The following is a 245,927-nucleotide window of genomic DNA, read 5'->3' on the forward strand; positions in this document are numbered from 1 at the left end:
AAGAAAATTTTTAAATGTGGTCAATTTCAGAATTTGTAAACGACAGCTTCCAAATATAATTTCCATAATAAGTTTATCTTACATTATCATACAGTAATAGAAGTGTTGATGGGAAGAATTGGGCTGCTCTTTCATAATTTGTAAACCATACAATTTTCACAGAGAAAACTTAGGAAAAATATGCTTCAAGTTACTTAGTGATTACCCCACTTCAAATCAAACAGCATTTGTTAAGTTTTTGTCACAGTTGGTAGTTTAGTACTGAACTTTATGGCAGCAAAAACATTGAATTGCTTTAAATCATTAAGTAAAAATTATGTGCACGGAGAGTCCTGTCTGCACATTGAGTAGTTTGCATGGTTTCACCTTTCTGATGGTGATGTTAACTTTGATCACTTGGTTAGTGGTCTCTGCTGGGTTTCTCCACTGTAAAATTATTTTTCTCCTTGTAATTAATAAATATGTGGAAATAGATTAAGGGAATTAAGAGGTAAAAACTTCCAGTTATAAATAAGTCATGGAGATGAAAAGTACAGCATAAAGAATATAGTTCATAATAACGTAATCGTGTACGGTGACAGATGGTGACGACACATCGTTATGAGCATTAGTAATGTAGAGAATTGTCGAATCAATATGTTGTACACCTGAAACTAATATAACATTGTATGTCAGTTATGCTTCGATTAAAAAAATCTAGGGGTGCCTGAGTGGCTCAGTCAGTTAAGCTTCCGACTTTGGCTCAGGTCATGATCTATCTCAGCTGGTGAGATCGAGCCCCCAGCCCCGCGTCAGGCTCCCGCTCTCAGCGCTCTCAGCGCAAAGCCTGCTTCAAATCCCCCACTCTCTCTGCCCCTCCCCTGCTTGCTCTCTCTCAAAGATAAATAAATAAATAAATATAAGTAAATAAATAAATACCTGCGGTTTTAAGCAGACTTCTTAGAAATTCAAATTCAAAATAAAGTCTTTTCATTATCTTTTTATGTTATTTTTAAATTTTATTTTTTTATTTTATAAAATACGTAAACCTTACATTTCCCCCCAAACTCCTCTTCCTGCCTTCCAAATGTGATGTCTTCAGGCAAAAAATAAAGTCTTTTTAAAAACATCTATACTTGAAGCAAAAATAAACAAAAATATATGGAGAGATGCCATGATGTGTTGCAAGCGTCCCATTTCTCCTCATACTTGTCATACCTGCTAATTTTAACTGGAATCCATGGACAGTTCTTGCCTGCAAACATTGGTGTTTACCTGATGGTAATTACTTTCCTCATTTCTTCTACGTTACTGTTTGGAATTCTGTAAAAAAGAGCTATACTCCCCCCCCCCCCATTTATTTATTCAATCACTTATTTATGTCAGACTCATGGATATTTAAGAAAACGACTTTTTTAAAAATTTACATCCGAGTTAGCATATAGTGAAACAATGATTTCAGGAGTAGATTGCTTAATGCCCCTTACCCATTTGGCTCATCCCCCCTCCCACAACCCCTCCAGTAACCCTCTGTTTGTTCTCCATATTTAAGAGTCTCTTATGTTTTGTCCCCCTCCCTGTTTTTGTTTTTGTTTTTTAATGTTTATTTATTTTTGAGACAGAGAGAGACAGAGCATGAATGGGGGAGGGTCAGAGAGAAAGGGAGACACAGAATCCGAAACAGGCTCCAGGCTCTGAGCTGTCAGCACAGAGCTCAACGTGGGGCTTGAACTCAGGGACCTCGAGATCATGACCCGAGCCGAGGATGGATGCTTAACAGACAGCCACCCAGGCGCCCCTCCCCCTTCCTGTTTTTATATTATTTTTGCTTCCCTTCCCTTGTGTTCATCTGCTCTGCATCTTAAAGTCCTCATATGAGTGAAATCATATGATATTTGTCTTTCTCTGACTAATTTCGCTTAGCATAATACCCTCTAGTTCCATCCACATAGTTGCAAATGGAGAAAATTGCTTTTTTTTTTTTTTAATTAAAATTTTTTTTTCAACGTTTTTATTTTATTTTTGGGACAGAGAGAGACAGAGCATGAACGGGGGAGAGGCAGAGAGAGAGGGAGACACAGAATCAGAAACAGGCTCCAGGCTCCGAGCCATCAGCCCAGAGCCCGACGCGGGGCTCGAACTCACAGACCGCGAGATCGTGACCTGGCTGAAATCGGATGCTTAACCGACTGCGCCACCCAGGCGCCCCTGAAAATTGCTTTTAAGTAATAGGAAGGATATATAGAACTTGAGAGTGCAGGCTCTGGAATTGGGCAACCTGGACTCGATTCTGCTGAACACTAGTTGCAGGACTCTGGCAAGTTACATAGCCCCTCCAGGACTCAGTTTCTTCATTTGTAGACAGGAGAAGGTAATACCTACCTTAGGTTGGAGTGAGCATGAAGTGAGTTAATATGTGCAGTTGTTAGCCTAACTTTAGTTACTTTTTCCTAGCAAATATTTTGCACTGTGTTTACTGTTTATAAATTTCCCCACCTACAAACTGAATATAAAAATACTTGAAACACAGATGGTAACCATGCTTGTGGTGAGCATAGTGTAAGGTACAGACTTGTTGAATCACTGTGTCGTATACCTGAGACTAACGTAATGTATGTCAACGATGCTTCAATTTAAAAAAAAGAGAGAACACCAGAGAAGGAAGAAATGAAGGTGAAATAGCAATAAACAAATACATTGTCATGTGCTTGCTCTCCTGAGATATTATTAAAATTCACAAAACGAATTTAAAAGTGTACTGTTAAGAAGGTGCATAATAAGTTCTTCTTAAAAAAAAAAAAATGATTGAGCCAGAATATTGTAGGGTCTCTTTTATAATCATGATTCTGTTCTTGGATTACATTTACATTACATGTAAATGACCAGGGGTGCTTGGGTGGCTCAGTCAGTTAAGCAGCCTGACTTCGGCTCAGGTCATGATCTCACACTCTGTGAGTTTGAGCCCCGCATCAGGCTCTGTGCTGACAACACAGAGCCTGGAGTCTGCTTTGGATTCTGTGTCTTCCTCTCTCTCTGCCCCTCTCGCACTCATGCTCTATCTCTCTTGCTCTCAAAAATAAATAAACATAAAAAATTAAAAAAAAAAAAGTAAATGACCATGAAATGTGATGAAATTATTTAAAAAAAATTTTTTTTAACATTTATTCATTTTTGAGAGACAGAGCTTGAGCAGGGGAGGGGCAGAGAGAGAGGGAGACACAGGATCAGAAGCAGGCTCCAGGCTCTGAGCTGTCAGCCTAGAGCCCGGCGTAAGGCTCAAACCCATGAACTGGGGGTGATGACTTGAGCCAAAGTCAGCCACTTAACCAACTGAGCCACCCAGATGCCCCAAAATCATTTTCAACATTTTAGATGTTTCAAGACAATAAGCAAGCCATGTGAAGTAAATACCAGAAAATGCATGTTCTTATAAATCCTTAAATTTCATTAGTGGTAAAGGAATTTTAATTATATTTTTTATATTGAAATAATTCCTTTAGAGATGGCTCATTATTGACTTGATCAAGCATTTGATTAGGATTACTTGTTTTTCTTCACTAGAAAGAATATTTGATATTGAAAAAATAAGATAAAAAATATTTTGTTTGCACATCTTTCTATTAGAAACAAATGAAATTTAATGTAGGAGGTTGTTCAAGATTTATTTTTTTTTAATGTTTATTTTTTAGAGAGAGAGAGAGAGAGAGAGAGAGACAGAGCGTGAGTGGGGGAGGGGGAGAGACACACACACACACACACACAGAATCTGAAGCAGGCTCCAGGCTCTTGAGCTGTCTGCACGGATCCAGGCTTGGGTCTTGAACTCAGGAATTGCGAGATCATGACCTGAGCTGAAGTTGTACACTTAACTGACTGAGCCACCAAGGTGCCCCAAGATCTCTTAATAATATTAATAAATAAAAGCAAACATCTTTAACTGTGCTTTTACTATGTGCCGAGACCTTTACAAATATCTCAGTCAATTTTTGCAACTTTCCTTTGAGGTATTGTCTAGATATTACAGATAAACTGAGGTTCAGAGAAGTTAAATAACTTTTCTAAGGTGACACAGCAGCAAATTGAAAGAAATATTTCTTTTTCTGTGGGTATTTTACCATATTTCTTTGTACATGTCCTTTCCGCACATCCTTTTTAGGAAGTGGATTGTCATTTCTTCGAGGATAGAGGTTGTTTTTTTCCCATCCTTTTCACCTAGTGCAGTCCTGTGCACAGAAATTACCCAATAACTATTTCATGTTGGTGATACTCATCACTGGACTAACTTCGACAATGGCATGTTAAATAAAGTGTAGAGTTTTACATGGACAGTCCAAACAAAGAGATCAAGATACTTATCCAGATGATTTATGCCAATAATTTTATTGAATGATACGGAATAAATTCTGGGAAAGATATCATGGGTTTTCTTTTTAAATTCCCAAGTACATTACAAGGATGTAGACTTAACCGTTCTGGCACTCTAATCACAAATGACATGAATTTTGCTTTTTTCTAGCTGCTAGCTGTGATTAAAGAGAATGAACTTCACAAAATTGTTGATTAAGTACTTGAGAAAGCATCAGTTTTCAAAAAGTGTTTAATTTAGCTTTGAATTTTTTCAGTAGTCAGACAGAGGGCGCCCTTGGACCACCAAGAAGGTATCAAGAACTAAAGCAGCTTTTTGACATTGCATGATGGCTCACTAAGTAATGGTTACGTGATTGAAGGAAAATATATTGTTTTGGTCAAAATAGATTACAAAGTGCTTTGGTATTGAGTTTCATCTGGTTTTGGCTTTATATTTTATTGAAAGATTTGCAAACATTTACCGCTTTCCAATTTTTTCATTTCTTAAGGAACTAGACAAAAGTAATTGCTATAGGGTTCAAATCAACAAGCATTCAATTTGGGAGATTTGTTTAATAAATATAAAGTCATATCTAAATATGAAGGCTGGAAAAGTGATTACAACTTCTCTTCATGTCTGATTGCAACTGACAGTAAATCTGTCAATATGAATATGTATGTGTTAGGCTATGTGCTGAGTACTTTCTGTGCATTATTCTGATAACAACTCAATGACGTAAGTAGTGCTGTTACCCTCTTTTTGAAAATGAGAAAATTGAAGCCTAGAGAGGTTAAGAAGATTTCCATCAAGAAGTGACAAAACTGGAATTTGAACCTGGAGGTTCACCAGCATCCATACTTACAGCCAGAATACTATATTGCAAACGACAGTTTCCCCTATTCATGGCACAAAATATACAACTAATGGTGAAATTGTTTTTTTTTTCTTTTAATTTCCAGTAATTATTGAAAGAATACAGCAACATCGAGACTCACCATGGTTTAATTTAGGAATAATTTTGGGAAATCAGACTCTTTATTTCCTGGCGATATAGTCATTTAAATTCAGATGCTATAGACTGACTCAATTCCTGGGAACACTCAAGTTTGCCATGATAGAATGCAAAGAACACTGAATTGAGATCCAGGTAATCTGATTTATAGTATATTTTACTACTAATATCTGGGTGAGCTTCAGAAATTATTTTAGGGGTGCCTGGGTGGCTCAGTCAGTTAAGCATCTGACTTACGCTCTGGTCATGATCTCACAGTTTGTGGGTTCAAGCCCTGCATCTGGTTCTGTGCTGACAGTGCAGAGCCTGGAGCCTGCTTCGGATTCTGTGTCTCCCTCTCTCTCTTTGCCCCTCCCCTGCTTGCACTCTGTCTCTCAAAATTGAATAGATGTTAAAAAGAAAAAAAAAAAGAAATGATTTTAGCTCATTAGACCTCTGTCTTTCAAATGAGGGGAATCGGCTAGAAAACCTCAGTTCATAAATGTCTGAGTTTTAGATTTTAATGTGGAAATCATCTTCTTTGTTTTATATCTGCATATGGTATATATCTTGTTCAATTTCTGGGAGCAGTATATTCATATAAATCTAATAATGCTATGCATCTGCCTTAGCACTGGTATGGAGCCCCCTACCCCCACCCCCCACGGTGTAAGGCATCTATGGAGGCACTTAGTTCTCAGCACTGGTTACTAGAGGTTTTGTGGAGGGTATTCATTCTTTCAACCAGCACTTATTGAACACCTACTGTGTGCTAGCTATGGAAATATAGCATTGAGCAAAACAGACAAATTTCCTTATTTTATGAAGTTTACAATCTTAGGACAATCAGACAAAGAAAATACATAAAATTTATGGCAATTAGATGATGATTCTATAGAGGAAAACAAAATGGCTTTATCCAGATGATAACCTTTTTAAAAAAGAGATGGGGAGTGTAGGCATGTGTAAGGTTTGTAGTTATACACAGGATGGTCAGAGAATCATTGACTGAAAAGTAGACATCGAGCAAAACCCTGAAGGGGGTGAGAGGAATAACCTAGGTGGTATCTAAGTGAAGAACCTTCCAAATAAAAGGAGGAGCGGTTGCAAAACCCCTGAGGTGGGAGTGGCCTGTTGGTCAAAGCGCTAAGTGGACAGTGTAGCTGGAGCTGAGGCGTGGGGGGCAAAGTAGATAATGGGGAACAGTGTGTGCAGGACCCTACTGGGAGGGCACTGATTTTTATTTTGAATGAGCTGTAAGTCACTGGAGAGCTTCACGGAGAGGATTGATGTGGCTGTTGGTTTGGGAATAAACTGCAGAGGGCAAAGGTAAAAAGGGAGACTAGTTAGGAGTATTTACATTAACCCAGGTGAGAGATGGGAGGCCTTAGCCAGGCAGATGGAGAAGGTGGGGGAGGGATTCTAGAGATTGAGGCAGCATTAGCTGAGAGTTTGGATGAAGGATATGTGGCAGGGGAGTCCCAGCAAGATGCCAGGTTTTTAGCCTGAACAACCGGCAGGATGAAGCTGCCGTTAACTGAGGAAAAGCAGCCTTTACCCCTTCCAATCCCGCTGTTACTGCATGACACATATGCCACACACCTAAAATGCTACAATAGCCAAGGTTTAGCTTCTTCCTTTCCCCATCCATCCTGCGCACTGTAGGAACTAAGAATAGGTTGTTTGGACTGGGGAAAAGCGAAGGCTACATCAATATTCAAAGGTTAAACATACTTTGCATGTATTGTATTTCTGTAATAGGGATGTGCCTTTGTATTTGATTGGTTTTGAAGTTGTTTTTTAAAGTGTATTTATTTATTTATTTATTTAGAGAGCTAGAGGGCAAGCAGGGGAGCAGCAGAGAGGGAGACAGAATGCCAGGCAGGCTCTGCGATGTCAGCACAGAGCCAGATGCAGGGTTTGAACTCTCCAACTGTAAGATCATGACCTGAGCCAAAGTCAAGAGTCAGATGCTCAACCGACTGAGCCACCCAGGCGCCCCTGAAGTTGTTTTCAATGGTTTGATACACTCAGAATAGAACTACAGACATTATTTCCTCTGCTTTATTAAAAATGCTTGTAATGTTAATTATATTACCTTATATTTCTTTGTAATTGATGTTTATACCTTCTGTAGGATAAATATAAAGCCTTTTTGTTCACATTTATATATTCTTGAGGACTTGCTGTAGGATTGCAGGAAGTTTAAAAATTGGCAGTGGAGTGGATTTGTATTATTACTCTGATCTTAATGTTGTAACATACTGATTATGCAAGATATATAATTAGTTTGTTTTTGTTATTTAACACGCAGGACTTAACAACACAAACTGGGGATGGTATAGGGTACAAGAAGGAAACAAGTAAATCACTATCTGATTAAAATATTTAATTCTAATATTGGCAAAATTCTCTATAAAATTCGCAATGCCTTTTTTTATCTGTTGCCAAAAATTTCCCTCAACCTTGGTATGTGTCTGCTGAATAGTATTTCTAATTTTAAGAGTTTAGTCTAAAAACAAAGTGTAGGGTGTCTGAGTGGCTCACTCGGTTGATTGAGTGTCCAACTCTTGACTGCAGCTCAGGTCATGATTCCAGGGTTGTGGAATTGAGCTCTGTGTTGGTCTCTGTGCTGAGTATGAAGCCTGCTTAAGAGTCTCTCTCTCCTTCTGCCCTTCTCCCCAGCTTGTGCTCTCTCTTTCTCTAAAATAAAAACAAATAAAGTGTTACCTTTTTTTTCAATGAGAATTTGAAATCTGAATCTAAAAATCCTTATTATCACTGATCCCCTTGGCACTACTAGGTAATTTTTCTGTTAAGGATATTGGCTACAGGGGCGCCTGGGTGGCTAGTCGGTTAAGCTTCCGACTTCAGCTCAGGTCGTGATCTCGAGGTCTGAGAGTTCAAGCCCCACGTCGGGCTCTGTGCTGATAGCTCAGAGCCTGGAGCCTGCTTCAGATTCTGTGTCTCCCTCTCTGACCCTCCCCTGTTCATGCTCCGTCTCTCTCTGTCTCAAAAATAAATAAACGTTAAAAAAAATTTTTTAAAGGATATTGGCTACAAAAATACTACATAAATATAGTGATATATAATGTATCTATTTGAATACTGAGTTTCCTCCCCCACCAATTTAAAGGCACACAACTGAAGAACCATTTCACAGGTTAATACATCTTGTCTCTTCTTCACATTTTAAACTCTCATTTTTTCACCTTTATGAAGATGGAAAGAGTAGAGGAGTGATTTTATAGACATTGCAATATTGGGTTGTTATAAATAGTTTTCTTTGTCGCATTTCCTTGACTTTCATGTAAGCAATGAATGAGTTTGGTCACTGCACACCTGATTTTGATAAGTTTTGTGTTTTTAACTCTTAGAATGGGTTAGCCATCACATACATGTGCAAAAATACGATCTAACTAAACCTTTAACAACTCTCAAATTTGAAAAAATATAATTGTGTGAGATTTAATTTCTTCAGACCAATTTTTTTTATTTATTTAAAAAATTTTTTTTCAACGTTTTTTATTTATTTTTGGGACAGAGAGAGACAGAGCATGAACGGGGGAGGGGCAGAGAGAGAGGGAGACACAGAATCAGAAACAGGCTCCAGGCTCTGAGCCATCAGCACAGAGCCCCACGCGGGGCTCGAACCCATGGACCGCGAGATCGTGACCTGGCTGAAGTCAGATGCTTAACCGACTGCGCCACCCAGGCGCCCCCCAATTTTTTTTATTAAAAAAATTTTTTTTTAACATTTATTTATTGTTGAGAGACAGAGAGATACAGAGAGTGAGCAGGGCAGGGGCAGAGAGAGCTGGAGACACAGAATCCGAAGCAGCTCCAGGCTCTGAGCTGTCAGCACAGAGCCCAACGCGGGGCTTAAACCCACAGACCGTGAGATCATGACCTGAGCTGAAGTCAGTCGCCCAACCAACTGAGCCACCCAGGTGCCCCTCTTCAGACCAATTTTTGTATACATTGTTTTAAATCACCAAATGCACCTGGATCCTTCACTATGAAGAAATGGGCTTCTGGTATCATCTGGAAATGTTATAATGATTATAACTCTCATTGAGCTCATGAACCTAAAATTAGAGAATCTTAAGAATCCTATAAGTCAGAAGGGAATGTAGAAATTACCTGCTCTGATGTAAAAGTCTCTCTTCATCTCTGGCACAACATCATTCATTATTTGCTTAGATATGTGCAAATAGGAGTGATGTCACTAATTTATAAGAAAGCTATTCCATTTTTGAAGAGTTCAAATTGCTAAAAATCTATTCCTTATATTAGAGCTAAAATCTATCTCTGTCTACTTTTTACCCTTTGCCCTTGTCCTTTAAAAACTACATGAAATAGGGGCGCCTGGGTGGCTCAGTCGGTTAAGCATCCAGCTCTTGATTTTGGCTCAGATCATGATCTCACTGTTCATGGAATGGAGCCCCACATAAGGCTCTGAGCTGACAGTGTGGAACCTGCTTAGGATTCTCTCTCTCCCTCTCTCTCTGCCCCTCCCCCTACTCGTGCACACAGCTCTCTCTCTCTCAAAGTAAATAAATAAACTTAAAAAAATTATAGAAGCTATAGGAAATAAATTAAAAAAAATTTTTAGGTGTGCCTGGGTGGCTCAGTTGGTTAAGCATCCGACTTCAGCTCAGGTCATGATCTCGCGGTTTGTGGGTTAGAGCCCTGCGTCGGGCTCTGTGCTGACAGCTCAGAGCCTGGAGCCTGCTTCTAGTTCTGTGTCTCCTCTCTCTGTCCCTCCCCTGATCATGCTCTGTCTCTCTCTGTCTCTCAAAAATAAGTAAATGTAAAAAAAAAATTTTTTTTTAATTAAAAAAAATTTTTTTTTTAATTAAAAAAAATTTTAGTGCAAGCAGGGGAGGGGCAGAGAGAGAGGGAGACACAGAATCCAAAGCAGGCTCCAGGCCCTGAGCTGTCAGCATAGAGCCCGATGAGGGGCTCGAACCCACGAATCACAAGATCATGACCTGAGCCAAAGCCACATGCTTAACTGACTGAGCCACCCATGCGCCCCTATAGGAAGTAAATTTTAAGCATCTTTCATATCAGTAGCAACTTTCAGGTTCTTCCCACCAACTAATTTTTTCTCTAGCTTTGAACATCTTAGGTTTGTTCAATATTCTTTATATGAAATGGTTCTTAAGGCCTTCCTACCTAGCTGACATCCTCTGAACTTACTGAAGTTTACCAGGGTATCACGTCAAGCAGTAGTTGTTAAATTTCAGTGTGCTACAATAGATTCACTTGGGATGCTTGTTAAAAATGGAGATTCTGACTCAATAGATCTGAGGTGGGGCTCTGGAAGCTATACTTTTAATTAGCACCCCATGGTCATTCTGATGCAAAAGGCCTCCGGACTTCCCTTTGAGAAATATTATTTCAAAATGTAATACTAACATCTCTGAATTCCTTCCCAAAAGGCCTCAGCTGGTGGGAAAGACAAATGTATAAAATGACCCTTACAAGGCAGAGCAGGGTGAAATGAAAGTGAGGTCCACTGGCTGGAGAGGACATGCTGATCTTTAGGCCAACAGGTGGGGCAGGTCTTGGCAGAAGTTGGCCCTGAAGTGGAGGAATGGTTCTCTGAGTGGAAATGAGTGTGAGGGGAGGGGTAGGAGGAAATATATATATATGTTTATAATATATATGTGTGTGTATATGTATATATATTAATAATAATATATATATTATTAAATTTTTTTTGCCAAAAGGTAGCTAAAAAAAAACAACCTACAAAACTATCTGCTTGTAAGGTAAACAGAACTCTTAGAAATAACTTTGGGGTTGAAATGAAAGAAAATAAAAATTGAAATTAAAGACAACACTAAGAATGTTACACAGCAAAGCCTACAGCATACAGAAAATAGTACTGAGAAGAAAACATACAGTGTTAGAAATGCACTTAGAAAACACGAGATGTTGATGTTAATTAATGAACCAAATGTTGATCTCAATAAGTTAGACAAAGAACCTCAATAGCAAACCTGAAAAAACAGAGCGATGGAATGAAAAGAGAAAATGAAGTCGAAAACAATCAAACGTCCACTGACTAGTGTATCCAAAACTGACTCTTGGAAAGACCGGCAAAATAGACAAGTCTTGGGCAAATCTGATAAAAAAAGAAGAAACGATGGAGAAGGAGAGAAAATACCAAAAAAACGATGTTAATGATGAAAGGGGGACATAATCGTGGAAATAGTGAAGACATAAAAAGCATAAGAATGGATTGTGTAATGCTTTGGAGCAAAACATATAAAATCTAAATGGAACAGAGGAATTTCTAGGGACATAAAACCCAAAGAAATAGAGAATCTAATAGGCCAATAACCATAGAAGCAATTAGGAAGTAAAAGGGATGTATTTTTTTTAAATTTTTTTAACATTTATTCATTTTTTTGAGAGACAGAGAGACAGCACAAGCAGGGGAGGGGCAGAGAGACGGGGAGACACAGAATCCGAAGCAGGTTCCAGGCTCCGAGCTGTCAGCACAGAGCCCGATGTGGGGCTCGAACTCATGAAATGCGAGATCATAACCTGAGCCGAAGTTGGATGCTCAACCGACTGAGCCACCCAGGCGCCCCAAAAGGAATGTATTTAAAACAGTAATAGTAAAAGGAATAGTAAAATAATGTATTTAAAATAGGAATAGTAAAGGAAATGTATTTAAAAGGAAAAGAGCTGGCACAAAAACAGACACATAGACCAATGGAATAGAATAGAAACCCCAGAACTAGACCCACAAACGTATGGCCAACTAATCTTTGACAAAGCAGGAAAGAACATCCAATGGAAAAAAGACAGTCTCTTTAACAAATGGTGCTGGGAGAACTGGACAGCAACATGCAGAAGGTTGAAACTAGACCGCTTTCTTACACTATTCACAAAAATAAACTCAAAATGGATAAAGGACCTGAATGTGAGACAGGAAACCATCAAAACCCTAGGGGAGAAAGCAGGAAAAGACCTCTCTGACCTCAGCCGTAGCAATCTCTTACTCGACACATCCCCAAAGTCAAGGGAATTAAAAGCAAAAATGAATTACTGGGACCTTATGAAGATAAAAAGCTTCTGCACAGCAAAGGAAACAACCAACAAAACTAAAAGGCAACCAACGGAATGGGAAAAGATATTTGCAAATGACATATCGGACAAAGGACTAGTATCCAAAATCTATAAAGAGCTCACCAAACTCCACACCCGAAAAACAAATAACCCAGTGAAGAAATGGGCAGAAAACATGAATAGACACTTCTCTAAAGAAGACATCCGGATGGCCAACAGGCACATGAAAAGATGCTCGTCGCTCCTTATCAGGGAAATACAAATCAAAACCACACTCAGATGTCACCTCACACCAGTCAGAGTGGCCAAAATGAACAAATCAGGAGACTATAGATGCTGGAGAGGATGTGGAGGAACGGGAACCCTGTTGCACTGTTGGTGGGAATGCAAAGTGGTGCAGGCACTCTGGAAAACAGTGTGGAGTTTCCTCAAAAAATTAAAAATAGACCTACCCTATGACCCAGCAATAGCACTGCTAGGAATTTACCCAAGGGATACAGGAGTACTGATGCATAGGGGCACTTGTACCCCAATGTTTATAGCAGCACTCTCAACAATAGCCAAATTATGGAAAGAGCCTAAATGTCCATCAACTGATGAATAGATAAAGAAATTGTGGTTTATATACACAATGGAGTACTACATGGCAATGAGAAAGAACGAAATATGGCCCTTTGTAGCAACGTGGATGGAACTGGAGAGTGTGATGCTAAGTGAAATAAGCCATACAGAGAAAGACAGATACCATATGTTTTCACTCTTATGTGGATCCTGAGAAACTTAACGGAAACCCATGGGGGAGGGGAAGAAAAAAAAAAAAAAAGAGGTTAGAGTGGGAGAGAGCCAAAGCATAAGAGACTCTTAAAAACTGAGAACAGGGGCGCCTGGGTGGCGCAGTCGGTTAAGCGTCCGACTTCAGCCAGGTCACGATCTCGCGGTCCGTGAGTTCGAGCCCCGCGTCGGGCTCTGTGCTGACGGCTCAGAGCCTGGAGCCTGTTTCTGATTCTGTGTCTCCCTCTCTCTCTGCCCCTGCCCCATTCATGCTCTGTCTCTCTCTGTCTCAAAAATAAATAAAAAACGTTAAAAAAAAAAAAAACAAAACTGAGAACAAACTGAGGGTTGATGGGGGGTGGGAGGGAGGGGAGGGGAGGGGGGGTGGGAGGGAGGGGAGGGGGGGTGGGAGGGAGGGGAGGGGGGGTGGGAGGGAGGGGGGGTGGGAGGGGAGGGGGGGTGATGGGTATTGAGGAGGGCACCTTTTAGGATGAGCACTGGGTGTTGTATGGAAACCAATTTGACAATAAATTTCATATATTGAAAAATAAATAAAAGGAAAAGAGCACAATGAGTTGTACACTTAAAGATGGTTGAGATGGTAAGTTTTACTTACATATTATTTTTACTGCAATTGAAAAAAATTTTTAAGGGAGAAGAAAAGACCTTAGGTCTTAAGGGTTTTATGCGCAAGTTATAGAAAACGTTTAAGAAAGAGACAAATTCATTTGTTACTTACACGTCCTTATAACATGGAAGATAATGAAATACTTGCAATATATTTCTTAGGTTAACCTAACCAAGACAAAGAAAGGAAAAAGTACAACACAAAAAAGAAAAACTCATGTCAATCTCACTTATAAATACCAAAATAAAAATTCTAAAGCAAATATAAGCAACTTAAGTTCAGCAGTGGATTAAAAAGAAAATAGATCATAGACATCTGCTAGACCATAAGCTCCAGGAGGAATCTGCCGGGTCCCTAATACATGCCAAATGCTTGACATATATTAGGTACACACATTTTTGTTGAACTGAGTGAATTGAATTAACCAAATAGGTTTAATTCCAGGAATGCAATGTGAAATGTATGGTTGACATTAAGGAAGATGTTCATTATATTGAAAGAAATAAAGAATAAGAAGATAACCTTGTAAGACACTGAAAATTCTTTTGATAAATCTCAACTCCCCTTCTGGATAAAAGCTAGTCTAAGCTAGGAAAAGGAAGTTACCTTAATTGAGGGCCATCTGTTAAAAAGCTTAATTAAACATCGCACTTTATTATGAAACATTAGAAGCCTTTCATGAATAAGACGAAAATGGCTGCCATACCTACTGCTATTCGACAGTGATCTAGAGGTTTTAGCCAATGTAAAAAAAAATAAACAAAAGAAATAAGTGCTAGAAAGGAGACAAAAATTATTATATGCAGGCAATATGATTGCCTATTTAGATAATCTAAGGCAACGAATGAAACACTAATTAGAATTAATAACAGTGAGGTAAAATGGCTCCATATAAGATAAATCAACATCTTCCTATATGCCAGCAATAACTAATGAAAAAAATGTAATGGGAAAAATATCCCATTTATAAGAATAATAAGAATATACACCCAATAAGAAATATTGACTTATATGAAAAATATTGTACATATTTCCTGAAAGACAATTTAAAACATTTTGAATAAATAAAGGGATAATGTAATCTTGGATGGGAAAATTCAATATTACAATGATGTCAGTCTTTCCTATTAATCTGTAAATTCAATGTAATCTCAATCAAAACCTCAGTGGGAATTTTTTTTGGGGGGTGAGGATTTGACATATGAAGAGAGAATATAGAGAGGGATAGACAATTAAGAAAAATTACTTTCAGAGAGCAAAGGGTAGCAGATGAAGTTGCCAGGACTTGCCGTGTCAAATATCAGACTGTCAAGAATAATTAAGATAGTTTGGTAATGCCAAAGGTAAGATGAATAGATTAGAATAGAGTAGAATGCACAGAAACAGACCCATGTTTAAATGGAAAGGTACTCTATGATAAAGGTCATATTTTATTTTATTTATTTATTTAAAAATGTTTAACGTTTATTCTTCAGAGAGAGACAGAGAGAGAGAGAGAGAGAAAGAGAGAACATGAGTGGGGGGGGGGGCGCAGAGAGAGAGGGAGACAGAATCTGAAGCAGTTTCCAGGCTTTGAGCTGTCAGCACAGAGCCTGACGCGGGGTTCAAACCCATGAACCGTGAGATCATGACCTGAGGTGAAGTCGGACGCTTAACCGACTGAGCCACCCAGGCACCCCAGTTCACTATTATTTTCAAAGGCCTGGACAGAACTGTTTATGTTGCTTTCATTTAAATCTTACCTAATGAATAATTCAATTCTAGGAAGGAACTAAAGACATATTAGCTCAAATTCTTCAGTTCTGTGGGTATTTTTAAATTGTTGTGGGACAAATATTTGTTAAGTAAGATGAGTTAATGATTGTAATCAGTATGAAAATCACTTTAAGCATACCTGAATTTCATATTTTTCTTTCTGGATTCACTCCCTCGTGAATCATTCCATTAAAACAATTTTTCTCATATTCACCACAGCTTTTTTTAGATCATAAAAATGTCAGCAATACAAAAATGATTGATTACATAATGATGGCTTCATTCTTTTTTTTTTTTTCTTAATTTTTGTTTTTCAACGTTTGCTTATTTTTGGGACAGAGAGAGACAAAGCATGAACGGGGGAGGGGCAGAGAGAGAGGGAGACACAGAATCGGAAACAGGCTCCAGGCTCTGAGCCATCAGCCCAGAGCCTGACGCAGGGCTCGAACTCACAGACCGCGAGATCGTGACCTGGCTGAAGTCGGACGCTTAACCGACTGCGCCACCCAGGCGCCCCTATGATGGCTTCATTCTTGAGACTATTGAACAGTCTCAAAAGTTATAACGATGAAGAACATAGAAACATGGTAAATTCTCTCAAAAGAACAATAGATGAGCAAATATCAGGCAAAGATGTTTCATGGGGGAGGCGGTGTGATGTCATGAAAAGACACTAACTTTGAACCCAAAGCAACCAAGGTCTCAATCTCAGTTTTACTCTAGCACCAGCTGTGTGTGGCTTGACTTCCTAGACTTTAGCGTCCCCATCTGTCCAATGGGTATATTGTTAGCTACTCTGCAAGTTTGTTTCAAGATGTGAATTAAACCTCTACCTAGCACAGCCCCTGGTACACAAGGCACGTTAATTGAGCACCTACCACTATTGCAACCATGAAGCAGACTTAAACCTTACAGAAAGACAGTAGAAGAATACACATATGGTAGCCCCAGTGCTAAGGGTATGGTTGGCATGTGGGTTTTCTCTTTTCTAGAAACTGGAGCCCAGTTGGCTAACAGTTCTGTGTTAGAGGCTACGGGGGATGTTCTACTAGATGTCGCTGTATTTTGTAAGTGAGGGTGCCTGTGTCACTCACACTTGCACACTGTGTTCTTCTCCCTGAGGCCCAGGCTACCTTTTTCTCCCCAGACGCTGCACCTTTGGGTTCAATCTCTCCCAAGCCTGGCTTTGACTGGAATACTGTGTCTCTGATTGCTCATTCCTCCCAGGCCTTTTGCATTTTAGGAATTTATTTATTTATTTTTTTAGAGAGAGGGAGTGCAAGTGAGCAAGGGGCAGAGAGAGAGAAAGAGAGAGGGAGAGAGAGGGGAAGAGAGAGAAGTGGGGGTCACCCAATGCAGGGCTTGAACCCACTTAATACAGGGCTTGAGCTCACCGGATGTGGGACTCGAACTCATGAACTGTGAGATCATGACCTGAGCCCAAGTCAGATGCTTAACAACTGAGCCACTCAGGCGCCCTTAAGAATGTTATTATAGGGGCACCTGGGTGGCGCAGTTGGTTAAGCGTCGACTTCAGCCAGGTCACGATCTCACGGTCTGTGAGTTCGAGCCCCGCGTCAGGCTCTGGGCTGATGGCTCAGAGCCTGGAGCCTGTTTCTGATTCTGTGTCTCCCTCTCTCTCTACCCCTCCCCCGTTCATGCTCTGTCTCTCTCTGTCCCAAAAATAAATAAACGTTGAAAAAAAAAAAAAGAATGTTATTATAGGGATTCCTGGGTGGCTCAGTTGGTTAAACATGTAACTTCAGCTTAGGTCATGATCTCACAGTCTGTGAGTTTGAGCCCCATGTCTGGCTCTGTGCTGACAGTTCAGAGCCTGGCACCTGTTTTGGATTCTGTGTTTCCCTCTCTCTCTCTGCCCCTCCCCCACTTGCATTCTGTCTCTGTCTCTCCCAAAAATAAATAAACATGAAAGAAAAATTAAAAAAACAAAAGAATGTTATTATGAACCACCATGGGGAGTTACAAAGAACAGTCACTGAGAAATTACAAAGCACATGAAGGTCTTATAGAAGTGACCTTTGGAATTAATTTTGACATAGTAACTCAAGGGTGAAGCTTCCTGTGATAAGCAGAATGATGCCCCCCTCCCAAAAGATGTCTACATTAGGATTAGGATCCTTGGAACCTGTGAATATGTTGTGTTAGATGGCAAAGGTGAATTAAGATTATAGATGGCATTAAGGTTGCTAATCAGCTGAACTTAAGATGGAAAAGATTATCAGTGACTATAGTTAACAATACTGTATTATATATTTGATAGTTGCTAAGCAGTGGATCTTAAAGGTTCTCACTACAAGAAAAAAATGTAACTATATGAAGTGATGGATGTTAACTAAACTTATTACTTGACTTATATTGTGGTAATCACTTTATAATATGTATATATATCAAATCACTATTTTGTACACCTGAAACTAATACAATGTTGTCTGTCAACTATATCAATGAAATTGGAAAACATAAAAATAAAATTTTTGCTGTTCAAAAAAGATATCAAGAATACTATCTGGGGGGGCCCAATCTAATCACAAGGGTCTTTAAAAGTGGCTATTTAAGGAAAATATTCCAATTATTAGAAACGATTTTAGGAATGACTGATTCTGATAAAATAGTTCTGATGACAACCAAAAAGTTAGTATGTGTTGAGTTAGTATGTGATTTGTTAAGCAAAATCCTTTTAAACTAAGCCATAAATGGGGCAATGCTCCTTGAGACCCTTTAAGGAGAGTTACGAGTTTAAAAATTATTTTCAAAAAGTTTTAAGGTGAGTGGGGGGAAGGATTAAATGGCTGATGGGTATTAAGGAGGGCACTTGTGTTGAGCACTGGGTGTTATAGGTAAGTGATGAATCCCTAGTCTACTCCTGAAAACAATATAACACTATATGTTAACTAACTAGAATTTAAATAAAAATTTGAAAAAAAACCACAAACCTCCCCCCCCCCCAAATTTTTAGACATGATATGCCTTTCCCCCCCACTCTGTTGATATTATACTGATGGTGCAAAAGCAATGGTAGGTAAAACTGCTAGTCTCTTAGCACAGATTAAGCGCCAAACTATACCATGCAGTGGTCATTGTATTCTTTAGCAGAAACAAAGGGCGGGAGGAGAGACAAAGAAGGAAGGAAGGAAAGGAAGAAAAGGAAATAAAGAAAGAAGGGAAGAAGGAAGGAAAAAAATGAAAGAAAGGCCAGTTTCACTTAAGACTGATCTTGATGAAGCAGGAGAAACTATTTTATTAAATGTTGACCCCTGAGGTAGGTGTGTTTTTGACATTCTGGGGCATGAAATAAGAACGCAAACACTCCTGCTGTATACCAAAGTGTGATGATTGTCTTGTGGAAGAGCCTTTGTGCAATTGCTTGAATTGTGAGCTGAACTAGCTACATTTTTGGCCATGGATGCCATTTTTACTTGAAAGAACACCTGATGGGACTATGGCTGAGACAGGTATATGGTGCACATTTCTTGAGAATGAACACAGTGAGCCTATCACTTCAAGGTAAACAACTGACCAAATCTGTTGCCAATGATAAAATCTGAGCTTTCAAATATAACAATTTTGGAAAAATTGTATCTGCCATTGTGAACTTGAGACCTTCTGATTCTTAAAGATTTTCTAATCAGGGGCACCTGCGTGGCTCAGTCGGTTAGATGTCAGACTTCAGCTCAGGTCATGATCTCATGGTCTGTGAGTTCGAGCCCTGTGTCGGGCTCTGTGCTGACAGCTCAGAGCCTGGAGCCTGCTTCAGATTCTGTGTCTTCCTCTCTGTCCCTCCCCTACTCGCACTCTGTCTCTGTCTCTCAAAAATAAAAACAAGTTTTTTAATTAAAAAAAAAGATTTTCTAATCAGATCATATTCATAAACGAATTATCTTGCTATTATACAATGAAATGTGTTAACATTTGGAAGATCTGCATAATTCAGCGACCCAATATTTTTGACAGGACCAATGCATGATGTTACAAAATAAGCATGGCTAAAAGATCTATATTCAAAGAACAAGATGGACTCATGGATTTTAATGTAACAGTGTGAAAAGTTCATTATATATGCTTTCAGATTCCACATTGCAACTAACCTTTTAAAAACTACTACTTGTTGGGGCGCCTGGGTGGCTTGGTCGGTTAAGCGTCCGACTTCAGCTCAGGTCATGATCTCACGGTCGGTGAGTTCGAGCCCCGCGTCGGGCTCTGTGCTGACAGCTCAGAGCCTGGAGCCTGTTTCAGATTCTGTGTCTCCCTCTCTCTCTGCTCCTCCCCTGTTCATGCTCTGTCTCTTTCTGTCTCAAAAATAAATAACGTTAAAAAAAAAATTAAAAAAAAAACTACTACTTGTTGAGTTTTGGGGTAGTATCAAAGAAGAATACTCAACCTTTTCCAACAACATATCACAACAAATTGATCGTAGAAGTGGATATGAGAGAGAATCCAGATATCGTCCGCTAAGCCATGTATTAAAGAGATTTGCAAAAATGTAAAATAATGCCATTCTCTAACTAATTTTTTATTTTGGAAAATATAGTTATTTTTCTTAAAATATGTTATCCATTTTAGGCTCCTGGGTGGCTCAGTCAGTTAAGCTTCTGACTTCAGCTCAGGTCACAATCTCACAGTTTGTGAGTTCAAGCCCTGCATCGGGCTCTGTGCTGACAGCTCAGAGCCTGGAGTCTGCTTCAGATTCGTGTCTCCCTTTCTCTCTGCCTCTCCCCAACTTGCACTCTGTCTCTCTCTCTTTCAAAAATAAATAAACATTAAAAATTAAAAAAAAAATGTTATCTATGTTAACATATAATGAATTTATTTTAAATGAATTAATAGTTTAAAAATATCTCAGTTTTAATTTTTAATATGGTAAATATCAATAGTTATAACCCACATAATCAAAAACTCTTTGAGGTCCTCAATAATTTTTTTAAAAAGATTATTTATTTATTTTGAGAGAGAGAGAGAGAGAGAGAGTGGGAGAGGGGCAGAGAGAAAGGAAGAAAGAGAGAATCCCAAGCAGGCTCCCCACTGTCATGGTGGAGCCCGATGCAGGGCTCAAATTCATAAACCATGAGATCATGACCTGAGCCAAAATCAAGAGTCAGATGCTCAGCTGACTGAGCTACCCAGGCACCCCTGCATGCTGATCTTATGATGAAAGTTGCTAAAATTAATTACATAATGAACACTATTAGTACTTTAAATCATGGTGACATTTTTTAAAAATTTTTTTTTTTCAACGTTTATTTATCTTTGGGACAGAGAGAGACAGAGCATGAATGGGGGAGGGGCAGAGAGAGAGGGAGACACAGAATCAGAAACAGGCTCCAGGCTCTGAGCCATCAGCCCAGAAGAGCCTGATGCGGGGCTCGAACTCACAGACCGAGAGATCGTGACCTGGCTGAAGTCGATGCTTAACCGACTGCGCCACCCAGGCGCCCCTCATGGTGACATTTTTTAAAGGCAGTTAAGTAAATATAAAACAGTGAAACGGCAGTATTCAAAATATGCTACTGCAAAGAAGTCGAAGTCTACATTTATATTTATATTTTTGGCCTGATCTAATGCCGTAACAACCCCATAAACATACAAAAAACTCAAGAGGTTGCATTCAAGCATTGGAACACAGATTTCTAGATTATTCTGACAGAGTCCAATTATGCTAAAAGCCAGAGGGATGAGCCGCTTCAAATGTTGGCAGAAATGATTTCTTTTTTTAAAGTAGCTCTGTCAGCCGGAGAACAGAAAAAGGACAAACTTGCTGAACGAGGATGGGTTGGAATAGGCCAGAATTCCTGTCTTAATTCTGTACTTGGCATTTCTGCTGTAGCTCAGAGAGGCCTAAGTATGTGGGAGATCTATAGGCCTGTCATCTACATCAAACCCAAAGTGCTTATGTGAGCAATTTTTAAGTTCTAACTGCAAGTATGGTATGGGTTATGACCTTAATGGATAGCAAAGGAAATGTAAGATTTTGTGTTTATTATTATATTTCAACAGACTGCTTTGGTTACCTAATCTATGAATTGATCATAATACCTCCTCATCAAATCCCATAGATGTATGATCATCAGTGCCAAACTATGTATATGAAAACCTTTTGAGAAATGAAAAGTGTTAAATGAAAGATTTATTATTAATAATAATATGCTTAGAGACATTTTGGTATTGTGGTTTTGGAGTTAGACTGATCAAGGCTTAAATTCTGGCTTTACCACTGAGAATCGTGTAAAGAAACTTGAAATAAGTTTCTTTAGCCTGTGTGACCCTCAGTTTTGTCCAGTAGAGTATATATAATACTATTTACCTCATGGACTATTGTGAGGATTAATAAAGTAAAGTGCTTATTACATAATAAGTGTGCCTAACCACAATAAAGTTTTCTGTTATCAACAGCTACGATAATAATTATCCTAATGTTAATTTTATACCTTAATGATAGGGGTTAGCAGAGACTAAAGATATCTCATATCCTGCCCTGTTATTTACCACAAGCCAGTTCTTTTAGGCATAGAGCCACTTGGGTGATACTGAATATCATTTGAGGACACAGCTAGGATTCTTATTTTCCCCCAACTATTTCACTTACTTGTCTGGACAGCAGGGAAAAGAATGAGGTTTGATGGCTGGAGGAAAAAATAGTTTGTCCTCAAAAATGCCCTGTATAAAATATGCGTAGTATTGATTAGTAGACCTTTTCTGGGCAAAAGTTTAAAAGGTGGTAGGGAGAGAGAATCTTAAGAAGGTTTCATGCCCAGTGTGTAGCCGGACATGGGGCTGGGACTCGCAACTGAGGTCATGACGTGAGCCAAAGTCAAGAGTTGGACACACGCACACACACCCACACACACACAAAAAGAGTTGGACACATAACCAGCTGAGCCACCCAGGTGTCCCACATATGTACATGTTGACTCACTGTTGTACACCTGAAACTAATGTAACTGTGTGCCAGTACCGGTAACTGTTTAAGGAAATGGGCTGGTGGAAAACGCAAAATTGTGTTTATGGGTGTTCTTCACAGCATTATTTATAATAGTGAGATAGAAACAGTGAGTTAAATGTGTAACAATAGAAATTGCTTAAATAAAATATGGCCTAGTCATAGAATGTAAGAATATGCAACTACTAAAAGTCATACTGGAGGTAAAAAACGCAAAAGTCTTCAGGTGCTTAGCTAGCAAACTAAATGTGCAGTGCATCTGAGTATAAGGCCGCTAGTGAGTGGTCTGTGTTTAACTGGACAGTTACTGCTCCACCTGATGGCACTAAAATTCAAATTATAAAACAATACTATTCTGGTTGACAAAAGGCAAAGTCTGAATTCTGCCCACAGGCTTATCAGCTTGAAACATCTACTGGTGGGGAATATTAAAGTGTGGGAAAATATACATGGTATACTTTTTTTTTTTATTTAAAAAATTTTTTTTATGTTTCTTTTTGAGAGAGAGAGAGAGAGAGACAGAGTGTGAGTGGGGGAGGGGCGGAGAGAGAAGGAGACACAGAATCTGAAGCAGGCTCCAGCCTCTGAGCTGTCAGCACAGAGCCCGACGCAGGGCATGAACCCACAAACTGTGAGATCATGACCTGAGCCGAAGTCAGAGCTTAACCGACTGAGCCACCCGGGGGGGCCCCTACATGGTATACTTCTAAGTGACAAAAGAAAATAAGAAAAGGACAGGTAAAGGATGATTTCAATATATTTTTTTAAAGTATGTGTGTTTATAGACATATCCCGCTCCTGTCTGTTGGTTGGTCTGTCTTATCTATCTGGAAGCATATTTGTCAAAACAATAATAGCAAACATTTACATAGACCTTACTACATACCGGGGATTGTTTTAAGCACCTTACACACGTTAACTCATTTAATCCTCAGAACAATAATAGATACTATCACTACTTCCATTTTACAGATGCTAAAGCTGAGGCACAGAGAGGTTAAGTAATTTGCCCAAGGTTACACAGCTTGAAAGTAGGGGTGGGATTCAAAGTGAGGCAGTAGAGTCTGAGCTCTTAATTACTATGCTATGTTAAAACCAAAAGGGTTTGACTTGTTTGAGGGTTTTTTTTTTTTTTTGGCATAGTTATTATTTTCTTTATGTGGTCTTTTTTTTTTTGGTGGTTAAATTTTTTCTACAATAACCATGTATTTTATAATCAGAAAAAGCACCATGTTTTATGAAAAGTGTACACTTATTGCCTAGGCTGGTGTTCCCTTTGGCTTCTCCAATTACTGTTCTCTATTAATGAAAATTAGTTTGTCTGATCTGCTACCTGAAACCTTATGCCCTGAGGAAATAAAAAAAAATAGGACAGATACATTTTATGGAGGTGGAAGGAAGATCACATCAGTAAAGGCTCTGTGGGACATCAGAAGAGCATTGAGCTAGAAACAGTAAGACTAGGTTAATGACTGCAAAGTGGTGGCTGTCCCTGCAGATAAGTTTTGTTTGGACCTGGCCCTATACCTCATTTAAAATATGGTAATATTATTTAATGTATCATTTTAATGTCACTTGACATTTTCTTTAATTTATTTAATAAATATTCATTAGATCCCTCTTTGCTAGGCACAAACAAACGTGCAATTAAAAATCATATAAGGAACCTGTAACTTAGTAAGGGAAATAAGGGAATACTAGAATATGATCATTGCCAGTGGGGAGAGCTTAATGATTTTTTTTTCCAGCTTTATTGAGGTATAATTGATATACAACATTGTGTAAATTTAAGGTGTACCAGGTGATGATTTCATACACGTGTATGTTGCAAAATGTTTACCACCATAGGGTTAGTTAACATTTCTGTCACCTTACACAATTACCATTTGTATGTGTGTGTGGTGAGAATATTTAAGATCTACTCTCTTGACAGAGTCTGACTGTATAATATAGTACTGTTGACTATAGTCCCCGTGCTATACATTAGATCCCCAGGGAGAACTTCACTTATCTGAAAAGTTTTGACCCCCTCCCAGTGATTAATATGTTCCAGGTACCGGGAAGATAGCAAATAATGAAACAAATAGTCTCTGTCCTCAGAGAGTTTACATTCCAACATTGAAGACAGAGAAGTAATTACAAAGCAGTCTCGCATAAAGGCACAGAAAAAGAAAAAAAATGCTCCAGCTCAGATTATAACCTGGCAAAGCCAGGATACCAAAAACCATACTAATTAGCACCAGAAAAGAACATCATAGGGCATTCTTAACTTATGAACACATGTGCAAAATATGAAATATTAGCAAAGAGAACCAGCAATGTATTAAAAGACCAGGCAGGACTTATTCAAGTTTATAGAATGTTTCAATATTAGAAAGTCTATCCATAGAATTTAGAATATTAATATACTAAAGAGGGAAAGATCATTTTAAGAGTTGGATAAAAAAGATTTGAGAAAACGCAATGCCATTCCTGAATAAATAATAAACATTTTTAGCAAAAAAAAAAAAAAAAATAGAAAATTTCTTTAAAAAAATTAAAAAAAAATTTTTTTAATGTTTTATTTATTTTTGAGACAGAAAGAGACAGAACATGAATGGGGGGAGGGTCAGAGAGAGAGAGGGAGACACAGAATCTGAAGCAGGCTCCAGGCTCTGAGCTGTCAGCACAGAGCCCGATGCAGGGCTTGAACTCACAGACCAAGAGATCATGACCTGAGCTGAAGTCAGACGCTCAACCAACCCTAAAAAAATTTTTAATTGTTTATTTATTTTTGAGAGAGAGGGACAGAGTGGGAGTGGGGGAGGGGCAGAGAGAGAGAGAGGGAGACACAGAATACGAAGCAGGCTGCAAGCTGTCGGCACAGAGCCAGAGGCAGGGCTCAACTCACAAACCATGAGATCATGACCTGAAGTCAGACGCTTAACCAACTGAGCCACCCAGGACCCAGGCACCCCAGAAATATAATATTTGTTTTTTTTTTTTCCACGTTTATTTATTTTGGGGACAGAGAGAGACAGAGCATGAACGGGGGAGGGGCAGAGAGAGAGGGAGACACAGAATCGGAAACAGGCTCCAGGCTCTGAGCCATCAGCCCAGAGCCTGACTCGGGGCTCGAACTCACAGACCGCGAGATCGTGACCTGGCTGAAGTCGGACGCTTAACCGACTGCGCCACCCAGGCGCCCCAGAAATATAATATTTCTTAACTTGATTTGAGTTCTTAATGTATACTCAGACATTATACTTAATGGTGCAACTTCAGAAGAATTTCCAGACAAGAAAATTCATCACCACTAATTCAACGTTTCTTAGAAATCAAACCAATGCAATAATGTGAGAACAATAAGAGGTATACAGACTGGAAAAAGAAAATGTGTTTATTTGAAGATGGCATGATGATCTACATAGAAAAGAAAAGAAATGGGCAAACTATTGAAACCAGTCAGACCAGGCTGACAAGATCAGTGTACAAAAATAATGTTTCTCTACACCAGTAGCCGTCACTTTGAAAATGAAATAGTAAAAAAATTCCTTTCACGCCAAATATAAAAAGGTATAATATAATAATCTAATATTCTAAATCTACATACTTTAATAATTAAGTGAGCAGGGCACCTGGGTGGTTTAGTCAGTTGGGCATTGGTCTGGGTTTCGGCTCCTGTCCTGAACTCGAGGTTTGTGAGTTTGAGCCCCGCAAGAGGCCTCACACAGATAGTACGCATCCTGCTTGGGATTCTGTCTCTCCTTCTCTCTCTGCCCCTCCCCTACTTGTGCTCTATCTCTCAAAATAAATAAGTTAACTTAAAAAAAAAAAAAAGAAATTATTAAGTGAGCAGTAACCACTATGTTCCCTACAAAAAAAAAAAAAAAAAAAAAAAAATCACATAGCAGGGCCTGGGTGGCTCACTCAGTTGAGCTTCCGACTTTGACTCAGGTCAGGATCTCACAGCTTGTGAGTTCGAGCCCCCTGTCGGGCTCTGTGCTGATAGCTCAGAGTCTGGAGCCTGCTTCGGATTCTGTGTCACTCTCTCACTCTACCCCTCCCTCATGCTCTGTCTGTCTCTCTCTCAAAAGTAAAGAAAACATGAAAATGATTTAACGTTTTTTTTGTTTGTTTGTTTGTTTTGAGACAGGGAGAGACAGAGCATAAACAGGAGAGGGTCAGAGAGAGGGAGACACAGAATCTGAAACAGGCTCCAGGCTCTGAGCTGTCAGCCCAGAGCCCGATGCGGGGCTCAAACTCACCGACCGCGAAATCATGACCTGACCGCGAAATCATGACCTGAGCCGAAGTCAGCCGCTCAACCGACTGAGCCACCCAGGCACCCCATATGAGAACAATTTAAAAAGACCCACATAGGGGCTCCTGGGTGGCTCAGTCAGTTAAGCCTCTGACTTCGGCTCAGGTCATGATCTCACAGCTTGTGAGTTTGAGCCCCACATCGGGCTCTGTGCTGACAGCTCGCGGCCTGGAGCCTGCTTCAGATTCTGTGTCTCCCTTTCTCTCTGCCCCTCCCCTGCTCACGCTCTGTCTCTCTCTCTCCTTCAAAAATAAATAAACATTTAAATAAATAAATAAATAAATAAAAAGACCCACATAGATTAGCCATAGTAAGCATCAAAAGGTATCAATTACGGATACTGCAGATACTGGTGGCCTTTTGCAAGAGCAGTTCCCATGTACTGGTGGGAAGGGAAGTCAAATGGAAGCAGGCTGCCAGTGAATGGAAGGTGAAGAAGGAGAGAACAAGAGATGGGGTGTTACACTTTGAGAGAGGCTTGCCTGTGAGGGAGATGCAGGGTCCAGAGAATGTTTTATGGGGCTGGGTTTTGTTTTGTTTGCTTTTAGATGAGGGTGATATGGGCTGAATGGAAGGATCCAGGAGAGATAGAGTAATGAAAGATACAGAAGAAAGAGGAGAAAGGGAATACTAATGGTAAAAGTTCACTGAGGAGGCAGCAGGGGATGGGACTTTGTACAAAATGGGGTGGGGGGGGTGGGAGGGGTGAGGATTAGGGGGATTAACCTTGAATAGAAGGGGCATTTCCTTTAAGCCCTGAAGGAAAGGCGTTTAACCAGAAACTTGTCTAAGATGAGGATTTATTCAGCTGTGCATTGTTTTGTGAGTTCAGGGTCTGGAGGTGAGGGAAATGCCTTCCACTCACACCAAGGCCTCAGTTAGTTTTCTCTGTGAAGTGGGCAGTTTGGTCATCTTCTGAGAAGAAGCAAGGTGACAGTTATAAAGGGAAGATGGTGGTGAGTGTTGGGCATAGTGACTGAAGGAATCAGAGAAAAGTTCTAAATTTTAAGTTGATACTTAAATCTTTACATGGTCCACAGGTGTAATTTTCTTCTCTCTGTTTTTTAATGTTTATTTATTTTTAAGAGAGAGAGAGAAAGTGCAAGAGGGTGCCCAAGCAGGGGAGGGGCAGAGAGAGGGGGGCAGAGGATCCGAAATGGGCTCTGTGCTGACAGCAGAGAGCCCAATGTGGGGCTCAAACTCATGAACCATGAGCTCATGACCTGGGCTGAAGTCGGATGCTCAACCAACTGAGCCACTCAGGTGCCCCGCACAAGTTTAATTTTATCCCATTATGCTTAACATGTAGTAGCAGAGAAACTAGCTTTTGGGGATTACATATAAAATAGGGATAAGAGAGAGCCACGGTACCAATGGTTTCATTATGGGACCCAGGGTCCTTGGAGGGAAAGTGTTGCTAAGAGGGGCGCCTGGGTGGCGCAGTCGGTTAAGCGTCCGACTTCAGCCAGGTCACGATCTCGCGGTCCGTGAGTTCGAGCCCCGCGTCGGGCTCTGGGCTGATGGCTCAGAGCCTGGAGCCTGTTTCTGATTCTGTGTCTCCCTCTCTCTCTGCCCCTCCCCCGTTCATGCTCTGTCTTTCTCTGTCCCAAAAATAAATAAATGTTGAAAGTGTTGCTAAGAAAGTACAGGTGGACTCAGAGCAGAAGAAGACATGTAAGAATGTGAGACTGTTCTGGTGGCAAAGGACAGGTGTGGAGAGTATGGGAGCGGGACAGCTGGAGGGGTAAGAGATTGCTGCAGGTTGTGGATTACTAGACTTTAAGACTTCAGAGACGACAGTGTGGTGCAGTAAAAAGAGCACAGGCTTTGGAGAACCCATTGTGGCTTCCTTGCTATATGGTTTAGGAGAAGTTACTTAAATCTCTCCGACCCTCTTTCTTTATATGAAAAATGGGAAGGCAGGACAGTGCTACAACCAAATTGCTTGTCCCCAGAGACTGTGCAGCCTGAAAGAATGAACGACCTCTGCTGTAGGCAGCTGCAAATAAATATATTCCTAGATTTTCTTTGGGTTAAACTCCCAAAACTTCTGGAATCTTCAGTAAGCCCATTCTTGAGCTATGGGTAGTGCAAATCTAAAACAACCTTGAGTTATAGGATCATATCTGCAGTCATTTGTTGCATTTACTTATCTGCTGGAGGTAAGATTTTAGAATTTTAAGAATAACCTCACTCAAGTTACAACACAAGTGTAGACATGATCGTTAGCATTCCAGAGCTTGCCAGTGTCAGAACCAGGGGCAATGGGTTTGTTTAAGCAATCAATTGACAGTTTGTGAGTGGACGGTCACCCTCTCAACATGCCACAGAATTTATTTTATCAATGAAAGCTTCTTGTTCAACTTGTTACAATTTTGATAAAAATGATGATTTAATGATCTGCCTAAACAAATACATTTCCCCCATATCTTGATGAGACTTGGGAAGAAAGCTGGGTTTCCTAACTCATCATTAATTATTCATGATATTTATTGACTAAACCTGATACTAGAGATTACTAATACATAGTTTCAATTCATAAAAACAGTACAATCCTTAATTTTTCTTTTACCTAGTATTTTCTCCTAATCTGGCTTTGCCCAGGTCCTCCTGGGAATCACAAAACCTTGTATCAAGCCAAATAATCTTGGTAGAATTTAATCCAGTAGTTAGTATAGTTTAAACAGGGGTCTCTAGAGCTTGTAATGCCTGCTTGTGTTTCATTTTATGGTGTCTATTATATCAAGGATATCATTGACAACTGCATCCTTGCCAAACTTGTTTGATTTAAAACAATTAACTCTTTGGGGCAGAATGGTTACGTATAGTGGATTTAGTGAAAACACGAATGCTATTGAATATTACCTACTATCTAATAAATTAATAGATGTTTCTATCTAAAGGAATTCCGTGTCAAGTTATGGTTTTGTGATTTGGGTATTGATCTATTACTTTGGCTGCTTCAGAAAGCTGCTTATTTTTTTCCTAGTATTTTCTGTCCATACAGGAAATTGTATGGAAATGTGTCTGAGAAATTCTTTTGCTAGTTAACATCTCAATAATTTGAACTTACCAAATTAGTTGAAGAAGTTTCTTTACTTTTCGACTTGAAATCTTCCATGATAGAATATATTTTGTAGGGAAGTATAAAGAAAAGAAATATTTCCAATTTGGAATTTTAAGAAAATGCACTTTTTCTTGGCACTCTTCTTTTAGCACTAAAGAATACTAGTCGAGTAGCCATTTATTATAGGGAAACTTCTGTGGTAAATGAAACTGGTAATGTTGAGCTGATCCCTTTACATTTGTGCCATGGCTTACCTATTACATATCTCTATGGTATTGTGATTATTTATTTCCTCTCTGCCTCCCCTTCAGAGGATGAGCACCTTAAAGTTAGGGATAATAGATGAGGTTTTGTGGTGATGGTAGGGTTTGGAGCTGACGGCCAAAAAGAATTCTTGAAGATGCCTTTGGTGCAAAAAGGTGATTTTACTAAAGCATAGGGACAGGACCCGTGGGCAGAAAGAGCTGCCCTGGGACCCTGAAGAGAGACTGATTATATACTTGGGGGTCAGGGAGGTAAAGTCAAGAGCAAATTTCCAAAGGGATTTTCATATGCTAAAGAAGAGTGCCCCAGGATACTGGAGGCCTAGCTATTGTCAGGCTAAGACTTTTTCCCTCTAGCAAAGTGTTAGCATTAAGACAGTAAGGAGTTCCTGGAGAAATGTTTTACTCTGCCTGCCTCAAATAAGTATTTGTCGATGGGCTGCAGGTTATAAGGAAGTTTAATTTTACCTGCCATCTCCTTCTGCCTTTGTTCCCTACATCACTATGGAGGGGAGGGTGATATTAGGGCTCCAAGAAACTGAGTCTATAGGTTTCTGGAGATTGGGCTATTGATAAGATTGCCTTTTTCTTGCAATTTACTAAGATATTTGTAAATGTGTCCTGAAGAACTTGTTATCTCTATCAGTGAACCATTTGTTTTCTTTCCCTCCTTTTGTTTGTGGGCACCCAGGAGTGCCTGAGGATTATCACACATACCCCACCTGGGGGAGGGGTGTGCTAGCTTGTACTTTGCCCTCAGACTGCCTTATGCTCCCTCCTCAACAATGACCTAATCTTGTACCCCTAGAACCTAGCTCATGGGGTGCCTATCACATATAAAAAGCACTCAATATGATATGTTTGATTTACAATACATTTGATTTATGTTATCTGAAGACTGAAAGTCAAAGTTTATTTAAGCAGAAGCACATATGATTAATGGCATACATTGGTTGTACATATTGCATAGCTTTGAAATAATGATATAATCTAGAAATTTAAAAATGTTTATCTCAAATAAAAAATTTTCAAATATAAATATATTTTTGATTGCATATTACAGAAATCCAGCCCCCCACCCCCACCCCCTCCGCCGGGTGGTTCAGTCGGTTAAACATCCGACTCTTGGTTTCGGCTCAGATCATGGTCTCACAGTTCATGAGATCGAGCCCTACATGAGGCTCTGCACTGATGGTGCAGAGCCTGTTTGGGATTCTCTCTCTCTTTCCCTCTCTTTTCTGTCCCTCCCCTGCTCTCACTGTCTCAAAATAAGTAAATAAGCTTAAAAAAATTATAGAAATCCCAATGGAATGAATTTAAGCAAAAAGGGAGATGTATTGGCTCATAATGCCAAACTATGGAAAGGGCAGTAGTAGAGATGTTCTCATTGATCACTGGCTGCAAGAACTTTGGTATCATTTCTTTCTCTTCACTTCTCACCTCTGCTTCTCTCCGTGTTGGCTTTAATCTTTTAAGTTGCTCTGAACATATTTCAACCACAGCCTTAAGTAGCTCTGAGCTTATACCCTTAAGACCTCATAACCTGAGAAAAATCCAGTTAGAAAATCCCAGGAAGTGGCTCTGATAGGTCAAATTTGGGTTATGTGTCATCTTTGTGCTAATCACTGAGGTCAAGGTGGATGAGATATTATGTTTAAAACAATCTGGGTCAGGATCTCATCTCTGTGACATTGGAAGTGGAACACTGTTATTGGCAAGTCCCTCCAAAATCACAGGGTTGCAGTAGGAAAGAGACATTTCCCCAAAGTAAACAAGTACTGTTATAGCCAGACAAAACAATAAATATTCATTGCATGGCCTATGACACATATTTCTAGTTTTTCTCTATTTGTTCTGCCTTTCTTCCCTAGTAAAATAATCTCTCATAAGGGGCGCCTGGGTGGCGCAGTCGGTTGAGCGTCCGACTTCAGCCAGGTCACGATCTTGCGGTCTGGGAGTTCGAGCCACACGTCAGGCTCTGGGCTGATGGCTCAGAGCCTGGAGCCTGTTTCCGATTCTGTGTCTCCCTCTCTCTCTGCCCCTCCCCCATTCATGCTCTGTCTCTCTCTGTCCCAAAAATAAATAAACGTTGAAAAAAAATTTTTTTAAAAATAATCTCTCATTTTAACTTGGCAAATGGCCACCCAGAATAAACAATACATTTATAAGCTTTCTTTCTTTGCAGCTGAATGTGGTCATGTGACCAAGTTCTGGCCAATGGTGAAAAACGGAAATGTTGTGTGCCACTTCAAGGGAATGTTCTAAAAGGAAGGAACATATACTTCATTCCTTCTTTTTGCCTTTGAAGAACGCTGGAAAGCTCTTACTCAAGGCCTCACTCAAGGCCACTCTTGCTTCAGATCTCTCCAGATCCCTTTGCTGGCCTGTAACTAGACTCTCCCAGCTCTGCTTCCCTTCTGCTGTTTTGTCCCAAGTATGAACACAAGCCCTTGACCACATCTCCTTCTCCAACCATGTAATTTTTATGGAAGCTTCCATGTTCTTATATAACTCCATTTTCCCACCACAGTGGATTCTAGGCCTGGACACCCGACCTAAACATAATATGTCACCATCCCCTACACTGGACAGATTTCATTGCTCTGGCAATGGTCACCTGACCCAATATGGTCCAATCAGAGCCCTTCCTCCAGATTTTTAACTTAGACATGGAAAGCTGGTCTCAGGGATTCTCTGGTGGAGAGCATTGGGAGATGTGAGGCTCTGGAGTTGTTGTTACCTCTTGTGTGAAAGAAGCCAGTGTGTATTGTGTGAGAATAAAGCTCAAAAGTAGAAAGAAGTCATGATGAAGCCTGGGAGAATTCTGGAAACATTTCAGTCCTTGGTTTCAGTCAGTCCCTTCTTCTTGAGGTCACTCGTATGTACAGATTTATATCCCTCTACTACAGAAATTTGTTCTGTATATTTTTACAACTCTTGTCACATAATGTCATTCAAGCTAAATTCCTAAAAGATCAAGAATAATTTTTCTAGCTTTTGTGAAAACCAGGGAAAACAGCAGATAGATCAATGTCTTTAACTCTCTTTAGTGTTCTTCATCAAGCCATCTGTTCCTAGGTTTTATCACCTTGTACTCAAAACCCTTATCCTCTTTATTCTCTTCCTATTTAAGCTAATGTCCCCTCATAAGCCTGTGAGATCCTTTATTCCCCAGAGTGCAGAGGCAATAATCAGGGACAAGCTCCTGCCAGAAAAATTGTTACCTCAGGCATTATAACTTGACCTGGTCTCATCCTTTTCTTTTTATTTCTTTTAAAAAATTTTTCATGTTTATTTTTGAGAGAAAGAGGCAGAGAGTGAGAGGGGGAGGGGCAAAGAGAGAGGGACACACAGAATCTGAAGCAGGCTCCAGGCTCTGAGCTAACAGCACAGACACCTCAGTGGGGCTCGAACTCATGAACCATGAGATCATGACCTGAGCCAAAGTTGGATGCTTAACCGACTAAGCCACCCACATGCCCCTGCCCTGGTCTCATCCTTAACAACAAAAATGAAAATGGCTCTAATTGAAGGGTCTTAGAAAAGCTAAGCAAGGACTAGATTTAATTTGTAGAATGGAGTATTTATTCCATTGCTCAAAAAATGCTTTTGTGAGGCGCATGGCTGAGTCAGTTGAACGTCCGACTTTGTCTTGGGTCATGATCTCACCGTTCGTGGGTTCAAGCCCTGCGTCGTGCTCTCTGCTGACAGCTCAGACCCTGGATCCTGCTTCAGATTCTCTGTCTCCCTCTCTCTCTGCCCTTCCCCTGCTCACACTCTGTCTCTCTCTCTCTCTCAAAAATAAAATAAAACATTAAAAAGATTTTAAAAAGTGCTTTTGTTAATATGCTACATAGTGGCGCTCCATTGAGAGATGAATGCCTTTCATATCCCTGGCACTGGGCAGTAACTGATGTGTCAAAGTTAGGAAGGAATAGAAACTAATATAACATTGCCTGTCAACTACACTTCAATTAAAAAAAAAAAAATCTAGGAAGGAATAGTATTGCTTTCAGCTAAAGGAGTTAAATTTTGTCTTCACTCGCTAATGTGGAGGAGGAAGTAGGAAATGTTGATGTCACTTGGTCAGGTCTTCTATACCATTTAGTATTTAAAGTCAGTACTTTCTGCTTCTGCTTTTAGAACATAGACCAGGAAAGAGGAGTCTCTCTGTCTTTTCTAATTCCCCACTGCCAGCTATCATCTAATTTGTGATAAACCTTGTGCCACAACAAAGGCAAACAATAAAATCTTATTAGACGCCAGTGTTCTTAGCTGCGGCTCGTGCTGTTGCTGCTGCTACTGATGAGAATGTTCTGATCTTTCTGATAAGAGACTCCTCAAACTTTTCAGTAACAGACCATCTTGAGATGTCTCTTTTATCTTTTGGGTTCTTAAGAATACATACCATTGGACCTAAGATCATCTAGCGAGATATCATAGAGCTGAATAAAACTGAGGGTAAATGGAGAGGGACTCCTGGCTTGCCCAGCAGAGAGACTCCCATCCCTCCTTAGTGGTTTGCAGAGTCTGTTCTAGAGCACTGGCGATAAGACGTCATTGCATGGCCTGTGGTTTCTCTCTCTCTCTCCCTCTCTCTCTCTCTCCCTCTCTCTCTCTCTCTCTTTCTCTCTCTCTTTTTGTTGTTTATTTATTTTTGAGAGAGAGACAGAACGTGAGTGGGGGGAGGGGCAGAGAGAGAGGGAGACACAGAATCCGAAGCAGGCTCCAGGCTCTCAGCTGTCAGCACAGAGCTGGACTCGGGGCTTGAACTCAGGAGCTGTGAGATGTTGACCTGAGCTGAAGTCAGACACTCAATTGACTGAGCCCGCCAGCCGCCCTGACCTGTGGCGTCGCTTTATGCCCATAAGTCTACTGTCTGCATTTCCAATGAGCTTTGAGGTGATGTACTGTTGCCGGTCTGAGAACCAATGAAGTACATGCTCTGCTCATGTGAGCCCATGTGGATGCGGCTTTTCTAGACCATCCTAGTTACCAAGGACTGGAATTGTTCCCCTCAGCCAGATCGGTTGTTTTTCAGACTCAGGCATATGATTTTATAGGATTTGTCACAGGTGAAGACTGTGGACTAACCCTGACTCATCGCTTCCATTCTGAATTCTAGACTCAGTCTGGGAAGCAGGAAGAAAAGTAAAGAGAGAGGAGGGGTGGGTGGTGGGGGGTAGAGAGAGAGGCTAGATTTTTCTTCATTTTTGAGTAAGAAACTGTCGTTGCTGCAAAATGACTGTTAGATGGTGTATTTGGTGGCAAAAGAAAGTCTAGAGGAACCACTGTGTCTGTAATGATGAATTTTAAATGTCCACATTTAAATTAAAATTTAAACGTCTTTCCCTTCTGCCTCTCTTGAGGAAAGCCGAGTTTGCTGGCAATATGCATGTTTTAATAATCTTACATGTTTTTCATTAATATTGTCGACTAATTAATAGATTGATTTCATCATCTGGAAAGTATTCATTGAGCATCAGAGTCTGAATTCCACCAGGCTGGTGCCGTCATGGAGCACCAGCAGGTTGCTGCTCTTTCACTAAACCTGAAAGGTTAGTGGGCTTAGCCCATGTTTGCTCATCCCATAAAAGGGCCTCTGGGACTCAGTAAACTCCAGCGCAATGATTAAGGCAGGTATGAGGTGAAAGGGTCCACTGCTACAGAATGAAATAGACTGAGTTCCTGACCTTTGATGTCATCTTCTATTTTTGGCTCTGAATTTGACCCTTGGACTTCATGACAAGATTTTGCTTCTCTAGATTAATACTTAACCCCTGCCACATCTCCCCCAAATATAGTTTTACACTCACCCTCCGGCTTCATTCCTTGCAGCTGCTGTGAGTATATACCTTACTCAGGTCTTCCTGGCCCCTAGGACCTGAGCCCAGCCTGCCTTCCTCCCCAACCCCATTGGAAAAAAAAAATCAGACATTAAAAGCCTTAACAATACACTATTTGATACAACAAAATGGAACATATTTCCTGTTAAAGTATATAAGCCAATAGGGGAAAAAATCTGAGCCACTTAAAAAAAATGATTAGGGTTTTTTTTTTTTTTTCCTTTTGAGAGAAAGGAATATAAGAGTCAACTCATTTGCTATTGAATAAAACACCTTTTAAACTATGTACTTAAAAAGTACATTACTTTTGACTTACCAGAGGCTGGTCAATGGAAATGGGAGGAGGGAGATTGAGGCCAAGGTGAGGGGAGGAGGATGGGAGGAGCAGCCCCAGCAGAGACCAGAGCTTCACTAGACAAGGCCAACTAGAGGCCAGCATCCACATCCCTGTTTGGAAACTAGGAAATCAACAAGTGCCAGTAACTATTTTGCTACACCAAGCATTGTTAGGAAAAGTGTGATCTTTAGATACAGACCATCATTTGACAGGGGTCTACTTGGTTTTAGAGAAAATTTTCTAGGTAAGTCAGTAGCTGTAAATAAAAATCTAGGTTTGTAGTCAAAGCTTTTAATCAATAGCAGAGAAGAATATTTTGTCTTTTTAAAAAAATGTTTATTTATTTATGTTGAGAGAGAGAGGAGGAGCAGAGAGGAGGAACACTTGGGAGGAGGAGAGACAGAGAGAGACAGAGGGAAAGAGAGAATCCTAAACAGGCTTTGTGCTGTCCGTGCAGAGCCTGACATGGGGTTCAATCTCATGAACCACGAGAGATCATGACCGGAGCCGAAATCAAGAGTCAGACGCTCAACTGACTGAACCACCTAGGTGCCCTTGTCATTTTTTTTTTTTTTTATTTGAAAGTTGAATTGGTTTTATTAAGTGATTCACGAATTGGACAGCAACCCACCTAGCAAGTAGAGGGGCTCTCCATCATATTTTCCCTTAAATATATGGTTCTCTAAACCCAAGAACTTTTTATTTTAAATAGGCCCACCTCTGACATTTGTGGGGCCTGGGGCAAGAGTATAAGTAGAGACACATATATTATATATCTAAATATTTAAAAACTAACAAGTTGTTAGATAAAATTTTTTTGAGTTTATTTATTTTGAGAGAGAATGAAAGCATGAGTGAGGGAAGGGCAGAGAGAGAGAGAATCCCAAGCAGGCTTCGAGCTGTCGGTGCAGACCCTGATGCGGGGCTTGAACTTATGAACCATGAGATCACGACTGAGCTTCAATCAAGAGTTGGATGTTTGGGGCGCCTGGGTGGCGCAGTCGGTTAAGCGTCCAACTTCAGCCAGGTCACGATCTCGCGGTCTGTGAGTTCGAGCCCCGCGTCAGGCTCTAGGCTGATGGCTCCGAGCCTGGAGCCTGTTTCCGATTCTGTGTCTCCCTCTCTCTCTGCCCCTCCCCCGTTCATGCTCTGTCTCTCTCTGTCCCAAAAATAAATAAACGTTGAAAAAAAAATTTAAAAAAAAAAAGTTGGATGTTTGTGGGGCGTCTGGGTGGCTCAGTCGGTTAAGCATCCGACTTCGGCTCAGGTCATGATCTCACGGTTCGTGAGTTTAAGCCCCGCATCAGGCTCTGTGCTGATGGCTCAGAGCCTGGAGCCTGTTTCCGATTCTGTGTCTCCCTCTCTCTCTGACCCTCCCCCGTTCATGCTCTGTCTCTCTCTGTCTCAAAAATAAATAAATGTTAAAAAAAAAATTTAAAGAAAAAAAAAAAGAGTTGGATGTTTGAGTGAGCCACCTAGGCGCTCTGGGGTTATGGCCAGGAATATGGCAGCGTAAGGTGAGCTGGCCCATCGCTGATAAAATTTACCCTTAGGACTCTGGACCTAGGGAAGAGGCCCTCATAGGCCCTGGAAGCTTGCTCAGAATATTGGGACTGAGAATTCCAGACTCCCAGGCACCCAGAGGGTGCTGCTCTAGAAAGGGTTCCTGGCCTCCAGATGTGTCTGTCTCCAGATTCTGTGGACATCTCAACCTATAGGAAGAGATAATGGCCAGGGGAAGGTCAGAATGATGCCTTTTCAAGTTCAGGGCTCAGAGCAGAGATGCCCCTTGTGTGGGCCTGAGTGGTATGATTTGTCACCTGGGAATCACCCTTTATAATTTCTACTCTATTACTGATACCCTGTCCTTGTCTTTTGCCTCTTTTCTTCTCTACTTTCTCCCCTTAGAACACACAGAAGTTACCTATTCTTCCGCTCAGATACTAGTTTTACAAAATAGGACACAAGAATGGTGTCTTCCATTATTTCTCTGTTTGATTCCAATTCCCTCCACTAATTATCTGGGACCTTTCTTATTAGCAAAGTTTACCCATGGGAGGCCTGTCACGGAAGAAAGAGTGTGCGTGTCAATAAGTCTTGGGCAGAGACATGGTGTTTTCTTTTTACTGAGGAGAAGGCCTTTGGAACTGTTCTCAGGGTTGATGGCAGATTCTACCCCTTGGGTAGAGGGGCGGTGGCCCCAGCAGCATTCACACAGGAAGAGGAGAATCCTGCCTGCTGGCCACAGCTGGAGGACAAGAAAATGCATGATGGACCAGGCCTCTGAGCAGACTATTTTATTTTATTTTATTTTATTTTATTTTATTTATTCATTCATTTATTTTTTAAATATTTATTTTTGAGACAGAGAGAGACAGAGCATGAGCATGGGAGGGGCAGAGAGAGAGGGAGACACAGAATGTGAAGCAGGCTCCAGACTCTGAGCTGTCAGCACAGAGCCCGACGTGGGGCTGGAATTCATGAACCTCCAGATCATGACCTGAGCCGAAGTCTGACGCTTAACTGACTGAGCCACCCAGACGCCCGTATTTTATTTTTTAAAGTTATGTATTTATTTTGAGATGGGGGGCCACCAGAGAGGGAGGGGGAGACAGTATCCCAAGTGGGCTCTGCGCTGTCAGCATAGAACCCAACTTGGGGCTTGATCTCATGAACTGTGAGATCATGACCTGAGGTGAAATCAGAGTGGGATGCTTAACTGACTGAGCTACCCAGGCGCCCCTGAGCAGACCACTTTATAATGAAAGGAAAATGAGTGGTGCCTGGGTGGCTCAGTTGGTTGAGTCTCTGACTCTGGGTTTCTGCTCAAGTCATGATCTCACAGCTTTGTGGGTCAAGCTCTGCATTAGGCTCTGTGCTGACCAGAGCCTGCTTGGGATCCTCTCTCTCTCCCTCTCTCTCCCTACCCCCACCCCCTCCCCCATGCCGTCTCTGTCTCTCTCAAAATAAACTTAAAAAAATAAAGTTTATAAAAAAATGAAAGGAAAATGAAAAATGAACGTCAATACCATCACCACATATGTATTTATTTAGTACTCATATAGTGGGCACAGAGTACCACACAGGGCCCCTGTCATACTCACAGGGTGAGAGAGTAAAAAGGGACTACACACGTTTCACCGAATTGTAACCCATGTTGGTGTGAAGGTTACAATGAGATTCAAAGGAAACTGCCTGAAACCCATTCTCCAGTAGGGTTAAGAGCCCCCTCCCCGACTCCAGGGATTCTGGGGGTAGGGGATGTCCCTTATGCTTTTCCTTGTTACTGATTGGTTCAATGGATGTATCATTTTATTATCTCTAGTGTGCTGTTGCTGTTTTATATCACATTGTCCCAAGATGCAAATCAACTTCTTTAATTTTCCCCATAAAATACTCCTCACACAGGATATTAGTGTATGTGTTAGGCTTTGCTGAAGATTTGGAGGCAATGGGGAAGTTTTAAATGTTTATTTATTTTGAGAGAGAGAGAGAGAGAGAGAGAGAGAGAGAGAGAGTGTGTGTGTAAACAGGAGAGGGGCAGAGAGAGGAAAGAGAGAATCCCAAGCAAGCTCTGCACAGAGCCCGATGCAGGGCTCAATCTTACGAACTGTGGGATCACGACCTGAGCTGAAATAAAAAATCAGACGCTTAACCGACTGAGCCACCCACTTGTCCTGGGGAAGTTTTATATTGCTGTATTACTTGGTCTTTTCTCTTCCGTTAAAGACTTCTCATTTTCCTGACCATGGGGCTTCCCTTTTATAATTTGATTTTCCTTATTGTATTATAGCCAAGGACCCACTGATGTGTCCTTCTGAATTATGGATCTTCTGTTTCAGTTCCCATCCTGAGACTCAGAAGAACTGACAGAGGCTTACAATGGCCACCTCTCCCTTATTCCAACTCTGTGAGGGGAAGGAGGCAGTGTGAGGAATGTTTCCTTTGCTATATAAATTACATCATCTCCTTTAAAAGGCAGCATCTATAGTCAGTTTGGGTTTAACATTTTTTTTAATGTTTATTTTTGAGAGAGAGAGACCTACTGAGAGAGAGGAAGACACAGAATCTGAAGCAGGATCCAGGCTCTGAGCTGGCAGCACAAAGCATGACACGGGGCTTGAACCCACGGACCGGGAGATCATGATCTGAGCCCAAGTTGGATGCTTAACCAACTGAACCACCCAGGTGCCTCAGTTTGGACTTTAAATGACAGTATTTTCTTTCTCAGTTTACACAATGGTCCTAAAGTAATGTGTAATCTCTCTAAACTCTTTTAGTCCCTCAGGGGTATTTAGGGCCAACCACATTTAAAATAATAATAATAATAATAATAATAATACTTATTACCATAAACATATTACAATACATAAGTGTAATTATAATTATATAATATTTTATTTTATATTATCAGGCACTTATAATAGTAATAATTATGACAATAATTATTATTGGCAGTAGATAAATTTTTCTTCAAGAACAGGACAATTGAAGGCTTTTGAGCAAGGGAACGATTGACCAGACCATAGTTTTTAGGTAGGGCCTGAAGGGTGGTAAGAGAAGAGAGAGATTAAAGGCAAGAGAACAGTTGTGGAGTTATTTTACAGTACTTTCGGTCAGAGGTAATGAGCTAAGACTGTGGTTGTGGAGAATAGATGTAATGATTCAACACAGAGGTATTAACAAATGGATTCAGACATTAAAAAACAAAAAACAAAAAGCACCTAGCCTAAGTTTAAGCAGGGACACTAGTGACAAGCTGAGTCTGCATGGTAATCTAACTGTAGTTTTGTTATTTGTCCAGTGGGTAGGGTATCCACCGGAATAGGCCAGAGCAACGCCAGCCCACTGGGCTGTGCTTTGGTGTTAAGTAACCATCATACCTTCTGAGTGTTAGAAGCTACTTGCTGCATAAGGGCCTGTAAACACTAATCATCTAGTGAAGGAGGGGAGGAAGAAACTAAAAATCAAAAGGAAAGTCTTGCAGGAAGCAGGAAATCAACAACAAAGTGTACTGTATGGGCAGTAATAATTGGCCCTTTCAGCTGCTTTCAGGAATGAATGTCTGTAGTCAAAGGTCACATTGTCTTTTTATAGTCTACATCACCTTCCATCTTTCTTCCTGTATAAGGTAAAGGACATGTGTCAAGCAGAGAATGATTTGGATTACTAATGTCTAGTCTTGCTCATGAAAGCTCCCTAAGGGCAATGATTGTATCTTTGCATGCCTTACACATGGCGGGGGCTTAAAAATATCAACAGAATTCCCTGAATTGTATTAATTCCCATTTTGTTGAGCTTTTGTCCCTCCTGTGGAGGATCTAGACAAGGAGGCCAGCAGTCTGGTGCTTTATTCAGTATCCTTTACTGGCAAGTAAGAGCAGAGCTCTCCTGTGGGGAGCTAGCCCACTTAGAAATTATGGCAGGGCCAGCATCCCTGATTAGTGCTTGTGACCTTTGTCTAACTGGGTCTCGTTATTCAGCCCTTCAATTTTGCCTTCCTTTCTCTTCCCATAGCCAATGCTTTCTTTTGAAATGTCCCTTGGGTCTTACACTTTTCTCTTGGGTGCTTCTATAGTACTTTACTCATTTATAGATCCCTCCTGAGTTCTTGGTCTCGTTCTACCAATTTTTTCTGCCTTTAGGGCTTCATCTCTTCCTCAACTGAGAAGGTTCCCTAACACATGAGGGTAAGTGTAACCCAAGGTAACCTAAGTCGTGGCGACACTTTTCAATTCCAGGTTTTTTTCCAGCTGAAAAAACTATCATCTGTTTACTTCTCTGTGGGGGAGTTGCTATGATCCGCAGGCTTGTTCATAGACCATAAGTAATGTGGGAACTAATGCTGATCAGCTTGGTAACCTGGAGAGTGACAGAGGGCACATCACTGAGGAAGATTCTAGTAGATGCCAATTAGATATAGTCATTCAACCACAGAGTTCTCTCAGGCAGGAATAAAAGCATATATGTATAATTTAGGAAAAAAAAATGTAGCATGCAGTACCTAAAGAGCTCAATGTGCACTGTGAATCACATAAAAAGGGGCAGTTTGGTGCAGTTTCAACATCTTCTATCCCCTGAATGCTCTGTCAGTTTCCAGTAGCCTGAATTTGGCCTGCCTCCCAGTGCTGACCTAGTCAGGGGACACAGTGACTTAGTCACTCCATTCCCCGGCCTCTCCTCATTGCCTCAGCCAATGTTTTGGCTGTCTAATTATTTGCTTTTCCTCCAAACCTGAGGGTGTGTCACCTGTGAAGTGGAGATGAAGCTGACCCACCTGGCTGGCATTCTGATCAGGTAAGGTTGCATCTGCTCTCTTCAAAGCCTCAGGAACTGGCTTCTCTTCCTTACCTACCTATTGGTAGGCCTCTGAGGGCTACACGAAGCCCATTCTTACATCCTCAGGGGATTTGTCAGGACCAGAATAGGAACACACCCAATCTTGCCAAGAGCCCTTTAGATAATGTCCTACACAGCTCTCCTGGGAACCAGCACTCGCAATAATTGAGAGCTGATAAGTCCTATTTAACAACAAAGTACCTCCAGTGATCTTTGGTGCTCAGAGGGCCTGGCAGCAGGGACTTTCTAGCAGAAAGTTCTCCTAATGCCTAACGCTAGGAACCCTTTAAAAACAGTGTCACTGAACTCTTCTCTCTGGCTATTTTATTATTCCTAGGTTTTTTCATTAATTGATTAAATAGCTGACTTACTGGTACATACCTGTGAAAACTAACAATTCAACCGAACTCTCAGATTCCAATTGGTAAAGACATTCACAGCTTGGGATTTTATAGGAAGTCTTTAAAAGGAGATTATACGGGTTGGGCCTTGAACTCTAGGGAGAACATTTATGGACCGAAGAGAGAAAGTTGAGTGGTAACATGGTTGTGTGTTCTTACTGGCTTGCACTTGATCGCACATCTCTTGTCCAATTCTGTGTTCAGTGACATCACATTAGTAGCATGAAATTGTCAGGGGCAGGAATATTTACACCATGGAAATTGGTAAATGTTCTAACTCGGGATTTTTTCCTTCTGGAAAGCTGGTCGTTAGTATTTACCAGCACACCAGTGGTGCTAAAGGATGTAGAACACGAATGTAGAGACGGAAATTAGCAAGCCACACTCTGGAGTTAGGACTAGTCTGGGGTCAGGTTGTGTAGGATCTTACAGGGCTGACAAAGGAATTTTGACTTCATCCTATAGATATTGAGGAGCTGTTGATGGGTTTTTATTAGTTGAGATGCTTTCGGTTACAAGTGATAGAAAAACTAAATTCAAAATGGCTTAAACAATAAGGAAGATCTATTATCTCATATAATAAATATTTCAAGGAAGACCACTCAGGATTGGCTAAATCAGCAGTTTGCCCAAGACCCAAATTCCTTTCATCTTTTTGCTCAGCCATCCTTAGTATGTCAGCTTGTCCCTTAACTGGAACAGCCATTCCAGATTCAACAAGATTCAGCGGCAGAAGAGAATCTTTTCTTATTTCTCTGAGTCTCTTTTTAAGATTGAGAAGGTCAAGCAGATTTCCTTGAATCTCACATTGGTCAGAACTTTATCACCTGCCTAAACCAAGCACTGACAAGGGGAATGGAACCTCATAATTGGCTTAGATCTATCAGTGTTTCCCCATCTCCTTCCCACTCAGCCTCTAGTCCTCCATTGGAGCGAATCTCCCCTTGAAGCCCATGGTTATGTACTGAAGGGTGGCTACTTGAACATAATCAGTGTTCTACAAGCCAGGAGGAAAAGGGGGGATGGAAAATATCAATGAAATATTTTAGGAAGCATAATCTAGCAATGATGCACAGATTGAGGGCCTAGGAATACAGAGACCCAGTTATACTATTATGAGTCTGGATGTGACTCTATAAAAGGAGTCTGATATATGCTCCCAAAGCAGCGGCTCTCAACTGTCCATTCATTTATTCATTCACTCAATATTTAATGAATGGCTACCATGGGTCAAGCACTGTGCTACATACTAAGATAAAATGGTGAACTTATAGAGCTTCACAATCTAATGGATGAAGCAAATATCAATAAAATAATCCACAAGTAAATGTAAATTTATAACCTGGTCAAGTGTTACAAAGGAAGCCAGGATATTTGTTTTCTCTTTTTAAAGTTGAGATAAAATTCACAGATTTTAAGTATATAATTTGATGTACATGTGTACATTGTAACAACAAGATATAGCACATTTCCATCATGCTAGAAAGTTCCTCTGTGCCCTCTTACTATTCAATACCCACACCCCACGAAGGCAACCATGGTTTGATTTCTAGTATTTCTATTATCATGGTATTATTTCTATTATTATCTATTACTTTTGCCTATCCTCAAATTTCATATAAATGGCTTCTTTTGGTCAACAAATGATTTGAGATTTATCTATGTTGTTGTGTTTACAGGGAGTTCATTTTTTTAACTTGTGTTCCATTCCTTGATCAATTTATTTGCCTCTTTTTTCTGTTGGTAGACATTTGAGATGTTTCTAGTTTGGGTCTGTTATGAATAAAGTGGTTTTGAATATTCATGTATAAGCTTTTTTGGGATATATGTTTTAATTTCCATTGGGTAAATACCCGGTAGAATTGCTGGATAATAGGGTAGAAATGTGTTTAACTTTATAAGAACCATGCACGTTAGAACTAACAAAATGAATTCAGTAAAGTTGCAAGATACAAAATCAATATACAAAAATCTGCTGCATTTCTATACACTAACAATGAACACTCAGAAAAAGAAATTAAGAAAACACTCCCATTTACAACTGCATCAAAAAGAATAAAATACTAGGAATGAACTTAAGGAGGTGAAATACCTGTACACTGAAAACTATAAGACATTGATGAGAGAAACTGAAGAAGACACAAACAGAAAGATATTCCATGCTCATGGGGTAGAAGAACTAATATTGCAAAATGTCTATACTTACCCAAAGCAATCTATAGATTCAATGCAATCCTGTCAAAACTCCAGTGGCATTTTTCACAGGAATAGAAAAACAATCCTAATATTTGTGTAGAACCACAAAAGACCCTGAAGAGAGCTAAAGCAATCTCAAGAAAGAAGAACAAGGCTAGAGGCATCACACTCCTTGACTTCAAACTATATTACAAAACTGTTGTAATCAAAACAGTAAGGTATTGGCATTAAGACAGACACATAGATCAATGGAACAGAATAGAGAGCCCAGAAAGACAACCATACATCCATGGATAATTAATATATGACAAAGGAGGCAAGAACATGGAATGGGGGCAAGGACAGTCTCTTCAATAAATGTTGGGATGGGCGCCTGGGTGGCTCAGTTAGTTGACCATCTGAGGTCACGATCTTGGGGTTGTCAGATCAAGCACCACACCAGACTCCACACTGAGTGTGGAGCCTGCTTAAGATTCTCTCTCTCTCTCTCTCTCTCTCTCTCTCTCTCTGCTCCTCTTCCCCACTTGTCTCTCTCTCTCTCTCTCTCTCTCTCTCTCAAAAAAAAAAAAAATGTTGGGAAAACTGAACAACCACATGCAAAAGGATGAAACTAGATCACTATTTTATGCCATACACAAAAATGAACTCAAAATGAATTAAAGACTAGAATTTAAGACTTGAAACCATAAAACTCCTGCAAGAAAACATAAGTAATAAGCTCCTTGACATCGGTCTTAATGATTTTTTGGATCTGACTCCAAACAAAAAAATAAACACTAAAAAGCTTCCGCATAGCAAAGGAAATCAAAATGAAAAGGCAACCTACTAAGTGGGAGAAAATATCTGCAAATCATCTATCCAATAAGGAATTAATGTCCAAGACATATGAAGAACTCCTACAACTAAATAGCCAAAAAAAAAATAATCTGATTAGTTAAGCGGGCAGAGGATTTGAACAGACATTTTTTCCAAAGAAGAAATACAGATGGCCAACAGACACATGAATAAATACTCAACATCAGTAATCAGGGAAATGCAAATCAAAATCACAATGAGCTATCCCCTCACATGTTAGAACGATTACCATCAAAAAGAAAAGATAACAAGTGTTGGCCAGGATGTGGAGAAAAGAGAACGCTTGAGCACTGTTGGTGGGAATTTGAATTTGTGGAGCCAGTATGGAAAACAGTATGGAGGTTCCTGAAAAAATTATAAATAGAACTATCATATCCAGCAATTCCATTTCTCAGTATTTATCTGAAGAAAATGAAAACACTAATTCAAAAAGATATATGAACCTTATGTTCATTGCAGCACTATTTACGACAGCCAAGACATGGAAACAACCTTAAGTGTCCAGTGATAGCTGAATGGATAAAAAAATTATGGTATATGGGATGCCCGGGTAACTCAGTGGGTTAAGCATCTGACTTCAGCTCAGGTCATGTTCTTTAGGTTTGCAAGTTCGAGCCCCGCATTGGGCTCTCTGCTGTCAGCGTGGAGCCCACTTCAGATCTTCTGTCCCCTTCTCTCTCTGTCCCTCCCCTGCTCGTGCGCTCTCTCAAAAATACATAAACATTTAAAAAATAAAAAAAACCTGTGGCATACATACATACATACATGTATATATATGCAAATCTCTGTTTTATATATATATATATATATATATATATATACATATATATATATATATTGGAACACTGTTCAGCCATAAAAAAAAGAAATGGAATCTTTCCATTTGTGACAACATAGATGGACCTTGAGGTCATTATGCTAAGTGAAATAAGTCAGACAAAGAGAAGACAAATATGATATGATTTCACTTATATGTGGAATCAAAAAAAAAAAAGAAAAGAAAACCACCACCAAAACAAAACAAAACAAAGAAAAAAGTTGAGCTCATAGATACAGAGAATAGATTGGTGGTTGCCAGAGGAGAGGGGAATGTTGGGATGGGTGAAAAGGGTGAAGGAGGTCACAAGGTACAAACTTTCAGTTAAAAAACAAGTTACAGGACTGTATATAAAGCATGGAAACTACAGTTAATAGTACCATATTGCATATTTGAAAGTTGCTAAGAGAGTAAATCTTAAAAGTTCTCATCGCAAGAAAAAACATGTAACTACGTGTGTTGATGATGTTTAGTAGACTTCATGTGATCATTTTACAACATACACAGATATTGAATCATTATATTGTTAACCGAAGCTGCTATAATGTTGTATGACAATATATCTAAAAAAAAAAAAAAAAAAAGAAAGAACTGTGGATATTTAAAAAATACTCAGTTTCATGGTTTTCAGTCCCCGAAATTCTGAGTTAGTCTGTCTGAGGTTCCTAGGCATATATTGTGCGTTGTTTTGAAACTCCACAGAATCACTGGTCTAAATTACGGTGGTGGTAGTGGAACGGAAGTTATTTTGGTTTGGTTTTCTGTTCCACCACAAAAGCATATAAATGCAAACAATTGCTGTTTTTTTTTTTTTCCTGGTGAGCTGCAAAATAGCTTTCTCTGAACATTACCCTCCCCCCCCCCCATCCATTAGCCACAGTATTGAAACAGTCTCTTCCTTTTAGTTTCTCCAGTGAAATGCAAAGCTCTATATTTTCAGTTCTTGCTTAAAGTGAAGTGAAAGCTCAGGGAACTCCTTGGAGCAGCTCTGTGAATTGCTAAGATGAGTAAATAAAAACATGCCCATAGGATGGAAGAGAACTTGGTACTAAATGGCAGATGAGGGTGTGTGGCTGGTACACTGGTAGGATTTTCTCTGCCGCTTTTACCTTCATCTTTTTCCTATTCTTTTACCTGGCAGCAAAAAATAATCTGCTGTGTTCTGGCAGCTGACAGTGACATCAGACAGTTGCTTCCGAATATTCAGCTTACTGACGGCCCAAATGGCTGCATATCACTACAGAAGAGGTGAGGACCTGACACGTGGGAATAGGAAGAGAGTCACTTAATGGCTTAGGGGCTGGCTGAGCTGGGACCAGAACCCAGGTGGCTTGGCTCCCATCCTGGCTGACCACACCGCTACCCACACAGCCTGGGCTGACCCAAAACAAGCAGCCCATTGAGCAATCGCACAAACAACAATGAGTGATGGACGGTCAGAGCAAGAAACAGGCACAGAGCAACTGCAACCCCATCACTTCCTGGCCCCTAAATTTCCAGGCAAGCCTGTAAAAAGTGTGGTTACTTAATTGAGTTTGGCCCAGCTTTCAAATTTGGAAACTTTCTGTGGTCACTGCCAAGTAAAGGCCTGCCTTGTAATGAGGGTGGAGAGTGCCTTTGAACTCCGTACCTGGTTCTAATAACGCAGTGGTAGTGGAATTAAGACTGGAAAGAAATAGTTAACAGATGAGCATAACCTCGCCCTGGGAGGACTTTGGTGAAACAAAACCGCTTTACCTTTTTGAGGCTGCTCCTTTGTGACTCTGTTCTCCTACCTCAGATTTAGCCAGCAAGGGGTGGCCGTGATCAGTGGAGTTCAGTTAGAATCAACTTAGATGACCAAGTCTCATTCTACCCTCCTCCTCAAATTTGCCACTGAACAGTAGCCAAAATTCGTAGTCCCCGAACGCTTGAAGCCCAGGCCAAATGGCTCTGCTTGCCAACTTGTACTGTTGGTCCTGGGTGTGCCTCCTGCAAGGCACTCTGACCTGCTTGGCCTTGGTATGGCCTTAGGCCCAGCCCTGAATCAACTCTAAACCCTGGGTGTCCTCAGGAGATAGAGCTGCCTGTCTGGGCAGTTTCCTGTTTCAGATGTCCATTTTCTAGTCCGGAGCTGGATAATTCCAACAGGTCTATGCTCCACCCCTCCCATTTAGAAACTGAGGACTTCAGGAAGTACTGAGGGGGAAAGTCGAGTATAATACAGTGTTTGTTTTTAAATAGGCCTAATGGGCGCAATTTAGACAATAAACATTTTGAATATGCAGATCAGGTGCCACAATGTTAGGAATCTGAATTAAAATTCAGGATTTCTTTGGTCAGATTACAGCTGGGGCTGGCCTCATTTTGTGTTTGTCATAAAGAGGTATTGATTCAATGGCTCTGCTCTCCTAATATTTAGTTATACATTCAACAAATATGGAAGGTCTGCTTCTATATTTTGAAGAACAAAGCTTATGCTCTTATAGCCATAACCTATTGTAACTCACAGAGCACACATGTGAGTTCTGTTTCATAAAACATAGTTGCATGTGTTTTACTAAAGTGTAAGAAAGATCCTTGGTGCCTGGAATTATGTCTTTAAAATTTTTTTTAATATTTATTTTTGAGAGAGAGAGAGTACAAGCAGGGAAGGCGGAGAGGGAGACACACACACACACACACACACACACACACACACACACACACACACCCTACACACACGTTTCAAAGCGGGCTCCAGGCTCTGAGCTGTCAGCACAGAGCCCCACGGCGGGTTCAAACTAACAAACAGTGAGATCACTACAAGAGCCCAAGTCGGAATGCCATGCCTAATCGACTGAGCTACCCAGGCTCCCCTGGAATTATGTCTTCTTATACATTTTTGTGTCCCCAATATCAACACAGTATCTTGCACAATTATGCTGGGATGCTGTTAAAGGGCATTATCAAGAACAGCTATACTCGACTTCTTTCCATCGGGCTAACAGTCGGAGGCGGACATGTCCACAGGGAAGGGTATGTTCACTTCACGAGTGATTTAAGGAGACTTGCAAAACTGGGTGGAGACTGGTCTGGAAGAAGTATGGTTAACTTTCCTCTGGTCAGTCCAGAATGACTGCGCCGAGTAACTAGAACTTCACTGTTCTCGTTCCAAAGTATTATCACCCCTCTCACCTTTCCAGAACTATTCGCCGCTTTCTGCTTTTTCCCCAAAGGGCTGGAGCCAACTGACTCTACCTCAAAGTCTCAAGAGCCCACCCTGCACTCCTGCAGCTCCGGTTCAAGAACTCTCCAGACCCGAGGCCTTAGGAACGCGGTCCTGGAAAACATGGGGTCACGCGCGGGGCAGGCGCCAAACTGGCCACAGCCAGGGGAGCGGCACTAAAGGCGGGGCTGCTACGGGGCGGGGCGGGGCGGGGCGGGAGGAGGCCTGGGGGCGGCTTGGGTGTCACCACCAACACGCTCCGGCCGGAAACTGGCGCTAGTTTCCGGCCGGACGGCCGAAAGCCACCGATCCCGAACCAGCTGCCGGAGCCGTAGTGGCGACGGGGTGTGGAGGAGGCAAAAAGCCACTGGGGGAGGCCAGTCCAGATCAGTGCCGTCTGGCTCCGGCTCCTGATCCTGTGCGGAGCAACAGCCGCGGTCGCAGTCTCCGCCGCCGCCTCCGCCTCCATCGTCGTCGGGGGAGGGGCCAGCCGGACCCCGGGGTCACAGCCGAGGAATGAGGAGAGGCGGCCGGGCCCCGCGCTCCGCCCCGGCCTAGGGCCTTGCCCCGGGAGCCGCGAGGGTAACGGAGCCCCCTGCCCTGTCACCTTCCCCCGTCTGCTCCCGCCCTTCCCGCCTCTTCAGGACTCCCAAACTCTGACCCTCCGATCTCCACTGTCCCCCTTCTCCTTTCCGATGATATTTCACCCGGAGCCACCGCCTCCGGTCACCCTCTCCTCGCCCTGACTGTTCCTTGCTTGGCCCCAACCTTTTCCCCAGTTACTCCTCCTTTTCACCTGCGTCCCGCGTTCCTAGCCCCCCGGCCCCGTTCCCGGCCTCCCTTCCTAAGCTGTGCTGGGCAGTGTGGACGGTCCTCCCTTGTCAGCGAGACTTTCGGGAAGGGATGGTGGAGTGTTAAGGTGGTTGGAGTGCAGGCTACCCCCATCCTACCCGCAGAGGAGGATAAAGTTCATTGTAAAAGTCTCAGTATAAAAGTACAACGAAAAGAAAACAAGCTTGTTCTTTCCTGTAGAGAGCCAACTGAGGTGCGTCCAGTAATGGAGGAAGGGAGCGAAAAGTGTGCGAGTGTGAGAGCGAGGGAGAGGGGGAGGGAGAGAAGGATCGATTGATTGATTCTAGGGCAGGCTTATGAACTTTAGAAAAAAGAAAAGTTGCTCCGAGCCGATGGAAACTTTAGAAGCTGATGATGAGTAAGCCGTGGGCTGCGTGATCTCACTCCTCTTCTCATAATTACTAGGTTAACGGTGTGGCTCCGGTCGGGATGGAATGGGATTTGTTTACTGGGCCGGCGTATTTTTAGCTTGTCGGCTCACAAGGACCAGAGCTCTGAGTGTCTCCGAGTCTTTCCGAGTCTCTTTCCCTCCCTGCCTCCCTCCCTCTCTGTCTAGGTAGTCTGTCTAACCTAGGTGGTTCCTCTGGGCACAATACAGATACAGAAATTAAGTTGAAAGAAGTGAACTGGTGAAATTGAGAGTCTCTCCACACTCTTCGGGGGGTTTCCTATTCATAAATGCAAAGGCGAGAATTAGCAGGACTTTGACTTTTATTTTTGTTATAGTTTGATAACTGTGTATACAATATGCTTTTTAGAAAAATCAGATGCTGATCATTTTTCAGTCTTTGGCTTGTCATACTTAGTATATTTATTTAAGAGGTCTTGGAGGAGGCTGGATCCTTTTGTGTTTCAGAATCTATTTCTAAGGTGGGAAAGGACAAGAAGAGGGAGTGATAAGGCTAGTCCAAAAAGGATAGCAAATCCTACATTTTAAATATTTAGAAAATTTCCTTCCTAGTGAATGAGATTGCATTCCTGGTGGGGTGAGAAGACAGCAGGGACTTCTGCTGGGTGACTTGGGAGACTCACACTTGTAATTAAACGTTTGCTGTGCGTAATTTACAAACGAATATATTATACTCTTTGTCCTCATTGTTTTTCTGAACAGTTCTTTTAAAGTTTAGTATCCAACCTGCTCTGCTAGTCTATTGATATTTTGAAGGCTGAACAGAACTGTAAAATAAATGAAATTGATGTTGCTCATCTGGCGTCTGAATACCAGTCTTGTTCTAATTTCCACTAGCTACCCGGCGTGTCTCAGAGTACCTCCCTGAGTAAGTGGCCAGTTACTATGTACTTAGTGATCACAGATGAATACAAATATTAGCTCATGCTAGGAATAATTGAGAAAGTAAATATGCTGAAAAGATCTTCCGAAACTGAAATAGATTACTTTTCGATTTTATTCCATTCTGGATTATCAGCACCTTTCTGCCGATAATTATCCATTAACATGAATAATTTAGAATTGAACAGATATCCACTTTGGGCATTAAGCATTCAAGCAGGAAGGAAAGATGGAAAGACGATAATTTCCAAACCATTACTAATTTTTTGTTGTTGTTGCCTCACTTGACTTATCCCTTTCATTTAATGCCAAAGACTCCCTTGTGGAAAAAAAAGTAAACCTTTGCCAAAGAAAGGGCTGTCTGTTGACTTGTATAAGGCAGGCTGAACAGTAATGAATGGTAATTGTTAGTTGGACTTGATAGAGTTATGTCACCAACAACTTGGAAATATTCCTGAAGATTTAGATCCTTAATCTCCGTCTTTTGGGACCCCTATTGAAAAAAGATTTAATTTGGAGGGTAACATCACATTTTTAAAAACCACACACACCCTCTTTGACTATTAATCATTGTTTTAATTTGTGAGTCGGTTGATGCCAGTATTAGTATTGTCTGGGAAATTCTATTTATGTCAATGAGATAAATTAGGGAAGATTTCTGAATCAGCAAAATTTGAAATGGAATTGGAGACTATGGATTAGAGTCCTAAAGAAGCTTGACCTGTGGAGTTCGATAGAACTTGGTTCAAATCTTGATTATGGTTTTTACTATGTGACCTTGGACAATTTACTTCTACATTCTTATTTATAAAGTATGTATGAGCATTCAGGCAAATGAAATAGTTATTCTTTATTAGAAGTATACAAAGAGAAAAGAACTTCCAGGCAGAAAGTATGTTTATATCTATTTATATCAACTTCTACATTTATTATTCTGTGGCTGGTGGGATGGGATGGGGCTGCGGATTGAAGCAGTTGAATAAACCTAGGAATAAGCAAAGGGCAGCCTAGTAGTCTACCACTATTCCCATTTTGCAGAAGGCATCGTTTGGGTTTTTGATTCAATATATGTAACTGAGTGAATTATGATGGAATAACAGTATTAAAAATAAATTTTCAGATTGTTATGGGGATACTAAGTGCCACTTGTGAAAGTTTTAGAGCTTCTCAAGCATGGCTTAAACATGCTATGGATTCTGGAAGATTCTTGTAAGGCTTCTTGTAAGGAGCACCTCCTCTTCTTACCCCAATCCCATCGAGGGAAAATCCTGAGACAGTGCTTTTGAGGTGTGCCTTCAGCAATGTCTTCCCTGTGGGAACTTAGGAGCTGTGAAATCTTCTCATCAGCCCCCAATAAATTCAGAGAATTAAATTCTGTGTAACTGGAACAAACATGCAGGGCAGTTTTATGAATGCCTGAATTCAGTAGATTTTTTAATATGATAGAAGAAAGTTTTTTGTTTTTGTTTTTGTTTTTTTTTAAATTTAAGTAAGAAATACTTGCTGAATAATGATTGAGCACTCTTGTGGAGAGAGCTGTCTCCAAACTCCAGTGATGGACTTTGGGAATATAGAAAAGATATAAAGATGGGTGTCCTTGCCCTTGGGACATGACTCTATATACCCATCACAACGGGTATATAAAAAGGGACGGCATACTGTTGTAAGCTTTAACATTTAGAACACAACATGTAAATGAAAGCAAGTTTAATGTGCTACAAATGGAGTATGTAGAGGCTAGAAAAGTTGAAGTGACAAGGTAAGATTCCGTGAGATCAATTAGGAAAGATTTCTGAATCAGCAAAATTAAAACAAATTTTTTTCTTTAATGTTTATTTCTGAAAGAGAGAGAGAGAGACAGTGTGTGAGCAGGGGAGGGGCAGAGAGAGAAGAGGACACAGAAACCAAAACAGAGAGAGAGAGAGAGAGAGACAGAGAGACAGAGAGAGAGAGAGAGAGAGAGAGAGTGTGTGTGAGCAGGGGAGGGGCAGAGAGAGAAGAGGACACAGAAACCAAAACAAGCTCCAGGCTCTGAGCTGTCAGCACAGAGCCTGATGCGGGGCTTGAACCCATGAACCAGGAGATCATGACCTGAGCCAACGTCAGACGCTTAACCGACTGACCCACCCAGGCACTCCCTGAAACAGCAAAATGTGAAATGGACTTGGAGGCTATGGATTAGAGTTATAAAGAGGAATGGCCAATGGAGTTAGATCAAACTTGGTTCAAATCTTGACTGTGTGATCTTGGACAGTTGTCCGTCCTTATCTATGAGATATATGTGAGCATTCAAGTAAATGAAATAGCTATTCTGTGTTAGGAGTAAAAGAAAATAAAAGATCTTCCAGGCAGAAAGTATAGAAGGTACAGTGTGCAGTGATGATGTGAATGACTAAGCTGTGTTTGTTGGGGGAATAAATGAGAGGGGCTGGAGAGAATGTGGGTGGTCAAGTCATGGGTAGAGCAGGCAAGAGGGTGGAGGGGACTCAGAGGCCAGACTCTGTTGGGTGTTGATGGAAGTGTCAATAGAGTCATTGTAGGTCCTTGAACAAAGGATGGATTTAGTGAGAAGTATTGAGCCTTCTAGTCCAGGAACTCAGGGACAAGGAGTCAGGCGGCCACCGGTACATTGTAACTTCAGTTTCTCTCCTGGACCATCTTGGTGTAAAGGGACCATCCAGGAGACAGGATTCCTTGTAGAAGTTTTTGTGTCCACACACCTTACTCACCATGCTGAGCTCTGCTTGTGCCTGTCTCTTATTGTACTGGCTTGTGGGTTATGGCTGGATTCTCCTAAAGAGCTTATGGTAAGGACAGTGTCATGTTTTAGGTGCATTTAACTTTCAGTTATCTCTGCTATTGTAGGGCACACTAGTATATGTAATTCAGAACTTAATATGGAAATTTCTTGGTTTGAAAATGCATTATTTTTTAAGCCAGATGTGTTTTATTTATTTATTTTTAAAATTTATTTATTTTGAGAGAGAGAGAGAGAGTGAGAATTGGAGAGGGGCAGAGAGAGAGGGAGAGAGAGAATCCTAAGCAGGCTCTGTGCTGTTAGCATGGAGCCCAATGTGGGACTTGATCCCAGGAACCATGAGATCATGACCTGAGCCGAAATCAAGAGTTGGATGCTTACCGGACTAAGTCACCCAGGCACCCCATAAACCAGATTTATTTCAATGTTATTGAGGATCATACTAATGCTGATAATGAATTGCATTCCTAAGCCTATGTTACCTGATGGTGAGGCGGGTATATTGATGGCAAAGAAGAGTCCACCTTGGTTTAAAGATTTTCCTCAGAAATCCTTTAGTTTTTTATTTTTTTTTTCCAACGTTTATTTATTTTTGGGACAGAGAGAGACAGAGCATGAACGGGCGAGGGGCAGAGAGAGAGGGAGACACAGAATCGGAAACAGGCTCCAGGCTCTGAGCCATCAGCCCAGAGCCCCACGCGGGGCTCGAACTCACGGACCGCGAGATCGTGACCTGGCTGAAGTCGGACGCTTAACCGACTGCGCCACCCAGGCGCCCCATCCTCAGAAATCCTTTAAAATGGATAGTTAAGACTGGACTGTACTGAGTATGTTAATGAAGATGAATTTCTTTTCAAAATCTGTGCAAGTCCAGTATGGCCACCTAAGCTAGTCTACCTTATGCCTGAGAGTGATTTATAGATGATGCCTATGTTGTAGCCAGAATGAGTCCTCACTCACGGTATATCTGGAGGAATCCTATTGTGTTGTGTTGCCTTGTTGAAGATGAATGAAGGTAGCTTTTTCGAAGGACTTGGGCTTTGTAGAAGCTTTTCCAGATATCAGCTCTGCTAATAATCTGTCAGGTTTTTCCTCCTGAAGTAAACTTGTTTGAAAATCTGGCCAATTAAAAAAAAAAAAGATATGGGGAGCAGTGTCCACATGTAATAAACAAAAAAATCACACGGCTGTTCTTGCAACATGCTCTTTCAGTTGACTTGCTTGCCTTCACCACTGCCTTCCCCCACCCCTGCCTTCCCCCTACCTTCTCATAGTCATTACCAAACTATGTGCTTATGATGTCATGAGCACAGGATTATTATTTACTTCTTGAGTCAGGAGTTGTAGTATTTATGAGTGGAAATCAGAGGTGGAAGTCAGGAATCTTAATTTATACAGTTTAGTTCAGGATTATTTTCAGTTGTGTTTTTTAGGATTATGTCTCATCTTTTTATTTCCTCTAAGAAATAATTTTGGATAGGGAAAATTATTAAGCTGTTATTTTTAGTGACCTGCTTTGAGTTTAGTTTTATGCTGGTTACTGCAGAGGATTAGGAAAAATGAAGATTTTGTGCCTTTGGAGAGTTTGCAATCCAGTAGGGAGTAAGGGGTATAAGGAGGAGTGAATACCTGTTGAGCCTCTATTATGCCAGACAGATGAAACAAAGAAAATGTGAAGTTATTATTTTTAAAGATTTTTTTAGTGTTTTTATTTATTTCTGAGAGACAGAGAGAGAGAGAGAGAGCGAGCAAGCAGGGGAGGGGCAGAGAGAGAGGGTGACACAGAATATGAAGCAGGCTCCAGGCTCCGAGCTGTCAGCACAGGGCCTGACATGGGGCTCGAACCCATGAACCGTGAGATCATGATCTGAGCCAAAGTCGGACACTTAACTGACTGAGCCACCCAGGCACCCCAGAAAATCTGAAATTATATTATTGATTGCATAGTACAGACCTCATACCATAGAATGTACTTGGGGAAGAGCGCTCAGGTAGTTATTAATATCACAGAGAAATTGTAACTTATTCCAGATCTTAAAGAAAATTGTGTCAGTTACAAGGGGTGAAGGTGAAGCAAATAACAACAACAAAACCATTTCATTTGGAGCTGAGAGGGATCAAGCAAAAGCCTGGACCAGGCTTAGGTGTTCTTGGGGCAGTGATGAGACTGTCCTGAGTATCAGTGAACAGTAGTGACATGAGGTGCTTAGGTTGGTTTGGAGCTGTGTTTTATAGGGGTCTTATAAGGCAGGCTTATCAGTTGAGATTTTAAAGGATAGAAAATAGTGAAGCACTATGAATTTTTGAGGAGGATACTAATATGATAGTAGGAACCAGATTGGCTGGGATGGAAGGGAGATTGGCACCCGGGGTGTGTGAGGTGATGAGACCTGAGTTAGAGTTGTAGAGGGTGCGATCAGGAGAGAAAAGGGGGAAAAAGAGATTGTGAAGGAAAAATTGAAATCCGTGAGGACTGGATGTGGCAGATGGAGAGTGATCCATCAAGTATGACCATGACATTTTTTAGCCTGGGTTCTGAGACATCGAGATAAGGAAGGTAGGAAGGTTTCCTCATTTTTGGAGCGAATTTGATGAGTTCAGCATAAGAGGTATTGGATATAAAGTGGTAATGGAACGTCCAAGTGAAAGCTCTTCTAGTTCCTAGAGATGAGCCTGAAGCTGGTGAAGCTGGTGGAGAGTGGAGGACGAGGTTAGTACAGTTGCAAGTGTGGTTTTGTGGTGCATCAGCATGGATGTAGTGGCTGTAGCCAAGAGAATGAATAAGCTCTCTGACGACGAGGGTTTAGGAAAAGAGCAAAAGGCCAGAGATAGTGGTAACGATACACTAATACACTATTCTGTAGGCTTTAGGCCATTTTTTTTTTTTTTAAATTTTTTTTTTCAACGTTTTATTTTTATTTTTGGGACAGAGAGAGACAGAGCATGAACGGGGGAGGGGCAGAGAGAGAGGGAGACACAGAATTGGAAACAGGCTCCAGGCTCCGAGCCATCAGCCCAGAGCCTGACGCGGGGCTCGAACTCACGGACCGCGAGATCGTGACCTGAGCTGAAGTCGGACGCTTAACCGACTGCGCCACCCAGGCGCCCCGGCTTTAGGCCATTTTAATGGACTTCTTCCTTGTTCTTCCTTCCCCGACTCCAACAAGCATCCTTTGAACGCCTCCTACCTTGTAAGCACTGTCTTAGGCACCGAGGAAACAGATGAGTCAGACAAGGTCTCTACCTACAAGGAGTTTATGGGTCCAGGGGGAGGAGACAGATGCATAAATATATAGATGTAATGAAGTGTGGTAGTTGCTGCAATAGAAGTATGTAGGGGGGATTCTAAGGGCCTAAAGGTCTGTTCTGCCTTGGGCATGCAGAGGTTGGAAAGTGCTTCCCAGAGGAGATGACATTTGAGCTGAGTCTTGAAAGATGAGTTAAGGGTGTACCCTATGGAAGACGGGGAGAGGTACACTCCAGGCCGAGCAAACAGCATGAACAAAAGCTTGAAGGAACGAAACAGCCAGACTTCTTCAGGTAACTTGGGACAGCTTTAGCTTGTGCTGCAGTAAATGATGAGCATTTCAGGGTTTTTAAGCATCGGGTGATAAAGTTTCATGTTCTAGAAAGATTATTTTGTCAGTGGTGTAGGGGGTGCATTGGAGAGGAACAAAGCAAAAGCCTTTTTAAATACCTTCTTTATGCTTAACAGTAACACGTTTGTTACCGAATGATCCTGTTTGTAGACTCCTAGAATCTGAGAACTACAGGAACTGTTTCTCATTCATTTTCAAAGGGAATACTTGAGATTTACTCAGGATCACAGAAGTAGTTTTGTGATAGTTTGTTCTGGAATTCAGTCTTCAGTGGCCGTAATGTGGTTGGTGGTTAATAAATGTCATTTCACCTCTCTAATTCCCTCACGTCCCATTCCAGTGTTTGTTATGTCCTGCCACACTGCATTGTGCTAGAAGACATTCAAGTCCATTGTTGTTTTTCTCAGTCCAAAGTGAACAGTGGTATTTTCCCAGGTCTGACTGAGGAAGGTCTGCCCGGAGAGTACCTGGGAGAATAGGGACTTTTGACCTGGGGCAGTTGGGTGCCCTGGAGTGGAATGAATTGGATGTTAGGATTATTCATCTGTAATGATTCAGATGTAGAAGAATGTCAAGGTATTTGTTTTATTGAGTGTGCAGATGTAATTTTCTCTCCTGCTAAAGTTCCCTTCAAGTTGTTTTCTTTTCAACTTAATTTTAAATTGTGCCAATGAAACTTTGGTAGAAGAAATGGGCTCTAATAAATTGGTTACCTCCAAAAACTATGTTTATCTTTATTTAAAAAACATAAGATTTGACATTATACTTGTATTCTAAATCTTCCTTTCCTGTGTTTTTAATTTCTTTGGATATATATATATATACATATATATATATATATATATATATATATATGTATATATATTAAAGTAGGCTCTAGGCCGAGTGTGGGGATTGAAGTCACAGCCCCCAGATCAAGAGTTGCACGGTCTACCACCTGAGCCAGCCAGGTGCCCCTTCATTGGGTTTTTGTGAAAGGAAATTGTTTGGGTTTAAAGTGCTAAGTGAGAGTTTGGGTTTTTTTTGTATTGTAGTCGTTTTGCTGGAGAAGAACAGGCTAGAAGGATATCTTGGAGGTCCTTAGATTCCCTTGGGGGAACTTGGGACACAAGGGGATGTGAAAGGATGGATACGTTCCATTGATAAGTCTTCCTCAAAACTTAACTGAGTTGTGATTTCTTTACTCTTTTCTGTGGGCTCTGTCTCCATCTTCTCTGGAGACGGGTCTGGGTTTGGAAACTGTCCACTTTGGCAGAGCTGCCAATTCTTAATTCTTTCTCAAGTGGGCAAGGGTACATTCTGTTTTTGTTTGTGAGTGTTTGGGGGAGGGGGAGGGAGAGAAGGCACAGAGTAACTACTCACAGTGAGTCTTCATCTGAATTCCTATGTAACTGGAAGTTTCCTTGGCTTTGTTTTGGGGAGATGACTTGGTAACACCGGCATTTATGTTGTGTGGGAGCGGCATTTATGTTGTGTGGGAGCGTGGTTGTCACTTCCCTCAGATGTCTGATTTAGGATGGCCATAAAAACTTCCTTCTTGTCCTTATCTGTCAGCCTTCGCCCCGCCCTGGTCTGAGTGCCTTTTGTGCACACTGCCGGATATTAAGCATCCCGTTCAGTTTAGAGCTGAACTGATTGAGTGTTCCCTGAAAGTTTAGGGAAACCATCTTGCTCCTGACTGTTACGTTTGGGTTAATGACTCCAGTATTCTTCCAGTCACCTGGCCCTTTCTTAATTTAAAAATTTTGAGTAATGAGATATTTTGAATATTTAGAAAAGTCCAGGGGAAAAAAACTAACACATTTTTGAGCCCATAACCGAAATTTAATGGATATTAACATTTTGTCATATTTGTCTTGGATCTCTTACTCTTTTTAAGATATAATGTTAGATGTACCTAAGGCCTCCTCTGCATCCTTTCCCCTTTTTTCTTTCTTGGGAAATGCTTACTGGCCTGATTTGCTATGTATCATTCAATTTCATGTTTTATACTTTATATTTTTAATGTATTATATATACATAAACAACATATAGCTTTGTTTTGAAATCTTGCATAAATAGAATTGAACTGTATGTATCCCTTTGCAACTTTTTCTCTCAACATTGTTTTTCATCCGTCTACACGTAGATCTAATCCATTTACTCACCTAATCTTTAAGCCTCTTTCCTCCATTGCCTTTTTTACTTGTCCTGTGAACAAATATCCTACCCATTAAAGTCCCAGTTTAAAGCATGTCTTCCATGAAAACTTTCCTGATTTTTTTTCTCCAACAGGAGAGTCCCCACTTCTGAATTCTCCTGTCATTTTATCCATACTTGTCTGGTAGTAGTTGTATATTTTTGTATTTTTGCTTATTTGTGCCCTTGGCATGCCACTTCTACTACACTGTGAGCTCCTTGACAGCAGAGAAGTGTCTTTTATCTTTGTATTTTTCCTGGGGCTTGCCACAGTAACTCATACATGGTAGGCATTTAGTAACTGTTAGTGACTAAATGATTAATGAATAAAAAAGACAATCCTTCGCGTAGGTGAATTGTTAGTTTAATTAGGAGCGTGAGAGTGGGCCCCCATGAAAAATCGAGCTTATAAAAGAAAGATTCAGCACTGAAAATTACATAAAATGCACATAATTGGGTGAGAGTAGTCAAGACTAACTTCCTGCAGGAGATGAGAGCAAACATTCCTTGAGAAATGAAATGGGAATTGATCGGTGATATCATCCAATGAGGAAACTCCTGGGAATTGATCCTGATGGCATCTGTGAGGCACTGTGCTCCTGTGGCCAGCCTCATTTCACTAGCTATCAAATTCTGCTGTTGTCATCAAGGTCTTGACACCCTCACTGGAGATGGGACACTGGCTGTTGAGAAAAAGCAGCCTCTCTGTTCACTTAATAAACACTGCTGAGAACCAGGAATTCTTTGGCATCTAAAGAAGAAAGTCTGATATACCCATTCGTATATATGCTTTCAACACTTCCCTTTTTTTATTGAAACCAGATTGAATCTCAGCAGAATATTTTGAAGCTTTTAATTCTAGAAGGTATATTCCCAATATAACATCGTTTTGGCCTCATAGAAGTTCTTCCTTCCCCCGCCGAGTAGAAATTAAATATTAAGTGGAACTGTATGAAATTGCAGTTTTTAGGTAAAAGCAGTCAAATATTGGCAGTTGTGTATGGTCAGACCTTATATATCCAGTCTTGATTTTCTCCTGGTCTGCAGAACTTTGTGGACCTTTTTGAAGTGGATAATCCCAAGTCCAGTTTTTCTTTTGTAGTTATGTTAAGCTCAAATTTTTTAACATTTATTTTTTTAAGTTTATTTATTTATTTTGAGAGTTGGGGGAAAGGGACAGAGAGAAAGAATCCCAGGCAGGCTCTGCACTGAGCCTGACAGGGCTTGATACCACGAACCTCGAGCTCATGACCTGAGCAGCAGTCCAATCGGATGCTTAACTGACTGAGCCACCCAGGTGTCCCTTAAGCTCAACTTTTTAATAACATGTTTTTCAGAACACATTTAGTATATTTTTCAGAACACATTTAGTATACTTGGGAAGGTTGTGGGTAAATGTGTGAGGGTTGTAGGCCAGAGTACACTGTGAAAAGTAAGTCCGAGATAAAAAAACTTTTGCTCTCAATAGGCAGAATTGATTGAGTTGGCTTTAATGAGCATAGTTTCTTTGAATAACTGACACCCCCTCCCCGCCCCGCCCTTCCTGCCACCTCCATGTCTTCTCTCTAGTCTTGATAAGGGAGAGCTGGTGGTGGAGAAAACCATGGAAGAGAAAAATACCTGTGGCCCTTGATTGTATTTGGAGACTTAGCAGGGAAGAGGGTATGAGCCCTGGCTCCTAGCACCAGACTCTTACTTTGTAAACTCCAAACAGTTCTTAGGTTAAGGGGGGCAGGGGTGGGGGGGTGGGGGGGGGGAGGGAGTGGTGGGGCGGAGCTCAGGAAGTGGGATGGAGAGCAAAGACACAAAGATAGGGGGAGTTAGCAGTATGGAATAGGATTGAGGAACAGGAATGGAAAAATAAGGATAGGTTAAAGAGGGTCTGTTTCCTCTTATCCTTCAAAACCCTGTTACAAGTCTTTATAAACCTTGTACCTTGACTATATCCCAATTGCCTCCAGGCCACATACCTACTTTGAAAACATCATATATAGAATTCAGCTTTGAAAGTATTGGTTTTGTGTTCAAAAATGGTTCTTTGAGAAGTCAGGGTCATTTTAAATGAGTTGGTCTACTACTGTCCTTTGAATCATTAATAAATGACATTGAAGGAAAAGAAAATCCCTCTGAGCCTTTAGTATGAGTAAGTCTTGGTCTTTACGTGAAGATAGTCTCATGTGAAGAATTGAGGAAGACAATGGTCTTTCGTTCTATCGTGCTGCTAACAAAAATATTTTGGACAGCGAGTTCTCATCTATTTTCAAAACTTACCTGCTCTTATGAATTCCTTTGTATTTGCTTACATCTTCTTTGAATTAAGAGCTCACCTGGCTGAGTGTTAGAGTACTCATTCATTTTCTGAAGTTTTCCGGACATTACTAAGAACACAATTATCTGACATGAAGAATACTTGGTCGTGTTTAGTGACTGGGGATACAGACTTCCCATACTCCTCAGAATCCTGAAAATAGAATTCGAAAGTTAGACTTAATATTTGCTGCATCCTAGTTTCTTTGGTTGCCTAAAATAAATTCCTAGCTGTTTGGCACAAGGTGACCTCTCATTTTAACATTAAATTCCTTCTCTCTCACATCATCTTTGAAGTTTTTTGTAATATGCCAGTTCATTATGGAAATTAAGATGAAAAAAATTGTCTACACAAATTTCTCTTGATGTTAGCTGCCAGGTTGAGACTGAATTCCTTTCTACTGAATACCTGCTGTGTACTGGAATTTGGACAACATGCTCTAAGGAGATGCCAAGGACGTGTTACCCCAGTAAATAAACAGATAGTAGGAGAATCAGCCCCTTGGGAATTCATGTTCTGTGTTAAATGGGAAATAGTTATATATACATAAATACGTATATAGAAAAAATGTGAAAAACAAATAACAACTGCAAAGTAGTATGTATACCATCATACAGCATTTTAGAACCTAAAGGAAATTTACATATTGTCATCATTTTCTAGGTAGGGAAATGAGGTCCAGAAACTTTGACTTGTCCAAGGTAGTAGTTACCATTAACAACAAACATTTTATTGAGTATTTGCCCAATGAGAAGTTAGGCCTCGGTATAGAAAGAGTTCAAGTCAATCAAGAAAAATAATTGTTGTGAAGACTGAATATCTGCATAGAAAGATAAATAGTAACACAAAGTCATGGGTGCTAAGTGTCAAGTGAGGAGTACTGTTATACAGAATAATATAGAAGTTTTTTTTTGTTTGTTTGTTTGTTTTGTTTTTTTTAAAGTAAGCTCTTTGCCCAGCCTGGGGCTTGAACGCACAACCCCCAGATCAAGAGTCACATGGTCTACCGACAGAGCTGGCCAGGTACTCCCTGGAATTATATAGAAGTTTAGAGTGAGTAGATAAGGGGAAATTTTACACTTAGGGTAACCTAGACCTTAGAGAAGAGAGAAAACGGTAATTTAGAGGGGAAGGCATTAGAGCAATGTGTATTTAGAAGGCATTTAAGGCATGGAACAGTGAACTGAGCCCACCTTGTCTTGAGGACAGAGCAAGTAGATGAACGAGATAAATAAAGTTGGAGAGTTAGGTAAATTGGAGAGGGCCTTAAATCTCAGGCAGGGAAATTTGGTTTGTACTTACAGTGAAAAATCCCCAAGCACAGAATTGTACGTGTAAATGAATATTTTAGGAAAATAGATTTCAGTTATGCAGTGTAAAATGGAAGAAGAGAGGCCAGGTAGAGACTGTTATAATAGTCCTGGGGAAAAGGAGTCTCTACAGGGGTGATGGTAATGGAGAGAGGGAAGAGATTCGAGTGATTTTGAAGAAAAAAAATAGACTTTGGTAACTGCTTTTATAGTAAGGGGAGATGATAGTGCATATGTTCTCAGTCTGGGTTATAGCAGTAGAGGAGCTGGGTTTGGTTGGTTTTTGATACATCTACTCTGCAAAGGGATACCTTGGTGGAAGCCTTTGGAGAGGACTGAGTCTGGCCCAGTATTCTCAGTACTGAATATGTAGTTTAAGTGACCGGTTTAAGTTTGCAGACTTCCTAAGTTAGTAGAACTTGGCTCAGAGCCCATTCTTTTCACTGTTGTTCAGTGCTCTTTCTACTATATCCTATTGCTTAAGAAGAGGTGGGTCAAGTGGTTAAAAATGAGGAGATGCCTGGGAAGTGAAATGGGAAGTCAAAGACCACATTATGATGAGGTTTAACCACAAGCCTTTTCAGTTCTGCATAGGTTTTCCTTCTCTTCAGACACTAAATGTGTACACTGTTGGGCTCATAATGCAACAGTGACCCGCATTCCTTAGAGCCATCTTCTGACATTCAATTCTTCGTAGTCAAGGAAAAAGATTCCTTCCAATTTTGGATTTAATTGTGTTGTACTCTCTGACCTCCCATTTTGAAGATGAAATGTCTTTTCCTTTGCGTGTAGATAGGATGCTCTGGTTATAGGCTGTAGGTGAGGTAGCCTCAAAGGCCCCATCAGTCTTTTTGGAGTAAAGGGAGGAGGAGAGTTTTGGACCCAAATCTTTTAAGCTTATTTACCCCTGTCAGCAATTAAGAACAATTTACTTACACAGGTCTTATTACCTAAAAAGGTCAGGAAATACTTTGAATCAATAGAGTGTTTTCGCTAATAGGAAGTTTTAGAGAACTGAATAGCCTTCTAAAAAATCCTTTATATTTGGTTTTTAAATACATAGTCTGGTATATTTAAGATGTGACTCAGTCTTGCTTCCTTTCCTTTCCTTTCCCTTCCCTTTTCCTGTTCTGCCAGGCTTTTATCTGCCTGGTAACCGATACCTGAAGACTCACAATAGCATTTTCTGGATCAGCTAACATTTATTATGTACCTACTACAAAGGTCTATTATTTATTTGTTTATTACTATTATTTTTTTAAAGTTTTTATTTACTTATTTTTGAGAGAGAAAGAGAGGGGGGAGAGAGGGGAGTGAGTGCACAAGCGGGGTAGAGGCAGAGAGAAATGGTAACAAAAGATCTGAAGCAGGCTCTGTGCACACAGCAGAGAGCCCGATGTGGGGCTCGAACTCACGAACCATGAGATCATGACCTGAACTGAAGGCAGACGCTTAAACGACTGAGCCACCCAGGCGTCCCACAAGGGTCTATTATTTAATTTCATCTGCCAAGATGAAATATTCCTGGATCTTATGACTAGGGCCCTAGTAATAAACATTTTCCAGTGCTTGGCTTCTACAGTTCTTACCCCACATATTTATTTATTTGGGGGGTGGAGGGGCAGTGAGAGGGGGAGAGAGAGAATCCCAAGTAGGCTCTGCATGGCCAGTGTGAAGCCGGATGCGACCCTAACTCACAAACTGAAAGATCATGACCTGAGCTGAAATTGAGTCGGACGCTCAACCAACTGAGCCACCCAGGCACCCCGATTCTTACCTATTTTATTTAGTCTTTGCCATGGCTCATCTGTTATAACTTCTGACCTGGCAGGGAAGTGAAGGGAAGAAAATTTTACTATTTAATAGTGAGACCCTACTGTGAGTTATGCTAAGTACTTTATATATCACCTCACTTAATACTCATAACAGTTCCGTAAGATAGATATTTTATACCTATTTACAGATTAATTCATCTAAAATACTTATTTTGTTTATATATTTATTATGGTGTTAATAAAATATTTATTAATTCAGCCAAGATATTCAGGTACTGTTTAAGGTGCTGAGGATAGCACAGTGACTATCAGATGAGGTCCCTGCTAAGGCACAGAGAAGTTAAATAACTTGCCCAAGGTGACATAGCACAAAAGTGACAGAGCTAAGCTTTACGTATAGATCTGGTGGATTCCAAAGGGAATGTATGTAACCACTATAACATGCTACCATTTACATATATTGCATGTTCTCTGTGATTACTTAAGTTATAAAGATAGGTGGGACTTCTAGTATTTCTTTGTTTAAAAAGATTCTCCACGAATCCAAGAAAGAAATCTATCTTAGTGCCAACAAGCACACCTGCCCAATGATGCTTTTCCTCTCTTCCCCTCCCCCCTTCCTACTCCCTCTCCACCCACTCATACCTGGGTATAAACTGAACAGTGCCACCTGCTTTGGAATTTGGATGTGTTTGTGTTTTTGAGGACTGGGAGAGTTTTGTTTGTTTCTTTGGCTTCCTGAATGTTCCTTGCCCACTTGCAAGTGCTTTCTTGTAACATGATGGTGAGTAATATGTTGTTAATGTTGTAATGTGGTCATACCAGTTGGAATATTTTTTTTTCTTTTTCCCCCAGTTCTCTCTGTTGAGTATGTGAGTAGGGACTCTTGGGTCAAACTTTGGCAGTTCATTCAAATAGAGAAGGCTTTCTATATTTGGAGGACTAGAAAGTAGTCTCGAGGTTGGGAAGACTATTAAAATCCAGTGTCTTCTGCCCAGGTGAAATTCAGTTTTGTTAGCATTCTAGGTTTATTCTTTAGCTAGTGTGATCCAAGAGAATACTTGTTTTAGATCATGACCATTATCACCAGGTGCCATATCTAGGCTAGATGGTTTTTGTTCTGGAGTTAGGAGCTTAAAAACAGGCACACAGGTTTTGTGGTAAGCATTACCTAGTAGGTCAGAAGCATTAAAAAATGATTAGGTCTGTGAGAGTGAGAAGCGGTGTTCCAGTTGAGTTCTAGGGATTAATTAGATAGGGTGAAGGGGGCTAGTGTTAGAAGTGGTTTTGGGGACCCAAGTCAATGATGAGTTGGGATTTACGAATATCTGTGCAGGACACATAAGGTCAGTGAGATGATTTATGTGGATGTGACTAACCTAGTGCTTGGTCCTTGATTGGTGCACAGTAAATATTTGTTAAATCTTTAAAGGTACTTGAATGGTGAGTGTTGTCAGTTTGTCTTTCTGCAGCAGCTTTCTCATCAGTAACTATTCCTTCTTTAGAAAAATATTTATTGATCCTTTAACTGTGAGTAAAACATTGGGAAAGGGATTGGGGTATTGTAGATTTATATCAGATTCTTGCTGAAACTGCGGTCTTAGCATGTACAAATTGAATCAATCAGGCCTAGCATTTAAGGGCATAATTTAAGGGGAAATTTGTGATTTTGCTTTGCTAGAGTCAATCCTATGCTTTCTTGATAGAAATAGCTTCTTGATCCTGTGATAGAGTTGAAACTGCTTGCTTTTCAATTCCAGTTAAACTGGGTTCGATTTTTCCTGTTTGAGATAGTTGCCTATGATGTTTCCTTTTATTCTCCCTATTTTTTTCAGTGAATGAAGTAATACATTTGAAAGTATTTTGTGAACTGCAAAGCTAGCAGTTGCTATCACCACCACCACTACCAATAATAATGCTAAAAATATTAATGGGATAGGACTCATTTTAACAAGGGTTGATTTCCTGGATTAATTTTGAGGAGAAAAACTCAGGACCATGGGATATTTGCTAAATGACTTATGTACTGATTCATACTATTTGTACTTTTTGTGGAAGAGAGAAGGAAAAGCAGAGACCTGTTACTCTGAAAACTTAGCATGGGGCTATGTCATCATGAAGGGTTGCCTATACTACTTAGACATACTCTATTGTGGCAAGAAAGGTAAATAGGATTTGTCATATGTTTGACTTCAGAGGCTTCTCGTACATTCTACTGAAGTATCTATCTACGTAGGAAACAATTCATCCTAGTCTGTTGGTAAGATCAACCACATTCCGTTATGGATCCTATACTGATAAAATGTCTCTGCCCAGGACAGTATGGCCTCCCAAAGTGGTAAGATTAAGGAAACAGTACCTTTGACCAAATTATCTGGCTAGTTGTTACCATCAAAAGCCTTTACAGTCAACGTCTGATGATTGTCTTTCTTGGAGAAGAACATGTGATTTTAATTCAGAAGAGCAAGTTGTTTAGTAAATTTGAAAGACCCTTACTTTACAAGTTTACATCTTTTTCTGTTTCTGGTGCCTAGAACTCAGTAAATCTTTGAATAAAGGAAGTTAGCTGATACCTATCTTGGGGTTTTCTCTGGAACCAGCCCATCAGATGAATGTCTAGGCTGTTGGCTTATTGGTTTATGCATCCCCTTCACTTAGCAGACTGCCTGGCACAGAATGGGTCCTTGCTAAGTGCTTATTGAGTGATTGAGTCAGGAGGTTAAGGTTTTCATTACGGGAGAATTGCACTGACCTGGTGCTGTTGTGCTGATGGTGGCCCTTCCAAAGAGGAGGAAGAAATGTAGCTTTCCTACAGGTCAACATGAATCAAAGTGAATGTGAGGAAAGTGATTGCTCGGATGCTTGCAGGCATTTTACTTTTTCTGACAAGGAGAAGTAATGTGTTAAAAGTTGATGCTTTATTTCTCTCTTGGTTTTTATTTTATGTTTTATTCTGTTCAAAATTAGTTATTGCTGTGATTTCATAACAGCATAAGAGTACTATGTTATAGCTTCAAACTGTCCATAGAAAAGAAAAAGAAAATCTATCTCTTTGTCAACACTTAATTTTATCCTACCTTGTTCCTACAGAATTTCAGGCCTCAGGGATGTAGTGATAGAAGAATATTTTCAAATCCAGTTTATATCTCTAGTGGTGATGAACAAAACAAAAACGATGATTTGATTTTAGCATGCCTTCCTGATTGTCTAATGTAGATGATTGCCATTAATATGGCTTGCTTAAGTGATTAAATTTCCTAATTATATATCTTTTTCTTTGGTATACATCTGTAGAAGTGAGAGATTTAGCTGGGTGGCAGGAAGAAAGGAAGTTTTCATAGATAAATCCACAAAGGGTCACATGGAAAATCGAAAGTCATCGGTATATGTAAAGTCAGGTAAAGATTACTAGTATAGGAATCAACGGATTTATAGTCCATACACAGCATTAGTTAGCTCTGTGACTTTGGGCAAGTCACTTAATCTCACTCACCTGGTTCTTATACCTTCGTCTGTAATTTGAGGGTTTGGAATGAAGTGATCTCTGATGTCCTGGTTTTAAAGTCATAATTCCAAAGTGCCAAACAAGGAAAGCAAACTGACTTTCTGCACCTCACCACCAGGCTTATTCCACATAAACCCCAAATGTGAAGGGTTAATTATGTAAAAATAGAAGTGTATAGTCTACATTCCTAAATAGACTAGAATTGTCAGATTGTATTATATGCTCATAACTAATTTTATGTGCTTAAATATAAGAGGCTTGGTTGCTTTTAAAAGAAAAATTATGGGGCGCCTGGGTGGCTCAGTCGGTTAAGCATTCGACTTTGGCTCAGGTCATGATCTCTTGGATCGTGAGATCGAGCCACGTGTCGGGCTCTGTACTGACAGCTGCGAGCCTGTAGCTGCTTTGGATTCTGTGTCCAGAGACAGATTCTCTCTCTCTGTCCCTCTTCCGCTTGAGCTCTGTCTCTGTCTCTCTCTCAAAAATAAAACATTTAAAAAAATTAAAAAAAAAATTATTACTACAAAAGGCACAACATACACAAATGAAAGAGACCCAAATAATGCTCAGGATATCTTGGGTTGGAGTTTCTGCTTCTTAATGTTTATTTATTTACTTTTGAGAGAGAAAGAAAGAGAGCATAGGTTGGGGAGGGACAGAGAGAGAGAGAGGGAGACACGGAATCCAAAGCAGGCTCCAGACTCTGAGCAGTCAGCTCAGAGCCCGATGCACAGGCCTTGAATTCACAAACTGTGAGATCATGACCTGAGCCGAAGTCGGGTGCTTCACCGACTGAGCCACCCAGGTGCCCCTGGAGTTTCTGCTTCTTAATTCCAACCCAGAAATAGAAATATGTGTGTATTGGTAGAGTTCGTGGGGAAGTGGGGAGGATGGTGGTGGCCGGTAGTGTGGATGAACGTGGGTAGTATTTAAAAAAATTTTTTTTTAATGCTTATTTATTTTTGAAAGAGAAAGAGAACACAAGCAGGGGAGAGGCAGAGAGAGAGAGGGAGACACCAGGCTCTAGGCTCTGAGCTGTCAGCATAGGGACACGGGACTCCAATCCCACCAACCATGAGTTCATGACCTGAGCCAAAAGGGGATGATTAACCAGCTGAGCCACCCAGGTGTCTCAGATAGTATTTTTAATAGCAGAATATTAAAGAATTCTTTAGTCTGTGGAGTTTACATGGCTAGACTGATTTGATTTTGCCATAATCCCCTGGAGAACTGATATGAACCCTGTATTCAAATTCAGAATACCTAGGTCCAAGCTCCTTGCTATCTGGGTATCATTTAAGCTTTGTAAGCTTCTCTGTGTGTATGTATTTTCCATCAGAGAAGAGGGGATTAAAAATCTCAAAGAGTATTTAATTTTTAAAATTTGTATTAAATGAGGCCATATTTGTGAAAGTGCTTTAAAAACAAATCACAGCAAGCTATATTCAGCCATAATATGTTTGTTCATATAGACCTTGATTATATGTGTCTGTGGGGTGAATGATGACATTTGGAACCAGTAAATAATTCACAAGCCTGTTTTAGATATAGATTAGTTCTCAGTCATCCATACACATGGACTAGCATGAATAATTTAGAACTACAAATATTTGTTGGTCATCTACTATGAGCCAAGAAATTTTTTAGGCCTGGTTAGAATGTTTGTTTTCAAAGTTTATCATTTTGAGAGAGACAGTGCATGAGGATGCATGGGGGAGGGGCAGAGAAAGAGGGAGGGAGAGATCACTCTTACACATACCAATTTGAGAAACTTCCCTAACCCATCCAGGTAAACCAGTTGTTCTTATACCTCTTCCTACCCCACTGGGCACAAATAACATGTTTAGGTTTCTTCCAGCAATCTGGAGTGCCCTGAAGGTAGGGCTGTAGCTTCACTTGTATCTCCAGAAGCCCTAGGGCGGTGCCTGGTACATGGCAGACCCAGCTTGGTAACTTTTGATTGAATGACTTACCGATAGTCAAATTGAGAGATAAGATGTATCAGGAAGTAATGTTACAGGGCAGTATTTGATAACAGCAAGTGCCAGTGAATGTTGCACATACTGGGCCTACAGGAATTCAATGAGGTCTAGGTATGGCTGGGACAGGTAGAGAACTTTAAACATAATGATAGTAATAAAAAGTATCTTCCTTTGAATGGAGTTATATAATTTTGTAAAAGATAAATTTCTTTTTTAATTGGTTGGGGCTTTTAAAAACTTAGTAGTTGTGTGCTGAAGGAAGTTAATTTATCAGAAGTTTACAAAATGAGTAAATTTCCTGCGGATAACTAATTATAGATACTCAGTAATTAAAATTTTTTTTCCTTCTGCTATTTCTCTCCTTGAATAGATGTTCTGTAATTGATGGCAAAATGACCAATACTTAGGAATCAAGAAGGGGAGAGAAGATTGTCAGCTACTAAATGTTTGTGGGTTGATCCTAGAGAAAGAATGTGTTTTATTATGATGCCAGCCTCTGTTGATTTGTAGTATTTATTTTTTCTCTCATGTCAAAAGTTTAGTAATCAGAATCTTTAAGGGCTTAAGTAGAACTTTTATTTTTTACAGACTATTCTTTTAAAAGTTGAATTTAATGAGACTCAAACCTTGAACTATCGTTGACCCTAGCTGAAAGGGAAAAGAAAAAATTCGTTGTGTGTGGTAAATAGAAATACTGGTCTGGATCTACGAAAATAAACATTATCATGATTTCTGTTTCTATTCAAGTTTCTGTTGTTGTGCCAATTTTATGACTCTCTCTGCCCTTATTTTTCTAAAGGTCACTTCCATTGTACAAGTCTTCCGAATTATTAAATTTCCCAAATAACTGTAATCCAAAGAGCCTTTTATCAGTAGCACTAAAAAGAGAAATGCGAGTTCATAAGGAGTTCTCTGTGAGCTTCTCCCTGATCTCTGTATTAGCATTTGGCTGTTAATAAATTTGTCTCTTAGAGATTCATTTCTGCTATTTGTGGGCCTGATTTAAAAAGCTAGAAACTTTTTTTTTTTAAGTAGGCTTCATGCCCAGCACAGAGCCCAGTGTGGGGCTTGAACTCACAACCCTGAGATCAAGACCTGAGCTGAGATCAAGACATGGACACTTAACTGACTGAGCCACCGAGGTGCCCCCAAAATCTAGAAACTTTTTAAAAAAGTTAAATCTTGTTCTTGTTCTGCATGTACCACTGATAGTGATAAAGCCACAGGACCAATTCTTGAGTCCTTACTGGGCTGTATCCACACAATAGCATATGGTAAACCAATACATTGTTTGGGAATGGTAAATTATATGATAGAGTTTTTTTGGGTTGAGTTTTTTCTCTTAAGTTTGATTTAGGGAGAGAAAGTGGATTTTCCTTGGGTATACACTATAGTGGTGGTAGAAAACAATCTAGAATTGTGCAGGGTGAGTAGGAGGAGATGTAAACACTTGTTTTTGTCCCCCCAAAATAGACAACATGCATGAAATTAAGAGAATATTCTAAAATCTTTGAATCTGGAATGAATAGAGTAGTAAGGGGGAAAGGTGGGGAGGAAGGACTGGTAGATTAAAGACATTAGGGTTTCAGTAAATATGTGTGAATTTGCTATTCCTGGAAATTTGGGAATAAATGAGCTATTCAGCTGTGTCTATATGTCCGGGAGAGTACAGATAGTTTTCTTTTGCCGTTATTTTTGAGGGACCGTCTGGTAGAAGGTACAACCAAAGGAGGCCCTTTGTGAGTTTTCTTTGAGGCTCAAGGAGTTGAAAGACACTGGAATGGGAATGATAGACTGGGTCCTGTGTGCGTGTGTTGACTGTGCCTTGGAAATAAATGGCTGGGAGACCGGAAGGTTTGTTAAGGAGGAGTGGTGAGAGCTTTTGGAGGAAAGATACCACGGGCTGTATTGGGTAGCAGTGGAGTGAGGCAGAGTATGTGGGGGGAGTTAGGCAGAAGAAAGGCAGCTGACCTTTTCTGAGGACTTACTGTGTGTGTTAGGCACTGCCTTAACGTATCTTCGGTTATTTAATCCTACCAAGAGGTCTGAAATGCAGATATTTTCTCTGTTTTATACATAAAGAAATGGAGACACAAAATGGTTGTATTACTTACCCATGATAACATAGCCCTTAATAGTAGACTGGGATTTGAACCTAGATCTGCCTGAATCCAGAACCATTTCTCTCTCTCAGTGTGGTGTTGAAAAGAGTTGAAATAGGGCAGGTGGACGGCACGTGTTTTTTCAGTCCTCCGCGCTGGATGGGGTGTGCTGTAGTGCCAGGTCTGGTCTTGGGGGTCATATAGGCTGGGTTCATGAAAATCCTGGTCCTGCCGCTTCTTACCTGTGTAATCTTGAGTGGATTCCCTAACCTTTGTGAGCTTTGGCAACTTCATCCATGAGGTAGGGTTAATGATACAAACAAACCCCTTCGTGTTGCTTGGATGTTAAAGTGAAATAATGTCTGAAGCTTTAATGCATGTTACTTCCTGTCACTTCTTTTTTTCCTTTTAGAGCCATCTTATCATCTCTGGGTTGTAACATAGGTCTACACAGGTCTCTTTCGTATGGAATTTGGTCATGTTCTCTTTTTTCTAAGAAGGTTATATTTTGTTTCTTTCACTTGGAATGATCCATATTAATTAAAAACAATCTGCCAACAGAGTCTTTCCTTTTTCCCTCCCACCTAATCAAGAATTGTGTGAAATTTCTAAGGCTTTTTGTCCCTCCTCTTTCTCCCTGTCTGGATTCCTTGGGACTGACATCATAGACATGGAGGAGTCTCTGACCTTTGAAAATTCTTGACAGCCTTAAGTGTTGTGGTTTTCCATTGAGTTTTGGGAGGAGTTGGAGGGGACTCAGACACAGCTGTAGTGCATCACTGGAACCGGGAGAGGATATAATGTGAGAACGTGGACGCTTTGGGGGAATGTGGCAGACGAGAAAATGTAGGGTCAGTAGTTTCTCAGACATTTTAACATAGCTCTGTTATCTATAATCGGTATTTAATTTTGGGTCATTTTTCTCTGTTACTAAGTAGTTGGGCCCTCAGACCATGCAGACAGAATGTAATATTAGTCTGAGTTAAACAGTGTTTAAGAAAGAGAAATTTGTTGCAAATAAGATCATATAACAAGCACATGTCTTTACAATGACCACTGTTTGAGATTTACCTGTTTACAACACTGATTATCTGATTATCATCCATTCTAGTGTGTGTGTGTGTGTGTGTGTGTGTGTGTGTGTGTGGTGGAAACAAATGTGTAAATAAATACAAGTACTCTGGTGTGATAAATAATATAATAGTGGTAGAGTACCAGGTGCAGCAGCAAGGAGGGAGTGGGCAACTTAAGTTGGGAAGCCAGAGAATGTTTTGAAAATAAGGTAGTACTGAGTTAGTCTTATAGAAGAGATAAGAATTCACCTGCTAGGCCATAAGTCATTCCAGGCAGAGGGGACAACATAGGCAAAGGAACTGAAATGTGAGCACATGGTGTACTTGGGGAACTACCAGCACAGAAAGGGGAATGGTGGCAGGTGAATAAGGCAGGAGGGTCAGGGAGAGCCAGATTGTGAAGGAATCTTAAGTTTTAGTCATTGAAGAAGTTAGAGCAGTGAGATATAATACATATCCACATTTTAGATTGACCAGCCTCCATAAGCAAGCAATGACTGGAGAGAGGAGGAGGGAGAAATTAGGAAGCTGTTTCCTGGAGTGCAGGTTATGAAAATCTGAGAGAGAATAAGAGTTGTAGCTTATGGAAAGTGTGGGATGGATCGGAGAAATTTTAAAGGGAAAATGAGTAGCACTTCATAATGGACTATTTGTGAGTGAGGATAAAGTAAGAGAGAAGTCCAGGGTGGCTCCCAGGCTTTTGTGATTGGATGATGGGGGGAGGGGCGATGGTACCATTTGCTAGAATAGGCTTACTGGAAGAGGAGTACTTTGGAAGGGGGAAGGACAGAGATGAGAGAATGAGATTTTTTTTTTTTTATTTAAAAAATAAATAAATTTTTTATTAAAAAAATTTTTTTTTAATCTTTATTTTTGAGAGAGAGAGAGAGAGACAGAGTATGAGCAGGGGAGGAGCAGAGAGGGAGACACAGAATCCAAAGCGGGCTCCGGGCTCTGAGCTGTCAGCACTGAGCCCGACACAGGGCTCAAACTCAGGAACTGTGAGATCATGACCTGAGCCGAAGTCGGACGCTCAACCGACTGAGCCACACAGGAGGCCTCTGAGATCATGTTTTTATGTGCTGTGTTTGAAGGGCATGTAGGAGGTGAGGTGGAGAGTTTGGGGCTGTGAATACGTTTAAGGTCATCAGCATCGAGTGCTGAGGGGCATGAATAATGTTTCTGGTGGAGGTGATATAAAATGAGATGAAGGCCAGAGGTAGAGCCTTGGGTGCACTCACCCTTGGTGCAGGCACAGGAAGAGGAGTCCTCGAAGGTGACCAAGACACAGAGCCAGAGAGGCAGGAAGAGTGACCAGCGTCAAGTGCTACAAAGAGAGAACACTTCAGATAAGCAGTAAGGGTGATTGTGATGACCTTACTGTAAGTCAGTGCCACTCACTCTCCTTCAGTAGAAGCACATTTTGGCAGGATGAGCACTGCACCTAAGGTGAGGAAGTGGCATCAGTGGATGTCGTCGCTCTTAAGGAGTTTTGCAGGATGGAGGAGAAGAGCAACCGGCAGGTGGGGACAGGGGAGGAAACACGAAGGAATCCCTCTCGCCTTGTTTAATAATTTTTTTCTGTGAAGTCAGAGGCAAGATCACATGTCAGGGGTAAGGGAGGTGATGAGGATTGGGTAGGAGAATGGTGGAGGTGTGGGTCAGTAGCCAAGAAGATGGGTTGACTTGTACCAAAGTCAAGCGGAGACAGCAGTGTTTCATTGAAAGTAATGAGACTGGATACCATTAATTTGTAGTTGGGTTGCCCTGCGTGGTTATGTGATCTCGTCTTGCTTAGGAACCTCAGATAGCAGAGAAGTTGAATGAGAGAGCCATCCATATGGGGCCAGTGAACTAGACGGACAGCAGAACTAGGCTTTTACAGGAAAATAAGTGATTGGTCTTTGGGTTCATATTCAATTAGGCAAGAAGGGACAAAGTAGCATCTATCCATTTTTCTTCATCGCCACTGCTGTCATCCTAATCCAGCTCACCATCACGTCTTTGCAATAATTTCCCAACCAGTTTCCTTAAATCCGTGTGTTCCTTCCACATTCTTCTTCTCACTACAACCAGGGAGATCTTTTGATATTTCAAATCTGATCATGCCCAGTCCCTACTTCCAACCCTTCAATGGCTTCTCGTTACTTTTAAGATAAAATCTCAATCTTTAACAGGGTCCACTAGGCCTCTCCTAATTCTCATTTTGTACCATTCTCACCTGTGTGTTTCTTCCTACCACAGAACGTTGAGCCAGGTTTCCTCTGCTTGGGGTATTCTTTCTTTCCCAGCTTGTCTCCAATTTCTACTCATTCTTTGGTCCTTAGATATAATAGCACTTCCTTGGGAAAGCTTTTTCTGACTCCCTGTAAGAGATAATACCCATTTCCTGGGCATTTCTTTATTATAATCTTCTATGAAATTTTGTGGGTTTTTTTTTCCCCTTCAGACTAGAATCTTTGTGAGGATAAAGATTGTATCTATCTAGTTCATTGTTTTGTCTCTAATCCTGACCATAGCGTACCTAACACATAGTAGGCACTCCATGATTTTTGTTGAATTAGTGAAGAAGGTGAATAAGGAATTGGATGTCTTAGTCTGAGGTGAGGATATCTTGAATTAAGAGAGCAGGTTTAGTAGTGGAGAGGGAAGGCTGGAAGCAAGATGAAGTTGTAGCCAAAGTAAGGTGTTGGAAGTTGAAAGTACAGAGGTGCAGTAATTTTAGGAGATGGCAGGGTCCAGGACTGGGGCGTTGGAGTGGAGATGGAGGTCTTTGCATTTGATGAGATTATGAAACTCTCTGGCACAAACGTTGGATGGATTGTGCAGGTGGGTGTCAAAATTGCTGAGGAAAACGGTAGGATTTAAAGTGAGAGCAGTATAAGGCAGGAGTCTAGGTCTTTAATAAATATGAGCGAGAGGCTCAGCCCTTTCTTAGAATTCAGTGGGTAAGAATCAGGGTCGTTTGGGGTTCAGTAATGCCACAGTGCCTTGGGAGGCAGTGTGGTGCAGTAGAGAGAGCGTGTGTCCAAAATATCTGGGTTCAGACTTTGGGCAACCACCTGACTTTTTAAGCCTTATATTTGTTTATTTGTAAACAACCCCTTTTTCTGTGAAGAAATGCTTTCTCTAATCCTTTTCAATGAAAATGCCATCATTCTTGGGAATAGATTTTATTGTTCCAGAGAAGAGAACAAAGGCCATTATGTGAAAGTTACAGAGGGAGGTGGGCTGGTGATTTAGTTTAGAAAAGCGTTTTCTCACAATTAGAGTTGTCCAACAATAAGATGGACATGTGGCAAAGGAATGAGTTCTCCATCAAAGCTTGTATCGATGTGGAGGCGGGCTGATTTCTCTGTCAGAGATGTGATAGAAGGGTTCCTGCATGGGGGCAGACACTGGATTACATAATCACTAGTCTTGTCCACTTGGAGGATTGGCGGGTTTTGATCCCAGTTGAGATTTGTCTATACATGATTCAGTCAACAGATGTTTGAGTGCCTCCTCTGCTTTGCGTGAAAGTTTGGAAGCCAGTGTTTTCTTTTTTTCGTTCCTGTGTGCTGAGACAGAGCCCAGGACTGTGTGTCTTAGTCTGTGTTGTGGATATTTCCCATTTGGAATTTGAGAAGCGCAAGTCCGGTGTTGCTGGTGATGTAACAAAAGCTACTGTCCTCACCTGGTGGGTGGGGTTAGGGTGGAGTCTGTGGCCACACCTGGTGGCATCAAGTACAACAATGTGCTGCCAAGAAGTTTGGTTTAGTGATTTGAATTTTTTAGCAAGTAATTCTAGATAACCGTTGGATCTCTACATTACTTTCCAAAACTAATTTTTGAAAAGAATGACCTACTATGTTGGCAAATGAGATCTGTAATGCCATGGCATGGCATTGATGGTTTTCACTGGTTTCTTAGTCACAGGAGCCTGTGTCTGGCTGGGTGGGAAATTGCCTACACGTGTGTGGCTTAATCAACTCTTGTCTCTTATTGCTGACTGCCATTTGTGTGTTTATTGTACATCTCCCACATTCTTTCAGAAAGTTATTAGAGTGGCTTTCCTAAGTTCCTTTGCATATTTTTTTTTTAAGAGAGAAAATTGAAATTCATTTTGCTGCTCTGCTCTTGGTTTAGCATTAGTCATGCTTTTAAGTTATTTGGGCTGCACCCATCTCCTGTGACCTTTGAGACAAGGACTAAAATGGTCTTGGAGAAGAAATTCTTCTCTGTATCAGGGGAGGGGGAAGCCACTCATTCATTTATGAATTCTGAAGGGATTTAACTCAAGTATAAATTGTAAGAAACTAATTATAACTTAACAGTTTGAATTTGAGGTATGTTGGGCCAAAAGTTCCTTATGCATTGGCAGCCTTTTCTCACAATTGTGATACTGAAGTGGAAGGAAATTAGACATTGATAATATGTAGACTGAAAGAGAATGTCAGGATCATGTCAGGCTGTAGTGAACTGAAGTTCATTTTTTTTAACCCTGGAAAGGATCTTAGAGGTCATCAAATGCAAGTCTAGGATATACAAGAGGCAACTGAAACCCTGTAAGTAATTTGACCAAAGCCACCCAGCTAACATACACAGGTGTAGGTCAAAATCATACGATCCGAGGGTGGTGGAAGTAGTAACAGAAAGGAGAGTTTCTGAAACTTGGGAAGATGGATTAGGACCATCTAGAAATAGAGGGATTATATGAAGCATGAAGGACCCTGGAATTTCTTATCTGCTAACTTAAGCCAAAAATTGATTGGTTTGGTGGTGGCTGGTGTGGAGGTTCACTGAGTCATTTAATCATTTACTCATCAGGCATTTACTGACTGCCTACAATATTGTAGGTGCTGTGCTAAGTGTTGGGGCTACAAATATGAATAAAACACGCCCCTGCACTCATGGATCTCTTGTACTACTGGAATCGTACAAGAGAGAATACTTTGTATTTTGCCCTCTCTCTCAAAAAATTCGGTGTCACCAAGTTAGTGACCTACTTGGCTTTATGACCCACAAATCATCGCTGTTTATTTGCCTTAATATTTCTAAGGAATGCAGAAAATCAGGATCTGATCATAACACCGAACAAGCTGTGTCCTGGGGTAAGGGGCGTTTGAAGAAAAAGTATCTGAGTCACCCTTAGACTTCAGGTTGTTTAGGAGAAGATGTTTCTGAAGAGAGTCACCCGAGTCACGTTTTACCTTTGAGAATTCTACTTTTGGCCTTCCCCAAAAAAGCAAGGGATTGGTGGGTGTGGTAGGACAGGTGTGTTACAGTTACTGTAGGAACAAGCCGTCTTCTCCAGAGAACTAAACCTGTCTACTGTGGCCAAATTTGGTTAGAGATTGTTCTTCACTTTGTTATTGCTTCCGCAGCTGGGACTGCCAACTTCAGAGGAATGTGGATTGGTGCCAGGCTATCAGGTCAGGGACATAATTTCTGCCAAAGTCAAGTCTGAAAGAGGAGATCTTTTTCAGGTGAACTTATTTGGTTCATTTGTCCTGGGTGGAGAAAGGCATGTTTCCTGGGTTCATGAAGTCAATGGACAAAAATGAACTCTGTGTACCTTTGGGATCTCTACTCTGCTTTGTGTAATAGCTTATTGTTTCATTTTGAGTAGTTTTAGCTGTCAGTTTGCTCCTTCCGTGTCCACAGCCAGGCTCAGAACACTAGTCAGCTCTAAAGTTATTCAGTGTATAGTATTCATTCAGCAAATATTTACTGAGGGCCTGTATGCCAGGCACCGTGCCAAGTGATACATGATGAGGATACATTAGTGAACAAGACACACAAGCACTCAGCTTTTAAGAAACTTAAATATTAGAGGAGGAGACTAGACAGCAATGAATTAAAATAATTTCAGGGTATAGCAAATGCCAGGAAGGAAATAAACAAGGTGGGGAGTTCTTCAGGGTGGGTAGTCTGCTGTTTCCTTCTATTAGTTTGGGTAAGCAAACTGATGGAGGGAAATGGAATACTCTAGAAAGACAGAAGAAAAGCATTGAGAGTGACATTAAGTTTTGTGATTAATTTAGTAGTTAAGAAATTAATGGGGAATTAGGAAAGTAAATGTTGCTCTTCATAATAAACTCAACTGAAATGAACGAGGCAGGATAGTTTCCCCATTTGGTTAGGAAGCTGCGGAAATTGGGCTGTGATCATCCTGTCTCAGTGTAATTTGAGCCTTATGTGTTTATTTCCTCCTCAGGTGGAGGGCTGAGTTTTGATCTATGTCCACCCTATCTCAGCTGCCTGAAAGTACTTAATGATCACATGACCCTGGACATGGATGCTGTCCTGTCGGATTTTGTCCGTTCCACAGGCGCAGAGCCTGGGCTGGCCCGAGATCTCCTGGAAGGTAAGGAGTCATGAGGGGAGAATGAGAAGAAAGTAAAAGACTATAGTGGGGGCGCCTGGGTGGTTCAGTCAGTTAAGCGTCCAACTTTGGCTCAGGTCATGATCTCGAGGTTTGTGAGTTCGAGCCCTGAGTCTCTGTGCTGACAGCTCGGAGCCTGGAGCCTGCCCTCCCCTGCTCACACACTCTCTCTCTCTCTTTCAAAAATAAACGTAAAAAAATAAAACATAAATGAATAAAAGGCTATTGTTAGGATGACTTGGAACAGTTTAAAGTGATCCGAAAGGTACTTTGTGTATGGCAGGCCTTACATTTAAGTTGCTTCTGATGACTTTGTGTATGACTCACCATAATTTTAAAATGCAAAATCCCCTTTTTACCTTGAATTTTGGGGGTGGCTTTCTCCACTGTCAATTTGTGCTATGGTAATGCAAGTGAAATTTTATATTAGTCCACTAAGAGCGTAATTCTAGATCTGTAAGGTTTCCTCTTTATAAAAATGACTTTTGGGTTTTTGTATTTGGAATCATCCGTGGTTTTGTTTCTTTTCTTCCCTAATTTGTATAGATGGTTCTTTGTAGAGTGAATTAAGTTAATGTTTTCATTTTGCTGCCTTCGTTTACTTATATCTGTATATACCCATAAATGTGAACATTCTAGACTTTAAGATCCTCAAGGCTTGGAATCATGTCAGTAGGATCCTTTGCTTAGAGTCATAATTAACAGATGTTTTTTGACGATGGAAGTATATAATGATACAAATGGGTAAGCCTGTGGAGGAAGGGGCAGGTTAGGTTGTTAGCCTTAGCAAGGTGTGACAATTTGACATTTGCTTCTACCTGTTAATTAGGAGATGGAAGGTCTGGGTTTAAACTCCAGTATGCTAATTCAGGATGACTCTGCCCTTGACTGGCATTTTCAGTTTTATCTCCTGCCACCTTATGTTTCAGCCTGTCCCCACTTGTCACCTTTCCCTGGTCACATTGTTTTTGAAGTCTGCAGTGTCTCTTCCTCCTTTGTTCTCCCCAAATTCTCCTCATCCTCCAGGATTCAGCTCAAAGGCTTCCTCTTCCTTTTGTAACATGTGTTGAATGCTGTACGCATTCAATATGTGTGAGGTACTTGAGATAAGATTATTTTATTCTTAAAGTCACTCTGCATTATAGGTTTTATTATCCCACTTTACAGTTTTAAAAACTGAGGTTCAGAGAAGTTAAGGAGGATCTGAACTCAGACAATCTGATTTCAGAGGCTGGCTCTTCACAATTATGTTACAATTAATATTGATGTAATCCGCCCCCCCCCCCCCCCCCGCTGCACTTTCGCTTACTCGCGTGTGCACACACACGCGCGCACACACACACTTCTGTGTTATGAAGGAAAAGTTGAGGGGGTAGTATGGAAGTATAAGAGAGAAACCTAATTTAGACGTAGGATACAGAAAGGCCTTTCTGAGAAAGTGACATTTGAGCTGAACCCGGAAGAGCGCGTGAGGGTAGCAAGACAAAGGGATGGACGAGAGAGTGTCGATACAGAAGCTTACGCAAGGAGCCCAAAAGGTGAAAGAGAGTTTGGCACGAGGTAGGAGGAGTGGAGCAAGAGTGGTAGGAAATGAGTAGAGAGGCAGGAAGCAGAATACGGGGGCCTTTGTAGACTGTGGTAAGAAGTTTCCATTTCATTCTGTGTTCAGTGGGAAGCTGGTGAAGCGTTGTAGTCAGGGGAGTGACATGATTGGATTTGAGCTTTGGGTGAAGGCTATAGAATGGATCGGAAGATGGCCAGAGAAGTGGTCAACCCAGTTAAGTCTGTTGCCACAGTTGAGGTGGGAGATGATAGTGGTGCTGTGGTGGCAGTAGAGAGAGAAGTGGATGGATTTAAGATAGGATTTCGAAGGGAAATCAAAGGGCCTGATCCTCATTTTTCCCCCTGCCTTTGTCTTTCTCTCTTGCTTTTTCTTTAAAAGCTAGCTTTGGTTGTAGTGTAAAGAACAGATTTGAGAGGGGAGATATTAGCAGAAGAGAGACTAGCTGAGCCCCTCCCAAAGACCAGGGGATGATCGTGAGACGTGCATGGGACAGTGACAATAGAGATGGGCAAGAAAGAACAGATTTTGAGAGATGTGTCATGAGTGCAAACATTGACTAGGTAGTGAGGGAAGAGGAGTCGGGTTTGAGTAGTGAGGAGCTGAAGACGAGGCCAGTTTCTGGCCTGGAGGGCTTGTGATGCCATTACAGATTTGGGGAATATAGAAGAAGGAGACGAAGCAAGTCTTAGGAAGGAGGATGATGAAGGGGGGCGCCTTCGGTTGGTGGCTCAGTCAGTTGAGCATCTCACTTTGGCTCAGGTCACGATCTCGCGGTTGATGAGTTCGAGCCCTGCCTCTGGCTCTGGGCTGACAGCTCAGAGCCTGGAGCTTGCTTAGGATTCTGTATCTCCTTCTCTCTCTGCCCCTCCCCTGCTCATGCTCTGTCTCAAAAATAAATAAATGCTTAAAAAATAAATTAAAAAAAAAAGGAGGAGGATGGACATTCAGTTTTGGACAAGCTGATTGTTAGGAGGATCTGATTTTAAGGAGTCTACCACAGAGTTGGAAATGCAGAGTCAGTGTTCAGTACGGTGTTCTGTGTTTCCAACTGTGTGGTAAACCTTCATTCGTTCGTTTGTTGAGTCAGGAAAAAAGTCCTCATTCTTCAACAAATATATATTGAATACCTACTATGTGCCAGGTTCTAGGTGCTTGAATAAAACAAAACTGGCCTTATATTATAGCAGGAAACACAGTCAATAAATAATAAACATGATAACCAAGTCATTGGAAAGTATGTTATAAGGTGTGAAGTGCTATGGAAAATGATAAGGGAAATGGTGAGATAGGTTGTGATTTTTACTTGGGTAGTCAAGGCAGGCCAAATTAAGAATGTGACATTTGAACAAACACCAGAAGGAGATGAGGAGTTGTCTGTGTAGAAAAAATTGAGGAAAGAACCTTCTAGGCAGTGGGGATAGTTGGTGGAAAATCTAAAGGTGGGAGCAGTCTTAGCTGTTTGTAGGAACGGCACAGAGACCAGTATGACTGACGCAGTGTGAGCAAAGGGAGTTGGTAGAAATAGTGAATGTAATGGTTCAGAAGTAAATTCATTAGGCATTAATGATTCATGCAGCTTAACTGGAGAATTATAATATCAAGACATCACAGCAACAGCAATAAATACATATATAAAGCTTTCTGTGTACCAGGGCTTTTAATTCATTTATCTTCATAACAGCCCTGCATGGAATCATCTCCATTTTCATAGTCAGGGAAATTGAAGCACAGAGAAAAACCTGGAAAAGTAGGCCAGGTCATAGAGGCGCCTGCGTGGCTCAGTCGGCTGAGCGTCCGACTTCGGCTCAGGTCATGATCTCAATGGTTTGTGGGTTCGAGCCCCATGTTGGGCTCTGTGCTGACAGCTCAGAGCCTGGAGCCTGCTTCGGATTCTTTGTCTCCTTCTCTCTCTGCCCCTCCCCTGCTCACACTGTGTCTCACTCTGTCTCCCAAAAATAAATAAATGTAAAAAAAAAAAAAAAAGTAGGCCAGGTCATAGAAAGCCTTGAATGTCCGACACAGGAGTCTAGAATTTATTCTGTAGGCAGTGGCAAGAAATTCGCGATTTTGATTGTGGAACTGAAATGATCAGAATTGTGCTTTAGGACGCCTGGGTGGCTCAGTCGTTAAGCATCTGACTTTGGCTCAGGTCATGATCTCATGGTTCATGAGTTCAAATCCCACATTGGATGAGCTCGTGCCCCACATCGGGTGAGCTCGAGCCCCGCTTCAGGTGAACATGAGCCCACTTTGGGTAAAAAAAACCCATGAGCCCCCACTTCTGGTGTGCCCTGGTTCATTCTCTCTCTCTCTCTCTCTCTCTCTCTCTCTCACTCTCTCCCCCCCCACACACACACTCACCCTTTGCTCACTTGTGCCCTCTCTCTCAACAACAAAAAAAGAACTGTGTTTTAAAAAGATTAATCTCATGGGATACTTTAGAGTGGATTGATGGGACGCTGGGTGATAGGAATTGAATTAAGTGGGTAGCAGATGGAATAGAAGAGAAAAAAGTGTGAATGATTATGTCTTAATGTGATTTATTGAGTAATACAACTGGAGAAAGCAGCAGAAAAATCTATTATGACAAATCTACCATTTAGGGTCTTTTCTTCAGTAGAGTAGTGATTCTTAAATTTAGGGGCAGTTAACAATTCCTTTTGGTAAGCTGATGACAGCTGTCAGCTCCTTCTATAGAAGAATGCACATACACAGTTTCAGATGGTCTAGGGCGTCCTAGAGCATGTCTAGGCTAAGAACTCTCTGGATCTCAGAACTAAGAGACCTGGGCTTTCGTTGTACTTGTCCCTGGTGCAAACTAGCTCATTCTTTCTTTAGGCTTCCTCTGTGTTAGCTGTCAAACAAGGTCACTAGGTCTGCGTGGGCCCTTTCAGTCCAGAGACAAAGTGTCAGTGCTCACAGAGCTGACTTAGCAAATAGACAACAAGTAAATAAATAAATTATGGTACCGCACAGTGAAGTGTTAATGAAGAAAATTAAAGCAGGGTAAGGATTGGCAGAATGATGGACACGCTCATGAGCACATGCTTGCTAGTTTTGAAAAGGTGGTTTGAGTGATCGTTCTAGGTCTTTCCTCAATCTCCCTATACTCTGAGCACCCAGTTCCCTTTTTGCTTTGTCTCCTGCCAGGAAAGAATTGGGACGTGAGTGCCGCCCTCAGTGATTTTGAACAGCTACGTCAAGTTCGTGCTGGGAACCTGCCGCCACCCTTTAGTGAAGGGAGTGGTGGCTCCAGGACCCCTGAAAAAGGGTTTTCTGATAGAGAGTCTGCCCGCCCTCCCCGGCCCACCCTACAGCGGCAGGATGACATCGTTCAAGGTACTGGGGTAACTGAGGGGGTGTTTCTGTAGATGGAGTAGAAAGGAAGAGGGGACTGCTGAATGGAGTCATCCTTTGGAAATGACCCTATTCCTCCCCTGCCAAACTGAGGTGACCTCAGTGTGTCTCGGTGCATTATGGGGATTACCCTGTATGAAGGTACCACACTGTCTCACTGCATCTTGAATATTACTCTGTAGTAAGGCCCTTTGCAGATACTGGGAGAGAACTAGAGGAAGGAGAACAATCTAGTTGTTGTGATAAGGTACATAAAGGTAAAATTCAAAGGATTATGGCCATTTACCTCTTTGGTTAATATTTGTCAGTGTCTATCAAAATTTAAAAATGCATGCGTACTCTGATTCAATTTGATTTCTAGAAATTTATCATATATGTGTATGTGCATGTGGGCGTATATATATGTCCTTTAAATAAATATATACATGCATACATAGACACATACACATATGTAGCATAAAGCTTGGAAATGAAAGCTTGAAAAAAAAGGACAAGTTAAAGCTTGAAAACAGCCTTTAATGTCCATTAAATAAATTAAAATCTTCTATGTTGTGGAGTACTCGGCAGCCATTGGAAAGAATTAAGTAGAACTTGATGTGCTGTTTTTGAAGCATCTCTAAAATCTACTGAGAGAGGTAAGATGTAGTAGAGTTATATGGTGTGTTCTTGTTAGTGTTTTTTAAAATGATTTTAAAAGCTGTATGTGCTTCTGTGTGCATAAAAAATTCTAAAAGGATCCAAAAGTTTGCTTCGGGGGAAAGGATCAGAAATTTTGAATATGAGGGAGATTTCTTTATAATACTTTGCACCTATTGATGGTATTTTGATTTTTTACCATGGGCTTATGGTACTTTTTATTTTTTTATTTTACTTATTTTTATTTTTATTTTTTGGTACTTTTTAAATACTTGAAAAAAATGGTTTAAAAAAGAACATCACTATGAAATAACTTTAGACAACTCTTGATTGACTTTGTGTGTCATCTCTGGCAAGTATTGTATTAAGAACTACTTCCCAACATAATTTTTAGCGATTTTAATAATCTTGATATAACTCAAGCCATGCAAAGGAATTGTAACATGACACTGAGCAGATTGTGATCACAGAATATCTGCTGGGGAATTGTAAGTGCCATGTAATTGAAACAAATGAAATGATTGGGGGCATTGTCTATGTTATTGTCTTTCTCTGTAGCATGTTAAGTGAGAATGACTGTACCTCTACAGTTCTGATAAATATGAGTATCGAGAAAAGTTGTAGTAAATAATGTAAGTAAATGATATTGATGGTAGATGAGAAAGTTCCCGGGTGATTTATCATTAGTTTTCTATAATGGAAATGCTTTCCTATGTTCTCCAAACAGTGAGAATTATCAGAGTGATTATTTGATTCAGTCTAGCCAAACGAAAGCCCCACTTCCCTTATTTCCTCTTTTTCCTACCAAACAGTGACCAAATTGCCAACTGAATGAGTCCCTATTATGTTGGGAAATGGAATTGAAAGAAGATAGAATCATGGGGAGAAGTTCAGGCAAATTCTCTTAAAAAGGGTAGAAAGAGGAATATATATTTGGTGCTAATATAAGTGCTTGCAAAAATACTACTTTCTATATTTCTCCATTTGTATTTGGCTTGAGAAAAAGGATTGGGAAATGTGGCAGCCAGTTAGATTCAGAGTTAGCCCCTGTGTGCTAGAAGAGGTAACCCTTGTCAAGAGGTAACTATCACCATGTGAGTGGAAAGTTCTCTGGGCTGTGTATGTTCTAAGGTAACTCCATTTCTCATTGCAGAAAAACGCCTGTCTAGGGGCATCTCCCACGCCAGCTCCAGCATTGTTTCCCTGGCCCGATCCCATGTCTCCTCCAATGGTGGGGGTGGGGGGAGCAGTGAGCACCCCCTGGAAATGCCCATCTGTGCCTTCCAGCTTCCAGATCTCACTGTGTACAACGAAGACTTCCGCAGCTTCATAGAGAGAGACCTTATTGAACAGTCCATGTTGGTTGCCTTGGAACAGGCAGGTCAGTGAGTGCTTCTTTTCCCAGGCCCTTCCCTCTGCTTTCCACCTGGAGGCAGCCACGTGGAGGGGCTGGCCTTGACCAATAGCTTCCAGTCTAAGTGTGGGATCTGACTGCAGTCAGAGTCAGGAATCAGTCAGATAAACATGCACCGAGCTAGGTGCTTCTTCTCAGGACACATATTAGACACTTTCCTCTGGAAATTTCCTGTTTGATGGAAGGGAAACCAGATATACACATGAAAGGCCCACACATGGGGAGAAAAATACAAACGAATTACAGTTGGCTCTGGAACTCCTTGTGACCAGAAAGACCCAAACTATAGATGATGTACGATGGTGATTAATTTAGAAGTTCCATTTGTTTACATGAACCTTTCCCAAAAGATTTATTTGCCTTTACAATTGTGTTTGTCTTAAATTATTGTTAAAATTAGTTAATATGATGGGTTGGGGCTGCTGGGAATTCTGGGAAAAGCTAGTCAGGTATTAAAAAACTCCCTTGGAAGAAAGACTGGGGCTAAGAAGTAGGGGCATGGGTAAGAAGCTTTCATTTTTCATTCGGTACCTGTGTGCATCTATTTATACTTTTTTAAAAAGTTAGCACGTTATCTGGCTTAGTGACATTATAGGCCAATTTTTCTTTCTGTAGACTTTTCGGTAATTCAGGAAAACTTTTAAGCATGATTCATAAAATATTGTCCTCATATGAATAATGGGTTGGCAATTGTGGATGACTGTACAGGACCGAGACTCATTTTCTTAGGTGTTTCATGTACTTTGCTTGTTGCTCATGTTTTTAAAGTCATACCACATACAAGCTGACAACGCTGACTGTCACGTATGCAGATGATACTCACATGACACTTGGACTACATGCTTTGGTTTTTCTTTTACCGATGTTGGGTTTGTGCTGAGATTCACTGGCACAATATTCCCTGGTCTCCAGAGCAGAGTGAAGGAATCAGAGCCAGACCAAGTAGCTAACACAGATTTCAACCTGTGACTTTGGCCTCCTTACCTAACGCAGAGTTGCTCAATCTTAGCACTGTTGACATTTAGGACCAGATAATTCTTTGTTGTTTGAGCTGCCTGGTACATTATATTATGTTTAACAATCTCCCTGGCATCTACCCACTAGATGCCAGTAGCATCCCCCCTACCAATTGTGACAATCAAAAATATTTCCAGATACTGCCAAATGTCCCTTGGGTATTGATGAGCTCAGTGGTCCCCGTGTAACAACTGCTGATCTAACCAATCATGCTCTCCAGCTTCTGATGGACTAGGTGTAAGTGACGAAGGTATAAAGACAAACAGAGATGATTTTATTCTGGGTAGGCTTCCTACCCAAGTTTGGGTGGAGGCAAGTTGGGAGTTGTTTGAGGGCAAGGGGGTGGGAAGGATAATCTGCTCCTCTCCTTTTCCTCCTTTTTCTGTAGGGCGTTTGAACTGGTGGGTGAGTGTGGACCCTACCTGCCAGAGGCTGCTTCCTTTGGCAACTACTGGGGATGGAAACTGCCTTCTTCATGCAGCCTCCCTAGGTGAGTCTTGAAGATGATGTTCCATACCCTCCAAAAGCAATAGAATTAAATCTCATGTGCAGGACTTGATCCGGCTAACCTTGATCTTAGACAGAAGTAATGATACAGTGCGTGTGTACATGCTCGTGTACGCGCTAGTGTGTGTGCAGATGCACATGGGCATGCGGGACGGGATGGAGGAGAGCTCTGCCCTGGATTTTCAGCCTTGTTCAGAGGACATATGGAGAAGCCAGGACTTAGCATGGGTCCCGCTCCAAGAGCTGCCCCCCAGAAGTAGTGAGCAGCAAGCATACAAGCGCTAGAGAGCTATGTGTGGATATCATTCTACTTAATGCTTCCCCTTCTGGTATATAAAAAAGATGTGTTTTCATCGGTTTCTGGGATATTTGCTTACTTTAATTGTACAACTTATTTATAATTCAATGTCTTTTGCCTTAGATCTTTAAAAAGTCTTCATTTTCCAACCATCCCTCCAGCTTTGATGCTGATGGCCATGTGCCAGACCCGCCTTATCTGCTGCTACCCTGTATTTTAGTTTGTTGGACTTACATCGGGAATAAGGGGCTTTCTATCAGGAGTTTGTAGGACGTGGTATATTCCCCCACTGTTAAGTTCTCGAAGTTCCTGAACCTCCAGAGTGGGAACATCTTTTCTTTCATGATTAAGTCGCTCTCCCCTATGTCACAGTGGGTTCTTTGAACCTGGCCTTCAGCCTGATTTCTTTCATGCTAGGGTATGTGCATCATAATTAATAAGTGGTGTGAAGTCATGGTAAAGTGTCCTACTGATATGTTTCCTTGCCACAGGCATGTGGGGTTTCCATGATCGGGACTTGATGTTGCGTAAAGCTTTGTATGCACTGATGGAGAAAGGAGCTGAGAAGGAAGCATTAAAACGGCGCTGGAGGTGGCAGCAAACACAGCAGAATAAGGAGGTGAAGGAGTTTGGGTGGGAGCACCTTACTCCCCAGAGTTAGCTACACAAAATGCTCTGTGCTTCCCATTAGGCAGTGTCTTCTGGGGTTTAATCAGTTGGCGCTCCTCTTGTAATCCTGGAAATTATAGAAAATGCAGACGATGCCATAGGGCCGATGCCTGCCTGATACAGTCACGAGAACTAGTGTGGGGAAGCCGAGACCTATAGAGGAGGTAGCTAATGTTGTGCTTCTCGTCAGGTAGGTGCTCAGGAAGCCTTCAGTAGCAGTCTTTTGCAAAATAAGATAATGACAAGTCCACAGGATTTTTGTATTGTTTTGGGTTTTTTGGCCTCTAATAAGGCTAGACCAATTTTTAAGGACTTCTATGTTTTCAATCCTTATAAAAATGTAAATGCTTAAAAATGTTGTTGGCTGTATGTACTATTTGCTTTTCATGTACTCTGTTTGAAAATCTTAAAAACATGCCTGTTAAATTGAGTTTTAATTGTACTTTTCAGGGGTTCAGCAGATGTTGAGACTGCTTTTGTATAAGAAAGTAACAATGGACTGTTTGTATTTTCTGTGTACTTTCCATCCCCATAACGGGTTGGGCAAACTATGGCCTATGGGACAAATCCCACCTACAGTTTTATAAAACAAAAAAAAGAAGAAGAAAAATTTATTGGAACACAGCCCTGCCCATTCATTTATGTGTGTTTGTTTATGTTAAGTGCTTTCCTCATGTAGACTAGAACAGCAGCAGAATAGAGTAGTTGCATATGGCTCGCAAAGCCTAAAAGATTGACCGGCAGTTATGACAGAACAATGAAAGAGTTTGTCGACCCCTCACTTTAATATAATAATGATTCTGTACATTTCCATAAAGATAACAGGTCTCCCTCTTTCCTTTTCCTCTGGTTTTCTCTGTCTTCTGTGTTTATCTCATGCTCTTGTGTGTCTTTTTTTTTTTCTTTTTTTCTTTTTTTTTTTTTTTTTTTTGCCATTTTTATGGCTGGGTGCTCTGGCCTAAATATGGGATTGTCTTTTCAGAAACTTTCCTTTTTCTTTCCATCTTCTTTCTTGTCACCTTTTATTGCTGTGTCATAACTGGCCATTGTATAGAAATAAGAGGTTTTGTTTTGTTTTGTTTTTTAGTTATTAGAATTTTATGTCCTGAAGATTAAAATATGTAGGTAGAATGTGTCATGTTTCTTTCTTAAAAACAAAGAACCGTCGTTAAAATTAGGATAGTATTAAGATCAGAGTGCTGTCTTTGATCACCCAGTCTTCCCCAGAGGATTCCTGAGGGGAAATAGAAGGGGCGAGGCCAAGTGGACGGCCCTCTTCACTACCACCGAATCCCACGCTCCCTGGTTAGCTGACACGGACCTCGTAGAGAGCTCCTTTGGCCTGAGCCAGAACCGGTCTCGAGTTGGCCTTCTTCACCACTGACTTCACTCCATACCCGAACCTTACATTTGCCTACTCCAGAGTCCAGAAAAGGCCAGACTAGAGCATTTAGCTATTAAGTAAAAGTTCGATACTGAAAATGTGGCCTAGAAAAGTGTTTTAGTTGAGACATTTAAAGTATTATACAGCATCTTGGACGTGGGAATGGAGGGAGGTGTGAGGGACTGGGGGGTAATCAGGACCAAATACCACACAAACTAAATTGGTTTTGATTTCTCAGGGCTTCTTGTTTTGTGTTGAAATTGGTGTCAACCAATTCAGTGAGGATGGGGTGCCTGACTGGCTCAGTCAGTAGAACATGTGGCTCTTGATCTCCGGGCTGTGAGTTTAGCCCCACGTCGAGTGTAGAGATTGTTTAAATAAATAGACTTAAAAAAAGAAAAAAATCAAACAAACCAGTAAGTACATTCTCAGGCTAGAAGGGTACACCATCTAGTGGCTGTGTGTATAAAAACAGGAAGCTGAAATAGGTGAGAGGAAGACGGAGAGTGACCAGAGCACCCAGTATATATTGCCTGTGCATTGTTCTTTTTATTTTTAATAGAAAACTTTGTTACAGAATTTTACAAACAGAAAATAGCTTTGTCACTTTTTTGTTATTAAGATTAAATGTGCTTATAACAGCTCTTTAATTCTAAAATTTGTTCCTCATGCCCTTCATGTTTCCAGTGTGATTCTTTCTACTCTGTCAATGTGTGTTTAAGCAGTATAAACTCATGTAAATATTAGCGTAAGCCAAATACAATTAACAACACAGACTCATCTCCCAAATTATCATGTATACTCTAAAGCCAAATGATATTTTTAAATTATTTGTATCACTTCTCCCATTCCTTTGCTAAAAATTATAGTTTCATTCAGCATGCATTTCTCGATTACTGATCACATTCATAGGCACTAGCATGTTGCCTAAAATGTGCTCCTGGCCCGTAAGAGTAGTAGTAGGAGACCGACATGTAAATACATAATTGCACCAAGGTAACAGGTTATGGTTTCTGTGATGAAGTCTATATAGCAGTTGTGGAGGGAGACCACAAAGGCAGGAGTGGATCTACCCGGGAGATTTAGGAAAGGCTACAGAGAAGAAAATACTTGAATTCTGTCCTGACAGTGGAGAAACTGTTCACCAGGTGGCAGGGAGTAGGCTGCTCCAGACAGAAGGAACAAGCGAGACGAAGGCTCAAGCACAAAGTAACACAGTGCATTCAAGGAATTACAGATAATTAAATGATGCCTTCGAGAGGTGGGTAGGGGCCAGGAAGTGGACTTTGTATGCTATGCTTATGGAGTTTGAGCTATATCTCGTAGGTAACGATGGTTCTGAAAAGAATTTGTGACAGGACGCAAACATCAGATTTTAATTTTGGAAAAATCTTCCTGTTAGCATTGTAGGAGGTGGATGAGAAGAATGCAGACTAGAGTAGTGATAACATTTAAGGGTGCATCACAGTAGTTCATGCTTTATAATTGTTGACTAAGGAATCCAGGTGTGGAGTGGGTACAAGGAGGGGAGTCTTTGGTACCCTCCCTGGTTTCTAGCTTGGGTGTTTGGCTGTTACTCTGTGCTCTTCACTAAGGCAGGAATACAGGAGGAAGAGTGTGGTGTTGGAAGAGGTAGGAGTTCAGTTTTGACTCCATAGAGTTTGAGATAGTCATGGGCAGGTAGCCATCTTCAGTAGGCAGCTGGATATGAATATAGAAATTAAGACGAAGTCTGGACTGGAGGGGACATTTTAGAGTCCTGAGCATATAGATGGCAGTAGATGAGATTATGGCAGTAGAAGAAATCACCCAGAAGGGAGCAAGGCTGCTGATATTGTTGACACAACACCAATAGTGCTAGGGTGGACAGAGTTGAGAGAGACAGGAGAAAGTAGTATTGTGGAAGCTAAAGGAAAAGGAAGTTTAACAAGGAGTTGAAATCTGTGTGAAGGCTGAGAAAGATGAGAACCAAAGAATCCACTGAATTTGGGAATTAGAAGGTCATTATCCTTTGCCAGAGTTGGTTAGGTGAAGTCATGTAAATGGGGTAAGGGGTGTAGGCTGAGGAAAGAAACAGAAGCTAGACCACAATGGGCTGGAAAAGAGTGGAAGAAGAAGAAGTGTGAGAGAGAGCCGAAACTTCTGTGGATCTTGACTAGGAAAGGGAGAAGAGTTGTGACTTTGTAGTACAAGGCCAAGAGAATAGGCAGTGGGACAGTGTGAGTTGAACAGCTACTGCCTTGAGAACCTAGCCTCTAATTGCTTCATCTCTCCTGCCTGTCTTTCACACAGTCAGGGCTGGTTTACACAGAGGATGAGTGGCAGAAGGAATGGAATGAGCTGATCAAGCTTGCCTCGAGTGAACCCCGCATGCATCTAGGTACCAACGGAGCCAACTGTGGTGGGTAAGTATGGCTAAGTGGGGGAGTAGAAAATAATCTTTACTGAGTCCTCAGTGTCCAAAGAACTTGAGGCTAAGAGGATTGTTAGAAGGAAAGAGAGGGGCCATTGCAAGGACAAAGAAGGGTGTAACAGCATGGTATGTTCTAGGAACTACAAGCAGTTTGGCGTTGCCAGAATACAGAGTATGTAGTATAGAGTGATAGACTAGGCTGGGTAACCACAGTTTCGTGTGCTATGCTGAGGTTTCTGTTGTGCCATGTTAAGGAATTAAAACCATATCCTATCCAGATGTTGAGAAACTTCAGGACAGACAACTCTCTTTCCTCAATAAATACATTGCAAGGAAAATAGAAAGGGAAAGGGAACCTAAGTTTAAAGACACTTAGACAAATCAACTAGTGGGAACCTATGGACATTTATGACAGTTGGGGAAATGTAAACAATGTCTACATGTTTGATTATTGTTAAAATTTTGAAATGTGATATTTATGGTTATGTGGTTTTTAAATGTCTTTTTTTTTTAGAGATAGAAACTGGAAATTTTATGGATGAAATGATATGTCTAGGATTTGATTCAAAATAATCTGGTGGGGTGGGGGTGTGGGTGGGAGTTAACAGGGAAATAGATCAAGGTCTAGGTGAACACAACCTTGACCATGTGTTTTATAATTGTTGAAGCTGGGTGATGGACACATGAAAGTCTAGGTGTAATATTCTTTCTAGTTGTGAATGTTTAAAATTTTGAAATTTTCTGAAACACAAAGTTAAAAATGATAACCTAGCCAAACTTTATTGTGCATAAGAATAATCTGGGAGACTTGTTAAAATGTAGATTTGGGAGGGGCGCCTGGGTGGGTGACTCAGTCGGTTAATCATCCAACTTTGGCTCAGGTCATGATCTCACGGTTTGTGGGTTCGAGCCCTGCGTCGGGCTCTGTGCTGACAGCTCAGAGCCTGGAACCTGCTTCAGATTCTGTGTCTTCCCCTCCCTCTGCCCCTCCTCTGCTCATGCTGTGTCTCTCTCTGTCTCTCAATAATAAATAAACGTTAAAAAAAATTTTTTAATGCAGATTTGGGGACCTTCACTCTAAGGAAGTCCAGTTGAGTTGGACTGAGCTCAGGCCCAGAAATCTGCATCTGTCCGAAGCACCCAGTGTTGAATAACATTGCTTCAGGGGGCAGGAAGCTACTGTATTGTGCGCATGCGAGTGACAGGAGCCAAAGTCGTGTATTTGAACATACTGCCAGCAGAGTGGGTGGAGAAGTGGAGGGCAGTGAGACTGGGTACAGTTGTGGGAATCCAGGAGAGAGGGCCATGGGTGTGACTCAGCAGTGGACTGCAGACAGGCCAGAGGAGGTAGATACAAGAGACACGGAAGAGATGGAATTGGTCAAGCCAGGTGATTAACTGAAGATTAAAGGGTAAATATTTCCCAGATTTCTGATTAGGCTACTAGTAGATGGTGAAGTGAGATACTGTTCTTTACGGAATGGACCTTGGAAGAGGAATTTTTGTTTCTTTTGTTTGTGTAGAACATGATGCATATGGTATGTGGGTGGTTGTAGTGGGTAAAGCGGAACTACACAGCTGTGTACTGAGCTATAGCGTAAAGCGAATTGGGGAAGGCTGTTGAACAAGATTGGTTTTAGCAGAGGGATTACCTCCAGATTCCTAATACAACTTTAACTTTAGGGCCTTCAGATCTCTTTTCTTGGATTTCCCCATCTGTGAAATGGGATTAGAAATAGCCATGGTAGCATAACATAGTCAGGTATGTCCGTGGCAGCCTTAAGATGAGAAAACCAGGAAAGGACATTCCTCTTTTTTGTCTTTGCACAACTGATCTTCAAGGGCGTCTTGTTGTGTTTTCTTCCCCTTCCCCTCCACAATCTCCTCTCCTGTAACTCTAGGGTGGAGAGCTCAGAGGAGCCCGTGTATGAGAGCCTAGAAGAATTCCACGTCTTTGTCCTTGCCCATGTACTTAGGAGGCCCATAGTTGTTGTGGCCGACACCATGCTGAGGGACTCTGGTGGGGAAGGTGAGTCAGTCCTCATGCCCTGAGCACCTTCTGTTTGCAGAGCCTTGGCTGAGCACTGGGAGGAGGGAAGGAAGGGGCTACATAGACCCCTGGGGAGAAGCAAGGTATACATGAGAACAGTACAAAACTCTCAAGAGATTAAGAGCACAGTGGTTGGGATTAATTGATGAGGCTTCTTAGGAAAGAATGATGAACAAGGGGTTAGAATTAATGAAAGGGGGGAACTCACTTGGTAGAGTGGGTGTGGGGATTACCCTGTAGGCAGAAACACATCCTGAATAACAATCTTTGTGGTTTGCTGCAGCATTTGCCCCTATTCCCTTTGGGGGAATCTATCTGCCTTTGGAGGTCCCAGCCAGCCAGTGTCACCGCTCCCCTCTGGTGCTCGCCTATGATCAGGCCCACTTTTCTGCACTTGTGTCCATGGAGCAGAAGGAGACCGCCAAGGAACAAGGTGCTGAATGCAGTGCTGGTGTCTGTGGTGTCTCTTGGTGCTTTCTTCTCACTTGGAGAAACTGAAATGGGAGAGAATGTAGCAGGAACGAATTAAGTGACACGCAAACCCAGACCACGCACATTGATACGGTTTTACTAAGCTAAAGATAAACTGGGGTTTTTAAATTAAAAATAAATACTGTTTTTAAGAACAGCTTTGGGGAGAACACAGTAACCTGCCTGTATTTACTGCTCCCCATTCTGGAGTAAAGAGTGAATGTATTAAGGACACAGAACCTTCCCAGTGATGCTTTGCTGTATTTGCCTTATTCCTCGAACCCACATTAACTGGCAAGAACATCGTGAGTGTTCCTTGACTGACTGCTGGGGAGTCATGGAGATTAGTGGCCTAAATTGTGTGCTGGCTCGTAAGGGGAAACCAGTCTGTTCATTTTTAATGCCTGGGGATTTCACTTGTGAAACCTGAGAAGCGAGCTCATTAGAGACCTGTGATACAATTCAGCCTCCTTTTTAATGAAGTTCGTTTGTGTTCAGTTGCCTTCCTCTCTCCTCAAGAAGACTCCTTGATGACATGTTTCTTCCTCCCCAGCTGTGATCCCACTCACGGATTCGGAGCATAAGCTGCTGCCCTTGCACTTTGCTGTGGACCCTGGAAAGGGCTGGGAGTGGGGCAGAGATGACAGTGACAACGTCCGATTGGCCAGGTGAGGCAGGCCCACCTGCTAGGTGGCTGCAGTCTCTTCCACAAAAAGCGTCCATTTCCCTGGGAATTTCTCCTCAGCCCACAGGGAAGACAGTTACATCTTGACTCCAGTGTTTTGGGGAAGATGGAAAAGTGGGGGACGTGTTGGGCACCAGGAATCTTGCAACATGCAGCTTGCCTTGTCTTCCCACGAAAGAGATGGGAATCTGGGATCTCAACTTGGTCTTTCCTTATACTATGAAGGGTGTTCTGCTGTTACACCCCACAGTCTCCCAAACAGTGATCAGAAAATCAAGATTATCAAATCATGGGGCACCTGGACAGCTCAGTCGGTTAAGCGTCTCGCGGTTCATGATCATGATCTCGCGGTTTTTGAATTCCAGCACCGCATCGGGATCTGTGCTGACAGCTCAGAGCCTGGAGCCTGCTCCGGATTCTGTGTCTCCCTCTCTCTGCTCCTCCCCCGATCGCACTCTCTCTCTCAAAAATAAACATTAAAAAAAAAAAAATCAAATCACACTTTTTTCTTAGCCCAAGTGAGAGGGTGTTTATTTATTTAAAAAAAAATTTAGGTTATTTATTTTGAGAGAGAGAGAGAGAGAGAGAGCATGCCTGCGCCTGAGTGTGGGAGGGGCAAGAGAGAGAGGGAGAGAGAATTACAAGCGGGCCCTATGCCACGAAGAGCTGGATGTGGGGCTTGATCTCATGAACCATGAGATCATGACCTGAGCTGAAATCAAGAGTCAGATGCTTAACCGACTTAGCCACCCAGGCACCCCTATTTTTAAAAAAAATTTTATAAATTTTTTTTTTTCAACGTTTATTTATTTTTGGGACAGAGAGAGGCAGAGCATGAACGGGGGAGGGGCAGAGAGAGAGGGAGACACAGGATCAGAAACAGACTCCAGGCTCTGAGCCATCAGCCCTGAGCCTGATGCGGGGCTCGAACTCATGGACCGCGAGATCGTGACCTGGCTGAAGTCGGACGCTTAACCGACTGCGCCACCCAGGCGCCCCTAAAAAAAATTTTAAAGATTGATTATTTATTTATTTATGAGAGTGAGTGAGTGAGTGAATGAGTGAATGGGAGAGGGGCAGAGAGAGGTAGAGAGAGAAACCCAAGCAGCCTCCTCACTGCCAGTGCAGAGGCTAACTTGGGGCCCAAACCCATGAACCATGAGATCATGACCTGAGCTGAAATCAAGAGTTGGACACTCAGCTGACTCAGCCACCCAGACGCCCCTAAAGATTTTACCCTTTAAGTGATCTCTACACTTAACACAGGGCTCAAACTTAAAAGAGTCGCAGGCTGTACTGACTGAGCTAGCCAGGTGCCCCATGAGAGGGGTTTTTAAATAATTGGCCAAAGTGGTTTGCTCTGGATTGTTGCCTTTCTGGAATTTAAATAGCCAGAAAGATTTGTTCTCCCTGCCTGTCACCCTCCCCCAAGCCCTCCAGTGGGTTTAGTCTTCTACCTGAGCCCTCCACAGCTTCAGGGAACAGTGTATGAATATAAAAGTTCTGCCCTTCCCTCTGACACAGTGTTTCCTTCTTTGGGTTCCCTGACCCTGGGGATCTAATTGAGAGGGTTTGATTTAAAAATTCAGAGTTTATGGCTTTTAAAGTATGTTCTCACCTACCTATCAAAAACTCCCTCTTGGGGCGCCTGGGTGGCGCAGTCGGTTAAGCGTCCCGACTTCAGCCAGGTCACGATCTCGCGGTCCGCGGGTTCGAGCCCCGCGTCGGGCTCTGGGCTGATGGCTCAGAGCCTGGAACCTGTTTCCGATTCTGTGTCTCCCTCTCTCTCTGCCCCTCCCTCATTCATGCTCTGTCTCTCTCTGTCCCAAAAATAAATAAACGTTGAAAAAAAAAATTAAAAAAAAAAAAAAAAACTCCCTCTTAATATTTATACTAGCAGCAGTAATAATGGCTACTGTTTAGTATTTCCTGTATTCCAGACATTATCCTGGGTCCTTTCCAAATACTGTTTTAATCTTCATAACAACCCTACAGGGTAGATGTTATCTACACCCATTATCAACCCCAACTGAGTTTTAGGGAGGGTGAAGTGGCTTGCCTCCGGGCCATAGAAACACTAATTGGTGGACCTAGAATTCAAACCCAACCTCATCAGAGTCCCAAGCCTTGTAGCCCTCTCCCATCCTATCTCCCAGCTGGCTCATACTGCTTTGCCTTTTAAAGGTCACAGTATGTTTTTAATTCTTTTTCTCCTCCTCACAGTGTAATCCTGTCCCTAGAGGTCAAATTGCACCTGCTGCATGGCTACATGAATGTGAAGTGGATCCCAGTGTCCTCTGATGCACAGGTGAGGACTTCTGCGCCCTCATTTGCAATGAAGGGAAGCCAAGGAGACCTGGTGGTGGTCTCTTCTGAATCCCTTCTGAATGGTAGCTTGTAATTCAAGGTTAGGAATAACTGGGTAAGTTCCAAAAGACACTTTTTCCTGCCTTTCTATCTGTTAGTGCCCTCTGTTTTCCATAGCTCCTCTCCAGCCAAGCTCTACTTTGTGATACTAAAACACATTCTTCAAGAAAAGTTTCCTAGACACTTTGGTGAACTTGAGATGGTCATTACTTTGTCCCAAGCCTTGTAAATATAGACCTCTTTGGTGGTGGGTACAAGAGGAGACAGAATAGCTTAAGAGATCTCGATCCAGGAGGTTCGGAGGCTGTCATCATTATGCATAGAGCAGGAACACAGGAGCAAAGGCAAACTGACGGACTCCAGTGCTGAATGTCTAAAAGTTGGGGGGATGCAGAATGGTCAGACCTGGCTATGGTTAGTCAAGACTTCGTTGAGATTACCTCTGGGCAGAATCTGGTATAGAGAAATTTATAACAAAGGACACACTCTAGTGTCTATGGATATTCTTCCTTCTTACCCAGAGGCCGTGTATTGTGTTAGTTGCTCATTGCTGCAGAAGAGCCTCAGGCTTCACTTTGACATCTCCTTATTACAGGAGGGAGTCAAATTGTGGGGGCGAGGTAAAAGTTAGCTAGTAGACACAACGCTCCCTGCTCCATGGGAGAGCTGACTGGAGCTGAGAAAGGACAGTGCCCTCCTAGGTAACCCCTTGCCTGCCATGACAGCAGTCCTTCTCTGAAAGTAGGCAGGCTCTCCAGGGATGGGGTTTGTAGGGGGGTTAGCAGCCCTTTTCCACTTGGCTAATGCCTGTAGCAACGCTGCAGCGAGCCCCATGAGCCAGAGGTATGAGCTAGGGGTCCCCGGGGACTTCCCTCAACCAGACCAATGGGACAAACATAACACTGCTCTAATTTCCCCTCAGGCTCCTCTGGCCCAACCTGAGTCCCCCACAGCCTCAGCTGGAGATGAGCCCCGGTCCACTCCTGAGTCTGGGGAATCAGACAAAGAGTCCGTCGGCAGCAGTTCCACGAGCAATGAGGGCAGCAAGCGGAAAGAGAAGGCAAAACGAGGTCGAGAGAAAGACAAGAAGAGAGCAGACTCCGTGGCTAACAAACTGGGCAGCTTTGGCAAAACCTTGGGCAGCAAGCTCAAGAAGAACATGGGCGGCCTGATGCACAGCAAGGGTTCTAAGCCGGGAGGGATGGGAGCAGGGGCGGGGGTAAGCAGCGGCACTGAGACACTGGAGAAGAAGAAGAAGAACTCCCTGAAGAGCTGGAAGGCGGGCAAGGAGGAGGCAGCTGGGGACGGGCCTGTGTCTGAGAAGCCCACGGCGGAGTCTGTCGGTAACGGAGGGAGCAAGTATAGCCAGGAGGTGATGCAAAGCCTGAGCATCATGAGGATTGCAATGCAAGGGGAGGGGAAGTTTATTTTTGTTGGAACCCTGAAGATGGGTCACCGTCATCAGTATCAGGAGGAAATGATCCAGCGCTACCTTTCTGATGCCGAAGAGCGATTCCTGGCAGAGCAGAAGCAGAAAGAAGCAGAGAGGAAGCTCCTGAATGGAGGGCTAGGCGGCGGGCCTCCTCCAGCCAAAAAGCCAGAGCCAGATGGTGGGGAGGAGTTGCTGACTGCCCCTCCAGCAGAGTCCAAGGCGATGGCATTCTCTTCTGGCTACCCCGGGGGCTTTACTGTCCCTCGGTCTACAGGGGCTGGGGTCCACTGCCAGGAGCCCCGGCGGCAGCTGGCAGGGGGTCCTTGTGGGGGAGGCCTACCACCATATGCCACCTTCCCCAGACAGTGCCCTCCAGGGCGACCCTACCCCCATCAGGACTGCATCCCTTCTCTGGAGCCAGGCAGTCACTCCAAGGATGGCGGTCACAGGGGTGCGTTGTTACCACTCCCCTTCCGCGTGGCTGATTCCTATAGCAACGGCTACAGAGAGCCCCCTGAGCCAGATGGATGGGCTGGAGGGCTTCCTCTGGCCCAGACCAAATGCAAACAACCGAACTGCAGCTTCTATGGACACCCGGAGACAAACAACTTCTGCTCCTGCTGTTACAGGGAAGAACTGAGGAGGAGGGAGCGGGAACCCGGTGGGGAGCTGCTGGTGCACAGGTTCTGAGCGGGGGAACCTTGGAGGGCAAGGGGGCTAAACAAAGAGAGTTAAGCTCCACTAATTGGCTCATCAAGACCCAGCCCCCATGCAAATGGGGCAAATGCAGTAACGTTGGTGGGAGCCTGGCTGGAAACTTTGAAGTGGGTGCGCGCTCGAGAGCTGCCAGGCTGGCAAGAGCAGGGCAGGGCCAGACGGTGCCTGGAGGGCTCCACTGGTCCTTCGCCAATCTTGATGGGACTGAGGAAGTATGGGGTGGGGCGGGGAGATGCTGATTCTGTCTCATAACTGCTTGGGTACACCCCAGGACCTAAGGGAAAGAGGGGAAGGTTTAGTGTGTGGGAGTGGGGAGGTGGGCAGAAGTGGGGGGGGGGGGAGCAGGCAAAGGAGGTTCTCAGTCAATAAAAGAAAAAACAGACCAAAGTCCTTGTAGGTTGGAAAAAAGCACATGACGGTGGAGTTGGGAGTGTGGAGGGAAACTGGGAAATTAGATAAATTTGCTATTGGTTTGAATTAAGGTAGGAATTAGGGTTGGATAAATTCTTCCTCCTGAAGGATCTGGAAAGACTAGGCAGTAATGTGTGCTCACAGGTGCTTATTAGGAGGGGGTTAGTTGAAATTGGTTTGTTGAGATGGGAAAGGGAAGAACTTAAAAGGGGAATCCTTTTCCTCTCGAGTTTTATTTCCTTCTAAACAGTCTTGCTGATCGCCCTCTATCTTTTCCTCATCCTTTTTGAGGGCTGAGCCTCAGCTAAGTTAAGATTGTGATTTTTTTTTTTTTTTAACGACTTTAATTTTATTTAAATAAAAAAAGTTCCCTCTGGGGAAGGGAGGAGTGACAAGAAGAGCAGCTGTGTGGGCTGAATCTTCTCCAGGCAGCGGGGTGCACAGGTGATCCTTTTGTAACTACTTAGCAATAACCACACAGTGAGGTTTGAGTGCACCCCGGGAAGGGTGGGAGCAGGACAGACCTCTGGCCAGACTGTTTTAAACAAAACCAAAAACCTAAATAGAACACTACCATCCTCTGCTGCTGCATTTCTGTAGAAAGCAACTTATTTTGACTTTTTTGTTTTTAAGGAAAAGAAAAAGACCCCAGTGAACAAAAACGTTTTAAAAAAGTGGTTGTTTTTGTTTTTGTTTTTTCCTATTTAAGTGATTCTTTCTCCTTCCTCTCTACTTTTGGAGAATGAACTTAACATCCCGGCTTCTTTTGTTAAGCCATAGCTGACCTTAATCTGTGGTTAGTTTATTAAAATAATTAAAAAAATACTTTGTAAGAAGACATATTTTTGATAATAGGATTGATGTTAAAACGCGGGGGTAGGGGTTAGGGGCAATTTATAAAAAAGGTAGTTAGAGAAATATATTTTAGTGAACTGTAACCACAGATCACAGATTCCTCCCAATGAGCTGATAAGTTCTTTGGGTTTTCCCCCTTCCCCTGACTCAACCCTTTTCCCCAGGGGGTGGAGTGGGCCTATGGACACAGAAGGGGAAGCCCCTTTGCATTTTGCACAAAGCACAAATCTGGCCAGCCTTCACTCTGGCCAGCACCATTTCTAAGAGCTTTAAACTGGAGAACCTATCCTGGGCCAATTTTCCTTTTTCTTTCTTTTTTTTCTGGGGGAAAAAATCAACTATGCAATTGTATACACTCCTGGGTGCATACGAAGAAGGGGAATAAGTGTACTTAAGTGTCCAGAGTGTTAATTGGGGCTATTTTTCTGTACGTGGATTTCTCTTTTGAGATATGTACTCCTAACCCATCTCATGGACTGTAATCCCCACATTTGCTCTAAACCGGACGAGGGCTGGATGTGTGTGTTGGAGACCTGTAATTGCCATATGTTGCTTCTGCCCAATCAGGAAAGTTGTCATCCCACCGTACCCCTTGGTAACAAAGCCCATCAGGACCATCCTCTTCATTGGAACTGCTCACAATTTAGCAAGGTTACTCTCTCCTCAGCAAACTTGAAGGTCACTTATTTTTTAAATCTGATGTCTGTTGATTTAATAATTTCCTATAGCTATTAATACTTAGGCTTTTATTTGAAAATAGGATGGTTTTAAAGAAGCAATGAGGTCAAAGGAGATTGGTTCTAAAGGAGGGGATGTATATATTTCTGGGCAGGGCTGGGACTAGTAGGAGATGAGTGCTTCCCTTGGGTACAAAATGTAAGGGGTATTGAAAAACTCAGTAATTAAGACGAATACTGTTTTAACACAGTGTTTCAAAAATAATGCAAAAATATCCATAATGAATAAAATACCAAAATCTTGAAGACAGAATCCAACGGGACTGAGATTAGGGTGAGGGAAATAAGCTGAATTGAGCAGGTTGAATCCTATCTTTAAAATTTTGATACTTAGTGGATTTGATACTGTGGATTTTTTACGTTGGTCTTGATTTTCAAAAAATACTGCACTAAGATAGTAGGTTGGTTTATTGAGTTTTGGGGCACCCTTTAAATTCTGTGCCCAAAGTGAGTGCCTTGCTCACCTCACTCCGTCTCTGGGGTTAGAACAACACTGGTGAGACTACCACCTGGTGAAACACTGTCCCCTGAGGGCACCCGAACAACAGGTGGCTCCAGCTCACACCTTGCACACTCACCCTGCTTTCCCATAGGTGCCGTCTACCGCATAGGATTCTGGCCTGGACCAATAAAAGTGGAAACAGACGAGGGGTTTTCCCAGAGAATAAAACCAGGAAAGTTTTGATTCTCCACTGGACTGCTGTGTTTGGGTTTGATTTGTTATTAGATTCTAGTTAATACTTTTGTTTTTAAAAACTGAGGACAAATGAACAAAAACAGAAACTTTGTGTCATGTTTGTTTTTGTTTTGATTTATAAACTAACCAATCTCAATTCCTTTTGGCCTCTTTTCAAATAAAAACCGTGGAAATTCTGGGGGTGGCCTAGGGGTGAGTATGGTAAAACAGGGCTTTATTTAGGCCCTATGGCTTTTTATTCAGAAATAAATTATTTTTGTTTAATTTGGGAAGGTAACTATTTATTGAGGCATTAAAAAAAATTCTCCATTCTAAGGATGAGGGACCCTGAGTCCATGGATGTTTTTCTATAGGGATGAGTAGACTGTTTTTGCTTTATTCTTTGAGGGGGTTGTGTGGGATGGAGGGTGAAGGAATAATGCCTGGGGAATGAAAACAGACTCTGGTTGGTTTGTGGTATTTTGGGAAGATGAGGGGGTGGGGGAGAGGTAGGCCCATGCAATTACTGTGCTCAGGAGAAGGGAGGAGAGGGGTCCGTGACGTTGGCCCAAAATGAGCAAGAATTCCTTGGTTAAGGAAGGGTACGTGGGTGAAGGGGGAGGCAGATCCCGTAACCCTCGCTGAGGGATGGTATCTCTCAGGCTTAAATAAGTGCACTTAGTTCCTTTAACCCAGGGCACGGGGGGTGTCTACTGAGGTTTTTATTGGAGAAGGGAAATACTTAGGGTTATTTTTCCCCTTTGAAGACAGCGCTACCCCTCCACCCTACGTTTTCCACCCCAGCCCTGATGCAGCAAGTATACTATAGGATAGGCCTCCAGATTCCTACCTTAACCTGCGCTCATTTTGTTGAGAGTTAAAAAATTTAATCAAAAGTTTTTCCCTCATACAGGATTCTATCAACAAAATAAAAACATTATATAAAAACATTTTTTTAAAGATTCAATCTCTTCATGGAGTGGGGATGGTGTTAAACTCGGTGCTGTACAGAGCCCTCTCCTGTTGGCTCAGTTTCTTAAGAGAAACTAAAGCTCACAGACCAATAAAACAAAAATCAGCCATGATTTCGTATTATGCACTTGGGAGGTGACACCTAGGCAGGAAAAATGGAGCTGGTTCTGAATGATCTCTGAGAACCTAGCTTTTGCCATTCTTGCTCCTTTCTAAACAACCACACATCTAAGGTTCGTCCCATTTCATCTTTCCCATTAGAGATTCTAAGATGATTGTCCCTGCGTTCCTTGGAAACCAGTTACTCTGGACTTTGTGTCCTCTTCTTTCTCCAAGCAGTCAGTGCCCCAGACACACGTGAGAAGACAATTAGAAGCCCCTTCCTGGCCTGCAGAATCACCTGCACCCCAGATTTTTCCAATTTCTTCTCCCTCTCCCCCCGAGGCCCTTCAACTGCAGATTCAGTGACTTGTCCAGGCACTCTTGTCCCTCTCACTTTGTGGATACCCAGCCTGCAAATCGCAGGGTGTTTTGCCCCTGTACTTAAGTTGAGTAATGAAATACTTCTTATGACGTAGTCCCTCACGTAGACTTTCTCCAAGCCACCGCCCTTCCCTGGCTACGTGGGTAAGGGGCGGTGGAAAAGGGGAACGGAAGCCGGCTGACGCTGGCCGAGGGTAACGTGCAGAGCGGTGGGGGGTGGGGAGGACCTTGGCCTCTTTCTGCGCTTATAACTGGATCTGTGACTCATCTTGTGAGTCACTCAGCTCCACCTCCCTCCTCCAGCTGCCCCTCCCAGCAGCTTTCTCTCTTGGCACAAACCTGCAGCTAGACCAGGATTCTGAAAGTGGAAAAATCTGATACAGCCCCTTGCTTCTACATCCTTCCTTCCATCCACTAAAACCTCCACTAGTGTGTGGGGTACCGAGAGATGGTCCTCCTAGGACTTCGCCCTCAGCTGCCGCCCCTTTGCATTCCTTGCGCTGATCCAAGTCACCCACTTTTTTCTGCCTTCCACCTCCTCCCATTCCCTTGATATTTTCCCACTGGATTCCTCTGCTGCTGCTATACCTCAAAATATTAAAGAATAGAATGAGGCTCTTGAATGCAGGGTGGTGGGGAGAAGGAAAGTGGATAATGGGATTTAAAAATTGTGGTTACACAGCTCTTCCTACTGCAAGAGACCTTGGGAAGGATTTTTTCCCCCAGGAGATTGAGGCGCATGGAAAGTAGGTGGGGTTGGGGGTGCTTGGTAGCTTTTAGGACTTCTAGAATAAGGCTTCTGGGCCACCTTCCTAGCAGGTGTATGCCTCTTTGTTCCAAATTAACTTCCTGTCTTATAATATCCTCACTATTTCCATAGTAGCAGCCAAGACAGGGAACTTTTAAAGCCGAGGCCGGAAGGGTGTGTGTGCTGAGGGGAGGAGAGTTGAGTGTCACTTTGGAAAACTGGGGCCCCCACCTAAGGACTGCTACCTCTGTACAGACTCGAAATCAATAAAATAGCAGCTCATTAACCCCTACTTTGTATTTCATTTCCTGTCTTTTTCACATCTAAATGCAGATTTTTGCTTCCGACCCAGGCACCATCAGCTGCAGTTCCTTTATTTCCCTCCTAGGGTCCTCCCCACCCATCTCTGCTTCTCTAGTTACAGGGGGTAAGGTGGGGGGTGGGTGGGTGGGTATGTTGAACTGATAGAGGTTTTCAGCCCTCAACTTTCAAGGTTCTAAACATGAATCATTAATTTGGAGATCTGGTGTCTGGGTTGCAGGGAGGGGTCATGTACCTAGAATGGGCTCTGGTTTCCCACTGGTGTGTGTGTGTGGGGGGGGGGGGGGGGGTAAGATCTTTTCCTTGGGCCTGCCCCAAACCCAGAACTTGCATGTAAACACACCTGTACTTGTGTCTGCATCCTGGAGAGATTTCAAGTTCTCTCCCCAATATTCTCACTGCACCCTCCACATGAGGTATGTTTAATGCTCTCTGGAGAAGAATATACAAAATGCTTTAACTCAACTCCCTCATTTCTTGGACCCCCCCAGGCAAAACTCCCCTGAGGTCCAATTTCCTACTACTTTTGCCAGGTGTGAGGCAGTAAAGAGGCCCGAACTGCTTTTGCATTCCTCCCACCTCTCCACACCCTTTAAGAAGACAAAAAAATTAAGCCCAAATTATCCCAGGTTAATATTCAGCATTACTGCTCCCCTCAAATAGTTTCCAATGCTCGTGAACAGAAAGCATAAGATCTGGGACTGGGGTAATGAATCTGGGCATTTTTTTCCCCAGTCACCCAGTTTTTCCTCACCTTTTCCAGGCTCCTCCACTTTCTCTCCACTTTTCCAAAATTGTGTGTATTCCCCTTTAAGGGGCTGGGCATCTCTCCCGCCCTCTCCAGAGTCGACTGAAGTTTCCGAGGAGCCTCCTCTGGCTGGGTTGGACACACCTTTCAAGAGACCCCTAATCGAGCTCCAAGCACCACAACCGCTCCTTACCCTAGTGCTGTCCCCCTGCCCCTCTCCCTCACCTACCTCTTCTCAACTACAAGATTCAGCCTCTCCCCAAAGGGCTTGAGCATCCTAAAGGTTTCCCACCCTTCACGGCTCTGTCCCCGGATGGAGCCAGAGAAATGTGGTGGGGGGGCCGGGGCCAGAGTTTCAACATCGCCCCCCAGAAGGAGGAGCCAGAGATGGGGGTAAGGAGAGGAAACTTGGGCTTGGGAGGGAAGGGGACCGTGGGCAGGAGGGGGTGAATGAGGAGGATTGGGAGATAAAAGAGGGGTAGGAAAAAGATCTAGAGGAGGATGGTGTGGTCCCATATCAACTTCGGTTGATGGAACTTGGTCTGTCTTTTTCACAGTCTCAAGTTCATCGTCTCATTACCCATTAACCAGCCCCTCCCTTTACTGTCTGCCAACTGGGTCCTAAACTCCCCGGCAGCCACTGATCTCAGTTTCCCCTGAGAGCCTGAGTGTAGGCCTCCAATGGTGGCTGCTGAGGTAATCCCAGGTCCCAGAATTGGAGAGGCCTGGGGATTAACCCTACACCCTTTGCAGCACTCTGGTCCAAAGTGTGTCCAGAGGACTGGGATGCTGGAGCCCAGGAGTCGGCAGCTTGACAGTCACGTGGCCTCTGGATGCCTCCCAGGTAGTAGCTTCCCTTTCAATACTTCCAACCTGCAAAGACTCTTCCAAATTCTATCCTACTCAAATCTTGCTTCAAACTTCACCAAAGATACCTCTGTATTCTTCTACCCACTCAAAGTGCTTCTGCCTCAGGCTGGCTCTCTTCCCTGTCCAGAGCTGACTGGGAACATGGATCTTGATGGTCCCTGTTTTCTGGACTCTGTTACTCTTTTTCTCATTTAGTTATCCAATAAGTATCTGAGTGCCTACTATGTATAAAAGAATACAAATGATCCCCTCCTAAGCTTTCTTTCTAGTGGGGTTAGGGGAGGATCTTAATCTTCCCTCTTTGGATCCTCCTGTCTCAGAAGAGTCGGTGTATACCAGTGTGGGCGACACTGGGAATAGTCATAACCTAGCTTTCCTTCTTCCCCTGTAGGGGAGCAGATCCTAGCATGGGCCCCAGGGGTGAGGAAGGGGCTGGAACCTGAATTGCCTGGAACTTTGATCTGCACCAACTTGAGGGTCACCTTCCAGCCCTGTGGATGGCAGCGGAGTCAGGTGAGATGGACAGGGCAATGGAAAGGACAGTTAGTGAGAAATGGACTGGGGGGTCTAGAAGGATTTAGACAAGTGAGACAGGGAGAATTATGCTTAAGGGCTGTCTTTTGAATGTATCAGGGATGGTCAGTTGGGATTATCTCTTGGGAGGTTGGGGGTTGCCAGGGTAGGACAATGAGCAAGATTTCAGGTGTCTTTGGCATCAGTCGTGTGCTTCCTCTAGGAGACTCCCCTGAGCAGCGAATATGATTTTTCCCTGGTCAACATTGGGCGATTAGAGGCTGGTAAGTGGGTGGTGGGGTGTTTGTGAAGGGGCTCACTGGGGGCTCACCCTTTCTCAATTCTCCGAGGGCAACAGGGATGGAGTGGGATGGGCCGGAAGACTTCCTTGTAGAGGGACTCTGACCAATGGCTACACTGCTTTCTAACTCTTGACTTCAGTGAGTGGCCTGTCCAGAGTCCAGCTCCTCCGTCCAGGGTCCCCACTTAAATTTATCCCTGAGGAGATTCTCATTCATGGCCGAGACTTCCGGCTGCTCAGAGTTGCTTTTGAGGCTGGAGGACTAGAGCCTCAAGCCTTTCAGGTAAGAGACCTTCAACCCAAAGACTCCTCTTCAGAGCCTTGGGGATCCTTTCCCTGGTATTCCCACTACTGCCCTATCTTTTACAACCCCTCTCATCATTCTGTCTGCTTCTCTCCTCAAGGAGAGGCTAAAAGCACAAGAGTAAGGGGCCTGAATTCTAGCCCTGGGGTTGCCAATTATCAGGAGTGTGACAGTGGGCAAGTTTCTTCCTTTGAAAAACAGGGAGGGCTGGATGAGACTGTTCCTGAGATTCTTCCCAGAATTCACATTCTGTGGTTCCGTGATTCTGGATGTGTTCTCCTGAACCCAGGCCCCATGACCTGTGGAAGCTCCCTTCCTCAGCGACTGTCTTTGCTGTTGTCCTGTGTCTCTACTGGTGGCAAAGACAGTTGAACAACACATGGGCCCCACTTCATCCTCTACACTTCTTCAGTCTGAGCCAGAAGGCTGTGATGTCCTTTCTTCCACAGGTGACCATGGCCATTGTCCAAGCCAGAGCTCAGAATAGTCAAGTTCAACAGTATGCAGGGATACCCCTGAGCAAGGCTGGTGAGTGAGGGTGCTTTAGGGTAGGGAAAAGGTAAAGAATCTGAGAGAGCAGAGGCTGGCTGTAGACAAAAGAGCTGAGAAGCTCTCTCTGGTTCCTCTTCCTTTTTTTCTGTGCCTCACTCCTGTCCTAGGCCAGAGTTCAGGGTCCAGAAAACCACCTGTTCCCCTCTTGGAGACATCAGAAGACTGGGAGGCTGAGCGGAAAAAGCAGGGGGCCAGGGGCTGGAGGGTCAGCACCGTCAATGAGAGGTTCGACATAGCCACCAGGTGATCCCCAAGTCCACCCCAACCCCTGCTGCCCTCCCAATCTTCCCACAATTCTTAGATCCTCTAAAGCTAGGACTTCCCACAAATTCCAGCCTCTAAGGACATCCACAAAGCTTTCCCCCTTACCACCTAGATCTCCAAACTTGAGGTTCCTGGGAATAATGCCCTCCTAAGCAACTTCCTGATAATGACAGGTTGCATTATAACGAGGTCACTGAGCTAAGCTGTGACACACTCTCAATTTCACAGCCTCCCCCGTTACTTCTGGGTCCCTAAGCGAACCCTGGACAGTGAAGTCAGGAGAGCCTTTGGCCACTTCCATCAGGGCCGTGGACCGGTCAGTATAAGCACCAGGGTGATGGTTTTGGATTAGATGATTATGGGGGAGGGGGGTCAGGGGGGATCATTGTTGAGGGAGGTCAGTGTGGGGGCAGGACAGGGTGGGGCTAGGAGTTTCTCCCATGGTGATCCTAACCTCCCACCATCTGAAGCGTCTGTCCTGGCATCACCCTGGGGGCAGTGATCTTCTCCGCTGTGGTGGCTTCTATACAGCCAGCGACCCTAACAAGGAGGATATCAGGTGAGGGAAGGTTTGATGAGTAGAATCAAGGGTTGGAGGTTCAGGGCAGATTCGTTCCCTTACGTTGTGACTCCCTCCCTTCCAGAGCAGTGGAGTCGATGCTTCAGGCTGGGCATTCAGATGTTGTCCTGGTGGACACCGGGGATGAGCTGCCTAGTCTTGCAGATGTCCAACTTGCCCACTTGAGGCTGAGGGCCCTCTGCCTGCCTGGTGAGATAACCTCTGGGCCCTACCTCCATCCCAGGTCTGCTGACCCTAACCTGGTTTTTACCCTTTTGCCTGTTACAGAAGAGTAACCAACCCTGCAGCCCAATCCTTCGTTTTCTATTCCACTCTCATCTCCCACAGACTCAGATTTCCTGTCTTCCTGACCTCAAAGTATCCTCTCTCTTTTTTGTAACAGCTTTATTGGCTGACATATAATTTACATACCATAAAACCCACCCTTCGCCCATCTTAAGTGTTTGGTTAATTTTATTACATTTACAAGGTTGTACAACTATGTATGATTCATTTTAGTAGCCTCAGGAGCAGATCCTGAATCATGAATCCTGAGTTCTCCCAATCTCTTTGTCCTTCTGACCCCTCTACTCTCTCTCAGATTCATCTGCAGCTGAGGAGAAATGGCTCTCAGCCCTGGAAGGAACACGATGGTTGGATTATGTCAGGTACTGTCTCATGTTCTAGCTATGTTTTATAATTCAACCCTCCCCAACCTTCTGTTAACTTGAACTCCTAAATGGCCTTCCATTAACTCTTCTCTTTGGTTTCAAGAAGACTCTTTTTTTTTGCTGCTCCTTAGAAGGAGGAAGGGGCGGAATTTTGGAGTCTGCGTCTATTCCATCCCATGACCCATCACTCCCTTCCTCCAGGCTTATCATTCTTCTCTCCTTTCTCTCCTCTGCCCCACTAGGTCTTGTCTTCGAAAGGCCAGTGACATCTCAGTCCTAGTGACATCCAGGGTTCGCTCTGTAGTACTACAAGGTGAGTTTCTTGGGTTAACCTACTCCATTCCTTCCTTTTTCCTTTACTCACCTAACTGGGAGGGAGACCTAGAAGTTTTCCTTGTCCTCTTCTAGTGCTAGGACCTTATCCTGTTACTAGGAACTACCCATGGGCCCTACCTAAATCATTCCTCAGTGCTACCTGTGCCTCACAGTAGTAGTACTACTACTAGCTCTAGTGCTGCTACAGTTTGTGGTCCCTAACAGTAGGGTTATTCACCTTCTGTTCTCGTGCTTCCATCAGTGGATGGTGACCGGGGTTGGGGTGGGAAGAACAATGGAGAAGCTGGTTTGAGATTTGTGATTCTACCTCCTGCACGTGAAGCTGGGTATTTCAATCCAGGTGGAGTCTATGGACTGAATCATTCAAGGTCTTTATTTTCTCTTCTATTTGCCCTCTCAATCCTACCTACCAAAACTTTAACCCTCTGTACCTCTCTCTTCTTCTTGCCACGTTTCCTTTCCTCATTTTCTTCTGCCCTAGTTTCGTGGCCCCTCTTCTTTGTCCCTTCTCCCTCTTTATCACCCAGAGCGCGGTGATCGTGATTTCAATGGCCTCCTCTCTTCACTCGTCCAGCTGCTTTCAGTCCCTGAAGCCCGAACACTGCTTGGCTTCCAATCACTAGTGCAGCGAGAGTGGGTGGCAGCTGGACACCCCTTCCTGACCCGACTTGGGGTAACTGGAGCCAGTGAAGAGGTGAGATCATTTTGGGAGAGTAGTGGGGGGAGGTATTACCAAAGATGTAAGGGGATGAGAAAAGTATATAGTATAATCCACTGGAGGTGAAATCAGGTTAGAAGGTTCCTGAGATTAGGCTAAGCTTGAAGGGAGACCTAGATGAATGAAGCACCACAACTCCCTACTACCCTCAATCGGATTTCCATTCCCTGATCTTAGTGGCCCTGTTGTCTGTGTCTCTCGTCCCTCGTCATTGTCATCCTCCTCTTTTAGGTGCCCACAATCCCTCCTAACCTCTTAATTTCCTCCTTCTCAGGCTCCAGTGTTTCTCCTCTTCCTTGATTGTGTCTGGCAGCTCCTCCAGCAGTTTCCAGCTGAGTTTGAATTCTCAGAGTTTTTCCTTCTTGCTCTTCATGACAGTGCCAGGGTTCCTGACACCCTCACATTCCTGAGAGATACTCCCTGGGAGCGTGGAAAACAGGGTGGACAGGTCAGTGAGTTCCAGTTTTGATTTGTCTTTTCTTTTCCTTGAGAAGTACCCTCTGAAGTTTAGTCTTAATTTATGGAAAGTGAGGTCTGTGGATGGGAAAGGGGGAGGTTGGTGCCCATTCTCACAACTGGACTTTCACCCTACATCTGATTCCCAGAGGAAGAGGTGAGCGTTTCATGATTTCTATACAGACTTGGGAAAAGGATTATTTTGTTTGTTTTACCATCCTTTTTCTTGTTTTCTCTGTCCAGTTCAACTCCTATACACAAATCTATAACCCAGGGTACTGCCAACCCCCTGCTGGGAATTCTGTTAACTCGCAGCTATCTGTCTGGGACTGGGATTTACGCTACAACAGTGAACAGATACTACAATTCCATAATCCTGGCTATGACCCAGAACACTGCCCAGATTCCTGGCTTCCCAGACAGCAGGTGAGATGTCTACACTTCCTAAATTCCGTTGCCTTTCTCACAGGCTCATCCTATTAGACAAGGAGAAGTAGAAAGACACAGTTCCCATGAACTCATGTCTGAGTTCCCCAGGGAAAGCTGCCCCACACTTCCTCTGTAGCTGTCACACGTTTTGCTCTTCATGACAGTGCCAGGGTTCCTGACACTCTCACATTCCTGATTAGGCAGAAATCCTAGAATAGCACAGAGGGCAGCCTTCTTGTCCTCATCTTTATTAGTTTTTGTCTCTTACACACATTTTACAAGTTTCCCTAAAATTGACTTTCATGAGACCTGAGGCCTAGTTTGAAGTTTGAAGCCTAATGAGGAGAGAAGATAGAGTTCTCAGGGGGAGGCCTGTAGTTCAATCACTAATGCAGTGTGAGTAGGTGGCAGTTAGACATTCCTTCCTGACCCATTTTGGGGAAAGTGGGGTCATCTAGTTTCTAGGTTGCCAGTTGATTTCTCTTTTCCTTTTAGCCAAGCTTCATGGTTCCTGGACCCCCCAGTTCTGTGTGGCTCTTCTCCAGAGGGGCCCTGACTCCCCTCAATCAGCTCTGTCCTTGGCGGGACAATCCTTCCCTGCTGGCAGTCTCTTCTCGTTGGCTCCCTCGAGCAGCTATCTCCTCTGAAAGCCTGGCTGATCAGGAGTGGGGGCTCCCCTCACATTGGGGGGCTTGCCCTTTACCCCCGGGGTTGCTGCTGCCTGGATATCTGGGACCCCAGATCAGGCTGTGGAGACGCTGCTACTTGAGGGGAAGGCCTGAGGTCCAGGTGAGGAGGGAAGACAGGGATTGGGAGTGGGAGAATGGGCTTGACTACTAAACCAGATGTTTCAGGAGAAAGTAAATGTTTCTAGGAGTGGAAAAGCAAGGGCCTGGGGAGATCGAGAAGTGAAGTACCATTCCTATTGGACTCCAAGTGGATAGGGTTGGGATTGTGTATGTGGTGGGGATGCAGATGGTTGTTGCTCAGATCAAGTAGAACCTAAGGCATAGCTGGAGGGGGAAGAGAGAATTAAAGGTGCCAGCGGTGATGGTAACTAGACTTGTCATGGGGATCACTTGGTAATGTATAAAAATACCAAATCACTAGAATATGCACCTGAAACTAATAGGATGTTGTAGTTAATTATACTTAAAAAAAAAAAAATGATGCCAGTAGTGGACAGAGATCTCAGAAACAGGGAGCTAGAGCTACAATAATATTCCTCTCTGCCTCTCTTTACCCCCTCCCCAGAAAGGCCTCTCAGCTCCCACAATCTCTGGCCTCCAGGATGAGCTATCCCATCTTCAGGAGCTTTTAAGGAAATGGACACCAAGAATATCTCCTGAGGATCATTCCAAGAAAAGAGACCCAAATACCATTCTCTCCCAATCCCGCTGAAATTACTGTCTTTTTTTTTTAACCGACTGAGCGACCCAGGTGCCCCTTAATTACTGTCTGTTTTATGGGCATGGCAAAGGGTGGTCCAGAGTGAGGGAGGGTTCTAACCTTCTGATTCTTCTTATCTGGTCTTGCTGTCTCAGCTTTTGACACTCCAGCACTCAACAAGCTCACTGACCTTTCTGTTGCAAGTGTGTGGTGCTAACCTTCTCCAACTCTTGCCCTGTCCTGTTTGGTTCAAGATAGGTTTCTTGTGGTTTGAGGAATTAAGAAACAAAAGCATTCTAGAACATGATTACCTTTTTTCCAGGGCAATTTTATCCCTTTGGATATCCAGCTGTTAAATTGTGAGAGATGCTGTCCATCAGTCTTAACACGATGGCCTACAGACCTCATTCTCACCTCGTCTTGCTGCTTCCTTAACCAATTTGTTTCTTCCCTTTGGTTTTCTCTGGGCACTCAGTGGGTATGGGAGATGCACTGTCTCTTCCAATTGTGTATTTTATACACTGACATTTCTATTTAAGGAGTTCATTAAAGCACAGTATTTATACACATTGCTGGCATTATCTCTTGCGTCTGAATAAAAGATCCTAGGTAAGGGGTGACTGTGTGGCTCCCTAGTCAATAAAGCATGTGACTCTTGGTTGTGCTCAAGTCATGAGCTCCTGGCTCTTGAGTGTGAGGTCCACAGCTGGCTCTGGGCTGACAGCACAGAGCCTGCTTGGGATTCTCGGTCTCCCTCTCTTTCAAAAACAAATAAACATTAAAAAGACCCTAGGTAGGAAAGGGGTGGGTGCGAACCGGGAAAGGATGGTACCCATCATATTGTCCTTAAGGAAGTAAGGGGATAGGGCAGGTGAAGTCCACATGCGATTGGGAGAAGGGTTCCCAGACGGGAAGGAGCAGACGGGCCAAAAGCACACCAAGACGTTGTTGCCGGGCCCAGGGTCCAGGGTGTTCTGAAGGTAGAAACTGAGGCCTCTGGGCTTCAATGTCAACTACTCCTCAGCTTTGGCCACTCTCCATTTCGGAGCCCCAGGTTCCCGTCAGGAGCCCTCACCCCCACCCACACGCAATAGGACTAGGTGAGTTAGACGTTCCGCTTCTTTCCCATGAAGGAAAACCAAACACCTCAAGCCCAGGCTGGGGCTGAGGCCACCGCTGTCCGCTGTCCGAGGGTTGTGGGCCGGGGTGGGAGCTGCCTCCGCGTCTTAAGGCAGCAGAATCCCTGGGGGGGTAGGGGTCCTCAGGACACCCTCCTCTGGGGAACAAAGAAGGATCGTTTGGCAACAAAATATAAAAAAGTAAAGTTTTGTTCTTTCAGCTTTTGAATTTCCATTTTTGGGAGCAGTGTGATCCTTTAGCGTCCAGTACTGCCTTAAGAGGGTCTGAGCATTTGCATCCCGCCTCCCTCGCTTTCACCGCCCGCACGAGCACTTCCTCGCAGGGCCATTGATGGGAGGCGGCCCACCGAATCGCGGGAAGTCTCCGCCGTTCCTAAGATGGCCGCGGCCGCTTCCGGCTCCTCCCCCGCCGCGGCCGCTTCCGGCTCCTCCCCCGCCGCGGCCCTGCCCACTGCCTTCACGTCCGCGTTCGCCCCGGAAGTGGAAGTAGAGTTCAGAAGGCGGGACCGCTGCCTGGAGACGGCGGGAGCTCTTTCGCCATGGCGGCCGGGCCGATCTCCGAGCGGAACCAGGGTGATTGGAGGGGATGAACCCGGAATAGGCCCACGGGGGCTGGCAGGCATCGACTAGGGCCAGCAGTGTTTTCGCCTGGGCAGGAGATCGAACCCCCCTGGAGGGCGCGAGACCGGCCCCCGTGCCTGCCGGAGGGAGGGTGGCCGAGTGTAGGCTGAGGCCTGTAGGGGTGGTGCTGTCTGTGCCCAATCCCTTCTCCCTTCCCATTCAAAAAAAACAAAAAACAAAAAACAAAAAAACCCCACAAAAAACAAAAGCCAAACCAAAAACAAAACAATTCACCAAGAGAATTTGTAGCAGAACCTTTAGCTTTCGGAAGGCTTTTTAGTTCCTGGAAAGGGAGGTGTAAGCGTTTAACCGAATTTTCTTTTTTTCTTTTTGCTCCTATACTCCATCTCCACTCCCAATTCCTCCGCCTGTTATCTCCTTCCTGTCATTCTTTCATACTTGGCCTAACCGGCTTCCATCCTCTAGATGCCACTGTCTACGTGGGAGGCCTGGACGAGAAGGTTAGCGAACCACTGCTGTGGGAGCTATTTCTCCAGGCGGGGCCAGTAGTCAACACCCACATGCCAAAGGATAGAGTCACAGGTCAGCACCAAGGTGAGTACATGACAAGAGGTGCGTTTATGTATTGAGGGGACAAACTGCTGGTGGAGGGCTCCAGCAGTATTTATTTATAGATGTTTTGGAATGAATTCTCCGCAGATTCTTTTTTTTTTTTTTCATTTTGAGAGATAGAGAGTGCGAGCCAGCATGAACAGGGGAGGGGCAGAAAGAGAAGGAGAGTCCTAAGCAGGCTCCACACTGTCAGCACAGAGCCCAGTGTGGGGCTTAAACTCATGAACCTGAGATCATGACCTAAGCCAAAATCAAGAGTTGGATGCTTAACCGACTGAGCCACCAGGAGCCCCTGCAGATTCTTTTAAGCGTAGCCCACAGCTTGTTTCTGGAACCATTCCCAATGGAAACAAAGTCGTTATTTCTTGTGGTTTGGAAGGTGAATGAGTTATACCCCATTTTGAATCACTTAAGTTGTTAATTTCCGCTCTTTTACTTCCCAGGCTATGGCTTTGTGGAATTCTTGAGTGAGGAAGATGCTGACTATGCCATTAAGATCATGAACATGATCAAACTCTATGGGAAACCAATACGGGTGAACAAAGCTTCAGCTCACAACAAGAACCTGGATGTGGGGGCCAACATTTTCATTGGCAACCTGGACCCAGAGATTGATGAGAAGCTGCTTTATGATACTTTCAGCGCCTTTGGGGTCATCTTACAAACCCCCAAAATTATGCGGGACCCTGACACAGGCAACTCCAAAGGTTATGCCTTTATTAATTTTGCTTCATTTGATGCTTCGGATGCAGCTATCGAGGCCATGAATGGGCAGTATCTCTGTAACCGCCCTATCACTGTGTCCTATGCCTTCAAGAAGGACTCCAAGGGCGAGCGCCATGGCTCTGCAGCTGAAAGACTTCTGGCAGCCCAGAACCCCCTCTCCCAGGCCGACCGCCCTCATCAGCTGTTTGCAGACGCACCTCCTCCTCCTTCTGCCCCCAATCCTGTGGTGTCATCACTGGGGTCTGGGCTTCCTCCACCAGGTAATGCTTTTATTCAAAATACTTTTGTCTTGTGTTTGGGATATGGTGGTGGTGGAGCAGGAGGAAGGATAAAGGACCTGATGAAGGGGGATGTGGAGTCAGTAGGTGAGGAAAGAGGGATTGAGGGGTGATAGTCGTGGTGGGGAAGAAGGCTGTTGAGTTTCTCCAGGAGGTTGAAGTTGTTCAGACTTGTCTAGTATTGCTTCTGACTTTGAAGAGCTGGGAGGAGGGGAAACAGCTTTTCCTGCCTGAAGAGGCCAGATGGAACAGGCTCTACAGACATTCTCTTCTCCCTGTCATTAACTTTTCTTCCATTTCCTCTATAGGCATGCCTCCTCCTGGGTCCTTCCCACCCCCAGTGCCGCCTCCAGGAGCCCTTCCACCCGGGATACCCCCAGCCATGCCCCCGCCGCCTATGCCTCCTGGGGCTGGAGGACATGGCCCACCATCAGCGGGAACCCCAGGGGCTGGACATCCTGGACATGGACACTCACATCCTCACCCATTCCCACCAGGTGGGATGCCCCATCCAGGTGGGTATTCTTTGCTGGGAAAGGGAGGGATGGCCTTGGCAGAGGAGCTTTACTGCCACTTATGCTCCTGTCCTTGTCCCTCAACAGTGATAATAATAGCCCCAGAGCTCAACTTTTCTTCAGTTTTTCATATAAAACACAAAATACTGTTCTCTGTTCACTTTAACAACTATCATCCTGTTTCCTTTTTCTGATGTAAGTTTTTCCAGAGAGTATAACTGTACTTGATTTTTTTTTCCTTTCACTTAAAAAAAATTTTTTTTTAACGTTTTATTTATTTTTGAGAGAGAGAGAGACAGAGTACAAGCGGGGAGGGGCCGAGAGAGAGACAGGGAGACACAGAATCTGAAGCAGGCTCCAGGCTCCAAGCTGTCAGCACAGAGCCCGACGTGGGGCTCAAACTCACAAACAGTGAGATCATGACCTGGGTGCAAGTCGGATGCTTAACTGACTGAGCCACCCAGGCGCCCTTCCCTTTAACTTCACTTTTCTTCTCTGATTTCTACCCTAAAGCAGTGACCTAATTGCCAAATCTAGGGGATGCTTCCATTCTTTATCTGGTTTGCCCTTTGGTATACTTGAAATTGGGCATGTTGTCCTGTTTGAAAATCTTGTCTCTTGGTTTTATTGGATTCTTCATCTGTCTCTGACTCCTCAGTCTCAGTCACCTTAATAGGCTTCTTTTTCTCCCCACGTAGCTAGGTTTTTATATTCGGTTCTCTTCTCCACATGGCTCCATTACTTGTACACTGATGCCTCCTAGATAAGTGTCTCTGGTCTGTGACCCTTAATCTTGCTGTGTGATGGACCTCTCCACTTTTCTACCCCTGTCTTCAAACCTGTTCTTCCTCTAGTATTCTTTGTTTTCAAATGCTTAATTGAGAAATCTGAGAGCCATTTTAAACCATTTCCTGTCACCCCACTCTAGATACCAAGTCTTATTAATATCTCTGGCATTGGCCCCACTGCCAGTTGCCCTAGTTCAGGCCCTCTTGTACTGATTATTTCACACCTGATTTACTGTAGTAATTTTCTCATGCTTTGCCTCCAGTTTCTCTGTCTTTGATCCACTTGCATAGAGTAATTCTAAAACACAGATGCTCACATACCCTTGCTCAAAATTCTTCTGTTGCTCCTTTTTATCTACAGAGTGAAACTCAAACTTATCACCGTGGCATTCTAGGCTTTTCGTGATCTGGTGCCTGTTCATTACTCCCATGACTACATGCTGCTGCTCTGCATTTCTCTGAGTTACTGGTTTTCCCCAAACATACTGTGCTGTTTGATGGCTCTGTGATTGGCGCATGCTGATGTCCTGCCTGGGATGCTCTAGTCTACTTTGTTGTCCACTTGAAAAATTCTTACTTACTCTTTAGAATTAGATCTTTGCTCAGACAGTGTCTCTGCTACCTTCCCAAATCCTGTCGTCACTCTGTTCGTTACATACTTCTGCAGCACCGTGATACTGTGAAAGTCGTGGAAGGAGCAAGGTGGGTGGGTTGGTAGTTGATTTGTTTGTAACCTTGGAATGGGGTTGAGGATAAGGGCACTTTGTACCAGCCCTATTTTCCATACTCTTCTTTTCCTGACATCATGTCTTTCTCTATTTTGTTCTCTTTTTCTTTGCTTTTTGTATGCCTTTTGTCTCCTTTCTCTTTGTGTCTGTTTTTTTCTCATAGGGATGTCTCAGATGCAGCTGGCCCACCATGGCCCTCACGGCTTAGGACACCCCCATGCCGGGCCCCCAGGCTCTGGGGGGCAGCCGCCACCCCGACCACCCCCTGGAATGCCTCATCCTGGACCTCCTCCAATGGGCATGCCCCCTCGAGGGCCTCCGTTTGGATCTCCCATGGGTGAGTAGGATCCAGCCACCCCCCCCCCCCCCCATCCTCAAATGTCATATTCTTGCAGCTTCTTTTGTCACGCTCCTGTCCCCTGCCCTTTCTTTTATTTACATTTCTGCTCGTGGTGTCCCTGCCAGTCTTCTCTGTACATTCTCCCAACATCAACTAGTACCTGTTTCCCAACTGTTGCTGAAGTCAGTCAACTTTTCTTTTTTTGTGTGCAGGTCACCCAGGTCCTATGCCTCCACATGGGATGCGTGGGCCTCCTCCACTGATGCCTCCTCACGGGTACACTGGGCCTCCACGACCCCCACCCTACGGCTACCAGCGGGGCCCCCTGCCTCCACCCAGACCCACCCCCCGGCCTCCAGTTCCCCCTCGTGGCCCACTTCGAGGCCCTCTTCCTCAGTAATTTCTCATTCTCTTGCCTCCTGTTCTATCTTCCCAATATTTTTTCAAATCCTTGGACCAATCCGAGTTGCTGTAGCTCCTTAGGGCTGAGGCACTAATCCCTCTCAGGCCTTTTTTTTTTTTTTAAGTGTAATTCTTTTCACAGGAGGTGTTTTTTTTTTTGTTTTTTTTTATGTTGGTCCTAAGTGTTTTGCAAATGCACAGAGAAAATAAAATTAAACTCCTTGTTTATTCTTTGTGCTCTTTTCCTCGGCAAAATAACTTCTTTGTTTTCTCTAAGAAGAGACGTCAGTATATTGGGAAAAGAATGGTAAGGTAGGAGGGAGCATGCTTATTCTATGTTTTAAGGCTTACATTTAGCTTATAAGCTGGAAACCCTAAGTACCCGTGATATAGGGTTTTTGTGAATATGAAGCGAGAACAGAGGTGAAGTTCCTGGAGATAATGCTGGCAAAAACAGGAAGGAACATGCACAAAGCCATCCACTGCAGTCCTGCTTGTAATGGTAGTAGGTTGGAGACCGCTCTCCTCTGTTGGTCAGGGATTGGTTGAATAACTTGGTAAATCTACACAGCAGCGGTAAAAAGGAGAGAGAAGACTACCTACTGTTTTAGAGAGACCTCCAGGATACATTAAGGGAAGAAAGTAACAAGCAGAACGGAACGTCCTATGCTCCCTCATCTAACATACGCATTTATTTACATTAAAAAAACCAGATAAACCAAAAAGGAAATTCATACACTGGGATGGGGAGGGGAGCTAGATTTCTCTGAGCATACTATGTTAAACTTGGTTTACTTCAACACTATGTACATAAATGTCTTACATAATTGCGAAACTGTTGAAATTGGGACCGTTGGAACTCGGTAAACCTACATTTCTTCCATGCTTTCCCTTCAGACATCATGAATGAGGAATTTGGATCTTACTCCTATTTTTTTCCTCCTCAGTCCTTCCACACCTGACTTCCATCCCATGGAAATCTGTCTTCAGAGACTTTGAGTAATTAGACCAAATCCAATGGCCCCTTTTCTGTTCTTTGCTGTATTTAATCCTCTTATGTCACCACTTTCCTAAAGTTCTCTTTCTGGTCTATATGACCATGGATTTTGCTGATGTCTAGGCAAGAAACGGTGCACCCGGCCCTCTCGTTCTCTTGAACCATTCTTTAAAAAAAATTTTTTTAATGTTTATTTATTTTTGAGAGAGGGAGAGATGACAGAGTGTGAGCTGGGGAGGGGCAGAGAGAGAGGGAGACACAGAATCTGAAGCAGGCTCCAGGCTCTGAGCTATCAGCACAGAGCCCGATGTGGGGCTCAAACCGACGAACTGTGAGATCATGACCTGAGCCGAAGTCGGATGTTTAACCGACTGAGCCACCCAGACACCCCTCTCTTGCACCGTTCTTACTCACGTGATGTGGTACCTATAAGACCTGCCAGCGGCAGCTGAATGATACAGAGATGTGCAGAGCGCTTCTGTTCTGGTGTTACCAAGGCAGTGAGCTGACACGTGCCATTATTACGACACAAAATATTCTGGGAGCGTGAGGAAGGGTATCCCGGCATGAAAAATCCGAGAAAACTTCCAGAAAAAAGAGTGATAAGTTCGGATGTAATGTCAAAGGAAGGGTAGATGTTTCCCGGGCAAAGAAGGGGAAGCTCCCTCCTGGTAGACTGGATGCTCCCGAGCAGAAGCCGAGATTGGTCAACAGCACTACAAGTGATCCACTAGAGCTGCATGGCATTGGAGCTAGCTGGGGAGCTCCTGTTGATAGGGCTTCTCTGCCCTTTCTTGTGTGGCCCAGAACCATTCGAAACAGCACACTGAGGCAAAGGGAGGAGGCTGCTTCGGGCTGGAAGCTATTGGCTCAGGAATTCTAGCCGTCCTGGGATATGCTTAGCAGCCCGGAGTGCTGAGAGAATTGCCATCCGAGCACCACTGGCAGGGCACACTGGCTGGGAAGCTGCTATCCATAAGGGAAAGCCACAGGGAGGATTTGAGCAAGGGAGTGACTGATTTGCATTTTAGAACTGTGGTATTGGGGGGAAAAGATCTTAGGGAGAAGACCGGGCAAGGAGCCAAGCAGGGCTTTCAGCAGTAATTTAGGGAGAGATGCAGTCCTCGAGGGCTGTGATAGAAGCCCGATGGAGAGGAGGGGATGCACTGGGGAGGTATTCTGGAAGGCAAAAGAATAGGGTGAGGTGTTAGATTGGATATAGTGGAGGAAGGGAGAGTGGAATCAGGATGAGAGTATGCAGCAGGAAGAATTTCCCGGGAGTTGGGATGGAAATGGTAAATTAGGTTTGGCATATGTTGACTTTCAGGTGAATTGTGGCACAGGCAAGTGGGATCACCTAGTGGGCATTTGTCAAAACTTGGGGAAGATTCCACGTGATCATTTCACACAATGAATGGCTAAGGATGCCAGGCTTTTAAATCATAATGGGCTTAATTGACTTCATTTCAAACAGCACTGCTGTGCAGTTACTTTGATGTGGTCATAAGCCGAGGCACTTGGGACCTAGCATAGTTGGCCACTGGCTCCGAGCCCAGGTGCCCGCAGCCAGTACTCCAGCAGCCCCAGGTGGTAGCAGGCTTTTTTTTTTTTTTTAATTTTTTTTTTTCAACGTTTATTTATTGTTGGGACAGAGAGAGAGCATGAACGGGGGAGGGGCAGAGAGAGAGGGAGACACAGAATTGGAAACAGGCTCCAGGCTCTGAGCCATCAGCCCAGAGCCCGACGCAGGGCTCGAACTCACGGACTGCGAGATCGTGACCTGGCTGAAGTCGGACGCTTAACCGACTGCGCCACCCAGGCGCCCCATGGTGGTAGCAGGCTTTGTCTCAGTCCCTGTGTCCTTTCTGCCTCCATGGCATCTATCAAATGAACTGACTAACTGATCCTTGGTGAGGACTTCAAGGACTGTTACCCTTATGCTGAAGATTTCTAGCGTGTTTTTTCATATAAGCTCCTGTGTGGTATTTTTGGCTCTTATCTGATAGCATGTTGATGAATTCACACCATCGAGGAGTAAATTAGTGCCTTTGCTGAATTCCCCACGTCTCTCTTTGGAACCACTATTTCCTCAGGCATTCATTCGCAGAATCTCGGAGCTTTCACTCATTCAACACTAATTTTTGAGTGCCTCCTCCAGTCAATGAGGTTGACTCCCCCAGACTCTCCTCCAGCTCTCCCGCCCCTGGCTCCTGCAGATACTGGTGCTCAGCGGTTCTCTGTGCAGGCCCAGTATTGCTGGTACATTTTAGTACTTCAGTTCACACATCTGTTTGTTATTCACTAAACCAGGGTTTTTCCACCTTTTTTTTTTTTTTTTTTTAAATCATTGCCCCTCTACCACCACGGCTGGAGACATTGTTTTCAAATTGCCCCGCATTGTTTTCAAATTGCGGGCATGAAATTTTAAATCACAGATATGCTATATATGTCTTTTTCTCCAAATTTTTATTTAAAAGTGGAGGAGGGCAGAGAGAGGGAGGTTCCAGGCTCTGAGCTGTCGGCACCGAGCCCGATGTGGGGCTCGAACTCTCCAATGGTGAGATCATGACCTGAAGTCGGACACTTAACCCGCTGAGCCACCCAGGCGCCCCTGTGCTCTATATCTTTTTATGTACTAGGGCCCTTTGGAGGGACACAAACCATTGTAATATCTAAGATTCCTGCTCCCCAAACCAGTTTTTGTCCCCTTTGGGGGGGGGGGGGATACCACTCCCATTGAGAATGCGTGGGACCATTGGTCCTTAATGTTTTGTGGGCCCCAGACAGCCCTTTGAGAGCATGACAAAAACTGTGGACCCTATCCAAAAAAAATACATACATGCCTGTATTTCCAATATCCTGAAGCAAAAATTACATAAGGTTCATAGATCCCAATCTAAGTATCCTTGTATTACACTGAATCTCTTCAAGAACCCTGAAGGAATCTCATTCTATTAATTTATCTCCCGAGAGTACCCGAGATGCCTGGCATATATAATAATTGTAAAAATAGTAACAGCTAATGTTTACTGAACTCTTCCTAATATGCCAGTACTAAGTGTTTAATACTGTACTAAATGTTTATCTCAGTTAATCCTTGTAACAACCCCCCGAGGTAGGTTTTGTTATTACCCCCATTTTAAGATCTGGAAATGGATATTAAGTTATTTGACCAAGGTCACATGCTACGAAATGATAGATGGAATACTTGAACGAAGATCTGCATGAATTCTAGAGCCAGTTGCATAGTCATGTTATACTATATTTACCAAATAGGTACTTGTTGAATGAATGTTTTCCTTTGCTATTAACCAGCTTTCTTATAAGATAATCCCTCTTTAACTGGCTTATAAACTCCTAAAGGATAAGAGCTTTTTTTGTGCTTTTTTTGCTTCAATTGTTAGCATCTCTCACTGGAACTTTATGGTATCTTAGAAGTGCTATCATTGACCCCATTTTGTCCCTCAGTTTCCCCATCCTGACAATCTCCTGTGCTTAGAGTGTGGTTGCTAGAAGCAGTGATAGAATACAGGGGGTTGGCTGATGAGTAACTGGGCAAAGAAGCTACACTAGGAAGCTTTATAAGGCAGTGGTTAAAACACCTGGAAAGCTCTAAAAGCCAGAGACCTATATACGGTATGAATCTACTTAAATGAAGCTCTAGTCTAAGACAAATCTTAAATTTTTTTAATGTTTATTTATTTTTGAGAGAGAGACAGAGACAGAGACAGAGCACAAGCTGGGGAGGAGCAGACAGAGGGAGACACGGAATCCGAAACAAGCTCCAGGCTCTGAGCTGTCAGCACAGAGCCTGACATGGGACTCAAACCCACAAACTGCAAGATCATGACCTGAGTCAAAGTTGGATGCTTAACTGACTGAGCTACCTAGGCACCCCTAGAAAAGACAAATCTAATGTATGGTGACCAAAAGGAGATCAGTAATTGCCAGGGATGGGGATATTGACTGCAGGGGCAAGGGAATTTTGGGGGGCAAAGGAAATGTTCTTTATCTTGATCAAGGAGGTGCTTACATGGGCGTATACTTTTGTTAAAACTCATAGAACTGTATATTTCATTGTTTTATTTTTAATTTTTAAAAATGTCTTTATTTATTTTTGAGAGAGAGAGAGAGAGAGAGAGCTCAAGCAGGGGAGGGGCAGAGAGAGAGAGAGGAGAGAGAGAGAATCCCAAGCAGGTTCTGTGCTGCCAGCACAGAGCCTGACTTGGGGCTTGATCTCACAAACCACAAGATCATGACCTGAGCTGAAACCAAGAGTCAGAGGCTTAACCAACTGAGCCACCCAGGCGCTCCACAACTGCATACTTTAAATGGATGCATTAAAAAAGCATTAGGTCTCTGAATCTATATTGCCTGGGTTCCATTTTTAGTTTTGCCACTTCTGAGTTGTGTGATCATATCAAGTTACTTAACCATCCAGTACCTCAGTCTCATCATCTGTAAATGGTGACCATCTCATAGGGTTAATGTGGAGGTGGGGTGAGTTCATCAATGTAAAGTAGTGAGAAAAGTGCTCAAGTCAGGTAAACACTCTAATGAGGCTAACCATCATTACCACATACCCACTTATCACCTCCTGGGCCATAGTCTTATTTCCACACTTAATATAAGCCATTGTGGAGAAGAGCTGAGTCTAGGGATAGGAACAATTCTAGACTAAAAATGGGGCAACTCTTAGTAGGTAATTAAATTATATTCTTTGAAACAAATTATTTACCTGTTAGTTCAACACTTATATTTAATGGGAGTAAGCAGAAATTTATCATATATACTAAAGATAATAAAATTAAACTTATTTGGAATAATATTTCATTAAGTGTTTACTTACTTAATGAAATTAAGTATATATTGGGGATATAGCAGTAAATATGTCAGATGAGGTCCTTATTCCTTTAGAAATGACAATCTAAGTAGGAGAAGGCAAAAAATAAAAAAGTAAACAAAAATAATAATTTTAGATAGAGATATCTTGTAAAAAAAAAAAAATAAGGCAGGGTGATAGGATACTGCCTGGGAAGTAGGGAGGGTCATCTGAAGGGTGACTTTTTAAAAAAATTTAATATTCATTTATTTATTTATTATTTTTTAATTTACATCCAAGTTAGCTAGCATATAGTGCCACAATGATTTTAGGAGTAGATTCCTTAATGCCCCTTACCCATTCAGCCCATCCCCCCTCCCACAACCCCTCCAGGAACCCTCAGTTTGTTCTCCATATTTAAGAGTCTCTTATGTTTCGTCCCCCTCCCTGTTTTTATATTATTTTTGCTTCTGAAGGGTGACTTTTGAGTGGAGACCTGAATGGTAAGGCAAAGGTCTGGGAGAAGGGATTTCCAGGCAGCAGGACTGCAAGTGCCAGGGTCCTCTGATGGATTTGCAGTGGGCATGCTGGAGCTGTATGTAGCAGGAGACCAGGGAGGCTGAAGAGATTCAAGGAAGAGGGTTGGGGAGGCAGGCAGGGGCCAGATCCCACAAGGCCTTTTAGGCCTTGATTAGAAGTTTGGATTTAATTCTTAGTACAATGGGAAGGCATTGGAGGATTTAAAGAAAGGGGAGTGGTAAAATCTCATTAAAACTTTTCCTAAAAATTGCAGTTTAACATGTTCAGAAAAACACCTAGGTCGGGAGTGAATTTTTATATATGTATGCACCCTTTTAACCTTATATCATCAAGATGTTGGCACATTTCCAGCACCCAGAGGGCTCCCTTGTGCCCCTTCACAGTCAATTTCCACTTCCTGGTGGTAGCCTCTCTTTTCTTCATCACTGTAGATAAGTTTGCTTTTCCTTTGCACTGTATACAAATGGGTTCATAGAGTATGTACTCCTTTTGGTCCAGCTTCTTATACTCAATATTTTGTTTGTGAGATCTTTTTATCTTGTTGTATACAGTAGTTCGGTCTCTTAAAAATTTGTCAAATAGTATTCCTTATATGAATATACCACGATTTGTTTATCTAAATGTAACCATTCTTTGGCTGATAGGCATTTGAAGTTTTTGAATCTTATGAATGAAGCTGCTATGAAAATACTTGTACCTGTCTTTTAAAAAAATGTTTATTTATTTTTGAGGGAGAGAAAGAGTGGGAGCTGGGGAGGGGCAGAGAGAGAGGTGGGGACAGAGGACCCCAATAGGGCTCTATGCTGACAGCAGTGAGCCTGATGCAGGGCTTGAACTCATGAACTGCACATTCATGACCTGAGCCAAAGTTGGACGCTCAACTGACTGAGCCACCAAGGCGCCCCTGTACCTTTTTTTTTTTTTTTTTTGGCCTGTACCTTTTTTTTTTTTTTTTTGTGGGACATATGCACTAATTTCTCTAGGGAGAGAGTATCTGCTAAATCAGGTTTGATTTAGAGGATCCTCCTGACGACTGAGAATGATGGGTAGAGCAAGATTGGAAGTAGGGAAATCAGTTAAGAGGCTATTGTGGCAAAGGACAGAGATGATGGTGGCTTAGACTAGGGGACAGTGGTAGAGAAGTGGTAGATTTAGAACATGTTTTGAAGTAGGGCTGACAAGGCTTGATAAGAGCAAGAAAGGAAACAGGGCAACTGCAAGGTTTCTGGCCTGAACACCTTGATGAAGAGTTGAGAAAGACCTCAGTCTGAAGTTTATTTCTGGGTGTTACATTAGAGATGCTGATGAGATATCCATGCGGTGATACTGACTTGACAGGTGGAGATTTTGAGTTTGGGCTTGGTAGAAAGGTCTGCACTGGAGACATAAATGTGGGAATCGTCACCACATAGACAGTACAAAAGGCATGGGATTACCTGAGGTGACAAGGGAGAATACAGTAGGCGGAAGGGGGGGAAGGGGCCAGGACTGATCCCCTAGGAATTCTTATGTTAATGGACCCAGCAAAGGGGACAGTGAAGCAGCTGGTGAGCTGCATGGGTCTGTGGTTCCTGGAAAAAATGATGAAGTCTTTTCTCAGCACTGGAAAAACATATACTACCTTTCTCTCTAAGATTACAAGATTTCTATTTTAGCAAGTAAGGGATAAGTGGAGAGTATGCAAAGTCACCTTAAAGAGAAAAACCGGCTCCCTGCCAGCAAGGCTTGGCTGTAACCTAATTGAAAATATTAACATATTTAAATAAAGAATGTATCAACCTGAAGAGGGGTCAGCAATGGAAATCTAGTAAAGGGAGAGTCGCTGAGGCTCACACAGGCATAGCCTTTCCAAGTACCATCCTGGAAAGAGTGCTTTAGCCAACAGAATGAGAGTAGTCCAGGAGGATTGGCAAGGCTGCCCATACATAGAGAGGGGAGTGGAGAACTGTAGCCAAGAAGAGTTTTCTGAACCCATTGGCACAGCTCCTTCCTGGGGATGGCCAGATGCCATTAAAGATAAAAATATTCCTGTTCGGTTATGTCATTGTGCATCTATATGTTGACATTCTGATTCTGATTTGGCTTAAAGAAGAGAATGTGCTGGACATGAGTCTGAGCAACGGAAGATTTCTCATGGTAAATGAATACGTATGTATTATGGCTTTATGTTTCAGTAAATTGTAAACTTCGTTGGCACAAACAGGTATTTCCAAGATGTAGTTTTGAAGTCTGTGAAACCCTGGCCCACATCCCTATGAGAAATGACGTAAGTATAGCCTTTTTTTTTTTTAATAATTAAGTCAGAACAGCCATTTCAGAGGAAATTCCTTGCACATCTTGTTTTCTAAACGTTTGAACCTGGGCCGAATTGCCAATATTCCAAGATGTCCACGAGAATGAGAAAATCTTCTTTGAAAAAAACTGAAAAAAGTGAACTTTTGCCTGGTCACCACTTCTCCCTACCAGTCAAGGAAGTACAAATCTAGCCCAGCTCATCAGCACCGATGAACCTCTTTTTTTTTGTTGTTGTTTTTTTTGTTTCGATGAACCTCTTTTTAAAAAACTTACCTAATCTTCCTCTTTTTCCTCAATAAAAACCCTGAGCCCACTTCCTGTAATTGGGACACTTTTTGGGTTTCAACCTAAACTATGTGCCCTGAATTGCAATTCTGTGATATGAAATAAACACTTTGCCTTTTGAACTGGTTTCTTGTTTTTAGACTGAAACAAGTCTAAAAGTTAGTGGTAAATTCAACACTGCAAACGCCACCTGCGAGCTCTCTTGGGACACGGCCCACCAGGCCTCTTCATGTAACATATTCCAGCATTCTGAAGCCTCCATTTTTATCAAAGTAGAATCACACACTATTAAACCCGAAAGGGAGCTGATACAGCCTCTAGTGCAAGCCTGGCACTTTCCAGATGAGAAAACTGAGGTTCAGAGAGGCAGAGAACTTGAGCCCACAGCTTATGGAAGTGAGAACCCAGGTCAGTGCACTGTCCAGAGTACCCTAAGCCCTTACCTAGAATAGGGAGACACATTCAGTATGTATATCCCCAAACCACCCAGCTCCCCTCACCTCTGAAGCAGGGTCGATCACCTAGCGGGATGTCTTGGATCTCTGAGCCCAGGTTGTTGGTACAGGGGCAAAGCAAAGAACTGAAACTAGTTCAATCCTTCCTGCCCCAGAAGCAGGTGTGTGTGTTTGTGTTTGTGTGTGTGTGTAGTAAAAGAAATTGGATAGAGCATTGAGGGAGGGAGTCCCTCTTTGAGTCATTGGAGCAAATTAATAGAAGGAGAAGGTAAGGCCTGTAAATCCCGCTCAGCTTCGTCCCCCACTCACCTCTGCTGCTACCAACTGAATGGAAGATGGGAGGTCTGCACTGGCAGTAAATAACCAGGACTGTTTCTGGTTCTGGAAAAAGATGGCAGGGATCCAGGAGTCTCACCTCTTGACAGTTCAGGATTAAAAACTTTGTTATTCCGGCGTTCTCTAAAATGGCCAGGTAAACTCGGATTCTGAGCACTCTGGATCCGGAAGAGGGCTGTGGGAAAGAGGTTTGGCTGGGAGTGGAGGAGAAAGGGAAAGAGGAGGGTGCTTTGGAGACTGAGAAGCCCTCAAATTTGTGAGTCCTGCCCTACTAGGGATGGGGCGCTGAGAAAGGGTCTGCCTCGTTCCCCACCTCCCTTTCTGCCTTCCCACTTGTCTCCCTGACAGTATTCTTGCCTTAGTTCCTTTCATCTTTTATTCGGAACGGGCTGGGAAGGGCTATGTGTGTTATCTCCAGCTGTGCCTGTGACAGTCCCCTCTGCTGCTTCATCGTTGCTCCCCGGTGCCCTGAGGCCCTCCCCATCCTCTTTTCTTCTGCCGCTCCCCACCCCCCCAACAATGGTCTCTCCCGGTGCTCGGTGGCGCTGGGGGGTTGGGGGGAGGGAGGAGGCGGGCGGAGGCGGGGCCGGAGCGTGGGGAGTGGGGGGGGGGGGCAGGTCTGCATTGCCGCTTCCCCTGGTACCCGGAGCAGTCGACGCTGCCGCCAGCCCCGCGGCCGGGACCCCCGCCCTCACCCGGGACTGCCTTACCCGGGGCACCCAGCCCAGGTGAGACCCCTCTCTCAAGTCTCTTACCTCCACCCCGCCCGGGGCAGAAGCATCCTTGCCTTGCCTTGCAGCCATTTTATCCTCCGATGCTTTGCTTGTGGGGATGGTGACCGTCCCTGCTTTAGGGGTGAGGGGGCCGGTGGTGGTTTGAAAGGACATTTAATTAAGTTGCTGTGCTGATCAGAATATATATATGGAATAAGGGTGTTTTTCTCTACCTTAGCCAAGTCCCTAGTACGCTCTCAGATATTGACAGGTTTGGGGGGGAGGAGGATTTAGGTGAGGTAGGGTTCCCTCGAAGTCCAATGCCCTCCTCACCTTGCACGCCCCCCACCCCCGCCATAAGTGACCTTGGCTGGGGCCAGAGAATGGATGCTGCCTCAGTCTGCTCCCCTGCACTTGGGCGGGGGTGGGGGGCAGTGGAGGAAGGGCAGGTGAAGGAGGGAGGAAAGGGAAAGGAAGAATGGAAATGCTGGGTAGAGAGATGGTAAACGACCAAGGTCGGGGGCACGCGTAGCGGGGCGGGGGGGGGGGGGGGGGGGACTTGGGCAGTTGCTCCTAGGTGGGGGGAAGGGGTGTTGAGTGATGATGGGCACCTGCCCAGAGGCAGGACTAAGCGGGGGAAGACACTCCGAGAATGGATTCAGTCAACTCTAGGGGCTCCTCTGTTATGCCAGAGCAGAGGCGAGACGGGGTGGGGGATGCTGGGGGCTATCGCGGCAAATGCTGGTAGGGGCAGTCTCTTGCCTTTGCTTGTGGAGGTCTCTCCCTGTCTCCCTGCCCCTGTGTTCCTCTGTTGCGTGCATTTTCAGCTGACACCTTTTCCCCCCTCCGAACTGTGAATGCTCCATCTTCCTAACCCTTGCGGTAGGATGTAGGGAGGGGAGGTGCAGCCTTGGGCGTCCTGGGTGGGGGGCTGAGGCTCAGTCACCCAGCTGTCACAGGGAGCGGTGCTCCAGCACACCCCGCTTCCTTGTACCCTCCCCCCTCTCCGTGGTTGTTTTGACAAGTGACTGCTTCTTAATGACCTTGCCACCTGGGCTAGGGAGGGTTGGGGAATCCGGGTGACCCCCAAAGTCAGGGACTTTGATTGGGGGTGGGGGCTTCTGGACCCTCCTATAATCCAGGGCAGAGTGAGTCCTCCTGAAGGGAAGCATCTGCTCAGGAGCCCCTCCCCCCCTTCTGCAGGAAAATCTCCCGGGCACATTTTGCCGGCCAACCTTAAAGGGCCGTGTAACCCGGAGTCTTGTCTCCTATAACCTCCACCTCTCCAAGCCCCATCTCTCTCCCACAGGCTTAGCCACCCTGTGCTGCTTTGGGGCTAAAAATAGCACCACTTCCTCACCAACCTAAAGAATTTGTCTTCTTTCTCTCCCTTCTGACCTCCTGGCTCATCGGCCCTGGGGGAGCTGGCTGTTGAGACATCCTATCCTGCTGTGGCTCTGGGAGCCTTATCTACCCTCCATGCACCTCTCAGGGGTAAACAGTATTGATAAACACAGGATGTGGTTCCTGATGGGTCTTTTTGTCTCCTTCAGGGTTTGGGGAGGGCGGGGGGGGGGGGGGGGGGAATCCTAGATGGGAAGGAAAGGAGAGGAAAGCAAATGGCCATGCAGTGGGGGGATTCCACTTTCCTCTCTTGCATGGGGGTGGGTTTGGGCCTTGAACCATAAAGAAAAGAAGGTGACACAGGGGTCACTGGTTTTGGTCATTGTGGTCCACTGCTTACATCTGGCCTGAGGGGCTAAGGCTATGCTTGCCAGTGCTTCTCTCTGAGCCATGTAGCATTACTTATCCCCTTCTACCAGGGCTACCGTGTGTGCGTGTGACATTTAATGAAGGCCCTGGATGGGTGGGAACAGGAGGCAGGATATTTTTAGGGGAATGATCTCTGATCAGAATCTAGTCCTACTTCTTCTGCTTCTCTGAATGAAGGGGTGGGGGGGTGTTCTCCTATGTTTCCCTCTGGAGAATGTCTTTTTTGGGGGGGAGGCCCAAGGCCCCCTTCATTCTATACTGGCCTCCTACGCAGTGCGGTATTTGTGGACTCCTTTTTCCTTGACTCCTGGAGGAGGAGCAGAAAGGATTAAGGGGGATTAGGAAAGAAGGCCCTGGAGAAAGGAGGTGTAGCTATAGACCTTAGCCCCCAATGCTGAAAAAGTATGTATTTGATCAGCCATTTCTGTTCCTGCCCCCACCAGGGAAGGGGCTCATGGATGATGTCCTGAAGCAAGGTGGCAGGAGCCAGACATCACCTCTTCTCCATGACCTCAGGTTCCAGGTTTCCCTTTTTTTGAGTCTTCCCTTCTTTGTCTGGAGGGAGACAATGTGGGCCCATCTGCTGGAACTAATTTGAACACAGAGAGGTCTTGGGACTCTGTTTTGGGAGGATACTGGACAACAACATCCAAGTATGACCCCTACTCTTCCCTTGCTGCTTCCTGTTTCTTTCACATTTTTTTCAGTCTAATAGGAAGGAAGGAAACTAATTTATAGAATATCTACTGTGAGGTTGGATTCTCTTGTGGACTCAGAAAACTAAAGATTATTACCCCCAGTTTAAATATAAGGACACTGAGGTTGAGGGAAATTAAATAATTTGCCCAAGAGCAGTTAGCAAGTAAGTGACAGAGCTGGGATTTTAACTTAGGTCACCTAACTGTCATGTGCTTTGCACTGAACCAGCTTTCCCTTGCCAGTATCCCTTTCTGCTCCTTATCCTCATAAGCATCCAGACGTGGCTTTTGTTCTGGGGTCTTGTGAGGGAGTAGAGGGGATCGCACTGTATTATTATCATCACAAAGAGCAATAACCAACATTTCTTAATCGCTTTTTATGTGCTAGGTACTATGGTAAGGAGTTATACACATTATGTCATTTAATCCTTACTTTCCCCTTCTTAAATAAGAGGAAACTGAGGCCTGGCTGTATGGGGAGATGGCCGAGGTCACTTAGCTAGTAAGTGCTGAAGCAAGAAGTCAAACCCAAGTCTGTCTGACCCTGGAAGGGAATTTTCACCCACTGAGAAAACCCTTCCTTGTGGGAACCTGAGGGGAAGACCCCGAGAGCCCCATTTGAGATGCCATCAGTGGATTGAAGTCACAGGCTGGAGGACTTGATTCTCCTTTTACACATTCTCCCCCCAGCTCTTCCCCCAGTAAGCAAGCCAGACCAGACTAAAACAGAATTATGGTTTCTCATATTTCCTGTTTTGTTCTTTGCAGTTTGGTGGTAAAGCAAGGGGTCTGGTCTTGATGTGGGGCAGGCAGAAGGAGGGCTCTAGATAGGTGACCGTGACTCTAGAGCGTATCTCATAGGCCTGATCTCCAAGGTCAAAGTGAGGGGATTTATACTGAATGATCCACAGCTGGCCCAGGGAGGCATCCCTTTTTAACTGTGTGCAGGCTTGAAGCAAGGAGACCATCCGTATCACATGGTCTTGGTTGGGGCTCTGTATTGGCCTTCTTTACCATTTTAGGCCTCACCACCTCCTTTTTTCCCCCCCTCTTATATTTTCTAGATCTCAAGAGGCTTCTTGAAGAGAAGTAGGCGGCCTTTCCTGAGTTATCCTGGCTCCCCATCTTAGCTTGCACAACCTAGCTCCCCCTCCCCTTCCCATTCTGCTGTTCCCCTTTTCCCTTCCCCATGTATCCAACTGAACTGGCCAGAACTCCTCTCCCTCCTTTCCCTTCCTACACACTCACTGGCCAGGTCCTATTTGCTCCTATTCTGTGCCCAGAGATACCTGAATCCACTTCATCTGAGTAACTGGGGGAAGGAATCTTTCTGACTTCACAAGTCCTTGAGCAGGGAGTGGAGGAGGAGTCTAGTGAAGCATTCCCAAAGACCCATCATGGAAGAAGGCTTCAGAGACCGGGCAGCTTTCATCCGTGGGGCCAAAGACATTGCCAAGGAAGTCAAGAAGCACGCGGCCAAGAAGGTGGTAAAGGGCCTGGACAGAGTCCAGGACGAATATTCCCGCAGATCCTACTCCCGCTTTGAGGAGGAGGAGGATGATGATGACTACCCTGCCCCTGCTGATGGCTATTACCGTGGGGAAGGGGCCCAGGATGAGGAAGAAGGTGGTGCATCTAGTGATGCTACTGAAGGCCACGACGAGGATGACGAGATCTACGAGGGGGAATATCAGGGCATCCCCAGGGCAGAGTCTGGGGGCAAAGGCGAGCGGATGGCTGACGGGGCTCCCCTGGCTGGAGTAAGGGGGGGCTTGGGCGATGGGGAGGGCCCCCCTGGTGGCCGGGGGGAGGCACAGCGGCGGAAAGAACGGGAAGAACTGGCTCAGCAGTATGAAGCCATCCTACGGGAGTGTGGCCATGGCCGCTTCCAGTGGACACTCTATTTCGTGCTTGGTCTGGCACTGATGGCTGATGGTGTCGAGGTCTTTGTGGTGGGCTTTGTGCTGCCTAGTGCCGAGAAAGACATGTGCCTGTCGGACTCCAACAAAGGCATGCTAGGTAAGACACACTGGGGGGCCCTCCAGCCCTGTCCTGCCCCAAACTCTAGAAAAACCTCTGCTCCTGAGAACCCCTGTCCTTACCGTTCCCTAGGACCCCGATCCCAAGATGTCCCCAGAGGGCGTGGAGTTCCTCTGCATGCTCATCCCTCACAAACCCTCCTCTTGGGGTTGGGTCACAGTGAGATTGTTTGTGCAAGAGAGGCTTGGGGAAGGGCAGCTGGGCTGGGGCTTGGGGCAGTGGCTGGGTGGTGGTCTGCTTAGTTAGTTCTGCAGGAGGTGGCCATGGTGGGATGGGCCCCTGTTGGGTGTTTCTTCAGAGACTTCCCTTCTGTCATCTTGCTCCTTTTCCCTGATCAGGGAAACAAGAAGTCAGTGTCCAAACTCCCTAGTTTAAATGAGGAGTCAGTTTAGTAGGGTGGGGATCGGGGAGGAAGCCCAGGTCTGCCTTCAGCCAGAGAAATTGGACATGCTTGCTCTTGGCAAGCCTTGGGAGTGTTCAAGGGCCAGTGAGTGGTCTCTAATGGCTCTTCCTGATGTGGACCCTGGGGGAGGAAACCGCCTGGACTCACCCACAAAAGGTCTCTTGGTCTTGCACTGCTCCCAAGTTGCCATGAGATGTTGGGGAGATTCCCACTCCTTGGGGCTTGGCTGAAGAATGGGTAAAATGCAGAGTTTGGAGTAGATTGATTTTTAGAGTTATTCCAACTCTGAATGTAGGAAGGAAATAAGGAACAGGAGAGTTTTAGGACCAGAAGCATTGGAGCTGGGGGAGTAAAGCACGGGTTCTGTGGGGGGGATTTTGTAGGGGGGACTGAAGAAATGGAGGTGCTTTCCTAGGGACACAGGAGATCTCTCCTGCTGCTTTCAGGACGTCAAGGCAGGGAGGGAGAGGGGACCCTGGAAAGGTCTGGGAATTTGGGTAGATCCATTACTCCTTCTAGGCAAGCCAGAGATGGGGGTGTGTTGTGTGTGTGTGAGAGAGACAGAGACAGAGAGACAGAGACACAGTGAGAGATGAGAGCAAGCAAGAGAGAGCAGGAGGGAGAGAAAGAATTCTGGGGGGTCTCCCATGTCTGCATTCCTGCCTTTGAATCTCTGGTCTGCAGAGATGACATTCCGTGAGCAAAGACAGAACTCTCACTTGCTCTCATCTCTGGGTAGACTTACCTATCCTAGAAGTCTTCCAGCTCCTCAATCCATTCTGCTGCAGCTCTAGCTCATCTAATGCTCAAAAAGTGAGCGAACTGAGGCGTGTCTGCTCATACCTCTGCTGTCTCTGTTTCCCTCCCTGCAGGCCTTATAGTCTACCTGGGCATGATGGTGGGAGCCTTTCTCTGGGGAGGTCTGGCTGATCGGCTGGGTCGGAGGCAATGTCTGCTCATCTCGCTCTCAGTCAACAGCGTCTTCGCCTTTTTCTCATCTTTCGTCCAGGGTTATGGCACTTTCCTCTTCTGCCGCCTCCTTTCTGGGGTTGGGTGAGTGGCCACCTCCTAAGCCCCTGGAGGCAGTCCTGAGGGAGGACTGTGCCTTTGTCGCCGTTATGTTTCTAGAACCCAGCACAGTGCCAGGCACACCAGATGCATCTCAAATATGTATGAATTGAATGAATGAACTCCTTTCTCCTACCGTCTTTAGGCCAGCTTCCCCCTGTCCTGGACCCACCTACCGCCTGCCCAGAGCACCATTCCATGTCTCGTCCACTCCTGAGTCCTCCACCCCACCCTCCAGTTCCATTCTGAGCCTGGCTCCATGACGAGAGGCCTGGTGGGTCTCAGCTGTACCCCTGGGTGCCTGTGAACCCTGGAGTTATCCCCTTCCGAGTCTCCATCTTTCCTGCATTTGACAGCAGACCTTTCTGTTAACACCCACAGCTGCCAGAAATGTGATGCGTTGACCCACCACACTCCCACACTCCCTGAGCCGTCTGCGTGCATTCTTTGCCCTGTCTGCAAGCTCTTTTCCGGCCTGCTCCCTCATCCCTGCCCTCGGACTCCTCTTTGCCTAGCTTTTTCCTGTGGGGATTTTCCCTCTTTTCTGTAATCATCTTCTGTCTCTTGCAACTCAGTAGCCATCTTCAAGGTTCAATGTTTGTTCCTTCCCTTCCCCTCAGACCTCCCTGCCTGTTCCCCAGGGTCCTGAGGATGGGTGCGTAACAGCTGGTGGTGAGGGAATGTATAGGGCACTGTGTGAGAAGTCTCTTTAACAAGGTGTGGAAGATGAAAGGCACTTGGGGATCCAGAGCACTGGGGCAGGGGATCAGAAATAAGGCCATTTTCTAATGCTGAATTCTCACAATGCTCCCCAGGATTGGAGGGTCCATCCCCATTGTCTTCTCTTATTTCTCGGAGTTTCTGGCCCAGGAGAAACGTGGGGAGCATTTGAGCTGGCTCTGCATGTTTTGGATGATTGGTGGAGTGTATGCAGCTGCTATGGCCTGGGCCATCATCCCCCACTACGGTAGGCAGTCCCCGGGGAACGCACCTCAGCCTCTCTCCCTCTTCTCCTGTGTGCCCTGTGGTGGGAGCCCCCAGCCTCTGGCCTTTCTGATGCTGTGACTGTCCCTGCCAGGGTGGAGCTTTCAGATGGGGTCCGCTTACCAGTTCCACAGCTGGAGGGTTTTTGTCCTCGTCTGCGCCTTCCCTTCTGTGTTTGCCATCGGAGCTCTGACCACACAGCCTGAGAGCCCCCGCTTCTTCCTGGAGGTGAACGGGGCCAGGGCTAGGCTGGGGGAGGGGCAGCAGGGGGCTCTGCTCAAACACTCACGGTGGGTTTGGTTTGTGGGACCCTCACAGGGCCCATACTCCTGGGGACTTTATCTTGCTTCCTTTTTCTTACATTGTATCTCCAGAGGGGCTCTGTGGGTGGAGAAACCAGGGTACCTGCCCAACCATGGGTGGTTTAAGATGTTGCAGGTGGGCGCTCTGCCCCTGACTTTATCACTCAAGAGAAGTTCCCACCCTGTGCTCCTTCCCCCTCCAAGTAGATCTTGGTCCAGAAGCTTAGGATGCTGTCCCTTCTCTGACAACCTCCCTGCCCCTTGCCAGCAATTCCCTTGTCTTCAGTTTTCTCTTTCCATTGTTCCAGGGGATCCCTAGGACCTGTAGTTGTAGCTGTCTCCTGGACTCCCCCTACGCTTGCTCAAGTCTTATTACATTTTGCTGTACCCCTGCTTGGGGCTCTTTAATTGTGGGTGATGTACACACCCACAGGTCAGAGGTAGGGGTGGGAGACTTTTTGTGTCCTGTGACTACAGAAGCCACACTGGAGGAAGGGGGTCTATTACCCTGGGTCAGGGAGGAGCTAACCTGGAGGTGGGAATTGTGTCTGTGGCTCTAGAACGGGAAGCATGATGAGGCCTGGATGGTGCTGAAGCAGGTTCATGACACCAACATGCGAGCCAAGGGACATCCTGAGCGAGTCTTCTCAGTAAGCCAAAGCCCCTCCCCTCAACCTCCAAGGCCCTCAAGCCCCAGCCCCACCTAGCCCCTCTCTGGATACCACCCCCTGCTTCCCTACACATCTCCCACCACATTCTCCTTCAATGTCCTCTCTCAGAGTATCGCATCCACCCACTGCTGCCATTTTGCTACTGTTTTGAAACTGAAGCCCCTGGATGGGGTTGGGAAATAGACTATGTGACTGCTAACCGCTTCTCTTGACCCCAGGTAACTCACATTAAGACAATTCATCAGGAGGATGAGTTGATTGAAATCCAGTCAGACACAGGGACCTGGTACCAGCGCTGGGGGGTCCGGGCCCTGAGCCTGGGAGGGCAGGTAATGAAGGACGGTGTGGTGAAGAGAGGGAAGGAGTGGGAGAGGCGGAGACAAAGGCCTGTTTGTGGGGTGAACTGAAGGGAAGGGGGACGGGAGAAAGTGGGGGACCTGGGGTGGGAGTGTTAGAAGTCAGTACAGCTGCTATCTGACTTTGTTTTGTTCCACCTAGGTTTGGGGGAATTTCCTCTCCTGTTTTGGTCCAGAATATCGACGCATCACTCTGATGATGATGGGTGTGTGGTTCACCATGTCATTCAGGTGAGGAGGTGTGTGGGGGCAGTGGGGATCTAAGTCCTGAGGGATGAACGGAGGTTAGACAGTCTGGGGTGGGGTGGTGGCAGGGAGACTGTTAGGCCAATGGAGGAGCAAATGGCTGGGAGATGAGAGTACAGTGGGTGGGCAGAAGAACCTGAAGTCCCTGAGACCAACAGCAATGAAGGGAGGAGTGCTGAGGGATGAGACTGGAGAGGCAAGCAAGGTCCTGACTCTCCACCCCCTCATTTGGGACCCTCTGGTTCTAATCGTGAGCCCATCTGATTCCATCGCGCTTGACTCTTCAGCTACTATGGCCTGACTGTCTGGTTTCCTGACATGATCCGCCACCTCCAGGCGGTGGACTACGAAGCCCGCACCAAACTGTTCTCTGGGGAGCATGTAGAGCATGTGACCTTTAACTTCACTCTGGAGAATCAGATCCACAGAGGGGGACAGTACTTCAATGACAAGTACGTGGGGACGCTTACATTTCACTTCTTCCCTGTTCCTTCTACCCCTTGTCTCTTGCATGGGTCTGGGAGTTTGGAGACAGGGTCTTTGGGAGTAAATACCTGTGGTTTCTCCTCAATTCCAAGGGAGTGAGTCTTGGAGGAGGGTATGAGGGTAAGGGGGAAGTGTTTCTCATCATCCTGGCCTTACAGGTTCATTGGGCTACGTCTGAAGTCAGTGTCCTTTGAGGATTCCCTATTTGAGGAGTGTTATTTCGAGGATGTCACTTCGAGCAACACATTTTTCCGCAACTGCACATTCATCAACACTGTGTTCTATAATACTGGTAAGATGCCTTGGCTGGTGCCTGTCGGACCAAAGGGTTGAGTGGACCTTGAAGAGGGGAGAAGGAACGTTCCTCACTCCCTAGTTCAGGGTTCACAAACTGAGCTCTCTGGGGCCCTGTAGGAAGGTGGTGTGGGGGCCTATTATCTACCACCAATAATTCCAAAAATTGAATGGACACTGAACATTTTTCTGTAATAGTTTTAAGAATATCTGGCAAAAACATCAAGTTTCTTTACCTTTGAGCTGGAATTAAAGCAAATCTGCATTGTTATCAGCGTACTTTTGAAGTGGGCAAAACTCATTCAAACAGGGCCTTCAGGGGAAAAACAACAACAAAAAAAAGGAATATTTTCTGGGTAAAAGGTTGCGAATCATTACATTAGTCCAGTTTTTTAAAACAGTGATTCTCAAACTACATGCACATGAAATGCTACTTTGCCAGCTAGACTGAGGTTCCCACCCCTAATGGCACTGGGTGAGTTTTTCCCAACTTGCAGGGAAAAATAATGGAAGGGGCTTTTAATGATTTTTAATATTTTGCTTGGTAATTTTTCCTAAACCCATGGCACTGCTACTGCTTATAGTCAGCTAGGGCAGACCAAAAGAATGAAAAAGAAGCAAAGATTATTAACGAGAAAACTTGGAAACAGCCAGTCCCACTGTTTCATTTCATAGACTATGGTCATTTTCTGCTGTAAAGATTTCTAGTTCCTATGATGATATTATTTGACGTTTTACAATGAAGGCCCTGAGCAGTTTTGAGAGCCCCTTCCCCCCCCCCCCCCCAACTAACCCCACAAAGGCAGAGTCCTGAGCCATAAGCAGTAGCAGCTTCCCCCTGCCTCTCACATTTGCTGTGATTGCCTTCCTGTCTTGGTTTTTGCCCGCAGACCTGTTTGAGTACAAGTTCGTGAACAGCCGTCTGGTGAACAGCACGTTCCTGCACAACAAGGAGGGCTGCCCACTAGACGTGACAGGGACTGGTGAAGGCGCCTACATGGTGTACTTTGTCAGTTTCCTGGGGACGCTGGCTGTACTTCCTGGGAATATCGTGTCTGCCTTGCTCATGGACAAGATTGGCAGGCTCCGAATGCTTGGTAAGGGGGTGGGTGGGTGGGTGGTGGTGTGTCAGAACTGATAAGGGGGCTGGGGAGCAGGGTGAGGCTGTCAACAGGCTTCTTACCTTATTCTGAAGGAACAGCTTAGCTAGAGAAGGTTCTCGCTCTCGTGTCTTCTGCTTAGGTCTTGGCTGCAAGATGGGGTGGGGCCTGACCTGGAAGTTTCTCTGGGGGAAAAAGGAGGTAGACAGATTAGCAAGTGCACCGGCTTTGAGGTTATGGGTGTTGAATCTCAGCTCTACCACTTAACCTTGGCCAACATACTTTATGAGCCCAGCTGTGTCATCTGCAAAACGGGGGTGATGATAGTACCTACCCCATTGGGTTGATGTATTAGATCAATGCATATAAAGCATCAAGCTGCTTGACCCATAGCTGTCATTGAAGAGATGGTTGTTACTGATATTATCAATAAAAATATAATTATAAGGAAGGATGGGGATGGGTGAAGCGCCTTCCTTTTGAGTACTCTGGGAAAAAGATCTCATCTTGAGCTTCCCTCAGACCTAGTTTGAGGGCACAGGGTGGGTTGTGGATGAGCATTACTTGGCCAGGTTCATGCCACTCCCTCATTTCCTGGCTCTAGCTGGCTCCAGCGTGATGTCCTGTGTCTCCTGCTTCTTCCTGTCTTTTGGGAACAGCGAGTCAGCCATGATCGCTCTGCTCTGCCTTTTTGGGGGGGTCAGCATTGCATCCTGGAACGCGCTGGACGTGTTGACTGTTGAACTCTACCCCTCGGACAAGAGGTAGTTGGAGTGTCGTGGGGGCAGGGCAGCCGGTTTAGGGTCTACACGGCGGCGGCGGCGGGAAAGTGGGGTGAGGAGGCGGCTGAATGGGAAATCATCCGTAGGGTTAACAGGATATACTTTCCCATTGAATTTCTGCTCTAAGAGCTGGTAGCTTTTGTATTCACTCCTTGCAGCCTGAACTATTAACCTAATTTTTTGGTCTTCTTTTCCCTTTGCCTCCCAATCTGTATTCCCTGATGTACATGCCTCACCTCTCTGATCTTTCCATCCTTCATCTCCCTTTTGCACACTGCCTGCCATCTCTCCTTCACCTTCCCACCTACTCACCTGTCCCCTGCAAACCCTCCTATGCCTCTTCCTTTGTCTCCCCTTTGCACTGCACTGGGGGTCTCCTGAGCAGGACCACAGCCTTCGGCTTCCTGAATGCCCTCTGTAAGCTGGCAGCTGTGCTGGGGATCAGCATCTTCACATCCTTTGTGGGAATCACCAAGGCTGCCCCCATCCTGTTTGCCTCAGCTGCCCTTGCCCTCGGTAGTTCTCTGGCCCTGAAGCTGCCCGAGACCCGGGGGCAGGTGCTGCAGTGAGAGGGCCTCAGGGCCTTTGGGGGTGGCAGGCACACTGTGAGACCAACAGCTCCTCCTTTTCCCTCCCTGCCCTGCCATCCTGGCCCCAGAGCCCCCACTCCCCACGCCCCTGTGTTCAGTGTCTTAGCCATGTGTGTGTGCGTATGCATGTGTGTGACCCCGTGGGCAGGGATACAGGGAAGGCTCCTTCATCCCAGTTTTGGGATGCAGCTCTACTCCCCACCCCTTGACGTGCACACCCTTCTCCCCCAGTGTTAGTGAGGGGCTCTAGCTCTTCCTGGCTCCAGGGGCTCCAGCACAGGCTTCCTGCCCTCCCCCCCATTCCCTCTGCCTAGGCCCTGGTGAAACCATGGGCATGTGGTTATGCTGGGAGCTGGGGCTTGGTGTAGTCCATGGACCAAAAGAACTTCTTAAGAGTCAGAAAGGCCGCAGGTGCCCTCTCACACCTGGATGCTGGGGGAGTAGCAATAAACCTCAGCCCCCTGGCCTCCACTTTCCCCTCAATTTGGGCTATAAGTAAGAAGCCTGAATTTTATCAAATTAGCTTTCTGATTCTTATTTATTTATATATTAAGTTCTGAGGCAGCTCAGCAGGACTGTGTGTGTGAATGCATGTGTAACACTTATGTACGTGTGTGTATGTGCCGTGGGGCGGGGTGTCACCATACTGTCCTAAGATACAGCCAAGGATAATCTCAGTGGACACACACACTACTCTGCCTCCCACAGTACCTCCCCTAATCTTATTTTTGTGCCAGACCTGGGAGGGAGGTGCCCCAGGCCAGGCTAGGATAAGAGTCCCACAGTCTAGAGAGACCTGAGGGCACCTGACAAGGTCCAAATCCTCCCCTCCCTCAAGAAGCACAGGCCTCTGGAGTGAGAGGCTCCACCCACTATAGCACAGACAGGGACAGCACAGCTGCCCTCCCACCCCTAACCTGTCCCCTCACACGCAGGGTAGCAGGGGAGGGAAAGAAACCAGGCATATGGTCAAACCAGCAGATCAAAAAGCACAAGGAGCTGGGGTAGGGGCAGGAGGCAGGGGCCCTCCCAGGGACTCCTCTGAAGGGGGAAGAAGGTTAGACAATAAGCCAGGGACCCCTAATGTGGGACCAGAAGCCTCAGTTTCCCTGTCTCACCCTTTCTACAAGATACCCCCTGTAGGTTAAGCTGCCCTTGCCCCACCCCACTCTGTGTGGCTGCTTTCTTTGGTGCCCTCCTGCCCTCCACTGTAGCTGTGATGTGTTGTAGTTTTTAGCTGTTTGTAAAACGTTAAAAAAAAAAAAAAAAAAGTGAAAAGGAAAAGTGAAAACAACAACGAAAAATCCAAATTCATCTTCCTCATGCTGCGTCTGGTGCCCCCACCCTATAGTCACTCCCCCACATTTTGTAACACTGACCCAGGTGGGGACTGTTTAACTCTTTGGTGTCTGTGCTCAAAGGACTGCCTTCTCCAGTGCCCAGTGTATGAGTGTGTACCCCCTTTCCTCACCCTTCATTTGCTGGACGCAGCCTTCTCCCTTCTACCCCCTGGAGGGACCCATCAATCTCTCCTGCTCTCCTGGGACACCCTAAACCCAACTCTGTTGATGTGAAAAATGAAATGAAAAATATTGATGAAAAATAAAAAGGAAATAAATCCTTAAGATCCAAAATGGCTACATCTCCTTCTTTGCCACTCCACCTACATCCTCTGCCTGCTTGGAAGGAAAGGTGGTGAGATGGAAATGCCATTCCTCTCTCCCCAAACTGAAAGCCAGAATAATATGATGCACCATATTTATTTCCTCAATTGGCCACTTTATCCTGACCTTTTCACTTCTACAGATGGAGGGTCTTCTCAGTCTCTGGGATTTGAAAACTTGGAGTAATGTCCTGCAACTCGATAGCAAAAACAACTAATAACCTGATTTTAAAAGGGGGCTAAAGACTTGAATAGACATTTCTCCAAAGAAGAACACAAGTAGCCAACAGGTATATGGAAAAATGCTCAACACCACTAACCATCAGGGAAACGCAAATCAAAACCACAATGAGACACTTCACACCTGTCAGGATGGCTATTACCAAAAACTATCCCCCCCCCAAAAAAAAACCCAAACACAACAAAATACTAAAGGTGTTATTGAAGATGTGGAGAAACTAGAACACTAGTACACAGGGGGAACGCAACATGATGCAGCTGCTATGCGAAAGAATATGGAGGTTACTCAAAAAATTAAAAATAGAACTACCATATGATCCAACAATCCCACTTCTGGGTATTTATCAAAAGAACTAAAATCAGGGGTGCGTGGGTGGCTCAGTCGGTTAAGCGTCAGACTTCGGCTCAGGTCATGGTCTCACGGTTTGTGAGTTTGAGCCCTGCGTCAGGCTCTGAGCGATCAGCACAGAGACTGCTTTGGATTCTATGTCTCCCTCTCTCTCTGCCCCTCCCCTGCTCGCGGTCTCTCTCTCTCAAAAATAACCCTGAAAAAATAAAAAAAAAAAAACCCTGAAATCAGGATCTTGGCAACATTAGTACTCCCACGTTCACTGCAGCAGTATTCACAATAGCTAAGACATGGAAATAACCTAAATGTTCATCGGCAGATGAACTGATAATGAAAATGTGGTATATATACACAATGGAAAGCCATTCAGCTTTTAAAAAGGAAATTCTGCAATATGTGATAATATGAACCAATCATGAGGATATTAAGTCACATAAGCCAGTCGCAGAAAGTCAAATAACAAATAATTCTATTAGCTGAAAATAGTTAAATTCATAGAATCAAAGAGTAGAATGATGGTTGCCAGGAGCAGGGAAGAGAAGGAAATGGGGAGTTACTAATCAAAGAGCATGAAGTTTCAGTTAAGCAAGATGAATAAGCCCTATAGATGTGTATGACTGTACCTATAGTCAATGATAATGAATTGTATTCTTAAAAATCTGTTGAGAGTAGACCTTATGTTGTGTTACCACCATAATAAAACAGAATTTACAAAAATAAAATTAAAAAAACCCTAAATCAAAACAAAAATTTATGAGCATTTCTTGAGGATAGAGCCAGCTTTCCTCCAAATCCTCTTGTGTGTCTTTTAAAGATAGATTCCAGATTCCATTCTTGCGGAATCAGAATTCCCCCTCCCCTTTTTTTAAAGAGAGGGAACCTAGAATCCACATTTGAAACAAGCTCCTGTGGGAATTCTTATGTTAGGCTATCTGGAAATCACTGCCTGGGTGTTACCCTTGACTCTCCCTTTTTTTTTTCTTTAATGTTTATTTATTTTTGAGAGACAGACGTGAGCAGGCAAGGGGCAGAGAGAGAGGGAGACACAGAATCTGAAGCAGGCTCCAGGCTCTAGGCTCTGAGCTGTCAGCACAGAGCCCTATGTGGGGCTCAAACTCACAAACCACGAGATCATGACCTTAGCTGAAGTTGGACACTCAACTGACTGAGCCACCCAGGAGCCCCTCATATTTCTGTTCTAATCAAGACATTTTCTGACTTTTTGTGGTAGCTCTCAAAACTTCTTCCTTTCCATTCCTACAGCTGACCTTGAAGTCAGGGTCCCATTTTCACTCTTGGTTGCTCTCTATGCTTCCAATCTCCTATGCCAACCTCCTTACACATCACTGCCAGAAGGATTTGCCCCAGAATGCTCTTTGGCATGTCCTTCCTCAAAACTCTTCAATGACTTCCTATTGTCCAACCAGATGCAGTTGAAACTGTAGCTCAAAATGGTCATGATGTATGTTAATCTTTTTCTTTAGTATCTAGATTCTCTTGCCACATTAAGGTCATCAAGGTACTTATCTAGACATCACTTGAGCTCCCCTCAGAAATAGGACTTTAGAAGGCTTGTAAGAAAAAGGGCTATACAAAGTTTTCTCCATCTTCTATACTCATATTCCATGTTATCTTTTCACTGCCTTAGTGTGTTTTCACTTGTCTTGTAAGGATTTTTCTGTTTTCTTTTTTAAAGTTTATTTATTTTGAGATAGAGCACAAGCAGGTGAGGGGCAGAGAGGAGAGATAGAATCCCAAGTAGGCTCTGCACCATTAGCACGGAGGCCTACGCAGGGCTCGAACCCACAAACCGTGAGATCACGACCTGAGCCAAGATCAAGAGTCAGGTGCTTAACCAACTGAGCACCCAGGCATGCCTCATAAAGGATATTTGTGAGAAACAAATGCAAATCCTTTTGGAAATGGGTAGGCTGATAGAAAACCAAACATTCTCCCAGTAGGAAATTCAAATATACTTATAACTCCTGCCTCGTCCAATCGGTGGCTGCAGTTTCTATGCTTTGCTTGAGCTCTTCCCCCTCCTTATAACATCCTTCCTCTCTTTTCTGGTTTAATTCTGTGCTTTCCTTTAAAGATCCAATTACGTCACTCCCCACAATGAAGCCCTTCTTGACTACTCTAGGCTACAGGTATCTTTTCCCAAGAACATCTGTAGCACTCATTCAACAGGCCATTATCAACACAAAGCAGTGTATCTCCTATGATAATTTATCTTTTAATGTACAGGATTATTTCCAACTCATCAGGTCTGGTGATTCCTTAGTCACAATTTAACATAAAACGACTAGGCAGCTTTTCCTAAATAGTCCAGGGCAAGGGCAGTGGTGAGTGATTCTCTTTCCTTGGATAAGCTTTGATCTGAAATGAGTTGCTATCTCCAGAGGATATATATGTACGTGCTGGCTGAATGGGGCCCAAGGATCCTTGTCCCTTACAAACACCAGACCGTATTGAAGGGAAGAAAGCCCGTAGTTTATTCCCAAACCATTAGGATCCTAGTCTTCCCTCTCTGGGGGCTCAGGGGGTTCCGCGAGTTTTCTTGCTCCCACCCAGGCAAGGGGGGCTTGCGTCCAGTTGAGGGTTCTCCTTCCACTGGGCGGGGGTCCGTGCCTGTATGGCCAATGCGTGGACCGGCCCAGCCAGCTCCTCAGACAGCGCAGCGTGGACCAGCCGGTGCCGTTGCAAGGGGCTCAGTCCCTCAAAGCGAGAGCTCACCACCGCCACGCGGAAATGTGTCTCGCTGCCCGGTGGGACCGCATGGCCGCCGCTCTCGTTGCGCAGCTCCAGCACCTCGGGATTCAGGGCCTGCTCTAACTTCGTGCGAATGGCTGCCTCGACGGGACCGACAGTCCCCAACCCGGCGCTGCTCCGGGACAGACAGACACGACCGGCCATCGAGAACAGGCGCCCGACCAGCTGCACACTCAGCATCCGCTAACGCAGAGACAAGGCCCAGAGCAGTGAGGGTCTGGGCCTTCCACCTGGTGAGAGCCCCGTCTCCCACCTCCAGCCGCCCACGTCCACACCCGGCTCCCGCAGGGTGCCCGCCTAGATTCCAGACACCTCCCCTTTCCTCCGGGTGACGCGGGGGGGCGGGGAGGGGAGGGTTGGCCTCCAGCCGCGGACAGCAGAGAAGCGACGGGGGGCAGGGGTTGGAAAGGGCCTCCGAGAGGCACGTTTAGCAGGAGTGGGCTGGGGGTTGCAAAGGTAGGGTATGTGCAATTCCGGGTTGTGGTTGAGCCACTGTCCCCTTTGAACCCCAGGCTGGGCCTTTTCTACCTTCCACTCAGCCTTGGCTACCGCAGTAGTCGCTCACAAACCCGACTCCTGAAGTTCTCGGCGAAATGCGGACCCCGCGTCTTGAGGCACGCTGGGAAATGGAGTTCTGACTACGCGATAGTAGCCTGGGCAGACGCCACGTGATGCCCCGAGGTCTCACGGGAATTGTAGTCTGTGATTTTCTTTTTTTTTTTCCCCCAACTCGTGGTTTTAGGTTTTGAAGCAGAATGATGCAAAAAACAAACAAAACAAAACAAAACAAAACAAAACAAAACAAAACAAAACAAAACAAAACAAAACAAAACAAAAAACCACCGCCGGGAATTCCTGCGCAGTTGGGACTGCTGTTATTTGTTGCATTTTATTGTCATCTAGCTGAATTCCTTTATTTTATATACGAGAAAATGGAAGCCCATTTCATTTACTGAATACATAATTACTGAGCGCAGACCAGTCCTGAATAAAGCAGGCCCTGTCTCAAGGAGTGTACAGAACCCTGAAGATGAGCAAGTAAGCAGGCAATTACAATACCGTGTGCTAAGTGCTATGATGGGACTGGGAGAACAGGATTCCAAGGAGTCATGTCTCCCAGACTTGAGGGTGCAGAGAAAACTTCAGAGGAGATTTTAGGGTAACAGTCTAGAAGAGACAGCACGAAAGCCTATCTCAGCTCCTCGCAGTCAGGCTGTGGTAGTTGCACATGCAGAGGCCAGAAGAGGGAACTTTCGGGGAGTGGTTACTTTAGGTGTACTTAGGTGTAGTTGGAGCCCACGGGGCAGAGATGATGGCGATGGGAAGTTAAGTAGGAAAGCCTGCCTGGGAGAAGGCAGGGGCTAGACCATACTGGGCCTTGTGGGCCAGTCTTTTTCCTGGGAGCGATGGGAAGCTAATGAAGATTTTAAGCAGGGCTGTAACAGGATGAGATTTTTTTTTTCCAAGATGATATATAAGCTTTCAATTTGTATTTTATTTTGTATCTTTAATATTTTATCGATTATATCTCCATATATTCCTAAGTATTTTCCCCAACTTCTAATTCGGGAAAAATGTCAAAGCTGCAGAAAATCCAAAGCAACGTCTTCTACCTTTCACTATTTTTTACATTTATATATATAATATACTTATACATATATACTTATATATTTAAGTACTTTGTATATATCTATATACTTTAAAAATATATTTATATACTTTTTTTTGGTTGAACCACTTGAAAATAAGTTGCAGATAGCAGACATTTCACCATTAAGTACTCCAACATATATCTCCTAAAAACAAGAATATTCCCCTATATAACCACAATAAACTTATCACACTCAAGAAATTTAACATAATGACATATATTTTCCCTAGCCTTAAAAATTTTTTTTTAAACTTTCAGAAAGGCTGCAAGATTAGTACAATGAGCACCCTGTTTACCCTTCATCCAGATTCACTGACATTTTACCTGACTTGCTTTGTCTCTCTTTGAATTTGTATGTATATAATAACAATAATGAAATAATTATTATTTTTGCTGAATCATTTGGGAATTAGTTGCAAAAATGTTTACATTGCACCACTATCTACTTCAGCATGTATGTTCTGAGAACAAGGACATTTCCCTACATAATCACAATACCATTACTACACTCAAGACATTTAACCTTCATATAATACTATTATCTATAGTTGATAGTTGATAGTCAGATTTCCCCAGTTGTCTCATTAGTGATCTTTATAGTTTTTTATTTTTGGAAAGCCAGTCAAGGATCATGCATTGCATTAAACCATCTTTAAATTTGTGTTTTTGCAAAGATCACTGGCTGCAGTGTGAATTGTCAGAGAGGTTAGAGAGCAAGCAGGGAGAGCAGCTGGGAGGTTACTTGTAGCAGTCTAGGTGAGAGATGATGATGGCTTGGATCAAGGTGGCAGCAGTAGAGGCAGAGGTGGAGAGAAACTGTGCTTACAAGATATATATTAGGAGGGAATTCACAGGATGTGGTGATAGGTTAGTTATGGGAGGGGAAGTGTCAAGGATGAGTATCAGGTTTGTGCATCTGGATGGATGGCATTAGTTCCATAAGATATGGACTACTGGAGGGGCACCTTGGTGGCTCAGTCAGCTGAGTGTCCGACTCAAGTCATGATCTCACGGTTTGCATCTGACTCAGTTTGCATCTCTCAGTTAAGCATCTGACTCTTGATTTTGGTTTGGTGATCTCACGGTTGGTGAGTTAGAGCCCTGTGTGGAGCCCCGTGCTGACAGTGCAGACCCTGCTTGGGATTCTCTCTCCCCCCCACCCTCCTCTCTGCCTGGCCTCTGCTCATGTCCCTGTGGGCACACATGTGTGTGCTCTCTCTCTCTTTCAAAATTAAACCTTAATTTTTTTTTTTTAAAGAAGCTTGGAATTTTCAGTTATGCCCTCATTCTCTTGAGAAGGGAGAGGGGCTGAAAATGAAGTTAATGATCGAGCATGCCTACATGATGAAGTTTCCATCAAATCCCAAAAGTATGGAGTTTGGAGAGCTTCTGGGTTGGTGAACGTGTGGAGGTGCCGGGAGAGTGGCATGCTGGAGAGCCCCTTCCCATATACCTTGCTTTATCTCTTCTATATGGATGCTCAGCTGTATCCTTTATCATATCCTTTTATAATAAACTGGTAAATGTAAGTAAAATATTACCTTGAGTTCTGTGAGCTGCTCTAGCAAATTTATAGAGCCCAAAGGAGGGGTCAGTGGAACCTCAATTTATAATCAGTTGGTCAGAAGCACAGGTGACAGACAACCTGGGCTTGTGGCTGGCATCTTAAGCGTGTGTGTGTGTGTGTGTGTGTGTGTGTGTGTGTGTGTTTGTTGGGGTGGGTGGGGCACAGTGTTATAGGACCGAGCCCTTTAACCTGTGGGATCTGATGCTATCGCTGGGTAGAGAGTGTCAGAACTGAATTAAATTGTAGGCCAGGGGTGTGGGGGCGCCTGGGTGGCTAAGTCATTTAAGCACCCAACTTCAGCTCAGGTCGTGATCTCATGGTTTGTGAGTTCAAGCCCCGCATGGTGTGAGGTCCAGCCCGACTTTGGGGCTTCGAGCTGACAGTGCAGAGCCTGTGTGGGATTCTCTCTCTCTCTCTCTCTCTCTCTCTCTCTCTCTCTGCCCTTCCTCACATGCACGCTCTCTCTCTCTCAAAAATAAATAAAAATAAACGCATAAAAAAAATTGCAGACCACCCAGCTGGTGTTGCAGAAAATTGCTTGGTGTGGGGAAAAAGCACACATTTGGAAGTGAAGTGTTTTATGTGACTAGTGAAGGAGATTCACAGGGAAGAAACACACAGGAGATAGACTGAAGTAAGGTTTTCCCTGACACAAGTGGAAAATTAAGTTTTTCCAATATATGATCCCTCATTCTGATACACAGATTATCCAAATGTTAACATTTCATCAGGTTTGCTTTATTTCTATGTATCTATCTACACACACATAATTTTTTTTTTCAACGTTTATTTATTTTTGGGACAGAGAGAGACAGCATGAACGGGGGAGGGGCAGAGAGAGAGGGAGACACAGAATCGGAAACAGGCTCCAGGCTCTGAGCCATCAGCCCAGAGCCTGACGCGGGGCTCGAACTCACGGACTGCGAGATCGTGACCTGGCTGAAGTCGGACGCTTAACCGACTGCGCCACCCAGGCGCCCCCACACATATAATTTTTTTGCTGAACCATTTGAGCGTAAGTTTCAGAGATAAAGCCCCATTTACCTCTAAGTACTTGGGATGGTTAATTTTATGTGTCAAATTGACTGGGCTATTGGGTGCCCAGATATGGGATCAAACATTATTCTCGGTCTTTTTGTAAGGGTGTTTTGGGATGAGGTTAACATTTAAATTGGCAAATCAGATTGCCCTTCCTAATGTGGGTGGGCCTCGTCAGTCAGAGGCCTGAATAGAACAAAATGGCTGACCATCTTTGAGAAAGAGAGTTCTTTCCTGCCTGAGTGCCTCTGATTTGGGACACTGGCTTTTTTCCTGCCTTTGGACTCAAACTGAAACATTGACTCTTCCTGGGTCTTCAGCCTGCTGGCCTGCAGACTGGAATTGCAGCATTGGTTCTCTTTGTTCTCAGGCCTTTGGACTTGGACTGGAACTACACACCATCAGCTCTCCCGGTTTCCAGCTTGCTGACTCACCTGGCAGATCTTGGGACTTGTTAGCCTACATAATCGTGGGAGCCAATTCCTTATAATAAATCCTTCTCTATCTCTCTCTCCGTATATTTCCTATGTGTCTGTTTCTCTGGAGAACTCTGATATTTACTAATGAGTATTTAGTTAAAAAAAAAAGACATTTTCTCACATAACCACAATGTAATTGTCACACTCGGGAAATTGACATTGATATAGTACTATTATCTAATATACAGATCTTATTCAAAATTTGTTAATTTTCCCACTAGTGTCTTTTGTATAAAATGAAAAAAAAAATGTTCTGGTTCAGGATCCAATCTGGGATCACATGTTGTATTTATTTGTTAGATCTCTTTGGTCTCCATTAATCAGGAATAGTTCCTTAGTCTTTGTCTTTCATGACTTTGACATTGTTGGAGAGTACAGAACATTTATTTTGTAATGTCCCTCAATTTGGGTTTGTCTGCAGATTTAGGATATGCATTTTTGGCAAGAATACTGCCAAATGATATTGAGTCCTTCTCAGTGAACCATACCAGTGGGCATTAGCTTGATTTGTCTTATTGCTGATGATAATTCTGATCATTTGTTAAAGGGATATCTTTCAGTTTCTCCATTGTAAAATTCTTTTTCCATTTGTAATTGTGGGTGATATTTTGAGTCTATGTACTATCTTGTTTCTCATTAAGCTTTTGTCTACTAATTTTAGCATCTGAGAAGTGTATCTGAAGCAGGAGTTATTGAAGATGGAATGAGATCATCATGGATGGGTGGGTGAGGAAGTGGGTAAGGGTGAGAGAGCATATGGTGAAAAAGACTCCAATTTTCTATTAAATCACTTTGGCTAGCATGTGAAGATGGTATTAGAGGAACAGGAAGAATAGAAAAGCCATTCACAGTAGTATGGTGAAAGATAATCTGAGTGAAGGCAGGAGATGGGCTAGAGAGAAATAAATTGATCAGAATGCTGCTAAAAAAGATAGAATCTATAGGACTTGCTTTTGGTCAGGGCTTTGCAACTTGCTAATCCAGCAACTGATAGGGAATGTTGGGAGGCTGTGGTTGGAGAAGGCCTTGCTAGGGAGGTGATTTAATCAGAGATCTGAATGACTAGGGGGTAACTAACCATGAGGAAAGAGAGATCTGGGCAGAGGGAATGTATTCATTATGTTCTGGATGTGTTATGTTAAGCTCAGTGTTGGCATACTTGTTGTTCTTAAATGTATTGGATGGATGTGTGAACTAATGTGCAAATAGGGCTGATGTCATTGTTATTTCTGTTGCAAAAATAAATGGAAGCTTTGTAAATTGCAAACTCCACGGGGCAAGTTATAGTGTCTTTGTTTCTAATAAAAACATAGTAAGAATAATATCTCCTATTTAGTGAAGGTTTGTCTTGGCCAGATTGAGACTTTTAGAGGCTTTGAACATCAAAAGATTATGGTGGCTACCTCAGGTGTAATTAAACAAAACAAAACAAAAAACCAATAAACACTAATCTGTGACATGAGGATGGGGTGTCTAACAAAATACTCATTTCCCCCCATGATGATTACTTCAATATTTGATCATGAAAAACTTAATTTGTGCTTATTGATGTATAATTTACACATAAGGAATTTACAAATCTTAAGTGTACAGTTTAATTCTACATATGAATACACGTGTATCAAGATACAGAAAATTTCCAGAACCTTGGAAGGCTCCCGGGAAATCAATACCACCTCCCCACAGGTAATCGTTATTCTAACTTCTATCACCATAGATTAGTATTGCCCATTTTAAAACTTCATATAAAAAGAATCACATAGCATGAATTCATTTGTGTTTGTCTTCTTTTGTTCCACATTGTCTGTGAGATTCATCCAAGTGCATTGCGTTTCTGTTTGCTGTATATCCAGGAGTGGAATTGCTAGGTCATATGATAAACCTAATGTTTATTTTTATGTATGTATGTATGTATGTATGTATGTATGTATTTAAGCTTATTTATTTATTATTGAGAGAAACAGAGAGAGCACAAGCAGGGAGAGGGGGTAGAAAGAGAGGGAGAAAGAGAACCCCAAGCAGACTCCGTGCTCAGCACAGAGCCTGGTGCGGGGCTCAGTCCCACAACCACGAGATCATGACCTCAGCCAAAATCAAGAGTCAGACACCTAGCAGACTGAGTCACTCAGACGTCCCCCTAATGTTTATTTTTGAAATGAAAAATTGGTTCAGGGGCACCTGGGTGGCTCAGTAGGTTGAGCATCCGACTTCGGCTCAGGTCATGATCTCACGGTTTGTGAGTTCAAGCCCTGTGTCGAGCTCTGTGTGGACAGCTCAGAGCCTAGAGCCTGCCTCGGATTCTGTATCTCCTTCTCTCTCTGTCCCTCCTCCACTTGCACTCTGTCCCTCTCTCTCTCAAACATAAATAAACATTAAAAAATTTTTTTTTAAAGAACAATTGGTTCAAAGAATTTTGGGGATGCCCCTGCTCTGTTGGTGCTAGGTACTTTTCTAAATGTTTTACATTTATGAACTCTCTTAATTTTTACAACAGCCCCATGAAGTACCTAATATTACTTTTTTTTGTGTGTGATGTTTGTTATTTTTGAGAGAGAGTGAGCGGGGGAGGGGCAGAGAGCGAGGGAGACAGAGGATCCAAAGAAGACTCTGCTGCTGTCAGCGCAGAGCCTGATGTGGGGCTCGAACCCATGAACTGCAAGATCCTGACCTGAGCTGAAGTATGACACTTAACTGAGCCACCCAGGTGCCCCATCTACTATTATTACTTTTGATTTACCAGTGAGGAAGCAGAGACGCTTAGAGGTTAGGTAACTTGCCCATGATCACATATCTGGTAAACAATGCAGAGTCAGGCTGTAGAATTTGGGCTCTTAAACATTAAGCTATTTGGCCTCCTAATACAGCTTTGGGACCTCTCAGGTTCCAGGCTCTGTATTAGGTTCTTTACATTTATCATCATTTATTCTAACAAGTCTGTTATGGTTGGATATATATGTATGTGTGTGTATATATATATATATATATATATATATATATATATATATATATATTTGTTTAGTTGTTTAATTGACGAGCTTCCAGTATATCTTCCATCACTCTGGTTATCACAGTCTACTATTTATAGGTGGCATTTGGAGAATGGTTCTTGAGTAAAGAGAAATATTTTTGAAAAGAAGACACTAATTCCCTAAGAGTGTTATTTCATGTATTCATGCCGAAAACATTCAATTACCTTTTTAAGAGCCAGGTAGAAGGAATTAAGGACTCAGATTCAAAGATGAAGAAGACATGGTCTCTCCCTTGAGGTGGTTACAGAAAGGAAGTGAGACCAAAGCCAAAGCAGAGTGGTAAGCACTATCACCAGGATTTGAACACAGAGGTGGGTACACTGAGGCTGTGTGCGTATGGGAGTAGGGAAGGCCTCATGAAGGAGGAGGTGATATCTGGGCTGAAGGAAGGTCAAGAGGAAGATGAAGCCTTCTAATCAAAGGCAAGTGTACATGCAATGTTAGGGACCTATGGAAAGATCCTAACTGAATGGTGTGCAGCTCAGTATGGAGGAGGCTGGAGGTGCTGGTTGTGGTGACAGAGGTGGAGGGAGAGGGGAAGAGAGAGGACTATGGAATGGGGCTAGAAGGCAAAATAACGGTTTGATTAACTGGATTCCTTGGGAAGGAACTCAGTTGCCTTTGGTTAAAAATCCCGGTTGCCTTTTTGTTAAAGGAGGTAAGATCCAGTCTGTTTGTCTGTGATGGTGTACTACTTTTACGGATGGCCTACTCTACTTCACGTTTTAATAGCTCTGGTAAGAATGCTGGGAAAAGAGCTCTGGGGAGCAATAGATAGTAATTGAGCCTGGTATAATTTGTGGGAGATTGGCCTATCTAAATTAATCTAATAAGGTTTTATAGCTGGATGGAATCTAAAATATTAAATCTAATTTTCTCTCATTCTCTTTCTCTCTTTACCAGAGGAAGAAGGGGAGGCTGTGTAAGTTAAGTGGCTGGTGAAGCCCAACATCTAGTGAGTGAAGTAGTGTAAAGAGCACAATTTTTGAGTCAGGCAGACCTGAGTTCTAATCATGTCTTAGTAAATGGCCATGTCACCTTCAGCAAGTGCCCTAACTTCTCTGAGCCTTACTTTCCTTTTCTGCGAAACAATTACATCTACTTCATAGGTAGCCCCCAGCATAGGGCTTATCACATAAGGTTCCATATATTCTCTTTGCCCTTCATCTTTCCTAACAGCACAGAGTCATTGTGATAGAGGTAAAAAAGAGATAAAAAGTGGAAGAGTTGGGGAGGTCAGTGCCTCCTCAAGCAGGGTCTCTCAAGCTACCAGAGTTATAGTAGCCCCCCCGCCCCAATCTGGACTGTCTGGGTTCAGACCCTGTAGGTCTGAAAAGTTGACACTGTCAGAACTTCCAGCGTTGATTGGCTCATTGGGGAGAGACTCACACTAACAAAACAGACAAGAAATTTATGAATAGGGTGCAAATTCATTAACTTCTAGTGATGTATCTTATAACTAGCTCATGCATTCTCAGTCTCATATTTTTATCTTGAAGTAGAATAATCAGAAAGTTGTCGAGCCCAGTATCTGAGCTAAGAGAGTTGGGCAGTCTTCAGAAATATTTCATCCAGGTTGTAAGAAAGGCTGATGATTTCACAACCAAGGACCCTTGGTTGTGTGCGTGTGTGTGTGTGTGTGTGTGTGTGTGTGTATGTATTCACAGTGCTGGAGAAACAACACATTCCTATTGTAATTGCCTCATTTAAACTCTGTGTGGACTACATCTTTCTATTAACACGTGCATCTTCTGAAATGATATAATTGATTGAGTTAGAATTACCTTCAGGTACATTCTGCTATTGAAAAAGCACTCTCCCATCACCTTTGATTGGATCTGGGTGTTTCACATGTTTATACCAACATTCTTACCAGCTACAGATAGCTGATATTAACTTGCAGACTTGAGATTTCCTCTATTTTCTAGAAGCATCTCATGACAGTTCTTTGCACTAGTCTCACTTATCTGTATACCCATTGCCTGGTAGGTAGCATGTATTTGATAAATGTCAGTTCAATAAAGGTGAGGATAAAAGAGAGGACATCAGAAATGGGCTCGATGAATAGGATTTAAGTCCTCCAGTCCTCATGGAACACTCAGGAGAGGGTGCAAATGGTGTGAGGGATGTAGAACCACCCAGGATGGGAAGCTGAGGAGGAAGAAACAACTTTCCAGAAGGTTTCTCTAGAAGGCAGTTGGAAGATTAGGAAAACAAGTGTTACAGGGCTGTTGCTGAAATCTAAGAGAGCAGTGAGGAAGCAGACAGGAACATGGATTAAAAAGTGAAGAGATGCTAAGTAAGTAGCCAGATATGCTGTTGAGATGCAGGTGAGTGGATTCTAAGTGTAATTTGGCGAAAAAGAGCAAACAGAGGAGGTAGGCGGTTGTTTGGGTAAGTTCGCATCTGGATTGGTCGAGTTGTTGGGACAAATGAGTTGAGGTACCCACTAAGCAGTTTGGTGTAAGGGTCTGAGCTTCTAGAACAAATCTGGGATAGTTGAAAGCATGGAAGTGGGAAGACTACTCGGGAAGAGCGAAGAATGGAGGGGGGTTTTGTGTAGGGGGCAGAGCCCAGACAGACACGAGAATTTAGAGCCAGGTAGAGGAAAATGAGCAGGATGGGGAAAGTCGGGGGACATTTTGAAAGCCAAAGGAGCAAGTTTCAAGGCGGTAATCGGATGCCTCCTGGAGGTCTGGAGGAGGACAGATCTTTTTCAGTCCTTGGTTACAGTGTATTCCGAGGAGCGGGGATGGCTGGGGGTGGGGCTAAGCCACACCGAAGGCCACGACTAAATTGCAGAGAAAGCAGACGGCCTTGGTAATTTTTCTGGGAGTTCGGCTGTGAACAGACAGAAAAGGCGGGACTTGGAGAGTAATTTAAGGCTCAAGGGGATAACTGGCTTCAGAATCCCTACCCTTGAGTGGGAACAACTCTGCATCTGCTGGAGGCCCCTCTGCAGGCCTTTTGGGTCCTTCTTAGGATTTCCCTTCTAGCTCTAAACTGGAAAAAAAAAGAACCAATTCCCTCCCCCCTCTCCCCACCCTCCACCTACCTCCGCCTCGCCTTCTCTAAACTGAAAACAAAAATTGCCACTCAGTAAAACGCCAAACCAGTGTTTTGTCCGAAAGCTTTCTTTCTTTAAAAATCCTCTCATGCAAATTAGGAGCTTTAATGTGGCTCCCAGCGATTGGTAGGTACGTACGAAATCCGTCATTTCCTTGTAGTGCAGGATGCAAACGAAGAGTCCGCTTTCTGCCTTCCGATTGGCTGTTTGATTGGGCTACTTCCCTTCACCCCTCCCGGTAGCTCTTATAAATTACACCAAATTGGTTATCCTTTCCACTTCCTTCTCCTTGAATAAGAAGCTGTAACTGCATTTTTGGCCGTAATGTCTGGACGCGGAAAGCAGGGAGGCAAAGCTCGCGCCAAGGCCAAGTCGCGCTCGTCCCGCGCCGGCCTGCAGTTCCCGGTGGGCCGAGTGCACCGCCTGCTGCGCAAGGGCAACTACGCCGAGCGGGTGGGGGCCGGCGCGCCGGTGTACCTGGCGGCGGTGCTGGAGTACCTGACGGCGGAAATCCTGGAGCTGGCGGGGAACGCGGCCCGCGACAACAAGAAGACGCGCATCATCCCTCGCCATTTGCAGCTAGCCGTGAGAAATGACGAAGAGCTCAACAAGTTACTCGGGGGTGTCACCATAGCCCAGGGCGGCGTCTTGCCCAATATACAGGCGGTCTTGTTGCCCAAGAAAACGGAGAGTCACAAGCCTGGCAAGAACAAGTAATTAGGAAGCTTGAGACCATCCCCACTAACCCCAAAGGCTCTTTTAAGAGCCACCAAAGTGTCAAATGAGGGGCTGATCACGGAACAGCGCATTAGCTCTTTTTTTGAAAATTTGGGTGGCTCTAAAAAGAGCCTTTAGTCTTTGGCTTGTCATGGTTTATTTGCTTTTGGCTTTGTGGCTTTCGGTTTTCTTTGGTAAGAGAACGGCCTGGATGTTAGGCAGCACGCCGCCCTGGGCGATGGTGACTTTGCCCAACAGCTTGTTCAGTTCCTCGTCGTTGCGGATGGCCAGCTGCAGGTGGCGGGGGATGATGCGCGTCTTCTTGTTGTCGCGGGCCGCGTTCCCCGCCAGCTCCAGGATTTCCGCCGTCAGATACTCCAGCACCGCCGCCATGTAGACCGGCGCGCCGGCCCCCACCCGCTCGGCGTAGTTGCCCTTGCGCAGCAGGCGGTGCACTCGGCCCACCGGGAACTGCAAGCCGGCGCGGGATGAGCGCGACTTAGCTTTAGCGCGGGCTTTGCCTCCCTGCTTTCCACGACCCGACATGACTGAAAGTGAGGTTACAACACCTAAAGCTCTGAACCTCACAACAAAACAGGATTGAAAGCTCAGCGATTGAAAAGCCTTTATAAGCTTTGCTAGGGGTGGGGTCAGGAACGAGTTTTTCATTGGTCCTAAATTGGCTCCAGAACTGGCCAATAAGGCCAAGAGTAGGTGCTGTTACGTAGTTATTACTGATAACGCAAGGTCCCTGCAAGGCCCAATGGAAATGAAGGACTTTTGGAGCCCTAATTTGCATACGGTGGTTATAAAAGGATCAGGCCCGCCCATTCTCGCACTTCTTTTCTTTGCTAACGCGTGTGGTGTTGTACAATGCCTGAGCCGGCAAAATCCGCTCCCGCGCCCAAGAAGGGCTCGAAAAAGGCGGTCACCAAAGCCCAGAAGAAGGATGGCAAGAAGCGCAAGCGCAGCCGCAAGGAGAGTTACTCCATCTACGTGTACAAGGTGCTCAAGCAGGTGCACCCCGACACTGGCATCTCGTCCAAGGCCATGGGCATCATGAACTCGTTCGTCAATGACATCTTTGAGCGCATCGCCGGCGAGGCCTCCCGCCTGGCGCATTACAACAAGCGCTCAACCATCACGTCCCGGGAGATCCAGACGGCTGTGCGCCTGCTGCTGCCCGGCGAGCTGGCCAAGCACGCCGTGTCCGAGGGCACCAAGGCCGTCACCAAGTACACCAGCTCCAAGTGAGTCCCTGCCGGGACACGGCGCTCGCACGGGTCGCCGGCCGCTTGACTCCAAAGGCTCTTTTCAGAGCCACCCACCTAATCACCAGAAAAGAGCTTTGTTCACTTATTTTCCCCTCACTTCCTTCTCACAAAGTAAGTTTTACTTGCGAAAGGTCATGGAAGATGGCACACGTAGTATCTAAGCCTTTCTTAAACTTGAGACTCCTGGCGCGTGACTGGCTCTGCTTTTTAATCTAGAGCGCGTCTTAAACACTTAACTGTCTTAGTTTTCCTACAAATCCTTTCGAATTAAGATATTGGAGAATCTGTTCCTCCTCACCTTCCGTCCCTAGACTGTGTCCTGGTCGTTCTGTTGGGTGTATGTTTCATCGGTGTTCTAAAACGAAACGAGTGATTTCGGTCATCCTCACTTAAGAAAGAGTCCCAGGACAACTAAGCCCCGGGGGCCGCGGATATTGCGTCAGAGCGCTGAAGAATTCTTCCGAGCGTTTGGCAGCTGCCTGGGTGCCCAGTCACCAGTTCTGCCCTGCGGTGTGGCCTCCTGTGGATCCCAGCGGTCTGGGCGTTAAGGGTGGAGCCTGTGCTGCCGGGTCCTAGCCTTTCCCTGATTGGACGACATGAATATTTAAAATCACCCGCCCGCTCCGGAATTTGTAGATTCTGGTTTCCGCTGCTTACTTTGGGTCTTTGAAATCCCTGTTATTTCTCGGTTTGTGGATCGTTTTTGCATTTAATTCTTCTCGGAACGCTCCGGCCTTAGGTCACTGCACTGCGCTGGTCATTGAGGTCTGGGCTCAAAAGCCACCTCTCGGAGGCCTTCCCAAGTCCCACTCAGGAATTTGCGCCTCTTGTTCCTGCCTGTCATCCGGTCTCATGGTTTTCTCTTCCTCCTAGCAGCCGTCAGAAATTGGTTCGTTTCTTAGGTATGGTCTTTGTTCTCAACCCCTTAACAGAGACTTTGCTGGTCTGTTTTTCTGTATTGTCCGTGCCAATCAGTGCCTGGCACAAAGCGGACACTTAAATACTTACTGAATTATTAAGATCTGTCGAATTAATTTTCCCACCCCATCCTTTTCTTAATCGCTCCTGTGGATGGATGGGTGCCGTTCATTTCCATTAGATACATGTGAAGACATGAAAATGGAAATGTTTTTGGAGCTCTTTGCCCAAGTCCGTCCGTGGTCGCCTCAGGGCAAGATCTCTGAGGAGGCCCGTGTTAAGATTCTTTTTGCGCCAAATAGGTGACAATGGTTGGTTCTCCCTTTACGCTCCTTAGTGTAGCGTAACCTCTTTTGGATTTTCGTTAAATTCAGAGCATTGAATCCTTTTCCAGTCTCCTTTTCTGAAACCCATCACTTCCACCCTGATCCTCTGTTCCCCATGGAGATGAGCATTTAATTTACACTCACCTTCTCATTTATCAGGAAGCCCTGAAAAGATAGACCCTGTAAGACAGGCAAGGTTAATAACCCTTTTGCAAAGGAGGTTGAGAAAAGCAATGGGATTGGTTCACTGGTCATGCAGCCAACTTTTCCACCTTTGTATCCTCAAATGCGTGGACAATTGCATTTTAGTTTTATTTTGTGTGATTACAGAATGTTCACAGTCTTTCTGTCCAAGCCTTGATTTTGCTGATGAAGACACTGATCAGTTATTCAACTCTGCTTTTGGCTAAGGGGTTCTGGGGTTGATCCTAAGAGTTTTGTGAATTCAGACGGACTCCAGACATCATGAACTGAATAAGTCTTCTGTTTCCCACATGCGTGTTTTCAAGTATGTGTAGATGCTATTGTATTAATAAAATTACCGATTAATTTAAAAGCTTGGCTGCTTTCTTTTTATCTGCAATATATTTTCTCATTAAATGAAGTAAACAGATACAACCACTGCTGGGTCTGTGGAAAAGGATAAATATTTATAAACCATTGGCCAAAATTACTTCTACCCAAGATGTGCACTGGGGTTGAAGTAGCTTGTTATGAGGACACTGTTAATGTTTAGTCATTTAAAAAGACATGACCACAAATAAGAAGCATTATAAACAAGGTAGAAGAAATAAAGTCCTTAAGAAAGTTTAGCTAACACCTATAGAGCACTTACTATGTGCCAGACAATGTTCTCCAGGCCCTTTATACATATTGACTCATTTAATCCTCGCAAGAATCTCATGAAATAGTTACCATTATTATCTCCCATTTTATAGTTGAGGAAACTGAGGCATAGAAAGACCTCTCCTCAGAAACTCTCCAGAGAATAAACTGCTAGTTCAGGATTTAAGGGATTTGAGAGAGTAAGATCAATCTCTGAAAACCTGGATCCCTCCTTGGATTTTGGGGGGAAATTATCTATGCTTTACAATTAAAAGGAATATCACCTGCTTTATTCTTTTCAGGATGTGCCCTGTATATAAATCTATGGTGGTGGTGGTGGCTGAAATCCTTGGGGAGGGGACTGAGGGGGTTCTGGTTCTCCATCGGAGAGGCCATATCTCAACTTGCTTATCAGTTGGAATCCCTTCACTAATATGAGAGAGTCTTGGTTACTGGTTTCAGGCTCCTCCTGGGCATGGTGTTCACTAGCAAGGAAACTGCAGAGTGGGGAAGGGGAAGAGGTGATAAAATTTGAAATTTTAACTCCAGAGGGGAGCTAATTAGTGATAGTGAGTTTAATCTTCCTAAAGAACCTTTTTCATCGCTTCTTTCTCCTGCTCAGACATCTGTTGTCTATTTGCTTATGTTGGGGTTAACAATGATTGTTATAATAATTGCCTCTACTTATTGAGCACTTAACTACTTCATGGTCCTCTGCATTGCATCATTCGATCTATAACTGGCACCACTGAAGTAGATTCCATTATCATCATCCTTATTTTCTACATAAAGGAAACAGCCTCAGAGAAGTTAAATAACTTGTCCAGGATTGTTTAGGAAGTAAGTGGTGGAGCTGTAATCCAACACACATTTTTAAAAAGCTTGATATTCAAAGCTTTCCAAAATCTGCCTCTTCCTCCTTTTATAGCTGTGTCTCCTACTGCTCTCCTATAGGGTTAGGTGGGTTTTCTGCTCTACTTCAAATGGTCTGTTCACCTTCCACTAAACCCATTTGCTCCTTCCCAGGTCTGGATTGGATTGCTCCTTCCTTCTGGCTTGGCCAGAGTTTTCTTTCAAGCCAAAGTCATACCTTCCAGCTCAAATGACACCTCTTCCTTCATTTCTCTATCATACCCACTTGCACACACCTGTTCTATTCAAGTGGGAGAAAGTGTTAGGGTTGCACCTCACCTCTTCTAGGATCAAACCTCTCGGATATTCCATGTTCTCCTGCTAGAGTAATCTTCCAAGCACAGGTCTGACCTCATCACCTACCTGCTGATAAACCTCCAGTGGCCTGTATCACTGCCTCAGTTTGGCCTTCAAGAGAAAAAATATAAAACAGAAAACATAAAACTTTATCAGTAATTCTTACCATATTTGGTTTCACAATGTGGCCTGGGGAGGGGGCCTTTCTTTAAGAGGGAGGTTAACATAGCTCACAATACAGGTAATCAGTAATTCTGACACAGAGAGTAGTAAGCCTGAAGGGCAGCTCTGTTTGGGTTTCAGCAAGTGACCCTTAACTGCAAGACTGTCCCTGTGCCTAGGGAGACTAAGTTTCATCATTCATTTCATATGGGCAATGGAAAATCTTTGTCTACTAATTTTGTAAATCTATTAAGTATCTATTGATATTAAGTTCTATAAGAAAGGCTCTCTAGGATCATTCCTCTTCTCTGACTCCTAAGCATTGCTAGATATGATATCATTGATTCATTTTTTCATTCAAAAATTGGTTGAGTGTGTTAGATATCAGGCAATCTGCTGGGCAGTGAGCATACAAGATTCAACAAAACAGAGTGGCTTCTGCCTCCCTGGACTTTTAGTGCCTAGGAGAGAAGTTGGATATTAAACCAGTGACTATAATAAAGTGTGATGAGTGTTAAGTGGGATAAGTGCCGGCACAGATAGTGCAATGGAGGGAGGCCTAACTTGACATTGGTGGGGGCGAGGAAGGCCTCTGGGAGGAGGGGACTTTAGGGTGAGGCCTGAGGTGGATGGGAAGGAAGAGTGTTCCAGGCCATGGGTGGCATGGGCAAAGGCCTGGGGGAGAGCAAAAGCCAGCTGGCTCAGAGAAGTAGGAGAAACTGCAAGAAGCAGTTTAGAGGGCAAGTTTAGGTAGCGTTTGGAGGGCAAGGAGGAGAGCACAGTAAAACGAGTTTACACCGGAAGGTAGAGCCCAGACCTTGCCAGATTAGACCAGACATATGGAAACAGACTTTAGAAAACCCTATTAGCTTCTAGGCTAATGTGACTATGGAGACAGGAAGGAGCCAAATGGCAGTGAAAACACAAATGGCAGTGAAAACACAGTCTCAGAGGCCACAGGGTCTATGTCCATTAAAGCACCTTCTGGGGCAGACGGCACCCTGGCCCTCAAATGGGTATCCATTCACTGCAATGGGGTATCCCTTAACATAGAAATGGCTGCATCAGGCCATCCAGGCCGATACCAGCCACCATGGCGCTCTGAGGAACCATGAGATTTCGAGGGGTCTGTGAGATTCATAATAGGTCAAATGTAAAGGTTTGCTAATGCCCAGTGCTGGCTAAGGTTAGAGAAATGGGGTAATCTTATACACTATTAGTGGGAGAAGAATGTGGTGCAAACTTTTTAGTGGGTAATGTAACAATAACTATCACAATTCCCTTTTCATATACGAAACAAAACAAAAATGTCTAAACAAAATCCTCCAAGATATTTATGCAGGGAGGGTAAATAGCAGCTTTTTATTTCTATTTTCTATTTTTTCCTACCTTTTTATTATTAAAAATTTGTTTTTAAAGTTTATTTTGAGAGCGCGCGCATGCGCACAAGCGGGGGAGGGGGCAGAGAGGAAAGACAGAATCTCACGCAAGCTCTGTGCCATCAGCGCACAGCCAGATTCGGAGCTCGTACTCACCAACCAACCGCGAGATCACGACCTGAGCCGAAATGGGAGTCAGACACTTAATTGACTGAGCCACCCAGGCACCCCTCTACTTTTTAAAAAGTTTATTTATTTATTTTTATTAAAATTTTTTAAACGTTTTATTTATTTTTGAGACAGGAAGAGACAGAGTATGAACAGGGGAGGGTCAGAGAGAGGGAGACACAGAATCTGAAACAAGCTCCAGGCTCTGAGCTGTCAGCACTCGAACTCGCGGACGGTGAGATCATGACCTGAGCCGAAGTCGGCCGCTTAACCGACTGAGCCACCCAGGCGCCCCTATTTATTTATTTTTGAAAGAGAGAGAGAGAGAGAGAGTGGGTGCGGGAGCCAGGGAGGAGCAGAGACAGAGGAACAGAATTCCAAGCGCAGAGCAAAGTTTGGAAGTCACAAACTGAGATCATGACCTGAACCTAAATCAAAAGACGGCCGCTTAACCGACTGAGCCACCCAGGTGTCCCAACAGCAGCTTTTTATTAAAAGCATATTTTTAATTCTTGATAATTGAGAAATTAAAACATATACACAGAGGGGAAGATACCCATTACCCAACTTCATCAATTACCAACTTAAGACTGTCTGTCCTGTATCATTTTGAAGCAGATCACAGACAGCATATTATTTCATCCATAAATATTTCCTTATGTATCTCTAAAAGATAAGGACCACAATACCAAGTCACATCTAAACAAATTAACAATAGTTCCTCAATTCATCAAATATCCAGTTGGTGTTAAACTTAATCTACATGTCACAGCTTTAAAAAAATGCTTGGTTTAAATCTGAATCCAAATAAGTTCTGAACATAATGGTTGGTTGACACATATTTCAACTCTAATATATGTTTCCCATCCATCTCTATTTTTTTCTTTTTTTAATTATTTAAAAAAATTTTTTAATGTTTATTCATTTTTGAGAGAGAGAGAGCATGAGCAGGGAAGGGGCAGAGAGAGAGGGAGACACAGAATCTGAAGCAGGCTCCAGGCCCCCAGCTGTCAGCACAGACCCCGACGCAGGCTTGAACTCACAAACTGCGAGATCATAACCTGAGCCAGAGTCAGACGCTCAACCGACTGAGCCACCCAGGTGCCCCCTTTTTTTCTTTTTTAAATGTTTGTTTATTTTTGAGAGTGGGAGAGAGTGCGTGAGTAGGGGAGGGGTAGAGAGAGAAGGAGACACAGAATCAGAAGCAGGCTCCAGGCTCCGAGCTGTCAGCCCAGAGCCCGACACTGGGCTCGAACCCACGAACTGAGAGATGATGCCCTGAGCTGGAGTCAGACGCTTAATCGCTTGACCGACTGAGCCTCCCCAGGTGCCGCCATCCCTATTTTCGTGTAATTTCTTTGTTAAAGAGACATGGTTGTTTTTCCTGTAGAGTTTTCCAGTTGGGATTTTGCCTATGGCTTCCCTGTGATGTAGTTTGTTGTGATTCTTTGTCCCTTTACGTTTCCTGTAGAAACAGAGAGAATAAATGGAGCAGAAGGTGATTAGATTTAGATTCATTTTTGTACTTTCTGGCAAGACTGCTGCACAGGTGGTGCTATTTTTTTTTTTTTTCTCTATCAGGAGACACACAATGTGTAGTTGCTCCCCTTTTTGTGACAATAGCTGTTGATGCTTAATGCTTGGATCCTTTAATTCATTAGTGGCTGCAAAATGATATTCTAGCACTCCTCAATTTTATTAGCTGGCAAGCTTCAATAAAGAGAAAGCAGTATTATTTTTAATATTAAACACTCAGAAAGTACTTAACTATCTAATAGGTGAAAAGAGAGTGACAGGATCCCTTTTGATATAAATAAAAAAGTGTATGTATGTATTCATATGTATACATGCATATATATATGAAGGAAACATTTCTCTGGAATTTCATATGATAAAACTCATAATAGTGGCTAGTCATAAGGAGAAGAGTTTGGGTAGCCCAGAAGGAGGATTTTACTTTTTCTTTATATCTTTCAATATTATTTGAATTTTTGATGAATGTATGCTTGAAATCATTGTCAGCAGAGGTTATTTGGACAGTGGGGTTATTGGCCTTAAGGAAAAACAAAAACAAAAACAAAAACCCGGTGCTGTGAGAATATTTTTGGTGAAAATAATGCTTCAAATACCTATCCTAATGCTTGGCATCTAGTAGACCCTCAATTCATCTTCATTAATTCTGAAAAACAGTTTAAAAAATCTTCAAGAGGGGTGCCTGGGTGGCTAGTCGGTTAAGCACCTGACTTAAGCTCAGGTCAAGATCTGTTTGTGGGTTCGAGCCCTGTGTTGGGCTCTGTGCTGACAGCGCAGAGCCTGGAGCTGCTTCAGATTCTGCGTCTCCTTCTCTCTCTGCCCCTCCTCTGCTTGCAATCTCTCTCTCTGTCTCAAAAATAAATAAACGTTAACATTTTTAAATAAAAAAAAAAAATAAAACATCTTCAACAATATAACCAGCACTCAATCTAGACAGGAACAATGGACTCCAAGTGTTCCTGGGACTTGTGTATGGACCTACAGGTCTGGGATTGGGACTCTGCTAGTACAATCACTTAAAAAATCGTGAACATCAACTTTAAAAGAGTTATGCTCTGAAGTGATTTTCCTGACTAGTCAATTTTGCTGCTGAGGCCTCTGTCATAGATTAGGTCCTCAGCCAGGTCAGGAGAGCCAGTCAGGCTCTTTAAGGAGGACTGACTGGGTCATGGAGGGGTGTGAAATCAGGTGATGAGAGTACAGAGGATTGGCCTGGACAGTTGGCATGGGTTACTGAGCAAGTCAAGAGCAGTATTTGGGGAAGGTTATTCTGACCCTCTTAATCTTTACTCTGACTGAGCCATGCAGGATAAATTGGTGCTCCTAAATGTTACTCTTATTTTTCTGAAATTTGCAAATCACACATAATCTGAGGATCTTTTACTGTATTTGCTGTATATATTTAGTAGAACCACTGCCCTTTTTTCTTATTATTCCTTTGTATGTTTATTTTTTACTCCCTTGCAGACAATCATTCTAATTTTGCTTCTATGTGTTTGTGCAAAAGGTGTATTGCTTTCTATGCATTAAAAATAATTATTCTTGGGGTGCCTGGGTGGCTCAGTGGGTTAGGCATCCAATTTCAGCTCAGGTCACGATCTCTCACTCTGTGAGTTCGAGCCCCGTGTCAGGCTGTGTGCTGACAGCTTGGAGCATGAAGCCTGCTTCGGATGTTGTATCTCCTTCTCTCTCTGCCCCTCCCCGCTAGTGTGCTCTCTCTCTCTCAAAAATAAACATTAAAAAATTAAAAAAAAATTATCCTTGCATACTATATATTGTATTTATATGGTATTTTTGAAATAATAAATTACAGAGATGAATAGATTAATGGTTTCCAGGGAATGGGGGTGAGATGGGAGGTTGTTGGGAAGACACTGGGAAGTTCTTTTGAGATAACTGAATGGGATGGTATCTTGATTGTGGTGGTGGTTACACGAATTTACACATGGAATAAAATTGCATAGAATTACATGCACAAACGCACATGAACTCAGGTTAAAAAAACATGTGAGAAGTCATTAAGGTCTGCATATTAGTTAACAGTAATGTACCAATGTCAATTTTCTAGTTTTTGCGATTGCATTGCAGGTATTTAACACATCACCATGGGGAAAGGCTTAGTGAGGGGCACATGGAACTGTTTGTACTGTTTTTGCAACTTCCTGTGAGTCTATTACCATTTCAAAATAAAAACTAAAAAGCTACAGAACATACTTTACTAGTAATTAAATAGATGCAAAGGTAAAATAGAATGTCATATATATTGTTTTCAATAGAAAAATTCTTCTTTGGTGCCAGACAATGTTTTAAACACTTTACACGGATTACCTCATTAAAAAAAATTTTTTTTTAACATTTATTCATTTTTTGAGAGACAGAGAGAGAGCACAAGCAGGGGAGAGGCAGAGAAAGGGGGAGACACAGAATCCGAAGCAGGCTCCAGGCTCTGCGCTGTCAGCACAGAGCCCAGTGCAGGGCTTGAACCCATGAAACATAAGATCATGACCTGAGCTGAAGTCGGATGCTTAAACGACTGAGCCACCCAGGCGCCCCTGGATTACCTCATTTTATTCCCCTAATCTAATAGCCTAATAACACTATCAGCAGGTAGCATCATTATTTCCATTGTACAGATGTGGAGACAGAACCACTGAGGGGTTAAGTCACATGTCAGTAAGTGGCCAAGCCAAGATTAAAAGTCAGAGTCTCTTTTCAGTCATTATGCTGTACTACTAATGTCAAGCAAGATATTGAGGCAGCATTTACAGCAGTTAACAATATTGTAAATAACCAAAAATGTAGGAATGCTGAAATAAATATAGGAAAAAAAAATCATCCTATCTCAATCAACCTGCAACCAGCACTTAGCTATTTATTGATATCAAGCCATATTTACTGACTAGTTTTCAAAGAGGAAGAACATATACCAGAGAAACAGTGAAGTGTCTCACCAAACAAGGAAAAACTAGAGTTAATAGGTTGTGGGGAAGCATGGACTGTAGAGTTTTGATGGGCTTAAAGCAAAGCAGGGCTGTGTGAAAGGATGGACATCAGAATTAGGCTTTGAAGTGTATCCAGGTTCCTGTTTCCTTGGAAACCACAAAGTTAAGATAAAGATGAATGTTGTGTTTAGAAACCTCTTATTGAAGTTTTGTACTTGGGTTGAAAATCAAGGTCTGTGTCAAAGTGATTTAGGTCCTCTTGGCGGGAGGGGGATGTTTCATTCTAGTTGATGTGATTTCAAACTGAAAAGGTTCTGGTAGTCTGTGACTTTTAGAACAGATTTCTCAGTGAATAAGAAAGCAGTAGTCATTCAAAGAAGGGGATCGTGACAATATAGCTGCAGCATGTCCTTGAGACCTATGTTTCCTGCTATTTCTTTGGCTAGCTGTATCTATTATCCCAGCCTGATGAATAGCAGAACACATCTTTACTTTCTCAGTTCTAGTTAATTTCTACTCTCTGAGAATGTATGTAAGTGGGATCGTGTTTTATATCTTATTCTATGTTTTACTTTTTCCCTTCTCTAATCCTATTTTAAAAATTGGCCTTTCCTGCTCATTCATCTCCCACAGAACGCAACCTGTGTCTGTGCTATCCCTGTTGTGATGTGAACATACAATCTGTTGATTGAACTGCTGCATTAAACTGCATGATGGGCAAAACCACATTTCATCTCCTCACTCTCAGTGACAAACATCCAGATTTGCTCTAACTCCCCATCACAAAAAGTGCTACAATGAACATTGTACATTTCCCTTATGGACCTAGGTAAGAATATCTTTTAGATAAAAAACCAGGAACAGAACTGCTTATTGGGATCCGTTTATTCTTTTTTTTTTTTAATTTTTAATGTGTATTTTTGAGAGAGACAGAGATAGAGACAGTGTGAGCAGGGGCGGCGGAGGGGCAGGAAGAGAGGGAGACACAGAACTGCAAGCAGGCTCCAGGTTCTGCACTGTCAGCACAGAGCCGGATGCAGGGTTCGAACTTATGAACTGTGAGATCATGACCCCAGCCAAAGCCTAGCTTAACTGACTGAGACACCAGGCAAGCCCAGAATCTGTTTATTCTTAACTGAACAAAGAGTACCAAGCTCCCCTCCAGAATGGTTGCCCCAGACTTCCAACACCATGGTATCAGTGCTCCTCTGAGCCTACTTCCAGACCAACCCTTGGGCCATCCAACTTTATGAGTTTTTCTACACTCGCTGGTGTAAAGTGATATCTCATTATTCTTTTCATTTTTGTTTCTTTGATTATTAATCAGTTCAAGCATCTCTACATGAGTTTGATAGCTTTTGTGTTTGTTCTCTTGTATATTGCCTGTTCATATCCTTTGCTCCAACATTGTTTCTAGAATAAAACCTAGCCTCTCCCTAGTTTGGCATGGAGTCCCTGGTACTAAAAGGTCACTTTTTTTTTTCCAAGAGTTTTTTTTAAAGTAATCTTGACACCTACATGGGGCTCAAACTCACAACCCTGAGATCAAGAGTTGCATGCTCTATTGACTGAGCCAGAGGCACCCCTAAAGCTCACTTCTCGTCACTGCCCTTTGCCCATGCTACATGTGGCCCCATAAAAGTTCTTCCTTGTTTTCATTGTCTGTTCTGCCTGGATTACACCACCTTCTCCTAGCCCCCAATCTAAACATGCCTCAAAACCTAAATACTCTTTAGAACCCAGCTCAAAATATCACCACCATATTTGCTAAGCTGGAATGGACCTTTTCCTCTCAGCTCCCACAGAGCTCAACCTACATTTCCTTTAGTCATCTACCACGATAAGCCTTCCACTCTAGCTACTGAGGTGGGTATTACCTTCCTACAAAGACAGGCATAGGTTTGTGCAAGCATAGAGAGATTCAGAAGGCATATTCAGAGAAATATTAAGATTTATTAAACATGAGTAAGATGATTTTTACTTTGTTCTTTGTAGTTTCCTGTAGCCAGTGGTTTTTTCCTAACTATATTGTAAACCATTAGTGGGTTATGAAATTGATTTACTTGATAGAGGTCATCTTTTTACTTTTCCCTTTTTTTAAGAAGAAGATAGAGTATATCACAAATAGTATCATTTTGTGAAACTTGTTGCAATTTATATATATATTTTTAATATTTATTTTATTTTTGAGAGAGAGAAAGAGAGAGAGAGACAGAGTGCGAGCAGGGGAGGATCAGAGAGAGAGGGAGACACAGAATCTGAAGCAGGCTCCACCGCTCTGAGCTATCAGCACAGAGCCTGAAGCGGGGCTCGAACCCATGAAGCGTGAGATCATGACCTGAGCTGAAGTTGAACGCTTAACCGACTAAGCCACCCAGGTGCCCCTTCAATTTATATTCTTGTGTAAAGGCAATGTAAAATGAATTTCTTACTGTGAGTTGAGGTCGAGAGGTTTGTTCTACTGTGCGGAAGGGTCACAGAACATATTCCCCCAATATATGCTACTTTGGCATATTGATATTTTGAGCTGTAGGCTCAAACAACAATGTAAGGACAGATTTTCTCTGACCCTCCCCTCACTTACCTGCCTCAAGATACAGCCTCCAGAAGGAACTCAGTTGTCATAAGTCCCTTTCCTAGGAGTTTCATCAAGCAGGGAATATTACCCCTTATCAGAGGAGAACTCGACTCCACAGCCAGACAAACTTTGTCACAAACTCTCATATCTCCTGTGTACTCTTCTAAGGGCCCATTCATCTTTTAAAAAGGCATTTACTGTCTCCTAAGAGGACTCCAGTTCCCCTCCTCTTTCACTATTAAGATGGTATTTATGTCTGAATTCTAAGCCACCTTGGGGAGTTAATTATTTTTCCCTGGGTGTCTCCCATGTATACATGAGGTATGCATGTTAATAAACTTCTGTTTACAGGTACCTGGGTGGCTCTGTTGGTTGAGTGTCCAACTTTGGTTCAGGTCATTTTCTCACTGTCTGTGAGTTTCAGCCCCACGCCAGGCTCTGTGCTGACAGCTCAGAGCCTAGAGCCTGCTTCGGATTCTGTGTCTCCCTCTCTCTCTGCCCCTACCCTGCTCACATTCTGTCTCTCTCTCTCAAAAATAAAATAAACATTAAAAAAATATATTAAAATAAATAAATACATAAACTTCTGTTTTATTTTCTCTTGTTAATCTGTCTTTTATTATGGGAGTCTTAGCTAGGAATGCAGAAGGACAGAGGGAAAATTATTTTCTCTTCTCTATAGTACAAATATATATATATATATATATATATATATATTTAATGTTTATTTATTTTTAAGAGAGAGAGTGTGAGTGGGGGAGGGGCAGAGAGAGAGGGAGACACAGAATCGGAAGCAGGCTCCAGGCTCCGAGCTGTCAGCACAGAGCCTGGTGTGGGGCTTGAACCCACGAACTGCAAGATCATGACCTCAGCCAAATTTGGATGCTTAACCGACTGAGCCACCCAGTTACCTCCCCTACAGTACAAATATTGATATTATTTGTATCTATGTGTAATCACTTTCCCTGGAAAGCTTGAACCTAATACAAAAGAAAAGTAAAACACAAAGCGTAGGCTCAAATTCCATCCTGGTCACTTTTTAGCTGGGTGACCCGTATCCCCAGGGGCTCATCTTCACCAGAAATTTCCCTATCTGTAAAACAGAAATAAAAAGACCTACTTCCTTTCCAGGGTTATTGTAGAATCAAATGAGAAGACATAAGGGGAAGGCTTTTGTGAGTCACAAAACATCCAGGAACCCAAATATTCTTATTGTCTGGGTCACAGTCTAGAAGAATCTCTAGATGCTACTCTTCTAGATTATATAATGTACCCATTGTTTCCTGTGAGTCTTTCCACATCCTGATTGTGAGGTTCCCAAGGTAAAGATCTAGGACTTGTACTAGTTAGTGTTTATCAGAATGTTAATGAAATGACTAATAATTATTACTTTATTGCCATGTTGAGATTCTGCCCTAAGTACTTTGCATGGACTGTGTTTATCTCATTTCATCCCTATGGTAATCCTATGAGGTATGTACCTTTCTTGTCACTATTTTACAGATATTCAAACTGCAACATCAAGCCCCGGTTGTAGTAGCTCTGTCTTTTCTCTTCCAGTTTTTCCCAGACAAGTGAATCTGGGGAACAGTTTCCTAGTTGTCCAGTTTGGGCCTTCCCCAGGTCACCAGAGGTATCTAGCCAAGGGCCACAGACGTCTCTGTGTATTGCTCTGAAGGCTGGAGTTTTCTAAGTGGAGACACAGCCTCCCCTCTGGCCCCCACACTGTCGGACACAGGGGGTGTGAGTAAAAATGCAAATCTGTTCCTCGTGGTTTATACTCAGGTGTAACTGACAGACAGAACGGCCTTTTGGAGATGGAAAGTGCAGGGGCACCTAAAAAGAGAAAATTAGGGGAAGTCTGGTTCTGCTTTGAGAAGGCCGTCTAAGAGGCTCTGAGCTCAGAATCTGCAGTGGGTTGAATAGTGTCCTCCCAAAAGTCATGTCCACCTGGAAGCTCAAAATGTGACCCTATTTAGAAATAAGGTCTTTGCAGATGTAATTAAGGATGTTTAGATGAAATTCTCCTGGATGTAGGATGGGATAAGAGAAAGGAGTAGGAAAAGAAGACATCCAGATGGCCAACAGACAAATGAAAAAATGAAATGAAAAATGAAAAACTGTTCAACATCCCTCATCATCAGGGAAATACAAATTAAAACCAGATGTTGGTGAGGATGCAGAGAAGGAGGATCTGTTTTGCACTGCTGGTGGGAATGCAAACTGGTGCAGCCACTCTGGAAAACAGTATGGAGCTTCCTCAAAAAGTTAAAAATAGAATGACCCTATGACCCAGCAATTGCACTGCTTGGTATTTATCCATGGGATACAGGTGTGCTGTTTCGAAGGGACACATGCACCCCCATGTTTATAGCAGCACTATCAACAATAGCCAAAGTATGGAAAGAGCCCAAATGTCCATCGATGGATGAATGGATAGAGATGTGATATATATATATATATATATATACACACACACACACACACACACACACACACACACACACACTGGAGTATTACTCGGCAATCAAAAAGAATGAAATCTTGCCTGTGCAACTACATGGATGAAACTGGAGGGTTTTATGCTAAGAGAAATTAGTCAGAGAAAGACAAATATCATATGACTTCACTCATATGAGGGCTTTAAGATACAAAACAGATGAACATAAGGGAAGGGAAGGGAAGCAAAAATAATATAAAAACAGGGAGGGGGACAAAACATAAGAGACTCTTAAATGCAAAGAACAAACTGAGGGTTTCTGGAGGGGTTGTGGGTAGGGGGATGGGCTAAATGGGTAAGGGGCATTAAGGAGGACACTTGTTGGGATGAGCACTATGGGTGTTACACATAGGGGATGAATCACTGGAATCTACTCCTGAAATCATTATTGCACTCTATTCTAACTGACATAGATGTAAATTTAAAAAATAAATAAAAAAAATTAAAAATAAATAAATAAGTAAATAAAAAGAAACAGACATGGGACTCAGGAAAAAAAAGACAGAGAGAGAGAGAGAGAGAGAGAGAGAGAGAAAGGAGCGGGAAAGACACAGGGGAGAAGGCCATATGAAGACACAGGCAGAGATTGGAGATTTTGCTGCCAGAAGCCAAGGAAAGCCAGGAGCCACTTGAAGTTGAAAAAGGTGAGGAAGCCCCGCCCTCCCCCCCCCCCCCACCTTCCCCCGCCGGGGAAGCTTTGGAGAAAGCCTGGCCCTGCTGATACTTCCGTACTTTGGATGGACCACTCGTCTCCAGAAATGTGAGAATATGAATTCCTGTTGCTTCAAGCTACCAAGTTTGTGGGAATCTTGGCAGCCCTAGGACCCTAACAGGTTCTAGCAGCAGTTTGGGTGTGAGCTTTCCTCAAGAGCAAGAAGAGCTTGGCCACTGCTACAAGCCCACGGTGAAGGTGAAGCGAGTCTGGGTTCTTCCTGCCCCGCATGGCCTTGGGGAGCCCTACAGAGGCCCAGGTCTGGGAGAGGCCAAGCAGTGTCTGGGAGCGCTCAGCGCCGCTCATGAAGACGGAAGCCTTGAGGAACTCCGGGCCAAGCAGGTCAGGGAGGCTGGTCAGGCCCGTGGAGGAGCCAACCTGTTCACTGTGGAACACCAGGTCTCCCAGACCCCTTTTTCCTCCTCAGCCACATCTTCCTCCACCCCACCCCCACTCCTTTCTACAAGTACACTTCCTACTCTGCCCCTGATGACACTCAGATCCCCACCCCTCCCTTCACTAAGTTAAAAGAACCTGGCGTCTTTGATGAATGAAAAGGACCGTGTGTATCCTTTTCCTGCTTTAACAAACGACCCCAAATTTATTCTCTTATAGTCTCCAGGTCAAAATCCCAAAATGAGTCTTAAGGGGCGAAAATCAGTGTCAGAAGAACTGATTCCTTCTGGTGGCTCTAGAGAGGGAATCCATTCCTGTCTCTTTCAGCTTCTAGAGGCTGCTAGCCTCTCTTGGCCCCTGGCCTCAGCACTGTCATTACTTTGCCTTCTCCCCATTAGACCTCTTGCCTCTTTCTAATAAGGCCAGTTGTGATGATATTTAGGGCCCACCCAGATAATCCAGGATAAATTTTGCCTCAGGGTCCTGAATTTAATCACAGCTGCAAAGTCCCTTTGCTATATAAAGTAACATATTCACAGGTTGCAGGGATCATGATGTGGACATCTTGGGGGGGGGGCTGTCCAATTTACCACAAATGTGCCCCCCTCCCTAAAGAATCACCCTTGAAGCACTGATTCCATTGAGGGGATCGGTGGTGGTGAACTCTGCCTTCAGCTAAGGTCACAGAAACAGGCTAGTGGTGGCTTTAGCCATTTGTGGACAAGGGTTACAACCTGTAGGAAGTTCCTTCCAGGGTACAGGCTAGGCCTGCTCCTGACCTGCAAATTCCTGAGAGTTCCCTGAGAGGCGGGTGGGTTGTGGGTGGGATGAGAGTGTGGGTACAGGGTGGTGTGTCCTTTCGAGTAAAGATTCAGAGGCCAAGGTTTTTAGGTCCTTCATGAGGCATTCCCTGACCGTCTAGGCAGTCAGGATGCTGACTTACAGAAATGAATAAGACAAAATGCCCATCCCAAAGGAACTCAGAATCTGATGGGGAAACTGGAAGGATAAACAATACCGGAGGAACTGCTAAAACAGAGGAGAGCATATACTTGTTAGAACCTGAGGAAAGTGCTGTTGGTCTGAGGAGGAGGAGCAGGGGTGGTGGGGTGGGGGGCACATGAGGAGAGCATCACAGGGCTGAATTTTACAGACTAAACAGTAAGCCTGCAAAGTGGGGGACATACGTGGACGGAAGGAAGGGTTATGCCCAGTCATGGGAGTAGCTGTGAATTGCAGACATTGGGTAGGGCGAGAACTAACTTGTGTAAACAGGGGAATGGCTAATGAGCATCTAATTAAAAGCCAGGGAAGGTTTGCAATTTGGGAATTGTAAGGGTATTTACCTTCATAATTTTGTTTCAACTTTTCTAAATAGCTAATGATAGTCTTACATATTTTCCCTATTGTTCATTTTGGATCAGACGTGGGCTTGTCACTTCATGGGAATTGTTTTCTTTAAACGTCTCCAGACACCACCACTGGGCAGGTACTGTTATCCCCATTTTACAGATGAGGAACTGAGGTCTGGTGAGATGAAGCATCTTGCCAAAGCCTCATAGGTAATAAGAGGCAGAGCCAGGACTCCAACTCGAGTCTGTGGCCTTGCACTTAGCCTCTGCTTCTCTGTACTGATCATGACACATGGGCACGTGTTTCATTGCTGAAGGTAACAGGGTGGAGGAGATGGAGACTGTAAAGCTCAACTCTGGCACAGGGTAGACGTTTTTCTCCACTTGATAGTGGTGGTGACAGGTGGACTGTGGGTAAGCAGGTATCAAAGGGTCCATTGAAGCAGCAAGGCCCTCAACCCTGTACATCATGAACCTCCCGTCACGTCCCCGCTCAGCTGCCAGGATGTCCTCTTCACTTGATGTTTTCTGCTTAGGAATTTGAACTTTGGAGTCCTAGCATTTCAGGCGGAATCCTGGGTCATGGCACTCACTAGCTGTGGGAGCTTAGGCAAGATACTTTAAGCTTCCTAGCCTGTAAAACGATGAGAAAACACCTACCTGCCTTGCAGGGTTGTCGATGATTAAAAGAGAGATGCAGTAGAAAGCATAGTTAGAAGTGACTGAGCCACGGGGCACCTGGGTGGTTCAGTCGGTTAAGTGTTTGACTTCAGCTCAGGTCATGATATCGTGGTTCCTGGGTTCGGACCCCGTGTCAGGCTCTGTGCTGACAGCTCAGAACCAGAAGCCTGTTTCATATTCTGTGTCTTCATTTCTCTCTCTCACAAGAGGGGATTCTGTGTCTCTCTTTCCCCGCTCAGGCTCTCTCTCTCAAAAATAAAATAAACATAAAAAAAAGTGACTGAGCTTGATGAACATGAGTGGTTATCATCATTTCTGAATGGTGTGCATAATACAGTGCTGTTGCTACCACCTATGCCTCCTTGGGACATATGCTGTCCTGGTGGTCCTCATCTGTCTCCAGCTATCCTTTGTCTCCTGACATTCCCTTCTTCTACCAGCCCCCTCACTGCTCCTGCTTGCCCAGGGTGCTGCCTCAGCCCTCTTCTCTTCTCCTGGACTTCTGGCTACATCTCATCCAATCCCCTGCCTTCTGTTAGCCCTTATTCCCTTATCCTTCTGCTAAGGGCTTCCCCCCAAGGTATTTCCAGGTGAGCCCCTTTACTGAATAGATTAATATTCAGAATTCCTGGTGAATGCGTCCTTCTAGATGGTTAACAGGATTCTCAACATCAATGTCAGAAGGGCCTTTAAGCATCTTCTTGGTTCCAAAAGCAGTTTGCTCTCCCTGAATTCTTCACCTTAGTGAAATCTTCTATCATCTCCTAGTTCCTTGGGTCAAGGAGAATCTTCTTTTTCTCTTGCATTCTCCAAATGCCTAAATCACCACATCTTACCAACTTTACCCCCTACAATTCCCTCAAATCCAGCACTTCATCTCTGTCCACTCCTAGTTGCTGCTATAGCTGAGGCCACCATCAGCTCTGATTAAAGGACCCAAAGTCCAATGAACAATACCAGCTCCTTGGCTGACAGATTTTCCAACCAGGTTGGACATGAGAAGACTTTTGAAGAGAACATGAATTGCTTTTTGCCTGACTTTTTTTTTTCTTTCTGACTGATCTGAAAGTGGGAAATTACTTAAGTACCTAAAACAATTAGATTTTGATGCTGACTTAAAAATTTTTGGTACTAGTTTTTGGTACTAATTTTCACCCTAGTTTCTCAAACCCACAAAGACATTCCAAAAGTTTCCTATTAGGCCTAGGAAGTTTGGATTTCACAGGATAGTGGCAGGGATGTCAACTTTGTCCTATTGCCAAACAGGTGTCCAAGTTGTCACTAGAATGCCTGTGGCAATTTCCGAAGCCCTTGAAGGCACTGGGAAATTCCTCATAGTCCTCCCAGAATATGTTCACAGTAAGAATCAGATTCTGTTGCCCTAGCCCCTTGAGGCAAATCACCAATATGGCAGCTAATAGGTAAGGCAGCAGTGTCCTGCCAAGGCCTGACCCTCTGCTGGGTGAGAAAGACTGGGTCAATAGGCTCCAAATCCTCAGAAAGTGAGTGTGCATACACCTGCTTCCACCGCCTGTGGTTTGCTGGCCCTATGTGAAGACAGGGGGCTCAGTCAGGCTGAATAGAGAACACTTCCATTGTCAAGACCCAGACCTGCTGTTGTGTAGGAGAGCTGAAAGACAGATTTTTAAAAAAATCTTTTGTACACTCTGAGGAATACAGTTTTAATGATCTATACACAATGCATGAAAAGTCTTATGAAAAAGTGCCCTTTTTCCCTGTACAAGGAGCGTCCTCCAAGTACCCTCACATTTGCCCCAGTGGACTATTTGGGGTAATCAGAAGAGACCCCGCCTCCTTCTGGGTGTCTCTTCCCTTACCCCTAGGCCTAGAATTTTGTTCCCCATCCTCAACCAGGCTAGTTCCTGCTCCTGAGCTTCCCTGAGATGCTCAATAAATAAAAATTCATTTGTTTTATTCAACAAAGAAATGAATATTTATTTGCCACTCTTACAAAATCTCATTTTTGACTGGACTCAGACGAGAGGTAGAACCTCTTAGAGAAGACAGCCTCTGTCTCTTGGCAGTCCGTTCCTATGGCCTCCTTCATTCTCTTGGCCAAAAGGTTAGCATTTTCTGCAGGCTCTTCCTTATTTGTCTTCATGCACTGCTTGTTCAAAGCAGTACCCCGACGTCTGTGTTGGAGGACACATGGAGTGAGAAGACGCCCAATCTTGGCTGCTCAGGTATGAGGTTTCCTACTTTGTTTGTTTAGGGACTTTCTCACAACATCCTGGCGGACATCATCTTCCTTAGAGAGATTGAAAACTTTGCGGATTCTGCTAGGTCTTTGGGGCCCCCAGGCGACAAGGCACAGTAGGATCAGTGAGTCCAGGAGTATCCTTCTCCCCGTTTTTTACAATGACCAAGTTGAGAACACTGAGATTGACATCCGCAATGCAAGCCTGAACAGATCTGCGCTTTCTTCCCCCAGAGTCCTTCTGGGTCGGTGGCAGGAAGGCCCTGTACTCGGCAGCAGGCAGACACAGCCATGGGTCAAGACACCCTGCTTCATGGGGAAGCCTTGTTTGTCATTGTCACCACTGATTTGGAACACGTAACCCTTACACTCTTCACCTAGAGCATCAGCAGCAACTTCTGTGACTGTTCGCTTCTCATAAAAGGTACGAAGTTCACGTTCATCGTCCACTTCAATGAGTTTCTGGCAGCCAGTAGCCGGGAAAGAGTTGTTCAGCTAAGGATGATGAAAGGGGTGGGGTGGGGAGGGAAAAGTCTTAAGAAAACTGCAAAACCACCTACAAAGGTAATTCCATTGCAAAAAGCCTTTTATGGAACCCTCAGAAAATGAGCAGAGATCCTGAAATATCGGTTTTACTAGCTAAATGTGTGTACACAGTAACGCACAAGCACTGCACTAAAAATCAAGCTAATTTTTCCTCCAGCATCGCCGAATGACCCCAGAGCAAAGAGCCCTCCACTGCTCTATAGCCTATCAGAGCAGGAAGCCCAGTTAGGGGCCGCCAACTAGGCAGCAAGGCCATATCTCTGAAAGGCAGATTAGTGATGCAGATGAGGTCCATCCTCTGAGGGGCTCACCTTTGACAGGAAACCAGTTAAGACCACCCAGGGAAGGCCACCACTGCCCCGCACCAGTGAGGGGCCAGGTCCTAACTCCCCCGTGCTCTTCCTCCTCTGCTTTCCTATTTTCCTTCCACACCCTGCAATCGTGGATTTGGGGAGCGAGCGCTCCACTTGTTGTGGTGGGAGGAGCACACGTGGGTAGAAACGCGAGGAGAGGGGTGAAGGCAGATCATAGCCATTCCCACTAAGCCAGGAATCCCTGAACTCTGCCTTAGCCACGGCAGATGCCCGCAGGCTGTTCTCAAATCTCAGGGCCACGGGCAGGTCTTGGGCATCTTTGGTATTTTAGGTTGGTTGAAGCTGATGTAGTATCAGTTTGAGGCATGGGATCCTGAGGAGGAAGGGCTCCGGCATGGAAATCAGGGGTCTGCTGAGCCACTAAGGGCTCTGCCACTCTGGAACGTAATTCTCCCTTTGAAGACTTCAGGCTGCACTTTTGGAAACAAATTTCAACGGACAAGAGATGCGGGCTGCAAAGGGGTCATCCCTGCAGAGCTCCAAGTCACTGCTACTTCTGCTTATAACTAAGTCACAGGGGATCCCATCACGTACTGTTGGTCTGAGCAGGGAATGAGGCCCCGGGCAGAGACCATGGGGCCTGTACTGATTTCCTAGGGCTGCCCTCACAAGATACCAGACTGCGTGGCTTAAACAACAGAAATTTACCGACTCCCAGCTCTAGAGGCTAGAAGTCCAAGATCAAGGGGCACCTGGGTGGCTCAGTTGGTTAAGTGCCAGACTTTGGCTCGGGTCATAATCTCACCGTTTGTGGGTTGGAGACCCGCGTTGGACTCTGCGCTGTATGGAGCCTGCTAGGGATTCTCTCTCTCTGTACCCCCGCCCCTGGTGCTCTCTCTCTCTCTCAAAATAAATAAATAAAAACTTACAAAAAAACCTCTTTTTGTGTTAAGAAGTCCAAGATCAAGATGTCATCAGATTTGGTTTCCTCTGAGGCCTCTCCTTAGCCTGCAGGTGGCTGCCTTCTCACTGTGTCCTCTTATGGTCGTCCCTCTGTGCTGACTGTGTCCTGATCTCCTCTTATAAAAAAGACACTACTCATATAGGATGAGAGCACATCCTAATGACATTTTAACTTAAATGCCTCTTCAAAGGCCCTATCTCCAAATACAGTCACCTTCTGAGGTACTAGGAGTTAGAGCTTCAACACAGGAATTGCTGGGGGGGGGGGGGGGGGGGGGCAGGAAAGACACAATTCAGCCGGTCACAGGGCCTATTCTGAAAATCTCTGAGTCTGGGGCTGAAAACTGGGGACCCTCTGGCAGGAGCAGAAAAAGTTTTCTTCCTTCCTTCCTCTCTCTCTTTCTTTCCTCCCCACACTCCTTGCAAAGGGCAAAAGTTTTCAAAAGTTATCTCTGCCTGTTTCTGCTCCCCTCCGTGAATTTTCACCAATCTCTGTGTGAACGAAACCACCAACTCTGGTCTCTTCCGGGTGTACATAAACGACGATCAAGGATAAGAGGTGTCAATCTGAGACGCACACAGCCGCTGGTGTTTGAGTTCTTGCTCGTGTAATGCCAGCTTCCCGAGGTCCTGCCCCACTCTTCTAGGTAAACAGACTCATTTCTAAGACCCCGAGAGGCGTGAAGACTTCCATTTCATCTGGTGTAATAAGAGTGGCCCCTCGGAGAGAAACTCAAGCCTCCGCCCGCACAGATGCTGGGGCAGACAGACGTGGGCAAGGAGGGGAAGGGAGCAGGGCGTGCTCTGCCTTCCCTTGGTTCCAGCCGCCCGAGAGCTTGAACTACTGAGCGCCCCCGCGCTGGATAACTCAAGTACCTGCACAAAACTCCTCAAATGTCTCTGCATGTGGGGTTGTCCTCCTGGAAGAATCGCGAGTCTCCTGCTGTGGACGTGAGCAGGGAAGGATACCGACCAGGCGGAGCTCCCGGGGAGTGGTGTCGTGTTGAGGAGGCCTTTGAATCCCGGTCCATCTTCCCACCGCGGCTGTTTTAGAGAAACCCATAGGACTGTCAGAGCTGAATGCTGGGCCACACAAGCCAGACCCTCTTTGTCCTGTGTGTTCCTGCCCGGAGCTGCCCAATCCTACCTTCTTCCTTAAGGTTCCTTGGCATTCGAAACAAAGGGCGGGGCGGGGCGGGGCGGGGGGAGAAAGGCGGGGGGAGAAAGTGCAGAGCGCGAGACCTCTGGCAACGTCGCTGCGGCGAGCAAGGGAGTTTTGACAAAGTGGGTGAAGGGGATGAATGGCACCCGCTAAGTGTCCCGCTGCCCGGGGCAACCTGGGCGTTACCGACACCCGACGTGCAGGCAGGGTTTGGGAATCCCGACGACGACCTAGCAGAAACCTGGCGGTACCAAGGTGGCGGATTTGCCCCCTCCCACCAGCCGGAGCGCCGCGCCTCTGGGGGCCACTTCCGGCGGGGGTGTGGAGGCCGCGGGAGCACGGCTCCCGCTGGGGAAGAAGCCGGGCCAGCCGAGTCCGGACCGCTCCCTAGGGACTCTTCGTCGTCTCGGCCCGTCCTGGAGCCCAAGGCCCCTCGTCTCCTGTCCCGACAGCTTACAACCCGGGGCCACCGTGGGGCACGTAAGGACACCCCAGGAAGAGAGCACGCATGCCCGCCCCACAGAAGCCGAAGTGGGGGTCCTGGCCGCACCCGAAAAAGGGAGCCAACAAACGGGACGGGACGCCCCTGGACTCGGCGCGTGGCCCCGCGAGCTACCTGCCGGGAGACCCTCCGCTTTACCCGGTTCTGGTGCCTCATCCGCGCGGTGCGGGGGCGGGGGCGGGGGGGGGGGGACGGGTCTGCTTTGCACAGGGGAGGTGGCAGAGTATGAGAGCGTCGGCCGGAAGAGAGCGAAGACGAGTGGCACAGCTTCTTTCAGGTGCCGTCGTGGGTGGCTCTGAAAAGAGCCTTTGGATGGGATGGAACCTCGAGCCGAGCGCGCACTTTAAGCCCGCTCCCCGCGGATGCGGCGAGCCAGCTGGATGTCCTTGGGCATGATAGTGACGCGCTTGGCGTGGATAGCGCACAGGTTCGTGTCCTCGAACAGCCCCACCAGGTAGGCCTCGCTCGCCTCCTGCAGCGCCATCACGGCCGAGCTCTGGAAGCGCAGGTCCGTCTTGAAGTCCTGCGCGATCTCGCGCACCAGCCGCTGGAACGGCAGCTTGCGGATCAGCAGCTCGGTGGACTTCTGGTAGCGCCGGATCTCCCGCAGGGCCACGGTGCCCGGCCGGTAGCGGTGCGGCTTCTTCACGCCGCCCGTGGCGGGCGCGCTCTTGCGGGCCGCCTTGGTGGCCAGCTGCTTCCGCGGGGCCTTGCCGCCGGTCGACTTGCGGGCGGTCTGCTTTGTACGGGCCATAGCGAACCAAAACACCAACTCACCAGCGCAGCGGCAGCGAGAGTAACGGGGCCTCGGCCCGCCGCCGCACTCTTTATAGGCACCGTCTTCTTCCGATCGGGCGGGGCGACAATTGAAAGTCCCGCGCTGGCTGTCCATTGGCTGTGACGTCACCCGTCCCGGCATCACTCATTGGCCTGGGCACAATCCTCCCTACCCCGCCCACTCGCCTCGCTTTCTACTTTCCAGTTCGCCAAGTCTTTCTCCTACCTTGTTTTTCCTTTCTTTTCGGCGGGCGGGGAGGGAGGAGGGGGGGGGGGCTCATTTTTGAGCTCAACTCTGTTCGAATCTTCCTCCCTGACCCTTTTACCCCTTTGCCGCGCAGTACCCTCTTCCTTCCCTCGCGGGCTCCCCAACTCCACCTCACTTTTCCGTTTGCTCCCCGCCCCCCAAAGCGCCTTGTCCCCTTCTAAGAGCCCCCTCGTTGGTGTGATGGATCTTCTTTTCCCGCCTTGTCGGTACTTTTCGGATGGGAAAGTTGTCCGTCTCACCCCATCCCCTCGCCTCCCGAGCGCAAGATCCCGCCTGCGGGGACCTGTCCCTCCGCTGCGAAGGCGGCCCCCTCACTTTTACTTGAGACAGCCGGCTCAGCTAAGCCAAGGTCAGGGCCGCCACACTCCCGCAAACTGCCAGCTCCCCTGCCGACGGGGGGTGCACGTGTGTTGCGCAAAGGCCTCGTGAGCCCGGGAGTCGCGTACTTGGCACCCACTCCCGAGGGAGGAGCCCGGGGGCCACCCAACAGTACTACTCCTAGCGCAGTCGACCGTGGCTGCGCCCAACGGGCTCTAGCTCCTCTCCCTGCCTTCAAGTCCTAAGTAAGATCTACGAGATGGGTGAGGCGCAAGATTTGAGAGGCCAGGAGCGGCTCGGCGACTACTGGCCAATAGTGGAACGGAGAAGAGCCGCTACTGTGAACAACTCTTTATTTGAAAGGGTGGGTGGCTCTTAAAAGAGCCTTTGATTTCACAGGTACCCCTTTGCCACCAGGGCTGGCTGAGCTTCCGGACGCCGGCCTCACTTGCCCTTTGCCTTGTGGTGGCTCTCCGTCTTCTTGGGGAGCAACACGGCCTGGATGTTGGGCAGCACGCCGCCCTGGGCGATGGTGACTTTGCCCAACAGCTTGTTCAGTTCCTCGTCGTTGCGGATGGCCAGCTGCAGGTGGCGGGGGATGATGCGCGTCTTCTTGTTGTCGCGGGCCGCGTTCCCCGCCAGCTCCAGGATTTCCGCCGTCAGATACTCCAGCACCGCCGCCATGTAGACCGGCGCGCCGGCCCCCACCCGCTCGGCATAGTTGCCCTTGCGCAGCAGACGGTGCACTCGGCCCACCGGGAACTGCAGGCCGGCGCGGGACGAGCGCGACTTGGCCTTGGCGCGAGCCTTGCCTCCTTGTTTGCCACGGCCAGACATGACGGCAACGCTCACCGCGACCACCTCCCGCTTGACGACCGAGAATAGTCGCCGCAAACGCCGCCGCTTCAGCCTTTTATAGGCAGAACCCGGATTGTCTACGGGGCACTTTGATTGGCTAAGGCAGATCTTTATTCTGACGACCAATAGGCCGGCTCGGCCAGAATCCGCTCATTTACATAATCTCGTCCCCCTCGCAGGAGCGCGGCCGAAAACTCGCGAATCACGGCGCAGCGTAACCAGAACCTTAATTTGCGTGGGGCCTCTTTAAGTCCGGAGTCGCTTCCGGTAGCCTCGGCCCTACGGTGGGGTTTGCGTTCCCGGTGGTCGGCGTCCGTGCCTTGTGCTCGCCGCTATGCCCGAGCCGGCAAAGTCCGCCCCCGCGGCCAAGAAGGGCTCGAAGAAGGCGGTCACCAAAGCCCAGAAGAAGGACGGCAAGAAGCGCAAGCGCAGCCGCAAGGAGAGTTACTCCATCTACGTGTACAAGGTGCTCAAGCAGGTGCACCCCGACACCGGCATCTCGTCCAAGGCCATGGGCATCATGAACTCGTTCGTCAACGACATCTTCGAGCGCATCGCCGGCGAGGCCTCCCGCCTGGCGCATTACAACAAGCGCTCGACCATCACCTCCCGGGAGATCCAGACGGCCGTGCGCCTGCTGCTGCCCGGCGAGCTGGCCAAGCACGCCGTGTCCGAGGGCACCAAGGCCGTCACCAAGTACACCAGCTCCAAGTGAGTCCCTGCCGGGACTCGGCGCTCGCACGGGTCGCCGGCCGCTTGACTCCAAAGGCTCTTTTCAGAGCCACCCACCTTCTAGGGGAAAGAAGCGGTTTTTCCCTATTTCAAAATGTTATTTTTCCATGCTATTTATTCTTTTTAATATCAGCCTTTTCCTTTGGATGACAAGAAAGGACTCTAAGATTGGACCTGATTCTTCTAACATTGTGGAGAGCTAGAGTACGTGTATTTGTTCTCAAAAGTAACTGAGGTTTAACAGTGAAGCGGTCAGCAATGCATGGCAGTCAACGTGTAAATATACTCATGATTATAGAAATTAGTGCTAAGGAGTGTTTGCTGTAAGGTAATTAGCTTGAATCTGTTTATTGTAATTGCATTTTTCTTTGGAAAATTAATGTGTTTGTAAACATGGAAAGCAGACTTCTGAAACCACGCCCAACACCCATAAATAAATTTTTCTCAGTACCTCGGTATCTTGATTCTGTGGTTGAAGTAATTTCTAGTTTACACACTTTTTGCCCCAATTCGGTGTTTCTTTCAGGTACACTGAATCGGTACGTATTCACTGCTCACATTGGAGACGTTAAACTGTCAGAATAAGATAATGCAAAAGCCACTCATTTATAATAAACCCTTCTTGCTCAGGTTGATAACCTACATTCTCCATAATTGTAGTTTTGCTCCATCCTGGATAAGGGAGGAGGAAAGAGGGTTTATAAATCCAGAATCTGGGCCTGTTAATCATAAAATGTCCAGAAACATTGTTAAAACTACTTAGGTCTTAAAAATATGTGTGCTTAGGGGCACCTGGGTGGCTCAGTTGGTTAAGTGTCTGACTGCGGCTCAGGTCATGATCTCCTGATGTGTGAGCCGGGGTTCAACCTTGGGCTCTGTTCTGACCACTCAGCCTGGAGCCTGCTGCAGATTCTGTGTCTCCCCCTCTCTCTGCTCCTCCCATGCTCATGCTCTGTCTCTCAATAATAAATAAATGTTAAAAAATAAATTAAAAAATACCGTTTGCTTAGAGCAGTTCATTTTCTTTTTATCTGAAAACAGGGGCACTAAATATTAGAGAATAAAAAGGTCTTCTCCATTTCTGAGTTAGATGTTTAAAAGCAGTGTTTCCTAAAACAGTTCAAAGGCCATTAGAGCCTGAATCAATCAGTGGGTTTATCCCTTAACCCCCACATACTTCCACTGAACCCAAATCACTGGGGCACTGTGATTGGTGGGGTGAGAACCTCTGGGACACACCAGGTGATTCATGTTTCATAACCGACATATTGGCTATGTAGTTGCCATGTTATTTGGTAACAATCTGTTTGCAGTTTTCAGTTACCATCCAGACATTTCCTTTTTCCTAAATTGTCTTTTCCCAGAATTATTCATAATATTACATACAAAACTAACTTCATTTTTTCTCTCATTAACCCAGGGCACCAAATATAGCATAAGACTTTGCCTTTCTACTTTTATTAAGGTTTGGAAACACATTTTAAAGAGGTCAAATGAGAACAAAAAATAAAGTACTAAAAGGCACAAAAATGAAACTTTCTGAAAAAAAAATTAAGCACACTGCAAGTGTCCTAGCTCATCCCCTGGCTTATATACTTTATGTACCTACATAAAATCTCAGATATTATTGGCAGACCATCCTATCTGCCCTGCCCAATTAAAAAACGGTAACTTATTTCCTAGTATTGTGCTAAAGCCATCCCTTCTTTCCAATGCTTAGGTCTCAGGAAACATTTCCCTACTTTTGCACATGTCTTGCTTGGATCTACTAAGTGATTAGAAAGAAGGCCAAAGCTTGAAAAGTTCAGGTAAATTATGGAGATGGGGAAGGGAAAAGAAAATAGGGGAAGGTTTGCATTTACAGGGTAGGAATATAATGAAAACATATTAAGAGGCACACAGGATGTTGGGCAAATACTGTCATTATATGTGGGGGAGGGAGTGGTCACCTTTGGTTCTGAAGATTCTCCAGATATGGGTAGGAAAGCAGAAAACAGCAAATTCTTAAAAGTGGAGGTGAGTCATTATAACTGTATTACCTATCAATAGTTCCCTTTAGCACCGGTGTGAAAGCAAAACAAATATCCTGTTCAGGCTCCACTAGGAGTATTTTTGCACACAATTTCCTGCAATAAGGGAGAGGGGGGAAAAAACACATTTTGCACCCTCAGATAAATAAAACATGCTGGGGGTGCAGCAGTAAACAGAGAAGGAAAAGTCGCTATCCACATAAAGCTATATTTTAGTTAATGGATGCTGAAAACAAAAAAATGAAAGAAATGCATAATAATATAATATTCAGGGGAATGTATGTGTTATGAAGTACCAGAGAATATGGAAAGGAGTGTGGACAATAGGTCTGATCTGTTAATATTTGAGCAGAGGCCTGAAGAAAGTAAGATAGCCATAGGCTATCTTAGAGAAGAGTATTCTAAGAACTGTGTATTCTAAAATCCAGTGCAAAGCCCCTGAGACAAGTTTAGAGAGTTTAAGGAATAAGCAATAGTGTGGCTGAAGCACAGTCCACAAAGGAAATATCTGCAAGGAGAAAAGATCACAGAGGTAGTTGACAGATCATGGGGGCTTCATAGGCCATGGCAAAGATTTTGTCATAAAGGAGTTGGAGTGCCTTTGGGGAGTTTGATCAGAGTAATGACATTATTTGATTTTTTTTTTTTTTAAAGCTCATCCAGGATGCTATGTTAAAAAATAGACTGTAAGAGAACAAGAGTAGAAGCAGGGAGAATTTCAAAGAGGCTACAGTAGTAGTTCAGGAGAGAGAGAGGTGGTACCAGTGGAGATCTGAGAAGTAGTTAAGATATATTTTGGTACATTTTGAATATATTTGATAATATATTCAAATGTATTTGATAATCTTGGACATATTTTTAAATTGATGAGCTGAATGTTATGACAGGAGAAGAATAAAAGATTAATTGCAGGTTTTTGGTGAGAGCACTTGGAAAGAGCTGCTATTTACTGACATGAGAGATGAGAGATTTGGAGGGAGAAATCTAAGAGTACTGTTTTGGACAAAAATTGTGAGACTCCCGGTAGCTATCCAAGTGGAAATATCGAAAAGGAAATACTAAATTCCCAAACAGGAATATGATATATGAGAATCTGGAGTTCAGGGAAGAGAAAGGGGTTAGGTGTATAAAGTCTGGCTCTTGCTCTGTTGTAGATGATCTACCCTTTCTTTTTGAAAGCACTTAGAATCACTATAACACATCAAGATACATTTTCTCCCTGAAAGTTACTTAGCTGTGGTCTCAGGATGTGACTAAATTCCCCTATCCAACTCCACTTTCAACCTCAGATTTTAGAAGACAGAATAACCAAATGTCTAAGCCCACATCATTTGAGCATCCTTGGACTGGTGCTATCACTTAAGTCACCGTTACCACTAATGACTATAGCAAGTATGATAAACAGGTAACATTCAAAGTTCTGGTTAGTATATGATCACCGTCAAACATTCATAAGCCTTTTGATGAGGTGAAAAATCTTACACATTCATGATGAAATTGTATCAGGGTGAGCCTAGGTGGCTCAGTCGGTTAAGTGTCTGACTTCAGCTCAGGTCATGATCTTGCGGACTGTGGGTTCGAGCCCCGTGCCAGGCTCTGTGCAGACAGCTCAGAGCCTGGAGCCTGCTTTGGATTATGTGTCTCCCTCTCTCTGCCTCTCCCCTGCTCACACCTCTCTCTCTCTTTCAAAAGTAAATAAACATTAAAAAAAATTTTTTTTAAAGAAATTGTATCAGTTAACAGATTTACTGCACAAACAAAATAGGATGTCTATGAAAGCTGTTTCTGTAGTATTTAAAGTCTTTAATTGTAACTTTGAAAAAATTTCTGAAGGAGGGGGGAATTCAAACCTATAGAAAAGTTTGTGGATGTTCAACCATTTCTTCATCTAGATTCACCAATTGTTACTATTTGCTGCATTTGCTTTATCACCTTTTTTTAAAGATTTTATTTTTAATTAATCTCTACACCCAACATGGGTCTCAAACTTAACAACCCTGAGATCAAGAGTCGCATGTTCTATGGACTGAGCCAGCCAGGTGCCCTGCTTCATCACTTTTCATGCACACATGTTTTCTAAACAATTTGAAAGTAAATTGTAAGCATCTTGACACTTCTCCTTAAACACGTCAGCATGTCTCCCTTAAAAATAAAGACATTCTCCTATATAATTACATACCATTATTACATACAACACATTTAATAATGACTTAATATTAAATAACACAATCCATATTCAAATTTCTCCAATTGTCAAAAAATATCCTATAATATAGTTGTTGTATTAACTTCCTATGGCTTAATTAGAAAGTCTTTGCAGATGTAACAACTTGCAATTGACCCTTGAACAACAAGGATCTTGGGACACTGACCCCTGAGCAGTCAAAAATCTGCAAATGAATTTTGATTTCCCCCAAGCCTACTGTTGGCTGGAAGGAATCCTCTCCAATAACATTAGTCATTAACACATATTTTGTATGCTATATGTATCATATACTATTGTCTTATAATAAAGTAGGCTAAAGAAAAAATGTTAAGAAAATCATAAGGAAGAGAAAATATATTTTGAGCCCTGTGCTGTATTTATCAAAAAATATGTGTACAAATGGAACTGTACAGTTCAAGTGTGTTGTTTAAGGTAACCTAAGTGTATTAAAACTTTGTGGCTTAAAACACACACATGTATGCTCTTACATTTCTGGAGGTCAGAAGTACAAAATCAGTTTCACCAAGTGGAAACCAAGACTGCTCTCTCCAAAAGCTCTAGGGAGAGAATCCATTTCCAAACATTTTTGAAAAGCTTCTAGAGGGGGCTTTTTTTGTTCCTGGTCCCTTCTTTCCTCTTCAAAGCCAGCATCACATCATCTTCAAATCTCTCTCTGCTTTTATCACCTTCTTTCCCTTCTTGGCTTTCTGCTTTACTCTGATAAGGACCCTGGTGATTACATTTGGGGTTCCCGCAAATAATTGAGGATATTTTCCTATTTCCAAATCATATCAGTAAAATCCCCTTTGCCATGTAATATTCACAGATTCTAGGGATTTAGATGTGCACATATTTGGGGGCCATATTCAGCTTACCACAGCTGTTGACTGCTGTTATGGGTTGAATTGTGTCCCCTGAAAAGATGTTGAAATATGACTCCACAGTGCCTTAGAAAGTGGCCTTATTTGGAAATAGGGTCTTTGCAGAGATGTACAGGCATGTCTCTGAGATCCTGTGGGTTTGGTTCCAGACTACCGCAAGCGAGTCCAATGACATTTTTGGTTTCCCAGTGCATATAAAAGTTATGTTAACACTATACTGTATTTTATTAAGTGTGCAACAGCATTATGTCAAAAAAAAACCCTGATATATATACACCTTAATTACAACATTTTATTGCCAAAAAATGCTATCACATGAGCTTTCAGCAAGTTGTAATCACTGATCGCAATCACCATAACAAATATAATAATGAAAGTCTGAAATATTGTGAAATTACCAAAACGTGACAGAGACACTAAGTGAATAAATGGTGTTGGAAAATGGCGCAGACTTCCTCCATATAGTGTTGCTGCAAGCCTTCAGTTTGTAAAAAATGCAGTATCTATAAAGCACAATAAAATGACATATGCCTGTAATCAATTTAAAATGAGGTAATCGGGGTGGACCCTAATCCAATGTGACTAGTGTCCCTATGAAGATGTAGAAACACAGGAAGAAAACTGAGCCAGAAGTCAGAGTTATGCTGTCACGTGTCAAAAAATAGCTGAGGCTACCCAAGGTGAAAAATAAGCAAGGATTCTCCTTGAGAGCCTTCAGAGGGACAGGACCCTAGCAGCACCTTCAGATTTCTAGCCTCCAGAGCTATGGCAGGATAAATCTCTGTTGTTTTAAGTCGCTCAGTTCATGGTACTTTGTTATGTCAGCCCTAAAAAACTAATACAAATACTACAATTTTAAATAATAGAATTATATTAAGTTTTTATTTTTTTAATTTTTATTAAAAAAAATTTTTTTTTTTTTAATGTTCATTTACTTTTGAGACAGAGAGAGACAGAGCATGAACGGGGGAGGGTCAGAGAGAAAGAGGGAGACACAGAATCTGAAACAGGCTCCAGGCTCTGAGCTGTCAGCACAGAGCCCAACCCGGGGCTCGAACTCACAAGCCGTGAGATCATGACCTGAGCGGAAGTCGGACTCAACCGACTGAGCCACCCAGGCGCCCCTTGTTTAAGTTTTTAAATCACATCTGTGATTTGTTTAAATCTCAGACATTCCTTCCTGATGGTAATATTAACCTCTGGCCCTGGTCACATACTGATTTTAACACTTGGAGACTTACTCCAAACATGTAGTTGGAGCCCCTCTATTTTTTTCTTATCTACCCTATTTATCCTCTGAGACCTTTCAGGACAAAAGGCCTATCATCTTTTATGCTGGGAAATTATGTGCTATTATTTCTCAAATATTTCAAGAGTCAAAGTAGTTGAAATAAAATACGTCAGACAAACAGGCTTAACCGGATATCCGAAGGTACAGCAGGGCTCCGAGGTTGGCTGAATTCCAGGAGTGGCTCAGAACACTGATCCTCCCCTGAAGATGTTCCTTCTTCTAGTGTTGTCTACAATTCTTCTTTGCCTTCACACCCCAGAGCACTCCATCCTCCTTTGCCCTTCAAAGAAACTTCTTTCCCAAAAGATAAAAGCAATCTACATTCCCTTACTCAGTTACTTCAATTTCTGAAATGTTTGTGCTAATCAGATTGGTCTAGATTTCTGAACTAATCAATGTGCAAAGGGGGCTGGGATTACACTCCAACCAATCAGGCCAACCCTGTAGGATTTGTTGTCTGGGAAACACGTGTGGCAGTGGTTTTCAAATTTCCCTGCCCGTTAAAGTCACTTGGAGAGCTTTTTAAAAATCACCCAAATGCAGGGGCACCTGGGTGGCTCAGTCGGTTAAGCGGCCGACTTCGGCTCGGGTCACGATCTCGAGGTCCGGGAGTTCGAGCCCCGCGTCGGGCTCTGTGCCGACAGCTCAGAGCCTGGAGCCTGTTTCGGATTCTGTGTCCCCCTCTCTCTGACCCTCCCCTGTTCATGCTCTGTCTCTCCCTGTCTCAAAAATAAATAAAACGTTAAAAAAGAATTAAAAAAAAAAATCACCCAAGTGCAGACTGTTAGATCCCAAACCACTTAGATAAGAATTTCTGGGGATGTCATCCAAGCATCAGTATTTTTTAAAGTTCTCCAGGTGATTACAATAGACAGTCCAATCTGAGAAACACATAAGGGATTAGGTGGATTCCTTAATGAAAATCAGGACGCTATTAGAAAAACAGAGTAAGAAAAATAAATGCTACAGTAATATTATTATAGGACTATCAACTACTAAGTTCTATTTCATGACAAACACATAAGAAGAAATAACATTTTCAAGAATACATTAAAGCTGGGCACCTCGGTGGCTCAGTTGGTTGGGCAGCCAACTTCAGCTCAGGTCATGATCTCACAGCTGGTGAGTTTGAGCCCTCCATGTGGCTCTGTGCTGACAGCTCGTAGCCTGGAGCCTGCTTCAGATTCTGTGTCTCCCTTTCTCTCTGCCCCTCCCCTGCTCACATTCTGTCTTTCTCTCTCAAAAATATTTTTTTTTTAAAGAATACATTAAGGAGTCAAGGAGAAATAGTCTGGAAGAATACCTTAAGGTGATAGTCCTTCATCCCCATTCCTCTGTGTTTGTGTTCTTTTCCCTGAGTACTACATGCACTCTCAAATTGCCAACGCCATATATCCACCTGAATATTAAAAGCTTCTCAAATTTGACTCAGAACTCTAGATCACTTTTCAGTGCCCCAAAAGCCATACCTCCTCCCAATATTCATCCTCATTAATAGCACCAGATGTTCAAATAAAAAACGTACGGGTTTTGCTTTTAACTACATCTTATTCCTCACCAAAACCTATCACTTTTACCTCCAAAATCTAATCCTAATTCCAACATATTTAACCATCACATTATCATTGTACTCCAATCCAACAGGTCTAGACTACCAGTGGTTCTCACACTTTAGCAACCATCAGAATCAGCCAGAGGACCTGTTAACACTGATTACTGGGGCCTGAAATTTTCATTTTTGATTGATTCTCAGGTAATACTGACGCTGCTCATCTGAGACCAGACTTTAGTAATCACTGCTCTACTTCACAACACTGCTATATAGCCTACTAGTTGGTTTTCTTGCTTCTACTATGGACAACCTAGAATCTAGATCCACTAAGCAACCAGAGTAATTTTTTTTTTTTTTTTTTTTTTGGTAAGGAGCAGCAGGCAGAAGTTTATTACAGATCGGAAAGTATGAATAGTATGAAGTCTCTCTTTACAGAGAGGGGGCATTTACAATGCCCCCCGAGTAATCGTTAAGGCTAATGAGGTCATGTGTGCAGATCCTTGCCTAAAACAATCCAAGAGTTCCCAAAACACCGAGAACAAACTCTCAAGCCAATCTACCTCCTTTTCACTTTCCCAGCCATATTGGGGCTTTCTACTCGGCTAGCATTTTACACTCTCCTGCTTCAGAAATTATGCATATGTTGTACCCATTCTGTGGAAATAGCCTTCAAATTGGACAAGCTTTTCTAATAATTCTCATCACAACCATATATTAGGCAATTTTGAGGATCTGCACCAGCATTAACGGTTACTAGGTAGCAAAATCCGCTTAAATCTTCCCATGAATGAAAAAAAAAAAAGAGCAGGTGCTCGTGAATCAGGGATACCGAGTCAATGAATTTGTCAGAACCAAAACTAAAAGTTATCCTTTTTAGCTCACAACTCTAAAGCACATGATGGAAAGACTGAAGTACCACCACCGTTTTACCAATTGGGAACACCAACCAGATAGTTGGTTGCACCTTTGTTAACCTGACAACTTCCTTATCGGGCATAATAAGTTAATGAAAACAAACAGCATTTCTCAACGTTAACGACTTAGCAACGCACACGTTCAACTCTACGCAGCAAAGCCAAAGCCAGCTTCAAGGGAGGTCCTCTACAAGCCAAATAACACCATTTCCCATTACGGTCTTCTACCCAACTATACAGAACTACTCTATCATCTAACTAAAAAATTAAAGTAACGGTCACTTGTACTTCACAAAAGAATTCAGAGTACTAAAAGAAGAACCCCAAAGGCAAACTAGGAACCATAATAGAGAAAACGAACAGCGTCTTTCCCCGAGAAGGTGGGTGGCTCTGAAAAGAGCCTTTGGAGTCAAGCGGCCGGCGACCCGTGCGAGCGCCGTGTCCCGGCAGGGACTCACTTGGAGCTGGTGTACTTGGTGACGGCCTTGGTGCCCTCGGACACGGCGTGCTTGGCCAGCTCGCCAGGCAGCAGCAGGCGCACGGCCGTCTGGATCTCCCGGGAGGTGATGGTCGAGCGCTTGTTGTAATGCGCCAGGCGGGAGGCCTCGCCGGCGATGCGCTCGAAGATGTCGTTGACGAACGAGTTCATGATGCCCATGGCCTTGGACGAGATGCCGGTGTCGGGGTGCACCTGCTTGAGCACCTTGTACACGTAGATGGAGTAACTCTCCTTGCGGCTGCGCTTGCGCTTCTTGCCGTCCTTCTTCTGGGCTTTGGTGACCGCCTTCTTCGAGCCCTTCTTGGCCGCGGGGGCGGACTTTGCCGGCTCGGGCATAGCGGCGAGCACAAGGCACGGACGCCGACCACCGGGAACGCAAACCCCACCGTAGGGCCGAGGCTACCGGAAGCGACTCCGGACTTAAAGAGGCCCCACGCAAATTAAGGTTCTGGTTACGCTGCGCCGTGATTCGCGAGTTTTCGGCCGCGCTCCTGCGAGGGGGACGAGATTATGTAAATGAGCGGATTCTGGCCGAGCCGGCCTATTGGTCGTCAGAATAAAGATCTGCCTTAGCCAATCAAAGTGCCCCGTAGACAATCCGGGTTCTGCCTATAAAAGGCTGAAGCGGCGGCGTTTGCGGCGACTATTCTCGGTCGTCAAGCGGGAGGTGGTCGCGGTGAGCGTTGCCGTCATGTCTGGCCGTGGCAAACAAGGAGGCAAGGCTCGCGCCAAGGCCAAGTCGCGCTCGTCCCGCGCCGGCCTGCAGTTCCCGGTGGGCCGAGTGCACCGTCTGCTGCGCAAGGGCAACTATGCCGAGCGGGTGGGGGCCGGCGCGCCGGTCTACATGGCGGCGGTGCTGGAGTATCTGACGGCGGAAATCCTGGAGCTGGCGGGGAACGCGGCCCGCGACAACAAGAAGACGCGCATTATCCCCCGCCACCTGCAGCTGGCCATCCGCAACGACGAGGAACTGAACAAGCTGTTGGGCAAAGTCACCATCGCCCAGGGCGGCGTGCTGCCCAACATCCAGGCCGTGTTGCTCCCCAAGAAGACGGAGAGCCACCACAAGGCAAAGGGCAAGTGAGGCCGGCGTCCGGAAGCTCAGCCAGCCCTGGTGGCAAAGGGGTACCTGTGAAATCAAAGGCTCTTTTAAGAGCCACCCACCCTTTCAAATAAAGAGTTGTTCACAGTAGCGGCTCTTCTCCGTTCCACTATTGGCCAGTAGTCGCCGAGCCGCTCCTGGCCTCTCAAATCTTGCGCCTCACCCATCTCGTAGATCTTACTTAGGACTTGAAGGCAGGGAGAGGAGCTAGAGCCCGTTGGGCGCAGCCACGGTCGACTGCGCTAGGAGTAGTACTGTTGGGTGGCCCCCGGGCTCCTCCCTCGGGAGTGGGTGCCAAGTACGCGACTCCCGGGCTCACGAGGCCTTTGCGCAACACACGTGCACCCCCCGTCGGCAGGGGAGCTGGCAGTTTGCGGGAGTGTGGCGGCCCTGACCTTGGCTTAGCTGAGCCGGCTGTCTCAAGTAAAAGTGAGGGGGCCGCCTTCGCAGCGGAGGGACAGGTCCCCGCAGGCGGGATCTTGCGCTCGGGAGGCGAGGGGATGGGGTGAGACGGACAACTTTCCCATCCGAAAAGTACCGACAAGGCGGGAAAAGAAGATCCATCACACCAACGAGGGGGCTCTTAGAAGGGGACAAGGCGCTTTGGGGGGCGGGGAGCAAACGGAAAAGTGAGGTGGAGTTGGGGAGCCCGCGAGGGAAGGAAGAGGGTACTGCGCGGCAAAGGGGTAAAAGGGTCAGGGAGGAAGATTCGAACAGAGTTGAGCTCAAAAATGAGCCCCCCCCCCCTCCTCCCTCCCCGCCCGCCGAAAAGAAAGGAAAAACAAGGTAGGAGAAAGACTTGGCGAACTGGAAAGTAGAAAGCGAGGCGAGTGGGCGGGGTAGGGAGGATTGTGCCCAGGCCAATGAGTGATGCCGGGACGGGTGACGTCACAGCCAATGGACAGCCAGCGCGGGACTTTCAATTGTCGCCCCGCCCGATCGGAAGAAGACGGTGCCTATAAAGAGTGCGGCGGCGGGCCGAGGCCCCGTTACTCTCGCTGCCGCTGCGCTGGTGAGTTGGTGTTTTGGTTCGCTATGGCCCGTACAAAGCAGACCGCCCGCAAGTCGACCGGCGGCAAGGCCCCGCGGAAGCAGCTGGCCACCAAGGCGGCCCGCAAGAGCGCGCCCGCCACGGGCGGCGTGAAGAAGCCGCACCGCTACCGGCCGGGCACCGTGGCCCTGCGGGAGATCCGGCGCTACCAGAAGTCCACCGAGCTGCTGATCCGCAAGCTGCCGTTCCAGCGGCTGGTGCGCGAGATCGCGCAGGACTTCAAGACGGACCTGCGCTTCCAGAGCTCGGCCGTGATGGCGCTGCAGGAGGCGAGCGAGGCCTACCTGGTGGGGCTGTTCGAGGACACGAACCTGTGCGCTATCCACGCCAAGCGCGTCACTATCATGCCCAAGGACATCCAGCTGGCTCGCCGCATCCGCGGGGAGCGGGCTTAAAGTGCGCGCTCGGCTCGAGGTTCCATCCCATCCAAAGGCTCTTTTCAGAGCCACCCACGACGGCACCTGAAAGAAGCTGTGCCACTCGTCTTCGCTCTCTTCCGGCCGACGCTCTCATACTCTGCCACCTCCCCTGTGCAAAGCAGACCCGTCCCCCCCCCCCCCGCCCCCGCCCCCGCACCGCGCGGATGAGGCACCAGAACCGGGTAAAGCGGAGGGTCTCCCGGCAGGTAGCTCGCGGGGCCACGCGCCGAGTCCAGGGGCGTCCCGTCCCGTTTGTTGGCTCCCTTTTTCGGGTGCGGCCAGGACCCCCACTTCGGCTTCTGTGGGGCGGGCATGCGTGCTCTCTTCCTGGGGTGTCCTTACGTGCCCCACGGTGGCCCCGGGTTGTAAGCTGTCGGGACAGGAGACGAGGGGCCTTGGGCTCCAGGACGGGCCGAGACGACGAAGAGTCCCTAGGGAGCGGTCCGGACTCGGCTGGCCCGGCTTCTTCCCCAGCGGGAGCCGTGCTCCCGCGGCCTCCACACCCCCGCCGGAAGTGGCCCCCAGAGGCGCGGCGCTCCGGCTGGTGGGAGGGGGCAAATCCGCCACCTTGGTACCGCCAGGTTTCTGCTAGGTCGTCGTCGGGATTCCCAAACCCTGCCTGCACGTCGGGTGTCGGTAACGCCCAGGTTGCCCCGGGCAGCGGGACACTTAGCGGGTGCCATTCATCCCCTTCACCCACTTTGTCAAAACTCCCTTGCTCGCCGCAGCGACGTTGCCAGAGGTCTCGCGCTCTGCACTTTCTCCCCCCGCCTTTCTCCCCCCGCCCCGCCCCGCCCCGCCCTTTGTTTCGAATGCCAAGGAACCTTAAGGAAGAAGGTAGGATTGGGCAGCTCCGGGCAGGAACACACAGGACAAAGAGGGTCTGGCTTGTGTGGCCCAGCATTCAGCTCTGACAGTCCTATGGGTTTCTCTAAAACAGCCGCGGTGGGAAGATGGACCGGGATTCAAAGGCCTCCTCAACACGACACCACTCCCCGGGAGCTCCGCCTGGTCGGTATCCTTCCCTGCTCACGTCCACAGCAGGAGACTCGCGATTCTTCCAGGAGGACAACCCCACATGCAGAGACATTTGAGGAGTTTTGTGCAGGTACTTGAGTTATCCAGCGCGGGGGCGCTCAGTAGTTCAAGCTCTCGGGCGGCTGGAACCAAGGGAAGGCAGAGCACGCCCTGCTCCCTTCCCCTCCTTGCCCACGTCTGTCTGCCCCAGCATCTGTGCGGGCGGAGGCTTGAGTTTCTCTCCGAGGGGCCACTCTTATTACACCAGATGAAATGGAAGTCTTCACGCCTCTCGGGGTCTTAGAAATGAGTCTGTTTACCTAGAAGAGTGGGGCAGGACCTCGGGAAGCTGGCATTACACGAGCAAGAACTCAAACACCAGCGGCTGTGTGCGTCTCAGATTGACACCTCTTATCCTTGATCGTCGTTTATGTACACCCGGAAGAGACCAGAGTTGGTGGTTTCGTTCACACAGAGATTGGTGAAAATTCACGGAGGGGAGCAGAAACAGGCAGAGATAACTTTTGAAAACTTTTGCCCTTTGCAAGGAGTGTGGGGAGGAAAGAAAGAGAGAGAGGAAGGAAGGAAGAAAACTTTTTCTGCTCCTGCCAGAGGGTCCCCAGTTTTCAGCCCCAGACTCAGAGATTTTCAGAATAGGCCCTGTGACCGGCTGAATTGTGTCTTTCCTGCCCCCCCCCCCCCCCCCCCAGCAATTCCTGTGTTGAAGCTCTAACTCCTAGTACCTCAGAAGGTGACTGTATTTGGAGATAGGGCCTTTGAAGAGGCATTTAAGTTAAAATGTCATTAGGATGTGCTCTCATCCTATATGAGTAGTGTCTTTTTTATAAGAGGAGATCAGGACACAGTCAGCACAGAGGGACGACCATAAGAGGACACAGTGAGAAGGCAGCCACCTGCAGGCTAAGGAGAGGCCTCAGAGGAAACCAAATCTGATGACATCTTGATCTTGGACTTCTTAACACAAAAAGAGGTTTTTTTGTAAGTTTTTATTTATTTATTTTGAGAGAGAGAGAGAGCACCAGGGGCGGGGGTACAGAGAGAGAGAATCCCTAGCAGGCTCCATACAGCGCAGAGTCCAACGCGGGTCTCCAACCCACAAACGGTGAGATTATGACCCGAGCCAAAGTCTGGCACTTAACCAACTGAGCCACCCAGGTGCCCCTTGATCTTGGACTTCTAGCCTCTAGAGCTGGGAGTCGGTAAATTTCTGTTGTTTAAGCCACGCAGTCTGGTATCTTGTGAGGGCAGCCCTAGGAAATCAGTACAGGCCCCATGGTCTCTGCCCGGGGCCTCATTCCCTGCTCAGACCAACAGTACGTGATGGGATCCCCTGTGACTTAGTTATAAGCAGAAGTAGCAGTGACTTGGAGCTCTGCAGGGATGACCCCTTTGCAGCCCGCATCTCTTGTCCGTTGAAATTTGTTTCCAAAAGTGCAGCCTGAAGTCTTCAAAGGGAGAATTACGTTCCAGAGTGGCAGAGCCCTTAGTGGCTCAGCAGACCCCTGATTTCCATGCCGGAGCCCTTCCTCCTCAGGATCCCATGCCTCAAACTGATACTACATCAGCTTCAACCAACCTAAAATACCAAAGATGCCCAAGACCTGCCCGTGGCCCTGAGATTTGAGAACAGCCTGCGGGCATCTGCCGTGGCTAAGGCAGAGTTCAGGGATTCCTGGCTTAGTGGGAATGGCTATGATCTGCCTTCACCCCTCTCCTCGCGTTTCTACCCACGTGTGCTCCTCCCACCACAACAAGTGGAGCGCTCGCTCCCCAAATCCACGATTGCAGGGTGTGGAAGGAAAATAGGAAAGCAGAGGAGGAAGAGCACGGGGGAGTTAGGACCTGGCCCCTCACTGGTGCGGGGCAGTGGTGGCCTTCCCTGGGTGGTCTTAACTGGTTTCCTGTCAAAGGTGAGCCCCTCAGAGGATGGACCTCATCTGCATCACTAATCTGCCTTTCAGCGCTTCTACACAACAGCAGGTCTGGGTCTTGACAGTCAAAGAATGCTCCACTCAGCCTGACCGACTGACAGCCTGACATACTGAAAGGGCTTTCTGGGGTACAATCTGAGGCTCTCGGGTGGCTTGGGCAGCATCTCAGGCCCAGGAGTGGCTGCACAGACCCTGGAACCTGTGATGTTGCTTACAGATGTCAGTCCTTTCTGTCCTGTGTTAGCCTCAATATCACACTGCTTTACTTTAGCAGCCAAAGCAACTCTAGCCTCAACAAGTCTCCCTGTCTGAACCCCAAAGGGAACTTTAGTGGCATTGTTTATACCCAGTCAGGAATAGAATAAAATCCATGTTCCTGTGACTGTAAAAGCCTACCCTCCCAGCAATCTTTCCAATCTTTTTGTTTGTTAGGAGAACAGCGCAACCTGGGGACATCAATAGAAGAGAACAATTTATTTTTATTTTTTTTAAGTTTTTTTAAACGTTTATTTATATGAGAGAGAGAGATTGCAAGCGGGGCAGGGGGAGAGAGGAGTGGGAGACAGAATGTGAAGTAGGCTCCAGGCTCTGAGCTGTCAGCACAGAGCCTGATGCGGGGCTCGAACTCATGAATTGCGAGATTATGACCTGAGCCAAAGTCCGACGCTTAACAGACTGAGCCACCCAGGTGCCCCGAAGAGAACAATTTAAAATGTAAGTTTTCACATTTAATATTTTCTGTACTTAAATCGTTTTCTACCCTCAGATGAGAGTTAAACGATAGTTAAGGACAAGGTAAATAAATGCTCTTCCTGTAATAATTACCTTCTGTGTGGATAGCTCGGTTGCAGGAAATGTCTACCCCGAACCTGGGATTTTTAAGAAGTGAAAAACAGTGTCTGTTCAGATTTAAATCTGCCTTAGGGTAGTGGGGGACGGGTATGTGTGTATGGGTAGAGGTAAACGATGAGGTATGGCCCTGTTGACATTACCCTTTGCTTCCTTGGAAGAGGAGTTGGCCTCTGGGTTCACGCCCTCTCCTGGTCCTCCTTATCCTTCTCCACGTCCGCACCTCCACCTCATGTCCTCCTCTATCTCTGCCAGGCCCATCAATATTCCTGGCCTTGGCTTTGTTTTCCCCTGCAACTCAAGTGAGATCATGGATTCCCTGCCTGCCATATCTCTGCCTCCCTCAAGTGCTCCCGAGTTGGTATCTCCTGCTGAGCCCACCATCCTGAGCTCCACACCAACATTTCTAACTGCCTGGTGGCCAGGTCCTTCTGGATAGGTGCTTCTAACTCAGCATATTTCCAAAAGAGCATCATCTTGCTTCCCAAAGCTATTTTTCTCCTTCCATGTTCCCCATCTTACTGAAAGATACCTTCATCCCCCAGTCTGTTTAGGGCAGAAGTTCCTTCTTCTTCCCCTCTGTCCAAATTTCATGAGTCACCAAATGTTATGACATCTACTTTCTGACTTTCAGTTCCATCACTCTTTCTGTATCCATCCATGGTCCGTTCGTTAACTGAGGCCCCCACCCACCCTGATCTGGAAGATTAAGTGTCCAGGCTAGACTCTGCCCTGCCACTAGGCTTCCTGTCTGTGTGAGAGCTGTCTCTCTCATGTCTTTTTTTTGAGCCTGTCACTCTCATGCTTTAATTTTTTCCACCTCCTTCCTGTTCCCTTCAGGTTAAAATCCACCTTCTTCTGCATAGTAGTTCAGAGCAATGGAGGTTAATAACTAGTAGGGACTCTGCAGTTAGACAAACCCCAATTTGATGGGCTTGCCCCTGTAACAGGTATGTGACTTTAGCAAGTAAATCTCCATAGGCCCCACATGTCCCATTTGTAAAAGCGACAATAGCATCTTGCTAATAGTGTTTTGGGAAATATTAAAAGTGACATTTCCTATAAAGGACCCAGCACCGTGTCTGGTCCAGAACAAACATTCAGTTAATTGTAGCTACGCTGTTAACCGTGATTAAATGGCAAAGATCCCAGGAAGAAGTAATAGACCTCTAGTTGGTGGTGTTTCTCAGAATCTCCCTGGCTTTCTGGTGCTCCGCCAGCCAAACAAGTGGGTTCTAGCCCCATAGAACATCTGCAGTCCCCAAGTATACGATGTCTTCACACATTCCATTTCTTCTGTCTAGAATTTTTCTGTCCTCCCCCTTTTTGTAGCCCCAAAGAACCCCCACTCGTTCTTCAAGACCCAGCCTTATGTAGCCTCCCCTCCCCCTTCTCTTCTTCGTCCTCACCTCTTTGGGCCCTCGTCTTTGCCTCTCCCTCTTACACCCCTTCCTTACACCACTTCCTATACTGTACCCTCAACATGAGGCCAGCAGCATTCCTCAGGGGGAAGATCATCTTGTTGTCTCTCTCTTTGGTCCCTGTGGCATTAGCACCCACGCAGTGCCTGGCGTGCCACACGTGGTCAGGCAACGCTTGGCGAGGGGCCTGCTTCATCTGCCCTTTGACTCTTGCCTTATATGAGAGAATCGGGAACAAGAGGCTCTAGCTATTAAGGTCCTTGCAGTCACAGATCAAGAGCAGGTCTGAACTGGACCTCCGCAAAGAACCTCCAGGGTCCTTGCGGGGGGTGTCCTGGAAAATGGGAGCAGGAAACTGCCCACGGGCAGGGTGTCTGGAAAAACTGCTCCTATGATAGTAACTGAGAAGAGTTCACTGAGATACTCCCATAATCTGTTCCTCAGAGCAGATGATCTGGAGCAGAATGTCTGTCTTTATTTCCCCAAGACATCAGATTCAGCCCTGCTGATAGGATTTGTTTGAGATGTGATAGGAGAATGGGGGTGATCAGTGCAGAGAGAGTAAAGTGTACATAGCAGAAGTGGGCAGAGGAGGAAGGATGGCAGAGAAGGGATAGAAAATGAAGTCCAAGGTCCTTGCTGCTACCAACTGGGGCAGAGGCCTGAGGCCTTTGTGGTAGGACCAGGACTCCTACCCCTAACCAGGGAAAGTCTCCAGAGAGAAAAGACTGGGATCTCCATTTCCTCATGTGTAAAGCAGGATCATAATTGTACCCACTTCAGGAATGTTACAAGGATGAAAAGAGACCGTACAGTTCATACAAAATGCTTGGGACAGAGCCTTACATGTGGTCATTAATCAGTATTAATGATATCATTAACATTGACAATGTAAATATTAGTGACATTAATGTGAATTGATGTAAGTCCAAGTTACAACCATGTCATAAAACATAAAATTGATGAATAATTTTAAATACGTGACAAGCTTCTAGACTGTGTGGCCCAGGCAGTAATAATATCCAGGTTCCTAGATGGCTGATAGCTCATGTTTCACTCACCTCTCCTCTCATTCCATTTCACAATAACCCTGGGAGGCAGGAAGGGATTTTTTTTTTTTTTTAAATTCCTGTTGAATAGTTGATGAAACATAACCTGGTGAAGGAAACACACCTGGGAATGTGGGTCACCCAGCCAGAAAATAGCCTTGAAACTGAGTCTTGTATTTTGCTTTTCTTTTTGTAGTAGATCCAGTTCTTCAGAAGAAAAAAGCAATACTTGCGATAATTACATACAGAGAGATACAATATCACTGTATCAGTAGCTCTGATTTCTGCTGACTGCAAGCCACAGTAAGATACAATTTTACAATACTACCTACTGCATATTCACACTCATCTAAAAATCAAAACCAGTTGTACAAAAGGATTTCCCCCCACCACGGGATGCACCCTGATATTTTCAATCTTATTTTGCTTCATTAATAAAAGATATTGGCTCCCATTTTCTTTTTTAATTTTTTTTTTTTTAACATTTATTTATTGTCGAGAGACAGAGAGAGACGGAGTGTGAGCAGGGAAGGGGCAGAGAGAGAGGGAGACACAGAATCTAAAGCAAGTTCCAGGCTCTGGGCTGTCAGCACAGAGCCCAATGTGGGGTTCAAACTCACAAACCATGAGATCATGACTGGAGCTGAAGTCAGACACTTAACCGACTGAGCCACCCAGGTGCCCCACTGGTTCCCATTTTCTAAATTGACTTTACCACCTGCTAATGGGTTATAACCTGCAACTGAAAACCACTTGCGATAGAGAAAATTACGAAGAACAAAGTAAAATCCCCACTCAGATGAAAAAATTGTTCTTTTGTTGAGCAGGAGTCCCAGCACCTCTCAGACCTGGAAGCATGTGTATGCGCTTACAGAAATGGGAATCCGTTCTTCAGACCGCATAAGAGTACATGCACTAGAATGGAAGGCATGCTCTGGTAGGTGGCAGAAAAGGTGCAGAGGAGTTCTCCGGAAGTTCAGAAGGAAAGGTCACTTCTAACCGCGGGTATCAGGGAAGGCTTCCTGTAGGAGAACTCAGGCTGAGGTAGGGAGTCTAACCCAGGCAGGGGAAGCAGAAATAGGGAGAACTGTGCGTGGTGGCTGGTCCACGGGGTGGGGCCAAGGCCAGGAATGGGAAATGACTTTTCAGTGGTGGGGACTTTGAGGCCAGCTTAATGGGAGTCTTTTTGGGGAGTCAGCGTGCCAAAGTGGGGGGGAGGTGCAGATTTTATTCTGTAAACAGTGTAGGAGAAAGGCTTACAAAAGAGGAAGCAAAATATTTAACATACATATGTAGAGATGCTCAGAAATATTAGTGATAAGAGAAAAGCAAATTAAAGCAATAGAAGATGTCACTCTACTCTGGATACTCTGGGAAATATTGGAAAGTTGGATAACGCCAAGGCTTAGCAAGGATGGAGGGCCTAGATGGTCGGTGCCCTGCCAGTGGGGTACGGACAGATGAGGGCAGCCATTCTGAAAAGCAGCCTGGTGTTTCTTAGGCCAATTAAGGACACACATGCTAGAAACCAACAATTCTGTTTCTGGATATTTATTTGAAAAATCTCACACAGGTCTATGAGGGCACATGACAAGGATGATGGGACGTTAGAAACAATATGGGCATTAGTACTGGGAGAGTGGATGGAGAAAGTGTGGTGGATTTGCTCCATGGAGGACTGCAGCAGGAGGAAACACATAGGAAGGACACATAAGAAGGACAGATCTTTGGGGCTCAGTTGGTTGAGTGTCCAACTCTTGATTTTGGCTCAGATCATGATCCCTCCATTGTGAGACAGAGTCTTGCATCGGGCTCCACACTCAGTGTGGAGTCTGCTTTAGATTCTCTCTGTCCCTCTGCTCCTCTCCCCTGCTCACACACTCTCTCTTTCTCTAATTAAAAAAGGAAAAGGGACAGGTCTTAAAAACATAGTTCTAAGGGAAATAAGATAATACATGGAATTTGATTTATGGGGTGCCTGAGTGGCTCAGTCGGTTAAGCGTCCGACTTTGGCTCAGGTCATTATCTCATGGTTCAGTGGTTCAAGCCCTGTGTTGGGCTCTGTGCTGACAGCTCAGAGCCTGGAGCCTACTTTGGATTCTGTGTCTCCCTCTCTCTCTGCCCCTCCCCCGTGCATGCTGTGTCTTTCAAAAATAAATAAAATATTAAAAAAATAATAAAAATAAATGGAATTTGACTTAAAACAATACTATTTATGTAAATTAAAAATACATTAGGGGCACCTGGGTGGCTCCATTGGTTAAGCAGCTGACTCTTGATTTCCTCTCAGGTCAGGATCTCATGATTTGTGAATTCGAGCTCTGCGTTGACAATGCAGATGCCTACTTGGAATTCTCTCTCCCTCTTTCTCTGCCCCTCCCACCTCCCAAGTTAATAAATAAACTTAAAAAAATACATTAATATATTTTTCAGTCATACATAGAAACAAAAAGAAACTTTAAACAGTAGTTTTCTCTGTGGAGTGAAGGGATGTTCAGGAAATGAGGATAAAAGAGAACAAGGGAGGGAAAGTTTTGATATTTTTGAATGTAGAAGATTGCCTGGGCCTGGATGGGGGAACGGACAGAAGGAGGTTGTTGTGGCAAAAAGTAATCAAAGATATCTCGAGACCATCCTGCCTGAGTGACTATTGGAGGACCCTGCCATCTTCACAGGAACAGGCAGCCGGGGGCAGGGGTGGGGGTGGGGGTGCTGCTGAGGGGTTCACGTCAAGCCAAGCTGGGTCAGAGCTGTCACCAGGCAGTGGCAAGTGGCTGTGTCCTTCAGGCAGCTGGGAATGTAGATCTGGAGGTAGGTCTAGAGACCCAGCTGGATTCTCTCATCTGCCCTTAGGAGCTAGAGAAACACTTGGGAGTTCCTGGGAAGAGCTTCCAAAGAGATGGCCCGAAGGACAGGCCTCTTAGGAACATCTATACCAATGAGGGATCTGGTAGGAAATGGAAGCTGGCATAAAGTTTTGTCTCGAAACCAGAGGAAAAATATAATGAGAAAATTAGACCAGATGAGGTCCTTTCCATCATCCACATGGAATGGTTTCATTAAATGAATATGGCAAATGTATTCAAAGATCCTATTATTTGCGATTTGAAAATTTTAAACAAATATTTTAGTAAGATTCAGGAGCACCAGGATGTATCAGAGAATGCCAAGTTATTCAAGCAGCTTAAACATCAGTTTCTTGCTTTGAAAAATAAAGGTATTATTGACTTTGTGGGGTTGTTCTGAAGATTTGAAATGGTACATAGTAGGTATTCAATAGATGGGAACTATTATGCATTCTTTTATTTAAAAATTCAAATCAGGGGCGCCTGGGTGGCTCAGTCGGTTAAGCATCTGACTTCATCTCAGGTCATGATCTCAAGACTCATGAGTTCGAGTCCTGCGTCGGGCTCTGTGTGGACAGCTCGGAGCCTGGAGCCTGTTTCGAATTGTGTGTCTCCCACTCTCTGCTCCTCCCCCACTCACACTCTGTCTTTCTTAACTTCGAAAATAAACAAACATGAAAAAAAAAAGGTTTTTTAATTCAAATCAAACAGAAGTATCTCAATTTAACCCAAATGCCCACGTCAAATTTAAGGGAACCAGGGGCTTCTGTGCCTCTTGTTCTCACCATCTCTTTTTCCGATCTTCCCCAGTCCTGCTGCCACCATTCTTGGCCAGTGTCTCCATAGCTTACAACAGCCTCCTAACTGGTTTCAGTTTCTCATTCTCTGCTCCCTGCAATCCAGCTTACACCCAAGAGTTCACCCTCAACTGCTCAGAATCAACACAGATCTGCAAGCTTTATTCCATTGGGTCTAATCTCTGCCTGGTCTCAAGGTTCTCCAAGAGTCAGCTCTTTAGGGTATGCTTAGTTGTGGTATTGTGATGTATAATAAAAAATATATATTTGGTCTTTGTCCCAATTAATCTCTCTCTTTCTTTCTATATTATATATATATATATATATATACTCCTGTATCAATCTGCCTCATTTTTATTAAAGGATGCACAGTTTTTCATTTAATGGATGTTTCTTTAAGTGTATTTTTTTTTTTTTTAGAGAGAGCACCAGCAGGGGAGAGGGGCAGAAAGTGAGCGAGAGAGAGTATCCCAAGTAGGCTCCGCACTGATGAGGGGCTCGATCCCATAAACCGTGAGATCATGACCTGAGTGGAAATCAAGAGTCACTTAACCGACTGAGCCACCCAGGTGCCCCCATTTAATGGATGCTTTTTAATTTATTTACTCGGACTCATGTTAATGGATATTTAGGTGTTTTCCAGATTTTTACCACCAGAAACACAACTGCAATTTATTATCCTTGTGCATATAACTTGGGGGTACATTTTTCAGTAATTTTGATGGCTATTGCTAAATTGTCTTCCAAAAGTTTTGGTACAGCCGGCTTCGGACATCAGCAAACTTAAATTTGGCCAGGTTGTTATTTGGGTCTGACTCTCATAGTCCTTCTCAAACATCAGGATGAGAACAAAGTTAGATGCTTCCTGATCTTGCAAACTTTCTTTCTTAAAGTAGCAGGTCCTCTCCAGCCCACCAGGGCTAAACTGTGAACTTATGAGTAAGTTTTCCTCGGCCAGGTTTTGATTTTGGGTTTCTGTTTCTTTCGTTGAGAATCTTTTTCCTTTCTGCTCTTTCTTTGCTACTTTGTTTTTGTGTCTAATGTTTGAGACGTTATTACTATATTTGGTCTTATTGCATTGTGAAGCAGTGGAAAATGAAGGATGTCAACAGGATGTCCTCCTCGGCCCTTTCTCACCCCATTCCAGGTGGGTCCTTGGCTCTGTAGGCTCAGAAATTTCATTTTCTTGTTAGCCTGGGTAGGTGGGCTCTGAGGACCTAGATCCCACTGACAAGACTCTCAAGGGACAAATGCATAAACCCTAATAATAATTATTAATAGGTAGTAGCATTTATTGAGTCAAAGTGCTGCTTTATAAATATGAATACATGTTATCCACATAAAACCCTCACACAGTAGGTGTTCTTTTCCTCTTAAATGCTACCGAGAAAGAAAATGAGCTTCAGAGATTAAGGGATTTCCCACGGTTTCACTGTTAGTAAATGGTGAAGTTCAGATCCTACCCTGAATTGTCTGGCTCTGGAAATCATGCTCTTAATCTCCAACAAGAAACATGATTCATTCCTTAGCTCCCTGCAGGCAAACCTATACCAAAACCCAAACTACGGCCAAGAAGTTGGGGAAGAGCGTGGAGACAGATGAGCTCAGTGGCTGCCATTACTCAGCCAGGATACTGTCTCACTGTAAAGGCTGCCTTGTTGCAGGAACTGGATGGATATGCTCGCTAGAGTCAGGTTACCACCTGCCCTGGAGGGTACCTGGATGGTCCCAACCCCACGGTTGTGTCTCCTCCCACCCCCCTTGTTTCCAATCTGCCTCCAATCAGCCCTTTTCCGTAATATAGTTGTGGTAAGAAATTGCTTTGCCATAATCATGGCTTCCTACTCTACTACCAGACAAGCAATCCCAGAGGTCACTGAACAGAAAGCCTCATAGGCCAAATGAAGACAAATATATCAAACCACACAGACAATTGAAACTAACAGATAAAACGAGGGGGAAAGTGATGTAGGAGGTTAACACGCTTAGAAGAGGGTGCAGTGATGGCGGAAACACCACTTGGCGTCCAACCCGGGACTTACACAATCTTCTGTCGTGCCTCTGTCTGCAGCACCAGCCTTCTGTACTGGGGCTACACTTAAAAGGTTGACAGCTGAGGACGGGCAAGGAGGCTTACCGGATGGAAGGTGCCTGAAGCTAATTTATGCTCCCAAGATCAGTGAGATAAGGGGCAAGTATGCCTGGCCATAGTTGTGATTCACCAATAACCTGCAGAATAGCTATGGATTTCTCTGTGTGTATGCATGCAGAGGACACATTGGGCCATATCAGGTATTACCAACAGATGGCTGATTTAAGGTTTGAATACTGGGTACCTCATGTACCTCATGAATATTCAACATGGTGTGTATTAGGTCCTTCTACTCGTTCCTATATCTATGTTTACCACACATGCTCTACTTATGTATTTAGTGAAAGATAAAATGGGAACAAGGATCACTATTAAAATCACTGTAAAGAAGGTGCGTAGTTAACAGGTAAAGGATACCTTAGAGAAACTTAAGAAAAAAACATCCATTGGTTACAAAATTCAGTGTTAAAAACGCAAACCAATAATATTTAGGAAAACAAGCTGACTAGTTTTCGTTCATATATCTTCTATGTTTGCCTCAAATGCTTTGAAGAAATAAGCTGATTTACTTTTTTCCTCCTGTAATATTTTGTACTACAGAAAATTTGCTAGGCTCATTCACCTAGTGTTTTTCTTTTCCCCTTCAAAGAAAGCAAAATGTAACATTTTGGGAAACAATTTAATTAGGGCCATATCTACTCAGATTTAAATACTTTAGTTTCATTTAAAGAAACTATGTTATGTAGACCAATGGTTCTCAAACTGAGTATCATACTCACCTGAAGGATTTGTTAAAACACAAATTGCTAGATCTTACCCCCTAGAATTTTTCACTGAATAGATCTGGGGTGGATCCAAGATTTTGCATTTCTAACAAGAAAAAGACACACCTGAATTAACTGTTTCTTGAAGACTTGCTTCCATGATGTTATGGTTTGATCAGCTTTTGTAGAAGCTGACATCTGTATTTTTGCAATGTTTTCACTGAAACAGTTGTCTTCCCCCATCCTTGACTCAAACTGTCCCTTGAATATAGCATTGAAAAAAAAGTACCCTCAGCAGATAATACGCCAAACTTGCTTTTAGAAACTGCAGTAGTGATCTCATCTGTTCTAATAACCTGGATTTCTCTTGATTTTAAGTGCTCTTGCACCTTTTGAAGTGAGAATTCAGACTACAAAACATCGTCCGTTGCGAAGAGGGCCCTTCAGCCATCTAGCCCACACCCTCTTGTAGAGGTAGGAGGTGAAACCCAAAATAGAGAATTGAGACTCAACACCACCGGGGGGCCCAACGGACACCTCTAGATTGCAAACCATTGGGCTGCCCGCTCTCCCACTTCTCCGAAGCAAATGTGAGCTAGATAGCTAGTTCTTACCTTCCGCAGCCCAGCCCACCGATCACAATACAGCGCACCCAAAAGCAAACAGAAACATTGCTTAGATCTGGAGTACAAGACCTTTTAAAATGAATCAAAAAACGGAGCAAGCACACGAAAGGCAGTTTTTAGTGAACGACTTGGGTTTTTAAATTTTTTTTAACGTTTATTCATTTTTGAGACAGAGAGAGACAGAGCATGAACGGGGGAGGGGCAGAGAGAGAAAGAGACACAGAATTTGAAACAGGGTCCAGGCTCCGAGCTGTCAGCACAGGGCTCGATGCGGGGCTCGAACTCACAGACCGCGAGATCATGATCTGAGCCGAAGTCGGCCGCCCAACCGACTGAGCCACCCAGGCGCCCCATGACTTGGGTTTTCAGGGCTGTTAACACTTTAGGAATGCCTACCTCTCACGAACTTCCCAAAACCCGACTCTAGCCCAACTCCCAAAAACAAAGTTACCAAAGTTCTACCCGAGTGCCCAACTCTTCCGAAGACCAGATGGTTGGCCCTAAAAAGGGCCGTTGGCAGGATGGATGCAGAAATGAAGCTGCAGCTTAGCCTCCGAAACCATACAGGGTGCGTCCCTGGCGCTTCAGGGCATACACTACGTCCATAGCCGTGACCGTCTTGCGCTTGGCGTGCTCAGTGTAGGTGACTGCATCCCGAATGACGTTTTCCAGGAAAACCTTCAGCACGCCCCGGGTCTCCTCGTAGATGAGGCCGGAGATCCGCTTGACTCCTCCACGCCGGGCAAGGCGCCGAATTGCCGGCTTGGTGATGCCTTGGATGTTGTCTCTCAAAACTTTGCGGTGGCGCTTGGCACCCCCCTTGCCCAAGCCTTTGCCGCCCTTTCCTCTCCCAGACATGGCGAGAATCAAGCTGGAGACACAACTTTCAGGGAGAGTAGGGCGGCTTTACCCCCTAATATAACAGAGCACCGGACCAGATTGAGAACAGAAGGCGAGAGGCGGGAAGCCCGCCCTAAATTGTCCCCGCCCCCTCCGCATTGCGTCATTTCTTCTCTGCTAATTTCCTATCCGTCCTTCTGCCCGCTGCACGGCTCCCTCTAATGGCAAGTGGACTCTTAGTTTTTAAAAAAATCTCCCGGCCATAGTCCTTGGGAGAATACAGATCCATCCAACGTGAGGCGTCCGGATGCCGCAGCCGTTTTCGCTTCTCCCTCCGTTTGTGGATTCCCCCAGGGCGTAAAATTTAGGCTAAGGGGAAAGGTCTTTCTGGCGTGAGAAGACCAGAGAAAGACCAAATGGAGTCCAGAGACGGGAAGGAGAAGACGGCGCCAGCGCCTGGTCTAATCCCGACTAGAGGGTCACAGGCTTGTGAGGCATGGTTACATAAAACAGCAACAAAAGCAGTTCCGATCATTTGGCGCACCTGGAAGGTGATGTCAAGAGCAGCCGCTCCTGGACTGTATGTGGAGGGGGGAAGAGGGAGATCGCCGTAATTTCGGAGTCTAGTCTGTTTTGTTGATATGGGGCATGGAATTTCACCTCACCCAGGTCAGATCCTAGGAGAATCGGTCTTAGAACACTTGCAAGCCTTCTCAAGGAAGTCAGTGAGTGCAACGCACTGTCATTCAAAGCTCTGGCGAAAGAAGCAATATATACAGAAAGAAGACTCCGTTTCCACAGATCGTCTGAAATCAACCCTTGCTTTCAGCCAGAAATCAGTGACCCAACTGTGTCCCTCTTGAGGAGCCAGCAAAGTTGGCCGAATTGGTTTTCTCAAGGGGAAATCTCCTTTTTGAAAGTCCTTACCAGAAACTGCCCTATGAAATTGACAGGGGTCCTTTACTGACGGCATGTTCGTTACTTTACCAGGGCCTTCTTTTGGAGAATCTATCAGAAGATGTGGTTTCTGCATCAGAAAGAACTGTCTTTTTTTTTTTTCTAAAGGATGTTTATTATCTTAAGAAGTGTTTATTTTTTTCAGTTTATTTTGAGAGAGGGAGTGCGCAAGCGCCCGCGGTGCACGGGCAGAGAGAGGGAGAGGGAGAATCCCAAACGGGCTTAGCATTGTCAGCGCAGAGCTGGAAGGGGTATTCCATCTCATCAATCTGGAGATCATGACCTGAGCCAAGATGACTGAGCCACCCAGGCACCCCTATCTTAGGAAATCTTATATATATGCCCCTTTTTCTCTCTCTTCTGGCTCCAACTACCTTCTATATGCTAATGAATCCCGGTACTGTATCTTTATCAGACTTCTAGGCCCAAGGCATATAGATCCTCCTGGTTGTTCTTTAGTCATTTAAACTCAGAAATCTCAAAATGATTAAACTTCAAAGCTCAAAGGTGTGACTCTAATGGGGACTGAGGGAATTCATTCTCCTTCTTCTCCAGCCATACACTTTGTTCTCTGCTCATTGAATGGGTTCACCAGGCATCGCTTGTCTAAACCAACACCCTGGGATTCACAATAGATGCTGGTTACAAAAATGAAAGGAATGTTGAGAAAGAAGATACATTTTTAAAATAGCCTTTTTTCTTTATTTTTTTACAGACAGGCTGTATATTAGTTGAGTTGTGAGCATTCAATTCTAATTTTCCCCATAAATCAAGGATAGCGTCATGCTAACATCTGCAGCCTGAACATTAAAAAGAAACAAAACAGGGGCGCTTGGGTGGCTCAGTGGGTTAACCGTCTGACTTCGGCTCAGGTCATGATCCCGTGCATAGTTCGTGAGTTTGAGCCCGACATCAGGCTCTGTGCTGACATCTCAGAGCCTGGAGCCTGCTTCGGATTCTGTATCTACCTCTTTCTGCCCCTCCCTTGCTCGTGCTGTCTTTCTCTCAAACATAAAATAAAACATTAAAAAAGTTTTTTTTTAAATAAAAACAAAACAAGTCATTTCTGTTGAAAATAAATAAATATAACCTTTAAAATTCTTGCACTATGTAGCTTAAATCTCATGAGACTGGTTAATGGAATAAAAATACTTTTCATCTGTATAGCTTTAGAATACTGTGAACATTCCTTGAATCTACTGCATTCCATTGGGATGTGTTGCATTGGAAAAACCAGACATGGTATAAACTTCCTTCTCCCTCTTAGAGTCTGTGGCTGGACTAGGAATTAAGCTCATGTAAGACTGACCAAAAAGGAAAAAAAAGCATACGGATTTTAATATTTTTATGTGTACACAGGAGTCTTCAGAAGGAAAATGAAGACCCAAAAAGGCTGTGAGGCCCAGAAGGTTATACATGCTTCTAAAAACAAGGAACAATAAAATCTGGGAATATGACCAGACAGAGGGGCTTGGGCTACAGATAGTAAGTTGTGGGACAGTGACTGGGAACTATATGGCAGAAACTAATGGTATCTTCTGAACCGCTTCAAACTGAAATCTGCTGTAGAGGAGGCAAAATTTACCTCTTCCCTCTTAGAGTTTTTGGCTGGGCCTGATGATTGACGGAAGACAGATTAACAGGAGAAAAGCATACAAACATATTTACTGTAAGTTTTACTTGACATGGGAGCTCTCATGAGGAAATGAAGATCCAAAGAAGCAGTTAGAGTTGACTGCTTGTATATTGAATTGGACAGAGAGTAGTAAATCATGAAAATGTCACAAGGTGAAAGCGCTTTGGCTAGGGCAGTTCATGGAGGAAAAAGAACGAGGAAGATCAGGGTTAGTTTAACAAGGTTTGTTTGTGCAGATTTCTCTTGGCTTCAACTCCCTGTCCTTGGTGAAAACAATGTTGTTTTCCTCCTGGTGTATGGAAGACCTCGTCCATGGGGGCGGTGGGGGGTGGGGTGGGGGGAATCTCCTGTTTTCAGGAAGGAAATGGAGGTCAGAGGACTTCTCGCACCTGCTGTTTTTCAAGTGCCTTCAACTCAAAATAATCCTCATGCCAAAGTGACATAATTTAGGGGTGGCATATTCTGTTGCTGATGGGGTTCGGGACATGCTGCCCCAAAACATGGCACATTAATATTGAATATTTTAAGTCAGAGAAATTTTGAGAAAAGGACATAAGCAGGAAGGTCACTCTGACCCTTCCCCAAAGCCTTCTTCCCTAAAACAGGTCATAAAAGCCTCTTGTGTCTTCTCTATATGATTAGAGGGATAGATAAGGAAGAAAGGAGCATCTTTATCTCTAAAGACAAAGGGACATACAGAAGAATCTTAACAAACAGGCCTTGCTGCTTCCCCTGGTGTATTAAACTTATCTCACACTCTGTAACCTACTGTATTTCTACATGAGTGCCCACAGTTCATCACACCTAGCATAAAAATATTCAGGTCTGTTTCTTTGGGTCTTCATTTCCTTATGTAGTTTCCTGTGTCACATAAAACCTACGTTAAATAAAACTGTGTGCTCTTCTCCTGTTATTCTGTATTTGTTGGTTTGACTTTCAGACTCAGCCAGGGACCCTAAGAGGACAAGGAAAACTTTTTCCTCCCCTATGCTACCCTTCACTGTATAGTATAAGCAGTAGTATTAAGGTAAAAAGGGGAAGTGATTTTTTTTTCATGTTTATTATTTTTTTTAATTTTTAAAAAATGTTTATATATTTTTGAGATAGAGACAGAGTATGAGCGGGGAGGGGCAGAGAGAGAGGGAGACACAGAATCGGAAGCAGGCTCCAGGCTCCAGGCTCCAGGCTCCAAGCTGTCAGCACAGTGCCCGACGAGGGGCTGAACTCATGGACAATGAGATCATGACCTGAGCCAAAAAGTCAGATGCTCAACCGACTGAGCCACCCAGGCGCCCCAAAAAAGGGTGGGGGGAGTTTTTATCCAATGAGCAAGATGTTGAAGGAATGAGTTTATCTCAGAATGGGATAAGGAAAGAAGCTCAAAATCCCGTGGCTTCTGAATTTGGTCCAGGGCTACTGACCTCTTAAGATGAAAGAAAATCATTTCACTCATATGTGGAATTTAAAAAACAAGCAAACGTACAAAGAGGGGCACCTGGGTGGCTCAGTCGGGTAAGCGCCGACTCTTGGTTTCAGCTCAGGTCATGATCTCACTGTTCATGGGTTTGAGCCTCAAACCAGGCTCCACGCTGCTGGTGTGGGGCCTGCTTGTGATTCTCCCTCTCCCTCTCTCTCTCTGCCCCTTGCCTGCTCTCATGCGCACGCGAGCACACACACACCACTCACTCTCTCTCAGAATAAACTTTAAAAAAAGATGTACAAAGAGAAAAAAAACAGACAAACCAAAAACAGACCCCTACCTATTTCCTGGAAATCAGAACATACTGTTGGTTTCCAGAGAGGAGGTGGGTGAGGGGTGGGTGATAGGTGAGAGGGCTTGAGTACATTTGTCTTGATAAGCACTGAGTAATATATGGAATTGTTGAATCACTATATTGTGTACCTGAAGCTAATATAACATTGTATGTTAAGTACACTGGACTTAAAATTAAAAACTAAAAATCAGGGGCGCCTGGGTGGCTCAGTCAGTTGAGCGTCTAACTTCTGCTCAGGTGGTGATCTGGCGGTTTGTGGGTTTGAGCTCTCCACTGTCAGCCTGTCAACACAGAGCCTGCTTTGGATCCTCTGTCCCCCTCTCTCTCTGCCCCTCCCCCACTTGTGCTTGCTTTCAAATTAAATAAATAAAATAAAATAAAAAATTGTTAAAAAGATGAAAGGAAATCAGGCACATGGCCTACCCAACCCACAAACCAAAGATTCAGTCTCATCTTGGGGGTATTTGAACCCGTGGGGGTACTTGTAGTCAAAGACTAAACACAAACTGTCTTCCCAGAACATGTAGTTAAAATTTTTTTTTAAATGTTTCTTTATTTTTGAGAGAGAAACAGAGCTCAAGCAGGGGAGGGGCAGAGAGAGAGGGAGACACAGAATCAGAAGCAGGTTCCAGGCTCTGAGCTGTGAGCACAGAGCCCGATGCGAGTCTGGAACTCAGGAACAGTGAGATCATGACCTGAGCCCGAAGTTGGACACTTAACTGACTGAGCCACCCAGACGCCCCAGGAACGTGTATTTTAATTTAGTCCATTACTTTTGTACTAAAAACAAACACATGCACACACAAAACGTTACATTTTTCTTTTACATGTTTATTTCCTGTGGCAAATTTCAGGCTTCTTATGCTATTTCCCCTCTCTCAGTACTACATAATGAAACTTCAGGGCTCAATCTGGAAACTGCAGATTCTTATTATTTCTAGTGAAAGAAACTTCAGAGATATCAGTAGGAGAAAAAGAATCCCCATTTCCCCACAGCTGCAGCAAAGCCCGGGTTCTTCTGGCTCGTCAATTTACTTCTGATACAGTAGTGTGTTGAGAACACTCACAGCAATCACCCCTGCAAGGTCCTTCTACCCAGACCTACCTTCTACTCTGACATGAGACAGATTAACAGAGAAAATAAAATTTAATTTGGTATGTACAGGGAAGTCACGCAGACCATCTATGATGGTAGCTCTCATCCTGAAGCAGGCCTTCCATCTAAATTCTCAGGGGCATCTGCGTGGCTCAGGCAGTTAAGCCTCCAGACTTCAGCTCAGGTCATGATCTCAGGGTTTGTGAGTTTGAGCCCCACGTCAGGGAGAGCCTGCTTGGGGTTCTCTCTCTTTCTCTCTCTCTGCCCTGCCCCCCCCCCCACCCTCTGCCACTTCCCCTTCTCCCTCTCAAAACTAAGCATTTTTTTAATTAAAAAAAATTGTTTTAAAGAAATTCTTTTCAGGTAAACAGTTTTTCCTGAAAATGCTGGGTTTTGATCACTTTTTAACTTGAAATAATCTTCATGCCAAAGTGGCCCATCTTGGAGTGGTCTGCCTTTGGCATCTGTAAATAACAGATTGTTCTATTCTGAGAAAACGCCAGAGGAAGAGGTTTGGAATTTTCTGATTCTCTGTATTATAAAGAGAAAATACACCCCATGACTATTGGATTCTATATGAATATACATTGTAGGGGAGCAAAATTTTGCTACCTCCAAATATGTTTCTTTGGTATGTGGATTATTTTAGGCCGATTATTTTTAAGAAGCAGAAGACTCAAGAAGTTTTTCTTTTTGCCTCCCTCCTAACTGCATAAGAGAATTTAGATAGAGGACCTGCTCTAGGAGGGGAACTATCACCATAGAGAACTACTGTATAATACGAACGAGGTGTGACAGACAGGGAGGAATTTAGCAAAGCCTAGTTGCTAAAATCCCTTTCTATGCTCCATTGTTTCTATCTGGCCCAGCAAACATTTGTTTACCAAACTTTTACTCATGTTCATCTTCTTGTAATTGTCTTCCTTCTGTTTGCAGTCCCAGACCTCAACCCCTTTGTTAGCTATCGATGGCACATAAGCCTGAACTGCCTGGGGGGCCTCATATTCTTCTATAGTTTTCTCCTGTTAATCGGTCTCATGTCAATTTAATTCTTAGACCAGCCAAAAAACCTTGAGGGGTAGGGCAAAGTTTTTCCTCCCTAACAACAGCTTGAGAATCTTTTTCTTATTTAAATGAACACCGGGGCCAAGAGTACATAGATTGAAAAAGAACACTGCAAAGAAATGTTGACACTTGTGTAGGCTGCTTTGGGCTGTCATCCAAGACTCCCCCCCCCCCCCCGCCCTCCCCCCTTGGTAGTTTCCTCTTCTGATGGGAATAGTTCAGTGGAGAAGTTTGAGAAACATTGAGTCATTTGATTGCATGATGGGAAAATTCTTCATTGCTTTAAAATGTACCCCAAGGCTGATGAAACTGGAAATCCACTATAATTCCATTCTTTTCCTTTAGAATATTATGCAGGCCTTGTTACTTGTCCAGGACAAGCCATAATTTCTCTGAGACTCAGTTTCCTTATCTGTAAAATGAGGAAAGTAACATCTACTCCACAGAGTTGGGATTAAATGAAGCAGTGTATGCAGAAGAATTTTTAAGTACCAAGTAGTGCTCTCTCTGTGTTAGTCATTATCACAAACTGGCCACAGGAAGGGGTAACAGTTGTTCACATCAGTTAACACTTTTGCAAGACATCTTAGGTCTCGCTAGAGCAGATTGTGCTGCTGATGGGAACTCTTGTAGATACAGTTTCTAAGTTATTTAGTGTTCAGGAAATCGCCTCAAAATCACTTGCCCCTAGCAGGAAGATGGTAATTCATATTGACACCATAAAGTAAGTTTTAAGCTTCTTGGGCTTGATTTTGTTCACAGGTGTGAGTTACTAAAGGTTTGGATGCAAGGCTTTTTCAATAGAATAAACATACGATTAAAATTTTTATGTTAAGTATTCACCAATTTAAGCATTGGTAACCTTACATCACTTGTTTCATGACATGCAGTTTTCCAAGCAATGCTACAAAGCATATGAAACAACTGAAAAGCAGAGGATCTTCGATTTCTCTATAGAGAATAAAAAAGATGAAACTTTCAGGTGAAACTTTTAGATGAAACTACTTAATTGAAGAAAATATGCTGGTAATTCCGTAATCAACAAGTAATTTGTTTACTTTGAAACTTTATTTTAGCTTTTAATCTGACCGACCAGCAAATTGACTATTTAGAAACTATTCACCATTATAAAGGAGAAAATAACGTTTCTCGTCTTACATTCCCTGATTTAGACGCGTTTCGTCTCTTGGACCTAATTGGCCATTGAGGGGAGGGAGGCGCGTTCCAAGGTGAAAAGGTTAAAGAAAGGGGGAAGGCTCAAGGCTCTACACTGCAAGTCGGTGGTGATCAGCACAGGGCTTCGGCGTAGTTCCGAAGTTGGGTAAAGGTAAATTCAGTGTTTGGTTCTTTCAACTGCATATTGTTTTGTTGAGTCCCAGTCATACTGTAATGCAACTAACGCGCTTAGCAGAGGGTGAGGCGCAAAATGTTAGCTGTGGTATTGGAGTTACAGTAACTCAACTAGAAATGTAGACTGAAACCTAGCTCATGGGAAGGCACGCTTTTATTTCGAAGGAACCTGAATCCCAAGCTTGCAAAAACACTTTCAAAACTGCTCTTACAAAAGTGACATCAATTTAAAGGAAAGGCCTAAAAAAAAAAAAAAATCTGTGACCGATAAAATTACAGAAAAGTACGGAAAGATGAAGTAATAAGGGAAAGAGATTAGCATTATAATCTACCCGAGTAAAAAAAGGATTGAAATCTAGCCAATGAGATCACAAGTCTGAAAGTTCTTAACCGTTCTGGTCCAATCAAGAGGAGGCTACGTCTATAAATATGACTGCCTAGTACTTCTTGAATAAAGCCAGTAAGGCATCATGGCCCGTACAAAGCAGACCGCCCGCAAGTCGACCGGCGGCAAGGCCCCGCGGAAGCAGCTGGCCACCAAGGCGGCCCGCAAGAGCGCGCCCGCCACGGGCGGCGTGAAGAAGCCGCACCGCTACCGGCCGGGCACCGTGGCCCTGCGGGAGATCCGGCGCTACCAGAAGTCCACCGAGCTGCTGATCCGCAAGCTGCCGTTCCAGCGGCTGGTGCGCGAGATCGCGCAGGACTTCAAGACGGACCTGCGCTTCCAGAGCTCGGCCGTGATGGCGCTGCAGGAGGCGAGCGAGGCCTACCTGGTGGGGCTGTTCGAGGACACGAACCTGTGCGCTATCCACGCCAAGCGCGTCACTATCATGCCCAAGGACATCCAGCTGGCTCGCCGTATCCGCGGGGAGCGGGCTTAAGGCCTGTGCTTTTAAGTGGACCACCTAACGGCTCTTTTCAGAGCCACCCATGTTTTCACGAGGAGTAGCTGTGTCGCCTATCTCACCTGGCGTGGGTGTACTGTTGTGCACTGGTGCTCTGGGTAGAGGGATGAGGGGAAACTCGCACATGGTGGGTAGGAAGATCACAATGTCTGAACTTTGGTCGGCTGACAGGCACTAGAGGGAACAGCTGAAGCTGGGCTTAGATCGCTTTTGCCTAAGCTTTTACATATGTTACAGTCTACAGCGTCAGCCTTACTAGTTTGAGGAAAAACTTGCAAGGGGGTGGACTCTGCTCTACTAGCCGTTTGTAACGTTAACACGCTACTCGTACAAAGCGTTAGCACGAATCGATATAGAAACGAAGCGGGAAGGAGGTCGTGTGGGTTTGTGATAACTGCCGGGTTGGGGATTTGGGTTTTCAACTAGATTTTACGGTTAAGACTAAGCTGGATGTAAATCCTGGTTTGCAAATGGGAGCCTTTTTCCTGGTTTATGTGCCTTAAGAGTTGTATGGATCTAATATCTAATACCCTATTGCATAAGACAGCGCAAACACGAATAGGAATTTGAGGGAAATTCCTGATGGGTTGGGTTTTTTTGTTTTGTTTTTTTTTTGAGATGTTTGTTACTGCTCCGAAACCCAAAGGCAAAACAAACTTCCACAAAGTGTAGGAAGTAAAGTGATGCAAAAATAGAAATGGGCACTTCGGATCTTTTCCGTATGCAAGTACAACTGAAAAGTAATAACCATCCCCAAACACCCCAAACAGGTGAACTATACTTTTACGTAACTTATTGGTTGGTCTGAAACGTAACATTTCAATTGGCTAAGAAGACGTTTGCTCTGATAGCCATTAAGGAAGCGCTAGCAGAAGCTATTATTTGCATAGACTCCACCCCTGTATGACGACCTTGTTGGAAATTAACCAATAAAAATGCAGTCCTATGCGAGCCTTCATTTGCATACGGGCTCTATAAGTAGCGCGTAACGAAGCCGCTTGAGTGTAGTCCGGATCCTTTCGGCTGTGTGGCGTTTCTTCTAGCAAAAATGCCTGATCCAGCGAAGTCGGCTCCCGCTCCCAAGAAGGGCTCTAAGAAAGCTGTTACGAAAGTGCAGAAGAAGGACGGCAAGAAGCGCAAGCGTAGCCGTAAGGAGAGCTATTCCGTCTATGTGTATAAGGTGTTGAAACAGGTTCACCCGGACACCGGCATCTCGTCCAAGGCCATGGGCATCATGAACTCGTTCGTCAACGACATCTTCGAGCGCATCGCCGGTGAAGCCTCTCGCCTGGCGCATTACAACAAGCGCTCGACCATCACGTCCCGGGAGATCCAGACGGCCGTGCGTCTGCTGCTGCCCGGCGAGCTGGCCAAGCATGCCGTGTCCGAGGGCACCAAGGCTGTCACCAAATACACCAGCTCGAAGTAAGGGCGTGCAAGGGACGCAATAGAACAGCTACTTTTACCCCAACGGCTCTTTTCAGAGCCACTTAACTTGTCACAGGAAGCGGCTGTCCACACTTGTTAAACGCTTGGGTGGCTTTTAGGTTGGGCGGGTTGTGGTCTCAAATATTTGGGCATGGGGCTAGGTTACGACTGATCAAGCTTGCCCTGGTTAAGACCTGGAATCTCCTATAGTGCGGTGGTGTCCCCCTAGTGGCACGACTCTTTTTGGTAACAAAACTCGTCCTCAAGATGGTCTCTGCCTACTTCTAGAGGAAACTGAGGTACAGGTAACAGTAAGCAAAGTTGATGCAGTTCTGGGTTTTTTGATTTCTGGCGGTGGGGTGCTGTTCTACTTTATTAACGCTGTATGTCAACACGAAACTTAGGCCAGCTGACGTTTGTTTTCCTTAGTATACAGATAGCTCTCTGTTCCCACTGTTTCTTAATGTTCCAATCTGTAACAAACGCTTCTAGGCGTTTGTCACAAATGGTTTCCAATAAAGTCTGCTTTAGTCTGTTGCCCTTTGTAGTTCTGATCTAGCAATCCTCCCCTCGTTTCCTTCTAGCCCCATACCTCAATCAGGTACAAATTTTTGCCCCCATCCTGTGGGATATGGGATATTTTGTAATACCTACAGACAAATCATCTCTTGGGAGGAATGCTAAGGCATTTAGTGGGTAAGGGCCAGGGATGCCGGGAAACCTAACCTAATGTACAGGACTGTGCCTACAGCCAAGACTTCACCTGGCCTGTAACCTCAGTCCTCCTGTGGTATTTGGTAGACCAAGCGCCCAGACTTCCCTTCCATCAGGATTTAATTCTCATTTGGGTCAAACCTTCCCTCAGCCCCACCACCTAGCGCATGTTCTTGCTCTTGGTGAAAGCTGAGAAGAACACAGATTTGCTGTGGTTGCTTACACTCCTCCACAGGAAAACGTTCTTCTCCAGGGCAAGGACCTTGTCTTCTGTAACAATTTCCTAGCTATAAAAGCCACTTTGCTGCTTGCTAAGCCCTCCCAGGTGCCTCTCCTTGAATTTCCTGATAGGTTGGAGGTGGGAACTTGGGGAAGTGGTTTTTGGTGTTCTCAGGTGCATTTATTAAAAAAAAAAAAAAATGCATGATGTGCAAATGGCCACAGTTAGCATATAAAATGGCTTTCTAAAGATCCTTTAGTTCAAAACTTGCATAACCTGGCCAATCTGGCCAGGCTGGTGAATGTTTGCCCAGTAAAACCTACCCTAAGTTAAAGGGAAAAATCTTAGTTTCAGATTCATTTGTCAAGATTTGAAATTAGGCCATTATTGATAAACTTTAAGGAATTGACAAGTTTGCACTTAAAATGAATTTTATAATGTAAGAGTTCAAATTTACATCCCATTAAAGTTACATAAAATGGGCTATATAGGATTTCTTTCTTTCACTGGGAAATGAAGATTTTCTGAGTCATTTTCCCTGGCGAGAGGAATGACTCACTGAGAATTATAATTTCCCAGTGAAAGAAAGGAAATCATTATGCAGCACATTTTATGGTAGGAAAAGTTAAATGAAAAGGCCAGGGTGGTGTGCCTTCTACTCAAACCATCAGAGACCCTATCTGGTCTCCTCCCCTAGGATCCTGAAGTCCCAGAGGACTAGTGACCATGTTTTTCATGGTCTTTTGAAGTTGTTAAAGCATTATCAGTTGGCTCACCTGATCAGAAGCTATCATGAGTCACTCAGGACTAAAGGATTAAGCCCCAACTCCTTATTCTGAAACTAAAGGCTTTCTGCCATCTGGCCCAAACTTCCCTTCTTCAGCTGTTCATTTTCCTCAGCTTTCTAGCATAGCCCAAATGCTGTACGCACTGTCCTATAGTGCCTCTTAAGGTCCTCTTTGTGCTTTTGTTATGTGGTCCTTCTAAACTGTGGTACTCCGTTGCCCTCTCGACTACTCAAAGCCTGTCAACCTGGCAGTTCTTTAAACTTTTTAATTTTTAAAAGTATTTTTGAGAGAGTGTGTGTGTGAGTCCCCACTCATACACAGGGAGACACAGAATCGGAAGCAGGTTCCAGGCTCTGAGCTGTCAGCACAGAACCCGACGTGGGGCTCGAACCCACGGAACGCAAGATCATGGCCTGAGCTGAAGTCAGACGCTTAACTAACTGAACCACCCAGGTTTTCCACAGTTCTTTAAAATCTTCCTCAAATCTCACTCCTTGAAGCTTTTCCATCCCATTATAGCTCACAGGAAGTCTTTCTCCTTTCAGTGCTTAAGGTTTTATTCCTTGCACAATGAATTTGCAATTAACTGTAACTTTGTGAACTGTGGAGCCCTGTTCCTTACTTTCTTTTTCGTTGTTTTTACATTTTCTTGTGTTTGTCTTCTATGAGAAGACAGGGTCTACTTTCTTTAAAAAATCCTTCTTGGGATCTTTGACAAAAGCTGTTCCAGTGCCCATTATAAAATAGCATCTTGATGAACATTTGTTGACTGATTGCTCAGACCACAGAACACCAGAAAATGGACCTGAAGGTGGTAAGTTCATGTACTCCAATAAGGTTTTTTCTTCTACTTTTTCCTAATGTTTCTTGCTCCTATAACCTGAAACACTTTTATAATAATTACTGACCCAGTTAAAACAACAATTGGAGATTAAAAACTCCTAAGAGGGACAGATAGAGTACTGCGCTTGATAGCTCCCCTTCATCCAATGTATCTATGTAGCCAAAAGGACAGGATTAGACTGGAGCTTTTTCAGCCTAGTTTAGATGTTGCGTTTCCAGTCTTGTAAACAAGGGTGAGGAGGGAGATGCATTCCAGAAGATGAAAAAAGTTTGTGGTCTTAAGATAAGGAGCTTTGGGGTGCCTGGGTGGCTCAGTTGGTTGAGCGTCCTACTTTGCAGTTTGTGGGTTTGAGCCCCACATCAGGCTCTGTGCTGACCGCTTGCTCAGAGCCTGGAGCCTGCTTCGGATTCTGTGTCTCCTTCTCTCTGCCCCTCCCCCGCTCATGCGTTGTCTCACTCTGTTTCTCAAAAGTGAATAAATGTAAAAAAAAATTTTTTTTTTAAACATAAGGAGCTTTACATATCAGATCCAGTGAGCATTGCAAATGTAGAAATAGTCTCGGTCTGGGTCGGGTCAAATGTCATTAAGCTTGGCTCGTCATGGGGAATCTGGATGGCTCAGGTTCAGTGTCTGACTTCAGCTCAGGTCATGATCTCACGGTTCATGAGTTCGAGCCCGCGTCAGGCTCTGTGCTGACAGCTCAGAGCCTGGAGCCTGCTTCAGATTCTGTGTCTCCCTCTTTCTCTGCCCCAACTCCACTCTGTCTCTCTCTCAAAAATAAATGTTAAAAAAATAAAAAAATAAAAGAGATTGGTTAGTCATCATTTTAAGGATTGGTGAATGGATTGTGGTATCTATATAAACTTAAAAGATGACAATTTAACCTTGCCATCATTTTTAGACAAATATCTCATTTTAAAACGATGCATTTCTGGGGCGCCTGGGTGGCGCAGTCGGTTAAGCGTCCGACTTCAGCCAGGTCATGATCTCGCAGTCCGGGAGTTCGAGCCCCGCGTCGGGCTCTGGGCTGATGGCTCGGAGCCTGGAGCCTGTTTCCAATTCTGTGTCTCCCTCTCTCTCTGCCCCTCCCCCATCCATGCTCTGTCTCTCTCTGTCCCAAAAATAAATAAAAAACGTTGAAAAACGATGCATTTCCTAAAAGTGATCTAAGAGTCAACATATTTAAATTTGGATGACTATAATTTAAGCACAGGGCAACAGATGGGAATTAAGATCTATTTGGGGGGCATAAAGTGGGAGTTATCAAAGAATGTCAATCTTTTTTTTTTTTTAACCTTTACACCCCATGTGGGGCTCAAACTCACGAGATCAAGAGTCTTATGCTCTTCTGAGCCAGCCAGACATCTCCAAAGAATGTCAATCTTTAGCAAGGAAGGAACAAGACTGGGGAATTACTAGATATTATTGAAGATTGTTTCCACATTTCGTAACTATTGTTGAGCCACTATATGATTTGGCAAAAATAGAAAACTTGGTAAAATATCCTAGAGCCCGTACTGTCAACATCAACAAACTTCTGAAAAGTAAAAGCAGGGTCGTGTTTTCTTTTCGTGTGTGATCAAATCTCCATATCGAACATCTCAGCAAAGCAGTGAGATGGGTAACAAGATGTAAATACATCTGCTAGAGGGAATTACACTAGTATACAGATAATTATATATCGCTTCTCGGCCTTTTGGCTAAGATCAAGTGTAGTATCTCTTCTTATCAGTATACAGATAATTATAATTCAAGGCAAAATGTGTTTTTCCCAAAAGAGGGGGAAGAAGGAAATGTTCTCAGTTAAGGAGAATGATAGGTTGCATCTGGCTGGAGGGCTCAGGAAAGCTCCATGAGGATCATTTCCATCACCTGTGTAGGTGATGGGGCTCTATAGGTGCCCTCCTTCCCAAGTACATGAGGTTCAGCTGGAATATTGTTTGCAACCAATATATTAAGTATCCTCTGGGATTTTTTTTTTTAAGTTTCAGCTTTATTCAATTTTCACTGCAACCTCTTTCAATTAATCGTCTGATTTTGGTAGATGAAATTCTCCATCATTCTATATTCTGTGACTAGAGGTCATTAATTGTGCACCTCTCATCCAGGTTGTAACATTTTCCTTTCACCTTTAATGTATCTCTTAAATTTTTTTTTTTATTTTCACAGACTATTTTATGTCCTTATATTGAAAAGTTCTGGCTTCTCCTCCTGCTTACAAAACCTTTCAAGTCACATTGTTCTTGGCTCCTAACCCTTCAAGCCTGCTGAAGCTTTGTTCACCACAGTGTGGCTTGAGAGAAATTTGACTTTCTTGTTCCCTGTGAGATTAATTTTCTCTTTCTGGGGGTGATGATAATAGGGTGAGTGAATAACAAACCTTTTCTCAATCACCCATGATTTATCATAAAATATCGTTAACTCAAAATGTGTCAAGTCTCCAACCACACCTTGACACTTGTGCCACTGCCCCATGCCCTAAGCCACCGCCACCTCCCCAGGTGCCCAGGGTGGTTGCAACAGCCTTCTGCCTGGTCTCCTTGCTTTTGCCATCTACCCTCTCTGTTTTCCACAAAACAGCCGGTGTAAACTTCTTGAAACGTGAGTCAGATCCTGTTACTCCCACGCTCTCCTCCCCATCTGAACACCACCCCCTACCACCCTCCCCACCACCCCCTGCACCAACCATGGCTTCGGAGTGAAGGTGGCATCCTTATGATGGCCCACCTACCATGTCTTCCTGCTCTCCCTTTTGTCTGCTCCACTGCACTCCCTGGTCTCTTCTTACTTGAATACACCCAGGCCGCCTATCTCCGGGCCCTTCACTTGCCATTTCCTCTTCTGGGAAGGCTGTCCCCCCCAGATACTTAGGCGACTGGCTTCCTCATGTCTTTTGGGTTTCTTCTCAAAGGGTCCCTTACCGTCTTACCAGTGAGGACTTCCTTGACCAGCTTATGTAAGATAAACCCACCTCCTCCTCCAACTTCATAATACTCTCTATTCCCCTACCTTGCTTAATTTTCCTCCATGTCTCATCTGAATAATGTGTTTGTTTATTACTGACTCAGAGTCTACTACTCATAAAAACTGTTCTTTGCTTTTTAAAATGTTTATATTTTGGGAGAGCACAAGCAGGGGAGGGGGGTAAGAGAGAGGAGGACAGAGGATCTAAAACAGGCTGTGTGCTGACAGGCTGACAGCAGTAAGCCCGACGTGTGGCTCAAACTCACAGACTGCAAGGCCATGACCTGAGCCAAAGTCAGATGCTCAACCAACTGAGCCACCCAGGTGCTCCCTTCATAAAAACTATTCTTACCTGCTTACTGTAACTCCGTGCTTTCTGAGTGCATGGCTTCTCAGTTAAAGGTTAATTTACCAGCTTCTCTTGTATCTAGGTTTGTCCATAAGACAACGTTCTGGGCCAATGAGGGGTGAACGGGCACTCCTGTTCTATATTATTTCAAGTTTGTGCCCTAAGAAGGAATAGGTATGTGCCGCCCTTACCTTTTTTCCCTCTCCTCTGGCTTGGTTGCAAAGATGACGGCAGGCACTGTGACAACCACCTTGGACCCTGAAACAGAAATCTTGTGATAAGGATGACTGAACTACGCCACTAGCTCTGGACTATGACATGAGAGATGAACTTGTATCTTCTTTAAGCCACTGTTTTTGTTTTTGTTTTTTAAAGATTTGTTACAGTAATTTAGGCTGTGCTCTGACCCATTGTCTGACTCTCCTCTTACCTTCCTAGAGTAAGTCCTACGAAGGCAGGTCTTTTTCTTTCTTTCCCTATCCCCATCACTTAGAACTGTATCTGGAATATAGTGGGTGCTCAGTAAATATTTATGGGATGAGCGGATTGATGAGAGAGAAGGGTTGAAAGGGATGGCAGAGCTCCCAGCCTTGGATGTAACAAAAAATGAGTTTGAAATTTTTTCTCTCTGAATCGGGAACAGCACAACACAGAGTGAAGGTCTAGGGGAGGTTGTTAACAACCATGGTCCACAAAGCAGTTTAGAAGTTTCCCAGTGTAAATTGTTGGTTATTTATACTAACCTATACTAGTTCAGAAGCAGTAAGAGGGTGGAAGAAAACTTCCATTTCCTCTACTCTCAATACTTCTGGCCCCCAAATGTGTGGGTTTTCCACACCAAGCAATTCTACCTGGATTTAGCACAGATACCACAGATTATGGGCTCAGTCCCATAAGGCTGCCCCCCACTTCAGACACCAATCACAGTAGTGGGTTCCCAGGTTACTCACACTTCTGTCAGTTTTGGTTACAAATCAGGCGTTCCCACCCCCTCATCACATTTGATAAGTTGTTGCAATGACTCTCAGAACTCGGGGAAACATATTTACCAGTTTATTGTAAGGGATCTAGGAAAGGATACAGATGATCAGCCAGATGAAGACAGGGCAAGATCTAGAAGGGTCCCGAGTGCCAGAGTGTCTGTGGAGTTGTGTCCACTCTCTTGAAATGTGGTTTCTGAACCCTACAGTTTAGGGATTTTTACGGAGGCTTTATCAAGTAGACACGATGGGATCATCAGCTCAATCTCCACACCTTCCTCCCCTCGAGGATGGGGGGTGGGGGAGGCTAAACGTTCCCAGCTTCTAATCAAAGTTTAGCCTTTCTGGTGACCAGCCTCCATCCTGAAGCTACCTAGGAGCCCACCAAAAACCATCTCATGAGACAAAAGACACTCCCCATTACCTAGGAAATGCCAAGAGATTTAGGAGCTCTGTGTCAAGAACCCGGGTCAAAGACCAAATACAAGAAAAGATGTTCTTGACACCCTTATTACCCAGAAAATTACAAGAGTTTTAGGAGCTCTGTATCAGGAATCCTGTCACAGTCCACTCTCTTGTCTCTAGCCATGGACCCCTTACAGCAAACTGATTATAATAAAGTCAAAGATACTAGCTGAAAAGGCAGCTTCCTGTAGTGATGAGCATTAGCAGTGAGTCCCAGTCCCCCCCTCCCCCCAAGAACTATATGACCTTGGGAAAGTTTCTTTCCTCCTCTGAACCTCAACTTCTTCCTCTGGGAAATGAGAAAAATAATGGAACCTACCTTCTAGGCTTGTCATGAAGACTGAATGAGATTATGTATTGTATGCACTTAGTAGGGGGGCTGGAACATGGTGAATATTTGATCAGTGTTTCCCTCACTGTGAGTATGGGTAGGAAGGCACTTCCTGCATAAGTACCATTGTACCCCCAAAGCACATTTCCCTTCCTAACAAGCACAACTTTAAGAGATTCCTAGGGATTTGAGAGTCCCTTCCCTAAGGATCTTGCATTGGAGCAATAAGAACTTCTTTTTCTTTCTTTCTTTTTTTTTTTTTTTTAAGTTTACTTCTTTATTTTGAGAGAGAGAGGGAGAGAATCCCAAGCAGTGAGATCATGACCTTAGCCAAAACCAAGAGTTGGATACTTAACCAACTGAGCCACCCAGGAGCCCCAAGAACTCCTTTTTCTAGGAGTTCTAAACCATTACCCAAGAAGGCAATTCAACAATTTACTTGTTGGGCCTTTGATTCTGTAGAACCTTCAAGTGTCTGCTGTGTCCTGATAGGAAAAAAAAAGCATGCATTAGAAAACAAAAGACCTTATTTATAGTGTCTGTTACTAGTGCTCTATAAAGACCTAAGTTATCTGACAAATATCTTTTTTTTTTTTAATCAGATGATGTTTACAATACCTCCCCTCAATGCTCTCAGGAAAAATGGAATACTTTCATTAAATACTCCCTTGCTATTTCTGATTTCTGAGTTGAAACCTTTGGATTTTGAGAATTTAACATAGGAGTAAGCCAAGTGAATAAAAATGATGTAGGGTACACTATTAGGTAGCACAGAGAAGGACACACCTTATAACAGAAAGGAGAATTGCAAATATTTGGGAAATTTTTTAAATGTTTTTACTTAGTTTTGAGGGGATGAGGGGCAGAGAGAGGGAGACACAGAATCTGAAGCAGGCTCCAGGCTGTCAGCACAGAGACCAATGCGGGGCTTGAACTCCCGAACCACAAGATCATGACCTGAGCCAAAGCTGGGCGCTCAACCAACTGAGTCACCCAGGCGCCCCAGGAAAAGTTTAAGTTAGAAATTTTAAAATGAGCTTGTGGAACCAGGTTGATGACTTAGGAGTTGATCATTTCTGCTTGTTTAAAGTATTTCACATTTTTCCTCTCAGTATTTTCAAGATGAAACTCTTGTTTTTGCCACCTATTCAGGAACCAAAGTTTTCCCAAGAATATAAGGAAGACTTATTTTTATTTTAGAGAGAGAGCATGGGTGGGGAGGGGCAGAAGGAGAGAGAGAATCTTAAGCAGGCTCCATGCCCAGTGAGAAGCCGGCCACGGGGGTTCCTGGGATCCGATGACCCTGGGATCATGACCTGAACTGAAATCAAGAGTCAGACACTCAACCTACAGAGCTACCCAGGTGCCACGGAAGACTGTCCTATTTAACTACAGTCCAAGAAATAGTGAACAAGGCAGATGATAGTTCTGAGATCTCAAGGTTTCTTTTCTTTGGCCAACAACACATTATGTAATAGGTGATTTATTTCAGATGATTGTACTAAAATGAGGTACAAGAATCTAGAGAGAATCTCACTATCAACCAATCCAAGGAACTTTGCTTAGATGGCCAAAGCCAGAAACAGAGAGCAGAGGAGGGAACTAATAGGGCTGAAGCGGTTCTCCAGTACTTGACTTTTGAGGATGAAACTTAGATGCTGGCCCACTGTCTCAAGGTAGTAAAGAGGTAGTGGCTTGGGATTGGTCGAGTATTTTGAGAGAGAGATGGAGAGAGTTGGAGATTATCTTGGGACTTGAACAGTCCCAGGCCTCCAGAAGAAGGAATCTTGTGGCAAAAAATGGAGAATGCAAATTAGTGAAATGAAGTAAAATAAGGAGCAAATTATCTCTGTTACTTCACATGATCAAGTGCAGTAATCATAAACTACCAGAAGGTGATTATGGGAGAAATCCATATCGCTCTTTTGACATCCAGGTTTTTAACATTCAGGAGAACAGAATATACCTAAAGACATCCGCTTCATTTTTGTTTTGTTGAAGGCAATGATGTTTGAGCATTGTGTAAGTCTTAGTTTCTAGCTGGTGGAATTCTAATTTTTTTTAATGTTTATTTATTTTTGAGACAGAGACAGAGCGTGAGCAGAGGAGGCGCAGAGAGACAGAGAGGGAGACACAGAATCTGAAGCAGGTTCCAGGCTCCGAGCTGTCAGCACAGAGCCCAACGTGGAGCTAGAACTCACGGGCTGCCGAGATCATGACCTGAGCTGAAGTTGGACACTGAACCGACTAAGCCACCCAGGCACCCCTCCTCTGATATCTTTTTAAGTGTTTGAATTATCTTGTTCAAAATTTTCTTCACATTACTGTCAAGAGGCTGGGCAATAGAAATTATTCCTAAATGAATATCTTTTTTTCAGAAACAGCAAGTATGTGTAGAGAACACAGTTGTGGGATTAGCAGGAAAGTTAACTGAGGTAACATTTGAATTTCAATTCTTGGCCTAGAGAAAAAAAGGTAAGAAAACTTTTTATTTTCTGAGGAAAATAAGTGTCTTTCATGGTATCATGACCGGGGGGTGTATTTAGGCGGGAAAGGGGTATAACAGATAAATCTCTGGACTAATATATGCAAATCATTTATAATGGGAAAAAGCAGTCTCCAGAATTGGCATATCAAGTGGGCTAAAACTTGTTGAGGATATAGAGGATTTGAAGAACACGGTTAACACAATTAGTCAGGGCTATACTTACACCCACCCCATCTTGTACCCAAAGTAGAAAATGTACATTTTGAAGCCACATAAATACTGATAAAAACTGACCACATGTGAGAAGACATAACCTTAATGAGTGTTGAAAAAGTTGAAACCATAGGGGACACATACACTAATCATTTGCAAAGATATAACTAAAAATATTCTCCTTGATCTATACTTTTGGGAAAAGCACATGGGCTAAGGAGGATATAAAAATAAAAATGATATAATTTTTAGCATCCAATTATAATAACAAAGAGAGCACGCTATATTAAAACCTATAAGAAGAGGACAGAGGAAAATTCAGAGCTTTAAAATGCATTTATGAGAAAAGGAGCACTATTAGAAATAACAAAGCAAGATTTTACCTTAAAAGCTAATAAAGGGACAACAAAAGTTGAGTAGGGGAATAAGTTAGGCTCAAAGCAGAAATGAGCAGGGGCATCTGGGTGGCTCAGTTGGTTGAGCAGATGCCTGGTGTGGTCTTGTTGTTCCTGAGTTTGAGTCCTGTGTCAGGCTGTGTGATGACAGCTCAGAACCTGGAGCCTGTTTCAGATTCTGAGTCTGCCCCTCTCCCACTCATGCTCTGTTTTTCTCTCTCTCTCAAAAACAGAAAAAAACATTAAAAAAAATTTTTTAAGTAGCAGAAATGAATCGAATCAACCATACTTCCTCACTCCCCAAAATAGGATTCATCAATAAAACCAAAATCTGGTTCTTTGAAGGAAAATTAAAGGGTTAACCCTTTGATAATTTAACATTGAAAGAGAAAAAGTACACCAATATGTCAGCAACATTAGATGCAGAAGATATTCTAAGTGCTATGTGTATTTTGATACATATATTTGCAGATGCAGACAAAATATTAGATTTTTAATACAAGTGATCAAAGTTGCCCTAAGAAAGGTAGAATGACTGAATAAAAATAGCTGTAGGAGAAACGGAAAAGAGGGGCAACGATGTACTCTTAAAAACAACTCCAGGTCCAGAGAGTTTTACCAGACCCTGAGGGAAGAGACGATATTTATGCAAATTGATCAAGATAATGGAAAAAAATGAAAAGCCAGCTGCTAATATTATGAGGCAGTGACGGAAACAGATACTATTAAGATTAAGTGAAATAACCTGTACAAACCAAATTTAAAAAAAAGAGTATTTGGTAAATAAAGTTAACCCATAAAAGTTAGATACTATGAGGCCACAATATAGATTTCACAGTGGAATGAAACATAATTGGGATAAGAAATTGCAGTTCAAGGAGCTAACCTTGCAGGGTTAAGATTTGAATTCTAGTTTATCAGGCCTAAAGCCTGTGAAATGTCAAGATGTGATTGAATTCAGGTTAGGAAATGATTATTTTCTAAAATAAATACGGAACCTATAAACCCATTGCCAATAAAGCCATTTCTTGCCCTTTCAGAAGAAATGGTCTTCAGTCACAGCCAGACCCCAGGGCTGTTTCACTGGAGATTATGCCACAGCTTCCTCAAGAGGATATTCTCAGAACCGCATTTGGGGAGCTTATTTCTCTGGAATGTATAGACCGATTGGCCTTCCTTAGAGATTTTCTGTCTCCATTAACTCACTTAGGTTTGGGAAACTCTCCCTTTAACACATGCTCCCTGTCCACAATTTCTTCTTCTTCTTTTTTTTTTTTTTAATTTTTTAATGTTTATTTATTTTTGACAGAGAGAGAGAGAGAGAGAGAGAGAGAGAGAGACTCTCTCTGATTGGGGGAGGAGAAGAGAGAGAGGGAGACACAGAATCCGAAGCAGGCTCCAGGCTCCAAGCTGTCAGCACAGAGCCCGACTTGGGGCTTGAACTCAAGAACTGTGAGATCATGACCTGAGCCAAAACCGAGTCAGAAGCTTAACCAGCTGAGCCACCCAGGCACCCTGGTAAAGTCAGTATTGTAATGATGCCAGTATCTCTCCCTCACCCTCACTCCCCAAATCTACATATTTATTGCAATCCCACTCCAAATCCGATAATAGTCTTAGGAGAATTTGACATAGTTTAACACTCTTTCTTTCTTGAGACACTTTCTTCTCTGTTTTCCTCTTATCTCATTAGCTATTCCTTGTCAATATCCTCTGCTGCCAAGCCTTCTACATGTTTAAGATTTGGTACATCCCAGGGTTCAGCCTTAGACTCTTTTCTATCTGTACTTTCTGCTTACATTGTCTTTTCTAATCCCATGACTCCAAATACAACATATATATGATGATTCTCAAATTTTTAGCTCTATCCCAGGATTGTTCTCTGAGCACCATTCATATTCCATTGGTTTTTCAAGTTACACTTAAATGTCAAACAGGAATATTAATATGTCCAATACAAAACTTTTGCTTCTTGCTACTCCTCTCTCCTCTATTACAACTTGCTGTTTCCCAGTTAATGGAATCAGTTTATTGCTCAGGCCCAAATCTAGTTTTTCTGACTCCTCTTTTTCCCCACATTCCCCACATTTAATCAATCATAAAGCTGTGGGGGGGGGGGGCACTTCCTACAAAATATATTCCAAATGTGACCACTTCTCAACACCTCCACTGCTCCCTGTAAATCCAAACTACCATTATCTCCCACCTAAATTCCTAACTGGTTTCCTTGCTTCCACTATTGTGCCGTCCTTACTGTCCCTGGGGTCTGTGTCTAACTGGCCTGGTGGCATTCAGGACTATTGAACACCTTCCAGCCACTTGCCAGCTGTGACTCCATTCCATCTGGTTTTCGGGCAGGTCTGGCTACCTTGGACTTCTGGGATGAAGGTTGGGGAGATTCCTAAATCCAGAAGGCTCTAGGGTTTCTCCCCAGTGTGGTAGCAAGTGATGTGGAAGTGTTGGGGTTCAGAGCAAAAGGTCAAGAAAGAATTCTTGAGACATCTTCAGTGCCAAAAGATAGTTTTATTAAAGCACAGGGACAGGACCCATGTGCATAAAAAGCCGTGCTTGGGGTTGTGAAGATTATACACTCTCAAGTTGGGAGAGGGCTAGGGATAGCATAAGTCTTAAGGAATTTTGGAAGCAAGGATTCCAGGACCTATGGTTAGGAAAAGGCCATTTATTACTTTCAATAAAATCTTAGTCATGAGCCCCTTCAGATGTAGATCAGGGGGCCATATGCTTTGAGGATGATTGCTAACATATATCTGGGTGGGGGGTGGCGTGGGGGCAGAGATACAGGGAGTTTCTGAAGGAATTTTTATATGTTAAGGTAGACCTGCAGGATCCTGGAGGGTGGGATAATGTTAGGCCAAGATTGCCTTTTGCCCTTAGCAAAGTATTAACATAGAGGCAGTTGAGTTCCTAGAGGAAGGTCACTCTGCCTGTCTCAAGGACTTGCCAATGGACTGTAAGTTATATGGAAATTTTCTTCTTTTGCCTCTGTTTCTCACATCAGCCAGGAAAGACATAGAATGGCCCCAACTGTTCCTGTTTTACCTCAAACCAGTCGTCCACTTTAGGGATTCCTCTCAAGCTAGGAACACTGAGTGTTCTGGAATGGGCCTGAACTCCTGTAGAAGCTCAAATAAGTTTAGGGCTTTCCTTATGGAACCTGGAAGATGAAAAACGACCTCCAACTGACCCACCCTCCTCACAACCAGTTAGTTGCCTGCTCTGCTCCATAACTGTCTCCTCTGGGGTGTCCTACTTAGCTCTGTAAACCCCGGGGATCATAGGATGTGCCCCAGAGTTTCTTGGATGGAAGACTTGGAAGGTCCAGCAGACCCTTGGGTATTGTCCCTGGTGAGTCTGAGATGGATGAAAGAACACCTTCCCTCCCTTCCCCAACACCTGCCACCCTCCTCCCTGCCGGCTGCATCAATCTCCTCCAGTGTTCTCCGTCCTGGAAGCTCTAGTGATCCAGGACAGAAAAGGCCTTTGGGTGAAGCCCCGTGGTTGCCGAATGCATTTCAGAGGAGCCCTTGAAGAACCTGGGGGCTCACTGCCCACCGCCCAGCGGGTTCTGCCAGCCCAGGCTCCCTTCCTGGCTCTGCTGGGAAAGTCATCTGTGTTTGACTGAAGGGCGGTCATTCATTGGCTCCCCACCTGCTCCTTCCCGGTAGCCATCTGCTCCAGCCACCTGGATTCTTGGGTCTCCGGGCAGGTCAACGCCCGCCCCTTCCCGCGGTCTCCCAAGTCCTCCTGTCCGCGGGGTGGCGCCACGCCAAGTCCGTGAGCGGGCGGGTCGCCGCGGCCCCGGAGGAATTTTTCAGCTACGCAGTTCCAGGAAGCCGCCCCGCAACCCCCGCCGTCTGGTGTGCCGCCGTACTTCCTGCCGCTGACGACCGGGCCAAGGCGGGAATCCGGTTCTTGCAGGTACCAGCCCAGAGCAAACAAGTACTTGGCCTTTGGGGGACCGCCCACGAGTTGGGTGCTCTTCTGGGTACCGGGACGAATCGGACACGCGCGACTCCGTGCTCTCCGCCACCTGTTCGCCGCCGCTGCCGCCGACCCACTCGAGAGCTCATTTCTTGCCCCTGTCGGCTCTGGGGAAGCCTTGAGGTCTCTTACCAGGTCTGGCAGGTTGTGGAAAGCGAACGACGAGCCAAAGTAGCAATGTGCACAGGCGGCCACAGGGTGGAGCGAGCGGCCCATACCGCAACTACTGCCTTGGTCTGTCCATTCAGGAACCGGTTCTAGCCATTAACTGAATGTAGAGCTTTAAGTAGTATATTCGTGGGGCGCCTGAGTGGTTCAGCTGGTTAAGCCTCCCACTTCGGCTCAGGTCGTGATCTCACAGTTTGTGAATTCGAGCACCCCCCCCCCCCCCCCCCCCCCGTGAGGCTTTGTGCTGACAGCTCAGAGCCTGGAGCCTGCTTCAGATTCTGTGTCGTCCTCTCTCTCTGCCCCTCCCCTGCTCATGCTCTGTGTCTCTCTCTCCATCAAAAGTAAACACTTAAAAAAAAAAAAAGTGTATTCGGGACCTTTAAGATGGTGCTTTACAGTAGAATCTACTAACACTTGCCAGTTAGGAACAGGAAATGACTGATGAGTGACAGAAGCAGGTTTGCAACCGAGTGAAAATGTGAACACAGATATACAGTGTGCAGTACTTTTTTTTTTTTTGTAAAAATTAACGAAAAAAAATTCTAAATTGTTCAAGAAAATGTAAAACCAACTTTCTAGGAGCTGTAATGTGATGGGTTAGAGGTAAAAGGTTTCAGCTCTTTTGAAATCAGGCAGAATATGAAACAGAAACACTAAATTGGGTGAATGAACTATTCCCCCTCTCCCTTTACTTAGAATACTGAAAATGCAGGGGGACTGCTCTTTAAAGCTGGTTGACAATTCCCAGAGTGTTTTTATGTATCTTAACTCTATGCGCTAGCGTCTGTGCTGTTTGCACAGTATTTCCAGCTTCTGTAGAATTTTACATCCTCTTTGTGGTTGAATGGAGCTGAGTAACTAGTGCTGACCAGTGAGGTGGAAGTGTCTGAGTCACTTCTGGGCTGGAGCATTGCATTCCTGGTTTGGGATGCTCCATGCTCTCAGCTTCCACACAACTGCTGACAGTGTTCCTGCGAGCCACCTCCCCCCCCCCCCACCTCCCATCAGCCTCCTGGTTTGACCTTGGTGTGGCATGAATAAATGACCAAACCCTGTTGGCTTCAGGTGCTCAGATTAAGGAATTGTTACCTGAACGTCTGCCAGCCTATTACACAGCCTGATGCACAGATGAGTAAATCAGGTATAGGGCTGCGCATGAGTTTGTTGCCTAGATGACATAAGGTGCACTATTTCTTACACTCTTTGCCTTGCTCTCAGGACTCTCCTTCCAGAGCTAAACCTTTTTTTTTTTTTTTAATATATGAAATTTATTGTCAAATTGGTTTCCATACAACACCCAGTGCTCATTCCAAAAGATGCCCTCTTCAATGCCCATCACCTACCCTTCCCTCCCTCCCACCCCCCATCAACCCTCAGTTCTCAGTTTTTAAGAGTCTCTTATGCTTTGGCTCTCTCCCACTCTAACCTCTTTTTTTTTTTTTTCCCCCTCCCCCATGGGTTTCTGTTAAGTTTCTCAGGATCCACATAAGAGTGAAAACATATGGTATCTGTCTTTCTCTGTATGGCTTATTTCACTTAGCATCACACTCCAGTTCCATCCACGTTGCTACAAAAGGTCATATTTCATTCTTTCCCATTGCCACATAGTACTCCATTGTGTATATAAACCACAATTTCTTTATCCATTCATCAGTTGATGGACATTTAGGCTCTTTCCACAATTTGGCTATTGTTGAGAGTGCTGCTATAAACATTGGGGTACAAGTGCCCCTATGCATCAGTACTCCTGTATCCCTTGGGTAAATTCCTAGTAGTGCTATGGCTGAGTCATAGGGTAGGTCTATTTTTAATTTTTTGAGGAACCTCCACACTGTTTTCCAGAGTGGCTGTACCAGTTTGCATTCCCACCAACAGTGCAACAGGGTTCCCATTTCTCCACATCCTCTCCAGCATCTATAGTCTCCTGATTTGTTCATTTTGGCCACTCTGACTGGCGTGAGGTGATATCTGAGTGTGGTTTTGATTTGTATTTCCCTGATGAGGAGCAACATTGAGCATCTTTTCATGTGCCTGTTGGCCATCTGGATGTCTTCTTTAGAGAAGTGTCTATTCGTGTTTTCTGCCCATTTCTTCACTGGATTATTTGTTTTTTGGGGTGTGGAGTTTGGTGAGCTCTTTATAGATTTTGGGTACTAGCCCTTTGTCCGATATGTCATTTGCAAATATCTTTTCCCATTCCGTTGGTTGCCTTTTAGTTTTGTTGATTGTTTCCTTTGCTGTGCAGAAGCTTTTTATCTTGATAAGGTCCCAGTAGTTCATTTTCGCTTTTAATTCCCTTGCCTTTGGGGATGTGTCAAGTAAGAAATTGCTGTGGCTGAGGTCAGAGAGGTCTTTTCCTGCTTTCTTCTCTAGTGTTTTGATGGTTTCCTGTCTCACATTCAGGTCCTTTATCCATTTTATTTTTGTGAATGGTGTAAGAAAGTGGTCTAGTTTCATTTTTCTGTTTTTTTTTTTTTTAATAATAAAGAAGAGGCAAGGTCTTTGCGTGAAAAGTGTCATCAATTCTGCTTTACCTCTTACGATACACCAAGATTCAGAACATCTCAACATGGGCCAACATATTTATCTCTAATACCTAGCTTTGTCCTTAATACTCATAAGTATAAGAGAGACACAAAAACCTACCACTGGTCTATAGTGCCTCTGTCTCTGGTAAAGAGATTTTTTTTTTTTTTTATCCCCAAGGCAATGAATCGTGATTTGGGATGGGTGTGAAAGATACCTTTCTTTTGCAAACTGGGTGAAGGATGTGTGGGAAAGAGTATGTGGAAAAGCAGAAGTAGCTTCACACACTTACAGAGGGCATGTCCTTAGGCAGCACAATACAATGGAAGCCCCTGCGTGGAAGTTGACAGTTGGGAGCTTGATTCCCTTAAAGCTGTCATCGCCAACGTACCTGCGAGAACACCAGCTATCCCCGTGGGTGCACACACTCCAGAAAGGCGCTGGTCAGTGAGTAAAGCAATCCATATGTAGGACAGTAGGGGGTGGTGGAGACTCTAGAACAAAGTGCTGCGTGTTTCTTGTTTCATCATTATTGAGTAAAATTCTATTGACCCATTTATTTATTTATTTATTTTTTTACATTTATTTATTTTTTGAGAGACAGCCTGAGCAGGGGAGGGGCAGAAAGACAGGGAGACACAGAATCTGAAGCAGGCTCCAGGCTCTGAGCTGTCAGCACAGAGCCTGATGCGGGGCTCAAACTCAGGAGCTGCGAGATCATGACCTGAGTGGAAGTTGGACACTCAACTGACTGAGTCACCCAGATGCCCCTCTATGGATCCATTTCTTGATTTCTGCAACTACAATTTTTAGCAGGCTTGTGTTTTGCTTCTAATGTGAACTAGTGAAATTCCAAAGCCTGACCTTAAAATGGAAGTCTTCATTATTCATAAAAGTACATCTAGAATCACTGAAGATGTTCCCTCTCCTTTACAGGTAGAGGGAGAGAGAACATTTTGCATCATAAACAGCTCAGTTTGATACGGTGTTAAAGGACATTCGCAGGAATATCAAGCTCGTTCTCTTGTCAAAATGGAGATGTGTGCATATTTTTACTGTTACCAACTTGTTTTGTTCTCCATTAACTATGTCCCAAGGGTGCCTGGGTAGCTTAGTTGGTTAAGTGTCCAGCTCTTGATTTCTGCTCAGGTCATGATCTCAAGGTTCATGAGTTTGAGTCCCACATCAGGCTCCACGCTGACAGCGAGAAGCCTGCTTGAGATTCTCTCTCTCCCTGTCTCTCTGCCCCTCCCCTGCTTGTACTCATAAATAAATAAGTAAATACATACATACATACATACATACATACATACATACATACATAGTCCTTAGAAGTGTTATTGGGACAAATGGGTCTTTTAAGACTCCAAAGACTATAAATTTTGCAATGGCATACAAAATACTCAGACTGGACTCTGGGAACAGATGCTGGACAGAGTTTGGGGTGCAAGATGTTTATTAAGGATGAGCTCCTGTGAAAGGAAGAATGAAGAGGCAGGACTGGGCAGAGGAAGAAATCAGACTGCAATGAAAGCTTGATAGAGCCTAGACCAACCCACTGAGGAGCTCTGGAATAAGTACTGCTCACAAGCCTGTCCTGCTTTGGGCTGAAATGGCCTGTTTTGTTCAGGCAGGAGATGCTGGATGTTCCAGGAAGGGTAGGACTTTGGGGGGGGTCTCAGTAGGGGACAATTTGCCTTCTGCTGGGTTTTACATTCATTTCCCTTCTCTGCCTTTGGGCCCCTCTCCCCAGTTGGATCCAATATTTTCTGTGTGTTTCCAGCACTGGATGGAATAAAAATAGAGTGAGCCCCTAGATAGGGGCAAGTGCTAGGGTCAGGGCACCCAACCCCCATAGGGAAATTGGAGACCTGGGCACCCACCTGGAGAAAGTATTGGGTGGTATCAGGCCTTGACCAGACCCAGCACTATGGCTTGGGGAACAGACAGGTAGGTGTCAATTTGGAGCACCCCAAGAACTATTCCTGTCATAGCTATTGACCAGAAATAAGGATAGACTGAAGTGCAAATTGTTCAAATGTTAGACTAGGCAGTTAGGTTCTAACAGGATACCTGGAGGCCAGCAAAGAGGAAGTCATGGTCAGTGTTTGGGAAGGCCAGAGGCCTGTCCTCACAGCACTCCTTAAGAAGCCAGATTAAACCAGACAGGCCCAACAAGGCAGGTGCCAAGACAGGAAACCCCTGGCCAAATAAGGAAGAAGAGAGAAAACCTACCAATTCCACTCCAAATAATGAATAAACCACACCCTTGTTAATAGCTGTTGATAAAAATAGAAACCTGAACCGTGGGAAGTTCTCTCTCTCCCTCCCACTCTCACCTCAAGAGTCTACTTTTGTTCAGGTTTAGGAGTGAATGGTCAAAGAATCCTTGAGACATCTTTGGTGCATAAAGGTGGTTTTATTATGGTACAGGGACAGGGCCCATGGCAGAAAGAGCTGCACTGGGGTCGTGAGGAGTTGCTTTCAAGTTGGGAGAGGGTTAGGGATAGCATAAATCTCTGAGGAATTTGGAAGCAAAGTTTCCAGGACCTTGAGGGCTAGCTGCTGTTAGGAAAAGGTCACTTATTACTGTCTAGTAAAAACTCAGTCATGAGACCCTTCAGATGTGTATCAGGGAGCCATATGCTTGGAGGATGATTGCTAACATATGTCTTGGGGGGCGGGGGGCAGAGAGAAAGGAAATTTCCAAAGGAATTTTTACAGGACCCTGGAGGTCGGACTAACATCAGGCTAAGGTTGCCCTTTGTCTCTAGCAAAGTATTAACATCAAGGCAGCTAAGCTCCTTGAGGAAGGTCACTCTGCCTGTCTCAAGTACTTGTCAATGGGCTGTAAGTTGCAAGAAAGTTTAATTTTTTTTTTCTTTTGCCTTGTTCTCTACATCACTTTTACTTTAATAAACTTTCCTGCTTGTATTGCTCATTCACTGTGATGTGTCTGTCCTCGAATTCTTTCTTGAGACAACCTTTGGTGACATCTTTGGGAGAGGCTGGGTCAAGGCCTCAGGATCCAGGGTTCTCCCCAGCTCACCCAGCAACACAAGAAATTAACTTAATCAAACCAATTATTTAAGCAGTACAAGCGATTAAAAATTGTGACAAAGACACAAGCATGGAAAAATCTGGAGAGGAAGCACAAAAGAGGAGAGTGGGGAAGGACAAGGCTCTTCGTGATGCTTTACTAATGACTATCCCCATTCCAACTTCACCCCAGGCCTTAGCGTCTTTCTGCCATCTTCTTCCCCTAGGGAGCTCTTTCCCTGAAGTTCTATCCACCCTGTGAGGGCTGGCAGAGAGCTCTCTCTGTGAATGTCACTTCTACTTCACTTCCCAATTCCTGAGGCTAGAGTGTCCTACAGGTGGTCCCAGAGGGTCTTTGGGTCTCTTCCCTATGGGATCATTTCCTCGTTTCTGTTTTCTCAGTCCAAGACACCAAATGATATGTGCAAACTCCTACTGTTATATATGACCATTTCTTTTAATACAAACGTTGGGAGTTGTTGCACATCTATTGAGATGATCATTATCCTACCTTGTTCTGAAAGGGAGAACCTTCTCATTGTCCACAGACTAGGGAAGCAGTGGGCTAAGGTGCTCTTCTGTCTAGTCTACTTCATGTGCTGAATTGCAGAAGAGTGCTTCTGAGGTTGTGGCTGGTAAAGGTGAGCCCTGCCTTGTTGAGCCAGGACAGAGGCTAGGCAGGGGTGTGTCCTTGTCTGGCAGATAAACTACATTAAAAACAAAAACAAAAAAATCTAGGATTTGTTGCTAGGTTTGTTTATAGCCCTTTTGTTTTTTTTCAAACCTTTAGTAAAGTCTTTTCACATGTTCTAGCTTTATTTCAAAGTAGTGGGAAAATATTTTGCCTCCAAACGAGAGCCCGAGTGGGAGAGTAGCATATCTTGAAGCTAGGTAGTAATCAGCCAGAAAATCAGAAGGGGAGAGTACAACTCTGGCAGAGAGAGCTGGGCCTTTCCAATGTCAGCGCCCCTCCCCACCT

General features: G+C 44.3%; 16 protein-coding genes and 1 non-coding gene across 31 annotated transcripts; 11 read left to right on the plus strand and 6 right to left on the minus strand.

The window, feature by feature from the left end:
- Positions 1–50,398: 50,398 nt before the first annotated feature.
- On the plus strand, positions 50,399–102,509 carry OTUD7B (OTU deubiquitinase 7B). 2 transcript variants are annotated; one of them, XM_047847810.1, is made up of 12 exons: positions 50,399–50,709; positions 81,060–81,209; positions 85,942–86,130; positions 87,938–88,165; positions 89,604–89,705; positions 90,512–90,639; positions 94,366–94,478; positions 96,388–96,515; positions 96,820–96,969; positions 97,561–97,675; positions 99,916–100,000; positions 100,982–102,509. In XM_047847810.1, exons 2-12 carry the CDS (start codon positions 81,125–81,127, stop codon positions 102,179–102,181), a joined length of 2,523 nt encoding a protein of 840 aa, XP_047703766.1. In that variant the 5' UTR covers positions 50,399–50,709; positions 81,060–81,124; the 3' UTR covers positions 102,182–102,509. The 2 variants fall into 2 exon arrangements, with proteins under 2 accessions (XP_047703766.1, XP_047703767.1); XM_047847811.1 differs by lacking the exon at positions 50,399–50,709 and adding an exon at positions 50,721–51,172.
- On the plus strand, positions 91,167–116,090 carry MTMR11 (myotubularin related protein 11). 6 transcript variants are annotated; one of them, XM_047847815.1, is made up of 18 exons: positions 91,167–91,177; positions 108,276–108,552; positions 108,913–109,003; positions 109,421–109,542; positions 109,766–109,826; positions 109,984–110,126; positions 110,597–110,675; positions 110,807–110,942; positions 111,192–111,279; positions 111,434–111,522; positions 111,608–111,732; positions 112,124–112,190; positions 112,436–112,506; positions 113,057–113,223; positions 113,522–113,695; positions 113,947–114,129; positions 114,628–114,921; positions 115,387–116,090. In XM_047847815.1, the coding sequence occupies exons 2-18, from the start codon at positions 108,487–108,489 to the stop codon at positions 115,531–115,533; spliced, it is 2,103 nt and encodes a 700-aa protein (XP_047703771.1). In that variant the 5' UTR covers positions 91,167–91,177; positions 108,276–108,486; the 3' UTR covers positions 115,534–116,090. The 6 variants fall into 6 exon arrangements, with proteins under 6 accessions (XP_047703771.1, XP_047703773.1, XP_047703772.1 ...); XM_047847817.1 differs by having other exon boundaries at positions 115,391–116,090; XM_047847816.1 differs by having other exon boundaries at positions 110,807–110,924.
- Positions 116,091–117,146: 1,056 nt separating this feature from the next.
- Positions 117,147–121,859, plus strand: SF3B4 (splicing factor 3b subunit 4). Its single transcript, XM_047848046.1, has 6 exons — positions 117,147–117,233; positions 117,708–117,836; positions 118,298–118,840; positions 119,167–119,373; positions 121,053–121,226; positions 121,442–121,859. The coding sequence occupies exons 1-6, from the start codon at positions 117,200–117,202 to the stop codon at positions 121,627–121,629; spliced, it is 1,275 nt and encodes a 424-aa protein (XP_047704002.1). The 5' UTR covers positions 117,147–117,199; the 3' UTR covers positions 121,630–121,859.
- A 10,127-nt stretch (positions 121,860–131,986) lies between these two features.
- SV2A (synaptic vesicle glycoprotein 2A) lies at positions 131,987–145,449 on the plus strand. Of its 4 annotated transcripts, XM_047847990.1 has the most exons (13): positions 131,987–132,089; positions 135,610–136,564; positions 137,861–138,041; positions 138,872–139,023; positions 139,135–139,268; positions 139,903–139,992; positions 140,232–140,342; positions 140,512–140,600; positions 140,903–141,067; positions 141,260–141,393; positions 142,286–142,492; positions 143,100–143,259; positions 143,663–145,449. In XM_047847990.1, the coding sequence occupies exons 2-13, from the start codon at positions 135,943–135,945 to the stop codon at positions 143,844–143,846; spliced, it is 2,229 nt and encodes a 742-aa protein (XP_047703946.1). In that variant the 5' UTR covers positions 131,987–132,089; positions 135,610–135,942; the 3' UTR covers positions 143,847–145,449. The 4 variants fall into 4 exon arrangements, with proteins under 4 accessions (XP_047703946.1, XP_047703945.1, XP_047703943.1 ...); XM_047847987.1 differs by lacking the exons at positions 135,610–136,564; positions 137,861–138,041 and having other exon boundaries at positions 132,014–132,089; XM_047847989.1 differs by lacking the exons at positions 135,610–136,564; positions 137,861–138,041; positions 139,135–139,268 and having other exon boundaries at positions 132,008–132,089.
- BOLA1 (bolA family member 1) lies at positions 140,132–149,644 on the minus strand. Of its 3 annotated transcripts, XR_007149804.1 has the most exons (5): positions 149,420–149,644; positions 148,856–149,074; positions 142,579–142,680; positions 141,632–141,708; positions 140,132–140,330 (listed from the first exon to the last, which is right to left on the minus strand). XR_007149804.1 is itself a non-coding variant. In XM_047847994.1 (4 exons), exons 2-4 carry the CDS (start codon positions 149,069–149,071, stop codon positions 141,694–141,696), a joined length of 333 nt encoding a protein of 110 aa, XP_047703950.1. In that variant the 5' UTR covers positions 149,072–149,074; positions 149,420–149,644; the 3' UTR covers positions 141,387–141,693. The 3 variants fall into 3 exon arrangements, 2 of the variants coding, with proteins under 2 accessions (XP_047703950.1, XP_047703947.1); XM_047847994.1 differs by lacking the exon at positions 140,132–140,330 and having other exon boundaries at positions 141,387–141,708; XM_047847991.1 differs by lacking the exons at positions 140,132–140,330; positions 141,632–141,708; positions 142,579–142,680 and having other exon boundaries at positions 148,335–149,074; positions 149,420–149,531.
- Positions 149,645–160,018: 10,374 nt separating this feature from the next.
- Positions 160,019–160,470, plus strand: LOC125159534 (histone H2A type 2-B). Its single transcript, XM_047848024.1, has one exon. It carries the CDS (start codon positions 160,047–160,049, stop codon positions 160,437–160,439), a length of 393 nt encoding a protein of 130 aa, XP_047703980.1. The 5' UTR covers positions 160,019–160,046; the 3' UTR covers positions 160,440–160,470.
- A 111-nt stretch (positions 160,471–160,581) lies between these two features.
- LOC125159535 (histone H2A type 2-C) lies at positions 160,582–161,040 on the minus strand. Its single transcript, XM_047848025.1, has one exon. It carries the CDS (start codon positions 160,983–160,985, stop codon positions 160,596–160,598), a length of 390 nt encoding a protein of 129 aa, XP_047703981.1. The 5' UTR covers positions 160,986–161,040; the 3' UTR covers positions 160,582–160,595.
- A 22-nt stretch (positions 161,041–161,062) lies between these two features.
- LOC125159537 (histone H2B type 2-E) lies at positions 161,063–161,837 on the plus strand. Its single transcript, XM_047848027.1, has one exon. It carries the CDS (start codon positions 161,313–161,315, stop codon positions 161,691–161,693), a length of 381 nt encoding a protein of 126 aa, XP_047703983.1. The 5' UTR covers positions 161,063–161,312; the 3' UTR covers positions 161,694–161,837.
- A 19,855-nt stretch (positions 161,838–181,692) lies between these two features.
- LOC125159530 (histone H3-like) lies at positions 181,693–186,202 on the minus strand. 3 transcript variants are annotated; one of them, XM_047848018.1, is made up of 3 exons: positions 184,784–185,432; positions 183,402–184,479; positions 181,693–182,107 (listed from the first exon to the last, which is right to left on the minus strand). In XM_047848018.1, the coding sequence occupies exons 1-2, from the start codon at positions 185,253–185,255 to the stop codon at positions 184,304–184,306; spliced, it is 648 nt and encodes a 215-aa protein (XP_047703974.1). In that variant the 5' UTR covers positions 185,256–185,432; the 3' UTR covers positions 181,693–182,107; positions 183,402–184,303. The 3 variants fall into 3 exon arrangements, with proteins under 3 accessions (XP_047703974.1, XP_047703973.1, XP_047703975.1); XM_047848017.1 differs by having other exon boundaries at positions 184,583–185,432; XM_047848019.1 differs by having other exon boundaries at positions 183,402–186,202.
- A 596-nt stretch (positions 186,203–186,798) lies between these two features.
- LOC125159532 (histone H2A type 2-A) lies at positions 186,799–187,495 on the minus strand. Its single transcript, XM_047848022.1, has one exon. It carries the CDS (start codon positions 187,297–187,299, stop codon positions 186,907–186,909), a length of 393 nt encoding a protein of 130 aa, XP_047703978.1. The 5' UTR covers positions 187,300–187,495; the 3' UTR covers positions 186,799–186,906.
- Positions 187,496–187,507: 12 nt separating this feature from the next.
- LOC125159536 (histone H2B type 2-E-like) lies at positions 187,508–188,174 on the plus strand. The gene has a single exon (XM_047848026.1). The coding sequence runs from the start codon at positions 187,655–187,657 to the stop codon at positions 188,033–188,035; it is 381 nt and encodes a 126-aa protein (XP_047703982.1). The 5' UTR covers positions 187,508–187,654; the 3' UTR covers positions 188,036–188,174.
- A 9,070-nt stretch (positions 188,175–197,244) lies between these two features.
- LOC125159538 (histone H2B type 2-E-like) lies at positions 197,245–197,901 on the minus strand. The gene has a single exon (XM_047848028.1). It carries the CDS (start codon positions 197,759–197,761, stop codon positions 197,381–197,383), a length of 381 nt encoding a protein of 126 aa, XP_047703984.1. The 5' UTR covers positions 197,762–197,901; the 3' UTR covers positions 197,245–197,380.
- Positions 197,902–197,953: 52 nt separating this feature from the next.
- Positions 197,954–198,617, plus strand: LOC125159533 (histone H2A type 2-A). The gene has a single exon (XM_047848023.1). The coding sequence runs from the start codon at positions 198,117–198,119 to the stop codon at positions 198,507–198,509; it is 393 nt and encodes a 130-aa protein (XP_047703979.1). The 5' UTR covers positions 197,954–198,116; the 3' UTR covers positions 198,510–198,617.
- A 523-nt stretch (positions 198,618–199,140) lies between these two features.
- LOC125159446 (histone H3.v1-like) lies at positions 199,141–223,010 on the plus strand. The gene is made up of 3 exons (XM_047847788.1): positions 199,141–199,967; positions 200,472–200,541; positions 222,595–223,010. The coding sequence occupies exons 1-3, from the start codon at positions 199,398–199,400 to the stop codon at positions 223,008–223,010; spliced, it is 1,056 nt and encodes a 351-aa protein (XP_047703744.1). The 5' UTR covers positions 199,141–199,397.
- LOC125159540 (histone H4) lies at positions 213,620–214,316 on the minus strand. Its single transcript, XM_047848029.1, has one exon. It carries the CDS (start codon positions 214,266–214,268, stop codon positions 213,957–213,959), a length of 312 nt encoding a protein of 103 aa, XP_047703985.1. The 5' UTR covers positions 214,269–214,316; the 3' UTR covers positions 213,620–213,956.
- Positions 223,011–224,082: 1,072 nt separating the features above from the next.
- LOC125159531 (histone H2B type 2-F) lies at positions 224,083–234,262 on the plus strand. 2 transcript variants are annotated; one of them, XM_047848021.1, is made up of 2 exons: positions 224,083–224,459; positions 234,205–234,262. In XM_047848021.1, the coding sequence occupies exons 1-2, from the start codon at positions 224,083–224,085 to the stop codon at positions 234,215–234,217; spliced, it is 390 nt and encodes a 129-aa protein (XP_047703977.1). In that variant the 3' UTR covers positions 234,218–234,262. The 2 variants fall into 2 exon arrangements, with proteins under 2 accessions (XP_047703977.1, XP_047703976.1); XM_047848020.1 differs by lacking the exon at positions 234,205–234,262 and adding an exon at positions 230,424–230,478.
- Positions 228,709–228,902, plus strand: LOC125159555 (U2 spliceosomal RNA). Its single transcript, XR_007149818.1, has one exon. It is a non-coding gene; the product is annotated as a U2 spliceosomal RNA (small nuclear RNA).
- Positions 234,263–245,927: the final 11,665 nt, after the last annotated feature.

Source organism: Prionailurus viverrinus, unplaced genomic scaffold (genome assembly GCF_022837055.1).
Source record: "Prionailurus viverrinus isolate Anna unplaced genomic scaffold, UM_Priviv_1.0 scaffold_50, whole genome shotgun sequence".
NCBI lineage: Eukaryota > Metazoa > Chordata > Mammalia > Carnivora > Felidae > Prionailurus > Prionailurus viverrinus.

Excerpts from the sequence above, each read along its gene's own strand:
- LOC125159531 (XM_047848020.1), top strand. The coding sequence starts at position 224,083 with ATGCCTGATCCAGCGAAGTCGGCTCCCGCTCCCAAGAAGGGCTCTAAG. Across the intron at positions 224,460-230,423 it reads ACCAAATACACCAGCTCGAA|GTTTGTCCATAAGACAACGT; the intron begins GTAAGGGCGTGC and ends TCTTGTATCTAG.
- LOC125159532 (XM_047848022.1), bottom strand. The coding sequence starts at position 187,299 with ATGTCTGGCCGTGGCAAACAAGGAGGCAAGGCTCGCGCCAAGGCCAAG.
- BOLA1 (XM_047847991.1), bottom strand. The coding sequence starts at position 149,071 with ATGCTGAGTGTGCAGCTGGTCGGGCGCCTGTTCTCGATGGCCGGTCGT.
- LOC125159536 (XM_047848026.1), top strand. The coding sequence starts at position 187,655 with ATGCCCGAGCCGGCAAAGTCCGCCCCCGCGGCCAAGAAGGGCTCGAAG.
- LOC125159446 (XM_047847788.1), top strand. The coding sequence starts at position 199,398 with ATGCCGGGACGGGTGACGTCACAGCCAATGGACAGCCAGCGCGGGACT. Across the intron at positions 199,968-200,471 it reads GCCGCATCCGCGGGGAGCGG|CGGGAGCCGTGCTCCCGCGG; the intron begins GCTTAAAGTGCG and ends CTTCTTCCCCAG. Across the intron at positions 200,542-222,594 it reads GAGGCGCGGCGCTCCGGCTG|GCATCATGGCCCGTACAAAG; the intron begins GTGGGAGGGGGC and ends AAAGCCAGTAAG.
- LOC125159537 (XM_047848027.1), top strand. The coding sequence starts at position 161,313 with ATGCCTGAGCCGGCAAAATCCGCTCCCGCGCCCAAGAAGGGCTCGAAA.
- LOC125159530 (XM_047848017.1), bottom strand. The coding sequence starts at position 185,255 with ATGAGGCACCAGAACCGGGTAAAGCGGAGGGTCTCCCGGCAGGTAGCT. Across the intron at positions 184,480-184,582 it reads AAGGAACCTTAAGGAAGAAG|CCGCGGTGGGAAGATGGACC; the intron begins GTAGGATTGGGC and ends TCTCTAAAACAG.
- LOC125159533 (XM_047848023.1), top strand. The coding sequence starts at position 198,117 with ATGTCTGGCCGTGGCAAACAAGGAGGCAAGGCTCGCGCCAAGGCCAAG.
- LOC125159534 (XM_047848024.1), top strand. The coding sequence starts at position 160,047 with ATGTCTGGACGCGGAAAGCAGGGAGGCAAAGCTCGCGCCAAGGCCAAG.
- LOC125159535 (XM_047848025.1), bottom strand. The coding sequence starts at position 160,985 with ATGTCGGGTCGTGGAAAGCAGGGAGGCAAAGCCCGCGCTAAAGCTAAG.
- LOC125159540 (XM_047848029.1), bottom strand. The coding sequence starts at position 214,268 with ATGTCTGGGAGAGGAAAGGGCGGCAAAGGCTTGGGCAAGGGGGGTGCC.
- SF3B4 (XM_047848046.1), top strand. The coding sequence starts at position 117,200 with ATGGCGGCCGGGCCGATCTCCGAGCGGAACCAGG. Across the intron at positions 119,374-121,052 it reads AGGTGGGATGCCCCATCCAG|GGATGTCTCAGATGCAGCTG; the intron begins GTGGGTATTCTT and ends TTTTTCTCATAG. Across the intron at positions 121,227-121,441 it reads TCCGTTTGGATCTCCCATGG|GTCACCCAGGTCCTATGCCT; the intron begins GTGAGTAGGATC and ends TTTTGTGTGCAG.
- SV2A (XM_047847990.1), top strand. The coding sequence starts at position 135,943 with ATGGAAGAAGGCTTCAGAGACCGGGCAGCTTTCATCCGTGGGGCCAAA. Across the intron at positions 139,024-139,134 it reads GGCCATCATCCCCCACTACG|GGTGGAGCTTTCAGATGGGG; the intron begins GTAGGCAGTCCC and ends TGTCCCTGCCAG. Across the intron at positions 139,269-139,902 it reads GCCCCCGCTTCTTCCTGGAG|AACGGGAAGCATGATGAGGC; the intron begins GTGAACGGGGCC and ends CTGTGGCTCTAG.
- MTMR11 (XM_047847812.1), top strand. The coding sequence starts at position 108,841 with ATGGTGGCTGCTGAGGTAATCCCAGGTCCCAGAATTGGAGAGGCCTGG. Across the intron at positions 110,676-110,806 it reads GATACCCCTGAGCAAGGCTG|GCCAGAGTTCAGGGTCCAGA; the intron begins GTGAGTGAGGGT and ends CTCCTGTCCTAG. Across the intron at positions 111,280-111,433 it reads TCCATCAGGGCCGTGGACCG|CGTCTGTCCTGGCATCACCC; the intron begins GTCAGTATAAGC and ends CACCATCTGAAG.
- LOC125159538 (XM_047848028.1), bottom strand. The coding sequence starts at position 197,761 with ATGCCCGAGCCGGCAAAGTCCGCCCCCGCGGCCAAGAAGGGCTCGAAG.
- OTUD7B (XM_047847810.1), top strand. The coding sequence starts at position 81,125 with ATGACCCTGGACATGGATGCTGTCCTGTCGGATTTTGTCCGTTCCACA. Across the intron at positions 96,516-96,819 it reads GAGGGACTCTGGTGGGGAAG|CATTTGCCCCTATTCCCTTT; the intron begins GTGAGTCAGTCC and ends GGTTTGCTGCAG. Across the intron at positions 97,676-99,915 it reads GACAACGTCCGATTGGCCAG|TGTAATCCTGTCCCTAGAGG; the intron begins GTGAGGCAGGCC and ends TCCTCCTCACAG.